The sequence below is a fragment of the Aricia agestis genome, chromosome 4, assembly GCF_905147365.1.
Source record: "Aricia agestis chromosome 4, ilAriAges1.1, whole genome shotgun sequence".
NCBI lineage: Eukaryota > Metazoa > Arthropoda > Insecta > Lepidoptera > Lycaenidae > Aricia > Aricia agestis.
Window position 1 is genome coordinate 3,754,756 of NC_056409.1, and position 274,729 is coordinate 4,029,484.

The following is a 274,729-nucleotide window of genomic DNA, read 5'->3' on the forward strand; positions in this document are numbered from 1 at the left end:
TCGCGTGATTTTTTAACTATATTTTAAGCGCAACAGTGTTTATGTCTGTTCTTTACGCTTAAACGAATGTGTTGATTTAGATTTAATTTGGTTTGAAGATAGTTTGTATTCCGGAAAACGACAAAGGGTAATTTTTATTCGAAAAAAAAACTACGTTTCTCGCGCGATAACAAATTTTGACGCAGCTAAGTTTCGAGGAACATCTCGTGGTAGATATTAGCCGTAGCCAGTAGCCATCTCTTATTCTTATACAAACTCTCATGGTATCAATTCACCTTTTTATTCATACGAGCGATCTACAGAGGTAGACAAATCAAAATAATTCACCGTAACTACGTCATAAAGAAGGCTGGAGTGGCGCTCGTGCAATGACGCGTCATCGCTCGGCGCTCAACAACTCTAATGCTTACATGAAAGCAATACTTTTTTATCTCCGCCCCCGGCCGGGGGACACATGGCCGGATAAACACAGCGAACATGGTGAGTACACGACAAATTAGGAGCCCCTCAATGGGCATTGTCCAAAAAAAAATCACATGTACTTTTTATATTTTTTTTCGTTAAAATAGGGTATTTTAAGAATATAAATTAAATAATTTTGAAATTCATTGGCTAGTTTTATCTCAATAAATTTTTAAAGTTTCGCTCTGACGTCATCATCGGCGGCTAATTGACCTCTGTATTGTTTTAAATTTCCTTTCATTCTTATTTATAATGGCTGGTTCGTCAAATGCAAGTTCTCATTATGTGAAAGCTGATACGAGAAGCTTACCAAAAGTTCGAAACATAATGTTAGTCGAATTTATTGCTAATTTAACGCCATTGAAGGTCAAACTAAGGTTAAACATATTTGTTCAAAAATATAAGTAACTAATGGGTATTTTTTTCTTTTATATACAGAAAAACGATCACTGACCTTATTCCTCGAAATGTTTTTGTAATGAGCAAAATTAAAAAAAAATGGACAATCCCCATTCGGAAGCTCCTGTCTGTATTGATATCACTGACCTCCATGATTATACAAGTACGCTAGACTTATGATACCCTTTGAAATGACTGCTGTTTTTTGTACCTGTTTGAAGCGGTACCAGCGCCCCCAATGCGGGGGAAGAGAATTAAATCTGACGTAACCACAACTAATAACAACAGTTGTCATCATTAGTATTAGTTTCAAGTACTCTCACTACTGCTATCAGCGCCAATACGGCGAGTTTCAAAAACGCCTTTTTTACATCAGATTTAGTTTTCTTCCCCCGCATTGGGGGCTGATTTCGCTTCAAATAGGCACAAAAAACAGGTGGGTATTTGGTGGGTATCATAAGTCCAGCGTACTTGTATAATGGAGGTCAGTGATTGATAATATGAAATGGCAAGAAATATTTCAAAGTAGGTAAGTACATAATATTATTAATATATTGTTATATAAGCAATCGTAAATACATGTTCCAATGAAAGAGAAATTAAAGTCTTACTTAAAAACGAAAAATCATTAAGTACAAAATAAAAAAAATCTCTAATTCATGAAAACAGTTAGAAAAGAAAAAAATGCTCAGGGTTTTGGATGATCAAATATAAATAATAACCTATCAATATACAACAAATCTACTGATAAGAGTTCTGTTTTAGAGTTCTGTAATCAACAAGTCCTCGTTGACTACGGAACCCTAACTAGCTGATTTTTTGTATATATTGATAGGTAATAATCAAATAATTTAACAGTAACATTGTCCTACAAATAGAACAATCCATATTTTAGGACTATCAAATCGAAATATTTAATCCTTTCTATCTCTGTTAACTACCACCTTCGAGAACTTTCGTAGAGGAAATTGTTGTTCGTCTTATCAAAATGAAGCTACTCACGAAAAATGAGCTTGATAGTGACAAAGACAAAAAAATGTTCTAGGGAACCTGTACTATAATAGTCTATACTATATACCATTTCTTTATCTGATCCATAAAGTTAATGTACCTAGCGGAATATCCTCTAGGTATATTAATTTTATGATCTGATCACAAAATACATACCTACATTTTCGAACGATTTTCGTTGTATTTATTTCATTGATATATTTTTTTTCGCTTTTCTTTAGTTTTGTTAGGCACACGCTACATCAGTGTGTCCGGCGAAAGCCGCGTGGAGTAGCTCATTATTGTTTAATGTCAACCAGAGGATCGGAGTTAGCAACCGTTGTTTTGTTCCCACCACTTGTAATGTGCCGCGCCTCAAATATTCATTTTAGGCGTTCGCAGTTATATTACCTCTGGACTTCTAAGTTCTATGAGAGTTGACCACAATAGTTTTAAGGTACAGTCAGAAAAACGTACGGCGTGGTCCCACACACTTGTGCCGCAATTCATAGGAACTAATGTGAAAGTTAAAAGAGTCAGATTATCTGTCCGTTATCTCTTTATGCTAAGCAATTATAAAATTTAACGCATGATATACTTTGAGTCGCAAGGAAAGATAATATCAGGGCGAGCGAAGCAAGCCCTAGTATATCCCACAACCTGAGCGCTTTTGTGGTACATTTTACGGAAAAACTATTACGCTCATTGATATTTTGTGCTAAAACATAGTAATTTTTATTTATATAATATTATGTAGATAATATGTTATCAATTTATCATCGGTCAGTCAAGGTTTGGTTGCTATGAAAAAAAAAACAGTCTTAAAGATTATTACCACGCAAAAAACGATGCGAGCCCTCACAAAGCTCGGCTTTTAGCTAGTCTATGGAAAAATGTAAGTACTTAGTAAATAGCACATAATACATATTAGTTGGTAGTAGAAAATTGCTTCCTAAGTCAATTCAGTATTGACTTAGCAAGTTCGATTTCAAGTACGCAATGGAGTTGCTCTACTGTGGACATGAATATTGTGGATGTACAAGAGCTTCGTGACGTCAATTATTATGATAGCCAAATGCTACAGTTACGTCACCATAGCGAACAATAAATCCTAAAACCTAAAATCTAATATTAATTAATAACACAAGTCAATATTAAAATAATTGAATGCCATCATTTTTTTTAAACAAAGAATAATATTTTTGATTCATTTAATTAAAATATATGATACGTTTCCTCCTGATTTCCGGGATCATATTTCACTCGGAATCTGAAATTGTAGCTACAGATAATATTTGTGGAATTGGTGTATACTTACGTTTCTTGTTATTTATGTTCTTTGTTTCTATATTATCTCTAAGCAAGGCTTTCAGATAATACTATCTATACAGTAAAATATATTAACATAACATTTTTTTATACATAGTTTTCTATATTGTGGATTGCTGTTAGTGAAGTTACTGAAGACTATGCACTAACCTGGTGCCCGCTTAGTCTACCAATTTTGTATATCAATAACCATTATTTAATGAGTAAGTATGACATTATGTAGCGAGAGACCAGCGTTTTTTCCGTTTGAATACAGCCGAAAGCTTTAATATTGACCAATCTCATGTCAAATTAAGTGAGCTAAATTGAAAATCTCATCGCGATGTCTATCCTCAACAGATTTTATATTAAAACGTTAAATTCTTTATTTGAGTTACGTTTACGTAGTTATTGTTGCAAAGTAGAGCTAACATTATATTTTAATCTGTGGTAAATTAATATAAAAAAAATTACAAGTTTGTTTCTATTACTTTTCTTGAGTACCTGTTCCCGCGTATTTTGTTCTGTCGCTTCAACAGATCCCATTGTTGGCACCTTACAATATATTTTGAAATAGATCACTTCCTCACAAACAAACCCCAATTATTCGATGATTGCGGTACAATTGCAAACCTTAATTTTAACAGTAACCATAGAATGGTGAGCGCATATCTCAATACAACATCAATTTCCAAATCAAGCCGACCTTTCAAAGTCAGGACTTTATCAAACACAAACGTACAAGTAACCAAAATAATAAAGAATCTAAGTTCACTGACTGAATCATCTCTCTGGCCGCTAAGTACCCAACAAAAATATAACATATTACACGAAACAATGACGGAAAGGCCAAATAACAGTAAAGAGACAAACGTAGTTTTCAAAGGTAAGATTACAGAAGAAACTAAACAGCTTTTAGAAAATAGACTTAAACTAATCAGAACAGTTAACAAAAATAAAACCATTAGAGACGAAATAGGGAAACTAAGTAAAGAAATTAAGAAACAAATAAGGAAAGATAGAGAAGACCTCAGACGCAATACTTTTGAAAAATATATAAAAAAGACAGGTAAAAAAGGCCCTCAACTTCCTAAGAGACAAAACCGACTGGATACCTAATATAAAATAAAGGGCATATAAGTTAAAGGGCACTTCTACATCGCTTAAGGAGTTTCTAACTAAGCCACGGCAAGCACTGTTTGGCAAGGCAAGGGTTCATTTCGGCTTGAGGACATGCTGGACACAGGAAGGTGTAGTGGTCATCAAGACTAATGATGGGAAGCGACATAAGGTGATGTGCATGGAGGAGTTGCAGCCTCTGATGTCGAAATACCCTAAAGTAACTCCTGGAACATCCTCTATTTCAAAAGAATAAGTAGCACTGCATGTCTCCCAGGTTATTTTGTTTACATATGTCTCTGACTTATTTGTCACAGTGTGTAATTGTTTGTATATTACGTAGTCGTACATTTTCACGATATTATGTTTTAAGTTTTATAATTTAATATGTTAAAGGGTATTTTCAACACTTGTTTGCCGATTTAACTAAGAAATTTACTTTGTTTTGGTAAAAATTGTACAAACTAGACAACTAAGACTGAGTTGCACCAACTAACTTTAACTTTAACCTTAACTATAACCGGAAAAATTGACAGATGTCGTATGAGAATATGGGGTGTTTGGACGCCATATTTTACTTTAACTTTACCCATGCCTCTGGTGCAACCCAGTCTTATTACTATAATGTCACTTGTCAAATGACAATTTATGTCAAATTGACATAAGTCAACTTCTTCTTCTGCTTTGATTGGATAACTCAACCATAATGTAACAAGTACTAATAATGTTATAATTAATTGTTTATTAGAAAATAATTTCATATCAATATGTTTAACTATTTTGTCTGTTGAGTTAATTGCTACCTGTGTAATTTTATTTCTTAGTCAGTTGGCGGGTGGTACAGATTCACAAAATTTGTATTTTTTTATTTTTTTATTTTAATTTTATTTTAATTTTCTTTATTTAATTATTATTTTTTACACTATAATATTCATATTAATAATATTATCTATTTTATTATATTTATTATTCTTATCTTAAGTGTACATGTCTGATACTGAATCTTATTTTACTGCCAATGAATCAAGTTTTACTTCCTCTGATGACGATAACTCTGTTATTACATTAGGTGATATTATAAGTCATAAGTTTAGCTACCAAAAGAACAGCGTTATTAACATTTGTCACATTAATGCGCAAAGTATTCCAAGTCATTTCAGTCACTTGACTGAAGCGTTCTCTGGTAAAAATGTACACGCTGTCCTGATTTCAGAGACCTGGTTTAAGCCGCATCTTCTCTCCACATCATATGCATTGCCTGGTTACGTTCTGATACGCAACGATAGGATTGATCGGCGAGGCGGTGGTGTTGCCATCTATCTCCGTAGTGATTTCCCCTTTAAAATAATTGCCTTCTTCCGTATGCTCTGCTGCTGCAGAATACCTTTTCCTTGAAATCGGCATCAAAGGCACTAAAATAGCTCTTGGTGTAGTCTATTGTCCTCCTTGTTCGAATTATTTCTTACAACTTGAGCCTGTATTGGAAGTTTTGGGTTCGGAATATGCACATCACATCGTCATGGGTGACTTTAACACCGATCTATTAGATCAATCCTCCTTACGTACATCTAAACTTACACAAATAGTCGAATCAGCTAATCTCCATTTTTTACCGCTCTCTCCCACACACCACAACATCAATGGTAGTGACACCTGGCTGGATTTAATTCTTACATCTAATTCCGCCCCGATCCAATCCCATGGCCAATTCCCCGCTCCTGGTTTTTCCCACCATGACCTTATTTATATTTCCTACACTTTAAAACCACCTAAATCTCGTCCTAAAATAATATCTAAACGTTGCTTTAAAAACATGGATTTGAGTAAGCTTAGACATGACGCAGCTAACATTAATTGGGAGCCACTACTTAACGCTTCAACCATCGACGACAAAGTTGACATTTTTAATAATATTTTAAATAGCCTTTTTGATATTCACGCACCGCTTAAAAAAGTCAAACTAAAACACAAACCAGCACATTGGCTTACTGCTGAAATTAGAACGGTAATGAGGTGCAGGGATCGTGCCTACGCGAAATTTAGATGTGATCGTTGTTAGGCTAATTGGAATAACTTTAAATTGGCTAGAAATCGTTGCAATCAGATGATACGCAATGCCAAACGCCGCCATATTCTCGAAAACGTTGCTTCTTCATCCCCATCTAATATTTGGAAATTTCTCGAAACAATCGGTGTGGGTAAGTCACAGGATCTTGAACTACCTAGCAACATCAGTCCCAATGAAATAAATCTCCATTTTTCCAATACTAATGTTCTGGATGATAATGCTAAATTTCGGTCATTAAGGTACTTAAACAGCTTACCTAGTCCTAATTTTGTGCCACTCCAGTTTTCTCCTGTTACTACGGACGAAATCAACAAGACAATTAATTCTCTAGTGTCTAAAGCTACGGGTTGTGACGACATTAGTCGACGCATGATTACCTCTATCCAAACCCAAATATTACCTACGATCACCCACATTATTAATTTTTCCCTTGAAACTTGTGAATTCCCTTCCTTGTGGCGCAAAGCTCACGTCCTCCCGCTTCCGAAGGTTCCCAATCCCACTCATCCTACACACTTTCGTCCCATATCCATCCTTCCCTATTTATCTAAAGTTCTCGAAGCCTGCGTTCACATACAGTTGTCCAGGTTTGTCTACCAAAACGATTTACTTTCACCACACCAATCCGGTTTCAGACCTGGACACAGCACAATCTCAGCACTGTTAAAGGTGACAGGCGATATAAGAGCGGGCTTTGAGAACTCTAAGATTACAGTCCTCGTGTTAATAGATTTCTCAAATGCGTTTAATAATATCGATCACGACATTCTATTGGCAGCCCTTTCATGCCTAAAGATTTCGTCTGTAGCACTAGCATGGATTTCTTCCTATCTACGGGGACGTCGGCAGTCTGTACGCACAGATAAGTCATTCTCCGATTGGCTAGATCTTGAAACGGGCGTCCCTCAAGGCGGTATTCTTTCTCCACTTCTCTTCTCGATTTTTATAAATCTCATCACCAAAATACTTTGCAGTGCGTATCATCTGTTTGCTGATGATTTGCAAATATACAGTCAAGCCGAAATCGAATACCTACCATCTGCTATCGATATAATAAATCAAGATCTCGATGCTATAAGACATTGGTGTAGTAACTTTGGCCTGACAGTTAACCCAGCAAAATGCCAAGCCATTTTAATAGGTAGTGCCAGGAATTTAAGCAAGATTGATCAAGGTGCTCTTCCACCAGTCATCTATAACGGCTCTGTCATTCCATATTGTTCGAACGTTAAGGACCTTGGATTACACATTGATTCGACTCTTACTTGGCAGCCACAAATCTCACACGTCTCTCACAAAGTCACTGGCATCCTGCGATCCCTGTATCGGTTAAAAAACTTCTGCTCGTTCAGTCACTTATCTTTCCCATCATCGATTACGGTGATGTGTGCTATTTCGACCTAAACGCTGACCAACTTAATAAACTTGATCGCCTACTCAACAACTGTTTAAGATTTATTTTTAATTTACGTAAATTCGATCATGTTTCCACCTTTCGATCTAAACTACACTGGCTACCAATACGACAGCGCCGTTCTACTAGGGCCTTGTGTATGCTGTACTCCCTGTTGCATCACCCCAATGCTCCTAAATATCAAACCCCCCTTTTCCAATACCGTTCCAGTACCCATGACAAATCCCTTCGATCCTCTAACAATGCACTCCTTTCTTGCCCTTCCCATAGATCAGACATCATCCACTCGTCTTTCAACGTACAGGCTATAATACTCTGGAATGCTCTTCCTCGAGAAATCAGGCTAACCAAAACCAGGGACACTTTTAAACGCAAGGTTCGTGAATTCTATTTGACGCAATTGGCACGAAAGTATTAAATATTTGTTTTAATTACACTTTTTATTTTATAATTTATTATTATATATATATATATATATATATATATATATATATATATATATATATATATATATATATATATATATATATATATATATATATATATATTAGACCGGTTCAAAAAAATCGACTATTTTTTTTTTCAAAACCCGCAGTGAAATATCTTCCTAGTAATGAAAAAAGAAGCCTGTGAAAACGGGAGCTCTTAATATCAATTTTGAAAGGTCGCTCATCGTGAATTTCTATTTTACGTTTAAATAACATGGGATTTTTTTTTTTTTAAATTTGGAATTTTACGACTCATTTTTGAATTAACATGTCGGGATGAGCGATACATATTTTTGAAGGAAATTGAACGCTCTAAATAAATTGTCTCTTATGTTTTTTCTGTATATATATTTATATATATATATATATATAAATATATAAATATATATATATATATATATATATATATATATATATATATATATATATATATATATATATATATATATATATATATATATATATATATATATATATATATATATATATATATATATATATATATATATATATATATATATATATATATATATATATATATATAAATATATACTAGTATTTTTAAATTATATAATATTATATAGCATGATGATGTTTTTATATAAATATATGTAGTAAGAAATTTGTATTCAATTAGGCATATTTTTATGGTATCATTAGAGTAGTTTCATATCACTAAGTGAAATGCTTACTTATGATCCTAAATTTAGATTGCATTTTGTTTATTTTCTGTACATCTTTTCGCATTTTTGGCACCTACGCAATTTTGTTTCTGAACACCTATAGGTTGACTGGTAGAGAATGCCATCTGGCATTAATACCGCCTATGTACTAACATTGTGCAAAAGTATAAATAAATAAAAGATAAACGAAGTAGAACAGTAACCAAAAGATCTGATATCTCAGCAATGGCTACCAATTTCTTTAGAAAATTATACTCCAGCAAGAACCGGATTGAAAGTACTATCCTAGACAACACCGAAAATGTACCACCTATACTAGAAGCTGAAATATGCAATGCTATTAAAACGCAAAAGAAAGACAAAGACTCAGGTCCCGATGAAATACCCAATGAATTAATACTAGGCTGCAGCGACCACATCGTGCCTCTACTAAAGTATATTTTCAACGACATACTAAATACAGAAATAATACCGACCCAATGGACAACATCAACGATCGTCCTGCTTCACAAGAAGGGTGATAAGGCTGAAATAAATAACTATAGACCTATCAGTCTAATGTCCAATGTCTACAAAATTTTTAGGTGGTAGTTTTTATAGTAATGTACATACATCATATATATTTTTTAGACTTATCATGCCCCTACTTTAGAAGTTAGAGGGGGGGGGGGGGGACACACATTTTACCACTTCGGAAGAGTGTCTCTCGGAAACTATTCAGGTTAGAAAAAAAATGATTTTCAAGAAACCTCAATATGATTTTTGAAGACCTATCCATAGATACCCCACACGCATAGGTTAGATGAAAAAAAATTTTTTCTATTTCAGTTGTATCTATGGGGATCTCTAGAATTTTTTATAATTTTTCCATTTTTGTATCAAAATCTTAAAGCGGTTCACAGACTACATTGGTAAGTAACCAAGTTTCAATAGTATAGCTCTTATAGTTTCGGAGAAAAGTGCCTGTGACATACGGACGGACCGACAGACAAACAGACATGATGAATCTATAAGGGTTCCGTTTTTTGCCATTTGGCTACGGAATCTTAAAAATACTAAGAACAGCTTGAATGAAGGGAGATTTACCAAATATCTCCCTGAAACGCAGGCTCGTCGACATGTGTATTCTGCCCGTCCTAACCTATGGTGCGCAAACTTGGTCATTGACCGATTCGCAAAAGTCCTAGCTCGGGGAATGCCAAAGAGCGATGGTGCGCAGTATGTTAGGAGTAAAACTTGTCGACAAAATAAGAAACACCACACTGCGCTCCCAGACAGGTATCAAGGATGTAGGAGCCAAGACGGCAAAACTAAAATGGGATTGGGCTGGCCAAGTTAGCCGCATGCACCCCGACCGCCGCGCTGGGCAAAGTTAACAACCGAATGGGTACTCGAAGACGGACGACGGACTCGTGGCCGGCCAAGGAAGAGATGGCGCGATGAGCTGAAAGCGTACCAGCCGGGCTGGCCAACGGTGGCGCTGGAGCGAGAAAAATGGAAGACCCTGGGGGAGGCTGTAGGAGTCCCTCTAGTGATTCATTAATCCCCGGCGTAAATAAGTCCCCGGGTTGCTACAGCAAAACAAATATTTCAGATTACACTTGGCCTTTTATTATCCCGAAACTAACACTCGTACATACTGACAAGGCCTCACGCAGTGGCTGCCCGTCGTCGTTTGTAGACGTGAAATTTTACTCCAGTCCGCTTCACTTTAACAATTCTAGTATTTGGAAGGTAATAGAAACTACTTATCATAATATGGTGAAATCATAATAAAGTTTTATTAAATTGATGCTATGGTTTAAAGTACGAATAATTATTCATTCCTTTTTAATTTAATTTGCTCTATACAAATACAAGGCGTATTAAAAAGCCCCTCTTTCTGGAAGTTGGTAATAAGATAAACAAAGGAAAAAACAAACACAATAAACAACGTTTTAAGGGTTCCGTAGTTAACATGGAACCCTTATAGTTTGGGTCTGTCCGTCCGTCTGTCCGTCTGTCTTTTAAAAAATATTTTTTATGCATTACAATACATACAATACATTCATAGAATATAATTTTCCAATTTAGGGATCCGTTTGTGACATATGAAGTTTTAAAGTGGAAAAAATCATTATTTTTATTTATTTTATCTATTTATTTAAATCAGGCTACGTAGGCCCATACAATATATACTAACATTCATAAAAATTATATAAACTTAACAACTACACATTATCACGAATTAACGGCGACGTGACGCGCGCTTCATTCCAGAGTCTCCCCCGGAACCTTCGGTAAACCACATCAGTCGGCCAGAATTCCTCTGTTTCAAAGGTCGGGAGAAGATGCGTCGGTACTCTCACCACAAAGGAACTGAAGTTGACCTTGTGGCGAGACTGCAGACGCTCGACCCTCAAGTGGAGGGATGTCTTCTTACTGATGTAGTCCACGACGTCTTCGACCTCCATGGACCAGTGCAGGCGGGATATGTACAGGGGCGTCGCGGGGACCTCGCTCCACAGACGCAGCTCAGGTACATATGGCGCGGTGCCGCGATGGTTGCGGGCGGCGGGCTTCTTCTTCCTTCTCTCCACCAATATACCGTAGTCTTGCGACTCTCCGAAGTCTTACGGCTCTCATTTTCCCCATTTTTATGCGCCCGCGGGGGAGGCGCGGGGCGACCAGCAACAGTCGCGTAGTTTTGCTGAGTCGCCTGTGGACTCGGCGTCGGCGCAACCGGGAGGGGAGCGCGGGCGGGGGCGGCAGTGGCGGCGTTCGTTGACCCGTCCGATAATCCTGACGGGCTAAACGTGATCGCTTGTGCGCCTCGGCGATGAGTGACGAATGCGGCGTCAGCTGGATTTATTATTAGAGTCCATGTGTCCCCTCCTTCTACCAGCTAAACGGTTGCTTCTGGAAATGTGTAAAAATTCACGGGAGTAGGAAATATGCTGGATTTAAAAGGAAAACTATCACGGCAAAGAAGACTTCATAAGTTTTGAGTAATAGTCGATCAACTAAGAAAAAATGTATTTGGCGAAGTTTATAGGAACTTTTCATTCAAATTCCTTTGAACGTAACTGAGACGATGTTGTTAGTGTTGTAAAACAAGTTATAAAATATGTACATTCATTGACCATACAAAAATTATTAAAAACTAGCGGTACTACGAAACCCTATATATTAAATTACGCGTGGCTTGGCCGCTTTTTAATTAATTCAGTTATACTGAATTAATTAAGAATACGGTGAGTGGTGACTGGTGACACGTCTAATGAATTAACATCGATATGGAGAGCCACCTGACGCCTTGATTGTTTTTAAAATGAAGCACTTCACAACACCCACTGTTGATCGTGAATGAATAAGTAAAGCTTCGTCCATCCAATAGGCGATAATAATGTTGCTCAACGTGTTGTTCTTCATTGTTGAAAGGTAACGCAGAACTTTGTTTAGCAATGTTGTCTGCCCATTCATGACAAGTCGTGGCCTAATACTATCTAATCACCGTGACGCGCGAAATATTAATTATTTTTTAACAAAAAATTGAACCCGACTCCCAAGGTAAAAACAGTATTCTTAAAATGATCAAAAAAGTATGAAACAATTGTTATTCTTTATTAGTGCTTTTTTCAAAATTCGACTAAACCTCAACTACTTCTGCACCTAAGTTCTATGTCAAGGATCTCAGTTCAGCACTGCGACTTTTGAAGGTTTCAAAAACTATTTTTCCCGGATATATATTAAGGGTGGTTTTTGGACGAACAGTATTAAAAACCCCTTCAAAAATTTATAAATATGATCCGATATTGCTCATAATATCGGATCATATTTGCGATTTGCTGAAGTGGCAATGGGCTGGACATGTTTCTAGGTACAACGATAACAGATGGACAATAGAAACCACGAAGTGGGAGAAACCTACTGGAAAAAGAAGAGTTGGCAGGCCAAAAGGAAGATGGGCAGATGACCTAGTAAAGACAGCAGGCAAAAACTGGCTTAAGATAGCTAAAGACAGGGAGAAATGGAAAAACATGGAGGAGGTCTTCACCCGTCAAGGGACCTATACTACACAAGAAGGCTCGGCAGGGCACAGTGGAGGTTCCGGGGACATGGGTGCTGATGGCCTAGGGAGTCGGGGTGACAGTTTACCTTAAAAATCTGCCGCTTTGCTCCCAGGGTCCGTCTGAGCTTGTGTTACCTGGAGTATCTACTGTGCCATGCAAAGCCACGTATAAAGTAAGAAACATAATATATGTAATTCTTAAACTTTAGTGTATTTTATAGGAAATAAAGGCTTTTTTTATCGGTTACTCGGCGAACGTTTGTTTCGGCTATCGCGCTTGTTCCTATAGCTAGAACGTGGCCAACGGGGTGAAACGCCTAAGCTCGTCGTTGACGTTCATCTCAATAAAGCCAGGAACGGAAGCATATTTCTTTTGCATGTCCAAAAAACGAATACAATAATAATTCCAATCGCTACATTTAAATCTCTGTAAATCAAAAATTCTTCTAAAATGTCCATCACTCGATTTTGGAAACAAAGGATCTTTTACGGTTGTGGACACATCAGACAAATTTAAATCTCACGCAGGTCGTTGCGCGGCGGCTGCAACTCGAGCGACGAGCATATTGTTCGAAACACTCGCGGGACACGGACGTAAAAAAATTTACGTCCGTGTCGCGGGATTATTTGTCGAACTACCGCCCGCGACATTTATCTCCGAATCACGCACTCGCGTGTCACTATTACTGCACAATATTAAGTTAGTCAAATAAGAAACTTGTTGCGATATTTGTTCAAATTATTCATTACTCACATGGCTGGAACGTATACTCACGGAGCGGACGTTTCCGCATGGGTCCGAATCGAGTATCGAAGACGACGATGACGATGTTGACGAACTGTCCGTAGATTCTCTCGAACGGGAAGACGTCTTATGTGGAGCTGAATCCCTTGACTCGCTCATGCTTAAGTGTTACAGTGGAAGGAGGATACACTTTTACAGCGAAGTATTACAAACTCGTGTTCGGCTAAAAAAACTTTAATCGCGAAAAACTGTTAACCACACTCTTACTTATTTAACTTTACTTTCTAAACGAAATAACACAAAATTTAAGCAATCATTAGCAAAATTTACGAAACATAAATTTTTTGCCGATATTTACGACATGAAAAACGACGCCATAATAAAAAAGTCAGACCGTCTCAAATCCGCGACACTAGCGCCATCTGGTGTACGTGAAAGGAGGTAAGTAATCGACAAAAAGACGGGTGCTTCACTCAAGATGGATTCCAGATATCTAAGACGGAACAAATAATAGTTTTCTTTGTCGACGGTCAGTATAAGGTTATTAAAAATGTGATTTGAAAGAGCAACGTTTATCACCTAGATCGAGCCGGCTGACATGCTAATATCAGACTCTTTATTCCACTGGAGATTAAGCCAGAAATGAATAATTACTAGTGGCAGGACATTTCGGTTGTCGATAAATTAAATAATGTTTACTATAAAAATCCGTAAAATCGTATGATTTGTAATAAATAATGACCTATCTAGGTCATGACTCATGTGTCAATATCATCTCCTACTTAAAACTAATAGTCGATTTATTTAAACGTTAGCTAAGTTTTGGGACTTACAACAACAACTTTGGGGTGGTACAATTTTATGTTAATTCTGATTTTATTTAGTGTCTCCCGGCTTTAATGACTTGAGTATCGTAATACTCGACTCAAGTCATAATATTTTGATTTTTGTAGCTATCAATGAGTTCTAAAGGATTTTTATTTTACACAAGTTTACCCGGCAAACGATGTTTTGCTATTTTCGTTTCTTTAGTCATGAAAAATAGATGTAAGCCAATTTTGTCATCGGCTACCGCTTCAGGGGATAAAAATAATATACTCAACGACACGAGAATTTTATATAGATATACAATATCTTATAATACTTATATAAAATTATCGTATCACAATGTTAGTTACTGTACACCTCCGAAACGGCTTTACTGATTTTTAACAAAATTTATATGCGTATTCAGTAGGTCTGAGAATCGGCTACTGGGTACTTTTCATATTGATACGTGCATTTGTTGAATAAATAATAGTAAATGATTACAACTCGAGACTGACGGCGACCATTGTTTGTGCGACGGGATAGCGATGGTCGTTTCCATGGTGCCATACTTATTTAGTCACTTCAATAAAATATTATGGGCGAAACACTTTAAATTGCAAAAAAACGTTTGCCGGGACAGCTAGTAATATATACATATAATATTAGGTAAAATAATATATTATCGACATTCAAAGTCGGTTCACCCCTAACCCACTAGTTTGATGCATATTGATGCAATACTTGGGAACTTTAATATCGTGATTAAAAAGCAAACGTGCTCTGACCATGCTAATTCTATCCGTGCCTCCATCACGTTATAAAATTAATTTGTTCAAAAGTTTCAAATTTACTTGCAAATTCGTTAAAAAATGTTACGGGATTTACAAGACTTGATGCAACAGCTTGCCAATAAGTAGCAGTCAATGTGTTAAATAAACGTAAAGTTTTTGTTATTTGTCGAGCCACTTTTCTCACGTATCATGAATTTTCATAGTCTCATCTAATATATCGGTTTCGGTGTATCCCGGTGGGAAAATTATGGCACCCTGAAACTTGCTTCAGCTGTCAAAAGGTCCTGAGTGAAACGGAACCTTTAGAATACGATTTGACTAAATACCCTGTATTTACTAAATATATATTTTGACTAAAATAAATATCCTGCATTTAGTCCAATCGCATTCGAAAGTTTTAATAAAAATGTATTTTACATTCTAATTATTATAAAATATGCGTAAGTGTGTACTGTCTGTAAGTATGTCTGTAACCTCTTCACGCCCAAACAGCTAAACCGATTTTGCTGAAAATTGGTATGGAGATACTTTGAGTTCCAGGAAAATGTACGGTTCCCGCGCGATAAACGTGTTTTAGCGCAATGGAGATGCGGGCATAATCTAGTAAATTGTATAAAACATAACGCATGTCGCAAAGCAAAAGGGTTTTTAGTATTCATCTGTTGAAATCGAATGAAATTTGAGTAAGTATCCTGACTCAAAACATTGATGATAATTAATAACCAATTGACTTCAATATGTCCGTGAAGCGTAACATATTGCACAAGTTGTGGCAACTCGTGCACGACAATATTAGTGTACAGTTCCGGGAATATCGTGGAAACTGCTAATTACCTCAATAAAGTGTACTCAGTACTCACATCAATATATAGAATATTGCTTATTGTATGAGTAATGTTGTGTGTATACTGTGAGGTTGCTAACTATGTCATAATATTTCTCTAATCGTGAAAACCTGTCATTGGCTTTCTATTTCTATAATGTCGATTCTATTGTATTGTAAGTTAAAGCTGTTGGTTTTCCATAATAAATAAATATAAATAAATAAATAAATAAATAAATAAAATAAATTGCTTAATCAAACTTAGCTTAAGGGTCAGTCAACCAGAGGCGGCGTAAGGCGTAGGCGATGTGGGCGACCGCCCACGGCCTCACGCCCCTTGCACCACGAGATTTTTAAGGATTTACGAGTTTTGATACTCAAATTTCATAGATAAAAAGTTTTAAACATAAAGTTTGAGTATCAAAATCTCAACAAATACTTGCGTCATCCATCAGGGGGCCTCGCAAGATATCTTGCCCACATCAAATTTGGGTCTTAGCCTGCCACTGCAGTCAACATTGAAACGTTGAGTGACGCGAAGCAGCATCTTTATAAGCGACACTACGCAGCAAGATGATTCCTACACAAAATGATGATGAAATGTTTCTTCTTGCATTGTAAATAAAGTTAAGTCTTTAATCTATATCTGTTCTGTTGAACAACACCGCGTTGTATCTTGTTTCGGTGAAGAACGATGCTTAGAGCGGAATTTATGTTATTGCTAAACATGCTAAATAGTACGCAGGTGTAGCAGACACGTACTTACGAGACATTTTCACATAAAAACATTCATTCGTCATTGTTATTTCCGCTACTAATTGTTTCGCTAGGTTGTATGCGAGGCAATTTTTATGGCAAAAAAAAAAAATATTTCTGGTGTACTATCAAAGAAATTAAGTCATGTCTAGTTGGCGGATGTATATAAGTTAATAATGATAATAATATAATAATAATATCTATGGACGCTTCACACCACGTCAGTCTGGCCCCGTGCTAAGTACCTGAAGGACTTGTGTTACAGGTACCAGACAACGGAAATATATTTAATACTTTTATACTATACACATAATTAAGATTTTTATTATATCATACACTGTATGTATAATACACATCCAGACCCTGGAACATTGGAAACTTTTTGTTCCGTCGGCGGGATTCGAACCCGCGACCTCCGGCTTGAGCTACCAACGTGCTCACCACTGAGCCACAGAGGTCGTCAAATGTCGTTGGTCAGGTGATGTCAATTCAATGATAGCCTTGATATAACCTGATCAAATTACATAGGTACGCAATCTGCCTATAAATCTAAAAAGCTTCTAGGATATTCTTATACATAATAATAATTGAAATAAATATAATTTATACGAGCGATTAAAAACGATCCTAGCCGAGATAAACAGTGGCTAGGATAAACCGCGTTAAGCCACCCCATAAACCCCATGGTCTCCTAGACTATGGTGTTTATACGAGGTGTTATGGCACCATTACACGCGCCAACCGCCCATCAACTTTTAAGTTATAGAAAATCCGCAATAAAACTGTTTATATGACTTTAACGCGTGTTACTTCATTTTTACTAGCTGTTTGACCGAGCTTTGCTCGGTATCCGATGTAAATGACATTTTCTAGAAATGATTCCTAGCTAGATCGATTTATCGCCCCCGAAACCTCCTATATACTAAATTTCATGAAAATCGTTGGAGCCGATTCCGAGATTCCAATTATATTATATATATATATATATATATATATATATATATATATATATATATATATATATATATATATATATATATATATATATATATTTCCACCCCGGAGTTGATATTGCGTCCTACATGGCGGTTTTTACCGATGATATTGCGTCCGACTGACTTGTTGCATCCTGTATACGGACGCAAGATTGACCATCTCTCAAATTCAGCCAGAAGTAGTGTTAAGGTTAGTACAATGGCTGGGTGAAATATTGGCATGGACGTTATTTTGTCACCGGAGTGCTTTTCGGCGTATTTCTTAGTTCCGCTATTTGGCGCGCGAATTTTGGAGGTCGCTACTGTGCGCCGTATATCGGTGGCGTATATTCGATACTTTTTTTACGTATAACACGCCGATAATGTGGATTCCTGTATATAATAAAGTTTTTATCAATTCTAATGTGTGATTTAATTACGTCCCACAAAACGACATCGTCCCAGAGGAGACGCGGGGGTGACAGAGGCGAGGGGGCGGAGTTCGCACGCGACATGCAAGGGCATGTTTTTGTTTATATTTTTTGCCGGCCAGCGCGCCCATATATATATATATATATATACAAGAATTGCTCGTTTAGAGATATAAGATTAGTAAGATTAGTAAGCCTATATAAGTGTTAACAATTTTATATCGAGAAAGTGTTGTTTTAAACGAGCGATAAACAATTTTAAAGTAAGGGTCAGATACACGAAGACGCGACGTGGCTCTAAATTTTTTAGGTACAGGTTATGTAAATAAGTAACATGAAACGAGTCGTTGGCACTCATCTCAGCTCATCGTGCAACTCGAAATTAGAACTTTTGTTTAAGAATACATTTTATCAGTATACAGTCTAATTTTGAGTCAAGATAAAACTATCCTATAAAATCCGTTGTGACTCAGTGTCAATTCATAGGCTGTATGTCTACCATGTATATCCTTAAATTTAAAAGTCTGACCATTGCGAGAATATAGGTAACTTTTGAAATTACAAAAGTATTATGAATTTATTGACGTATTTATTATTTATTTCAGGTAAATATTTACACCAAACTGTTGAATTTTTTATTGAATAATAATAATATATAGATAAAGCGTGTCACAGACAAAGCAGATAATGTATATTAACATCCCGGTATGTATAAGAAAGTTGAATGAAAGAAGATGCCGAAAATAGAAGATGAAAGTGCATAGTGTGGGCATAGCTTAAGCTTGTCACACACAGAGCAGGTAATGTAAAGATGTATATTATAGCACGATACATCTCGATACATCTCAATACATCTTTCTATAGAAATCGTCAGGAGACCACACACAGCAGCTATAATGTATATTTTTACATCTTCGTATCTTAAGATACCGAGCTATATGAAAATATATATTTACATTTTGATACATCTAAATACATCTCAATATATTTCTGTATATTACGATACATCTCTTCTCTTCATAGGGTGTTCAAAAATTTCTGTGATTATATTATTATTATATACTAGCGACCCGCCCCGGCGCGGCGTCGCACGGGTATAAAATATATAGCCACTGAAAAAATCATTAAAATCGATAGCATAATATGATCCTTCACGTGCTGGCGCATATTCACTGGTCGATAATCATGCATGCGGGGTGCGGGAGATCATGCCACGACCAATTATAATAGACATGCGCATTCCAACTTAAAATATGGTGTATAAATTCCCCCCCCCCAACCCCCTCTAAGGAGACAAAAGAGGGGGTAAGGTTTTGTATCAAACTTTTTTCTTTAATGGAGTTACTTCATGTTATTAACTGTGTTTTCCAACTTAACATCTGGTGTATATAATTCTCCCCCCCCCTCTTAGGGGATAAAAAAGGGGGTAAGATTTTGTATTAACTGATAACGTAGAAATACTTTAAATGGCACAGAATTTCATACAAATATTTTAGAAGAAGTTTTGTGCCTCGATTCGCCCTGTAGAACACAGATAACGAAATGCCTTTGACTTTACCTGATGCCTAACTGACGCCTGCAAAAGTAATTGTTAGCTGAATGATTTAATTAAAGCTCCGTACGGCGGTGTGGTGTGTGGAGGGTGTGGTGTCGACAGAAGCACTACGAGAAGCGTGTAACACTTTGAGGTCTCCCGTCTGGGCACGTTGCTACACTGCAGCTAGTTATATAACTCGTCTGGGATTTTCAAGCGAAGTACGAGTCAGTTGATAATAATTATTTTATTATACTAATATGAAAGTGTGGGATTATATGCGTGGTGGCCTTCCGAAGATCTTCCGACCGAGCAAGGTGTTATATGCTCGGTCAGGCCGAAGCCCACGTGATACATTTCAGCTGCCGTATTATATTATAATAATTATAATGACGCACTTAGAAATATTTGTTAATGATTATTGTGGGTACACCGCCACAATAGTAAATGTGAGAGTATGAATTTTAAACTTCTAAACTGATTTCATAATTATAAAATTTGACGTGCCTTTGAGACAATGAAAATTTTGTAGGATAATTTTCTCGTAATGTTTTTTATTATAACTTACAAGGTTTGTTTAAAGTATTAAAAAATATATATAATTGTCCATATGTTATAAAATGTTAACTAAGTGGTTCTTCGACTCACGTGTTCAATATTGTAATATTGATAAAATACGCATATATCTCACATCTATTTAATATTTTTAAGATTAGAATTTTTTTAACATTACACTATATTATAATGAATAATAACAAAATGTCAAATTCTATATTAAATCATAAGTTTGCAGACTTTACACTGAATAATTCACGTATCCGGTATCAATGATAAATTATCTTATTATCAAAAAATTATTACACCCTAAAATAAATATCGTAATCGTAATTAAATGTCTCTGAGTACAGCGGTAGGTGTCTAAATCTAAACCATAAAGTTAAACCTAGCGGAAGGTATATTAACTTTATGGTCTAAACATACCATGCCGAAGTTACGGTTTTGACATGACTCCGCCTGCAATGTATTTTAAATTACCGATGACACACCATGCCGAAATTACGTCGCGTTATATTGTATCATGTATGCGTAGCGCATTGCTGACGTAATCATGCCAAACTTCAGCATGGTGTATTAAGACCACTGACCTCTATAATACACTGACAGCTATTTATAATGCCGATTTGAAGCGCTGCGGTGAGCGTACTGTGAATTAATTTTAAACGTGGGAGAGCCATGCTTCGACACGAATGGGCCGGCTCGATCGGAGAAATACCACGTCCTCACAGAAAACCGGCGCTTGCGCTGTGTTTCGCCGAGTGAGTGAGTTTACCGGAGGCCCAATCCCCTACCCTATTCCCTTCCCTGTCCTCCCCTATTCCCTTCCCTTCCCTCCCCTATAACCCTATTCCCTCTTAAAAGGCCGGCAACGCACTTGCAGCTCTTCTGATGCTGCGAGTGTCCATGGGCGACGGATGTTGCTTTCCATCAGGTGACCCGTTTGCTCGTTTGCCCCCTTATTTCATAAAAAAAAAATAGAAAATGACAACCTCCATTTGCAAAATAGTAGTGCCAAGTACACTCACTACTGCTTTTACATAGCGATCAGCGCCAATATGGCGACTTTCAAATAGGAACATTTTATTGATAGCGATCGCCTGTCCAGTGTATTGTAGAGGTCAGTGATTAAGACACTAAAGTTTAATATACAACAATTATTATACTTGACTAAACAACGCTACGCCACGCTACGAGCTACGGCGTAGACACCGCTACGGCGTAGACACCGCTACGGCGTAGACACTGCTACGGCGTAGCTTGTTCCGCTTGATTGTATTTATTCAACAAATAAAAAATAACGTTTATTAATAATTAATGTTGAAATATTTTTATATTTCATTCAAATATAATGTTTGACCTGAACGATATATGCCGGATCGACAGTACATTTTCTTTTGCGACAGATCAAAACTTTTTTTTATTATTTTTTTAGTTTGCTTTTTGTACTTTTAACGTAATCTAATAAATATGATAAAATTACAAGTATACCTGAAAGTATGACAAATCACTCCGTATAGGTATACCAGGAAGTATTTCTAGGTATACCAGGAAGTACTTCGTATAGTTTTACCGGAGGCCCAATCCCCTACCCTATACCCTTCCCTACCTCCCCTACTCCCTTCCCTACCTTCCCCTTTTACTTGATTCCTATTAAAAGGCCGGCAACGCACTTGTAGCTCTTCTGGTGCTGCGAGTGTCCATGGGCGACGGAAGTTGCTTTCCATCAGGTGACCCGTTTGCTCGTTTGCCCCCTTATTTCATAAAAAAAAGGAAAAACTCGGCGCGGTTTCATTACAAGCTAGTTTGCGTTGCGGCATCGACAGATGCTAATGATTCATTGTGTTAACCGCACACACACACACACTCATATGTCACAACCACATACACACAAGTGAAAAAGCTTACAAAGGCCTTTACATGCTGAGACCAGTGTTAATAAACCGCTCTTACCGCTGAGATAATGCTTAAGATCGTTATTGGGATGCTGTTTTAATTATTATTACGTACTTTATTACTAGAGACTTTTGTGTACCTAGTGCAGGGCTGGGGAAACTTTTTCCTTCGCGTGCCAATATAATCCTAGCAAAATATATGGCGGGCCAATTTGTTCCATTTTTGACTATGTTAATTACTGAAATAAAAATATTGATATGTATTTTCTGAAACACTAATTTATTGTACAAATATTACAACAACGCTATCCAGTATAATTTTGGTAACTGAGACATATCCCCAACCCGGGGCACCCATGATGGGTTTCCCCTGCGCAAAAAAAAAAAAAGTATAATTTTGGTGGAACGGGATGCTCCCGGCATTTTTTTATGAAATAAGGGGGCAAACGAGCAAACATGTCACCTGATGGAAAGCAACTTCCGTCACCCATGGACACTCGCAGTATCAGATGAGCTACAGGTGCGTTACCGGCCTTTTAAGAGGGAATAGGGTAACAGGGGAGGGTAGGGATGAGAAGGTAAGGGAATAGGGGAGGGTAGGGAAGGGAATAGGGTAGAGGATTGGGCCTCCGGTAAACTCACTCACTCGGCGAAACACAGCGCAAGCGCTGTTTCACGCCGGTTTTCTGTGAGAACGTGGTATTTCTCCGGTCGAGCCGGCCCATTCGTGCCGAATCATGGCGCTCCCACGTCTACATGCGACTAATTATTTAGCACCATACAAATCCAACAGAGGCTGTCAAGTTTGATTGTCATTTGATCGAGTTTAAACTTGCGACCGGTGAAACTTTTACAGCCGTTCCCAATATTTTCTCTGGTTTTGCCCTAATAGGAATAGCTCACAAGTCACATTAGACATTATATTTTATCTCAATTTAATGTTAGCTGCGATCGCTTGCACGGTAGCTTGCGACCGGTGAAACTTTAAATTGTGTGTGATTTTATTTCGATAGTTGTAGAGCCACTACAGTATCAAATTTTTCGGCCTGACCGAGCATAACACCTCGCTCGGTCGGAAGATCTTCCTTTGGCCACCACACGCATATCCCACAGTTTCTGACTCCTATATTTTTTAAATAATGCTTGATAAACAAAGTGGGGGGCCACATTACCACCTTCTCCTATATTATTATGGTATTGAGTAGGAGTATGAGAGCGCCCTTAGATACGTACATGTTTACTCTGTTATCTAGTGAGATAAGGTGGAGTTGGAGAAATATGGTGTATGTTATTAGTTCGCGGGGACATTATCTATGAATATATTACAGTGGCCTCTCGTATATCGTAGTTTTTATGTGAGCAACTCAATTATGTCGATTATACAACCAATATTTTATCCCGCTCTTCACGGAACCCACGAATCAAAATCAAAATGTTTTTATTCCGAATGTACTTATTTTAATTTTTGTAAAAATACTTTCTACATTATGCTTACCACCTTTTTTGAATAATTAAAATAACAAGACTCGATTGGATTAATTTATGTACAATTAATGAAGAACCCTCCCAATCCTAATATAATATCTTGTACAATAAAATCTTAGAAAACGTTCAAAATTTTTCGATTAATAAATTTAAAAAAGTAGTCAAAAAACGTTTGTGTGCCAAAGCCTATTACAAGGTCAATGATTTCATAAACGATGGCACATCTTGGGAGTAGGATGGCTCCTTCCAAGGCTACTTCTACATTATTATATTATTATGACTTACAATTATGTATGGATGTTGAAATTGTATAATTTTTAGTTACAATTGTAAATTTTATTTTAAAAAGATTAATTTTTTTCTCACTTTTTTGGTAAAAAGTGGGACCCCGTGCGAGTTTTTTACGCCGGTTCTTCTCGCCGGGATAGTTCCCGAACCGGCGCGGTGGTAGGCACCATTAGCATCAACGTTCTGAAAGTATTTGTTACAAATCTATTCGGAAATAAAACAATTTTTATTTTATTTTTATTTTATTTTTATTAATCGCAAAAGTTACTTAAAAAGTTATTGTAATTAATTTTTTGTTTGCCCTTATTACTAATTGCCGCGAGGCAATTATTATATTTTTACATTTTTTACACTTTAAACAGTGAATTACAAAGGTTTAATGTCTTTTTTTTATACACGCAGAAAAAAAAATAATTTTTACAATATTATAGGGGAAATGAAGGAACCAAAATATTTTGGCATTCAAAGGCGTTCAAAGTATTGTTTATCAAAGGACTGATATTCTAGAAGTTATAAGCCGAGTATACAATTAATTGATTTATTTATTTATACTTTTTGCACAATGCTGGTACATATTATAGGCGGACTTAATGCCATATGGCATTCTCTACCAGTCAACCTTTAGGTGTTCAGAAACAAAATTGTGTAGGTGCCAATAGTGCGAGAGGATGAAAAGAAAATAAATAAAATGCAATCTAAATTTAACCAAGCTATTATTATTATTTAAAAAAATTAACATATTATGCTCCCAACTTTCGCGTAAGCCACACTATTGCTATATTTTGACTAAAGAAATTCCCGCGACTGAATCCCGTATCCCGTAGAATTATCATGCTCTTCTCGGTACAACAAAAAAAAAACAATTTTATTGATTACTTATGTACTTTATAATATACACAAACATGTTAGCGAAATTCACCTTATCCTAAATGTTTGACATCACTGAAATAAACAAAAATAGTGATTTCATTAATAATAATTAATAAAATCCAGCAGCTTCAGCAGTTGTTATAACGTATTTATCACAGAGTATTTATAAAACAAACAATATACTCCAAATAGAAAACTACAATAAGTTACACTTTATATAAGAATCACGTTTTTGTAAAGGGGTACTCGACAAGCTTGTCCAAAATCGCCGGCGAAACCGATTAAGTAAACATAATATTTTTCGTTAAGAGCTCAACAGCTCTCCCTTCCGTGTATTTTTATTTTTTAACTGACTTCCAAAAATATTAATTATATAATATAATAATAATCGTTGAACATACAAAAAAAAACATATAAACGGACGAACATATAACCTCCTCCAGGTTAAATGTTGTATGTTCAATCAACGATCACTTCGCCGTTTGTGGACCGATTTTCAAGATTTTTTTTACTCCAATTTATACGTATTGAAGGGAATGATTATTTGCATTCTAAATGGTCTTCACGTACAGATTTTTCATAAAAACTAGATGACGCCCGCAACTCCTTAGCAACAATCGTTTATCGCGCGGGAACCGGACATTTTTCCAGGATAAAAAGTATCCTATGTCCTTTCCTTGGACTCAAAGTATCTCCATACGATATTTCAGCAAAATCGGTTGAGCGGTTTGGGCTTGAAGATGTAACAGGGTAACAGATAGATATACTTTCGTGTTTATAATATTAGCGGCGATTATTTAGTGTGTTTTTCAACACAACAGCACAGATTATTACGAAATTTTGTGCAAAGATTAGAATAGATCTTGGGGCGATTTTACTGAACAAATATTCGTGTGTGAAGACAGTTGCAGGCGTCAGGCATGATTTACATTTTTGGGCAAACAAACATACAAACAGATTAATTTATATACACTATAAATATCTGTTAAGCCAAAGAACAATCTACACTTTGTTTGCTTGCGTCAACGAGGGTGACAAGCCGACGGCATTCCATTACATTACGTGGTATTAGTGCACGTGGACCGATACAATGTTGGCCGGTTTTTTTCCTATAATAAAATATCCGACACAATCAGATATTTCAGTATGTTACGGTGGCAAAGCCTTGCTTGCTAAAGATAGCTTACTAAAAATACCAAAGTATTTTTTTAGTATGCCATGATCGATAATAATTAATTTTATACCAGTCCTTGGCTGAACTATTCATTTGATCGCATCCGTGGTCTAGTGGTTTAGAGCGAGCGTGGCTCTTGACTCGGAGGTCGTGGGTTCATGGGCGTACACGTCATGGGGGGGGGGGGCTGCCCCCGCCCCCCCCCCTGGATCACGTTGACGTCCCTACTAAGTATATTATATAGTACTTTCATCTATAAAAATAACGAATTTTTGCCATTTGTTTGCAATACAACTAAAAATTATAATTTTTTTATTCTTTATAAGCACCTAGCTTATAAAAAAATCAGATTTGCCCCCCCCCCCTAGCTCAGAATCTGCGTAATTTGCCCCCCCCCCCTCCCCCCCCCCCCCCTGGCTCAGAACCTGGGTACGCCTATGCGTGGGTTCGATTCTCGCGGTGGAAACATGTTATTTCCAAGTTTGGTTAAGACAATTCAAGTTGATCACCTGATTGTCTGACAAGTAAGATAATCCATGCGTCGGATGGGCATGTAAAAAGTCGGACCTGCGCCTGATCTCTCGCCAGTCGTGTCGGTTTTCCGTCCCACTGCGTTTTGAGAGTAAAGGAAGAGAAAGTAACCTTTTGTACTGCGCACACACTTGGGCACTAAAAAATACTCTTGCGTAACTGGCACGGTTTTAAAGAAACCGGCCACCGTCACCGAAACCGGTTTGGGAGTTATTATTATTATTCATTTGCCGAACCTGAGGGGTCCAGTGAGTGAGTGCTTATAATACTCAGACCGGGATAAAGTTGTATCCATACTAATATTATAAACGCGAAAGTGTGTCTGTTACCTCTTTACGCCCAAACCACTGAACCAATTGTGCTGGAATTTGGTATAAAGATACTTTCGAGTCCTAGGGGAGGACATAGAATACTTTTAATCTGCAAGCGTCATCTAGTATCAAATATTTTTATGTAAAATATAATATTTTATTAACATGCCTTTAACCACCTTGCCATTCCATGCCAACTTAAGAAGATCTTCAAGTCAGGAGGGCTCGAAGGTGTTTTTAGGCTCATAGTCATCCACTGAGCTGTCGTAGTGCAAGTCCCGCCCGCCCAACGCCTCTGGGCGGCGCGTATATAAGCGGCGGCGGCGGCCGGCGCGCAGTACTCGTCCCAGTGTTCGTCGCGCGTCGGGAATGTCACGCGTCGCGCTACGTGTCACGTAAGTAACACGTAACTTACTCTCACTGCACACTCGTTATAAAATTTACTAAAACTTGCACCAATACACACTGCAAACTTGTTATGCGTTTGGGTTTAGGATGATTAAGTTATAAACCGTAAACAATTAAAAGTTATTAAGAGTACCTAAATCTTAAAATTACATCTTATTGTTATATAACTAAAAAAATACATACTCAATATCTAGAGAAAAATTCAAGTACGATAACTACACATTTTGGTTAAAAAATATAGTTACCTATCGTAACATAATAATATGCTGTTGATAATAAGTTTTTTTTCTTGTATGAAAATTTTAATCATATTAAACCTTAGAAAATATGCTAAACAATGGGCTGAGTTCCGAGTGTTAAATATTAAATAAGTACCCCAATTTTATCTGAAATTAAGAGTGAAACGATAATTAAGTTACGTATACTATCAACTAAGACTCTCAATTATACAATAATAGCGACCCGCCCCGGCGACGGGTATAAAATATATAGCTACTGAAAAAATATTAAAATCGATTCAGCACTTTAGATTTATATTCATTAAGTAATGGGCCATTCCGCTACAGACGGATCTTAACGAGAATTTTCATAATGTGGCATTAGTTACATTTTTCAATTGGAATATACGAAAGAAGATGTGTATTTACTAACAAAACAACTTTTATCGGTAAAAAATGGAATTCGAATAATTTAAAGTGTTTTTCAGCAATATCATATTATAAGGGATGCGATGTTTTTTCCCATATTTTAAATTAAAATTGCATATATTTCAAATTATTGTTTAGTTGTAGTACAGTAATACATCAATACGTCGAAATATTTTGTAAAAATTAAACTATTCAATCGTTTTTAGTGATTTAGACGATTAATTTTGTCAGGCCAATAAACAACTGAAAATTTAAAAAAAAAACAACAATTTGGTGCAGTTTTATTACAAACTTACTTACTAGTATAATTATATGTTTCATATCGAAAATTCACCTTCAAGAGATTTGAGAATTTTTATGTTGCACCCGCGATCGTAGCAATAGTTAATAATTTGGTTGTGATTACTTTTATCTAGTTATTATATTATATTTTGACGCGGGAGAGCCATGCTTCGGCACGAATGGGCCGGCTCGACCGGAGAGATACCACGTCCTCACAGAAAACCGGCGTGAAACAGCGCTTCCGCTGTGTTCGCCGAATAAGTGAGTTTACCGGAGGCCCAATCCCCTACCCTTTTCCTTTCCCTACCCTCCCCTATTTCCTTCCGTACCCTCCCCTATTCCCTTCCGTACCCACCCCTATTCCCGTCCGTACCCTCCCCTATTCCCTTCCCTACCCTCCCCTATTACCCCTTAGAAGGCCGGCAACGCACCTGTAGCTCTTCTGATGCTGCGAGTGTCCATGGGCGACGGAAGTTGCTTACCATCAGGTGACCCGTTTGCTCGTTTGCCCCCTTATTTCATAAAAAAAAAAAAGTTATAAAGTTTCTTTTGCATTGGTCGGCAAAGCTTCATCTCGCAATTTTTAAATCTGTAACATCTTCGAAATTATTAATTTAAATCATATGCTGTAAAGGGCCATATAGATCTACATTAAATCAACAACGTATTTAAGGTATTTAATTGAATAAGTATCAATGCTGTTTTTAATAAAATTGCTTCGAAAATTAGCCATTATTTGTCGTAAAAAGTAAATGACAAAAAATGTTATTGTGGGAGATCCATAAGAGATAGACATATACCATCGCGGAGTTTTCTGTAGATCTTTTCATTGTGTATAATACTTGGTACATTATTTTAATAAATCTCGTAGGATTCAGCCTGCGTTTGCAATGTAAGCGGAAAAAAAATGTAATTATTTACGATATCACATTAGAAACCCCAACAATAACAGTATTTCTCCACTATTTAAATAAATGTTATTATACTTATAAACACTCCTCTTGAATCACTCTATCTATTAAAGGAAACCGCATCAAAATCCGTTGCGAAGTTTTAAAGAATAAAGGACAAAGGGACATTAGGGAAAAAAGCGACTTTGTTTTATAATAATAATTATGTATATTGTATAGATGTAGTGAGAAGTATAAACCAAACGGATTAGCCTTAATAAATATCAATACAAACACGTTGTAACTGTAAGTGCCACTTAAGAGCAAAATAATCCGGCGAATGTATGTTATGGGCACGTATTGTGTATTCTTTTAATTTAAAAGTTACGAGTATCTTCTTATATTTATATTAAACATTAAAAATACTGAAAGTATACTAGATGGTACCTATACTTTTTAAGGAGCATTACAATATAACATTAAATATACTTAATGTTATATTGTTATGCTCCTTAAAAAGTGTAGGTACCATCTAGTATACTTTCAGTAAAAAATTCTTACCGTTTCGGAAAAAAAAATCCCGTGGCGGTAAAATAGTTGACATTACCCTTAAAGATTAGTGAGATTTCGTTATTGAGGTTAATTACTTTTTGATACTTTTCTAAGGAAGCAATATCCAATAATGAATTTTTTCAAAACATTTAAACTACCTATAGTGCAAGATAAATATTTTGCACCATAGCTATTGGTGGTTTATACTTTAAGTTTTAAGCTTTATATTTTATTTATTTACTTAGAGCAAAAATAGGCAAAAATTGTATAGCCCCACTAAAGTAAGTATGTAGTATATTAAGTGTTTTGTGAACATTTCAAGTGCCTACCAGTTGCCATTATTCATATCGAGCAAAAAATAGCAAAAAAAAAATACTTTTGTCGTATGAGAGCCCCACTAAAATATTATATTTTTTTAAGTGTTTGATGCTATAGTGGCAACAGATAAACATCTGTGAAAATTTCAGACGTCTCGCTATAGCGGTTCTTGAGATACAGCCTGGAGACACACACTAAATGGTACACACTCAAAATGGTTTAATTTTTAAATAACGCTCAAGTTATAGATTGCCCGATAGAAACGGATCTGGATAACTACAACAAACTTGTTTAAAACAACTGTTGGACAATATGACTTACGTATATTATAACTGTTTAGTAATCTGTGGTTAACAATTATTATTGTTAAGGTGGGATTTCACCAGGTACACTCAAAACATCGTTTTATAAAACGTAGTTCTCATTGAACCAATTCACGCGGTGACGTAAATCTCGTACTGTTTAAAATGGATTTCATAAACTTCTTTTGATCGCGATTATCAAATCTAAGTTTACATGACGTCACGCGATTATTTTACATGTTTTCATCATTTTAAAGCCTTTTCACGTTAATTTAACTACAAAATAGCAAGAAACAATACATAAACCAACCAAACACATGTGTCAAAACTGTCATCTTGACATTTCTTCTGTATGTTTTTCTTTCGGTCATGATAGTGCTTGAACGGTTTTTACGACGTTAGACTTCGGACTTTGGGCGTTCAGAAGATAAAACTTGGATTTGCTGTGAACGCGTTCAGTTTATGTTGGTGAAATGCAATTCAATTCGGGTCTATACATTTTGAACCGGTTTAGTGTGCATTGATCGCGTTCTATTTCTTTGGTGAAATCGCCCTATCTATCAGTTTAAACTATTTCGAAACTAATATATGTTTTCCGCACCTTTCTATTCATTTAAGGTTTCAACTATTCATTAGGTAGGGTACCTAACTATCCTATCTCCTCGGGCGGGAGGTTTAAGCGTGAAGGCGAAAAACACATTTCCCTGTTTATAAAATGAACAACGTTTATAATCACAGTTTAATCCTTACTTATTATTCAATTATTGAATAGAAATACCTCAACAATTATATTTCTTTCCGTTATGTGTCCATTCATCCGCGCTAGTTATGTAAATATGTAGGACTAAGGATATTTTAATGGATATTTTATGCTAAGGATATAGGTACCTACTAATCAAATGTGTCCCGCCCTGCGATCTTCAAAGGGCCAGCTGATTACAATTTGATATTGTTTCGGCCATCTTGAAATTAATTTAATCGGCATCTAACGAGGGTAGTTCCAATATTGTTATCTCCCGTCCACATGATCTTGTATTACATCATATCATCATCTCACGAAGATGTGATAAAAATAATAATTAAGGTATACCTAAGTATATAAAAATAGACTGTGTGAATCAAACGCACGCACACAATTACGTGATTTCAGATAACTTAAAATAGCAAATCACGCGTCGCACGCACACATAACGTCTTGTCTCTGTGTTGTGCAAGACTTTTATTTCAAGAACACGGCGTAGGCAGTGTTTTTTTTTTTTTATTATAAAATTGTGGCCGTCTATGGACTGTTCGTCCATATCCTTTTTTTGTTATTTTATTAATTAGATTTTTCGCACCAAGGATAATTGAAATAATATTATGAATTTTAATTAATTGTGGTCCATCACGCCATGGACATTTTTTTTTAATATAAGTAATATATATATACTTAGTAGAATAGACTATAATATATTATACATATAATAAATAAAAATATATTTATTGTTTTATAAATTACATAATAATAATATTAATGTTTTGAAAGTAGGCAGTGTTGTCCATGAAGGGATTGTTATTAGGGAAATTACTAGCATATATCAATAACAAATTGGTGATCACGTTATAATTAAATATTGAAACTTTTCATCATAACGTTGTACAATATACAAAAGAGCTAAGATATTATATTTTAAATGTAGAGTTTTTCAAACTGTGTTTTATCATAAGGTTTCTATAAAATGAGAACCTTTTTGAATTTGACCCTCAGCCCGGCTCATCATCAGTGATTTGAGAATGTGAGCACTTACAACTTATCTCATTTCGTCCGCTTTTTCCTAATAACCCGAGGCTGCCGCCCCAGATATATTATGTAATATGTTGATGAGGATGTTATAAACTCCTATTTGGTTGCTTATTAAATACATTAAAATTGTGTATGGTAGAATATACTTTTTTAAAGTCGATGACAATTTTAGACTAAACGTGTGATAACTTAAAGCATAGGCCAGACCTACGCGACCAAGCGACTGCGAAGCGGGAGCGTCAAGTTGTCAAATGTGTGTTTTGAATCAAATTGACACTTTTCTCATTCAAAACCATAAAGTTAATATACCTAGCGGAATAGAGCAACAATCTCGAGCTGTCAAACCAAACCGAAATTGGTTTCATCTATGTGTAAAAATATGTGTATGTATACACTTACACAAACATGATTGAACATGATTTCTATGAGATTAAATTGTCAACTTGCGGCACGTGCCGACTGGACGTCAAAAAAAGAGTGCTGCTGTCATGTATCACAAGTCTCTTTTTACTACGCAGTGTTACTGATAGTGACATCTCTCTTGCTCAGGCCTTTGTATCTCTATTCAGTTAGGTATATTAACTTTATGTTAAAAATACACATTTGACAACTTGATGCAATTTGACGCTCCCGCTTCGCAGTCGCCTGGTCGCGTAGCTTTCGCCTACGCTTTATACTTTACCCTCATGTGATAGTACATAAGTGCACGTTTTGAGCGCATTAAAAAGTTTTAGATGTGTTGATTTTTTTATTAACCTTAATAATTAATTTTCTCTTTTCAAACTTACGACAAGCCAAGTACCTTTGTTAAGATAATAACAATTATTTAATTAATAACTTATTCAGTTAAGTAAACATGGAGCCAAAACAATAGGAGAATAACATAATTGTTAACAATAAAGGACAAGTTTTCGTACATTTAGAAGCAAAAGGAGGCCATTTACCTGTTACAACGAATCAAACGACCAAAATAGGGTGGGATTGGGAACAAAACGGACAAGTTACAACTTAAACCAATCTCTAAAAGTTTGTACGGATTTACGCCTACGCTATTTAACACTTTGAGGTCGATTGAATATAACAATATTGTCAGCAATAATAATCACATATTGTATTTTATAAGGTCCAGAGTACAGCCGTTGATTATTATAATAGCTCCCACAGCGGTTTCGGTGACGGTGGCCGGTTTCATTAAAACCAGGCCAGCTACGCAGGAGTAATTTTATAGTGCCCAAGTGCGTGCGCAGTACACAAGAGCACTCTCTATTCCTTTAATCTCATAACCCAGTGGGACGAAAGTAAAGACCGACACGACCGGCGAGAGATCAGGCGCAGGACTGACTTTTTACATACCCATCCGACGCATGGATCATCTTACTTGTCAGACAATGATCAACCTGCATTGTCCTAACCAAACTTGGAAATAATATCATGTTTCCAATGCGGGAATCGAACCCACGACCTCCGAGTCAAGAGCCGCGCTCTATACCACTAGACCACAGAGGCGTTTTTAATTATATGATACACATTGTATGTCAAGCATATGTCAAGATAACTAGTGAGGACACCCAAAATGAAAGTTGGGGTTATTAAAAATATATATATCCACTGCCAAATATATAACCTCCTCCTTTTTGGAAGTCGGTTAAAAATTTGCGGTATGATATTGATGTAAGCGTCGATATTTTCTACGGTGAATTTTTTTTTGAAGAAAAATGCATTATTTCTATTATTAGTTGTTGCAGAAGGTACATCAAGTAGAGGCCGGTGACGAAATCCTTGTCTGTTGGTTCGTAAATTTATTTTTGAGAGTAATTCACTTGTACACACAGTTTGACAGTTTTGACAATTCATTTGCTGAATTGATTGAGAGGAATATTAAATATAAATGTGACCATTTTAGCCCCGCAGATCCTCAATCCTCCGAAAAAATCCTTTAGCATGCCTTGCGCTAGAGGATTTTTTTTAATTTTCATTCCGGAGAAACCACATTTTATTACACTTCACGATTCACTGGAGCTTGTTAAAATTACATATTATAACAAGTTACTCTATGATTCTCAAAAACTGTGGCCGTACCACGAAACCGTTTTGAGACTCAAACAATCGTACGAGAATGCCGCGTCCCACTCTAACGCAAACGTGAAATGACGTTGTAAGAGCAGGACGTGGCATTCTCATTCGATTGTTTGAGTCTCAAAACGGTTTCATAGTAGGCCTACAGGTCATGCCATCCTTCCTCATAAACCCCCTATTTTTATTTAAAAAATCTCGGGAATAAAAAACCTTCATACGGTATGTAGCGTATAAAAACTCGTCCGCGTCGCTATTCTTTGACGTAACTAATGAGATGCAAACAAAAATGAGCCTTACGGCGCTACACGCATCTGTTAATTTTATTAAAAGGGTTCAGACTATCGAATATTTATGAAATACGAGCGGGAATTTGTAATAAGTTCTTTATTCGCCTGCTTTTTATTATCCTAAATGCCCTCTGTATATGAAGCCCCTCTGTGTGTGAATCAAACGCACGCACACAATTACGTGATTTCAGATAACTTAAAATAGCAAATCACGCGTCGCACGCACACATAACGTCTTGTCTCTGTGTTGTGCAAGACTTTTATTTCAAGAACACGGCGTAGGCAGTGTTTTTTTTTTTTATTATAAAATTGTGGCCGTCTATGGACTGTTCGTCCATATCCTTTTTTTGTTATTTTATTAATTAGATTTTTCGCACCAAGGATAATTGAAATAATATTATGAATTTTAATTAATTGTGGTCCATCACGCCATGGACATTTTTTTTTAATATAAGTAATATATATATACTTAGTAGAATAGACTATAATATATTATACATATAATAAATAAAAATATATTTATTGTTTTATAAATTACATAATAATAATATTAATGTTTTGAAAGTAGGCAGTGTTGTCCATGAAGGGATTGTTATTAGGGAAATTACTACCATATATCAATAACAAATTGGTGATCACGTTATAATTAAATATTGAAACTTTTCATCATAACGTTGTACAATATACAAAAGAGCTAAGATATTATATTTTAAATGTAGAGTTTTTCAAACTGTGTTTTATCATAAGGTTTCTATAAAATGAGAACCTTTTTGAATTTGACCCTCAGCCCGGCTCATCATCAGTGATTTGAGAATGTGAGCACTTACAACTTATCTCATTTCGTCCGCTTTTTCCTAATAACCCGAGGCTGCCGCCCCAGATATATTATGTAATATGTTGATGAGGATGTTATAAACTCCTATTTGGTTGCTTATTAAATACATTAAAATTGTGTATGGTAGAATATACTTTTTTAAAGTCGATGACAATTTTAGACTAAACGTGTGATAACTTAAAGCATAGGCCAGACCTACGCGACCAAGCGACTGCGAAGCGGGAGCGTCAAGTTGTCAAATGTGTGTTTTGAATCAAATTGACACTTTTCTCATTCAAAACCATAAAGTTAATATACCTAGCGGAATAGAGCAACAATCTCGAGCTGTCAAACCAAACCGAAATTGGTTTCATCTATGTGTAAAAATATGTGTATGTATACACTTACACAAGCAAGATTGAACATGATTTCTATGAGATTAAATTGTCAACTTGCGGCACGTGCCGACTGGACGTCAAAAAAAGAGTGCCGCTGTCATGTATCACACGTCTCTTTTTACTACGCAGTGTTACTGATAGTGACATCTCTCTTGCTCAGGCCTTTGTATCTCTATTCAGTTAGGTATATTAACTTTATGTTCAAAATACACATTTGACAACTTGATGCAATTTGACGTTCCCGCTTCGCAGTCGCCTGGTTGCGTAGCTTTTGCCTACGCTTTATACTTTACCCTCATGTGATAGTACATAAGTGCACGTTTTGAGCGCATTAAAAAGTTTTAGATGTGTTGATTTTTTTATTAACCTTAATAATTAATTTTCCCTTTTTAAACTTACAACAAGCCAAGTACCTTTGTTAAGATAATAACAATTATTTAATTAATAACTTATTCAGCTAAGTAAACATGGAGCCAAAACAATAGGAGAATAACATAATTGTTAACAATAAAGGACAAGTTTTCGTACATTTAGAAGCAAAAGGAGGCCATTTACCTGTTACAACGAATCATACGACCAAAATAGGGTGGGATTGGGAACAAAACGGACAAGTTACAACTTAAACCAATCTCTAAAAGTTTGTACGGATTTACGCCTACGCTATTTAACACTTTGAGGTCGATTGAATATAACAATATTGTCAGCAATAATAATCACATATTGTATTTTATAAGGTCCAGAGTACAGCCGTTGATTATTATAATAGCTCCCACAGCGGTTTCGGTGACGGTGGCCGGTTCCATTGAAACCAGGCCAGCTACGCAGGAGTAATTTTATAGTGCCCAAGTGCGTGCGCAGTACACAAGAGCACTCTCTATTCCTTTAATCTCATAACCCAGTGGGACGAAAGTAAAGACCGACACGACCGGCGAGAGATCAGGCGCAGGACTGACTTTTTACATACCCATCCGACGCATGGATCATCTTACTTGTCAGACAATGATCAACCTGCATTGTCCTAACCAAACTTGGAAATAATATCATGTTTCCAATGCGGGAATCGAACCCACGACCTCCGAGTCAAGAGCCGCGCTCTATACCACTAGACCACAGAGGCGTTTTTAATTATATGATACACATTGTATGTCAAGATAACTAGTGAGGACACCCAAAATGAAAGTTGGGGTTATTAAAAAAATATATATCCACAGCCAAATATATAACCTCCTCCTTTTTGAAATTCGGTTAAAAATTTGCGGTATGATATTGATGTAAGCGTCGATATTTTCTACGGTAAATTTTTTAAATGTCAAATAATGATATGAATCATAATATGATTCATTTTTCTAAAATCGCAAAATGCAGCTCTGCTTGCAATTCATTTCTGTATTTTTGTACTGATTTGACATTTGTCAGTTTTTTTTTTTTTTTTTTTTATTTTATATTCAGAAGGCTTACAGACAAATAACTTAAATAGCTAGTACAATAATTTAAATAACCAAATAGCTAATGACAAGCCTCCACATGTATGTAAAAAGATAATCATTATACAAATCAGCAAAAATGTGTCAAACTATATTAATCTTAAATATACTTATATTAACTAATTTTGGTAAGATAAAGACAAATAACTTAAATACAAGAGAAAAAATAATAATACAATGAGAGTTATGAGCAAAACCAAGTAATAATACTAAGTACCTCAAACACAATAATTATTATACAATCCTAATCAAAGAATGAATTTGACAATAGTCGTTTTACAACGTTAGATTTAGTACATAATAGGTCAATGTCCATGTCCTGCGATAATTTATTAAAAGCATAAGTGCTTCGTAAAAAAAATGCATTATTTCTATTATTAGTTGTTGCAGAAGGTACATTAAGTAGAGGCCGGTGACGAAATCCTTGTCGGTTGGTTCGTAAATTTATTTTTGAGAGTAATTCACTTGTACACACAGTTTGACAGTTTTGATAATTCATTTGCTGAATTGATTGAGAGGAATTGCTAAATGTGACCATTTTAGCCCCGCAGATCCTCAATCCTCCGAAAAAATCCTTTAGCATGCCTTGCGCTAGAGGATTTTTTTTAATTTTCATTTCGGAGAAACCACATTTTATTACACTTCAAGATTCACTCAAGCTTGTTAAAGTTACATATTATAACAAGTTACTCTATGATTCCCAAACGAAACTGTGGCCGTACCACGAAACCGTTTTGAGACTGAAACAATCGTACGAGAATGCCGCGTCCCACTCTAACGCAAACGTGAAATGACGTTGTTAGAGCAGGACGTGGCATTCTCATTCGATTGTTTGAGTCTCAAAACGGTTTCGTAGTAGGCCTACAGGTCATGCCATCCTTCCCCATATACCCCCTATTTTTATTTAAAAAATCTCGGGAATAAAAAACCTTCATACGGTATGTAGCGTATAAAAACTCGTCCGCGTCGGTATTCTTTGACGTAACTAATGAGATGCAAACAAAAATGAGCCTTACGGCGCTACACGCATCTGTTAATTTTATTAAAAGGGTTCAGACTATCGAATATTTATGAAATACGAGCGGGAATTTGTAATAAGTTCTATATTCGCCTGCTTTTTATTATCCTAAATGCCCTCTGTATATGAAGCTATTTCAGGCGATTGCTAGGCTCTCAGATTGTTTTTTACCCCCGTTTGTTTTTATGTACAAACCGGGAAATGAGTAGATAGATTACCTGATGGAAGGTGACTGTGAAATATGAGTGGGGCAATTGAAACCAAAATTGTGCTGAAATTTTTTAAGGCACGATGTTTGGTCCGATAAACTTAGGTAGCAAATGGCATCCGTGGCAAAACTCCTCGGTTACAAAACACCGTTTGTTTTATACTCCTGTTTATGTTTTCTTTGAATTAGAGCCATGTACTTTAAATTCAAATTACTTGTAAACAGGTGAATTAACATTTTTCAATTTACACCACAAGGAGCGAACTCGAACAGGCGTTTACCATTACTGGTTGTGTCTTTAACGATCAGTTTACTACGCAATGAAACGTGAAAACTTAAAAAAAATATTGTAAAAATATAAAAGTCCGTGCCGTGTATTTTTTATGTACTGGAGGCAAAATGTTAAATAATATTGTACAACGTTTTTATAAAGTTGGTTACAAGATAGAACTATGTACGTGCTTAAAGCACACCAAAGTGTATCTTACAATAATTCCTACGATTTTTTTTCGTAGACTAACTTTACACTGAAAATAATACAATTTTCAGCGTGAAGTTAATCCGAAAGAAAAATAACATAATTTTAAGTTAATTTCGTTGAGTAAATTGCGGAGGCTTGACTAAGTACGATTATAAGAAAGTAACTCGTTCACCTCACCTTAGAATGTGAGAGGCAGACGACGGGACTAATTACTATAATAATTATTATTATAATAAATAATTTATTTTCATTGATTTTAATATCTCTATTCCTTTCTTAACTATAATCTTTTTACTACATTATTGTACGGTACCCCGGTCAGTCTCGCTGTTTTATATTATGTTGATAATAATTAAATGGCATCGTGACGACATTTTCCGGGAAATAACCAGTCCTTTCCGGGATTTAAATTATCTCCTTATTAGATTAAATCAAAATCAGTCCAACGGTTTAAGCTGAAAGAGATTACAGATGTACTCTTCCGCATCAATAACATTTATGGCCAATATTTTTCAGCATCCTTAAGACTTAGGCCGGTATAAATAGTCAGTCCATCTGGTGACCCGTTTGCTCGTTTGCCCCCTTATTTCATAAAAAAAAACATGCCGAACTTCGGCCTAGTGTTTAGACACCTACGCCAGTATAAATAGTCAGTACTCAAGATGCATCTCGGTCTCAAGACACGGTTCAGGCTCTGTGATTGGTTGGCTGTCAAAATTTGGAAGTTCGGCATGTTTTTTTTTATGAAATAAGGGGGCAAACGAGCAAACGGGTCACCAGATGGAAAGCTACTTCCGTCGCCCATGGACACTCGCAGCATCAGAAGAGCTGCAGGTGCGTTGCCGGCCTTTTAAGAGGGAATAGGGTAATAGGGGAGGGTAGGGATGGGAAGGAAAGGGAAGGGAATAGGGGAGGGTAGGGAAGGGAATAAGGTAGGGGATTGGGCCTCCGGTAAACTCACTCACTCGGCGAAACACAGCGCAAGCGCTGTTTCACGCCGGTTTTCTGTGAGAACGTGGTATTTCCGCGGTCGAGCCGGCCCTTTCGTGCCGATGCATGGCTGTAATGTATTTTAAATTACCGATGATACACCATGCCGAAATTACGTCGCGTTATATTGTATGCGTAGCGGATTGCTGACGTAATCATGCCCAAATTCGGCCGCGTAATTTCGGCATGGTGTGTTTACGCACCAAGAGTTAATTCAAGTATTGTGCCATTACCGTCCTTGTTTAACTGCAACATTCAATGGCATGTATTGATGTATCACATTAGTATGCCACGCGACTGCGTTCAGATGGCCTGCGCCTGAATATTCATACATATTATGGAATATGCAAATCGTACCTTGGCGATTTTAAATGTTATATGGGTGTAAATTACCAGATTTCTTTTAATACACGTGTTATGAATGCATGGCATATTACGCCATTAAAATGTATATTACGTATGCATATTTTATGCAGGGTATTGCGTGCTCATCGCATATTTTACATTTTAGCTCCCCGTGGGTAAGAGTTGTTTTCATTTGTTAATAAGATACTTAATTAAATAGTTTATTAAGCGGATTACTATCTTTATCAACTGACTTTACTATCTACTGCTACACAAGGACGATATTGCTTATATGCATCGGGTAGGTAGGTTTCAGTCACGTCCATCATCCGTCCCTCTAGCTGGGTTATATGAGTTAAGAAAGAGAGAGCTGTACTCTTTGATACTGCTAACTCACTTGGGCACTATAACATTTTAACTACTGCATGTAGCTGGTCATTCCAATGAAATCGTTATCGTCACCGAAACCGTTGTAGGCGGCACCATTAGTCTATTAGGTATTCCTGTGTAGTGTGTTCTCTATTTCTTTACAAAGGTTCATAATTTTAATTGCCGTTTGAATTTTTGTAAAGAAATAGATTGTTCATTAAATAATTTTAAGCGACAATTTTTTTGTTGTTTTTATTGTTTTTATTTTTATATGTATATTTTTTGTTTTTTATTTTCTGTTTTTGCTGTCATCTGTTGCTATGTAGTGTAATATATATAATATGTGCTTGTTGAATAAATGTCTATTATTATTATTATTATTATTAAATTGAGCCTATACCGACGTACCGTAATTGGTAAATAGATTGTATTTGATCGATGATCTAGCCTGTAATTTATTTACGAACGTAACCGTAGCATTTTATATACTTTTGATTTGTGAAGCTCTGTCTTAATCATATTATTGTGTGAGTTATTTTCCCCGTCTGGTATAGTTTAGGGCGGTGGTACTAAACCTTTTTATACACGGGCCACAATCACGTTTTGGTCTTGTCGCGGGCCGCAACCGATATTTTAAGAGTAAAAATAACTACGTTCTTTAAAATTAGCTATTTAGAAGTGGTAAAATTTTGTTCGACGATTTTGGTCTAATTTGCCGGTGGGCATGAATTTAAAAATGATTTAACGTTACGCGGGCCGCAGGTTAGGTGTAGCTGGTTTAGGGAATTTCGGCCTTTTTTTCCTCTGATAGCGATCTGACGCCAACTCCGGATGTGTTCGGCGCCAGTGGGTTGTCTAATGTCTATAACGCTTTAATTGTGTTTTTCTCTCAATCGAATAGTACTAAGGAAGCTTGGGACATTTAATTTTCAGAGCCTTTATAGATTTATTTTTCACAATAACTTAAACAGAAGTCTTTGCAATAACTATAATAATAATACTCCCCACACCGGTTTCGGTGACGGTGGCCAGTTTCATTGAAACCAGGCCAGGTACGCAGGAATAATTTTATAGTGCTCAAGTGTGTGCGCAGTACACAAGAGCACTCGCTATTCCTTTACTCTCATAACCTAGTGGGACGGAAGACCGACACGACTGGCGAGAGATCAGGCGCAGGACCGACTTTTTACATGCCCATCCGACGCATGGATCATCTTACTTGTCAGACAATCAGGTGATCAGCCTGCATCGTCCTTACCAAACTTTGGAAATAACATGTTTCCAACGCGGGAATCGAACCCACGAGTCCGAGTCGAGAGCTACGCTCTTAACCACTAGACCATGGAGGCGTTTCACAATAACTATATCGGTATTATAACGCATAGCTCCGACACCCAGTGGCTCAGAGAGTAACTCTGGACTGCGAAAATCCTGGGTTCAATTTGAAAAATAGTGTCTTGTTTCCAATTTTCGTTAAGACGATCCAGGCTTATCACCTTATTTTCTGACAAGAAAGATGATCTATGGCAATTGGCATCGGACAAGCATGTAAAAAGTCGAAATTACTCCTGCGTAGCTCCGTCATCGAAACCGGCCAGGGAAGCAATATTATTATACAAAATATCGAATGTCAAATGTACCGTACACTTATTTATACTATCGTCTATCTTACAGATCATGCATCGAAAAAGCGACAATAATTTCGCACCTATCCGAAATTCATGTTCATATCCCTTGTAGGATATGCTCGATTATAATCGACTATTATAGATAACTTGCTGTCCCGGCAGACGTTGTTTTGCCATCGATCTAGCTAGGAGTCATTTTATTAGTGTTTTATCGAATACCGAGCAAAGCTCGGTCAAACAGTTAGTTAGATATAATGGAACATAAAGCTAGTAAAGCAAAAAATCGCTTACGACTGACTCTGCAGGACCCAACAGAGATGTTATCAAAAATTACTTGAAAATTTTACATTAGGCTTTAAAATTTTAGAATCCGGGCGAATTAATATTCAAATTAATTCGTATTTAAATAAATATCACACCTCCTAAAATAGCACAGATATTTAATTTTCGTTGAGCTTTTGAAGTGTAAATATTAAGATTTCCCTAAAAATCTCTTAAAAGGAGCCGAATTAAAAATTAATTACGGAGCAAATGAGAGACGTGCTGGGTTTTTCAACATCAAAGGTTTATTTTTGCTGTTCTTACGCCAGTTATTCTGATTTGTTACCCCTGAAAAAATACTGAGGCTGTAATTTATAAACTGTATAACACGTGTTTGCCGCCTGTCTACAGTTCTCAAATAAATCATCCGATTTTGATTTAATTTTGAATTGCTAATTTACGAGTCACTACATAGGTGCTATATTTTTTTCTCTTATAACTTTGTGTTACAGAAACATCTCAGAAAACGTATCAAAAGTACAGTTCATACTACTTTACTTTCTTTCGTATGATCTATCCATATTTGTGCCCTTAGTTAAAATCAGTTATTACTTTCGGAGCTTATCCAATCTAGTCTAGATTTAATATAATAAGTATAGTGCCGCAGAAGGGCAATAATATTAATTAACTATTTCCAAGAATTTGATCTGAGCGAAAACACGATATCTTAAAAATTTCTCCATAGAAAAAAATCACAAAAATGCATCTAATTTTCACGAATTTTTTATTCAGTGCCATAACCATGCATTAAACTAAGTTAATATCATAACAATTGTATAAAATTCTGTCATTGAGACACTGACCTGGCGGAATTTTAAATTATTTATCGAGTTATTAAGAAAAAAATAACTAGGCGATGATTTCGTGTTGTCCTTTCGCCTGGCATAGGAAAGACGGACGTGAGTGTAAAGAGAGAAGGACTATGTTTGATTTTTTGGGTTAGTCGTCCTCTTGTCACTCGGTGTCTCTATGAATAAGCAAAGAGACACCGAGTGACTACATTGTTAGCAATAATCTAAATAATATATGATCCGTGGCATAATGTACTCAACGTATTAGTATAAAACGCTAATAGCTTACGCAATAGAACCGCAAATTACGAATACTAGAAGACTGGAGAATGGAGATTATTTTCAGTAAACTTTCTGGTATTGGTTATATTCTGTAATATACCTATCTAGTATTTAGGTCTACTTTTATAACAGCCTACTATTATGCTGTTGTGGAATTGTTTTCATAACAGCATTATAGTGGGGTGTTATAAAAGTTGACTGATGAGTCAATGTGGTCGGTGCGGTTCCCCTGGGAGTAGTTGTCGTGGAATTAGAATTAGTAGTTCGTGGCGCGGCGGCCGGCTCGGTGTCCATAACGGTATTAATTACTTTACCACTGCTCTTTCACTGTGAGTGAATTTTGTATAATAGAATTTGAGTCAAAACGAAAAAAATCAGGTGCGTAGATAGGGTCGTAGCTACCGCCGTATCTGCCGTATCAATTATACGGGGCCGTGCAAACATTAATAAAAAAAATCCAATATTATAATTTTTTAAAATTCGTAAATGACAAAGTTAAAGAAGCAATTCCTTTGTTACCTGCGTGAAGCGTGAGTTCGAAAATTGGCACCCTATGCGACTTTTCTGTATTGTAATAAGTTTTAACTTTCCGTATACATTTTTGTAGAGGTCCTTAGCCTCTATGTAATATCACTAATAGTTGGTGGTGTCATAATATGGACTAGAGATTCCATATGACACCACCGGTGGTGTCGTTTTGGTGGTGTCAAGTGGAATGATCGATTTTTGAAAGGTCTAAATTAGTTCATCATCATCATCATCACCATCAGCCTATTGCCTTCCACTGCTGAACGTAGGCCTCTCCCAATGAGCACCAACCATCCAAATTAGTTATTTGTAATTAATTAATTCGAAACCTCACCTCCGTCGCCTTCTGTCTAATGATTAAACTTTTCTGTCTATTCGGTTGATTTATGATTTCTATGATTTTTAATTGTCGAATACACTTAACCTGCATTGAGTCATTACTCAATGGGTTTGAACTATCTTGTTATTAATTTGTAATATTATGTAGTTGTTATCTCAATGGCTATCGTGTAGGCAGTGGTTTGTACTGTACGGACTACGGACAAACGACCTCGTCTGAAGGCCGCTCGTTAAGCGCACGGGGTAGACAACTTGCCACTTATACTAGACGTCTTGTTTACACAATTCTGTCTACGGGCTAGTATCCAATGTATTACCGAAAAAGTAAGCGCTTGACTCAAAAGCTTGCATTTGTGCCTCAAAATATTAAAAAAAAAAACACTAACGAATTGTTCTTTGCGATAAAGCACGTAGGTAGAACAGTCGTTCGGTTTGGTCTTAACCCGTTTGGTGCAAAACCTTGAAAATCAGCAAATAACTTTTATCAGTAGGTATGTCTAACTGCTAAAGACAAAGCACTAAAGTAGAGCACAAAGCTAGATTATAAATATAATAGTAATATAAACTATACTCTGACCACTTAAAGCGTGACTCTCTCGTAGCATACTCGTAGCGTACATTTAGTATTCAGAAGGTTTACTACGAAGGTTGCGCTGAAACTGGTCGCACTATAGCAACAGCGGCGCCCAGCTTAATAGCAAATATTATTATTACATACTATCCTAATGTCACTTAATCACGTTTCTCGTTCTAAAATACACATCATTTTAGTTAAAATTGTTTGAAACAAAGGTGTGTTAGGTATATTATGAGTTTTACAACATGTAGTTAATTGATCAAATCGGATCAGCCGTTCTCGAGTTTTAGTGACACTAACAAAATTTAAAATTCAATTTTATTTATAAGGGCTTGGTCCAATACCCTTTATAAACCTTGAGAAGTGTTTCAAATGCACATAAGTAATAGAAGTTTGTCGCAGTGTGTTTATTTTGACATACAGGAGGCCAGTATAAGATCAGGAAGCGACGTTGCATAGAGGAATCTGCCGCATAGTCAATAGAGATAGTATGGTAGCGTTGTCGATTTGGCTACCGTTGCACCATTCCACAGAATGGTCACCTCCTTTTATTCACACCCAATTAAGGCGAGTACTTACCTCAATTCCAAAACGATAATCTTGCACACAACCGAAGTCGTGTACGCATCGCAATAAGATTAATTTTAGCTTAGCATAAAATTGTAGTTTCGAGGGGCGAATCTTCTCTATGTCATTTTTCATGTGTTTATAAATGTCTTTGGAAATAAATATTAAGAAACAAAATTGTTTGGTTCAGACCTTTTTAATATAGATTCATTAACAATTTATTAAAATAAAATGTATGTTATCCTAGGTAATACTTATATTTCGATGATAACATTTTTTGTCAGAGGTGAGTTTGTAAATTAATTACAGCCAAAGTATTTTTAAAATGTTTATTATTTAAACCCTTTTAAATATTGTGCTTTATATCTCATGTTATTTTTATCGTATGGCTTTAGAATCCCATAAGAATAACTAAAATTGAGCAGCAAATTATAATTCATTTTAAGTTATATCAATAGTATAACATTAAAATCTACTTAGCCCACAAATAATCTGTTAGATCAATTATTTTTTATGTTACAGACGAATTGTTTTTTCATTTTTTTTTTATGTAATGTAAACTTGATTGCTTATCGTTAACGGCGCTCTAAGCTACGCTCAATAATTTCATTTTGTATTTTTACAAAAAATAACCGTATTAAATTAATTATGATAGACTTAAAAGTACTACTAAAACGTCCTGCAAAAAAGGAAGTACTGAGCACTTAAATGCTTATTAAAACCTATAAAACGCAAATAAATTACGGAATAGGCAGCAGCATCCTTCGTCTCCAAGCGAGTAGTTTTAAAATATTCAATGTAGATTGAATGCGAACTAATACGGTGGTAATATATTACTTTAAGAGCATGCATGTATGGGGACCTCAGACCTTTGTGTTTTTCATAAAATTCTTTGAGTATTAGTGACTTGTGAGTTGTGACACAGGTGTGTTTTAATATTCCATTCCGAATAAACAGACAGTAATCGGCTTATTTGCGTGGAAACTATGTTTGAATCGTGAAAAATTCATTTTGCTTTTCATATTAGATATAAAAGCCTTTTGCCCGAGCGAACAGCGAACTAATTATTCATTTGTTTACTAACATTATTTCATTGTTTTATCATTATGAATATGTTATTGGATTTATCCCTTGTCTATATTTTAAGCTTCAAAAATTATTATTGGACTGTAGTCCAATAGTTTTGCTCGGGCAAAATGGCCTTAAACGCAACTTTATCACCTGTAGCTGATCACGTTGCTTTGTTTTGTTACATCCTGTATACTTACTATTATGATACAGTAGTGAGTAGAGTAACTTAGCTGCGTCCTTGAAAAACTTGTTTTGTTACACCCAGTATATTGTATCACATTGAATACTGTGTACTGTAGCACTACAGAGGCTACACGTGTAGCTATTAGTTGGAGCAACAAGTGCAGCGGAAACGTCGGGGCGGAAATTCGCGCCGCTCGGATATAGCCCCGCCGACAACTTCGCGATGTACGTGATAGCGGGGTAACTGTCGATTATGTTAAATAATACAACAGTACTTCAATTTTAATATGGTTTCGATGCAGTCTTGAACTAGCACTATAAAATTTTATTCTCAAATGGTCATACCAAAGTCAATCGCATTCGAATTGATCAAAAAACAGTTTTTGGTATCAAGGTGATTCGTTTATCGGGTAATCATTCAATTACACTTATAATCAGGTAAATAATTTAATTTACACTTACTACAAGCAAGTGTATGTTGTATTTATTATAGCTACGAGTGTAACTCATGCCAGCTAGTTATTCTCGTTGGGTTAGATCCCTGATGTACGACAATTGGCGGGTCCACACTAAGCGAGCAGCCTCGTTCGAGGCCCGCCGCGCGCTGCAAACGGGCCAGGCATGCTCGCCGAGGGCGAGGCGGCGGATCTGTACACAGCGAGGCAGCCTCGCTCGAACAGCCCGACCCATTGCTCAGTTGAGCACAAATATACTATGCCGCGATGGCACCACACGTACGCACAGCCGCGGCAGCGTATGCTTTTATTTTGCTATGTGTAACTATAAAAAATAGGAGAATCTCGTCTGAATGATCCTAACAAAGATTCTATTTTTTTAGATCCTAAACAGGAATATTCATTTTGGGGCTAATTTCTGTCCAAGAATCTTCCCTCATCTCCCTGTTAGTGTAATTGGGATCCCTGGCACCTGGGATGGCATACATTTGCGGCGTATAAACTTATTAGTTGTCGACACTGATCGTTCATTTTTGAGCGCGGCACAAACAAAAACACCTAACGTCCACACTGCGCGAGGCAAATGACTGAGACACCTTTGAGCAATCATAAAACCGACACCGGTCGGCTAGGAAGCGCGCGCGCTCGCCCGAGCCTTAGCATGCGCCGGCCTTGGGCAAGAAACCAAGCAAGCGGTACGGTGCATTCCGCGCGCGCAGGTCTCGCCCGAGGCTGCTCGCTTAGTGTGGATCCCCCTAATAATTGTAAAAAAAATATATCTGCGTGTTTAAAAATAACTCAGTAAAATGGTTTTCATTCCAGGAAATGTTAGCATAATACGAAAGATAATGCGTTCATAGCATGCTAGACCTAGGTATAGGGCGCATTCATTATCTCTTGAACTATATTTTGCACGTACCTACTCAAGGAGACTCAGCACATGAACAGTAATATCGGTGTCAAATTTGGTCGTAGCTTTTATTCCCCGATATTCTTCAGGGAACTATATTTTACCTCGACCCCACTAGCCTGCCGCGAAGCCTACGCAAATAGGAAAATAAATATTTCTTTCTACATTATCCGCTTTGAAATCAAAAGATACGCGTTCAAAGAAACCCCGAACTGCTCTTGAAGGGTGTGTATAAAAACGAACAATATCATAATTATGTTTCGCAGAGTCAAGATAAAAAGATTAGGGGTTGCACGGTAAAAAGTTTAAAATAGTTCAATAAAAGAAAACTTGAAAGTCGAAAAAATAAATAAAGAGATGCTTTAAAATATAAGATGAAGTTTATAAAATATTAAGCATTAGATTAATATATGAAATACCGCGGAAATCGTATATTTTTGGCAACAAGTAGCGTATGTCTACTTTACAAAATTAGTGGCAAATTACATAAATTAAATCAGTCCCAAACTTAGCGAAGTTAGCGCATTCAAACAAACTTTTCAAGCTTTATAATATTAAGTATAGATTAAAGAGTAAACGAGAACAAATTATCGAAGTAATAAAGTTGTAAAGTTCATAACGATCGCGCACAGTTCACGAGCGAGGCGGACTTGATTTAGACACAAACTGCGATGCAAACTAATAATTAAGTTTATAACATCTAATCCGACGCGACGCGAGATCTTTGTCACAGACTTTTGAACAATTGAAACTATTATGGCTCTATAATATTACACGTGCTTACGAGTCAGCTAGCATCATTATATAGAGATTATTTGAAAAAAAAATGTAAAACTTTCTTCAAAGAATAACTGCACTTAAATGAATACTTACTTTTGAAGATACGCGGCAAATTTAAAAGTGTGGGAACCTTTTCAACCTAAAGTCTATACTTATTAATAAGTATAGACTTTAGGTTGAAAAGGTTCCCACACTTTTAAATTTGTAACAAATCAAAAAAAAATATTTTTTTAAGATAATATTTGATGGGACATAATAAAGGGTCTACTTATTCATAGTATGCCATTATCCTATAAATAATGTGAGCACCCATTTATATAATAGCAAACATAAAGTCTTAGATAATAATGAGTGTTAAACTTAAAATAAATGATTACAATATCATGTTATTTTCATGCTCTTTGTGAACCAATAGCGAGTGAAGCCATAATATCATCAGTCAAAACAGTACAATTTCGATTTTGATTCAGAATGAGACGCGCCCAACAATACACTGATAAATGATCTTGCCTGATGATATTGTGAAGTTCATTGATGAATAAATTTATTAAACGATATTATGTATTTGTACTAGACCGTAGACGACGTTTGCAACTCCGTTTGCGCCAAAACACGGTTATCGCGCTGAAACCGTAAATTTTTCCGGGACAAAAAGTATCCTGTGTCCTTTTCCGGGACTCAAAGTATCTCCATGACAAATTTCAGCAAAATCGGTTCAGCGGTTTGGGCGTGAATAGGTAACAGACAGACAGACACACTTTCGCATTTATAATATTAGTATGGAAGTATGGATGGATACAGAAAATGAAGCAACACAACGCGGTAAAACTTGTAAAAATTGTTGAGACTTCACTTATGGCCAGGTTACATTACACCAATCTAGCAATCCAATCAAACGCTGGATTGCTACTGGAATAATATAAACGGGCACTGGAATGCACTGGAATACTTTACTGAATTACTTACCTGCATTCCAGTGCGTTCCAGGGCCCCTTTTACGTTTGACCCCTAGATTAGTATGTAAGTCCGCTATTAAGTTCGAAAAGTATCATCTTATTTTCAATGAAACCGACTGACTTACAAAGAAAGAGATGCTATACATCTGATATCGTCGTATGTAAATTTCCTCTTAACTTGCAGATCGACCCATCTTAGCACAAAGGGCACGCTCAGCCCTTTGTTGCACTAAATCACATACTTTTTAATATTATCTATGCTTAAGTACGGTAAAAAAATTAAGTAATGTTTTGACTTTTGAAGTATATGATGTTTGAAGATTTTTCGTGTAATAATAATTATTACTATCATGATACTATTTTACTGATAAGCTCGTCGTAGTAACTTAGTTATTTGTTTTCCTTGTATTAAGGTTCTTGATAATTGGGTATAGCAAACTTTCTATTATTTATTTTATTCGTTCGAAGTATTTGATTAAATTTATCCTTATTTAGCTTTTAATCCCGTGGGATTGGGAAAGTTTAATTTATTACATTGTATCGTATTGTTAGAAATAATCAGGCTTTAGCGAAATTATATGTGGGCGTACGAGCGGTCGTGGAGTCGCGGTGTGGCACCAGTCACCACAGTTACTTCACAAAAGTTACAGTTACGTGATTATATGAGTATATTATGTCACTTTCATATCAGTCAATACACAAAATATCTACTTATATTATAAATATAAAACTCAAAAGTGACTCACGTGGTGATGTATCAACGCACAGCCCAAACCACTGGACGGATCGGGCTGAAATTTGGCACGCAGGTAGATGTTATGACGTAGGCATCCCCTTAGAAAGGATTTTGATCAATTATTCTACCCTCATGGGGATAAAATAGGAGATGAAAAAATACGGGCAAAAGCTAGTTTTTTACTATTAATCTTATATTTGAACATTTAAATTTAAATAAAATAAAACATACGTATGCAATTTGATCTGGCTTAGACTAGCAGTTCTCTCTATAAAATGTCCCACAGAGGAGCCTCTCGCCCGCGCCTGTCTGTCGCGCGTCGCCCATAAACCCGTGTTATGGCCACATTAATGATCATGATCATAATAATTAATTAACATCTCAACTATAGCGCTAATATAGTGTTTTATCATTGGAAAAGTTTGGCCACGATTTTTTGAAAATATTGTTAGGTTTCTGAATAAGTTTGATTTTATTACATAATCAATAATGCAATTATTTCAACACATCAATTATGAACGAAAAGAAAAACAGAGACTCTTTCGCATTTATAATATTATTTCATTTATTGGTGTAGATAAAAATAAACAAAACTTATGGTTTTCTACAAGTGTAAAAATCAAGTAGATTATTTTTAAAACTATTGTATAAAATAAACAAAATTTAATCCAATAAAGCTAAGGTAAGTACTCATATACGGTTTTGCTCGATCGAGCAATCACGTAGAGTAAAAACCACGGCTCGGGCTTTCGTCCACACATTCAGCCTTGCTCGATAGTTTTACTCCAGTTCGAAGGAAATTAGCTACGAATAATAAAAACTAAGGAAGAGACTGTGTCAAAAAATTTGTCAAGCCGGCTCGTTTCGAGCCTTCAAACTGGCTCGATGCGAGCTTTCGATCTGTGAGTTTTGCGGTCCACACGGCGGTTTTTGCTCGATTTCGAGTAAAACTATCGAGCAAAACCGTATGTGAGTACTTAGCATAACGAGGTTTTAATAATCTCACTTTACGGTGAACTAGTACAAATAAGGCCACGTTCACACGGCATTGTCCTGCACGGTTTTTTGTATTCGTTTGGCGATGGCTTGTAGGGGATTTGTTGGTACACGATTTGTTGGTACACGATTTGTTGCGGTACAACAAACGTGTGAATGATTCTACATACATTGTATGCACCACTATTCTGACGACCTCTGTGGCTCAGTGGTGATTGCGTTGGAAGCTCAAGCCGGGGGTCGCGGGTTCGAATCCCGCCGACGGAACAAAAAGTTTTATGTGCCCGGATCTGGATGTGTTTTATAATATAATTTAAGTTTAGTTTATAATATAATAAAAATCTTAAATATATGTATAGTATAAAAGTATTAAATTTATTTCCGTTGTCTGGTACCTGTAATACAAGTCCTTTAGGTACTTAGCACGGGGCCAGACTGACGTGGTGTGAAGCGTCCATAGATATTATTATATTATTATTATTTAAAGACGTATACTGCAAAAAACGTGCAGGATTGTGCCGTGTGAACCAAGCCTAACCGGTAGACGGTTTTACAAAACGGTTATATTAACAACATATTGCACAAAAAGAGCTTCGGTGCTGCAGTTGACACGTAACCACCGAAACTTGCTCACTTTACTAGCTGAGTTAAGCAGAGTATACATAATAATAAATACTGTGACGTAGGTTACACGTTCTGCGGTTTCTTATCAGTCAAAATACGATCTAAGATGGTAAGATTGACGTGAAACTGAACGTCTAACCGGTTGATTGACGGACTGATCATTTCATTATTATGTAATATACTTTTTAGCCATCAATCTGCCTACAATCTCATTGATGGACTAAACTGATGTCAGACTGTGCGTGTAAGCTACGTCTAACGGAGAGTAACTGAGTCAAAAATGGTACCATAAAATGCACACACATGGATTTACATTGCTCACACTTTCGTACCTTCATTGGTCGTGCAACTCGATTCGGTTTTACGATTGAGTTACGTATTTATATCAGTAACTTGATGAATATTTGAGCGGTCAAAATACGAGAGTTAGGGCCTATTTCACCACTTTCTGATAAGTGCCGGATAGGCTATCCACCACTGAACTTGACAGATAAAGTATATAGAGTCTGTCAAATAAGTTTTGGATAGCCTATCAAGCACATTATCAGGAAGTGGGGAAACAGGCCCTTACCGTTGTTAACTGTGTTCGATTTCGATGGTACAGACCATCTTAACTGTGTTTTTAAAATCTCGATTGTTTTTCAATATATAGACAAGTTTTACGTACGACCTATGTGTCTCTCGTAATAAATATAACCATTTTTCTTTTAAAATCTTATCCAAAGGATTCACGAGATGTCTCCAGAACTCTTGCGAAAAAAAATTATGATAAGATTTTAACAAATAATATTACTAATTATTTATTATTTGTGTTTTTATTATGTTTTCGTATAAACATTACTCATTACTACACATTAATAATACCATAGAACGTATATTTTGTATTACTACTTATTATTAATTATACATATTACATAGAACCCTTGTTACGCCCAAAATCCTCTGCAAAGGTCCACTATTATAACCTTTATGATAATCACCTCAATGTAAACAACACAACTTACAGTATTGTCCTCTAATTCTCTCCTCTCAGTACCCGTAGTGTATAGGTACTGTCGCGAAAACCAAAACTGCTACAATTTCGAACCTTACTACCATAGGCATAGATTCGAAGTATACTGCACCGAGCATGTCGCTCGTACCGCAGTACACAGCTTAGTTCCAACACAAACATTATCTCCGAGTCCAGCTGGAAACAGCTCGATACACCAGCTAAGTCGGAGAAATGTTACAAGTTCCCTCCACAATATTGATATTAAGTTTCAAGTAAAGTGATATTGCTAACATACGAAATTATATTATCGCTGATTTACGCGTAACTTTAATATTTTTTACAAATGATGATGCAACTAAGTGATAATACTTTAGGTTAATTCGCTGTGAAAGTAGCAGCGCTGAAAGAGTATTTTTTTACATTTGTATGGGAAAATCCACTACGCTGGGGCGCTTGCCCATACAAATCGCAAAAAATAGCTTATTGGCAGCCAGTGTTGGCTGTGTATAAACAAAATCGCTGCTACTTTGAGAGCCAACTCTATATAAGGGACACATACACACCCTAAAGTATTTTTTTTATGAAATAAGGGGGCAAACGAGCAAACGGGTCACCTGATGGAAAGCAACTTCCGTCGCCCATGGACACTCGCAGCATCAGAAGAGCTGCAGGTGCGTTGCCGGCCTTTTAAGAGGGAATAGGGTAATAGGGGAGGGTAGGGATGAGAAGGGAAGGGAAGGGAATAGGGGAGGGTAGGGAAGGGAATAGGGTATGGGATTGGGCCTCCGGTAAACTCACTCACTCGGCGAAACACAGCGCAAGCGCTGTTTCACGCCGGTTTTCTGTGAGAACGTGGTATTTCTCCGGTCGAGCCGGCCCATTCGTGCCGAAGCATGGCTCTCCCACGTATGAAACCATTTAGTTTTGTTATATAGAGACGGTTTTTTGTTTTGTATTTGAAATACAATAAATTATCAATACTAGAGATCGCCCAATGGTCGAAATTCGACCTTAGTTTCAACGACATTAGGACTTCCACCTATAATTTGTAAAAAATATTGACTTTATCATTTTTTTTTCAACTCTTGTCTCTGGGACTTAGCTGATCTCAGACTGGCCGTGTAAGCATTGTCTAATAGTATCTTAGATTCAATAAAAAAAAACTATAATCGAAGACTTCAACCATAAAGAAAAGAGTATAATTCGTATGTATAGGCTTGTCACTCAAAAATCTGTCATTTCTCATGTGTGTGTGTTGTAGTGTGTGTAATGTTTTATTTGTTAAAAAAATGTATGATAAAAGCATAATTTCAAAATAATATTAGTGCGATGCACTCCTTCACCATATAAACTATAACTGTGCAAAATTTCATGCACCTACGTTTCCCCATTTTTCGTAAAAAGGGTTACAAAGTTTTTAGTTCGCGTATTAATATTATGATGACCCATAAAATAATGCTATTTTCTACTAGGGTTGTTGAGGAAGTGATTATAGGAAGAGGAGGAGGAAGAGGAATTGTCACTCGCAAATTTAGAGGATGCGGATGAGGAAGAGGATGAGAAATAGGAAGATAGGAAATTATAAATACTAGCGGACCCAAACCAAAAGCCTTTTGCAGTCTGTACATAACTAGGTACATACATTACACAAAAAATAATTAAAAGGGTATTTTCCAGTGGACCAAACTATGAATCTATACCGTTCTCAAAACACAGAATAAAGAATCATCAAAATCGGTCCAGCAGTTAAGAGGAGCTCAGTAACATACACAACACACGCACACAAAAATAATCGGCTAAGTGCGAGTCGGACTCGCGCACGATGGGTTCCGTACCGATATAGAGAAAAAATAGGCCAAAAATTGTGTTTTTGTATGGGAGCCCCCCTTAATTTTTTATTTTATTTTATTATAAATCATTAAAGTACACATACAATTAAGGACTTTGTGAAAATTTCAAGTGAGTACCTATTGCCATTTTTGATTACGAGCAAAAAAGGCCAAAAAATCAAGTTTGTTGTATGGGAGCCCCCCTTAAGTATTAATTTAATTTTGTTTTTAGTATTTGTTGTTATAGCGGCAACAAAAATACACAATCTGTGAAAATTTCAGAAGGCTAGCTATAGCCGTTCTTGAGATAAAGCTTGGAGACAGACAGACGGACAGACATCGAAGTCTCAGTAATAGGGTCCCGTTTTTATTAAGATGAGTGAATGATTCAATTCTCGCGCTCTGGCGTGTGCGTTGCCATGATTGGATACGCGACGCGCATGCGCAGTGAAATTCCTCATAAATTCCTCTTAAATTTTGAGGAAGCGATAGCGGAAGAGGATTTTTTTATTTTTATTTATGAGGATGCGGTAACGGATGAGGAACCTAAAATATTGCGGAACTTCCTCATTATGAGGAAGCGGAAGAGGAATCCTCAGCAACCCTATTTTCTACCATAAAATTGCATTTTTCAATCCTTTTCTTTTCTTCGCTGTAGACGTCTACGCGGTGTAGCGGCGCTACGGCGTAGCTCATTACGTAGCACGTGCTACGACGAACAATATTATGCTTTGAGAAGATGCATTTTGAACAGTTTTTACATAATAATATTATTTTATTCATATTTAACTTAATTTTATTGAGATAGATAAGAATGAGATAAATAAAATAATGTTTTCATTCAATACTAGACGTTCCACGCAGCTTCGCCCGCATTTTTTATGAATTTCGCCGAAATCAGTATATTTTGCCGTAAACAAGTTGCCTATATCTTTCCCTGTAGTCTACTCTATGCATGTGCTAAATTACATTAAGAGGTACCAACTTGTGAAATTAGCACGTTGAAAGAAAACTTTCCAGTTTGATAACATAATATGTATTAACTCAAGCCCCATAAGCTCACCGGTGAGCGAGACACAATAGAATAACAATAGATTTCCAAGAATCCACGATCGAAGGATTAATTAATAATGTTAGCTTATAAATTCCGTTGTGTATGTGTTTAGAAAACAATGTTCTGAGCAATGACAAACTGTGTGTGTAATTAAATAGACAGGTTCGTGTTCGGTTGACGTAACAACAGTTAACTTGTAACTCGACACAAGTGCGGCCCTAAGTCAACTGAACGTAGATCCCCGCTAACTTGTGTACAAACATCAAAAAACTTGGATTCTTATTGAAACTCTTAGGAAAAATATAAACTCGCTTTTTACAAAAATCATGCTTGTAAGGATCTTATTATTGTAAGCATAGGCGTTATATAGTATGTCGGACATATTAGAAAATATACTTGATATTATTTACATAATAATTATCTAGGCTCATAATAAAATTAAATATATCAAGTTTTATTTTGTCTAAAATCCAATCTTAGATTTTGAGTCCAGAAGAATTGTTTAAAGTAAAATATAGTAGCTGTAAACTTTTTTTGCGAAATTGGTGCCTACACAGCTCAATAATTTATGTTGTAATATAATATATTTTCAGTAAACGCCATTAGAGATATTTTTATTAATCATTAAATTTCAACAAAAGGCTCTAAACTGTTAAAAATTGTGTAAATGTTTAAATTATATACTTTTAGGATGTCATGTCATTAGTTACGTCATGTCTATGGGTTGTAAAACTATCGAGCAATACTGAATGTGTGGACGAAAGCCCGAGCCGTGGGTTTTACTCTACGTGATTGCTCGATCGAGCAAAACCGTATGTGAGTACTTAGCATTAGAGTTATTGAGTAATAGTCGATCAACTAAAATATAAAATATCTATTCGGCGAAGTATAAAGGAACTTTTCGTTTAAATTCCTTTGAGCGGAACTGTGATGATGTTGTTAGTAGTGTAAAACACGTTATAAATCAACATTCATTGACCATACAAAAATTTTCAAAAACTAGCGACATTACGGAACCCTATATTGCGCATGGCTCGACACGCACCTCGACACGCACTTGGCCGGTTTTTTAAGGTAAACCGCTCTACGGATTACCGCAGGGACCGCCGACCGGGCCGGATTATTACTAAATTATAATTGATCAAAGGCGATTCATTTGGCTAATTACAAAGATTAGCTCCAATTGATTCGAGACATTTGTTTCCTGGAATCAATTTCATCGCTCATTTTCCTCGTACCTGGAACACCTTTGCTCAGAGTTAGTAGCTAACAAAAATATAAAAGAAAACAAAATATCTACGGGTATTAAAACACAAAGATTATACTTGTTTCAGATAAAAATTGAAAAAATATATGGGCACCATTTTTTTCACTGTCAAAACTTTTATAAACGCACGCTAATGCAACCTTTATTATACCTCATTATTACCCTGACATAATATGACCCGCGAAATGAAAATAAAAGTACTTTTTGGGTACCGCCGTACCCCAATTATATTAGAATACGCGAATACCGAACAAAACAAATATCAGAATTCAACAAATTGGCTGTTATTTTCGATACCAATCAAACGTGCTCTGAGCCGATCAAATAGAGGGCTAATAAAACAGGATAAAGTATGAAATAAAATTGACATTTCCGCAACTTAGTATAACGATGCGAGCAACAAGTTAGGACATATTGCACAAGTGAGTTTGAGGAGTCTTAGCACAGTTACACTCGACTCACGACTATAACAGCTACAATGCAATTCCGAGTCTTCGTATTAAAATATAAACTTAAAAGTCCCGGACTTTTAAGTTTATTTCAATTATTAAAATTCTCATACAAACGTAATACCAAGATCATTTTCCATACGAGAATATTTACCATATTTGAGTTATTATTCAGCTTAAAATAGTAATTACCTAGGTTCCTCTAGTCTAGTCTACTAATATGGTAAATATTCTCGTATGGGAAATGATCTTGGTATGACGTTTGTATGAAAATTTCGATGGCACCCGGACTCTTAAGACTTGTGAGTTTATAAATTATAATAAAAGATATTATTGCTCTATAAAGATATTCATTTATCAATTTTTATATCCTTATCATTTCAAATACATTTTTTCAAATTAGCAGTGTTAGGGTCAATTCAGACCGCAACGCGACGAGGCGAAGCGAGGCGCGGCGCGGCATAAATTTGTATGGATTTGACAGATTTCAATTGCGTGAGACGTCTTGCGAATCTGTCAAATCCATATAAATTTAGAAATGCATCTACGCGTCGCGTTGCGTTCTGAATCAACCTTTAGGGTCGCAAGACGTCTCAACTCTCACGCAATTGAAGTCTGTCGAATCCATACAAAATGTCGCGCCGCACCTCGCCTCGCCTCGTCGCGTTGCGGTCTGAATTTACCCTAAGGCCCAGTAGTCCCTAAAATTAGCAGGTCGATGTCTGTCAGTACGAATATCGACGTTAAGGACATTAAAATAACATTCATATCAGCGCGCCTTGTACAGTGGCTGTTACGCGCTCGCCGCATGCCTTGATAATAGAAAATAGGAGCAATAAATTATAAAGAAAAAACTTTTTGAAAAAAAGCTTTTATTTTAATGGTCTGAAAAGAAGAAAATAAATTTCTCCTTAAAAATTTTAACTATTAAGTTATAATTCTCAATATATTATACAATTTGCATGATAATAAAAGCTTGTCGCGCGATTTGTAAATAAACTAGTACTTACCAATTTATATATAATAACTATATAACTGAGTAAATTAATATTATATATTTTTTATTTTAATAAATTTATCTTGTACTTACTGATAAATTGTTAAGTCTCGCGACAAGCTTTATCATCACCCCCCGCCCCTCCGCACCGCGCCAGCCAGCATCGCCTCATCGGGTACATCGTCCACTAGCCGCTATGTACCGCGGCCTGGGTGACTCCGCATCGGCATCATCGGGCTTTCTCACTACACCGAAAGGTCAGCAAGCAGAGCACATCTCTCCTGGTCAGCACGTATCATTGGCCCCGCACGGCAGCTATCCGACTCACTGGATCCCGTGCAGCAGCTTACAGTTCCGACTCACTGCAACAGTTCCGACTCACTGGAACTCACTGGCACTGGCGACTCAAGCGACAAGACTTCAAGATTCGACCTCCGGTCTTCGGGGGGAGTGATGTGGCGGTACCCACAATTCGCCTAACATTCCTGCATCGCGCTATCACAGTTTTCTAAGCACGTCGGTATATATACGACAGCTTAGATGCTATGTATCACGTGGGCTTCGGCCTGACCGAGCATAACACCTCGCTCGATCGGAAGATCTTCTTTTGTGGCGGCCACGCATATCCCACAATAATTTATTTTTTTGTTTTTTAGTTATCTCTGGCTAGATTTCTGCATGACTAAAAAGTTAAATTTCATTTAACAAAAGTAACCGGATTCAACCGGGCATTTTATGAAACCCGGCTGTCCGTCACGTCATTTCACGTCACGTCGCGTAACGTCACGTGAAGTCACGACACGACACGTCACGTCACGTAAATTCACTACACGACGTCACGTCACGTCACGTCACGACACGACACATCACGTCAAGTCACGTCACGTTACGTCACGACAAGACACGACATGACACGCATGACGCGACTTGAATATTATTTTTCAATTTACTCTCAATGAGCCCTTTTATTTGATACCCATATTCCAAAAGTGCCTTAAAATAACTATTCCCCTATCTCGGCTAAGCTGCCATATTGGAATTTAGATACGTCGGTCACACTGAAAGTTTTGCGTAACTTAAAAAAACGACGTGTTATAACCAAAATATTATGTTAATTGCTTTTCAAAATACTCTCCTTTACATTCTAAATATTTTTTATGCGATCGAACCATTTTTTAAAACAGGAGGACCACAGATCTGAATGCATGTTTTCTACGTGCTGATTGAACGCTATCACTGCCTCTTCGGAGTTGGTAAAAGTGAAACCACTCATTAAATCTTCAATTTTGGGAAAAATACAGAAATCACAGGGTGCTAGGTCGGGGCTATGTGCAGGATGGGTGACGAGTTGTGATTTTTTGAAACTTAAAAATGACTTTGTTTTGTTGGCCGTGTGTGAAGAGGCGTTGTCGTGATGTAGGAGAAAGAGCGGCTTTTTGGTCGTCTTTCGCAAATCTTTTCTAATATCCTCGGTAAACAAATGGTAGTATACCACTCAGCATTAACACTCTTTTAATCTCCAAGTGGAATTGTACAGACGGGATCCATAGGTCAGAAAAAAAACGCGATCATTTTCTTACCAACGTTTCTCGCCTGCCTTACTTTTGTTGGCTTGTTCTCAAACACCCACTCACAAGATTTCTGTTCTTTTTCGGGTTCAAAACAACAAATCCACGTTTCGTCTCCTGTGACAATGTCATAAACAGCATTAGAATGTCCGTGGGCGTGCTTCAGTAGCATCTGTGAGCACCATTCCACGCGAGCCCGCTTCTGCTCCGCTGTCAGTTCATGAGGGATCCAACGACAACAAAGTCTCCGAACTGACAATTCTTCATGTATTTTTTTTTAATTTGGCTCATACCAGTCCCCAATAGTCAATAGTAGTTTTCTTCAATTAGCCGCTTAACAGTAGCCACATTAATTTCGTTGACGGCAGTTGAAGGCCGCCCTTCACGAAATTCGTCATGTAAAGAAACTCGACCTCTCTCAAATTCAGTATACCATCTCCTCACGGTGCTCAAACAAGGTACTTTCTTCCCAAAAGCATTTTGAAGACGAGCAGCACAGTCTTGCGGAGTGAGAGAACTTTTAAAATCTTAAAAAATCATCGCTCTAAAATCTTTTCGACCTAATTCCAATTTCGTTGCGTACGTAGAACTTTGATGCGTGATAAAAAACAATTGACAAATGATTTCCCGCCAATTTTTTTTTATGTTGCTAGGAAGGTTGCAAGGTTTAAAAAAATATAACATTCAAAACTCAAATAGTTCCGATTAGCTAGAAGTGCAAAACCTTTAGTGTGCCCCATGTATATAATGCCATTACATTCGTTTCCGAGTTAGTCTCTGTAAGTCCTTTCATTTAATACCCATATTGCGGAAGTGCATTAAAAATAACTATATTGGGTGAGCCGCCATATTGGATGTAGAATGACGTTACATTTGTTTTCGAGTTACTTTCAATGAGCCCTTTCGTTTGATACCCATATTGCAGAAGTGCATGAAAAATAACTATTCCCCTATCTTGGATGAGCCGCCATGTTGGATGTAGAATGAAATTACATTCGTTTTCGAGTTACTCTCAAAAAGCCCTTTCATTTAATACGGTATCCATATTGTAGGACTGCATATTTAGAGTAATGTCGCATACCATATCGTGCATGGTCATCCAAACTAAACGCGTATGCAAAATTTCAGCTCAATCGGTTAAATATATCTACCTTAAAATTGAGTTCCAAAATTCCACCGTAACATACATACTTACATACATACAGAGCAAGTTAAATAAAAGCCTTTAATAATAATAATAATAAAACCTTTTGTTTTTAGTATTACACAAATCAAATATATCAAATCGTTTACGTTAAGTTACAACACATAATATACTACATTTTTGTTGTTTTGTTATAACCATAAACCTATAATATATATTAAGTCTATGGTTATAACAGTCATCTTTGAGATTTTTTTCTATCGAGCAGAATTTTTCAAATTGTGTACTTATATACCTTTGCGTATAGGAAATTTTCTCAATTTTAAAACGGTATTTATTTTATACTTAAATAATGACATTTCCTTTGCTAAAAACGTGTTTTAAAAATTCCATTTTACGTAGTTGCAAAAACCACAGCGCCTTAAACAAATAGGATATAGCTCTATTATACTGAAATCGTAGTAAAGTACTAAATAAAAGTACTAAATAAAAAAAAGGTCTCTGGTAAATATTTGGTAGGTCTTTGCTATAAGGGCAAATACGTAGTATTTTATTAATATTGTTACGTTCCATATCAGAGAGGAAACGAATTATGTGTGTAAGTTAAACAACCCTATTTTATAAAACAGTATTAAAATGTTATCAATATCCCAAAATATTATCTTTGAACCCTTGCTGGTCGTGTGGGTGTTATTACAATTAATTGCAGTTAGTTTATCTATGATTTCCGTTTTGTTACCTTTGTGTTTTACACAAATTAATTATTGCTATCGCAATCACGCATCTGTAAATTGCGGTTAGTTCGAAAGAGGCAGGTATATTATTATGTATTTTAATGCTTCGTAAAATTGGACCGATGTGTATAATCTGCTTAAGTTTTCTTTATCAGGGCGAGCGAAGCGAGCCCTAGTACGAGTATATCTCACAACCTGAACATTTTGTGGTACACTTTACGGAAGAACTATCAGGCCTATTGATTTGCGCTTTAACATAGTAATTTTAATTTATATGTAGATGTGTTATCATCAACCAGTCAAGGTGTAACGACGCGATCCCTCACAAAGACTTTTAGCTAGTTATAAAACTATAAGGACCATTTTGAATCTCTCTCAAGTTTCTGTAGCTATTTAGAGGTCGAATATCAAAAATATTTTGCTTGATATTTAATTTTCGCATCATAATTCATTAAAGGACAAATAAATATACTTTTTAAGAATATATATCAGCCTTTTCAGTACCTCTGGGAGTAGTTGGGAGATGAAACGAATAGCGTTTTACAATAAACCATGAGTAAAATGATACAAACGTACTTTCCACTGGAGATTTGATCTGATATTGATAATAAATCATTTGCAAGAATAATAACTCTTTATTTATGAATTTTTAATACATTTTTATATAAATATTTGATACATTTATATAAATTTAAATAATAGTCTTTAGAAGTATTAATATTAAATATATTAATGGTAGGATTTATTGTTTCTAGCAGATTAAAGGTGCAAATATATGAAAAATATTTTATATTGTGTTTCTAAAATAAGTCTTGTTAGTTTAAATCGTCTATGTTTTCCGCCGGTATCTTTAATTTGTTTATTTTTATTAACATAAGGACTAAGAAATTTAACTCAATATATTCATAAGCTATCAATACTAGTAGATCATGATTCATGCCTGTAGAGTGTAGACCCTTTTTCCAAAATATTAATCTAATTGATATATTTAACAAGGTTTAATTTGTACGATACAAACAAAATGTTTGTACCGTACAAATTAAACGGTATGCCTCACCTCCCCAATGCTAATTTAAAAATAATATTATTGTATAAAACTATTACTTTAGAGGTCGACTGGCCTTTTCCGTTTATGATCACAGAACGTTCCTGATTAACAATTACACAAAATCAGAAACTTTGAATGTAAATCGACTCCTTGTTTTGGTTAATTGACGCTGAAATTATTTAGTTAAATATGTTCTTTCCTCATCGCTCCTCGTACTTTTGAAAGAAAGGGCATAATGTTTAACTTTAAGATTAACTTAAACTCAGACGGACGCAGATAGCCGTAATTAGTGTGGCTACTTAACAAAGCATGGTGTCGGTAAATCACAAATTCACAAACGCATATTGAAGTGATAGCATAGGAAATTCTAGTTTTTTTTTTCTGAGAAACTAGTTCAAAATAGTTTATTTGCGATGGATTAAAGATAGGTACTGGCGGAAAATATATACGTTGGTCTAATGCGCTGGCCCACTACGTTGGCCTTATGTGTACAGCCGGCCTTACTTGTCTCTTGTGGCCATCACCTACCCTCTCCTCACTCACGCGGTGGTTATGGAGTGGCGAGGTCGGTAATTAAGAAGTTGAGGACGTGCGGCATCGGGGGATGTCGCGGAGTTCCGTACATATTTTATCTCGAGATAAGTAAAGGTCGCACGCGCGATGAGTTACTTAAAGTCATCCGGGTATTATTTCATTAAGATAATTTCATGATATCTATATATATAAAACTCAAAGGTGACTGACTGACATGGTGATCTATCAACGCACAGCCCAAACCACTGGACGGATCGGGCTGAAATTTTGCATGCAGGTAGATGTTATGACGAAGGTATCCGTTAAGAAAGGATTTTGATAAATTCCAACCCCAAGGAGTTAAAATAGGGGATGAAAGTTTGTATGTAATAATACTTCTTAACGCGAGCGAAGCCGCGAGTAAAAGCTCGTGTAGTATAAAGCTCTGTCTATAGATAAACTATTTAAGCGTACTTTTTTAGGTTACCTTGTTTTTATAATATGAAATACCCAATTCTCCCTAATCCTATTCGTGTCGAAGCCTGGCTCTCTCAACGCAAGCTTTAAAGAATAGAAACACTTCGCGCGTTTCAAAACTTGTCTTTGAGTTTCAATAATTTGATTTATAAAACACGAAGTCTTTTCCTTTTAGACAAAGGCTACGCTAATATTATATTTAACATATTTAGGTATACTGCTATGTAACAAAAGAAAATGTTTTACGTAATAAATAAAAAGACTGCAAAAATAATATTATTTTTCCTTATTTTTAATACAGTATCAATTCTTAACGTTTATAACCTTATAATTCATTTATAAAACGATCCCACTCTACTTTTTGCGGTAACGATACCCATTCTTGTAGCAAAATAATTATGGCTAGTAAAATAACAATAATCTGAGAATACCACCTCGACATAAATGTGATCACAAGTCCTATGCGATCGCTACGTGCAACTGAACAATGAATATAACTTCCTCGTAAGAAATTCAAGGGATAACTAAATCCTAGAATTTATTCGTATTCTGCACTTCAGTTTTGTCGATTTGCGACATTTATTACTCTCTGGTGTTTACGAAACGCAACTTAGCAAAATCCCGTAAAAGCAGTGGGAGTTCTGACTGTAGACTTATTTTTACTAACATTGTAACATTGTCAAGCGCGAACTTTTGGTAATATAATGTTCATTTCAACGCGTTTTACGCGTTATCCTTATCGACGTTGCCCTAATTGTGTGATCGGGACGAACTAGTCTTCGTGTGAGTAGTTAAATAAAATACCTATCCCACCAAAAACATTTTTTGTAAAATGTTGCCGAGACGACCACATAAGGACCCTGTGAAGAAGATCTCATGTAGAGCCAAGCCTCTGAATCTACACTGACCCTAACCAGGTCCGGATCTACGTTTTAAAAAGGGGGGAGCAGAATCCCAATTTGCCGCCCTCCAAGCAAAAATAGGTAATAATTTTCATGGTCACATAGGTTTTAACCGCAGAACGAGTTCTACAGAACTTTGTTGAATTGAAGTGGCGGTGGTGAGAAGTCACGCCGAGGTCCTTGGCGACAAGGGGCGCCTCCAAGTCTTTTAACAACAGATAGAATTCTTTGAATCAACGTTGACGGGGTAGCGCGGTGCCACCGGTGGCGCACGCGGCGGTGAAGAAAGCGGCAAAAGATTGGCCCCAATCTTTGCCGCCCGGGGCAAGTGCACCCTCTCGCCCCCCCTGGATCCGGGCCTGACCCTAACTTAAACACATTCTACTTATCAGTAATATGTATGGTTTCGCCGTTTCGCTACCGTCGCGGAGGTGATCATGCGAATATATTTTAGTTTCTGACCTGAAGTTCTCTATTCGAGATCTATTATTGAGATCATATTTTGAGAATATGAACTATCTGGTACATCGAAAACCAATTTTATGAGGGTTCAAAAAAAGCGACGAAACACTTTGAGAAAAGGTAGGTAATGCCCTTGCGCTTCGCTTGGCTCGTCTCGGCGGGTACACTCCCGTGCACCCAAATACAAGTTTTCAATTATTTCTACAAAATGCTAACTGTACGAATGCCCTCACGTCTCGCGGTTGAAGTAACAAACTGTAATTATTCAGGTCAAGTGGACGCATTAACTAATGTACAGTTTTTAGTTGATTAAAACCGGACAGTCGAACTGCCTTCCCTGCGGCTATTCTGCTGCACTTGTATAATTATACACTCGTTTTAATTGTGGGTGAGTACCGTAAATGTAACCAGTATACAGGCCCGGGCTCATGACGTCCAGAATCAACGCCATACTTTCATTCGAAATCTGTAATATAGGTATGCCAGAGCATTGACGTCTTTGTTGGGATGCGACTATAATACGTTTTTTTTATGAAATAAGGGGGCAAACGAGCAAACAGGTCACCTGATAAAAAGCAACCTCCGTCGCCCATGGACACTCGCAGCAACAGAAGAGCTGCAGGTGCGTTGCCGGCCTTTTAAGAGGGAATAGGGTAATAGGGGAGGGTAGGGAAGGAAAAAGTGTAGGAATTGGGCCTCCGGTAAACTCACTTACTCGGCGAAACACAGCGCAAACGCTGTTTCACGCCGGTTTTCTGTGAGCCCGTGGTATTTCTCCGGTCAAGCCAGCCCATTCGTGCCGACGCATGGCACTCCCACGTTACACTTGTCTCATCACGCACATATTTTGGTGCTGGCTTCAAAAGTCACGAGCACTGGCCAGTATCCTGGGCTAAATTTCGGAACGCACGCTGTATGGGCAGGAAATGAGGTGTCCATAAATTAATTTCGAATGAGCTGAGCTATCCAGGTCCCACCTGGCCTGAAGGTCACCTTAATTAAAAAAGTTTGGCGTTCCAACTTTGAACTTCATCAATTTTAAAGTTACTAGGTAAATACGAGTTAGTATATGCCTACAACTTAAAGGGTATCAATTAATAAACTTAATTTGACACCTAATGATCAAATAACCCAGGTCCCACCACTGCAAACTTTTTATCAACAGATATACCTAAAAATACTATGCCTAACGCATGCGACCGAAGTTTGGCATGATTATCCGTCAATGCTATTTTAAGGCGACGACGCCTTGATAATTTGGCTGTAACGATATCGATATTTCCAGCAGTGACGAAAGCTAAGAAATTAAAGTTCGTAATCAGCTCGTTAGGGTTCAGTTAAAGGGTTCTGTAATCAACAAAACTTGGTTGACTACTGAACCCTAACACGGAACCCTAACAAGTGATTTTTTGTATATTGATAGGTTAATAATTATAGTTACATATTTTAAGAGTTACATTGTCCTACTAATAGAACAATCCATATTTTAGGGCCATCAAGTCAAAGTATGAAATCCTTTCTATTTCTGTTAGCTACCACTTTCGAGATTTTTCGCAAATAAAAATGTTGTTCCTCTTATCAAAATGAATAGCTTGATAGTAATTTAAAAAATGTTTTAGGGCTCCCGAACTATATGCCTTATCGTTTATAGCGTACAGCCTAACTTGGGTCGGGCGTAAATAATTCGGCAGCATATAATATTTTCATACTTAGTACAAAAATTATTATTAACCGTTGAACAGACGTTCCTACGTATATTTAATACCAACAGTAATTCGTTCAGTCAAACAGCCCTACCAAACTGTCTGCCCATAATTTTCCAGTGGGAAGCTCTAGACAGTCGGTTCAAATTGATTTAAGTTATGCGAAAGCTACCAGACGGCACAATAGCTTCTAAGCTCGACCAGAGCTTTCTGTCGGGAATCTATCTGTCACCGGTATCATTCCCCCCTCCCCCCATGTTCCCCACACCCCGCGCGTCACGTCCCTCTTATAAAGACCTATTAGCATATTAATAGCGCCGGCTAGATCCAATACTAACCCACTCTTTGACGTTTAATATTAAATCCGACGAGAATTACCATTTCCTTTTATGTACCCTCAATATTTGTACTCCTATGGTGTATACAGGGAAGTCATAAAATATCTTAAAACACGTCGTAAATGTTGTAGCCAATATAATATGTTCTAGCCAAAGACTAATAACGTTGTATGTATTTCGTAGGAAATTATTACGGATCGTATTTGTATTTTGGCACAAGTCACAACATTTTCAGCAATTCTGTCGGGCAAAAATAGGCTTTTACTATTACGTCCTCACGTTTTTCCTAGATTACAAAACATAAGACGCAGGGTCATAACATTCATCAACGTTACATTTTACAACTGCAGTAACAAAATATATTATAATTTTTTTCATATTCAATAATTTCTACTGGTAGCCGATGGTATACAACCAAAGTGGTAGAAGGCTTTTTCTTTATTTTTTTATGAAATAAGGGGCAAACGAGCAAACGGGTCACCTGATGGAAAACAACTTCCGTCGCCTATGGACACTCGCAGCATCAGAAGAGCTGCAGGTGCGTTACCGGCCTTTTAAGAGGGAATGGGGTAATTATAGGGGAGGGTAGGGATGGAAAGGGAAGAGATGGGAATAGGGGAGGGTAGGGAAGGGAATAGGGTAGGGGATTGGGCCTCCGGTAAACTCACTTACTCGGCGAAACACAGCACTAGCGCTGTTTCACGCCGGTTTTCTGTGAGAACGTATTATTTCTCCGGTCGAGCCAGCCCATTCGTGCCGAAGCATGGCTCTCCCACCTTAACCTCAGTCAGCCGACGCGATAGCTTGTATCTTTTAATTATCCTACTCATGGGCGTACCGAGGGGGGGGCAGGGGATGTTCTGTATGATGTTGACGTCCCTACTAAGTATATTATCTAGTACTTTCATCTATAAAAATAACGAATTTTTGCCATTTGTTTGCAATACATCTAAAAATTATTAATTTTTTATTCTTTATAAACACCTAGCTTATAAAAAATCTGATTTCCCCCCCCCCCCCCTGGCCCAGAACCTGGGTAATTTGCCCCCCCTGGCCCAGAACCTGGGTACGCCCATGATACTACACCTTAATGAATGAAATCCTCAATTTTCTTACGCCTGTTTGTAATTGAAAAGTTTATGCCACATAATATCTTCGCCTCGTGAGATTAAAAACGAAAACTTTGTGCCCACGTTTTATCAACTTTGCGGACTTTGAGACACTCAACCTCTACCTGAAAGATCGGATCCTTAGTCCCTTTGAGGTATGTCGGCAGTAATTATTGCTTTGTGTGTTATTTATATAACACACAGAGTGGGGTCGAACCCACGGCAAACAATTAATACGCACTAATCTGGCACTAATAGATCAAATTAATAAATAATTATCGGGAATTCGAAACTATCGCAATAAACAATATCTAAAGTCGGCCCAATACCAATATTATGTAAGGGTGTGTGGTTGTGAACTTTGTACAATACTTGATAATTGCTATCCGAGCAACACCGTCGCCATGGCTACCCCCGCCGTGGAGCCGTGACTTTTAACTCAGAACATGTTGTGTGGGGTGAAATTAAATGTTTTCAATTTATGTTTGACTATGCCGTAAGCAGGGCCGATGTACAAGTATAAGTAGTAAGTAGTAACGCCTTTATCATAGCGAGTGTCTATCCTTTTCTAAGTGTAAACTGTAAACTTAGAATAGATAGATACATAGATAAACACTTTATTGCTCACATAAAAATGGGTATACAGAGACTTAATTTTAACTTAATGAAATAAGAAACGTAACTTATACAAACTTAAAATGCATCTTTTTAGGGTTCCGTACCAACCTAAAAGGTAAAAACGGGACCCGTTTAGGGAACGGTAATTACTAAGATTTCGTTGTCTATCCGTCTATCTTTCTCTGTAACTCAAGAAGAGAGAGAGTTCAAATTTTCAGATATTATGTATATCTGTTGCCGCTATAACAACAAATACTAAAAACAAAATAAAAAAATATATATTTAAGGGGGGCTCCAATACAATAAACGTAATTTTTAAGCCTTTTTTGCTCTATATCAACAATGGCAACGGCCTACCCGTTGGTTACCAAAAAAGGCTATTTGAATTTTTCACAAAGTCCTTACTTATATATTATTATGTACCTTAATATTTAATAATAATATTAAAATAAAATAAAAAATAAGGGGCTCCGACACAAAAAATACAAGTTTTAGCCTAATTTTGCTCTATAATGGTACGGTACCCTTCGTGCGCGAGTTTGACTCGCACTTGACCGATTATTTAAAATCACATAAGTCTGTGGTGACTGGGATTTTGTTTTTTGGACTAAAGCTACGAGGCCAAGAGAGAGTTTAAAACATCTACAGAATTAGTCGAAGTGCACTTTAAATTATTCTCGATGTTTCGGCTTCACACATGGTTAAGGGCGGTTTCAGGTGGCCCTTGTCGAAGTTGTTCAAACTACCCGACAACAGTTCATCAATCATTATTTGTGTTCCCGTCTACGCAGAACCACAGAATAGATAATAGTACAAGTAGCAGAACACACACAATGTCCGCGATAAAATATGTGCTTAGAACCATGAACGATGTTGTCGAAAACATTGGAAATCTATAAGAAAAGCTAGGTGACTTTACGTCTGGATAACATTTAGTGAAAACTGGATAGGTTGATGACATCCCTTTAAAAAATCCAACTCATTCAAGGGTTCTAACAATTATAAAGAAATCTTGCAATATACTAGCACTTTTCGTACATGGCCAATATACGAAACGAATAACAATTAACGCGAAAATTCACGGAACATACCATTTGGAGTAATGGCCGGCTCGTGCATGGCCGGTACACGTGGAGGCGTTTTAGACTTGACTTATATGCGGCCGCCTGAATGCCCAGTTTAGCGGCCACACCTTGAGATCACGAGGAATTGTACTTCTATGTCAGAGGTTCCCAAACTTATTTTGTCTACTGCCCACTTTGGGAAAAAAATATTATGTTTTAGCGCCCCCATTGTTTCAATTTAAAATGCATCCAGATGAAACAAATCACTCCCCAAGCCTCTACACAACGTGGGGACGTTGTGTAGAGGCTAGAGTTTTTTCTGGGTCCCACACCGCCCGCTTTGGACCTTTAGTGCTCGCGTATCGCCCACTTTGGAAAAGGCCGCTCAATATAAATGACATACATTATTATTATGTCTACGTCTTTTATATAACATCCATATTATATTATAATACATCTTCCGTCTGCTTGTCCTCTGCCCGAAAATAAGGGGTCCAAGGAAGATCAGCCCCCGTAGACAAGTGGCAAAACGCTAACGCTTAGTCGCTAACGCTAACGCTAGCGCTACAAAATCTATGGATTTGACATTAGTATTCGCTAGCGAAGCGATGACTTATGTCGCTAGCGTTAGCGCTTTGCCACTTGTCTACAGGCCCAGGGACGACTGTTCGGTCGTCTTAACCTGGGTGGTCTCCGTTTCTGCACACTTGGTTGTTACACTGCCGTGTTATTGTGCTATCAATACACTAATTTTTTCTTCTTTTTTGTTTACCTTTGATAGTTTTTAATATTGTATGAATTAGCTGTATAGGTTGTGTGCTGAATAGGTAAAATAGCTACAAATAATAATAAAATAGGTTTATTATTTTAATTGTATTATTATGTCATATGTGTAACATTTAATGGTGGCAGAATAAACGTTTATTTATTTATTTATTTTATTTGCTTGTAGTCTCGAGTTGTATGGATGGGCCAAACAGCGCGTCCGCGTCTCCGCGTACAAATCGAGCCTAAGAATATTCTAATTCAGTGTTCAATATTATGTTTACCACAATTCCGCATGAAACGACACACAGGCCCGTGACAAATATCAGCTGATAATGAGGGGGAATGAGAAATTGTATCGAATATAAAATCGGCCGAAACGCGGGACAGGCACGAGGCGAGTGGGACGGGTGGGGCGTGCGGGACGAGTGGGACGAGTAGGACTTGTCCCATGAGTGATGTCCGCCAATGTGTCAGTCGGATGATAAGCTCCGCGCAATTAGGTATTCCGCTTAAGAGCTTAAATTAACGTCCCACAAAAGATTTTCGTTTCAAAGTTAATTTTCCTTTGCATGATGGCGAAATTAAAATGGGAATTAAAATATCTCGCTTATTCGTAAATATTCGAGTTTATACTAATATCAGTATAATATGTTCAATATAATATGTTCCGGGAAAGGACATAATGTTATAGTCTTTTTTGCGGCCAAATATGCTGTTACCACGCTATAAACATAATATCACAGCTCAACGAAGTTCTTGGCCACCTCTAGTTTTATATAAATAGAAACGAGTCAACCGAAATACATAATTTGAGTATTTAACGAGTATCGTGTCGATAATTGCTTCCCTCCAGCTGCGGGGGATAATAAGCAATTTTCAATTTTAAAGGACTCGAGAGCTGTACAAAAATGTCAGCGGTATATTTAAGGGGCCGATAGAAATGAGATCGAAGATAGAACATGACTCGGTTTAACTTATAAAAGCGAGACTTGATATTAGCCGTGTCCTGGTACCAGTGACGTATTCAGCTAGCGAGGGGCCCGTAGCACGTAATAACTCCCGTAGCAAATTGTAGCATGGAGCTCGTAGCACATTCTTGCGCAAGGCCTGTACATAATATTTTAACGCGGGCCGTAGCACTTTTTAGCATGGGGCCCGTAGGGTAATCGAGAGCGAGGCCCGTAGGCCGTAGCACATTCTGACCTTTCCTGACTTACATCCGCTTTCAAATTAGATGCTAACTTAATCCTGCTGCCCGAGACAAAGAATCTTTCGTTAAAAACGATGACGAAATTCGTTATCAAAATGTATGCGGTTTGACATAAGTCATCGCTAAATGACATTTCGCTTGCGAAGACTAATGTAAAATCCCATACATTTTGATAACGAATTTCGTCATCGTTTTTTAACGAAAGGGACTTTGGCTACGGCCTCTGTTCTGAATTATTTATATATGTTACGCTCAAAGACCGAAATCGCTCAATGAGCGAAAAAATGGCTCTCAACGCGTTGTGGTCACAGTGTAACAGCCACGACGCGAAATTCGCGTCGTGGCTCTAATGAAAACGGCCACGACGCGTTCTGGCAATCACAAAAAGACCATAACGCGAAATTCGCGTCGTGGCTGATATGCTATTCGTTTTTCTTGATTTTTTTTTTGATTGATTAATCGTCCATAGGTATGTAAGATTATATTTGAATTGGTAATTCAAATATAATCTTACATACCTATGGTACTGTACTGCGCATACTACAAAATATTTTTTCTTTTACTAAATCACTGCATCACGTGTTTATCATTATTATTTATAAAATATCCATAGTTCCATAATATCCGTGCTAATATTATTACTGTCTGTCTGTCTGGCGCAACGTGTTATTGTTTGTTGTTGTTTTTTTTTTTAATATAAGGTAATCTGATCTTATTAAATTATAAAAATGTAGCTTTATTTTTATAATTCAAATATAATACTACTAGTAGATGCCCGCAACTACGTTGCGCCAGACATACAGTAATAATATTAGTAGTCCGTATAGTATGGAATTATGGATATTTTATAAATAGTAATGGATATTATTATTATTATTAATAATGATAAACACGTTATGCAGTGATTCAGTAAAAGAACAAATATTTTGTAGTACGCGTTGTAATCTATATATATATATATATATATATATATATATATATATATATATATATATATATATATATATATATATATATATATATATATATATAACTCAAAGGTGACTGACTGACTGATTGACATAGTGATCTATCAACGCACAGCCCAAACCGCTGGACGGATCGGGCTGAAATTTGGCATGCAGGTAGATGTTATAACGTAGGCATCCGCTAAGAAAGGATTTTGATAAATTCCAACCCCAAGGGGTTCAAATAGGGGATGAAAGTTTGTATATAATAATACTTCTTAACGCGAGCGAAGCCGCGGGTAAAAGCTCGTTCAAATATAATCTTCCATACCTATGGACGATTAATCAATCAAGAACAAATCAAGAAAAACGAATAGCATATCAGCCGACAGCCACGACGCGAATTTCGCGTTATGGTCTTTTTGTGATTGCCAGAACGCGTCGTGGCCGTTTTCATTAGAGCCACGACGCGAATTTCGCGTCGTGGCTGTTTCACTGTGACCACAACGCGTTGTGAGCCATTTTTTCGCTCACTGAGCGATTTCGGTCTTTGAGCGTAACATATATACCAGAATTGTAACACAACTATTTTACTATGTATTAAAAAATATTTTATTACTCTGTCTTATGAAAGTCACGAACGGCGGTCACAAAGTAGCACGTGCTACAAGTTACATCAGGGTTAATCCGGCCCTGTTTACATACGCATTACCAGTGCAGTAAGGCAATATGAACACTTTGAAGGCACTAAAAAACTTGACAAACATAATTTTAAACTGCGAGTACGACATTGCAAGAAACCCGCGCGATAAAATTAAGTTAGCTCTTGAAAAGCTTTTCTGTTGCATAAAATGTAAGTTTGAAGCCGCAAGTATATTAAGGTCAGTTCACATAGAAATGCTACGCGGTACTGCACCGATAAAAAAATCATAACTTTGGGATATTTAACTGACTTTATGATTTTTTTATCGGTGCTACGCTGCAAATCGCGCTGAAGCTCGAAACTCGAGCTCTTGCAATAATTTTTTTTTATTGTACTGACAATCATTTTGAATCGCTTTCGTAAAAAAAATCTGTTTCAATGTGAAGTAACCCTTAGTTTCTTTACTTTTGTCATACATTTTGCACTCGCTTGTACAAGCCATTTGTAACAAAGAGTCTTTATCCTGGCTCACGTGTCCCCCGCCCCGCACTCGGCTCAAATATTAACCTCCACAACCACAGCAATTACTCAACCTTTGTTATTGTTTACTTTATGAATCGTAGAGTAATCTCCGACGCACCGCTGTTACAAACGAGAAAGTTTGTGAGGTGAATGAATGTATGTTTATTGTTTGGTAATTTTAATGAAAAAACTGCGAAACGGATTTAATGACATTTGGTGTGGTAGTAACTGAACCTTTACAATCCTACTAGTCCTACTAATATTATAAAGGCGAAAGTTTGTTTGGATGTATAGATGTATGGATGTGTGGATGTGTGGATGTATGGATGTTTGTTACTCTTTCACGCAAAAACTACTAAACGGATTTTAATGAAACTTTACAATAATATAGCTTATACATCAGAATAACACATAGGCTACAATTTTAACCGACTTTCAAAATGGGGGAGGTGTTATGTTCGTTTTCTTATGTTCAACGATTACTCCGCCGTTTGTTAACCGATTTTCAAAATTTTTCTTTTGGTATATAGGGTATCATCTCAATTTGGTATTATATTTACAAAAGTGGTGATCTGATAAAGGATCCATAAGTAATCGAGGGAACTCCTCAAAATTTATAGGGAAACATGTGGTGACTACGGTTTCGTGAGAAGTATTCTAAGCATATGCTACCAACAAGTAAGATTTTGCACCGAGGTATACCTGGTATACCGTGATTCGGAAGGTGCTGAGAGAACTCCTGATTCTTTATAGATACAAGTTTGGGAGTTTCGGCGTTGTTTTAAGAACGGAAAGCATATGCTACTATGCAAATTACATTCATCATCATCATCATCATCACTACCATATTATACCATGCATCGTCCCATGATTATGAGCCTGTTATTGGTACTTTTCACAGTCTTTTAGATCGAGACTCGAGTTTGTCAAGCGATAATTTAAAGAAATCTATACTTATAATATTATAAACCTGAAGAGTATGTTTGCTTGAACGCGCTTATCTCAGGAACTAAAGATCCGATTTAAAAACTTATTTCTAATTTCAGTGTTACATTGCTCATTTATCGAGTAAGGCTATAGGCTATATATATTATTATCACGCTACGACTAATACGACCGAAGAAACTCAGGAAAATGTGGGAAAAACGGGGGAAATATTAGAAAGGGTTTATCTCACGAACTACTGGAGCAATTTTTATGGCAATATTTGGCACATAATATATAGAGTAGACCACGTGAAGAGAGTATAGCTATTTTTCATGGGAAAATGTGCGGTTTCTGTAAAATTCCTAATTTACGCGGGCGAGGCCGCGCGGGACATCTAGTAACAGATATTTACGGGTTTTTGATAAAAAGATTAAAATCATTTTATTACGTCTTATCCCGAAAAAAATACTTCTCTAACTTGTATCCTGCGAGAGCGAATGAGCTTATTCAGCTGGTACTGGTGCAATTACGTGTTTTAAAGGCTACATTTCATTGCGTGTGCAGTAACCGTTTAGCTTAAGTATACTAACTTACGTTACATATCAAAGTGTCTATCGATGCCTAGTAAATCGATTTTTAAATTGATTACATGTCTCGGAAGTTAAATCGCCCACTCAATACACCATTAACGGTTTGACGACGTCGTGTGGCGGGCGAGGGCGGGCGGCGGCGCGGTGGTCACTTAACACCGACTTTACTGCTAATAGAGGTGTTAACCTGCTTTATAGCTGCTGGTTTCGTAACCACACCTGATAACCATTCACTAGGGCGGCTCTTGACTCGGAGGTCGTGGGTTCGATTCCCGCGTTGGAAACATGTTATTTCCAAGTTTGGTTAGGACAATGCAGGCTGATCACCTGATTGTCTGACAAGTAAGATGATCCATGCGTCGGATGGGCATGTAAAAAGTCGGTCCTGCGCCTGATCTCTCGCCAGTCGTGTCGGTCGTCCGTCCCACTGGGTTATGAGAGTAAAGGAATAGAGAGTGCTCTTGTGTACTGCGCACATACTTGGGCACTATAAAATTACTCCTGCGTAGCTGGCCTGGTTTCAATGAAACCGGCCACCGTCACCGAAACCGGTGTGGGAGCTATTATTATTCACTAGGGCCTAGGCCATTCTTATATTACACTTAAAGAAAAACGCTAAAATTCGGTATTCACAGAGTTAATGGCCATTACAATAATTTTCTCTGAGAAATTAATATTTTTAGTTCCAGACTAGTTTCAAAGTCATGAAAGAATTGTCATTAACGTGAGCCTCGATCCTTTAAATTTATCCTAAAACTACTCAAACTCAAGTAAAAATAATTTATCTTTATCTTACGTATAAAACCATTCTTATCAGAAGAACGCCTTTTATTACGTTCATTTTTATTTAATATTTTATTTTGATTAGCTACGCCGAAGCTCGTACTATTGAAAGTTATAGAGCGCGACAGCCGACAGATACAGCGGCAATATGATTAAAATGTAATATTTTAAAGTACCGTGTTCCACCAATAGAGCACCTTATCTTCTGCAGCGATAAACTATCAGGGTGTTTACTCAAATTACATTCGATAGTTTCGAGAAATGTCAAAATTGAATTTAACAATCGACTTTGCAAGGTACTTAGCGGCTCGTTTTGATTAAAAACTGGGCCATTTAGGGTGGGTTGCACCAGACGCGTGGCTAAAGTTATGGTTATAGTTAAGGCTGAATTTAGCTTTAACTTTAACCTTAACTTTGACCAGAGAAATTGACAGATGACAGCAGTCCAACAAGGTTGTAAATGAACGTGGGCGGGGGCGCTGCTGGTAAAGGAGAACTGTCAAAAATGGCGTTTTTGTATGATGACAGCGTTAGTTTCTTTTTTCGCCACGTGCATTTAAAACCTTGTCGAGCTCTATGGTTATTGTTGAATATGGCGTCTTGATGGCGTCCATTTTTAACTATAACCAAAGATTTGATATTTTGCATTGAAGTTAAAGTTATAGTTACAGTTATAGTTGGTGCAACCGAACCTTAATATCTAAAATCAAAGTAAAAACTTTCGAAAGCAATATTGTGATTAAGTACCCAAGTACCCGTGTCCCGTACATCCGTGATTGATAAATCTTGAATGAGATGACGTCATACCGATGAGACATCGCCACTTCAACTTCTGGTGAAGCGTTCAGAGCGTCTTACACTCCGAAGAGATGAACAAGTGTCAAGTACTGTTACAAAAAATCGGCCAAGTGCGAGTTGGACTCGCCCATGAAGGGTTCCGCAGCAGCAATAAGGTTTACTTTTATGAAATTATAAGGATTTCGATTTATTTTTATGTTTCAGTTGATTTAATGTAAGGTTTACCATTTAATATGACGTATAAAAAACTACTTGCTAGATCTCGTTAAAACCAATGTTCGTTGGAAGTTTTTATAGTAATGGACATCACATATTTCTTTTAGACTAATGCCTCTACTTTAGAAGTTAGAGGGGGGGGACACACATTTTACCACTTTGGAAAAGTCTCTCTCGCAAACCATTCAGGTTAGAAAAAAATGATATTAGTAACCTCAATAGGATTTTTGAAGACCAATCCATAGGTACCCCACACGCATAGGTTAGATATTTTTTTTCAGTTGTTCCTATGGGGACCCCTAAAATTTTTAATATTTTTTTCCATTCTTGTATCAAAATCTTTATGCGGTTCACTGCTTACCAAGATTACATCTGCTTACCAAGTTTCAATAGTATAGTTCTTATAGTTTCGGAGAAAAGTGGCTGTGACATACGGACAGACAGACAGACAGACAGACATACTGACAGACATGACGAATCTATAAGGTTTTTTGCCATTTGGCTACGGAACCCTAAAAATTAAGATTCTTCAATAGGAAGCTATCAAAGAAATTATTAACTTTTTATAAAATAATGTATGCTGTTATTCAACCTTTAATCGGGAATCTACATAGGTCACCCCGGGGGTAAATAAAACAACTTAGTTATACCTTTTTTTTTTTTTATGAAATAAGGGGGCAAACGAGCAAACGGGTCACCTGATGGAAAGGAACTTCCGTCGCCCATGGACACTCGCAGCATCAGAAGAGCTGCAAGTGCGTTGCCGGCCTTTTAAGAGGGAATAGGGTAATAGGGGAGGGTAGGGAAGGGAAGGGAATAGTTGAGGGTAGGGAAGGGAATAGGGTAGGGGTTAGGGGATTGGGCCTCCGGTAAACTCACTCACTCGGCGAAACACAGCGCAAGCGCTGTTTCACGCCGGTTTTCTGTGAGAACGTGGTATTTATCCGGTCGAGCCGGCCCATTCGTGCCGAAGCATGGCTCTCCCACGTATAAAAACCTACCTACGACTCGGACTCTACTTCACACGATAATAATATGAATCTTCCACTTTATATTCTTTGTTGAAAACTGTATTAAAAGCAGTTGTGGTAAGCAAACAAACATCAATATTTTTCTACTATTAAAAAAGAAAAAAGAGATAAACAAAGCTTTGCAAAGGAAATCTATGGAGGTACAATAAAACAATTTGTTAAAAGTATTTTAAAAGACGGGGAACGCGAAGACTTTTAAATAACTGTCTGCATGCGGAACATTTAGAGCCGTATTGTACAGTCGCGCGGGATTGTTCACACATTGTTTATTTTATCGTTTGTCACACAACTCCTCATACAAAGAGTATAAAGTTAAATTAATTTTAATCAGTACTTACGCGTTTATAAAGGATTGGCATTGCGATTTTTTGGAATCTTGCGTCATGCGTGAGTTACAGGGAGATAAAGGGGATGAAATAAGATCCTTGGCCCAGTGCACGTCTAGTGATACTAATGGCCAAAGCCTAGTAATATAAATGCTTGTTTTGAGACACCTCATAAAAAGAACTTGTTATATTACCGATAATATTATAATCCCATGAATTATAAAATTATGTAATATAACTACAAGAGTGTTAAAATACACCGTGTTCTGAACAACAAACCACAACCAAAAGCTTAAGATGATTTTGATAAAGCTTATAGATACATTGTACAATGTACTTAGGTATAACTTTTGAGAAACTTACGGCGTCAATCATAGTTAACTTGCTTTGAGACTAGATAATCTAGGACTATAAGATTTCAAGGCTGTTTGTAAATTGTAAAAAACATAATATTATTGTATTTTATTATCGCGGTTTGTCATTAAATTATCAGGGGCCTTACTCCCGAAACTGATATCGATTTCGATTTTCGATTTCAACGGTTTTCGACACTTTAGACATCTGAAATAGCGCTATTTTAGATGTGTAGAAGCGCTTACATGGGCAACACGAATGGAGCGATCTGGAGTAATTTAGTGGAGCAACATGGGGCAATTTTAATAAATTGCGGCGATGCGAATTGACGAATATCCGTTGGGCTCGTGTATGACAGTATTGCCTAGTAACTAGTGGCTGCTTGTTGCTGCTTGTTGCCGAAAATTGCTTGCTGTAGTCGTGACGTCAAAGTTGACGAGAGTGGAGCAATTTTAGTTGCCTGTATAAGCGTCCCTTAAAGCATGTCCAAAGTGTCAAAAACCGTTTTATATTTACAGAGCGATGATTCAAAGTGTATGTTTTGCTTGTAGTGACTTCATACTCATGGTATACATCGTACACATGATTTCCAGTAGATTTTTTTTTCAACATTAGTAACTTGCAACTCTTTCGTGCATTTCGCGGGTTAAAAAACTGTAATTTGGGGGTTGTGGGGGCCTGGCGCGGCGCGGGGCGGCGCGGGGCGGTGCCGGTATTACAGTTCACAATATTTCGTTATTAGGCGCGCGCGCCCCGGGTGTGCTAATCAGGCCCAGCCAATAGCTGGCTTTATTAAACATTATTTATTACGCTTATTAAACATGATGTATTCTGGAAATGAAACATGACTTTATATAAGGTTAAAGTTGACGACCCTGGCTATTGTGCATTTGTTGGAATTAGCGCATTATATGCCGTCAATTTACCTAATAGCGCGTCACCTACGATAGTTCAAGGTTCGATCGAAACCGAGGCCTTTGTTGGTATGACTGTTTCGTCCTCGAACCTTAACAATGTCAGATGATGATAAATTGGATGAAAGTACAAACAAACCCTTGATTACTGCATTAGTCGTGCAACTAGGCACTAGCCACACGGTTATAACTTATAACTCACAGACTATGTCGTTGTGTGTTATCGCATCCACTGAGATAACTGATTAAGTTTATCGCCAGCCTTTCGCCGTCTCCTCAAAGTAAAAATAACTAGGTAAAAAAGGTTCTTATCTATAATTCATTGCAACCAGCTTAACAATAATTGAGGGTTTCTCTATTTGTCTTGTTCCAGAATGTTCGACGCTACCCTCATCATGTTCTGCATCATCAGCGGCGCGTTCTGCGCGCAGGAGCAGCTGCAGGGCGAACACGAGGAGCTGCGACCCGAGGAGTCACATGCGGGCCCCCTGGAGAAGCGCTCCCCGCACTACGACTTCGGCCTCGGCAAACGCGCCTACAGCTACGTGTCGGAGTATAAACGATTGCCGGTCTACAACTTCGGGTTAGGAAAAAGGTAGGCTATATATTTGCTTATAAATTTCCTAATAAAAGACTCAGAGACGAATCAGGTGTAACACGGGAACTTTTTGTGTGCGTGGACCGTGGTACGCTGGTAAAAAATGTAGTTAAAGTTCGGGTACGCTATGTGATAATATGTCTAATGTTGCATAATTTTTCTCATGCGAGAGAAAAATTATGCAATATTATAACCACGAGTAATGCATTAGAATTTAGAATGCATAAAAATGCATTAATATGCATGTCGCGTAAACTATTATGCGTACACTGTACAGCCGTGTACAGGGTATGTTAAAACAATGCTGCAAAAGATATCTTTCAAACTAAATATGTAGTTTGAATTACAAATTGAAGCCCTATAGGGTTAGATATAATAGCCATAGCCAAATTTTAATGACTACTTAATATCTATATAATTATATAATTTATGTTACGCTCAAAGATCGAAAACGCTTATTGAGCGGAAAAATAGCGCGTTGTGGTTACGGTGAAACATCCACAACGCGAAATTCGTGTTAGGCTCTGAAAAAAACGCGCGCGACGCGCTGTGGCAATCACAGAAAGACCAAATAGCGAAATGCGTGTCGTGGCTCACATGCTATTCGTCTATTCTTTTCTCATCGCGTTGTGGCAATGAAGAAAAGCCATGATGCGTATGGAATATTTATAGCAACGTTAGCTAGGTCAGCTAGTGAAGTTAAAATGTGTTGCAGATCGCGGCCGTACTCGTTCGGTCTGGGGAAGAGGTCAGCTGACGACGACGTGACGGATGAGGTGGCCATCGACGTCGACGCCGCGCTCAACGACGACATCGACACCTACGACGATACGCCAGGTCAGTTTCGATTGATCGAAAGTGATGAAGTCCGGTCACTAGACAGATAGAGTCGATACTCGCGTACGTAAATGTATCTCTTTTGTATGCACGTGTAATGTGTGGAGGATGCCAATTAAAACACACATGAGAAAATAAGCAGCTAAAGATCGAATAATTTCTCTCTATCTTCACCCGAAATACCGCGCATATGCATTATGACAATAATCAAGATAATATACTAGCTGAGCCCGACAGAGGTTGTTAATTCTTAGGTAACTAAAATCTGTAATAACTAATAAAAAAAATCATTATCATAATCTAATAATTATTTATTTGCAGAAAGAAATTTACAATAGGTGTTATAATAATGATAAACGTGGTTCAGTATTTCTGCCTAGGCATGCAAAAACCAATTTAAATTAAATTAGGTAATATTATATTTTATAACCTTGTTATTTTGTACATTTTTAATCACATTTTCTTCAACGATTATAATATTGAAGGTTTACAAAAACATAATATTTTGTGATGTAAACCACGTGTAAAGTGTACTTAAACGTATATATAATATTATGTAACCACGCCGCGACCTCCGAAGGAGAATTCCGACTAAACCACGTAGTTTATAATGCTAATTAATAAGTATACAAAATGGAAATTTATCACAATATATTAATAGAGCTTACACCAGAACTATGAAATATGAAACTACGACATCATTAGCGAGTGTCACCGCTATTTTCGAATAACATTTAGCACTGGAACAGGTGGTAATAACGAAAATTGTAATGAATACTAGAGCGCTCGCTCGTTCCACATTTGAGACAATAATTATTACTCTTAGCACCTACTTAGCAGTATTTCAAACGTAGATTGCATTAGTTTCGCGCGTCCATTTTAGACACGTTTCATATTTTCTACAATATTATATTACGTTATTCTTTTGTTGGCGACTCAAAATACTTGATGCAAACTCGATATGAACCGAGTGGACCGAAGAATGATAACATTAGAAAATAATATTTATCCACCCTGAAAGGTTTCACTTTTTAACCCCCGACAAAAAAGAGGGGTGTTATAAGTTTGACGTGTATGTCTGTCGGTCTGTCTGTCTGTCTATCTGTGGCATCGTAGCATCGAAACGGGTCCAGGACCGATTTTGATCTAGTTTTTTTTTTTGTTTGAAAGCTGACTTAATTGAGAGTGTTCTTAGCTATAGTTCATCATCATCAGCCGGCTCCGTGCTGAAAAATCGCGGTTCATCTGGTTCGTGAAGGGCCGATTAGCAACTGGCAGTCGTTTGGTGGGCTTTGTAGATTTTAGTAACTGCGAAGACATAGTAAAAGACTATTAGTCATAACTTTCTGATTTAAGTATAATGTTTTTCTCAGAATTTTCTTTAGTTTTGTAAAATTTTTTCTCGCAGATATTCATTCAATTTTATCGTATAGGTTTATTAGGTTTATTCTTTGAAATTGTAACAAAAAACTATATTGACGGCGGAAAGAATGATAATATAAAAGGAAGTAAAGTAGACGAACTGTGCCAAAGCGTCTTGAGCATAAATCTAACAGCGTAAAAGCTTACAATATTACAAAATAATGATAGAAATCGTTCCGTCGTTAGGAGATCTATCGTACGTATTTTAAAAACTTCTTATGCGTGATCTACATAAGTGGCTCAAATTATTAAGGGTTTATTTAGATGCGGATTTATTATGAGCGGATCACAAGTATTCCAGATATAAGATAAAGTAAAGAATTTTATATGTACAAAAATTGTGCAGATAATATCTGCATATTATGCATTTTGTAACAAACAAACTTTGGATATTGTAAAAACTACATACTTATTAAGTACAACAAACACTATTTGTTGTTTGTTACTTAAATGAAGTAAAAGCTTTATATCTAGAATCTAGACGTTCAAAACTACATAAACACTCGTATGAAACATCTGTTAAAAAAAAATATCATTCATACTAGATGATGCCCGCAACTCTGTTGCGCCAAAACATTTTTTCGGAACAAAAGGTATCCTATGTCCTTTCCCGGGACTGCCAAATTTCAGCAAAATCGGTTCAGCGGTTACGGCGTGAAGAGGTAACAGATAGACAGACAGACACACTTTCGCATTTATAATATTAGTATGGATTATTCACGTTACTTCCTTTCAACAGGATTCGAAGTGAAGCGCGCTCGGCCGTACAGCTTCGGCCTGGGGAAGCGGTTCGATAACGACGAGCAGGAGAAGCGCGCCCGCATGTACGACTTCGGCCTCGGCAAGCGGCCCTACCTCTACAACTTCGGCCTGGGCAAGCGCGCACGACAGTATGACTTCGGCCTTGGGAAACGGTAAGTTAAGGCGAGGCCTTGATAATTTGGCTGTAGTGATATCGATTTTTCTCAGCAATTACTAAAGCTAAGAAATTAAAGTTCATTGTCAGTATTCATCATGTCTTTGTCTTTGAATTACCCATAGCATAACATGATTGGTCAACTTTTATAACACAGTATAATCAATCAAAAAGACCTCTGTAAAAAAGGGACTCTAATTTTGCCAAGAGAGGAGAGTGATTTAAGCTTTCAAAATTTGTACAAAGATTTGTTCAAGCATACAATTTAATTTGCCCATAGCTTATTTGAAATATATTTATGGTTTTTAAATTACGCGACAAAAACCATTTTGTCCCTTACGCTCTTTCCATTTCTTGTTTTCTATGAGAGGCCGGCCCGGCCTCTCATGGAAAACAAGCAATCTAAAACATATCCAACACGTTTTTTATTTTAACGCGGCGTCATCTTAATGCTTGAGCATTTTCCTGTTCAGCAAACTTCCTTAGTTTGCCAAAATTATCGTGTGAAAATAAAATTGATAAAGGGAGTAGAGAGGTAGAATTTCGTATATTTCCCTTCAAATGAGGACTCGCACGTCACCTATCGGGCAATAGCCCTCTATTGCTCGATAGGTGACGTGCGAGTCCTTAATAATAGTTCTATTAAAATCAAACTCAAGCTATAATTTGAAATAATAAAAGTTTAGACACTTGCTCTACATATACTGACTCTATACTTTTAGCCAACAAACTGACTATTAAAGTACAAAGGGCACATTGGTCTAGAATTGCTTAGATCAGTGTCAATTGCGCGTAAGGTTTTCATGACGCATAATGTAGACAGCTGTCAGGGCCGGTTTTAGCGCTACCAGCGCCCTGGGCGAGATTTTTCTGCGCCCAGGGTGTTGATAGTGCTGAAAAAATTTGGCGCCCCTTTTGTTTGCCTTTAGCGCCCCTGTTTGTCCGGCGCCATGAGCGGTTGCCCCCCCAATGCCGCTACTGACAGCTGCACAATTACGACGCTTCAATGACATCGCCCAACGTGCAAAGTATAACATGCGGCGGCGTTTCCAGGTACAGCAAGTTCAACTTCGGCCTGGGCAAGCGGCAGCGCGACCTGCACCGGTTCAGCTTCGGCCTCGGCAAGCGGTCACCCGCCGACGACGACGACCTCGACGTTTAAACGCACACGACACGATCACTCGCGGGGAATATGTTTTTTTTTCGACGAGGATTTTTTTAACGTAGCCCTAAAGCCGAAGGATAAGAAATAGAAACGACAAAATAACATTTTGAGAAACAATTTCAAGTTAATTAAACTGTAGCGGTATTTTTCATTTCGATGTTATTTCTTATTTAAACTCGTTCCTCGTGAGTTTTCACTTTAGATATCAATTAATTGTAAGCTAGCGAACGTAATTCCTTGAATATGTGATAACATTTCGTTCATTGATTTGATATTTCGTTGTGTTTAGATCAAAATGGCGGAAGACACAATTTTATAGTTACGACTAAGTATTAGCCATAACAGAGGAACTCATACGAGCAAAACAAAAGAAAAAGCCTTTTAATTAAAATAGATATTTTGTTAGTTAACGCAAACTGTAATAAAGTAACTTTTTTCAACGGTTAAATCTTGTAATTAATGCCCTCTTGCCTAAAATAAAATAGTATTTTCATTCATTGTTGTAATAAATTTAAAAAGTGTAAATTATTGTTGAAATATTTAAATTTATGTATATTTAATTAAGTAAGATAGAGTACGTTTATCAATCGTCTATTCATAGAACTACGAAGCTGTATTTCTGATCATTTTACGAAACATCGATTCAGCTTTTCGAGCTTTGCAACACGTAGCTTCTAGCTGAAAGAAAAGTTCTATCATCTATATGCAGGTAGTAACAAAACTAAGTGATAATACTTTAGTTGTGTTCCTAGTAGAGAGTTCACTATGAAAGTAGCAGCACTGAAAGACCATTTTTTTCACTTTTGTATGGGCAAGCGCCCGAGCGTCACGAGTATTTTCATACAAAAGTGAAAAAAATATTGGCCTTCCAGCGCTGCTACTTTCACAGTAAACTCTCTGCGAGCAACACGTACACACCCTAAAGTATTATCACTCAGTTTTGTTACACCCTGTATACTTGCTTGAAAGTTCATATTTATTTATCGAGTTTCTATAACAACATATTTACTTACATCGTTTTACACTATTCTATTCATTTATACCAAAAGTACCCACCTACTGCGGGGCTAAAATGGTCGCTTTGAAGAATCATGATATGAATCATAACATGATCATTTTTCTAAAATCGCAAAATGCAACTCTGCTTTCAATTCATTTATGGTTTTTTTGTACTGATTTGACATTTGTCAGTTTGACAGTTTTGACAATTCATTTGCTGAATTGATTGAGAGAAATTGCTAAATGTGACCTTTTTAGCCCCGCCGTTCTCCATTTGTTTATAACAAAAGCTGTCAAGTGCCAAAGCCCCCACCGATGTTTCGTAGTTATGTGAATAACGCACAGTACTTTCTTCGAAGACTTGATAAGGTTTTGAATGTAACCGTTAAGTATACAGATTAAATTATACAAATCATAGAAGATTGCAACATTCTTTGTTTTTATTTCCCCTTTTACGATTATCATAATAATTCTACGATAGAGTTGCAATACCTACTTATTTAAACACAGACTATTTACCATTATCTAGTCTCGAAACATAGGGTGACTGGTAACTTTTTTTGTAGGTACGTGTACGGTGTAAGGTACTACGTGTTTCTTACTTTAATAAAACATCGAAGCCGGAATTATATTTTAAATAGAATTTAGTGGAGAAATAATACAAGCACTTTAACACAAATTAATAATAAACGAAACTCAAATTAAACAATGAATACGTCATGACACTTCCTATGAAAATATTTTTATGCTTGAAATACTTATATCACAGGGGCATAATATTTATAATCTGGGCACCGTGAAATATGTTTGGGAATCCCTGCAATAGACTCCTCCGTGTACAAATGTGGCACAACATAACGACGTTATTATGGCATCAAAGAGTACATTATTTTTCAGCCATCGCAGCGCTTCACGCGTGTGACAGCTCGTCCTATCCGCTCTACTCGTCCCACTTGTCCTACTCGTCCCACTTATCCCACTCGTCCCACTCGGCACATTATCACAAATCTGCGTGACGCGTGCTAAGTGAACTAAGTGAATTTGTATGTTACCAAATTCACTGTCTACTCGAGGAAATGTTTGAACTTCAAATGACAACAACTTGCCGGAAATGTTTTTAAAATAATGTTAGCCCACTATCAGAATATACGTATATCAGAATCATCAATCCTACTAATAATCTAAACGAGTAGGTTTCTATATCCTAGGAATTAAAATTTAGAACAAATAATAATTAGATTTAGAGTAGGTAAGTATAAAATTAAAGCATTTCAAAATCACCTAAAATTAAGAACAATTTTAAAATTATTTACTACCTATATGTGAAAATAATTTTAAATACAAAAATCAGATATGTCTACTTTCGAACATATAATAGGGATACTATTTAAATTCAATAGATGTGAAAATTTCCGCTTACACGAAAAGTTTTACACGACTGCAGTCCAAAAGGCGAAGTGCGAGTGGACTCGCCCACGAAGGGTTCCGTACCATTATAGAGAAAAATAAGGCCAAAAATTGTGGTTTTGTATGGGAGCCCCCCTTAATTTTTATTTTATTTTAATATTATTATTAAATATTAAAGAACACATATAACTAAAGACTTTGAGAAAAAATCAAGTACCTACCTGTTGCCATTATTGATATAGTGCAAAAAAGGCCAAAAAAAACACGTTTGTTGTATGGGAGCATCCATGGGCGTACCCAGGTTCTGGGCCAGGGGAGGGGCAAATCAGATTTTTCAAAAGCTAGGCGTTTATAAAGAATAAAAAATTAATAATTTTTTGTTGTAAAAATATTGTGTTGCAAACAAATGGCAAAAATTCCTTTTCTTAATGATAAAAGTACTAGATAATATACTTAGTAGGGACGTCAACATGATCCAGGGGAGGGCAGCTGCCCCCCCCCCCCCCCCCCTCCCCGTCGGTACGCCCATGGGAGCATCCCTTAAATATTAATTTTATTTTTAGTATTTACTGTTGTAGCGGTAACAGATATACACAATCTGTGAAAATTTCAAATGTCCAGCTATAGCGGTTCTTGAGTTACAGCCTGGAGACAGACGGACAGACATCGAAGTCTCAGTAATAGGGTCCCGTTTTTACCCTTTGGCTACGGAACCCTAATTATGACAGATAATAACGTAAATTACATTACTTACAGACATTAAACAAGAAAATTGTCACAAGGTAGAGGAAGAGCCATTTGCACATTTGGCTTATTCCACTCCTGGTGAGATGAGGGTACCTAATGATGTTAATAATGCTTTAAGAGGCAACATGTGTGGCTTTTATGGGGAGGGAAACTGGAATCTTCCTACTCCTCCTATTTTCTTCTGATTAATTTCGTTGCGGGTCCCTAGACAGTTTAGCATGTCCCTCGGGCTCCCTGAGATCATATCAAAGGGTTTTCGTGGTTGAATACCGCTGTCGATCCTGGCGACACAGGAGATACAGTGGTGGGAATGTGTGGTGTGGTAAAAACATGTGTGGCAATATTTAAGACGAATAATTATTAAAAGAGGTTTTCAGTGTCGAGATTTTAATAGGTACCAACTATATTTCCCCGGGACACCATGACGGCGCAACAATTTCCCGCTACCAACAAAATGTGCGGCTGCCCCATTTCAAAACCTAATAAGGGCCAACAACGAAATTTTACAGGAGAGAGCATAAACATAATATAGTTCAGTACTGGATAGTGCACTTACTCGGTCTTGACTCCTGATGCTTAAATAAATCTACTTCTAAGTGAGTTATGCTGTGTTTTTTGTATTCGGTAGGGATAAGGGACCTAGTAGGTTAGGAAGTTTAAATTTAATAAAACGATTTTTGTAAAAAGTGTCCCTTACTGTTGTTAATTTGAAATGGGGCAACCATGTACTTATTAAAAATTGAAATGTAGAGCGCAAGCAAGCAGAGACCGTAGTCCGTGAGTAACTCTCTATTAGACCTGTATGCGCTTTAGTGGTAGCGGCGGATGATCATCCGATTACGCCGTCATGGTGTCCCGGTTAATTATAACCCTAGAAGTTTACGCATCAAAACATAATTTCTTGACTACATTTTACACAGGTGGACAAAAAATATTATTTAAATCTAACGTTACATTCCTCAAAGCTAACAACACAGCTTTGCCGTTTGCAAAGCTGTGTTGTTCGCTTTTGTTACAGAAAAAATAAGAGTATACAAAATACGTTTTGTTATTCGAGCTCTCTCGTATCAGTCGTTTACGTGTTATCGGTCACCTGCAGGTCGTGTCATAATAATATGTCATAACACTCACCTTCATAATATACCTTCGTCTTACCGTCCTACGGTCCTATCGTCGTACGAAAACTTTGATTTGACCAATTTACTGCGCGAATGTCACTCAGGATCTTATCGCTTATCCGAAAATAATAAAGCTACAGTAAATAATATTGAACAACATTATGATCCTCTCTTTAGATTGCCAGAATTGGGAAGACAGAGACATTGCAGCGTGGTTTCATAAAATAACTATTAAGAGCTCACCTGACTCTAAAAATCAAACATCGTCCTTCTCTCTTCACACTCACGCCCGTCTTTCATATGCCAGGTGAAAAAGGACGGCGCGGAATCATCGCCGAGTTAGTTTTACTTGAATAAAAGACGAACTATAATGATTATGAAAAAAGTGTTTTAAGCAAATTTAGGTTTTATCAATACCTTTTTAGATATTAAAAAATATTAAAGAAAAGACAGCAAACTTCGAAGATCCAAGCAAAAATGTGTCTAAAACAAGGTTTTTTGTAAAAAAGAAACTATCGAGCATTTTTAGAGTAATCGTGTTTTCGTCTTGAGCATTTAATCTTTATGAACTGAAGTTACTTGTGTCAAAAAATCTGTTTTCTAGACCTTACAGATTTTAAGATCTAGGTTAAAGTATGTAGTCAAGTTAGGGTCATATGGGCTCTTAAAAGGCCGGCAGGCGACAACGCACCTACAACTCTTAAGATTATATGTGTCCATGGGCGACGGTAGTTGCTTTCATTAGGTGACCCGTTTGCTCGTTTGCCTACTTATTTAAAAAAAATAGTAGCAAAACAATAGAGAATCACGTCGTACGCCTGTTTAATAAAGATTTTTTATGAAAAATACTGCCATAAAACTGCAGTCGACTCACGACAGTCAGTTAATAATACTTCAGTTGAAACTAGAAGAATGCGAACGATGTAACTATTTTTTTTTTATTGAATATTTTTTACTAATAAAATATAAGAGGCAAGCTAAAGTTTTGATTTCGTACGAAAACAAAGTACCTAGGTATTAGTTCATCATCAACAAAAACAAACATCAGTGAAAATAATTTCGATAGTTTCTTTTTTACAAAAAACCTTGTTTTAGACACATTTTTGCTTGGATCTTCGAAGTTTGCTGTCTTTTCTTTAATATTTTTAATATCTAAAAAGGCATTGATAAAATCTAAAGCTCAAAATACTTTTTTCATAATCATTATAGTTCGTCTTTTATTCATGTAACACTAACTTGGCGATGATTCCGCGTCGTCCTTTTTCAGTTGGCTTAAGAAAGACGGGCGTAGGTGTGAAGAGAGAAGGACGATGTTTAATTTTTTGAATCAGTAGCCCTCATAAAAGATAATTTTAAATTTTTCCAAGAAGAAGTTTGCATCAAATATATTTTATTAATTCTCGTACAAATTAGCTTTACAATGGACTTTGGCATAACTGCGCTCTTTTGTTTAGATTGTGATATTTAATTAGCCGTCCGCTGCATGGACACTTTACAAAATAGAACGCTTTATGCAATATGCATTGAAGTATACGACATAACTGCATAACATTTTCTACGAAAAGTTCATTTCATATAAATTTTAACAAGAAAAATATTATTTCAGTTTACCAATACGCGTGGTATAATCACAGTAAACGCGCGGTTTTCGGAGTATCTACTTCCAATAAGAAAATATTAGAGGATACCTACCTCCTTAAAATATTATTACTATCGGAAGCGGTACCGCACTCGCCCATTCCATTGCCCCCGATTCCTCGGAGCTCACGCACGGAAGCTATTTTAAGAATCTCAAAACACAATACCTCTGAGATCGCAATACTTTCAGAAATAAGCGTTTCGCCCGAACGACATGCCGCCGGCATACTTTCCTAACTCACCCCAATATCAAACTCAAATATTATAACTTCCACGTTTTTGGTCTCCGCCGCGCCGGGGATAAAATAAAATTAAAAACTCGCCGTAAATAGTTTACTGCTCACTTCTTCGTAATTCGTTTAACGTGAAAAAATATGAGAAACTTTGCCCGACCCGCCACCCCGGCCCCCGATCCGCCGCCCGCCGTAATGTAATGTATACTAACTAGTTTAGTTAAGTTAACCCTGAGCTCAAACGCTGGGGTGTTACTACCGCAAGATAATACGGACCTTCATGTAGGCAGAGCCTTTAATATTTTTAGCTTGTTAATAGAATCAGGTGTTACTTTGTGGAAATCCATAGCTTAAAATTTTGTGTGTTATTATTTTTAGCAATATTCCGCGAAATAAACATTTACATGTAAATAAATGAGTGAGAGATTCCCACACTGCCTATGCGTACACTCGCATGCAAGAACGTGCAAGCACCACCAAAATACGAGCAATAATGTTAGCAAATTCATGCAAGGCCTCTCACCACCATGCAAGTTGAAATACTCGACGCGCGTTTCGCCCCAACACCGGAGCATCCTCAGGATGTGTAGCTCTACCATGAGCATAAAGCTATAGTATTTATCGATACTCGATACCGACTACGTAAATATTTAGTATGGCGATTTTAGTTCCGCAAGTAACCGCTAGAGGCGCTGTAAAATTTGCCATACTAAATATTTACGTAGTCGGTACCGAGTATCGATAAATACTATAGCTTTAAACTCATGGTAGAGCTACTGGACTCTAAGAACAACGTCCGTCAAGTGCCACCACCGGCCAAAACACCGCATATCTTTTAGCCTACGAATAATAAAAACTAAGGAAAAGTAGTACTCCGCCAAAAACATGCTCCACAATACTTGTCAAAAAAGTGTACCAGGTACACATTTCAATACATTTTCTATATTTAGGTAACCTTGAGCGGTACTAAGCTGACGTTACATGACAGATCAAAAGGAACCAAATTTAAAACGGTAATAGTATGGGAGTTACGATTCCTTAGTTTTTATTATTCGTAGCTTTTAGCATAATATTTTTAGCTCAGTTTTTTATACCATATCAATATTATGTGCCGTTGAGAAATTGATTCCAAGGGACTGACTAAAATACGGTGACCTTTTTGGTCCAATTGTGTCAAATCTATATTGTAGCTACTTCGTCATCTGCCTATGAATCAATGCCTCTGTAATTACCTATGTAGCATTACACTCAATCTTATATCTTTAAACGAGCAATTCTTGTATATATATTTATAATTGGAATCTCGGAATCGGCTCCAACGATTTTCATGAAATCTTTAATATATAAAACTCAATGGTGACTGACTGACATAGTGATCTATCAACGCACAGCCCAAACCACTGGACGGATCGGGCTGAAATTTGGCATGCAGGTAGCTGTTATGACGTAGGCATCCGCTAAGAAAGGATTTTGATCAATTCTACCCCAAAGGGTTAAAATATTGGATGAAAGTTTGTATATAATAATACTTCTTAACGCGAGCGAAGCCGCGGGCAGAAGCTCGTTTAGTATGTAAGGGATTTCGGGGGCGATAAATCGATCTAGCTAGGAATTATTTTTAGAAAATGACATTTTATTCGTGTATTATCGAATACCGAGCAAGGCTCGGTCAAATAGCTAGCAAATAAAATTAAATTATCGCTTGTAATAAATTTTCGCTTGTAAGTACTAAGTAGTAACAATACTTAAACTAGCATGCGTACCTACATCAATCAAAAGCTTTGTCCACACTGCGCCTTTTTTGTTCATCAAGCGCAGTTAACATCGCACGTGAGGCATGCCCGCGACGCTATGACACTATTCTTTCCAACGCGGGTGGATTTTGACGCATTCAATTATTGAATATGCCAAACGAAAGTTGAATAAAAAGATGATATGACAAAAATTGAAGATGAAATTGCATAGTGTGGACATAGCAACGTGACGACAACCCATCCGTATGAAGAAATTACACCTTGTGCGACTCACCTAGGGTGTGATTAGGTATCTAATCTATAAATTACAAGCAAATTTTATTAACAAAACATTTATTTCCATCCTAGATAACGCACACTGCTTTATTACATACTGAAACATGTAAAATATACATTGCATTTAAAAATACTAATAATCTAGCGCACAGAAGAGCGCAACGCCGCGCTTGACCCAGTGCGGCGGCGGCTTGCGCGTGGCGAGCTCCACCGCCAGCACGTAGTTGGTGGAGTGGCCGGTGGTGGCGAGCACGCCCGCGCGCGCCAGCGTGCGGTACACCGGGCACACGTACGCGCCCGCCGCCGCGCGGTGATCCTGCTCCGGCCGCATGTGGATTATCGCCATCTCTGTCACACACGAAGAGGTTAAGGAGTGTGTACTTAGGGCCGGGACACAAAAACACGATACGTGTCGTACCACGACGCGGCGTCGTTTCACGATGCGATGTCGTGTCGTGGGAATCCACGACGAGCATCGTAAAAAACTACGACGCGACGTGTTCGATGATCGTGAAACGTGGTACAACACGACGTCGTATCGTGTTTATGTGTCCCGGCCACTTGTACCTTTAATAGGAAGTTGGAACGGAGCGACACGCGACAACTGCTCAACAACACGTCGTCACTCGTCGCGACACACTGGTTTCTGTGTGTTTCTATGAAACACCCTCCGCAGCTAGCCACACGAAGCTAGCGACACTTATTCATAGAAATACATAGAAACCAGTAGTCTCACGACGACACGTCAACTGCTGCCGCTTCATGTAGCCGGCTTCCAACTTGTACCTTTAAGAGCGTACATCTACTACTACAATGCAACGCGTGTGTTTTATGAGTGCGTGTGTACACTGTACACGGTGCGTACAATACGACGACGTACTCGTTCGAGCGCACATTTCAGTACATTCAAACGTGTATACAAGTGCGTGTGTATAGATGATAAAAGATTTTTTTTTTCTAGACTATCCGTACGCAGAGGCGGCGAAAGGCGTGGGCGGTGTGGGCGACCGCCCACGGCCTCGTAGTCTAAGAGGCCTCGCGCCTGTTGGACCAGGAGCTTTTTCTTAAGGCTTTACGAGTTGTAATACTCAAATATTCATAAATTTTTTTTTTTTTAAATAAAACTTTGAGTAGGTATCAAAAAATTATTTCTTTCAACAAATCCGTCCTTTTTTTTAATGAAATAAGGGGGCAAACGAGCAAACGGGTCACCTGATGGAAAGCAACTTTCGTCGCCCATAGACACTCGCAGGATCAGAAGAGCTGCAGGTGCGTTGCCGGCCTTTTAAGAGGGAATAGGGTAATAGGGGAGGATAGGGATGGGAGGGAAAGGGAATAGAGGAGGGTGGGGGATTGGGCCTCCGGTAAACTTACACACTCGGCGAAACACAGCGCAAGCGCTGTTTCACGCTGGTTTTCTGTGAGAACGTGGTATTTCTCCGGTCGAGCCGGCCCATTCGTGCCGAAGCATGGCTCTCCCACGTATAAAGCGTAGCTCCTCTAGCGTCATTCATCAGGGGGCCTCGCAAGATATATCTTGTCCACATAAAATTTAGGTCTTGCCCCGCCATTGTCCGTACGCATTAATAGACGCAATGTATTTATGTGTAGGTACATTTAAACAGGTGTAAGCAAAATCATACATTACCTGTATGCAGCTCCTTGGGTCGGCTCTCTTCGAGCACCATGTCGATGACGTTCCACCGCGCGCCCTCCAGGTACAGTCCGCTCACGCACACGCTGTCCTCCGGCCTCCGAGCCGGCGGCGACGCAAGTGGCTGTACAAACAAACACATGTTATGAATTTCTTATGTCGAATTACCTAATTACAGAATAGGGACCGTACAGGAGCTATAGATATGATAGACGGCAGGATATAGAAGTAAAAGAACCAGTCAAGTGCGTGTCGGGCCATGCGCGATATAGGGTCTCGTAGTACCGCTAATTTTTGATAATTTTTGTATAGTTAATGAATCTATCAGAGAAGTTGATTCCTAGGCATATGGCGGACCTAAGTAATTTGGTTGCGTTAAGTCAAGCCCATTCGACCGATCACAGCTAACGTTGAATTTGATAATTCAATGTTAGCCGTAATCGGTCGAATGGGTTTGGTCGAAAAATTGAGATTGGCGATTATACGCTTAGCACTATGTTGCGTAAGTTTCCTAGACAGTTCTGTCAAACTACCTTGAAGATATTTTGTGACTCTATAAAATAATAATAAAATAATATAAATGTGAAATAAAGGCGAAAATAGTTTACAATCTTTTAGCAGTATCTTTAAAAGGACAAAATGACCTTCGTTAAAAGAAATTAGCACAGGATTTAAGTACCTCGAAGGCGTAGCTGATGGTGTCTATAGCGAGCACGTGTTTGCGCGCGTAGTTCTGCAGCGCGGCGGTAAGGAACGCCTGCGGGAAGAACAGCCCCGACATCCAGAACACGGGGGGCGGACCCGACGCCGACCACGACCGCAGGAACTGCACGCGACGACGCAGGTCTTTTACCCACGCACCTGAAGGGGATAGAAACATATTTTGTGATATTAACTCTTCTCTTCAGTTTTAGAGCCGGGACACATAAACACGATACGACGTCGTGTCGTACCACGTTTCTACGACGCGACGTCGTGCCGTATATTGTGGCACGTCACGATGTCGCGTCGTAGTTTTTTACGATGCGTGTCGTGGATTCCCACGACACGACGTCGCATCGTGAATTGACGTCGCGTCGTGATACGACACGAAGTCGTATCATGTTTTTGTGTCCCAGCCCTTACCCGGGTAAATTAATTTTTGTTTTGTGGGGTACATTTTTTGGGATAAAAGCCCATGTGTTAGATTTTGTCATAATCCGCTCTACAGCTTTTCCGTAAAGAAGCAAAATCAGCAGCTTCTATCATCTCTGTCTTTAAGTAAAGCTCGTAACAAGTAGTTCTCACGACGTGTCGCGCGAGGCTCAATGCCACGCCCTCCAGCGCCTCCGACATCACCACCAGACCCGTCAGCGCACGCTGCAGCTCCCTACAACACGTACCAGCTGCGGTACTCACCAAGCGGCTTGAGCGAGGGGTAGGCGCGGGCGGCCCACATGTCGGGCACAGCGTGTCGCGCGAGGCTCAAGGCCACGCCCTCCAGCGCCTCCGACATCACCACCAGACCCGTCAGCGCACGCTGCAGCTCCCTGCACCACAACGGCTTAGTTACACAAAACTAAAGGGAACCTATTGTAGCTAACTAAGCTATTAGAAACGTAGCTGTAACGAAGACGCGACGCGTTTGCTGAAACTATTGAGATAATATATTTTAATCAAGACATACTATATTGACGAGAGATAGGGGCGTTTTGGATATTATTTACCAACCTACAATGCCAGTAGAGGGAACAATAAATAAATGGTTATGTGAGGTAAGTGTAACCTGAGTGATGTGTCGATGACATCGAGCAGGCGGTTGTAGCGGCTTGCCTCCTGCGCCAGCACCGTGTTCAGCGACTCCTTGTACGACACCGGATACCTGCCAACAGTCATACAAGACAAGATCACTCATGTTCTGTTTCTCCATGATGTGCTATAACACCTCTACTACACACACCGACGCTGCGAACTGCGAAACAGCGGCCAACCGATTCACTGTCTCATCCGCCACACGACAATGGCTTATTGCATCTCGCTCTGTTTCTGTTTCGCAGATTTTTCGCGTTCGGTTTGCCGCTGTTTCGCAGTTCACAGCGTCGGTGTACTAGAGGCGTAACAGTCCTCTTTTGTCCGCTGATCATTTATTAAAAACGAGGCGGTGCTAACACTTTTGCGATGTGTTGGAGGTCAAGCGGCTGCGGCAGCTGGTGCAGTATGTCGGCGGCGGCGGCGCGCGTCGTCTCTTCCGCCGACTGACCGCCAGAACTTGCCTCGCGCGGCTGCGTGCTGCGGAGCGTCGCTGTAACATTGGGTAAGGTTATATGACTGCGAATACTATTCATATAGACTGAAATAAACGGTAAATAAATAAAGTAATTAGTGCTTCTTGGGTTTTCTGTTAGGCCGTAGTGTTCAGGTACAGGTTGGGCTGAAACATGACTCTTTCGCATTTATGCCTTTCTTCCTTACTTGGCAGCTTTAAATTAAAGTTACCGATGCAGGCGGCAGTCTCGGCCATGGCGTAGCTGATGTCGGCGTTGGCGTGCAGGCCGAACATGGCGGGCTCGTCGTTCAGCGGCAGACCGCGGATGTACGACAGGTACTGCTCCAACGTCGTGGAGGCTGGTTGCTGCAGTACAAATAATATGGTCAGACCGTGTTGCTAATACTTGTGGCCTGTGGGCACCAATGGGTAGTGACAGTGTAATTTTTTTTGTAAAAACTTCTAACATCGAGCATTTCAACGAATCAACTGCAACTCACCTAGCACTAAGGCATTTATCGCTAGTTCGTTCTCCAGAAATGAGTTACCTATGTTGACTAAAGAACTAAAGTGAGTACGGCCTCCGTATCACGTATCTTGCGAGAGCATTGTGATAGCAATTATTGCGCGATAATTGCTCCAAAATCGCAATTCCGTATCACGTATCAGCCAAAACAATACGATTGCAATCGATCACTATACATGACACCATTGTTTGTGACATTCATGACACCCAGCAATCGATCGCGCGATTATTGCTAGTGGATTGTTGATCGCTATTTTTACGTGATAAAGTATCGGTAATGTTATTGTAATTTTACAACAAAGTGTTCTGTAAACATTATAGTTTTAGGAATAGTCGTGGTAAGCCCCCTGCAAGCGTCATAAACTGTCGACGGCTGCCGTCGACTGCCGCCAACACGTGCTGTCGACTGCCTTCGAGTGCCGCCGACTGCCGGCGACGCGTGCCAACGACACGTGCCGTTCATCTGCAAGAAGCCTTACCTGTCTGTAGGCGGCGGCGTCGTGGAAGCGGTGCGTGTCGGCGAGCGCGGCGGCGCAGTAGTGGTCCGCCAGCAGCACCAGCAGGCAGCGCCGGTCCCAATCGTCCGTCACGCGCCCGCCGTAGTTGATGTGGCCCGCCGTGTATGTCAGCATCTACACACGACGAAAAATACTTTACCTCTCAATGTGGATGTAAGTATAGGAATTATTCAAAGACTGATTTACCGTGACCGTTTATTGTTGATGAGTTACAATATTGTGAGCTTAAAGCGAAGTGAATCAGTAATTACAAAAAGATGACTATTTATATAAAGTTAGATGTTTATAAATTCTTGTACAAATTGGGAATGGTGCCGAGTGCAAGATGGCCTAGAATCCTAGATTATGCAACCATGAGTGACAAAAAAACTAGAGAGGTGTCAAGGAACACCCGGATGGAACGAAGTTATAAAAAAATGCCATCTAGTTGACGCCCAGGAATACTAACGTCACTTTTGTGGAATTGTAATATCCGGTAGATGTCGCTGTTTATTCTTAAAAAATGCCACCTAGGCAGAAACTTATAAAAATGTGTCGTTACAACTTTTTCCGTCTAGCCCCCTTTCGCAACGCGCGATAAGGAACTTCGTTCCAATAAACTGTTAACTATATAACTTAATATAAAATATACAACATGTCGGCACAATACTTTGTAGTTTACACCGAAACAGTGGCAGTCACCAGATATTGACTGGAAAATGGGTTTTTAATTGGTGTTTCTCAATTTATAGAGTTTCTTGACTTGACTTAGCGCTATTGTATCATGTTACTTGTCAGACAGTATTAAATACATCAGGTCGTACCTTGAGCGGCACCTCATCGTGCTCAGCTAGGAACATGTGCAGCTGCGAGAGACAGATGCGCAGGTCGCCGTCCGTGAACTCGTACGGGATGTTGAACCCCAGCGGACCGAACTTGCGCCGCTCCACCACCGTGCCGTGGAACAGGCACAGCGAGAACAGCAGCCACTAGTTACGAGATATTGGACTAAAAAGCTTTTAATATGACTGAAATTTCTAGGGTAACTAAACGAATGGACAATAAATTAACCATAAAGTTAATATACCTAGCGGAATAGAGCAACAATCTCGAGCTGTCAAACGAAACCAAAATTGGTTTTCATCTGTGTGAAAAATATGTGTACGTATACACTTACACAAGCATGATTGAATATGAATTCTATGAGATTAAATTGTTACTGATAGTGACATCTCTCTTGCTCAGGTCTTGGTTTCTCTATTCCGCTAGGTATATTAACTTTATGAAATTAACACACCTGGGACTGTGGTAAAATATAGTCAAGCTAAGGTTCGGAAACTCGAGTTGTCGAAAAAGCGACCACAGATGTAATTATTATCTCCTCATCTTAAGTTACCGTCCCAAACGTACACAGAAGAAAATTAATCAACCTTGAATGCTGGCACTTTCGTGTCATCCGAGTGGAAGTAGTCGGCGAAGTCGGGTACGTGGTTGGTGTACGCCTTCAGCAGATTCGCCTTCACGCCGCGCGGACCCTCCACCGTCATCTTGTAGCCTGGGGCCGTAACACCAAACCGTTTTGAGGCTCAAACATTCATACGAGAATGCCGCGTCCTGCTCTAACAACATCATTTCTCTTTTGTTAGAACAGGACGCGGCATTCTCTTTAGATTGTTTGAGTCTCAAAACGGTTTCGTAGTAGACCTACAGCTGTTCACGTGATGATAATGATGTATTGCAATGAAATGTCACTGTCTCTGCTATACAGTATTTTCAGCTATCCCAAATTGTAACCCCCCTTAATAATAATAACTTAATTGACTATTCTGACGTTTTTATTGGTGAAAAGTAAATAAATATAAAAGTAAAGAGTAAAATATATAATAAAGATAAGAAATATTCAAAATAAATTCGGCTCAAAATATTTTGCCATTTAGAGTGTAATTATGACAAAAGATTTTCGCAATCTTGACGTTTTGGAAATCATTTTATGATGCCTCAGCTTTCAGTTTTTTTTTTTTAAATATATTTTTGTAGGTTTGTTATTGATCCAGTATTTCAGCGTGTCATAGGTACTAGGTAGGGAGCGTAATAAAACGGAATAGAATGTCTCTTTCCTTTTTTTTTTTAAGTCATTAACTTCTGGCATTTGGTATAGAACCATAGTTAGTGAACCTCCCAAAAAACCCTGGTTTTCTAATGTCAAGCTTAATAAGAGAGATCTCTCAGTTTGTTTTAGAATTCGATCCAATCACATTCCTCTCAATAATTTTCTTATCTTGATTGGCAAAAATTCCAGCCCAAATTGTGTAGTATGTGATCGTTATGAGGATTTATATCATGTTTTTTTGGAGTGTGATAGGAACGAATCCCCCAGAAACGAATTTATTGTGGACACCAAATGTAGCAAATTAGATTTTTATTTTTTTTATACATCGCCACCTTGGGGAAGAAAGGTCGTAAAAACCAAAACCCGACTTTACAGGAGAAGCAAAAAACAAAAAATTTTAAAAATAAATCGGCTGTAAAATTTTTGTTTTCTAATATTATTTAGCCCAATTAAGTGACATACGTTATTTTTTTATGGCCCTTCGAATGGTAAACCTTATTTTAATGTCCATTGCTTACTTTAGAAGTAAGCGTGGAGTTACGACCCAATTTTTTCGTAAAAATGGTTTATACGCCCCATGATTTTTTAAGATATTTCATACATATGAGTCGTAACTAAATGAACGTTTCTGTTGTTGGGCGTAAACACCACGACTATAAAATAGATTGAGTCGTACAATCAGTAAATAGGAACGTCCAGAGTCGTAACTGCTATAACTTTACCTACTTCACTATAAACTTGGGTAACAAAAACCATCTTGCGTAGGTGAAATAAATTTAATTACATAAAATTTATCCAGTTTTATTTATAAAGTGATAGTCATTAAGTGTTTATTGATAAGTAACTATAGAATTTCCAAATTACACTGTAGAAAAATTTAAAAAGGTAACAAAATAAACATATTTTAATCAAGATTCTTTGATAAAAAAAGTGAACATAATGTTAAAACTAACTTAAAAAAAAACTTTTGAAGGTTACAGGCTGACAGCTTATATATGTCGCAGTCGACTGGTTAAAAAAGACATTCAATCGTTTGATTGAAGCTAGCCCTTTGACTGAACAACGCCATTCAATCACACGGCTATACATTGTTTAGCCGACTTGTTGACTGCAACGTTCAATTCGATGACGCTTAACCAACAGGTTAAACACAGCCATCTTCTCGGTTAAAATTTGGGTGGGTGCCTATCATTCTTGGACGGTATCTTGCTTCTTTTGCCAGTACTTGTGGCTTATCGAATCTTATGTAGTGGCGAGGTTGATCCAGTGTGTGTTCACAAATTGCGGACTTGGTGTTCCTACGGTATTTGACATCTGCAATGTATTCCATGATACGGATTTTGACGGCTCTTTTGCCCTATATATATTTGCCCTATATAAGAGAGGCCACAATCACAGTCGAGTTTGTAGTTTCCTGCATCTTGAAGGGGTAAGATGCATTTCACTGATGGTAAACATTGGCAGATCTTTTTGGGCGGCTCAAAGTATGTTTTTAGCTTTCCTTAGAATATAGCTAACTTCACCAGTGACTCCCTTTATAAATATATAATACGTGTCCAGGCTGCACTGGTCCACGACGGTCGAGCAGGTCGTGGACTACATCAGGAGCAAGACCCACTTCGTCTTGAGGGTCGAGCGCTTGGAGTCCCGCCACAAAGTGAATTTTAGCTCCTTTGTGGTGAGAGTCCCGACGCACCATCTACCGACCTTCGAGAAGGAGGAGTTCTGGCCGATTGGAGTCATCTACAGGAGGTTCCGAGGACGACTTCCGAACACGTCGCGCCCCACGTCGCAGACAATACGTGTTTAGTGTTAGTGTTAGTTGGTAACGGTGCAGGTAATCTCTCCACTGTTGCCGGTTCACTCGGTTGCTGCTCTGTCTGCGTGGTATCCGAAGCTTATTGTCGCGTAGAACTTGTGTAACCTGATGAAGCTCAGTATCCCCATACTGTTCATCGCAGATTTCTCGTGCTGAAATAAAGATTTGCCAACAGTACATAACTGTGCTGGGTGATGATGGGAATCATTTATATATCTATTTGTGTGTGTAGGTTTTGCGATACACCGTATGACCAAATGTGCCATCAGGATTTCTTAGTCTAAGAAGGCTAAAGAATTATCTTTCTCCAACTCCATTGTAAACTGTATTTTGGAGTTGAGGCTGTTCAGGTGCTCAAGGAATATGGATACTTTGTCCGAGGGTAATATTCTGAAAGTATCATCTACATACCGCTTGTAGAAGTGAGGACTCAAGGGCTAACTTCTCAAAGTCTTTATAAAAGTCATAATTCCACAACATATAGCCAGGTGTAAGGCAGTGTTCTAACAGGTCCGCATATTCAACAGGTAAGTTGTTCTCTGGGCCTTCTTGTAACCATTCCGATACAATGCTATATTAGTAGGCAAGTGAACAGGGATTGTATATCAAAACTGACCAGTTGTTCATTATCTCCGAGGCGTATATGTTTAATCTCATCAACAAAGTGATAGGAATCCTTTACATGGGCCTTGGTCTGTCCGCGTAGAGGTGAGAGTACGGTAGCCATCAGCTGAGCCAGTTTGTAGGTTAGTGAGTCAATAATTTGGCTTACACTTGGTCGAAGAGGAGCATTGGCTTTGTGTATCTTTGGCAAATCGCAAACCATACAACTTTGGACGTTTAGGGCATGAAGGCAACAAGAATTTGGAATCCAGATTCAGTGAGTCGGAGTACTTTTTGATGAGACTTTGAGTTGTCTTCAAAACTTTGTTGGTGAAGTCCGTTTAGACTTTTTCGTAAGTGTTTTCGTCCGATAAAAGACGTTTGTGTTTTGTCACTGTAATCTGTTGTATCCATAATCACCGTGGTATTACCTTTGTCTGCGCGGAGAATAGTATTATCCGATCTGGAGCGTAAATTTTGCTATGCACTCATTTCTTCCCGGGAAACATTTGGTATGGTCGCCGAACTACGTCGTCGTATGGCCTTCGAATTCTCCTTGTTTATATTAATATTATTTAATAAACATTCCTCGACGCGTTGGGATTAACAAAAGTGCCCCGCGACAAAATCCGTAAGTGTTTAAACCTTACCTATAGTATCAACGCGAGTATCACTCATGAGTCATGACTCATGAGTCATGACTCACGAGTCATGAGTGATACTCGCGTAAACTTAAGAAATCATAACATAATATTTTAATATTATGATTCATTATTCATTATAATAATGGAGAAATTATTATGTAGTAAAACTTTAGTATTAAAGTCGAAATAAGGAAGTTAAAACCTAAAGAAATTATAAACTACATCGTAAAAACCACTAATAGGTTAAAAGTAGAAAAATAATTTAAGCAAATTGGGGCGTAAAAGCCATGTAGTATCCCGGCTTAAGTTCGTTACGACCATTTCGATACGAACACTAAGTTTGTCATTTCAATTGGATAGTTAATTATATTATTATAATATTATATTACAAATGATTCTTCATGAAACAAAATAGAAAAAATAAGAAAAGAAGTAGGTAAATAAAAATACCTATTATAATATAATAGAGTACATAATCTGTGATAATATTATCTTTACAAAGAAGCTTACCTTTCAGTGTTTGATTTCCCAAATTCAACAAAGATTCGACCACTCTTCTTCTTTTAAATAAAAAAAATTAGCAGGTTATCCATCGCAATAACATCGCTTATCATGCAATAACAGAATATAAATTGCCTTTTTATTATTGTGCACTATTGTACAATTTATTATTAAACAATCACACCACAACCTAAGGAATGTCGCTATCTGTTTATTATGTTTACACTTTACATCCAGACCATGCCGGCCGACACCTTGAAAACGATCTACGATTTTTTTTTAATATAAAAAAATTAAAGGTGATAAAAGACAGTTCCACCTCGCAAGTGCATTTTAAATGGGTGTATATACTTTAGCACTAGTACATCTTCTTTTAACTATGGGCGTATAAACCAAATTCTACTAACCATATGGCTGTAAATCAAAAGTGTACCAAACTTTGGTTTTTACGACCAATCACCATTTTTTACTTTGTTAATACACCTCGCTTGCCCCAAACTTACTATCTTTTACGACCCTTATTCATAGGAATAATATATTTTTTGGTTCTTACACCGTAAATTTCCACAAAAAGCCTGTTTAGACGCTGAAATCACGTGGGTCGTAAAATCCTCTGTTTTGCGAATTGACAAAAGTTATATACACCAATCGATAGAGCGGAAAATTTTAAGTAAGACTGCATTCATAACTCATTTTCGCCAAAATGGCTTTTACGACCTTTCTTCCCCAAGGTGGCGACATAATACAGTAAGTTCGGACTGAACATAGTGGTAGGTTAATAAGTTTTGTTATACATTCCCTATATTTAAGAGAATTAGATAATAATGTTATGTATGTCGCCTATTAATTTGTTAAATTTTTTGTTAAGGCCGGCTTAATCTTAATGATGTATGGCCTTTATAAAATAAAGATTTAAAAAAAACATAGGGAAATGCTTTACGCATCCCCGGCAAATTGGGGATATCGGCAGGGGTATGTGGGATTCCTGTCTACCCACTAAAACACCATGGTGCTCCACTCATCGCTTAAGGCAGAGTTGCGGGTTTATCTTATAAAGTAAGTAATAGCATTTTCTCACTGTTTTCATTTCTAACGAGAGATCAAAGCAAAAAAAACCATTTTGGACGCTTATTAGAAAAGTTGGTTAACCTGCAAGGTAATATTCAGGGTGTTTAGCGTTCAATATTTTAGTACTGATACCTACAAAACTATTGGGTACTAATTTTTATGTGTTTTGTGTTGTTGCATCAGTATTTACTATTTATTCTATATTTTAATGAAATTTAACTACAACAATTGATTTTAAACTTTTAGTTTTAGACCACTAACACAGTGGCTGCCGCTTTAAGCTGCTTATTTCGTTATTGTTTCTGGCTTTTGTGTCCGTACAATGGGGAATTTGATTGCGAGCGCCGAATGCATCTGTGACTCGGTATTGTGCCACCGATATTGTTTCAAACGTGCCCACTGCCCAGTGCCCACACTCACTACAATGACACAATATTAATATACAGAGTAGAGTAGTATATCCGCCCCTTTTAAATCAAAGTAGCTCAACACAGAGGGTAGTTTTACGCGGTGTTGACGTGTAGTCCATTATTGTACTCTCTACCTTCCTACCCGCCATCTAGTTATTTGAAAGTCTTATTAGCGCGGCGCTGTATCGTCTTATTGTTGCGGCACGGATTTTCAAACTAAAATGGTTAACTGTACATATACTTCCAATGTGATAGTTCGTCATTTTGTTCATAAAGTGGTTAGGTACCCAAACCTACGCCCAGTACACAGGTTTATGTTTGAGTTGGGAATTTCAAAGACGACGGAGTCGGTTATTCAATTTGAATTCTGCCATAATGTCAAAACAAATTTGATATAACAATTTGCATGCGACCCTAGAGGCTGTTTGCACATCGACGCCAAGAACCACAAATGTCGGCTGGTAGACCTCACACGTCAAACGTCAAAGCAGAATTTGCATCTCGCTTTAACACTTTTCGTCGCTCTTATGTCAAAATTAACGTCTCATAATAATTAAGTAATTGAACTTTTATCAACGAATCAATATTTCTTTGCAATTATTTCACGTGTGACCGCCTTACTGTACGAATCATGCTCCGACCAAGCAAAGCAAAATATACCATGCTCATTTAGGCCGAAGCTTCACTGCCTTATTTGTCAGATTATGTATCCATACTAATATTATAAATGCGAATGTGTGTCTGTCCCTCTGTCTGTCTGTTACCTCTTCACGCCCAAACCGCTGATCTGATTTTGCAAAAAATTGGCTTAGGAATACCGAGTCCCGGGAAAGGACATAGGATACTTTTTGCGAATTTCGGCGCAAGTTGCAGGCGTCATCTAGTGTAATATAGTTTCTTGCTCAGAACACTTCAAAGCGATATTCAAGGTTGTGACGCTAACACCACTATGTGTGTCAGTATCGTGTGGAGTGTGGGGTTACCGTTCTGCAGCAGGGGGACGGGGAAGTGCGGTGAGGGGGCGGAGGTGAGCCACAGGCGGAAGTCGCGGTGTACGGTGCCCGCGCCGATCGCCTCCACGCTGGCCTCGAGTACCGGCATCCACGACGGCGCCAGGTGGCAGTTCTGGTAACAACATGGGTTCAAAGTCAAGTCGGGAGCGGCGCGGCGGTGGCGCAGCGCGTTACAGTGTATAGATTTATATGGACAGGCCCCGTAAACCGAACGGCGAGCGCTATACTAGACGGCTTATCCATAGCCATCCACACAAATAAGCAAATTGGCACGCACCGCGTCGCGCGGCTCCCGCCCCACTGCCCACTGGTTTCGAGACTGAAGCCTAAGAGAAACATTTGACGGGTTAACCACTTCGATGTTGAAAAAAAAAGACCGGTTGCACTCCGGGAGTGCCGGCAGAAGTGAAAACTTGATTATTAACGTTGTGCATTATTTTTTTAACCCATTTTTTATGAAAATCGATTTTTAAAAAATCGATTTTTTAATTAAACGAAACCCTTACAATCAATTAAATTAAAAGCCATTTTTTATGAAAATCGATTTAAAATAAAAACATTTTTATTAATTAATCGAAACCCTTCCAATTTTTTTCACCCATTTTTTATGAAAATCGATTTTTAAAAAATCGATTTTTTTAATTAATCGAAACCCTTACAATCGATTAAAAAATATCGACAATCGAAAAAAAACAATCGATTATTCGATTAATCGATTTCGATGTTACAACACCGACAATCTGAGAATCTGACGCGAGTTTCACAGTTTTTACCCATCCCACAAAAGTGCTCAACGCCGCTAAAGAAGTTTTCACTTCAAAAATCATAACTCAAGACATAATATTATCTGCCTACATTTAAATATTTTGTGTCACAGAACTACCGATTAAATAAGTTTGCCGTCCGAACATTTACAAAATAATGATGACGAGGGAAGGCCACCAGGTTAATTACGAAGTAGCCAGGATTAGGTTGTCTAGATGAGCATGTAACATATTTCACGAACCTGGAAGAACACCCAGTTGCCGACGTCCACACCGACACGCAGCAGCGCCTCGGCGATGGGTCCCTGCCCCTGACCGAGCGAGATGCTCTCCAGACGCTTGCCCATCTTCTTCTTCTCCGCAAACTTCATCAGATCTATGACAGAATGTATCCATAGTTTAGTATTCGTTTAAATCATAACGCGGCGTGAATGAGTACGTTAAGAGAAGTTCCATCTCTGAGTTTTCAGGTTGCGTAAATAAATTTGAACAATCTGTAAAAGGTGCAGGAATGAGCTATGAGGCTACTACTTGAGATAAGATGAGCTATATTTAGTCAAAAGTGTGCTGCGGCACGTATAATTAAATGTATGCTACGAGCAAGTTTATGCTTCGAGTTTTAACTATTGGTGTACGAGGTACACCTTGAGAATTGCTGCTAGATGCTAGATGAACGCGATGTGAAATTGATAAATTGATGACTATGTGAATTGTTAATTTGGACTTTGTACGGTTGCACCGTACAATTAGGCTAGAGTGATTTTAACTATAATATTATATTGTCATACCGGCAGCGGGATCAGTGCCGGGCGACAGCACGAAGATGACGGGCGAGAGGGGGTCGGAGTCGCCGAACACCGCGCCCAGCTCCGCCGGCTGCGGCTCCACGAACCGGCCGCCCAGGTTCGCCGATACAAAGTCCTGGTGTGAATCAGTTTAATTGATAAGGCTCATAAAGGAATAATATACTGCCAAATACAGAAAGAGCCTATAATTTCAAAAAGTATGAACACAGCAGCTACTCAATAAACGTATTTTCCAACCTGGAGACCCGGTATGAGCTTGTCGGGCCGCAAGCATTTGAGAATCAACAGCTTTTGGAACGAGTCATATTTTGAATCAAGAGGTTTCGGATATGGTAATCTGTAAGAAGATTATACACATTTTCTTCTCTTTCTAACAATGAATAAGAATAAATTCTTTCTACATTTACTAAGAACTGCATGAAATAGACTTTAGATAAGTTTTCTACAAAATTAGTGTTCGATGAAGCGTAAAGATTGAAAATCGCAAACATACAATAAATACGTAGCGTCAGTGTTGTTGATGTTCAAAATTAAATTAAAGCCGAACGATTAACTAAACAAGGGTCAACTTAAAGTATGTGCATCACCTATGCGGGTTCCATGCGTCGTGGAATGTGCGGAAGAACTTGAGATTCTGCGGCAAGTCCTCGGTAACGAAGTGTCGCATGGTGTCCAACGCTGACAGCTGCTGCACCTCCTGCCACGTGCGGACAGAGATCCACCGCGGCTCCGGGTTCTCCGACTCCTGAGCATTTTAAACAGGGGCAACAATATAATAATTAAATGTTGAAAAACAATAGATTTGTAGCGGATTGAGTTAGTAGCGGACGGACCAACAGTGCACAATCCGGAAGTGCGCTATGAAACTTTCAGAAAAACTCATTTGTTCCCTTATAATATGAACAAACCTTGTAACTTATCTACTCCATCACCTGACTAATATGTCTAGCTACACATATAATGCAGTTCTTTTGTTCCAAATCATTTTTCGACCCTCAAATCCATCATTTATGCAAAAAAACGGCAATATTTTACTGTTTGCTATCGTGTTCATCCACTCACGTCTCCACATTAAAACAGTTCAGCTAAAATTATAGACATCTCGGAACGGTTAACACCTAGAAAAACTTTTACACCAGTATATATTTTTTACAAGCTCGGCGACACTCTCAAGCGACATACAAAAAAGTTTTTTTTATTTTTTAATTTAAGTAATTATGTAACTGACCTCCTCCACATGACCCCCATTCAGCAGGAAGTAGAACTCCGGCTGCCTGATGGCGGCGCGGTCGAGCAGCACGCGCGCGCACAGCAGGAACGCGAACAGCAGCTTGTGTCGCTCGAACAGGCTGCGGCACACGTTGGCGTACAGCAGGTACGTGAAGTGCTCCATTATGCCGTCCACGCGGTCCAGGATGTCGTCTGCAGAGTGTAACAAGCTTTAGAGATCATGACATAGGTCCGTTTAGTGCAGTCCGTTTAGTTCCCAAACTTATTTTGCCTACTGCCCACTTTGAGAACAAATTATGTTTTAAGGAGTGAGCACACTGAGACGGGCCGTGCCGGGGCTCATCGCAAAAATCCACCTCCATACAATTTGTATGGAAGCGGATGCGCTTATCGCACACTGTGTCGGGGCGCAGCGGATTTCCGCTTCCATACAAATTGTATGGAGGCGGATTTTTGCGATGAGCCCTGGCACGCTGAGCCCCGGCACGGCCCGTCTCAGTGTGCTCACTCCTTTAGCGCCCCCTTGTTTTAATTTAAAATGAGTTCAGAGAAATAAATCACCCCCAAGCGTCAACACAACGCCACTACTTTTTTCTGGGTCCCACACCGCCCCCCTTTAGACCTTCAGCGCCCACAAGGGGGCGTTATCACCCACTTTGGGAAAGGCTGGGTTAATGCATTAGCCAATTTTTTACCTTCATTCAATATCATTCCACAAAAAGAGTTTAAATTGATTTCTTAGAAAGTATAATATGTAAAAAATCTGTTCCTACCTAGTTTATTCACGACGGAAACGTTTCAATTCACCAACGCTAATAAGTATAAGCGCTCTGCGTAGTAATATAGACTATATTACTACTATGAACTGTCTAAGGCAACAGTGGTTTAGATAACTTGTCATCTTCTCTACATAATACAACCCGCACACAAATAAGCTAAACAATCACCATTAGGCTCGGTCTCCTCCATGCTCCGTCGGAAGAGTTTGACGAACCACTCGAGCGAGTACTGGTACATGGGGTCGACGCCGGCCATGGCGGACAGACAGAAGAACAGGATCTGTCCGCGGTTGGCGACCGGCACGTAGCCCGCGCGCGCACCCTCCATCTCCGCTGACGTGCGCTCCATGTCCACCACTTTCACCTACATCGGGACGAGTTTGAAATGTGAGCATCCCTAACATATGAAATGACTTTAAAATATATTTTAATTATTTTTTTTTAGATTCAAGCAATAAGAAAATATAGATACTATATCTCCAAAAGTAGTTACTACTTAATAACACTTGCATTTGTATTTGAACGATATCGTTCGGTGCTGTATGATTTTGGTTATTTTAGGTAAAGGTAACCATCGAAATAATATCCGAATGTAGTTGGTCCAAGAAGTATTGACCAGTTCATTGCTCTGCGCGAAATAACACACGGACTTGCCAGTTTGGACAACCATACAAATAAAAAAATTGAGAGGTGTCAAGGGACACCCGGATGGAATGAAGTTATAAAAAAAAACACTAAACAACAAAAAAAGAGAGACAGAGAGAGGAACACGCGCTACCGCACGACTATAGCACTACTATAGCATTTTTGCTCTAGTTGTAATATAGCGACACTTTTGTGTCATGTCGTTACAACTTTTTACGTCTAACCTCCTTTTGTAACGCGCGATAAGGAACGTCGTTCCAAAAAAATATTTCCTTGACTATGACATTTCGTAATTTGGCATTACTAGCTCCACGTCAATCATGACGTCACTCATACCAAAATCTCGTCGCTTTTGAGCTTGATGGCCTCGAGCGTGGTGATGAGCGGCAGGTCGTCGACGGGCGAGCCGACGCTGTCGGACAGGCCCGCCAGCACCTGCGCCTGCATGTCGGCCAGCTGAGCCGCGAGCTGCGCGCGCGACGCTATCAGCTGCCCCCGCGCCTCCTCCAGGTCGGGACGCTCGGATGCGACTACCGTTGATAGCAGCTGCTCCGTTAGACCACTGCAAAGAATAGGCGCTCAGATTTCATAGGCAATACGTATCACGCCTTCTGTTTCAGACATAATAATAATCGATGTTAAGCATCAACGCAGATAAACGCAAGCCGCCTTTTTTGCAGTTAATCTCGTCAAAAATTGGGTAGGTAGGTAATTATTGAGATACAACATAAAATATTTAATGACATTTTTTTGCTGGCATCGTTTCAGGAACACATTATAACTTGTTATGTAAAGTTATTTAAACGTGGGAGAGCCATGCTTCAGCACGAATGGGCCGGGTCGACCGGAGAAATACCACGTTCTCACAGAAAACCGGCGTGAAACAGCGCTTGCGCTGTGTTTCGCTGTGTGAGTGACTTTACCGGAGGCCCAATTCCCTTTCCTATCCTCCCCTATTCCTTTCCCTTCCCATCCCTACCCTCCCCTATTACCCTATTCCCTCTTAAAAGGCCGGCAACGCACCTGCAGCTCTTCTGATGCTGCGAGTGTCCATGGGCGACGGAAGTTGCTTTCCATCAGGTGACGCGTTTGCTCGTTTGCCCCCTTCTTTAAAAAAAAAAAAAGTCTCATAGACAAGTAGTAGGGTACTTACCTGGGCACCAGCGCGAAGTTAACAATCTGCACCTTAACGTAGGTATCCGGCGTGTACCGCGGGTTGGGCAGCTTGGTGGTGATGTACAGGAAGAACCCCTCCGAGTACGGCACCAGCGAGTCGCCCAGTTTCAGCACAGTTTGACCAGATTGACGGAAGAATTGACGCTATAAACATTTACATGGGTGATTTAAACGTAATGTTCTCGTACATTTTTAACTGACGCATAATACAACTCTGCAATCAAAACAAAACAAAAATGTTGGCTGGCTACAGAGTGTTAAGATCTTCTTATATTTGCATTTTTCTGGCACGTTTTGGCTAGTGAACCATTTATTGGATGTGACCTTAAATGATATAATTTGTTTCGTCTTCGTCTTGAAATCGGTACTACATCAAAGCTGTGTTGGGGTCGACCGAACAGCGCACAGTCGCGCTATCGAAGTTTATGAGATCAGCAAGACATATATACGTCTGAAATGACAGCAGCGGGCCTCGGCCTGAACAAGCGAGCATAGAACCTCGATCCATAGGATATCTTCCTTTGATACTCCCAAGTACTATCAGAGAAGTTGATTCCTAGGCAGATGGCGGACCTACGTAAATTGGTCGCATTTTGTCCAACCCAGCTAACAGATCACGAATTACTTTGAATTGGCATAATTCGACCAAATGTCGTGGGCCAACTACCAATGAATCAATTTCATCGGTACATTCCTAGAGTTATCGGTACAAAGGCTACCTTGAGTACGGGATCGAGCGCGGGATCGAGGTCCTCGCCAACGTTCTCCAGCAGCAGCGGCTTGCCGAACCGCAGCGCCGATTCCACGTTCCGCACCAGGTCGCGGTCGCTCAGCTTGCACACGATCAGACCCGAAAGCTTCTCCTGTAACATCAACAAGATTTAGATTGCTAGATCTTGATATCGTCAATGGTACGTTGGCCATGCATCATCAACTTTAGCTTTGCCAAAATTCGCATCTTTCGGAGACACAATTTTCGTAAATGGATTCCAAACTTTTTAGCGTTTTAATTATGTAAAGTGATTGCAAAAGATGCGTGGCGCTAACCATATTCCGTATCCACTTGTTGGCCTGCGTCTGCGGGTCGACGACGAGCGGCCAGCGGCGCGAGCTCGTCAGCAGCAGCGCCGACTCCACCGACATCGCGTCGCGCGGCAGACCGTGCATCTGCCACTTCCTACACAACGACACATTATATAACATGCTTTCCGTTACAATAATTCCAAAACTACAGTTTGTTTCTAATGCAATAAAAATGTGTACTTAATATTATGTAAAGCAAAGAACTCTGTGCTGACCTGATAGTAACCGGATCACCAAGAATCGACTCCGTGGTTCCACCCTCCGTGTGTGGTACTCCGGCCTCCTACATGTTAAATACCATATACTTAACAATAATATTATTGATTAAATACCTGTGGTAACTTAATAAAATATAATAAGATAAAATAAGCTTTATAAAATAACATCATCAATTACCTTCATTTTTTGCGTCCACTTACTCATCAGGTCTCGTCGAAACTCGTCCGTGAATGGAGTCACATAGCCCACGGCACCTACAAACAAATCGGACAATAAATCTTTATCGACATTAAAAGTGATCTCATTTATAGACTCGACAACAGAAATGTCTAGTGCAGCCTTTCCCAAAGTGGACGATAACGCCCCCCTGTGGGCGCTGAAGGTCTAAAGGGGGTGTGGGACCCAGAAAAAATGGGGGCGTTGTGGCTTGGAGGGTTATTTATTTCATCTATCTGCGTTTGAAATTGAGACAATGGGGGCGCTATACTATAATTTGTTCTCAAAGTGGACAGTAGACTTCTTTTCAGTATTTTTTTCATTATTACAATTATATGTTTTTGGGATGATACGGTATATATTTTATTATTATATATTTTATCCATTTCTCATTTCGCATTACAAGCTTTTTTAATTATCATCATTGTCAATCAAGTAACTAAATACTATTCTTGTGTTGTGATTATCACAGTTGCGCTGCTCATTCTTTTTAATTTTTTATTTAAATATTGTTTGTCAATTATTGTCTTATAATATTATGTTATGAGCTTGCTATAGTTTTAATTTGCTTTATTTGCTGGTAATGTTATGCTATTATCTTTTTTAGTGTGCTTATGTGCTTTAATCAGCTTTATTTTCTGATTTATTGTGTTTTTGATTTTGTATTTTTTTTTTGTTGTATTATTATTAGTTAGTAATTAGTCGTACAGGTTTAATGGTTGAATCTGATAGTAATGATGAATTTTTCACGTGTTCATCCTCAGATGAGAGTTCCAGTGATGACAGTCATATGTTAATAATTACACTTTAAGTACTGCTCTCTGCATGAGAGTTTAGACTCATCTCTGAAATCTTTTAACGTAGTCCACATAAACGCGCAAAGTATTCCTGCACACTATCCTGAGCTGCTCAACTCTTTTAAATCAACTTGTGTTCATGCTATTTTAGTTTCCGAGTCATGGTTAAAACCTTGCTTACCATCAGCTAGCTATTCTCTACCTGGCTTCACACTAATCAGGAATGATCGCACATGCAGGGGTGGTGGTGGGGTTGCCATTTACCTTAAATCACACGTTCCCTTTCGCTTAATTAGTACATCACCACAACCACCTCCTTTGGATACGGCTGAGCACCTTCTTATTGATATCGAACTGCATCATGTCAAATTACTCCTTGGTGTTTTTTTACAGTCCCTCGTCACAGGTAAATTATTTCGCTTCTTTTGAGTCCCTAATGGAGTCCTATTCAACTTTATATGATCATACGATTATAATGGGTGACTTCAACACTTGCCTTTTAAAAAACGATAATAGAGCTAAGAAGTTACAGTCAAGTGTTGAATCGTGTAATCTCCATCTGCTATCCCTTAACCCAACTCACAATGTCCCATTATATACTCCCTTTCTACTGGACCTAATCATGGTATCATCCTTAAATCACGTAACTAATCACGGTCAACTTGATTCCCACTCCTTTTCCTATCATGATCTCCTTTACCTTTCCTATAAAATAAAGCCCCCAAAATTTAAGCCTAAAGTTATGATGCGGCGTAACTTTAAGAGGATGGATGTAGAGACTCTGAAGCGTGATGCCAGAAATCTCGATTGGACAGAGCTCATACAGGTGCCTACAGTTGATGCAAAAGTAGACATACTTACGCAACAGCTCAATAAATTGTACGATGTGCATGCACCTATAAAGCAAAAACACCTGCCAACCCCCTGGCTTACAGAAGAGATTAAGGCGATGATCAAAAAGAAGAATGCTGCCAAGCAAAAACTCAAATGTAATCCTTCTGAAGTAAAATATGTAGAAAAATATAAAACCTTGCGGAATGTATGCAACAGGCTTTGTAGAGACGCACCGAGGGGACATATTCACACCTCCATAGAGAACGGCGACACCAGTAAAGTATGGAAGTTCCTCAAAACAGTTGGAGTTGGGAGATCTCACCAACAGTCTACTGTCAAAACCGGCGATATCGATGGTCTGAACCAGCATTTTAACTCAAATTCTATTAATTTTGATAAAAATATTAAGGCTAAGACTTTATCTGCTCTCAGATCGTTACCAACCCCTAATGTCGAACCGTTCTCAATTAATAGATTTGAAGACCTAGAGGTTAAGAGAGTAATTCTGTCCATAGCTTCGAATGCCGTCGGTGATGATTTAATTAGTCGTAATATGATTCTCCCTATATTAGACGAAATATTACCTGTTATAACACACATATTTAATACTTCCATTCTGGTAAATTTCCAGAAAAATGGAAGGATGCTCTAATTATCCCAATTCCCAAAAAAAGCAAGCCTGTCAATTTTTCAGATTATCGTCCTATATCAATTTTACCGTTTTTGTCTAAAGCTCTTGAAAAGTTAGTACATCGTCAGCTTAATAACTATCTAATTAAAAACAATCTTCTTGTTCTTCTGCAGTCTGGATTTCGGAGGAGTCATAGTACTGTTACGGCTCTTACTAAAATTACCGACGACATTCGATTAGCGATGGACAACAAAAAAGTTACATTTTTTATTCTCTTAGACTTCACTAACGCATTCAATTCTGTGGATTTTGACATCATGCTAGGTATTCTGCAGTCACTAAATGTTTCAAAAGATGCTACAGACTGGTTTCGGAGCTATCTATATGGTCGTCGACAAAAAGTCAAAATCGATGAACTTTCCTCAAACTGGTGCCGCACTTTAACTGGAGTCCCACAAGGCGGTGTACTTTCCCCGTTACTGTTTTCAATTTACATTAATTCTATATGTAGCAACTTATCGTCTCTTTACCACATATATGCCGATGACCTTCAAATATATTCGCATGCTACTTTAAACAACCTAGCCACAGCTATTTCGAAATTGAATAAGGATTTATCGAACATATTTGATTGGTCAATAAACCATGGCTTGCAACTCAATCCGTCTAAAACACAAGCCATTATTATTGGTAGTCAAGGAATCCTAAAAAGAATATTTTTTTCGGAACTGCCTCCTATCACGTTAAACAATGTCATAATTAACTTCACTGATACAGTTAAAAATTTAGGGGTTATTTTTGACTCAACACTATCTTGGTCGAGCCAAATAAATTATGTCTGTAGAAGAGTTTTTGCTGCATTCGCTTCATTAAAACGCCTCAAAAACTTTTTGCCCATTCCGACTAAAGTAATGCTTGCTCAGACCTTACTCCTTTCCATTATTGACTATGCTGACGTCAGCTATATCAATTTAACAGAAGAACAATTAAATAAACTCGAACGCATCCAAAACCTTTGCATTCGATTTATTTTTGGGCTGCGTAAGTTTGACCATGTCTCGGAATATAGATCAACTCTAAAGTGGCTACCTATACGTCTACGCAGGAATACTTATGTGCTACACCTCTTATATAATATACTTTTTGACCCCATGGCTCCCTCTTATCTAAAACAAATGTTCACTTTCTCTGACAGTGACAGTGCGCGTCTTGCTTTGAAATTAAATGTCCCTGTTCAGAAAACAAAATTTTTTGGCAACTCCTTTACGGCCCACGCAGTAAGGTTGTGGAACTCTTTACCTAATCCTGTAAGACTGTCAGAAAATCTAAATTCATTTAAACGTCAACTTAAAAATCATTATCTTACTAAATCATTAAACGTTAATGATATGGATGGAGCATTGTTCAGCCATATCAATAATTAAACCATTAATAGTAGTAGTTAATAGCATCTCACTATATTATTATGTACTTTTGCTTTCTAATTGTTTTGTGTATGTGTTATTAGCTTTAGTTACTTATGCACATTATGCATCCACTCGTTTCTAATTTATCATAATATCAATGTACTAGTCTTAAGATGGTTGCCTGGAAGAAATCGCTATTTAGCGATAAGGCCGCCAGAATTGTATTGTCTTTCTCCGCTTTTACTGTTTTCTTATGTATTTTGTGGAATGCAATAAAGTATATTATTATTATTATTATTAGACAAAATAAGTTTGGGAACCCGTGGTCTAGTGTCCTGTGTCTACCATTTCAGCTATTAAATCCACTGCACTAACGAAACAAAGCTGTTTACTGATGCGTAGATCCCATAGGCTACTTACAAGCAGTCAGTAAAATATCTCCAATGAGGTTTAAGTTGGCGACGTTCAGTTCCTTGATGGTGCGCACCCAGCGCACACGCTCGTTCGACAACCCGTTCAGTAACCTTGCCAAAGTTGTCAAAGAATTAAATATAATTGAACAAAATATTTCATCTGGGCTTTTTAACATACGACACGCTGTCGCCAAAATATTCCATAGATAGCTAGACCGAATTTTAAATACTAGGATGTTCCAAAAAAATCTGCTAAATGATTACTTAAAAAACTTAGCTTAAGAATCTTACGTCACTTTCTCTAAGCGGCAAGCGCCAGTCCACACGGCGCGTTGCGTCGACGCAGCGCTGCCGTTGCGTTGTTTAACAGACAAATAACCAAGGTGTTCTCACGGAGCGCTGCGTCGTGACAGCAGCGCGCAATGCATACATGACGGACAGCAGCCCCCGAGACGAAGCGGGAGGGGGTGTTGACGTTAACACTGCTTCGTAATAACGCTGCGATGACGCAGCGCCCGTGTGGACAGGCTCTAAGGCCGTAGTGTAAGACATGCCGAGTCTACTTATCGTTTTACCACCATCCTTGCTCATGAAGCAATCACCTGTTGGCGCGGTCCATGCGGGCCAGGCACTGGTCGATGTCCTCCTCCATCCTGGCCTTTTCCTCTTGTTTCTCCAGCAGGTACGCATTCAGTTTCGCGATGCCCTCCAGCAGCTGCTGCATCTTGGCCTTCGCGTTCGCCAGTATCTCTGCAAAGTTTAAGTTACTGATCGGTAAATTGAAAATGGGTGACAACCCATTTTTGAAGGAACAATAAAGTTTTTTGAATAACGTTTATGCAGCTAGAATTACAACTTTCTTATAAAACTAAAAACTCAGCTAAGTATAAGAGTCATAGAAATTAAAGATATTTTTTGTTTGGGCTTTTCACCCATATCCAATATATAATACTTTTTTTCGCCCATACCCCAAAATAAAGGCAGTTAGTATGCGTTAGCGTTAACACATTTTTAGTGCTAGTTCCTCTCGTTACCTTCGACGGCAGCCAGCTCGGTCCGTGCCCGCTGCAGCGCGGCCTTCTTGGGCGCGACGTTTTTGTTGACGTGGTAGAACTTATACATGGCGTGCACCCACATGCACAGGGACATGCACGCTTTTGACACCTGGTTTATTAGGAAATTTAAAAAAATCGATATAGGTCATAGCTTAAAGAGTAGAGTTAGTTTATTCCCTAAGAACTGTGATAAGCCATTGGCTTATCACAGTTCTTAGGGAATTACCCCGCAAAATGTCTTGGCGACGCACGTGAGAAAGTAACAATAATTAAATTAAGAACATCATTCAAAACTTATCCTCCAAACTCGACATATTTTGTAAGATAACGATGCCGGCAAAATACGTGATCAGCGGCGTTATCAGCACATTGTCCAATCCAAATTATGCTGTTTTAAATATAGGTCTTACCTTAGCAATTTTCTTCGGCTCGTACTTGGGGTCATTCACGAACCGCTTGAGTTTCTTGATCATGTCCTCCGTGATGGCCTCCTTGTCGTAATTCATGAGGGAGTCGAGGAAGGCGCCGGGGTCGGCCAGCATCAGCGAGCCCGGCTTCCAGTAGTTGAGGACCTTCTCGCCGAATTTGGTGCCAGGCTCCTGTAAGGTCATAAGGTAACTTCAAGGTCACAGGAGTAAGGTTATAAGGTAACTTCAAGGTCACAGGAGTAAGGTCATAAGGTAACTTCAAGGTCCTGTAAGGTCATAAGGTAACTTCAAGGTCCTGTAAGGTCATAAGGTAACTTCAAGGTACTGTAAGGTCATAAGGTAACTTTAAGGTCCTGTAAGGTCATCAGGTAACTCCAAGGTCCTGTAAGGTCATTAAGTAACTTCAAGGTCAATTCTTTCCAAAACCGAGCCAACGGAATCTTTTTGTTACTAAGGACCATGCCAGGTTGGCAAATATGATTTCTCCGACATATCTTCTACGTTTCTGAGTTTCTTACGCAGCCGTCTATTTTGTCCAGGTAAGATGCCAGTGGAATCATCGTTTTTACGATAAATCTTATTCTAATTCGACCAACGTCAGTGAGATTCTCGGTGTCTCTCTAGCTCTCTCGCAAAACTTGTCTCATGCTAACCCTGTTTCAGGCTTTGAGCTAGGTCAAATACATTACACGAAAGTTAGGGGTAGAAAAGAAAAGGGGGAGTTATATTCACTTCTCGAGCCACGTTATCGAAAACTATTTGGACTATTTGTAGTTTTGTGTAGACAATTAAAGTGTAATCTAAACCTTGACAGGCTTGATGTCGAAGACGACACACAGCGACTCGACGACGAGGAGGACGCCAGCGGGCGGCTTCTTCATCGCCTTCACCTCCGTTATGTCGTTGCGGTTCAGCTCCTTCAGCGCCTTCTCCGCCGCGATCAGCGCCGGCATCGCCTCCTCTGTGCGACAATATAATAACTCCCACACGGTTTCGGTGACGATGGCCGGCTTCATTAAAACCAGGCCAGTTACGCAGGAGTAATTTTATAGCCATATGCCCAAGTATGTGCACAGTACACAAGAGCTTTCTCTATTCCTTTTACTCTCATAACCCAGTGGAACGGAAGACCGACACGACTCTTGAGAGATCAGGCACAGGACCAACTTTTTACATGCATGCCCATCCGACGCATGGATCATCTTACTTGTCAGACAATAGGGTGATCAGCCTGCATTGTCCTAACCAAACTTGGAAATAACATGTTTCCAACGCGGGAATCGAACCCACGATCTCCGAGTCAAGAGCCACGCTCTAAACCACTGGACCACGGAGGCGTTAATATTGACATAGTTATGGCAGGGGCTTTTCCTCGATAGAAGGATTTACTTCTAGGAAAAGCTACAAAATACGTAGAAAATTGTATTGCTGCAATTTTATTGTTACCGACTGTTGCATAGAAAGAGTACTTAGCCACTAAGCTGAGATGAAGAGTTAAGTACGCATTTATCAGTAAATATTCTTAGAATTTAACTTCTAAACGAAACGGGAGTCTATATAGTATAGTTGTTATGGATCTCTGACAACGCAAGCTAAACTGCTAATAAATGCTAGTTAGGTTTGTCTTTACCGAGATCTCTCTCCGCGTCTTCAGCCATGGCCTGCGTGTCTTTGGATATCTTCTCGGCGAGCGCTTGCTCCTTCTCGACTCTTTCTCTCGCTTCTTCGGCTATTGCCTGGTAACAAATTAACGCATTACTAAAGAGTAAAGATTTTGATGATCAGTCAGTCATCGATGGTTAAACTAAATAAAATGTCTGAAAGTTGGGTTATACGCAGTAGCGGCGTTAGGCGATCACCCAGGGCGCCGGACAAAAAGGGGCGCCAGAGGCAGAAAATACCTTTTTTTAGCTGTAGCGAGATTTCATCGGCGCCCAGGGTGCTGGTAGTGCTAAAATTGCTGGTTATACGTCAATGACATAATATACCATTTATTGATAAACATCTTACCGTGTCTACGGCAATCTGTTCGATGACTTTCCTGGTCTCGTCGGCCGCCTTCTCCATGAGCGGCTTGAGCTCCGCCAGCTCGATCTGAAGCTGCTTTACCTCCACCTCCGTCTGGTTCAGCTTATTCAAACCTGTTTATATTCATTTATTACTAGATGACGCCCGCAACTCCGTTGCGCCATAATTCGTTTATCACGCACGAACCTTACATTTTTTACCGACATGATGACCCAATTATTGATGCTTTTCGTGATATTTTGCATCGAAGCAGATGTTTTCGATGATTATTTCGCTGTTTGTGGACTGATTTTCAAAATTATTGTGTTGTTGTATAGGGTATAATCTTGATTTTGTATAATAATTACGAAAGTGGTGAGCTGATGATGGGGTCTATGAGCAATTGAGGGAAATCCTTGAAATTTATCAAAAGACTCATAGTGGTTAAAATGTTGTTTCTAATAACTTAAACATATGTTACGAATAAGAGAAATTTCATACGAAGGTGTCTCTTGGTCCAAAGGCACTGAACAGAACTCCTGAACCTTTAAAGGTAAAAGTTTTTAAATTGCAGCATCGCTTAGATAACTGCAAGCATTTACCACAATTTCGCTTACAGTAACATAATGTGAATAGTTAACATTCGTAGCGGTTATTTACGCATAAAGCCTTATCCTGTAGATAACTAAAAAGAGTCAAATTATTATTTTTAACAAAAAATTAAAACCGACTTCCAAGGTAAAAACAATAATAATATGAACTAAAAAGTATTAAATAACTCTTACTCTATAATAGAGCGTTTTTCAGAATTCGTCTAAATCTCAACTATTTCTGTACATACTACAGTCTGCATTACTTTGAAGTCGGTACCAGTCCCAAAAGCTTCAGATATTCTGACATTGACTGAACTCACGATAAAATTAGCTGGTACCGACTTCAAAGTAATGCAGACTGTAGTATGTACAGAAATAGTTGAGATTTATACGAATTCTGAAAAACGCTCTATTATAGAGTAAGAGTTATTTAATAATTTTTAGTTCATATTATTATTGTTTTTACCTTGGAAGTCGGTTTTAATTCAGAATACAAATGTATCCCCTGTCCTTTCCCGGGACTCAAAGTATCCCCATACTAGCAATTTCAGCATAATCAGTTCAGCGGCTTAGTCATGAAGAGGAAACAGACAGACGGACACACTCTTTCACATTTATAACATTAGTATGGGTTTACTACCGCTAAAACATAGAAGTAACATACTTCTTGAAGCAATTGAATTTTCTCTGTGTAGAAATCAAATATGAAATACTTCTTTATCTTTTAGCTTTCAATCGACTGTAGCATCTTGTTTACCCGTTTTAAGCGCGTTGGACTCCTTCAATATCGCGTTCTGTTTCCTGCGGAACATGTCCTGGTAAGCCCGCAACATCTCCATGTATGAGGTGGGCGTGACGTAGTTGAGCCGGTTCAGCTGCGCCAGGAACTGCTCGCTCGCCGACACCACGCACTCGTGCGCGTAGCAACACACAGACTGGACCAGATGGTATAATATTATTTCTTATGGAATTGAATAAGTCTCATAGCCGCACTTAGAGACATTTTACTAAATTACGACGAACGTAAAGAGACATTTAAGCTCATCGCTCATCATGGGCGTACCCAGGTTCTGGGCCAGGGGGGGCAAATTACCCAGATTCTGGGCCAGGGGGGGGCAAACTACCCAGGTTCTGGGCCAGGGTGGGGCAAATCAGATTTTTTATAAGCTAGGTGTTTATAAATAATACAAAATTAATAATTTTTAGTTGTAAAAATATTGTATTGCAAACAAATGGCAAAAATTAATATATAATAAAAAAAATATATATATAATAAAAAACCTAACAACGAAAACATCGCATTCCAAAACATAACAAAACTTGCAACGTGAATTCATTGAAAATTCTCGCACATAACGTGTTCCACAGAGTAACCATTTCACACAACTGCTTTTAAAACTCAAAACAAATCCAACAAACTGAAAACTTCAGGAAAAGTCGTTTAAAAACAATGTTAAACTGTGGAGAATAAAGGTGTTCGCACATTTATTTCTTGCTATACAAAACATAATATTATGATCATTTGTCTACTACTAGATGACGCCTACACCGACGACTCCGTTGCGTGAAAATTTGTTTATCGCACGGGAACCGTACATTTTTCCGGGATAAAAGTATATTATGTCCTTTCCTGGTACTCACAGTATCTCCATCTAAATTTCAGCAAAATCGGTTCAGCGCTTTGGGCGTGAAGAGGTAACAGATAGACAGGCAGACAAGCATTCGCATTTATAATACTAGTATGGGGATAGCAAGCTAACTTATTTCTCGTATTTTTTCAACGCAAATTTATTCTCACCACCATAGCCCCGATGACGTCATACGTGGTCTGGAGCTCCATCATGTTGTCGAGGAAATGGTAGGCGACGGACTCGAGCGCCGAGCGCGGCCACTCGCTGAACCAGTCGATCGTGCAGCAGTTTACCAGGGAGGGGAACTGCCGCAGACGCGACCGAAACACCTGCATATCATGATGATGAATATGAGCCATTTTTGACACAAATGCCAAATCTTACATATTAAGTTTGTGTTAAAACTTTTATTTTTACCAGAATCCAAACACATAAACTACTAGCTCTACCAGACTAAGTTATATGACATATTGCTACGCCATGTTGTGATAATATATTATGTGGTGCGCTCTATTTATCATTTAGTTTTGTGACACGCAGTATACAGAAACGCCAGTAAAATACCAATCACCTCCCCCACGGGGCTCATCACAATAACCACGTGCAGGTTACTGCGCACGCGCTTCTGGTACGCGGCGAACAGGTTGGTCTTGGTGGCGGCGAGGCTCTGCTCGGTGACGACGTGCCGCACCGCCGAATAGATGCGGTCCAGGTCCTCCACCTCGTACACGTTGGGCACGTCGCCCGAGCTCAGCACGTTGTTCAGGTCCTCCAGGAATGATTCCATTTTAATCTGTACAGGCACAGGAGGTTTTTAAAGAGGGTGGTTACATAATTGAGTTAAAAGTCCCTTGATAAACAAGGACAGACTACAGAGACTGCGAATAAGAAATTTTCGTTGTAAATATTTTTATTAGCAAGTAAGATAATACTAACATACTTTCGTAAAAAATCTAGTAGGCTATGATAATTTGGCCAGTAAAGAACTCTTGATATCTAAACGTATTCTGTTACATTTTGCTTTGCCAAGAATTTGTGCGAGAGTTGAAAAGGTGTGCTAACTTGAACTTCCATCGGAAACTTTTTACTTCAACAGCTTCAAAAACAAACCATCCTCACCTGAGCATCAGAGAACAGGAACACGATGCCCTTGTTATCAGCACCGGCTGTGAGCATGGTCTGTCGCAGGTCGTCCCGCCACTCACTCATACCGTATCCCTTACTGATCTCGATCTGGACACACTGCAGCTCACCCATGAAAGCCGCCAGACGCGATAGCGATTGTCGTCCTGAGAATGTGAGGGGGTGGATTCTTAAATGTGTGAACTGAAAGTAGGAGTAATGATTGGTATCTAATACATAATAATTAATGTTAAAGAAAATCGCCTTGAAACAAGTATAAACGTTAATTTAAAAATAAAAGAAACTTGACTGCATTTTGATATGCAATTTATTCTTACAGTAAGCACGACACCTCTCAAGCCGTTGTAGCTGTAGAGCATGCCAAACAATTATACATACTTACAGCCTTTAAATAAATACAACACTCCTTCTAACTCCTTCAAACGTATCACTCAGGCGCACATTCAGTTAAAACAAATATGTGAAACAAGTTTACATACTTACAAATTGCTAAATTTTCTCTTATTTCAATATAGTTGTTTGCCCATTTATCCTCTTATCCACAACAAAAAACCAGTATTCCCTAACCTGATCCGCCCATGCCCAGCAGCAGCGCGTTGGCCATCGGCTGTCGCATGATGCGCGCGATCCGGCACAGGTGTGCCGCCGCGTCGCGGAACAGCACCAGCGGCAGCGGCGCCGTCGTCGACAGGTTGTACTCGTTCAGGTAGCCCGTCAGCACGTCGTCCAACTGGAAAATAATCATTAGTTTGGGTAGAGCTAGTCGGTAATTGTGGGGGTTTTGCTAATGATACCAAATGTGTTCCCGAGTATATGATTTTTATTTATTGTCCCACATAAGATTGATATTATAAAGGTGCTGGGGAGCACGCGCGGTGCTTACTGATTATGAACGCGTACTGACTGTAAAATGCATTGTTAAGTGAAAAATGCTACGGTGTGATTTATGACACCGTACATACTCCCGAGCCGAAAAGATACAAAAATTAGGATGACTTTGAAGAAAAATGACATCTCGTAAATATAGGGGAAGTTGCTATGTCCCTCGTATTTACACTACACACTTCACTCGGCTGACGGTCAGCCGTACTCTGCTTTCGCGCACTAAACACTACACTAGGTTCTGCTTGCGGGGAGACACTGCTGAATCTTTTTCTATACTTCTTCCACAGTATGAATGCCGCTGCTACGACCACGACAGCGAGAAGGCTGTAAGAGATGCTGTATTGATGAACGTCGTGACCTGATATCTGATTGTCTGATGTCTTTAAATCTTTAGTGGCAACTTTCAACTCTTCAACTTGCTTGCCTAAATCACTGATAGAGTTGTTTATCTCAATTTCGCTGTTATCAACGATGTCCGAATATTGCAAATGTGATTGGTTGATCATATGATTAATATTATGAAATTTGGGAGCAATAACGCCCAAATTCGAATAGATCTCATTCCTGGAATTGGTCTGAGAGTACATAGTGAAGTCTCGGCCCTTTATAATGCAGTTAGGCTCGATGCTCAATATTCCAGCCCCATTCAGCTGGTCTGTGCTAACACGATCTGAACATATGATCCTGATCTGATATGTAATGCAGCAAAAATAAAAATATTGGGATTCATCTTTCAAGTGAATCCACTGATTTCTGCATACTGATTTGCTGACGAGACATTGCTTCGTTCTTACGTCGATCTTACAGAATCTCTCATCTGGTGGGAGATAATGTATGGGCTTGCTGAGATGGCATAAATAAGTTTCCTCATTATTGAAGCATAATTGAAGCTCAAATGTGGAAAGGGTAAAATAGGAATCCTTTCCTAAATTGATTGCTACGTAATCATCTACTGGGAGGACAGTGATCGCATTTCCTGCTATCTGTTTAGGAATCGAAATAATTTTGTACACGTTGTATGCTTCTCTATTAGTTAATGGAAACGATATTTCGAATATAAAATAATCCTTTAACATTCTTGCTTTAATTCTAAGTAAACTGTAAACGTTCCGTAAGTCTGATTGTATGTTGTCAATGGGTAACGTGATATCCTTCGTCAACTGACTCCCTATGAATTGTAATTCGCTTTTAATTTGTTCCGGAGTTAATAAATGCATATTAAACTTGCCATGTGATATATCTGTGATAGTATCTAAAATTGTGTCTTGAATTCTTTTCAGGTTTTGAAATAGGTTCATCGCAGTGAATGACGACAGTAAAAAATGTTGAACGTCCGAAATCTGAATATGTTCCGACTTGAGAGAATTAGTAAAATTATACAAATCTTCAAGATGGTTATTTATTGACTTATGCTGAAGCTGAATCGATTGTTCTGTGCGTTTCAGTAAATTATATTGTGCCTCGACGACTGATGTTTGATTCTGTATCAAGTTGCTAAGGTGATGCTCATTCTGTCTGATAAGCTCAATGTCGTTCCTATACTGTTCCGCGAATCTCTCGTCTAATACTCCGAACAGATAGTTGGCGGCGTAACCGACACCATTGATAAGCGCCCGGCGCTTCCTCGCACGCGCCTTAAAACGCTGATTTAATAACAAACGATTGTAGTGATCCAGTTCCTCGAACTCGTGCTGTAATTGGAGCGTAATTGTTGAACAATAGTCATAGTCGGGAATATAACTACATATTATACCAGTATAATTAATGAACTTTTCTGCTGCGGTGAATCCTTCCCAGTATGGAGACATATTGTAGTATGCTATGAGAGTCCACTTATCCCGAATGACCTTTGCACTTCCGGTATAATCAAAATATAGAGACATGTTGCTAGGTAAATTTGTAGCTGCATAAGAAGTCGTCGCAATTGACATAAATAAAATAAATGCTATCGCCATGGACATGAAACTACTCTGCTCGACAGGTTTTCTTTGCTTTTGCTCTTCCTTTTGTTCCTCAGGTTCTTCTTCACGGTCGCTGCTTGCTGCGTTCGAGAGAGGTAACAATGATAATTTAACTACTGGCCTTTTTATAATTCCGTTTTTTGTTTTCAGAGTGACGGCACGAACCAATCCGTCTTCTCCGGGATGCTGCTCCAATACCCTCCCCATGAGCCATTTGCCAGGGGGCATATTCTCGTCCTGAATAGTGACTAAATCGCCGACTTGTAGATTATTTCGTGCTCTTAACCATTTCGATCTTACTGAGAGCTGAGTCATATATTCGATCCTCCATCTCTTCCACAAATCGAAATATATTTTTGATATTAAATGCCATCTTGCCCTAGCATCCTGCTCCGTTTCTATGATAGTTAAATCTGCTCTGCCGACTAGAAAATGTGCTGGTGTCAAATAGTCTAAGTCCTCTGGGTCCTCTGTGAGTGCACAGAGGGGCCTAGAGTTTAAAATTGCTTCTATCTTAGCCAATAGGGTAGCATATTCTTCATATGTAAGTTTTTGCTCACCTACAACCCTTTTTAAATGATGCTTTAAACTTCTTATGTTTCTTTCCCATAAACCTGATGCATGGCACCACTTCGCTACGTTGAAATGCCAAGTGATATTCATGCTTGCTATCTCACTAAAAGTATTATCATCAAAAATGCTCTGAAATTGCTCCTGCATTAATCTGTTTGCTCCTACAAAATTGGTGCCATTGTCACTGAAGATGTGACGAGGCGTACCGCGACGAGCTGCCATTCTATTGAGAGCCGCCAAAAATGCTGAACTCGTAAGATCTGACACTACTTCTATGTGTACTGCTTTTGTGACCATGCAAATGAATAATGATATGTATCCTTTCATGGTCTTGATACCCCGTCCTTTGTTTGCCTTTACATCGATGTATCCTGTGAAATCTACTCCGGTGTTATAGAATGCTGGCTTCGGGTTGACACGTGCCGTGGGAAGATCGCCCATGAGCTGCTGGCCTAAAATAGGGGCGTGTTTCCTACAGGTCACGCACTTCCTGATGAGCTTTTTGGTGGCTCTTATACCACCAATGATCCAATGCTTCTGCCTAAGATTGGCCAATGTAATGCGTGGACCGCCATGGAATGTTAGTTCGTGTGCTTGCTGTATAAGTAAAATTGTGAGTCGACTTTCGTATGGTAGGATGATTGGATATTTTATTTCGGTGCTTACGCTCGCGTTCTTGAGACGGCCACCAACTCGTAAAATGTTGTCGTTGTCTAAAATCGGGTTCAAATTTAAAATTTTGCTTTTTGATGGTAATGGTCTTTTATTTAATAATAGTTTAATTTCTTCACTAAAGTGCTCCAGCTGTACATTCCTTACAATAAGCATTTTTGCGTATTGTAATTCTCGTAACGTGAGAAATCCTTCGCGGCGTTGTTTGTGCTTTGTTATTCGCAATATCCATGCAAGTATACGAGTAACTCGAGTTATGTTGCTATGCTTATTTAATAATTGTTCGATTATGTTTAATGCTTGAGGATCCGTATGAATTATAGTATTAGATTGTTTGTATTGATTTTTTAGCTCTAGTGTAGTCTCGTATAATGTTTGCTCTTTAACTGTAAATGATGGTAACCATGATGGGCCGTTCCACCAGAGCTTATCTTCTTTAAGCTGAGTCACATTTAAACCGCGACTCGCTGGATCGGACGGGTTTTCGTCTGTTTTAACGTAGTGCCAACATGATTTTGGCATTACTTGCGTTATTGCTCTGACTCGATTGGATATAAATGTTTTCCATCGTAATGGGTCTCCTTGTATCCATCCTAAGACTGCTGTAGAGTCTGTCCAGCCATACACTTCTGCTTTATATTGATGTAAACATTTTTGAACCTTGCTCATCAATTTTGATAATAGTTCAGCCCCCATTAATTCCAATCTAGGGATGGTCTGAACTTTGCTTGATGGTGCAAGCCGTGCTTTGGCCGCTACTAATGATACCGATGATTCACCATTTTTTATGATCTTACAGTAAATTACCGCCGAAAATGCTTTGGTAGAGGCGTCGGAAAATCCATGAAACTCGATCTTGTCGTTTTCAGAAGCCCCGATCCACCGTTGTATTTTAAATGTGTCTATATTTTGCAACTCTTGGCGTAAATCTAACCATTTTGTTTTAATATCCTGCGGAAGATTATCATCCCATTCTATTTTCGATAACCAGACATTTTGAAATAATAATTTTAGTGTGGTACTCAATGGCGTTAGCCAACCCAAGGGGTCGTATAACCTTGATATTTCGGACAATAAAGATCGCTTAGTTGGTTCTGCTTCAGATAATTCTATTTTGCATTGAAATGTAAACACGTCACCTTGGGGATCCCAGCTTAGACCCAAAGTTTTCGTCGACTCCATATGCTTAAATTCGTACGTCTGCTTGTCACACTGCTCTGTGCCTCTATCATGAGCTCTTAAATCCATTCACTTTACGTCCTTATACAGTAAGTATAAGGACGTAAAGTGAATGGATTTAAGAGCTCATGATAGAGGCACTGTATCTAAATCTGATAGAAGTTGCTTTTCATTTGACCTCCATTTTCGTAAATTGAAACCTCCTGATTTTAGAAGCTCAATTAAATCTGCCTGTAATTGCTTGCTCTGCTGTAAAGTATGATGACCTCCACAAAAGTCGTCTACGAAGAAGCTTTCTTCTACTTCTTTCGCTGCTTCTGGATACTTCTTCTTCTCTTCTGCTGCTAACTGCTTTAAACAATTTATTGCTAAGAAACTTGCTGCTTTTTCTCCGTAAGTTACTGTTTTTAATTGATATGCTTGCACAGGTTGGTCTTTAGACTCCCTCCAAAATATCCTCTGATATGCTTGATCTTCGGGAAACACCCAAATTTGCCTGTACATCTTTTCGATGTCTGCTGTATAAGCAAATTTAAACTGACGCCATTTCAAAATTATCTGCTGTAGATCCTGCTGAAGATTGGGCCCCTTGTACATTATATCATTTAAGCTATATCCACTCGAAGACTTTGCTGATGCGTTGAATACTACGCGTAGCTTCGTTGTGGTGGAGCTGTCTCGGATAACACCATGATGAGGTAAGTAGAACTCCATTTTTCTTTCAGATGCTGATCGTTCCATATGACTTAGATCCATGTACTCCTGCATGAACCTTTTATAGTCGTTTGCTAATGCTATATTTCGATCCAATCTCCTTTCTAAACTCTGATACTGTGCTAATGCTGTAGTTTTTGATGACCCTAATTTATGCTTTAATTCTTCTATAATAGGTAAACGAACCTCAAATCTTCCATCCTCCAACCTTTTAGTTGTTTTAGAAAAATATTGAAGACAAAATTCATCTTCTGAATCTAGGGAAATGTCTTCGCATTCCCAGAATCTTTGTAAGTCGTCATAATTGTTATGTACCATGACGTTACATTGATATGATTTGACGGAGCCGCAGAGGATCCAGCCAAGGTAAGTCTGCTGTGCTATGGGTTCTTCGCTAGTCGGACCTCTCAAAATACCATTCAATAAAATTTTGGAGTAGACATCTGCTCCTAAAAGTAAGTCTACCGGACGTTTTATGTAATACTCTGGATCTGCTAAATTAATGTTTTCGATGTATGACCATGAAGGCTTAGGTAAATTAACATTTGGAAGATTTTTGATAAGATTGCTCATGATGATAACGTCTATGCTAAATGTAAAATTATTATGCAATGATTTGCATTGTATAGTAAGCATTCCTTTGCTGCTGCTTTCATGCTCACCGACGCCGAAGATAGTGCCCTTGCACCTACGTCGTTTTAATCCTAAAATCTGCGCTGCTCTCTCTGTAATTACTGAAATTTGAGAACCAGAATCTATGAGGGCTCTAAGATGATGCTGATCTCCATTTGCTGCTTTCACACCAACCATTGCCGTTGCTAGTAAGACCTCACAAGTGTTTGGTTGAGACACGTGGTGGGCCGTCGCCACATGGTTCGAAGAAGTGCTGGGTTTGGGTTTTGTGCATGCATCGTGCAATAAACTATTATGAAATCCTGCGCATAAGCGACACCTTTTACTGGAAAAACATTCTTTAGTATCGTGTTCGTTTAAACAATTCACACAATATCGCAACCGTGTTACGGTTTTTAATTTCTGATCGCATGGCATTTCTTGAAATCTTGAACAATTGAATAAACCATGTTCGCCTTTGCAAAGTCCGCAAATTACCTTGGTTGCATGCAATGCCTTAAAGTTTGACTTATGATTAAAATAAAAATTATTATTGCTAGATTTAAAGTTGCTCGGAGGAAGTCTTCGTTTATGCGAAAAATTTTGTTGCTGATTCGATGATGCTGGTTGCTTAAATGCGCCCTGCTCTTGTTTTCTGCGCGATGATTCGAGAACAGTGAATTTCGCTTCCAAAAAATTCACGAATTCCTCTAGAATTGGCAATTCTCGAGGATTCTTAACTGATTCCAAATATTCTGTATACGACTCACTGTCCAATTTTTGCCCTAACAGGTGGACCAATAAGGGGTCCCATGAGCTAATATCGACTCCCAGGTTCTTTAGTGCATTTAAACATTCTTTAGTTGTGTCGTGTAATTTTTTAAGTTGCGCTGCTGATTGATATTGAATGGTTGGCAGCCCTAGCAATATGTTGACGTGCGAAGTAAATATGAGCCTTTTATTGTTGTACCTATGGTTAAGAATTTCCCAAGAAATATTATAATTAGCCGATGTAATTTGTAAATGTTGTATGAGCCTTTCAGCTTCGCCTGTCAATTTACTCCTTAAAAACTGCATTTTTTGTGCCTGAGACAGTGAGGAATTGTTATGAATGGCCTCATTGAATAAATCTTTGAATGACATCCATTGGTGATAATTACCGCCAAATGTAGGGATATCTAATTTAGGGGTTGATTTCTCCCTATGGGACGTTGACCACATCTTTTTGTTAATGCTCTCCTTGATGAAATTAAATTTCTTCTCGTGCGCTGTAAATTGCTTTTCATACTCTAAGTTAGACCCGTTTAATTCATTATCGAGCTCCCAATGCTGAGCGTCGATTGCTGCCCATCTCATCTGTAACTGCTGCAACGTGTCTTCAAACTGCCACTTTTCTGTTAATGCTTCCAGGTCAATGTTGCTTACTGTTCGTGAAAATGCTTTAAAGTTCGTCATCTGCTTACGTAACATTTCTGCTGTTTTGCTGTCGACACCTTGAGAAATTGTTCTCGACACCCGTTCTGCTGATGCTGCTGTTGACGGACCAGGGATAGGTAATGGGCTTGCTCCACGACTTGGGACCTCAAGTACCTTACCCTCTGGTTGTGCTACTGCTGGTGAAGTCATTTGCGAGAGATACTGCTGTAAAGTTGACTTCGTGATCTCGTAGTTTCTGGTAGCCCGTTCATTGAGACTTTTCATAGGCTCAGAATTTTCGTCTACGTATCCTGCTAATTGCTGTCGATTCTGCTTAAATTCTTCCCAATATTCGTCAAGGGTTTGTAACTTCCGCTTAACGTAATCTACTGTCCTACGATCTCGTCCCGTCTTTTTGAAAGACGCAAGCAACTGCTCTATAGCACCTACTAACTGCTCTTGATTTTCGTAAATATCCTCCATTTTAGTAACTTATTGCTCAAAGTGAAAAAATGGAAAGATCTTACTTGATTGCTCGGGAACCTTCTGCTGCTGCTGCTGCTCACGCCCTGAAGAGCGTGATGATCTGCTGATGAGATGCTGAAGCGATGCTAATGCTGATGCTGCTGTCTGCTGCTTGCAGACAGGAACCACACTGCTATGCTGAATACTGCTGCTGCTGATGCTCGTCTCCCACTTCCACAACTGCACTGATTCGCGGGAAACTGTTCTGCTGTATCACTAGTCCACCGTTCTGCTACACTGCTATGCTACTCCACTGTACTGCTGTTCTGTTACACTGCTATTCTGCTACACTATTCTGCTATTTCACTTTACCACTACTATGCTACACTGCTTTTTACCACTACACCACTACTGTACTGTCTGCTGATTGAACTGATTTTCTGTTAGTCACTGATAGTCCTCACTCGCGAATGATCCTGCTTTGGCCAAATCGCGGAAGGTCACAAAGCTCGAAGGACCATATTATGTGGGGGTTTTGCTAATGATACCAAATGTGTTCCCGAGTATATGATTTTTATTTATTCTCCCACATAAGATTGATATTATAAAGGTGCTGGGGAGCACGCGCGGTGCTTACTGATTATGAACGCGTACTGACTGTAAAATGCATTGTTAAGTGAAAAATGCTACGGTGTGATTTATGACACCGTACAGTAATTTCTTTTACAAATAAGCAGTACCTTTGTGCCGTCTATATTTGTAACTGTATATTGAAAATGTTTCCTATGCGTATCTGCATCAGTCGTCGTAATTAATTGTCAATCTTCTGGTAATCAGAGGTAGCAAAATAGGTCATTAATATATCATTTCCATACTAATATAAATAGTTACACAATGATTAAGCTACCATAAACAATGTTTTGTCCTTGACTATGAAGCATGTATAGCTTATTAATTACTATACTGTTTAAATCTTTTCTGAACCCTTGATATTTAATGAGGCAAAAGGTGCAGAGCCTAAAACATCAACTGTAGTCTGCAGCTGGCAAATGAAAACTTACCTCTTTCTCATCCGTGATTTCAACGTACTTCCTGTCATCAGACCCGATGTCCATGAAATCGCCGAACAGCATCAAAGCGTTTCCGACCACGTCTTTACTTCTCTTCCCAAATTCTTTACGGAGGTTCTTCTCCATTAGGCTGTTTAACCAAAAGAATACACAATGTTAGCGCAATAGATTTGGTTTCCTATACACTTCTAAAGAAACATGATTATCACCAAGAGGTCTTAGCAATGCGATTATCCCTTAGCAATAGTACTGTAGTTAGCAGTTTTACCCACCAAGGCCCATAAGCTCACCGGTGAGCGAGACACAATAGAATAACAAAAGATTTCCAAGAATCCACGATCGAAGGATTATTAGCAATATTATAACGCTTACTCGGCAAACCACTTTCTATCTTGATCGTTGACGAGCCGGTCTTGGTACACGCGTTGGTGCTCGTGGTACCACAAGCGTAATACTTCGTTCTCGTCCTGATCAACATATTCTAATAAATGATTTGATTTATCAATATGGTATATTGATAATATGACAAAACACCTATACACGTTACGTTTTTCTCATGCTACGCTACATCATGCTACATTAGTCTCTACTTATGATGATGCTGATTACAGCATCATCGTAAGTAGAACAGACATGAATCATTAGATCCATGTCTGATTTTAGCCACCGCGTCAATCTGTGCGTCGAAATTATATGATTTTAAGTCTTATAAAAGCTGACGTCATAAAGAGTTTTTTTGGCTATAATAATATCATCAGGTTTACTGGCTTAAAATGTGTTACCTTGATGAGTTTCGGGTCCATCATGAGCATGCCCTGGAAGACTTTACTCAGGTCTCGCAGGTTGAAGGTGTAGTGCGACTTGGTGGGCGTGGGCAGCAACTCCTCCACTAGCGCATGGAAGATGCCGATGGAAGCCTTCAGGAGTGGTTCCTCGCGGACCTTGACATCGGTGATGTTGCGCGTCCACGATTTGAGGATCACGCTGAATATTGCGTACTGAAAATACACGCCAAACAAACAATAGAATAGCTTGCCGTGACCTCGCTCAGCGCAGCGATTCTATTGGATCTTAAAAACACATCTCTGGTGGAAACGCAGCCTTAATAGAATAAAAGTTAGCTCTGCGTTGGCTGTAGATTATTACAAAAGGTCTTTAGCAAATCAAATCAAATTTTATTTAAAATAGGTATCTTCGTACACTTTTTAAGCGTCGAGTCTACAATGATGCCTCCAAAACTTGCCACATCGGCCTTAATTTTGAATCATGCTCAAAGGTAATAATTTTGCTGGTGGTTCCATCCGTGTACCTTGCTCTTATACTCCATCTCTGTGAAGGAGATGTAGTGGAAGTGCCTCATGAGTCGCATGGTGACGGGGTTGCGGCCGCCGCCGGCCGGGCCCATCGCCGCCACGACGCTCATGTCCACCAGCGTCTTGAACTCACCGATGTTCACGCGGTCGTACCATCCTACAGGATCATGGGTAATGGTCATCAAGGTTGATTAGCGAAGCTGCTGAGGACTTGAACGTAAGTAAATGTTTCTTGCAGCGATTGCGGCATATGAGAAGAATCCTAAAAGGGAAATCTGTCGGAGATTTCGTTTTTAGGATTCCAGCGAGGCGGAATGCTATGTCAGGCCGAAGCCAACTGCCTTAGTTGGCAGCCAGAGGTGTGTAATTATAAAATTATGAACTCTGGAAACTTCCATATTGCAATTGAGGAATTTGGCTCTCTTTATTGTCAGGGTAAGAGCAGGCTAAATCTAAAACTATGTATTGAGGGCCTGACTAAAAGTAAATGGATGCCTCAATGAAAATGAACTGATGGCTGATTGAAGACGAAGGGATGGGAAGTTGTAGAGGTCGTAACCTGAGAAGTCCATGAACTGTCGCAGCAGCTCGATGGGTGGCTGCGCGCCGTACTGGTCTAGTGCCGGCATGTTGAGGTCATCCACAAACAGCACCAGCCGCTTGGTGGGCGGAGGGCCCCACACGCCGCGCCGCCGCCGCTCCAACTTGCCCTCGATCACGTCCTGGTAAGTGGAAATACATAAGATTTTATCACGCTCGTGTAATTGGCTTTTTAACGTTTCAAAACGAAGATATCAATAAAAAATTGCCAAAGGTGGAACGTCAAGGTATGGAATGGATAGGAATAAATGTAGCACTTTACTATAAAATATCATAAAAAATTGTACCATGGAAGACCACTTCATCATTCAGTCAGATTTTCACCCTTATGCCTCGTTCTATTTTACTATTTATCTCTTACTACCTGCGCTACATTCAAAACGCTGTTCTTTATCCGGTCGTATAAGTTTTTGGTATTCTCCCAATTTTACTTACATTACAGCTTCCTATAAAGGGCTCCCACACAAAACTGCGAATTCGCATTGCATCGCAAATATCTGCGACAAAATTCATACTAAAAATGACATTACGATCCGAATGCGCAGGAATTCGCAGTAATGTGTGGGAGCCCTAAGTATTAGCTATGACCCTTTCAAACTTAATGTTACCTGGGTCTGGTTGGCGGAAGTCCTGGCGGAGAAGACGAGGTACTCGGCGACGTACTTCCTGTGCAGACCGCGCGCGAGCTTGGCGGTCACGGTGACGGTCTTGCCCGTGCCTGTCGGCCCCACGCACACCACGTGGTTGTGGTTCGCAATCTTGCAGCCCAGCAGCGCGGCGCTGCGCACGCTGTCCATCGTCGGCACCTCTATGTCTGTACCGGATAGTTTTCAAGAGGTTAATTTGATGCAACTCGTTTATTTGATGCAACACAAAAGCCAAACCTATCAAATTTCTTAAGCAAACAAGTGACACAGTACGCAAGACAGGAATAAAAAATAAGTGTTATGAAATTGTTTAAGGCTGTATTAATATGATTCGGATAATAGGACTAGGCCTTTAAGTCTCATATGGAGCCTTCCTCCATATTACGTCACAGCAGACGGGGGAAGGAGTTCAGAAAGAGTCGTAACAGATAAGACATGTTAAATGAATATGAAGGAATATCTGTAACATAATATAGACGACTCCTACAATTCCCTCCCAAAAGACTCCCCCATTAACGGCTGTTACCATACCAGCGTACTGGCAGTCGTTGTCGACCTCGTACTCGTCGAGTTTGGCCATCCAGTTGTACCAGTGCGGCGCGCCTGGCTCGCCGTCATCCGTCGCGTCCGTGAACCCGCCGTCGTGGAGACTACGGAATAAGGGCTCGTTCAAGTGTCACAGATTAGGGCACTTCCATACGATTTTTTTTACTCTCGTTTGTATCGATACAAACGCAAGTTGAGCGCCCAGCAAACGGAAGGAAGCCGACACGTTTTAAACTTTATATCTGCTAAAACGCGATGAAGACGAGCGCATCAGAAACGCGCGTCATCAATGCGCAAAAAATACGTCGTGTGGAAAGGCCCTTAAATTAAGCTCAACATATAAGTAGGTATTAATAATTATGAAAGCAATCAAAATTCCTGCTTCAATCAATTTCTTTTAGCTTGTGACACTGATTAGCTTGATCAGCAATTTCGGTATAATGAGCTTAGCAAGTGGCGAAGTACCTACGAGCTTATCAACTATTTTTTGTCATAATAACATGACGAATAGGAATGTGTTGGTAGGGATGATCATTGTAGAGTCCTGGGGACACTGACTCACTAATACCATCCATAGATATTATATTATATATTAATACACCCAGTATCACTGCGGAGCTTTAACTTTATTAACATCATACAAGAATACCTTACTATTTATATGGAACCAAGAGATATACAAGTAATAAGGCGAATAGGTAAACGAGGAGATAGTCCCCGCCCAATTAAGGTAACATTTTCAACGCTTGCACAAAAAAGAAACATCCTAAAGAAGAAAGGAAACTTTAAAAACACTAAATACTATTGTAAAGAGGACCTTTCACACCAAGTGTTAGAAAAAAGAAAGGAACTACAAGAACAAGCAAAGATTGAACGCGAAAACGGAAATAAAGTAAAAATAGTATATGATAAATTGGTATTACTAAAAACAAACAAGAAAAGATCGCTCCCATCCTCGCCTTCAGACAATACACATTCGCAAGGTAGTAGTAAACTTCCTCACTCAAGCCATAATACAGTGAATAGAAAACCAAAGCAGCGCATGAAGATGAATAAAATGAATAGCATAAATGATTTTGTTATTAAGAAGCACACACTATCTCTACAAGATAAGATGCCGTCAATTATTGATTCTGCGTAGGTAAGCTGCTTAAGCCAGATGACAACAACAGAATAACAACTAGCTCCGGCCACTCGCAATCTCCCAGTACGGCTTGTCACCGCGGGAGATTAAGACAATCACCCCCCACCAGCTTCTTCCACTAGAAGAAAAGAAGTTATCTACATATTACATATATATACGTGCCAGAGGATATAAGAGAGAAGCATGTTATATTATATAAAACTAAGAAATGGAGTAACAAGGCAATAAGAGAAAAAACAAAAAGATATTATAATAACAGAAAGAATAAGGCTCTTCAATGGAACTGGGCCTGGAGAAATAGAGAAGGACAGAAAACATGATGGAGAGATATATTTACACAAAAAGTTGGAGAGAACGTCTAGACGAGAGTAGCTAGAGATAGACAGAGGTGGAAGATATTGGGGGAGGCCTACGCCAAAGAGGCGACTATTACCTAAATAAAATTGATTATTTATTAGTAGATTAAAACAAAATATAGAAAATTGAATGCTTGATTGATATTGTATATGAAAATTGAATGATATATTATTAAATAACAGGCTATATTAATTAATAATATGTATATTATTTGCATGCAGAATAATAAACATAATATTTGTGTTGTTTTGCTGTGTGTTGCATTGATTACTGATTATAATTAATAAAATAATGTAATATGAGATGGAATGTACAGTAATATAAATATAATTACAATAACTGTAATCATTTTATTAAATAACAGCAGAAATTGAATTACTTAATGTAATAAAAATCAAATAATATATAATATATTCACTTATGTTAAGAAATGATGCTTTGATTTAATTTATAATGAATTTTTTTTGATGAAATCAATTAAGTTATTATTATAATGTAATATTGAAACGAATAATGTTGATGAATTGTAAAATGTAATAAACAAATGATAAGGGTACTTAATTATTTAGAGAAATATGATGTTTTAATTAAATTTAAATGAAAATATGTGTAATGTAATCAAATAATTATGGTAATGTAATATAAACAGATTAAGTATCAGTATATATTATATACATATTGTAAACCGAATATTATTATTGATAACAATTTTATGCATGTAATCTTATAAATAAGTATGGGTAATAGAATAAAGGCTATTTTTATTTTATTTTATCACTGCGGAGCGCACGTCCCTCCTCGCACACTGCCACTACACAACTGTCCGACTGACAGCTTGACAGATGACTTATATAGACTGCTATCCCCACTACTGGTGTTTATGAGACAATGTTAAGTATCTACTATGCAGATACACTACAATTATGATCATAAAGCATAAGTAAACTCACTTGTAATCATACACGCTGCCGTCCCTCGGGAAACGCAGCTCGGTGCCCGCCTCCTTCATCAGACGGCGCAGGAAGTCCGAGAATATCGCGCGACTGTCGCGGTCGCAGGTCGCGCTCACCGACCACACGATAGACCACACCACCCAGCATGGCGCCAGCTTCGCTGTGATAGCACAAAGTATAGTTTCCAAACGACTACCTAGATGACCCTAGATCTGATTCTCGATTATATTGCTTATCAAAAGCGGGCTGTCATTATGTGTATCTTTGATGTTTTAGCGAAGGATAAAGCTCCGATTGGCTGATCTGTTATAGTCGCGTAACCATTGCTGCGACAGTTTTTCTGCACAAGAGTGATTTGTTACTTATTGTGTCAACGCAAGCAAAGCAGAAAATATAGCATACAATGCGTTATCCCATAATGTTAAGACAATGCAAAGATTATGTATTAGTGAAAAGTGTAGATCATAAGAATGTTTATTATAACAGTAACACCAAAATGTACCACCACTTTTGAAGCAAATAAATATGAATTAATCAGCTGCCGACACAATCAGAATCGAATCAGCTCGATCTCAACAGCTTTTGCTACTTCCGACATATATTATATACTAGCGCAAAATCGTGCTGCGGCTCAATTTGAAACTAATTCGATGTCAACGGCTTTTCCCACTCCTAACAGCTTTACTAGCGCATGATAGTGCTGCGGCTCAATTTGGAACTAATCAGACTTTTTTTTATGAATTAAGGGGGAAACGAGCAAACGGGTCACCTGATGGAAAGCAACTTCCGTCGCCCATGGACACTCGCAGCATTAGAAGAGCTGCAGGTGCGTTGCCGGCCTTTTAAGAGGGAATAGGGTAATAGGGGAGGGTAAAGATGGGAAGGGAAGGGAAGGGAAAAGAAAGGGAAAGGGGAGAGTAGGGGATTGGGCCTCCGGTAAACTCACTCACTCGGCGAAACACAGCGCAAGCGCTGTTTCACGCCGGTTTTCTGTGAGAACGTGGTATTTCTCCGGTCGAGCCGGCCCATTCGTGCCGAAGCATGGCTCTCCCACGTAAATCAAAATCGTATCAATTTCGGGGGTAAGCCTGTTGATGTGTTTTCATCTTTAAACACTCACGCATGAGCGCCAGAAACTGGGGCGCGGGCGGCGGGCGGTCGTCCTTGCCGGTGAGCGGGCGCAGGCGGTAGTCCAGCAGCTCCAGGAACTTGAGCACGAGCGCACAGTCCGCCGACGCCGCCACCTCCGTCAGCGAGGACCGCACCAGCCGCAGCGCCGGGTACAGGTAAGTATCGATTAGCGATGATAGCGGCGCGCGGATGCTCTCCGCGATCTGGGGAGATATTCAATTCATTTTATCATCGGATGACTCGATGGTCGCTGTTGTCATTTCGGTTCAAAATCATCACTAAGTGACTGTATCACTAGACAGAAATATATTAGTCTGATTTTTTAATTATTTGACTATTTTTCAACGAACTATGAATTAGAAGCGTATCGTATATTTTGGTTTCACGCTTCTAATTATTTGGGTTAAAGAAATTAGGATTTTGTAACACTTTACGTACTACTTTACGGCCGGATTTCAGTAGCACCTGTTTAAGCTGAATCATCACTCACCGCTGGCAGTTGTGTGAACCAGGCGGTGACGAGCGGCGGCAGGCCGACCACCGCGGCGTCCAGGTACACCATCCCGCACCGCGAGACCGTCGCCGGCGACGCCGCGCAAAGGTCCGCCACCTACACGAGCAATAGATGGTTTGAATTTGAAAAATATTTGCATTGATAAGTGCTAGTCCGATCTAGCGTCGCGATTGTATTAATTGTTAATCAGCAAACAGCTGATAACATTATGCTCTGGTCGCCCGAGTATTATATTTAAAAAGTAGTAAAAACATACGTGTGGCACTCGGGGACTGCCGCGATAAAGCTATTGCATAGCATTTTCCAACTTATGCAATTATAATTCGCATACATCTATTCGCACGCACACAAACACCATGCCGAAGTCTGGCAACGCCGCACCGGTCGGGGTAGGGGTTGTTAGGTTATTTTTCGTTACGGAATTTCTCGATTCGCCGCGCTCAAAGCCCGCAATAAAAGCTATGCAATACCTTAAAAATATTAAGATAAGAGAGTACCTGTGTCAAAAGACCCTCACCTCGAATATCATCCGTTGCCTGTCCGTCAGCTTCATGATCTCACCGCTGGAGAGACACAGCTTCTTGTTGTCGTCCAACACCTGCAACATAACTTACCACTTTCCAAACCACCATATTCTTAGCTATCCGTTTACATTTACACCAATAGAATAGGCTACTCGAATGCATAGCCCTATATATGTCGTAAAATGATTTGATAAATCGAATTATCGCGAAAATTCTAGGGACTTCGCGAAAACATGGATAATTAGACAATGGTGATTACATTTTTCAACCTTACTGATAAAAGGTAGTGTTTTCGCGGAAACGCGAGTCGCCTTAGTAAGATTGCGAAACGAATCGTTAGTTATTATCGAAAAAAATCATTGATTGGTCGGTTTAGGCGCCCCACAACAACATCTTCTCTGATTGTTTGAAGACTTGACGTTTTAAATGTCAATTCATTGTCACGCGTTGTTTTGTTTGTAGACCTGGATCCCAGAAGGATAAGACATAACTTACTCTCTGATGGATGAAACCATAGGTTATTAGTAGTGCCTCGTGTACTTAGAATACCTGCGAATTTGTGTAGCTCTAAGTGTGACACCTGGTCAGGTACCAGGAACCAAAGTGGACTAAAAATGAGTCTTACTTTACTTATTTTCAAATGGCTAATATTTATATATAATTTGTAGATTATTGTTCTGAACTAGTATCATGTAGTGTAAGACACTTTTCAATGACCAAAACTATTGTCAGACGTTTTAAAAATAAGTTTGTTGCTATTTTTTTTCAAAGGCATTATTTTTATTTTATAAATTAATATAACACCTTAGAAAACAATACGATATTGCAAGAATTTATTTTCTACTAGCTGTTGCCCGCGACTTTGTCCGTGTCAGCATACTGCATAGTATAATAACAAAGATGGACAATTTTCCCCTGTTTCCTTACCCAAAGGGTAAAAACCGGATCCGATAACAAAAATATTTCAGCCTGTCTGTCTGTCCATATCCAGACTGTACCTCCCCTTTCTAACATGTAGTGAATATTATTAAAGTATGGATACAATTGAGTATTTTTTGGTCATATACCTAGTACCTAGTAGCTTAGTAAGTACAAAATATTAAATACACTAAACTGTGCAGTGTACACACTGTCTAACATAAGTCGCGGACACGACTTTGAGCGTTCGGACTTCCGAACAGAATCTGACTGGATGTTTTTGCATCCGTGAACGTCCGGCTGACGGATGCGGCTTAACAATGTTGTTAATGATTGGTTGTATTATATAAAATGTATTTATAGTTTTTAAATTACGCGACAAAAACCATTTTGTCACTTACGCCCTTTCCATTTTTTTGCTGTTCCATTGCTTGTTTACTATGAGAGACCGGCCCAGCCGCAATACAAAACAAGCAATGTAAAACGTATCCAACACGGTTTTTTACTTTAACGCGGTGTTACCTTAGCTCAGAGTTTTTCAAACTTTCGGATCCACGAACCCCTGTTGCAATTTCCAGGTAACAACGAACCCCTTACTAACTAATGAGAACACATAAAGTGCCAAAAGAGTGCCGCGCGTGCCTGCTAGTTATCAAGCCAACATTACGTGAATCTTGTCGCGAACCCCCTGCCGTCGAATGGCAAACCCCTAGGGGTTCGCGAACCCCACTTTGAGAAATCTTGCCTTAGCTGATGACGACAAGGATGATGACTGAAACAGGCAGTGTCGTGATTGGGTCGTGATTGGATGAACGATGAAAATTAAAATGATTTTGTTGATGATTACGATGAATAAATAACAGACAAATACTTGCAGTTAATTATTATAATCATAGTAAAATATATTCTTTTATCTGATATCTTTTCTACAAAAAATAAAATAAAATGCCTTATAAAACGAAATAGCTCCAAATAGCTTAACTTTTATATAAATTTACTTCAATATTTATTAATTACGAGATAACACCCGCAACTTCATTTCGCAAAATTTCGGGATAAAAGTATCATATTACCTAAAAAGCTACGAATAATAAAAACTAAGGAATCGTAACTCCCATACTATTACCGTTTTAAATTTGGTTCCTTTTGATCTGTCATGTAACGTCAGCCTAGTACCGCTCAAGGTCACCTAAATATTGCAAATGTATTGAAATGTGTACCTAAGGTACACTTTTTTGACAAGTATTGTGGAGCATGTTTTTTGACGGAGTTACTTTTCCTTAGTTTTTATTATTCGTAGCTAAAAAGTAAAGTATTTCCGTACCAAATTTCAGCAAAATTGGTTAAGCGGTTTGTGCGTGAAGAGGTTACAAACAGACAGACAGACATTTTTACACATTATGAGTGAGCGAGTGAGAGTGAGTATAGCTCCATGTAGAGCATCACAAATTCGAAGGTATTCTAAGTACATAAGGAACTACTGAGAACCTAAGGTTTCATCCATATTGTGATAGTAAGTTGTCTTATCGCTCTGGGATCTGGGTCTAACAGGTAGGCACTTGACTAGGTATATGACCAAAAAATACTCAATTGTATCCATACTTTAATAATATTCACTACACGTTAGAAAGGGGAGTTACAGTCTGGATATGGACAGACAGACAGACAGACGGACAGGCTGAAATATCTTTGTTATCGGGTCCCGTTTTTACCCATTGGGTGAGGAAACAGGGGAAAATTGTCCATCTTTGTTATTATACTATGCAGTATGCTGACACGGACAAAGTCGCGGGCAACAGCTAGTAGAAAATAAATTCTTGCAATATCGTATTGTTTTCTAAGGTGTTATATTAATTTATAAAATAAAAATAATGCCTTTGAAAAAAAAATAGCAACAAAGTTATTTTTAAAACGTCTGGCAATAGTTTTGGTCATTGAAAAGTGTCTTACACTACATGATACTAGTTCAGAACAATAATCTACAAATTACATATAAATATTAGCCATTTGAAAAAAAGTAAAGTAAGACTCATTTTTAGTCCACTTTGGTTCCTGGTACCTGACCAGGTGTCACACTTAGAGCTACACAAATTCGCAGGTATTCTAAGTACACGAGGCACTACTAATAACCTATGGTTTCATCCATCAGAGAGTAAGTTGTCTTATCCTTCTGGGATCCAGGTCTATTGTGGTTGTTTTTGTAAGCGAGCTAGCAGTTTTTGATATTTAATGTGTTTAAAATTGCAGTTGGACTTGAAAAATAGTGCGAAAAGTTTAATCTAAAAGGGTATCTGTAAATACAAAATGTCTGATACAAGTGAAATTAGTGCTGAAAGTTCAGAAAGAAATTAAATCTGAGGTTATGGTTAAGATGAGAAAAAGGTTAAATAAAAAGTAAAGTTCCTATGAAGAAGCATTGTCATCAGATACCCTTTATAATTCTATGGTGTAATACCAGGAAGATACATAGGATAAGATAGTAACCAATCAGAATAAGAGTTCGCCAGTAAGCAAAAATCAAGCCAATCAGCATTAAGAATGTGCAATGTTACTAAGGCAACTCGCGTTTTCCCAAAACGCCTAACTTTTTTTAGAATAATTGAAAAATATAAACAGCATTATCTAATTATCCGTGTTTTCGCGAAATCCCTAGAATTTTCGCGATAATTTGATTTATCAAATAATCCTACGACATATACGCAAATATAAATCACCGTGTTCATGTTCTCAATCCAGACAGCGTCGACCGGACCGTCGAAGATATACCAGCGTTTGTCGTCGTCCTCCGCCGCGACGCCAGCACGCACCAGCGACGACAGGATACCGTCCGTCCTGTGAATTCCGCTTACTTAGTGATGTCAGAATATGGTATGCCGTAAAAAATCTTCCCTTATAATACAAGAATCAGGGTGTTTACATAGCTCGATTCCCAGCTTAGATAATTTAGACAGTAAAATTAGAGATGAATTTTATGGAATTCGACATAAGGCATCACTATAAGCGAGGCGTTATGTCAAATACCATACATTTTGATTTTTAACTTCGCTGTTCAAAACTATGGAAACGAACTGTCACCAGCAGTATTTCCGGACCAATACAAAGTGCAAACCTTCAAAAAGAGTACGTATTCCCTCTTAAAAGCAACCTGCACTCTTCTAATGTTGCGACTTGCGAGTGTCCATGGGCGACGGTAGTTGCTTTCCATCAGTGACGCGTTTGCTCGTTTGCCCCCTTATTTTATTTAAAAAAATGAAACGCAATTTCCTGAAGGCTCTTCTTTCACATACTATCTATATCTCACCACTCGTGCGTCTGAAGGTCGAACTCGCCGTACAGCTGGCCCATGGTGATGGCCTTGGGGTTGACGACGTGATTACGCACCGCGGCGTGCACGCCATCGGCGTCCGCCGCGCCGCGCAGTGACGTCAGAGCGTCACGGAGCACCTCGTAACACTGCAAGGGTCAGTTTGTATTGTAAAGTGACGAGGCGACGATTATTGCATTATTACTTAAAAACTAGACTTTATTTTGTACATACGAAGATACATATCGAATTGACAGACCTATCGACCGTCCGCCCGGTGTTATAGTCTACTCCAATTTAAAAGACTGGTTTAAAAATGGGTCGCTTGTTGTGTTTAATGTAAATCGGAATTCGGAGGCTACCTTTAGGGGCGAGAAGTTAATGAATATTTTGCTTTATTTTCAAAATATGATAATGCATCTGACCGTGGTCTTGCCGGCGCCGGCGGGGCCGACGATCATGAGCCCGTGTCGCACCACTGTGGTCTCGTACAGTTGGATCGTCTTCGAAATAAACGCTAAAACATCAAATGTCTATTCAAAAAGAATTACTAAACATACTTATTTGACACTTACACCTAGTACCAAAAAGTATAGATTCCAAAAAAATATTTTGAAAAGGCGGCCTCAGCTGTCTTCTTCCACGTCTGGCCTTTATGCCAACGACATATGCGACCCTTCTACAGGATCTCTAGAGGGAACGGAGCCATGTGGCCTCACATCTCATAAATTCTGAATTGCATTGTGTTTACAAATCCAAGTTACCCGGCAAGTGTTCGTATCCGCGCCGGCTGAGCTGATCTCTGAGGGCGTGCTCCATGGCGCCGTACTCCGCCACCGGGATCGGCACGCGCGGGAACAGGTCCGAGATTATACCTGCACGTAGCGATATTGAAACAAACCCACCTTTGGTGACAAAACACAACAAAGTATAGTATTGTGCATATCAATATCAACTGTTTTGGTTTTTTAAGAAACAAATTAGCGAGTATAAATTTATTTTTAAGCCGTGGCCAGTCCTATATTATGGAACAGACAATCTGAATACTAAACATAAAACATACAAAATTATAATCCTTTTTGTTGTCGGTTTGTCATTACGAAGACAGCGCCTAAGAACACTATTTTGTGACGGTGGTTAAGGAAATGCCACCATGTTTACAAATGTTTATAATTGGCTATCCTGTCACTAATAAAATAAATAAGGTAAAAAAAGAAAGATAATAATATGCCTTCAGACTAAGGGCCTGTTTCACCACTTTCTTATAAAGTGGCGAATATGCTATTCACAACTTTTTTGACAGATTTTCCATACTTGATCTCTCAAGTTAATTGATGGATAGCCTATTCGTCACTTATCAGGAAGTGGTGAAACAGGCTCTAAGCGATAAGTCACCATTGAACAGAACGAGATCATCAGCCAGGAACTTGGGCACGTTGACGTCCCTCAGCGCACGCAGCACGATCTGCCGCTCGTCGGCGTCGGGCGCGCGCCGCATGAGGTTGCCCGCCACTAGGATCACCGTCTTCACCGCGCGCATGCCGAAGTCGTAGTGGTCCTGAACATAGGCGTTATTTTCAACGGAATCACAGAGAAGGTTACATTTTTGACTGTGTATGCGTAAAGTCCGGTAGCAGAGCATTAAATATATAATATATATTGCTCTCGCGATTTACACACACATATTTTACTTTTGTGTGTGAGCGAGTACTCAATTAGTAGCGCACGGATTTCTATGTGTTCTGCGACCGGAGCTTTTCAGTGGTAATTCCAAATAAATTATTTACAAATAATATTAACATAAGAATATCTATCTTCAACAAGTTTGTAGAGTCCTCTAGTTTTTCTAGGCTGGCATAATCTGCCGTGGCGTTGGACGTGGCATTGGTTTATATAGAAACCACCCACTGCTTGTAATGTTACCTGCGTGGAGAGCTGTTCAGAGCTGAGCTTGAATGTGGTGGTGATCTTGCCGGCGAGCCCGCGCGCCTCGTAGAAGCCGTACGAGAAGAGCGAGATCTCGGCGATGAGCGCGTAGTCCGGCACCATCATCGCGATCGGCCGGAACAGCGCCTTCAGGTTGTCCGGCAGCTCCGTGCGACCTGCGCCCGAGAATGTGGACAGCCTCTAAATCGAACGGTCCACTCACCGTTTGACTTAGAGCCTATCCACACGGCGCGTTGCGTCAGCGTTGCGACGACGCAGTGCTGCCGTTTGACGCATAGCCGGCCACGCGAGGGCTCCGCCATCGCAGCGTTATTACGAAGCAGCCTAAACGTCAACACCCCCTCCCGCTTAGTCTTGCTGGCTGCTGTCCGTCATGTGTGCGTTGCGACAACGCAGCGCGCCGTGTGTACACCGCCGTGTTATTTGTATGTAAAACAACGCAACGGCAGCGCTGCGTCGACGCAACGCTAACGCAACGCGCCTCTCCACAGGCTGGCTCTTAGGGTAAATTCAGACCGCAACGCGATGCGTAGTTGCACTTCTAAATTTGTATTGAATTGACAGACTTGCATGACGTCTGTCAAATCCACTTCATATAAATTACTACAGGCTAGATTCTAGAAATGTAGATATGACTTAGCACCTTCTTCCATAAGGTTTCTTTATAATGAGGTGCCTAGTTATTATATTCCGGATGATGTAGTTATTAAAAACAAATGAAAACGATATTTTATTCTGTTTCAAAAGCATACCTCGATAGTAAACAATCCCCGCGTTCCACTTGACATTAAAAACGATCAAAACTCGATCGTTTTGAGCGTTTTGATCGTTTTTAACGGCAAATGGGACGCGGGGAATATTATTTTTTTTTTCATTGGTAAACTAAACATTTAAAAGAATAGCGGCCGAGGACATGTACTGGAGTGGACGAAGTAAATCTTACATAATAATCAAATTTCACCTACTAGTACAAAAATTCACCTGTTTGAAAAATAGCTCGCGTTTAAAATATTTTCATCAAAGGTTTTGCGGGCGTCCAATTATAAAAATATGTCAGAAACGTAAAGATTTATCCAACAATTTTTTCTCTGTCGCTTCGCTGGCTTTTAGGAATTTAGATAATTTAAGTAACTTTTTAAATGTTTTGTTTATTGCTAGTCCACAAAAATGTTTGAATGCGAAAACCCCTAAACTGATTATTTGGATAAACAGTAGGTATGCACTATTTCAGATACATTGAGTAATGGGAAAAACCAATGTTGGATAATTTTTATCACGTATAAACTAAAAATATAACAAATCTCTATCCAAACTAAGTTGCTGGCAACATCTTGTTTTATAATATATAAATACACTTTGTATGTGTTTGTTTATAATTATTCAGAGTTCCTTAGATTTCGAGAGCTAGATGATAAACAAGAGGCTCACTGTAGACAAACATGAGCATAATGCTAGGAACGTTCTAGAGATCAGCCGAGCCCGTCAGATAACTCAGGTCACGGGTCAGTTGTTACGCTTATTTTCATTTTACTGGGGTTTACCCAACTAATATTTGTGTTATCATTAATAATATTTTTTTTGTTATTATTTAGAGATATAAAAGCACGAAATAATACGATAATCAGAACTATTAAATTTTTGTCGCTAAAAAACGATTTCTTCCAGGAAACAGTAAGGTAGCAGTAAAAATTCAAACTAAACATTAAACAACATAAGCAGTTTTGGTAAAATAATACTTTTGTGGGTTGTAAAAGTTTTGTGATTGCTGTACTTACTTATTTTGTCATTGCATTTTTAGGAAGTAAAAATATACTGCAATGGTTTTGTGGCGGTACCCACAATTCGCCTAACATTTCTGCATCGCGCTATCTAAGTTTTCTGAGCGCTGCGGTATATATACGACAGCTGAAATGTATCACGTGGGCTCCGGCCTGACCGAGCATAACACCTCGCTCGGTCGGAAGATCTTCCTTTGTGGCAGCCACGCATATCCCACATTGGTGACCCTCGACAGAACACGCCTCCTTCATCATCATCACTCTCCGCCCCTCCGCACCGCGCCAGCCAGCATCGCCTCATCGGGTACATCGTCCACTAGCCGCAATGTACCGCGGCCTGGGCGACTCCGCATCGGCATCATCGGGCTTTCTCACTAGACCAACCGGTCCTCTAAACTGGTGACCCCGACGTGATTTGAACACGCAACCTCTGCAAGAAGAAACTCTGCCCGAAGAACAGCAAGTACCTTCAAGAGGAAACTCTGCTCGGGAAAACTCTGCACGACGACACTGCACCTCGAATCGCTGCACCTGCACCCTGCATCACAATGGAAAACAGAGGCGAATCCCTGCCCGAAACCTCGGCACTCACCAGCAACCCGGCGACGTCACCGTCATCGCAGGAAATCGCCGGCATCGCACTTTCGATGCGAATTCCGCCATTCTGGAGAGACAAACCTAGGCTCTGGTTCGTCACCTTCGAAGCAGCCACCAGCAGTCTTCAGAAGAACCAAAGCCAGCTCTCCCAGATGGTCATCGCTCGTCTGGAAAAAGAAGACATCGAACAAATCGCCGACCTACTGTACAACCCGCCAGAGACAAACGAATACCAAGCCCTCAAAGACCGGCTCATCTCCGCATACGAAGAATCCGACAGTCGGCAATTCCAAACGCTGCTGTCGGACATGGAATTGGGAGACCAAAAACCGTCACAACTACTACGACGAATGCGAAACCTGGCTCGCAACAAGGTCCCCGATTCCACCCTACAACTCATGTGGGCCAACCTCCTCCCGACAAATATTCGCTCCGTCCTGGCCGTCAGTGAAACTTTCCAGTCGAAGACCACACTCGACGAACAAGCTGCGCTAGCCGACAAGATCATCGAGCAGTCACATGTAAATAATGTAAATAGCATCTCATCAACTCATCGTGTAAATAGCTCCGCATCAACTTCATCAAACGTCGAGTGCCTCCTAATCGAAGAAATCCGCAAGCTGTCACTAGAAGTCGCCGAGTTAAAAAAGTACAACAACAATAATTATAGAAGAGAAAATTACTATCAACGCTCAAGGTCAAGACATCGATCAACATCAAGATTCCGGCAACGATCGACATCGCGTCCTCGGTCTACATCACCATCGCCATTCTGTTACTACCACAACAGATTCGGCAAGGAAGCAAGAAAATGTACACAACCGTGTACATTCAACAACAAGTCGGAAAACTAGACAGAACGTTGGCAGCGGCGGAATCCGGCGTTCACAACAAACAATACCGCCTATTCGTCACGGACAAGACTACGAATCTCACTTTTTTGGTAGACACGGGTGCAAATATATCCGTTATACCGAAAAAGAAAGGCATCCATCTCCAGCCGCTACCTTTTCAACTGTACGCCGCCAACAATACCGTCATCCCGACATACGGCGAGAAGACATTAGAACTTAACACCGGACCGGTCAGCAAGCAGAGCACATCTCTCCTGTACAGCACGAAACATCGGCCCCGCACGGCAGCTATCCGACTCACTGGATCCCGTGCAGCAGCTTACAGTTCCGACTCACTGGGACTCACTGCAACAGTTCCGACTCACTGGAACTCTCTGGCATTGGCGACTCAAGCGACAAGACTTCAAGATTCGACCTCCGGTCTTCGGGGGGGAGTGATGTGGCGGTACCCACAATTCGCCTAACATTTCTGCATCGCGCTATCGAAGTTTTCTGAGCGCTGCGGTATATATACGACAGCTGAAATGTATCACGTGGGCTCCGGCCTGACCGAGCATAACACCTCGCTCGGTCGGAAGATCTTCCTTTGTGGCAGCCACGCATATCCCACATTGGTGACCCTCGACAGAACACGCCTCCTTCATCATCATCACTCTCCGCCCCTCCGCACCGCGCCAGCCAGCATCGCCTCATCGGGTACATCGTCCACTAGCCGCAATGTACCGCGGCCTGGGCGACTCCGCATCGGCATCATCGGGCTTTCTCACTAGACCAACCGGTCCTCTAAAGTTTCATAATCAATTAACCAATCAACAACGCTAGCTATTATAAGATAAACTACTTGCAAAAACTTCACAATCTAGGCATTAGCTATTTTTGAGTAGACCTCTTTGTGCGTACGCATGTACGTGTGCGTGTGCGTGTGCGTGTGCATACGAGTGTGCGTGTACGCAAGGGCGTCGCCAGCCAATGGCACAGGGGGGGGCAAGTTGACTCATTCTCTATGAATGAGAAAAGAATGTATGAATTGTTGGTAAATTCGACAGCACATAAAGCTTTTCACTTCTACTACGAGCCTTACATCTATTACTTACCAGATTTTAATATTATAGTGGTCGTTGTTTGCATTATATTTGGCAACTTTTTAGAATCTCTAGGGGGGGGGCAGCTGCCCTTCCCTGCCCCCCCTTGGCGACGCCCTTGCGTGTACGGGTGCGTACGTGTGTACGTGTATTCGTGTATGTACGTGTGCATGCGCGTGCGCAAGCGCAACTGACCGGCGTATCCGGGGTTCATGGTGATGAAGACGGCGCAAGAGGGTTTCAGCGGCAGCTCCACGCCCTCGAACATGAACTTCTCCAGCCCCGCCATCTGAGCTTTCTGGATCGTCACCACCTTCACGAAAATACCATTAGAACACCATTCAACGGAAGAAGTTTTCCTTGTTTTAATAAAATCGACCATCGCCACCGAATTTGGCAGGTTTCTTACACTTTGAACAGTTTTATTATTTCCGGGGACGAATTTTGCAGACTTTATCACCCTACGTCACCGTACGAGTTTCGTAGATCATAGATCGGTCATTAACAGATGAGTTTATTTTGTACGCAAAGACATTATTATCGACGTTAAATCGGCCCAATTTATGTAATGACTTCAAACGATTTCTACACCGACAGATAAATGTAATATTAATACTGTGAAATTCAAAATGAGGACTTTTGATACAGGGTATAATACACCCTGTATCAAAAGTCCTCATAATAAGAACTGTAATAAATATTCTTATTACAGTTCTTATTATGCTTATGATGATCGCGTAGAGTCACTGCCCAAAATTGGATTGCGACGTGAGGAGGATAAGGCTTCCAGACGAACGGCACTCGCCGACGACACGCGTCGACGCGCGACGGCTGTCGCTGGATTTATTTTCATTGATTTTTTTGACAAGCGTGCCGTCGACAAGTGCCGTTCGTCTGTAAGCGCTCTAACGCTTATATTTTGTACTTGTGACCTTATGGTTAGGTCCACAGAGAGTTGATGACAGTATGTTATGGAGACATCATCAGACAAACAGCGGGTACCTGCTGCGCCACCACGGAGAGAACTTCGATGTCGATCCGGTTGAACTCATCGAAGCACGCCCAGGCTCCTGAACTATAAACACACATTCATATTCTGTAGGGTTTCGTGCTAAAGGCAGATCTGAACTATAGTCAGGAAACACATAATATTATGAAGTAGGTACTAGATGACGCCCGCAACTCCGTTGCGCCAAAATTCGTTAATCGCGCAGGAACCGTACATTTTGCGGGATAAAAAGTATACTAAAAGCTATTTCTACACACCAGAAAAGCTATTTCTAGACATTAACCAGAGACTATACATACATACCTACATGTGTTTATTTTCTTTATGCATTAACGTCAGAAAATAATTACAGGGAATAAGATAGTTAAGACGAAAGTTTGTTGCTAACAAAATACAAGATGTTAGTGTAAACACCGTTATCCTTGAAACCATAAAATGAGCCCGTCAAAATGAACAACTTTTTCTACGAGAACAATGCTCAATAGTCAACACAAAAAAAACCGTCTTCATACCCATACAAATTGCCAATCCGGGCATCCGTATGGGTATGAAGACGGCATTTTTGTTTTGAGTTCCCAGCATTGCTCTCATAGACAAAGTTGTTCATTTTGACGGGCTCATTTGATGGTTTCAAGGATAACGGTGTTTACACTAACACACTGTATAAGTATGTGACGTGTAGTAATAATTTTAATAATAAAGCAATGACTAATAATAGATTCATAAACACACACAATGGGTGCTTCATGCAGATTGCAGTACCACTTCTTGCAGGAAGAAAACTGGGCCTGTTTCACCACTTCCTGATAAGTGCCGGATAGTCTATCCATAATTTAACTTGACAGATAAAGTATGGAAAATCTGTCAAATAAGTTGTGGATAGCCTATCCGGCACATTCTCAGGAAGTGGTGAAACAGGCCCTAAGTATTTCATTTTTGCCTCGTTATCTCGAACTCTACTATGGCTATTTAACAAAGAAAATGATTTCAAAATTGACGGTAACTTTCTTGTCACGTTTGAAAACTAAGTCGTTTGAAACTAAAGTTATTGTCTACTACTAACTACTGCGTAATTTAAATAATATAACAAGTGTAGTCTGTAGACATTTTGTAGGTATTGTTATTTATAAACAAGAAACATTAATTGTCTTAGGTATTGCGGTTCGTGCCTACCGCAATTCCAATGTAAGATAACACTCTTCTCACAAAACTGAACGATCGCCTTGTTTACATCAATACAAACATAATAGCTGACATTTCTACAACTCAGGCATAGTACGATTAATCGACCACCTAGGTCCTAGGTAATTGGAGTTTTATAGTGATCTTTGTTTTTTTTATTCATAAAACCTTTTTTTGATTACCAATATTTTTATCTTTCGTATGAAGCTAATTTTTTTTTTCTAAATAATTCATTTTTGGAAAAATCATTAATCAAATTCCTAAGTGGTACTTAATTATAATTAAACCCCATGCCCGTCTGGCGGTAGTATGTTAAGAACACTGATTCCGTTTTACAAGAGATGATATTTTGATATTACAAATCATTGGCAGTTATCAGTAAAGAGATCAAAGATCAAAGTATGCAGTTTCCTAATAAAAAAAAAGGTGAAACAAATTACAAAACGCCAGAGAGCTCCTTAACAGGCATAGGATAGGGCATAATACGACCACTTAGGTTTTGTCTTGAATTTAATATTTTTTAAGAAACAGTTCTTAGGTATTCATTCTACCTACAGGTTAAAATTAAGATCACACCATATTTAAAAATATTTTCATGCCTGTGCACATGGGGCCTGATTAAGGGTTAATAGTTTCAAATATTGAAATAGATACGAAAGAAACAAATTAGTTTTAATTTTTACTCGATTTTATTGACAGTCAAAAAAATAATTACAATAGTTAATAAATACATAGATTATTCAATATATAACCACTAATGTCTTATGTCGTAGTAGTAAATTTTTGGTGTCCATTTTTAATCACAACGATCTAAATCACGCGGAGCGCCTAGTGTTTCGGCGCTTGCTTGTAGTGGACGGGCACGAACTCGACGTCGCCCTTGAGATCGACGGCGTAGGTGGTGGCCTCGACGCCGGCGCCGGGGATCTCGTTGGTCTCCACCTGCTTATCCGCCTGGTCGCCACGGCTCAGCCCCACGTCCGCGTCCTCCGTCGCGTCGTCGCCGCCGCCCATCTCCTCACGGCTGTGCGCGGGCGCCGGCGTCGTGGCGGGGGCGGCGCGGTCCTTCAGCGGGAACTCGACGGCGAGCAGGCCATCGGCAAAAGTCCAGCTGCCGGTGGGGTCGACGCCGGCGGGCAGCGTGACGGTGTGCATGTAGTACCGCTGGCGCGCGCCCTCCTCGTGGACCGCCTGCACCATGAGCACGCCCTCGTTCGCCTTCACCTTGATGTCCTTCTCTTCGAAGCCGGCGAGCGGGATCTTCACCTTGTACTTGTCGCCGTCGACGCCGGCCTCGGGTGAGTCGACGGGGAAACGTCGGCCGAGCTCGGCGATGGCGGCGTCCAGGTCGACCATCTCCTGGTGCAGACGGTTCCAGAAGCCGGCTGCGTCGAACAGCTCGTCGGTGAAGAGGTCGTCGAGGTCGGTGAGCGCGGCCTGGCGGCCGTAGGGTAGGCGGTCGCGGCGCGGCGCGGCGCCCGCCGCCGCCACCAGCGCGAGCAGCAAGAAAAAGAACATGATATGCGTGTGTGTGTGCGTGTGCGTGCGCGTTGAGTACTGGCGGCGCCGCGCGCCCGGCCGGCTTTATAGGGCCGCCCGGGGGCAGAGGTTATCCTTATCTCTGTTCCTAGCTGTCGTGGGAATTTCGCGCTGCTCTTGTGCTCGATAATTCACTTCTACTCCGACGTAGTAAGGTTCAATTTTCATTGTTAGCGTCCTCGATAGAACAAAGAAGACGTGTCGAGGATCAGTCCAACAGCTGGGTACGCAAGTATGACTTATTCTGTGAGTGAGTGAATCTATAAATTACTTTGTATAGTCTGGCATAAAAGTGAAGAAATTAAAAAGTGGCAGCATCGTAGTGCCATCCCTTTTTCTTAGATTGATTTGTATGGGACACCCGATATCACTTTTTAATTTGTTATAGTAGCTTAGTTCTAGTAGTTCTAGTAGGGTCTAGGGTCATCACCCTTTGGGTACGTAACCCTAAAAAGTACCTACACTTATTTTGATATGAGATATACGACTTTCCGCGTAAACGAAGAAGTTACGAGCAAACATTTATTTAGTTATTGAATATTATGTTAAAAAGAAAAAACTACAGAATATATTTTTTTTGTTTTTGTTTCCAATAACTTATATTAAAACCAACATAAATCATAATTATTATATATCATCAACAGGATATATCAAGAACAGCATACTGTTCTTCACGATCCAAATATTAACTTCTTGAAGTAAAAAAATATTTAAAACAAATAAAGAGGATTGTTATTATAATATTACGTTCTAATTAAACAATATCAAAACAGCAATTTCTTGGAATGAGTCAGTTCAGCGAATCGCCTATTAGCAGACGATTCTTACCTACACCTACATTATAATAGAACAATAATATTGTGAACTTTAACTGTTATCTATTAGTCACTCTGTTTACTTGAGAAATCGTCAGTTAAATTGTTATAGACACGTCATTAGTTCAATGTGTCAAATAAATTTTAAAGTGATATTATAATATACTACTTGTTATAAGATAACATAGTATCACTACATACATTATGTAGTATAGCTCTTAGGTTTATAAAGTTTATAGTAATTTTTAGTTATAGTTATTTTTAAGTAGCTGTGAGTTTTCCAAATAAAATAAACAAAGGAACGCAAAAATTAAAAATATACTGTCTCTGAGCTCTGTGAAGGCTTCTTGACTGTTGTAACTTGTAATATTGTTTACATTTGGACGATTATGAAATTGTATCTTTTTTCCTCAATAAAAACCCACACTTTTCGGGGAAAAAACTATCTCATGTCCTATTCTTTATCACATGAATTGTGATCCAAAACAATTCCGCGTCTTAAGCATAAAAGGTAACAGACATACAGACAGACACATTTTCGCATGAATAATATTATTATGTATGTGTATACTGACGCGGCGAGCCCCTTGAAGAACTTGCCCATGCCGAGAAAGTCCAGCTGGTCGGAGCAGTTGAACACCACGCACTGCACCGCCAGCGCCTTCGCCAGGTCCTGACAATCAAAAGTCAAAATTGTTTTATTTCTGAATAAATTTAAAATAAGTAAATATTTTCAGAATGTCCTACATGATGCCTACCACTGGTTCGGGAACTAACCCTTAAAAGTTTTGTAATAACATCGTTATTACAAAACTTTTACCTACTTGTTAATATTGTCAATTTTTTAACATGCAGTGTTCACATCGAGAGGGCCAAACACTAACGTTATGTATTAAATTCATTCCCTTTTTATGTTATTTGTAAAGTGTCTGGCAGGTTTTGTGAAAAAAAAAACTTATCTTGGGTGGTTCTGTCTCGCTACGACACTGAGATTTTAGACTTATAGGAGAGCGGTCTCACCTTGGTGGTCTCCGTCTTGCCTGTGCCGGCGGGGCCGGCGGGCGCGCCGCCGAACTTGAGGTGCATCGCGCACATCAGCGTCAGGTAGCAACGGTCCGTCAGCGGCGTTATCACCAGACGGCCGCTGGCAAACACATAACACATATAAACTCAATTATAGTTACATTATTCCACACAAAACAATATTAATCCAATAATGAACAACAGAGACGCAACACAGAACACAAGAGAAACACAACCTTTCGCGTACTCCTGCACACTTAACTTGGTCACTTTAGAAACGGATTCTTTTACGGTAGAAAATATAATATAATGCATTAATGCAATCTTCCCACAGAGGCTGAGGCAAGAAGAAAGGGTCGCACACGACAAACAGGCAGCGAAGTCTTAAGTAAAAGAGTCCCGTTTTTACCATTAACATTCTTGTTGGACTAACGATAACAGCACCAACTTGTATTGACCTGATTTAAATCAGACCATCTTTCTGTCTGTTAAGTTAAACATTTAGCTTTTTTTTTGGTTGTGATAGCTATCAACACTTGGGTACATACCTGTTCCCGAGGTACTCGTTCTGGTACGTGAAGGCGGCGTTGAGCGCGCGCACCTGGCAGTAGTCGGCGCTGAACTGGCGGTAGTAGCGCGACGTGTCCAGCCGCGCCTCGTCCTGGTACACCTCGCCCACCTCGTCCGGACCCAGCGGCACCAGCTCCCGGGACATCTGGTAGTACCTGGATACATGTATGTGATGATCAGTCAAACCTTTTCTCGGTTTTACGAAAGAGCACGACCCAATTAATTGTTAATGGAAATCAGCAGGGTAGTTTTTCAAGTCCAAGTGATGACGCACCTGAGCTGGCAGGCCCACTGGAAGTCGGTGAGCGCGCGCACGCGGTCGTCGAGCAGGCGGCGCGTGACGTCACGCGCGTGCACCTCCACCACGATGAGCGCGCACACCACCTCGCGCTGCGCCAGCGTCAGCGAGCCCCGCACGAGCGCGCGCAGTTCGTCCAGCTGATGAAAATGATGACGTTATCTTTGAGATATTATGTCAAGCCAACGCTTAGCAAATAGCTTTGCAAACTTCTAATATTGTGGTGTGCGGAATCAACGAGAGGACAGATTCTTTTCACCTCGAAGGACGGATTTTATAATCGTCACGACTGGCAACAGTACGAAACCGTTTTGAGACTCAAACAATCGGACGAGAATGCCGCGTCCTGCTCTAACAATGTCATTTCACGTTTGTTAGAGTAGGACGCGGCATTCTCGTCCGATTCGGCGCGGGATCGAGTTCACCGTAATTTTGTTTAACAATGGAATAAACATTTTCGATTAAATTTTCACGCTACTTATTAGGTCTAGAAGATGTAAGAGTGTCGTACCAGGTCGAGACGCGAGTCGTAGAAGCGGTCGAGAGCGGTGGTGCGGATGGCGTCCTCGGCGCCGGCGGTCCAGGCGACCTGCGAGCCGGCCAGCACCACCTGCCCCGGCCACCGCAGCACCCATTCCCCGCGCTCCAGGCGCCACACCTCCTCCAGACCAGCCACCAGCTTCAGACGGACTGCGAGGACAAGCCATATTATTAACAAAAGAGTACGAACACAAATATTGTTTGTCACATGTACCAGGTCTACCCCCTAGTGCTAACAAAACTGAAATCCCTCAATGTGCAGTCACTGTATTTGACGCATCATGTCGATGCCCAAAAAAACAGTACATTTCTCGTAAATAAACAGATTGAAGTCGTTTAAAAAAAACATTGCAGCTCTAGATACAGGTGTAACTCATTTAATAACGGAGGCATTACTGGTATTCCTCATAGTATCCTCGAGCAGCAGCAGCCACTGCTCGACGTTGGCGGTGGGGTAGAACTTGTACTTGAGCTCCACCACCTCCCCCTCGCTCGAGTGCATCTCCGTTATCCGCAGGTCGCCCTCGAACGTCACCTAAAAGTTGACACATTTAGCAAACGGTTACGTATATCCTATCGCTACTTGCCTCTTTCGCTCCAAACTGCTGCTATTGTATTCCTATTGCGTACGAAAACGCGATAGCAACATATAAGACGTTGCGCATGTTTTCGTGCGTATACCTTAAATTTTTCTGCTAAAAAAATGATTTTACGCTCCCGCGATTGAAAGCATCACAATATCAAACAATCATTCGGTTCAATGTGTAATGAGATGACATACAATCAAATGGAAATATTTCGCATTTACAACATTAGCATAGTTCGCACCTTGGCGATGTTCTCAAAGCACTTCTTGAGATGGGGCTGGACGGCCTTGGGGTTGCGGGACTGTGACAGTATCTCGAGGAGCTCGTCGTCGCTGAGGAAGAAGAAGCGCGGGAAGCGCAGCCGCTTGAGCTCCATGTAGTCGGCCAGCCCGCGCGACACCACCGCCAGCAGGTGCCGAGCCTCGCACAGGCTCTCCAGCAGACGGCTGTCCGGGCACACACCCATTATCTGGAACGTTCGATAAACAATCAATTAATCATATCGAATACCAGCTTATGACTGCGTTTCCACCAGATATGTGTTGCGAGGAATGTGTTTTTAAGATCCAATAGAATCGCTGCGCTGAGCGTGGTCATGGCAAGCTCACGTCAATGAAGCGATTCTATTTTCTAGGAACATAAGCTAGTTTAGAAAAATAAATTCTTAGTAAATATGCTAGGTTATAAACACTTTATGGTGCATATTATCATGAATTGAATTTAAATACGGTAGCTGGATGGACTTTAAGTCACATACCTTGGGCACCGCAGCGGCTGTGGACATGATGCGGCGCCAGATCCTCTCCATGGTGCCGTACTTCTTGGTCTCGGCCGGCAGCTGTCGCGAGATGTCCTCTGAAGTGAAAATGGGCTCCAGATACATCCACTCCCTATAATAAAATGCATTCAAATACTGGAAAACATGTGCTACCGATCTATAATTTTATTGTATCTAACGGTTTTAAATTTTGATATCTATAGTTACGTCATAGTAGACTACCACTGTATTTCATCTTAACAATAATTATTCAAATAGTTTTTGCAAATTCAAAATCAATTTATCAATTTATATAAAGTGGTTTTTACAATACTTCATGACATGAAAATATATTTTTATCAAAGATAAAAAATAAGCTATTATCCTGCCATCTACTGTCTTCAAAAATAACTGATAGATTTTTTAATATTTCATAATATAGCCAATATCCCTAAACTATGTTGATGTGCATTTATAAAAAGAGTTGATTACTTCTGGCACTCGATCCACTCATCCAGCACTCTCTGCGTGAGTCGCAGGCGGTCCCCCCACTCCTGTATGCGCAGCTCGAAGGCGGCCTTGTGCGGGGAGAAGCCCAGCTGCTGCGTCGCCAGCAGGTGCTCGTCCAGCTGCTGCAGCGTCTCGTCCGGGACTTTCATTATGAACGTTCCTATATAGACATAAGCTGGTTTCAGACTACGCTATAATATAATACCATATAGTATATATACAAGAATATCGCGCACCATACATTGTCATGGACACGTTCACACTGTACTATACATAATATATTATAACAATGTATGGTGCGAGATATGAGCTATATACCATATGCTATTATATTATAGCGTAGTCTGAAACCAGCTATAATCAGTAATTTCATTGTGGTGATAGCAGAAATTAAGGTAAAGTTTATGTAGACACTACCGCGGACTGCCATGTTATAATCAGGGAGTCAAGGTAAGGGAGATCGCAGACGACAGACTTTTTGTGCGATCGAGTCTGCGGCGCCTATACAGTCGGCATGGCCGTGCCATAAAGTAGGAGAAGAAAAGCAAAGATCCAATTCCTGGAAGAAACCGCTATTGGCAGTACGACCAACCATTTATTCAGTTTCTATATCTGTTTCTATTGTAGTTGAGTGTTAAGTTTATATAAATAAATAAATAATATATCTATTCGATTTTATTTACTAGATAACGAAATGTGACAAAATATTGTATTAGATACTTTCTTTTGTATTAGATTCTGTATATGTTGTGTGTTGAAAAAAATAAACGTATTCTATTATATTCTATACTGTCGCTATACAACATGGCCTCTCAAAAAAGTCAATCGTTTGCCTTTATAATTCTGATATTCGATCAAATTAGGCTAAATCTATTAATTAAACCTGTGTTCTTATACGGCGTGATCTCCAGCACCTTGTTGGCCCACTCGGCGGCCATCTTGTCGAGCGCCTGCTCTATGACGTATTCCTTGCCCGCCAGCTCGCCCACCTCGGCGATGAGCGCGCCGTGCGCCGCTATACCCTGCTTCAGGCACTTAGAGAACGTCTGCTTCTCGTTCATCGTTAGTGTTATACCTGATATAATGTTTACATTTGGTATATTCAATAACTATACACTTACAACTCCGAGAAATATTGGGGGGTGTGTACTCAAAGCTTGCGAACAAAGTAAAGTTTATTCTACTTTGTACTTATAAGTGAAATACTATTCTATGTAAAAATCGTCTATTAAAATATGTTTACAGTGATTATGAAAACTAAAAACATTACCAGCTTTGTCCATAAACTCTTTCCAGTGTCGCTCTTTCATACCCGGATTCTTCACCGCCTGTATGATCGCTATGAGTGGCCGAAATTCATCAATCTCATCCTAAAATGTAATTTATAATTATTATAACATCTGACTGAATTATAACCATGAGTCTTATACATCGATCATTCACCCTTACAAGTTACTTGCCTACCAAAGGTAATTTCAAAGAACAGCAGGCAAAAAATCATCAAATATGTCGCTACATAATCCGTATGCGAATTGATTAACTATCCAGAATTTTTCCGACTGGAAAAAACAGTGCCGAAACAAGAAGTTTACCCTAAGTCAAATAGGTGATTGTCGACTTGGTTTGATTCAGTTTCTTACTCGTATAGTGATCCCGACTTGCTGTATCTTGGGCATGTCGGCGAAGGTGCGGATGCACTTGACGATGGTCTTGTAGTAGTCGTTGACGAGCGGCTCTATGGCGTCCGCGTCCACGTACACAAGCGGGTTGTCCAGCCACACCTCTCGGGCCTTCAGGTAGTCTGAATGAAATGGGTGGGAGGTGAGGAAGCGTCATTATCAATAGCAGGGCCGGATTTATATTTTTTTATAATTATATGCCATTTTAATTTCGCCGCCCCTCCTTAGGACGCCATAGACCGCTGCCGCCCATAAGCCTCGACCTATATACTACCTACACATAAATCTAGGGCTGGTCAATAGGGTTTGATATTTGACATTTGTAGATGGTCAAACGGTGTGGCGTAGTTTGTAAGAACTAAAACTGCTAAGGGAGTTACTTAAATAAAAAATTGAAAAAATCATGACGTGCGCGTGGTCATTAATAACGATTCCATTATGTACAATTTGTACATTCTTGTAGGGAGAGTAAAACACAGAATACTGTTATATCACTCAACACCACCACTCGGGCTCGTAGCTGATAGAAGAAGTGATCGTCAGACCGAAGTCGAGCGACCACCACTACCATCCCTCCCTACTACCTACCCAAGTAGGCGGGGCATATCTTTATTAATCAAAACACTACCCATTACTTTAATTTGTTTAAGTTACTTTAGCTGTTTGAAAGTTAAATATACGAAATATAAACAAAGATAACCTAAAGGCTTCGAGTTACATTGGGATTCCCCATAGTCTACTAAATACCAAGATATTATAACGGCAGGGTTTTATATATTGCAAGTTGCAACACGAGAAAATTGTAAAACTATGGCTTATTCCATTGATGTCGCAAGATAAGACCACCCCGCGGATTGTCCCGATAACAATATCAGTGCCGTGGCTCAAAAGAGCAAAACCAGCCAAACAGCTTCTATCGCGCCTTTAACAAAACCCTTTATGCCCTTCTATAGAAACCTACCGGAAGCAGTGACCCAGAGGTTCCTGTAGGGCTCGAACTCCTTGACGAGGCGGTTGAGGTCAGCGAAGGGCACGACGGGCTGGCCAAACAACTTCTGGCGGGCGTTGAGCACGCGCCCCCACTCCTGCGACTCCTTCATGCCCTTCCACGCCTTTTTTATGTCGTTCGCTATCTCGTGGACCTTAAACATTTACTTATAATAATATAATAACTCCCACACTGGTTTATTGAAACCAGCCTCATTAGCATGGCCACAGTAGAAATGCGAATGTATAGAAAGACTGTGGAGATAAACTGAAGGTACCGTTCCGATCTTTACCGCGGCTAACCGACAAAAATTCAAATAAATTGCCACATTATGACATGATGCCACTATAGGCTATGTCATAAAGTAGGATTTTATTTGAATTTTTAGACTATGGTGTATGTCATAAAATGGTATTTCATTTGATTTTTTGTCGGTCGCGGTTAGCCGCGGTAAGGATCGAAACGGTACCATCAGTTTATCTCCACAGTGTTTCTATACTTTCGCATTTCTACTGTGGCCATACTAAAGGGGCCAGTTACGCAGGAGTAATTTTATAGTGTCCAAGTGTGTGCGCAGTACACAAGAGCACTTTCTATTCCTGTTACTTTCATAACCCAGTGGGACGGACGACCTACACGACTGGCGAGAGATCAGGCGCAGAACCGCCTTTTTACATGCCCATCCGACGCATGAGTCATCTTACTTGTCAGAAAATCAGGTGATCAGCCTGCATTATCCTAACCAAACATGGAAATAACATGTTTCCAACGCGGGAATCGAACCCACAACCTCCGAGTCAAGAGCCACTCTCTAAAGCACTGGACCACGTAGGCGTTTTACTTTATTTAGGTATTTCGGGTTTCCACGCAAACATACACAAAAGTCTAAAAGCTTTGTGTCGGACCAGTTGGAGTAATCACAGTAATCCTGAGTCGCACTATTGAAATCTTGTGAGTTCAAGCTTTACTAAAAGACGGTGGAATTCGAACTGACCAAACATACCGCCTCGCTTGTTTGGTGATATTTGGAGCTTGAGTGAAAACTCGTGTCCCATAGTTTTATTCTCAAGGTTAATAGGAAAATTACGTAAAGTAATAGAAATATGTTTCAAGATTCGGTGGTGCTGCTGCCTCACCCTGGCGAAGTCGTCCTGCAGAGTGAGCGCCATGCACTGTGAGGTGTACATGTCGATCCTGTCCGCCAGCGCCTGCTCGTCCTGCTCGTGCAGTCTCCAGAACTTCTGCTGCTCCTCCGCCAGGAACTCCAAAGTCGCTGTCACCTGAAGGGATAAACGGTAAAGACAGCTGTAAGCCCGCTTGGCGAAACTGGGGAGGGCAATCGATCTACCGATAACGTAGTACGATTTCGGCGAGCGATTTTAAAATAGTTTATTCAAACACTTGGGGTCTCCCTGTCGAAAAAACAAGCACCAGTAAATATTGATTTTTTTAAGATTCAATTACCTGTGTTGTGATAGTCAACGGCAGTCCGATCGCTTCCCAAAGCGTTTTAAAGTCTTCATTCTCGAGCGGCATAAAGAAAGCATCTAGAACTTCATAATCCTAAACAAAACCACAGAATATACAGTTATATTAATAAAAATCTACGCAATCGGCTCTACTTAGATTTCCAGATTGACTGTCCTACATAAAAATGCACACCTTAACAAATTCATAGAATTCTTACAGTGTGAACTTTACGCATGATATCGTCCTGGGTTTTCAGCGCGTACGGTATGGTCTCCATCCACTCTCGCATCTCGAAGATGTGCTCTACGGAGTTGGGTTTCTCGGCCAGCTTGCGCAGAACCCCGCGGTGGGCTGCCACCACCTCGTCCACCACCAGCCGCACCTCCTCCATCCACATCTTCATCAGCTCCGACATCGTGTCTGACAGCTTCTTCACCAGCATCGTCTAAATACCATCGAATACATTGATTCATAGGCAGATGAGTCACGAGAGTCGTAGGTTACACGTTCAATCTGGCATCAGTCCATCAATCTGAGATTGATGCCAGATTGATGGCTAAAAAGTACATAATAAAAAAATGATCAGTTCATCAATCCGGTTAGACGTTCAGTTTCGTGTCAATCTTTACCAGATTGATGGACTGAACTGGTGCAAGATTGAGCGTGTGACCTACGACAAAGACCTACGACATTTGGTTGGTTTATGTCAATTCGATGTCAATTTCAAATTGTAATCTGTTTGACATACCACGACCAATTTACGTAGGCCTGCCTATGAATCAACTTCTCTGATAATACAAATTACGAAATTGCTTATCATGATATAAAAGACGGATAGCTGTTTGATATCATGTTACTTTTCTTTTAAATACTACTTAACGACTTTAATGGAACATACGTTCAACAACAGATATGGCAATCTTTGGTTCTAGAGGATAAGTAAGAGTTCCTGTAGTCAACTACGTAATCATAACGTTAACACGAGACAGAACGAACCAGTAAGCCGACTTAGAAGTGTTCTCGAAATTTAGACGTTTGACATATCGGCCGGCGCGCGCCCATAAAGTTAATATACCTAGCGGAATAGAGAAACAAAGGCCTGAGCAAGAGAGATGTCACTATCAGTTACACTGCGTGGTAAAAAGAGACGTGTGATACATGACAGCAGCACTCTTTTTTTGACGTCCAGTCGGCACGTGCTGCACGCTGACAATTCATGTTCAATCATGCTTGTGTAAGTGTATACGTACACATATTTTTCACACAGATGAAAACCAATTTTGGTTACGTTTGACAGCTCGAGATTGTTGCTCTATTCCGTTAGGTATATTAACTTTATGCGCGCGCCTCAATGCTGCTTTGCTCAGCCGTTCGTAGCATGCTTACAGCGGTACTCGCGCCGATTTGTCAGTTGTTTTAAGACGGCCTACTGGTTCGTTATGTCTATTGTGACGTTATCGAATATCAAATGTTAAAAGTATGATAGCTGTCAACACTTTTTAACAACACTCACACTTTGTCGAGGGAATTCTAAGTTATTTTTTAAACCTTGAGTGTCTCAACGTTGACGGTGAAGGGTCCGATGTTGATGAAGTGCGGCAGGCGGTGTATTATGGCCTGCCGCGCGTCGCTGTGCCGCTGCAGCTCCGAGCGGATCTCAGACGCCGAGTGCTTCTCCTGTCTGTACTTCCTACATACAAAACGAGCTATATATTAAAAACGGTAACAGTACACAAAAAACAGGACTACAGAAGAATATCGATGTCCCCATGATCTCACTTTTAAAATCTAATGATGTCCTGTGAGAGAAGACATGATATTTAAACACACTATCCTGGGCTACTGCTAATCATGGTTTAAAACTTGCATCAGTACGCATTTAAGTTAACCTCTGATATATTATATTATTTCTTTCGCTCTATCTATAATGCTAAGTACTCACATACGGTTTTACTCGATAGGTTTACTCCAAACCGAGCAAAACCACCGTGTGGACCGCAAAACTCACAGCTCGAAGGCTCACATCGAGCCGGCTCGATGTTTCTATCGAACTTACTCGACACGAGCCGTCGAGCTTTACTCAAGCGTATGTACGTGACTTTGAATGGCGTGAGTCGACCTTCTCCTTAGTTTTTTTTTATTTTATTGAGATAACAACAACCTTATACTTAGTTTAAAATATATAAATAACAATGTATACATAACTAATAGGTCAATAAAAGTTAACTACATGATTGATAATGATTAACCTTACCAACGTACAAAATACCGAATACCATCAAATAAACCATAAAGGTCATTAACACACAAGCTATTAACTTTTAAGATTACATTAAAAAAGAATATACAATATTTGTGTTTTTAAGTTCATTACTAACAAAACAATCTAATTTATTATATTTAAAGGACGGTAGAAACAAATATCTGAAACTTTATTACAATTTCTTGGAATGTTGCGTTGTGGTATGAAATTGGTACAATGCAACATTAAAATAACATTTTCAGTTCAGCACTTTCCAAATAGCACACTTTTTATTTTATTTATAAAAGACTTTTTGTCACCGAAAAAAAATGTCAACATCAGAATTTTTTTTATTATAGCTGAAGAGACATCTTTTGGCTCGAACGGTTGACGGTTCGGTGAATACTGAACGGCGAGCTTACTCGATAGAGTAATGCTGAATGTGTGGACGAAAGCCCAAGCAGCGGGTTTTGCTCGACGTGATTGCTCGATCGAATAAAACCGTATGTGAGTACTTAGCATAAGAGAATGCGTGATATTTTAACACAGAAATCAGTGTTAAAATATCATTTCTCGAGCAAACCGACCAAAAATATGAAAAAGCCACCAACTCAACATATTCCTTAATATCCAGCAGGTATATGTGTGTGTAGCAGTCGAACTGTCGCATGTACGCGAGCAGCGGTATTGTCGCCTGACGGAACGCCCTCAGCAGCCGCTCCCGGTACTCCACCACTATCGGTTCCATCAGACCTGGCAATACATCAAAATAAATATCATTCCTTCTCTTTCATTAGTTTGAAGATCGAAAGAGACCGGAACATGATATTCAATCGACAATTAACTTTGAGAGATGTTGGTTTGTACTTATGTCGAGCATAGAAGGACCATAGAAAAGCCATAGACAAATAATATCAACAGCCTACAGGTATATTTTTGTGTGCTAAGCATTTAACTTTGGCCATGAATTATTATAGCTGTGATATGACAATAAAACAAAACACCAAATGTTTCGTTACGTCACTTACCAATAGACGTGAGACAGAGCTCGGTGTCGAACACCAGCTTGGTCATGATCTTGGGGTGGACTTGCGGGATGAAGTGGGACCGGTACACCATCTCCCAGAACAGCCGCTGGGTAACAATCTGATAACACCAAACGTTCATTGTTGATTTTCACAAAAGTAAAAATATATTTTGTTTTCGCCTGATGCGTTAGACAAGTCGTTCAATAGACAAAGCCAAAACAACTATGAAACTATAACTTCTGCATGCAGAGTTTTTTAATAATACGGACGGCTTGTCATAACCTCAAATTGCTCCGGCGGCGTGGTATAATAAGGTCCGTCGGGCGCCATCATGATGTGGAAGTAGAAGAGCGTGGCGGGCGCGCGGAAGGGGGAGGAGACGAGGTCGCCGCCCCACTCGTACGCCGCGCCGCACCCGTACGTGCACGCGCACGCCGCCTCGCACACGCCCACCAGGAACTGCATTGATTGTTCCACGCAGCGACGCAGCGCGTACTAGAATAGGACATTTACAGGCAGGAAATAACTAAATTTTCTAAATGAAAATTGAAGAACATCAAATATTTATTTTTCTTCTTATCTTGGTAAAAGGACATTATATTATTATTTTGATAGAGCAATTTAAATAATGATATTCGTAGCAGAGGAGTGAGCATTTTTTGTGTCTCCTTTCTGATATTATCTTTCTCTGGTTAATTTAATCAAACTGTTTAAAGTACCTGCATGCGGAACCGGACGAGCTGCATGAACCTGCACAGCTTGCTGATGCAATAGAACTCCCATTTCTTCTCGTAAATATTGAACCAACTGAAATAAAAAAAAAAATAAGGTGCTAGTATATTGGCATAGGTGCTTAGAAAAATGCAATAAATCTCAATACGAACCCTTTGCCAACGTCTCTGAACGACATTTTGATCGCGTGCGCAGTCGAGTTCAGCCACGTGATGTTTAAGTATTTCAGCGTCTGAAATAAGACAAAATATATTGTAGCGATTGATTACTGAATACTTTTAGTAAAATTGATTTTGTTAATGTATAGCTGTCATTGACCTTTATAGACATTTTTTAAGATTTTTTTACAAAGTCTTTCTGCCCTACCTACTTTTTACAGGCAATAAGTGCACGCAATGTTTCTGTAATTTTACAGCAAAATAAAATTAGTTATATAAATAATACAAATGACCGACCGTAGTGGTGGCCTGCTGCTGGATGGTGTCGAACTCCTGCAGGCTGACGTTCCGCCCGTAGTTGGACGTGAAGAACAACATCGATTCCACCTGCACGGTACAAACAAGGTGACGGGTCTGGCCCTTAAAAATGGGTGTTAACTGAGCGTATAGTAGACATCTCATACTATGTGCAAAGAAGAGATTCAAAATTTTAAAGTTGCGTTTGTATTCTCATCTTAAGCTGGCGTTTGTATTCATGATGGTGTATCTAACCCATCAATCCCCAAGCGGCACCCGGCTGTCGCCGAACAATTGCAAATCTATTGTGTCTGCGATTCCCACGATCGATGTATTATTTGAGCATGTAGTGGACTCGACCGTTAAGATGGCTTTTTTAAGGATATGTTCGTCACCTTAAGACACTCCTCGATGACGAGGTGTATGGCTGCGACGGACTCGGGCAGCACGTACAGCGAGTACCACTGGTTGTGCTTCAGCCGGCCCGCGAAGTCCTCCATGCTGCACGGGTAGCGACCTACGGGATATACTGCTGTCAATATCTGTGTGCTACGAGAGAGATAGTGGGTTTTATTCCTGCCAACGTAAACAAGATGGCTACAGTTATATTGTGACATCAGCGCGCCACTATTAGCAAATAAACCGCAGTGTAGTATGCATTTTTATTAATTTTATCGGGAGTAAAGAAATATTGAGTTCTTTCATTGTCATTTTCACGACAATCTTAGGAAAACCTTAATCCCTGTAAAACATGGAACAACAACAGTTTCAACATTGACCATTATCAGGCCTGTCTCACTTCCATACATACGGCGCGAAATCGCCGAGATATTTACCTACTATTCTGCAAAACAATCTAATTTCAACCTTTTGCATTGCGTTTAGCGTTCATAGTACAATAACTGGCTGCCGTCTCGCTTCAATCTGCCAGGGCTGTCAAGCGAGCGGCGGCGCGGCGGCCGGGCGGCGAGCGCGCGAGTCGCTCAGCCACAGAATACAAAAGTGCCAGCCTATTGAGACTAGTCCGGTGACCGGACGCTTGCGTTTATCATACCTAAACTCGGGAGTGAAACGTCTGTACTGTAAGGTACTAATTATATATTCTGAGCCATTATACAGCAAGGGTTGTTTAAATACACAAACCAAAAGCGGGCACCGGAGGTTCGTACTCCTTAGTCGGGGGTCTGATGAAGTCGTACACGTCGCGGTCGCGGACCATCGTGTGTATCATCCCCATCTTACCCTCCGTCTTGAGGTACACGATCTCCACCTAAAGAATATAGATTAAATTATATAGAAGCAGATTTATAAAAGCATATGGCCCTATTGTAAAACAAAATGTCAATTTTGTAATCCGGAAGGCGGTAGGTTGTACCAAAACTTGTCTCACAACTTGGCAGATGCAACTTTTGAACAAATGTCGGGTAATAATGATAATGCCGTCGCGGTCTTGCAAGGCATATATCATCATTTGCTCGAGTTGATGTCTGCTATCGATTGCAGCTTTTGAAGTTGATGGCAGAGACGGCAAAATATGATGATGACGCAAAGGACGGATGGATGGGTTCAAATATTACATGACCGGAACTTTAAGATCTGAAATTCGAAATTTCTTTAGCATATATTATATAGATTTCTGTTATAATTGAACCCTAACAGTAACCTCATTTTGCAGGGTCCGCAGGTGCTCCTCATCCGCCTGGCGCGCCTGGCGGTGCACCAGCGTCAGCTGCAGGATGCGCGGCATGTGCGCCAGCGGCATGCGCGGCAGGCCGGCCAGCAGCAGGCAGTCCAGGTACAGGTAAAACCTGCAAATTGACAATCACTGTGACAAAAAAAATCTCAAGAGTCCAATACAGTACTTGCAAAGTTGGCCAAGAAACTGCAGGCTCAGTAGTTCAAAGAAAAGAGCTAAAACCATGACACGATACAAAGCAAAGTCAGGGAAGCCTTGTAACTTTGGTCTAGGTACTTGTGTGGCTTGTGTATACCAATGTGGAGATAAGTTCTTGCGTTTTTTACTCACCTGAAATATAGATGCTTGGTACTTGGTGATGCGATATGTGGAATAAATGATAGGTATTTCACATGTGGCGTCGTAGTCACGCGACACAACAATCTCCTATCTGCGAAAGAAATCTGCATCTACAACATTCACGTCCCACGACCTACCGCAAGTTATTTTCGACTTCGTCTCGCAGCTGGACGGCGAACTGCACGCGGCGCGCGAACGTCTCCGGGTCCTCCGCCTTGAACATCAGCCGAATCCGGGGTATACTGTGAAGAGCATTGCACATTGTTAACCCATCAATCCCCAGGCGGCACCTGTCGCATAACAATTGAAAATCTATTGTGTCTTCGATTCCCATGATCGAGGTAACCTGTACATAATGTCCCTGCTATTTATAAAAGTGAGACCGCGCTAGAGGAACAAATCACGGCCAAATATATATTTTTAAAATTTAATGACACAGACGCGAAAATGTCAGGTCTAACTTGATACCTAACTAGCTATCACTTGTCCTTGATTCTCGGTTGGTATTGCCTATTGGTTAGTGGGCAGGTGGTGTAAATATAAGAAGCGAGGTTCTTGAGGATAGTAGGTATATGGAACTCACTCGAAGCGTCGCTTGGAGCCGTCCAGCGTCATGACGTGCCAGCGGTCCGTCTGTTGCGAGTAGCTGAACACCGCCACGTTCGTCCACTGAATTCAGAACATTTTTATACTTTAAAATAAATATACCTACAGACGAAGATATAACCTCCTCCTTTTTGGAAGTCAGTTAAAAATCTTAATATTTTGTTGCAATTTGCAAAGATTACCTAAGACAAACGAGTACCTAACGATCAACGATACGGAACCATGTTTATTATATAGTTTAAGGCTATGCATTGATTGCTGTTGATTGAAAGTTATCCCTATAACCTTGGTATAAAGGCAGTAGGCACAATCAGAGCCCAGAGGTAAAACACCACCTTCATAGCCTTCTACTCACCTCGTACAAGTTGTTCAGTATCTGTATGACGTCGCCGGCGGGCACGGCCTTCTCCTTGAGCCGGGGCAGGAAGGCGACGCCGGGGCACGGGTACTGCTCCCCCTCGATCACGCCCAGGCCCAGCCATTCCTCTGGTATCCTTCGGTAAATGGAGAGTATTCGTCAAGTGTCACAATGTACCATCGAGGAAATTGATTCCTATGCAGTTGACAGACCAACGTCATTTTGGTCGGATCATGTCAATTTTGGCTGGGTTTCACGTAATGCGACTAAACTACGTAGGTGCCCCATCTGCCTAGGAATCAACTTCTCTGATAGTACCATGTCATAGTAATGCCGCGTTTGTGCGCTTGTCAAACCCTAACAAGCCGAAGCAAGTAAAATTTGAGGTTATGCCTAATTCCTCGGCTTGCAAGCGCTTGTAGCAGATCCGATAAGAATCGGAAGTGAACTCTGGCTGTGTTTTGTACCTTGTAGTTGTGTTTCATAAGGATTTTATAACAAAAGGAATTTGCCGCAAGCGTCTTTTGCTGCAGAAGCAGCTTAATAAATGATTTGTGGACAGTTCGAGGACAGACATACGCAGCTTACACTATACCGCTTATTTTCTTGTTTTTCTGATAAAAATAACTTTAACCAAATGTCATAGCCGATACAAGCTTTTTATACCCTTAGAATTTAGAATTGAGATGATTAAAAAGTAGCCAGCATTATGCACCTGCAGTCGAAGTCAGTATTATCGAAGATATGGAGGTGGAGACGAGGGTAGGGGCTGCGGAGGGCGTAGAGCTGGTCATCCGCGGCGCGGTACTCTGCCGGCGGCAGCAGCTGGTACGGCTGGATGCCCAGCTGACGGAGTATCTTCTGCGTCGTACCAGTGATATTATGTTACTGAGTATTTATGTAGTAACCTGTTACCGTAGCTTACACACATAAGAGCCAGTCCACACGGCGCGTTGCGTCAACGTTGCGCCGACGCAGCGCTGCCGTTGCGTTGTTTTACATACAAATAACCATAGGAGCTCAGACGGCGCCCTGCGTAGTCGCAACACACACATGATTGACAGCAGCCCCCGAGACGAAGCGGGAGGGTGTGTTGACGTTAAGATTGCTTCGTAATAATGCTGCGATGGCCCGCGTGGCCGGCTATGCGTCAAGCGGCAGCACTGCGACGACGCGACGCTGACGCAACGTGCCGTGTGGATTGAGGACTGGCTCTAAGCCGATACATAACCACGTTCATGGTCTCAAAAAGAAAGGCTTACGCTAGCTATCAACTGCATCATCAGTCAATAGTCAGCGTTATTTAGATATAGCTTTCAATTCTGTTATACGATGATTACCGAAGTACATCAAGAACGTGGCTTTGCTGTAGCTTATAGAATATTGAATACTCACTTATTTAATTGATACTTAAATTTAAATCGTATTTTACTATCGAGTACGTTTTTACCAATTATGACATTGTATGGTAATTGGTATGTAGGTATAGCTAAGTAAATAACCTTAAAATTAGCGGCGAGGAACTTCCTCCTGAGACGCTCGATGTTGACGAGGCGCGGCACCTCCTTCGGCAGCACCACCTTCACCAGCTGCAGCTTCGGCACGAACGTCTCGAACGGGAATTGCTGCCAGGGAATAATGTCACTGTAGCACGCTCTTACGCCTCTAGTCCACCGACGCTTTCGCATGCGACAGCGAAAACTGACAGTAAACTGTCAGTAGTCTGGCAAAATTTCGCATACGCTTTGTCTCGCTCTAAGTTCTAACATTAGCTTCAATTAATTAGTTGCGTCCTTGTCGGTATTGGTTCGCAAGAAACTGCGAAATCGACGTTAAACCTCACGTGTTTCGCTAGCGTTCCAACTAGCGTTAGAGCGAGACAAAGCGTTTGCGAAATTTTGCCATACCTACTACTGACAGTTTACTGTCAGTTTTCGCTGTCGCAAGCGAAAGCGTCGGTGGACTAGAGGCGTTAAGGGCCTTATCAAACTAGCGGTTGGCAAGCGGCTTCGGGACGGGACGGGCACGCAGAAAATACGTCGCGGACGTACAACGAACCCGCCGCGCACACTCGCGGACGACGACGTCGTTCGCGAGATGCGACGTATTCGCTACGCGCCCGCTCCGCTCCGAAACCGTTCGCCAACCGCTAGTATGATAACGGTCCAAATTCTTTGTAGTACGATTTCGTACCAACTACGACCGTTCGAAGACTGTGATTTGCCTCTGGTACTTGTAACTTCTGCGGTGTTGCGAGTGCCTATGGGCGGTCGCAATCGCTTACCATCAGGCGATTTATAAAACCATTACCGACTTTTAAATGTTTTGAAATACTGATTTTCTTAGTTTAAGTAAGTAATATTATATTCTAGTTCTATTCTAGTTGTTAATAAATTAGACTTATATAGGTACATAAAGAGAGGAACAGAGGACTTGAGCTCATAACTATTCTCACTTTACCATGAACAGAATCGTGCGTCAACCATTCCATAGCAAGATTGCGGTAAAACTGGTCCAAAATTTTCAAATCCCTTTCCATATACAATAGTACATATACTTAGTAGCTGTGTGCTACATAACAGACTAGTCGAGTACAACTCACAACACTGTCGTCCTCGCGGTAGGTGGTCCAGCGTCCCGGCGGCAGCAGCAGCTTGGGCCGCTGCGGCCGCGGCAACGACACCAGCGTCGGAGCCAGCGCCTCCGTCTTCGCCTGAACCACGAGGTTACAACGTACATTGAACCAATATTTCCCTTTCACGAGCACGAATTAAGGCCTGTCCACATCTCCACGTCACGACGTCGTCAGCGTGGAACGGTGAGAGTGCGGCACGTTGACGTGACGTGTAGATTTTCGTCAAGGTAACGTAAAAACGCACGTCATTTTTTCATCTCTTTCTTCGTTTTTAACAATAGCAAAAAGCAGAATACGTATTGTGCGGTCCACATCCTAGATGTAGTGAAGTATTTACAAGGCATGGCGACGTACAATGTTGCTGCTATATCGCGATGTGTATTTTAGGTTCCTATTTAAAATAAAGTACTCTGTGATTATAGGTACGTTACGTTAACGTTTTGCACGCCACGTCATTCGTCAACTTACCGTGCCACGTTACCGCACCGTTCCACGTCGAGCACATCGTGACGTGGAGATGTGGACAGGCCCTAACCTATATTACTACAGGCATGTCGAGAGCTTTTAGCAGAACCATCGATCTCGACGTTGAGTGCCATAGCAATGAATTCGTAATAGGCAAAAATTAAGGGAATGTAAAATGTCTCTTTGGGCCGAGGGTTTTGGACAGACATCGCACAGAACGCACTATTTCAGTTTTCAAACAGACATATCGCAATCAGACTGTCACTTTTTATTGATAGCTATTGAACATTATTGGTTGATTGTGTACACATACGCCTAGCTCCCTGCCATTTTTGCCTAGCGATCTAGAATGTGTGTGGTCTATAGTTACTCTACATCAGTCTTTCCCAAAGTGGGCGATAACGCCCCACAGTGTGATAAAAACCTCGATTTTGTTTCACAACGTTTTTCTTTCAAAATACTATAGTTGATAGCTATATTAACATTAGAGTAAAACTCCGAGATCGATATTCTTTGTAGTTATTTTTTTAAAGAGTGTCAAAGTTGGCGTTTTTCTGGGTAAAAAATTTGCATAAAAATTAATTAAAAAAAAACTAATCAAGTAACATTAATTTTGTTTATACCAATTAAACAAGCACTTAATACTTGACTTTTTCTCCGAATTTGGTTAACCTACTGTGATCAAGTGGGCAGATATTTATTTATTTAGTAATTTTAGTTTTTTATTTTTTATTTCGCGATTAGATCGAATTAGAAAAAGTTTTAAGCATGAAATGATAGTTTGAGTAATCCTTTATCAATGTTATCAAAAATCACACTCTAATAACCTCTGTGTCAGAAGTAATATCCAATTCAATTTTTTTTTATATAAAAATTCGGATTTTTTATACCTAGGGTTGTCACTAAAGTTGACATTTTATTTTCCCCGACTACATCAGAAGGTGATTACTGATTAGATACTGTTTGAGCATATAAAATCATTAATTTACGTCATATTTTTTCACTTTTTAGATTTTTTATTATTAGACCTACCTAAACGTGATCCTGATATTTTTTGTATAGGATATCGATTGCGAATTTGCGTATCAACCGGATAAATCAAACAAGAGACCTTTAGTGACAACCTTAGGTACAAAAAATCCGAATTTTTATAAAAAAAAATTGAATTGGATATTACTTCTGACACAGAGGTTATTAGAGTGTGATTTTTGATAACATTGATAAAGGATTACTCACACTATCATTTCATGCTTAAAACTTTTTCTAATTCGATCTAATCGCGAAATAAAAAATAAAAAACTAAAATTACTAAATAAATAAATATCTGCCCACTTGATCACAGTAGGTTAACCAAATTCGGAGAAAAAGTAAAGTATTAAGTGCTTGTTCAATTGGTATATACAAAATTAATGTTACTTGATTAGTTTTTTTTTAATTAATTTTTATGCAAATTTTTGACCCGGAAAAACGCCAACTTTGACACTCTTTAAAAAAATAACTACAAAGAATATCGATCTCGGAATTTTACTCTAATGTTTATATAGCTATCAACTATAGTATTTTGAAAGAAAAACGCGGTGAAACAAAATCGAGGTTTTTATCACACTGTGCGCCCCCTTGTGGGCGCAGAAGGTGGGGCCCTTGAAAAAAAAATGGGTGCGTTGTATAGAGGCTTGGGGGGTGATTTATTTCATCTGGATGCATTTTATTCAACAATGGGGGCGCTGCAACATAATTTGTTCTCAAAGTAGGCATTAGACAAAATGAGATTGGGAGCCCCTGCTCTACATACTCCGCTGTCCATAACATTTCAGTGTACCTGCATCAGCAGCTTGGTCCGCTTGTGCGAGCAGACCTCGGCGTGCTTGTGGTCGGACGTGTGTTGCGCGACCAGCTCGGAGTAGTACCCGCGCGCCGGCCGCGCCTCCCGCGCACCGAACACCGCGTCGTGTTGGCGAATTTTCTTCTTCTTTGTGTACATTATTCTTATTTTCTTAGCTTTTATTATTGCACTTTTACTGCGTAAATAAAACGAGTGGTGACAATTTGACAGACATGACAATGATGTTTAGATGTCTTGTTTTATTTTTTCGTAGTCACCAATTCATCATAAAGTTAATATACCTAGCGGAATATTCCGCTAGGTATATTAACATTGCATTGCATTGCAAATTGCAATTCATAGATGGTGCAATAATAATGCAAAGAGTATTTTATGAAGTAAAGAACTTGCTACTATTGGCTGTTTCAAAATAATTTCTTATCAATCACTCTTCACTTCACATTATCATATTATTATTATTACACAATGGTTAGTAGTTACTATCAGACGACACTTTAGGTAATCAATAAAACAAGGCGGGAACAAAAATATTCAATTAAATTTATTTAACATTGTACACTTACAAAATATCTACACGATACAACTCATACGGCACGCTAATGTAAAAATACTGTACAGTCGCATTCCACTTACACTACTATGTACATTGTACTGTGTACTATCGAGGAAATCGATTCCTAGGCAGTTGACAGACCAACGTCATTTTTTTATTTTTTATGAAATAAGGGGGCAAACGAGCAAACGGGTCACCTGATGGAAAGCAACTTCCGTCACCCATGGACACTCGCAGCTTCAGAAGAGCTGCAGGTGCGTTGCCGGCCTTTTAAGAGGGAATAGGGTAATAGGGGAGGGTAGGGATGGGAAGGGAAGGGAATAGGGGAGGGTAGGGAAGGGAATAGGGTAGGGGATTGGGCCTCCGGTAAACTCACTCACTCGGCGAAACACAGCGCAAGCGCTGTTTCACGCCGGTTTTCCGTGAGAACGTGGTATTTCTCCGGTCGAGCCGGCCCATTCGTGCCGAAGCATGGCTCTCCCACGTATCAAGATCGGATCATGTCAATTGAATTTTAATTGTGGTCATAAAGTTAACCTAGCGGAATAGAGAAACAAAGGCCTGAGCAAGAGAGATGTCTCAATCAGTAACACTGCTTGGTAAAAAGTGACAGCAGCACTCTTTTTTTGACGTCCAGTCGGCACGTGCCGCACGTTGACAATTTAATCTCATAGAATTCATGTTCAATCATGCTTGTGTAAGTGTATACATACACATATTTTTCACACAGATGAAAACCAATTTCGGTTTCGTTTGACAGCTCGAGATTGTTACTCTATTCCGCTAGGTATATTAACTTTATGATTGTGGTCTGTCGGCTGGGTTTGACGTAACGCCACCAGACTACGTTACTACGTAGGTCACCCATCTGGCTAGGAATCAACTTCTCTGATACATCTCACAGACGTCGAGGAAGTATTGCTTAGTTCAATTAAATTACTTATATAAAGTCAAATAATTCTAGTAACGAAAGCGAGATTTAAGTTTATTATTAAATTGAATGAAGACTTTATAGCGTGAATACTTGCTACGTAATTTAAGATTTGGCGGTACCCACAATTCGCCTAACAATCCTGCATCGCGCTATCGAAGTTTCGGAGAGCGGCAAGATACGACGTCTGAAATGACGTCAGTGGGCTTCAGCCTGACCGAGCATGCTATCTCGCTCGGTCGGAAGATCTTCCTTTTCGGCCGTAACTAACATCGCTAAAAAGACTAAACTTGTGACTTGAAATATTCGTCGAATTTCTGATAGTCTGATCGCCAGATAAACAGAAATTCGGCCTATATAATATCTATCCTGTTTATCCTCATCACACACGAAAATATTAATATCTAGCTCACATAAGGTGTGCGTGGATTGTAGAAACAAGATACCAATATTTTCGTGTGCATGAAAAGAGAGAAGCAAGTTATAGAAAAATTCAATCAAGTCAGAAAAAATACGGAATACAAGGCACATATCGTGTCTCCAGCGATGAATATCAAAATGCAAGTCACTGATTGCATACAGCCATTTGTACTTTAGTCTATTATTCACAGTACATGTGTTAAGAATACAGTAACGATAAATGACAATGCATACATTATTCCATAAAAACATAATACAATAGTAAACACAATAATGGTGTAAATAATATGCATAATCCAGATTTGTGGCAAGGTAAAAAAATAAGGTTTAAAGAGTTAAAAAAATTATGCTCATATTTTAAATTTCATACAAATTACAAGTCAAGTGACTAGGTAAATAAGGAATGCTTGGTTTAGCGCTAAACCAAAGTTGACTTTAAATCCACATAACTTCTATTTAAAAAACCTACACCAAGTGTAAACTGCAGTGAAAGACACTAACATAGATACACTCTATTATTTCACAGAAATGTAAACAACAGCAAACAAAACTTGCAATACAATTTATTTTATATTATATACAAATTAAATAAATTAAATACAATACAATTTATATTTCTTTGCCAAAAGATACATAATATCCATGTTAGTGCTATTTGCCGAAATGTAGTCACCCGGACATCAGAGAACAACGGAGAAAGAACTTACACTAGTATATTTGGTGAAGTCATACAGTGAGGATCACTCGAGACCAAACAGCCAGTTGATGCCCTGAGCGAAGAAGAGGATGAGCGGCTGCCAGGCCACCAGCCAGCGGATCCAGTCCAGCAGCTGCCCATATAGGATGTGGGGCCCGTCCCAACTGATACCCAGCTCAGGAATTATATTGTGCAGAATAATGTGACATGTCATAATATAACTAGATCAATAATAATAACTATTATAGTAAGACCAATTTATCGTAATTCCCAACTAAACAGTTTTTTTTTAATGAAATAAGGGGGCAAACGAGCAAACGGGTCACCTGATGGAAAGCAACTTCCGTCGCCCATGGACACTCGCAGCATCAGAAGAGCTGCAGGTGCGTTGCCGGCATTTTAAAAGGGAATAGGGTAATAGGTGAGGGTAGGGAAGGGAATAGGGGAGGGTAGGGAAGGGAATAGGGGAGGGTAGGGAAGGAATAGGAGAGGGTAGGGAAGGGAAAAGGGTAGGGGATTGGGCCTCCGGTAAACTCACTCACTCGGCGAAACACAGCACAAGCGCTGTTTCACGCCGGTTTTCTGTGAGCCCGTGGTATTTCTCCAGTCGAGCCGGCCCATTCGTGCAGATTTTATATAATGTCAAAAGCAGACGAAACGGGCGTATCGAGATTATAAAAACTTAGTCAAGGTTTTGACATTATGCACAATTTCTTTACACGACCTTATTACATAATCTCTACACTTTAGTCTACACATATAGCTAAACCATTTCAATTACGATAACTAGCACAGCACCTATGTCCCATTGATTTTTCTTTCTGTTTATTAAAATGTATATAAAATGTATGTTGAAGAGACCCAAAAGTCTCATCCACTAGAGAAAATATAAAGGATACGGGTTGGTGAACATGCGTTTGAGGTCCACCTTCTCTTTGCAGTAGGGGCAGGTCTGCTTCTTGCCCACGATGCACCAGCCCCTGATGCAGAACTCGTGGAACACGTGGCCGCACGTCAGTTTATACGTATTTTCTGGAAAGTGATAGCTCTGTCGTTATTTTTTAAGCAAGATTTTAGCACCACATAACAAGGAGTCTATTTCTCCACAGAATTTTACCATGCAGAAGAGTGATGATTTGCGTAACAATTAACAATATTATGAGCGCGAAATTTGATGATAATTTCGCTTTATACAGAGTGCAATTAAACCTACCTGCCAAATTTTTTTTGGGGCTTAGCTTAGGTATCACTAGGTGACTCCATTAAACCATATAAAATAGGGTGTTATTTTTTTTACAATAACATATTTTATCCCAAAAAAAATCGGTGCACAATGGTCACTTCATAAGTTCAAAATAATTACGATTAACGATAGTCCGTCGCGCCATAGTGTCGCGTGGCGCGCCGCACCAATCAAGTCGAAACTCGGAAGACCGGTTATGCGTAAGGGTAAAGCGGGGGTGACGCGCGGGGTGGGAGGCGGGAGGCGGGAGGCGGGCCGGTCGCCGGCCGCCGGGGGCCGTTTATTACCACGTGCATAGTTGTATAGTTAACACGTAATTATTTTGTTTGTCACGGCCCCTGGGCCCCCGCGCTTTAATTAGTGTCTGTGATAATGTATCCTAACCACGATCGAGTGTTATCAAAATATGTGGAGGTGCTACATTTTGAGTGGCGAAAGTTTACGCGGAACCCAGAGACTGTACGAGCAAAAAAGCCTTCCTCGTCTTCGTAACAGCTGATTGATGATTCTCGAATGCAGCAGCTGTACCCTGAATCTGAATCTGAATCTGACGAGATTAAAAGTTGTGCTTAACAAACTTTTAAAGTCTTAAAGACAATGTGCAAAACGCGCTAGACTCTGCTTAGAGCAAAACGGATTGCAGTTTGAACTATGTTAAGTGTAGACAAGATGGAAGTAAATAAGATTTAGAGGTGGATGGTTTTAATTTTTAATTACGGTAGTTGTACTATGTACATAATTTGATTGAATTTTTTAAATACGCCTAAAGCAAAGGATGTAGTTTAGATTTATTATAAATTTCTAAAGTGCTTATTATTCGTAATTAAAAAGTTGTAATTTTCCATTCTTTTGATGTGTATCAATTAATTTTATTCTAAACATACCTGTCTACGTCCTTTACATTTTGACGGTCCTAAGCCCGTCAAAGTACGAAGGGAAAATTTGCAACTTATAATAACAAGAATGTCAATGGAAGGGCGGGGCGGGGCCGGGCCGCGCATGTGTCCATATTTTGTGGTGTTTGGTAGGATAACATTCGGAGGCTATTTCTCAAAATTTTAGTACTGAGTGATTATAAAAGAAGAAATACGTGTATTTTTATTTTTAACAAGGATGCCAAATTGCCAAATTTGGCAGGACGGTTAAATTGCACCCTGTATAAAGGCACAGAGACAATTTATAAGGATGATAGTGCTGTCTTTATAATATACAAACCTTTATTCCTGGTTTCCTTGGTCGGCATCATGCGCAAACGGCTGAACCAAGTGTTGTACAAAGTAAAAAACGGAACATTCTTATTTTCAAAACGAAAAATGCATGATTCCGGCGCGAATCTATTATGGGCGTACATTGTCGCTGGGAACAGCTATAATTGCTTGGTAATTAATATTTATTACAAAAGTTTTTACCTATAACGCCCTCCTGGTCGATGGGAACAAGCAGGCGATTACCGCAGACCGCGCACACGTCGCTCTCCAGCTGCCGCGTCGGCATGCCCTCCTGCGTATAGTACTGTAACACAAAAGTGTTGGAGTGAGACAGCTATACTATAGTTATATCCCTGTACTTATAAAAATATTCAAAAGCTGCAAAACATTGTATGTATAGCTTATATTTTTTTCTGTGTCAGTAACATTTTGTCAGTTGAAAGACATAAGTACAAAACATTGTATACTTTACATGATTCGTCCATGTCTGTACATTGAAAAAAGTGCAAGGACAAAAGGACAAAACGTTGTATAGAGAATCCATTTAGGTATTAAAATATTTTTATTAGTAACGGGAAATTGTTTCTGATTGTTATCTGCATCAACAAATTATTGTATTGGTGATTGTTATCTTAATACATTTACTTAGGATTGGTGATAAAATTTTGTAGTTAAAGAAATTTTTATATTTTTTTATTTCTTATTTTGTACTCATTAGAACTTTTAGGTATTTCAATGTATTCTTACCCCTATGGAAGAGGCCATCTTATCAGAACAATACTCTGCCACATCTCGGCCCAGTACTCCAAAGTACAGGCCATAGAACAGCGACAGCAGGCCAACATCCATCCACAGCTGCGGCTTGTGATTGAACAGTGTGTTGATGCCGATGAAGGTCAGCATCATAACAATGTACCCAAACACACCAATCACACAGCTCGCCTTGTATATGAGGTAGAACCATTTGTATACTAATCTGAAAATATTTGTGCCTATTTCAATAATGAACAAGGGTCATTTTTGTATGGAAGCCGTAATCACGCTGTAGCACATCCACACATATTATATCAAATGAAAGGGCTTGAAAAGCTGAACATTTTATTGTACAAGTAATGTAAAATGTTATACATTGTACATTTTATTGTACAAGTAAGATTCTGAAAATTGTTTTTTTTTTTTCATTTTATCTTCTCTCCATTATATACTTAATAGTTTTCAGTACAATTAATATAAAATATGTAACGGATAGGAGTCATAACAAAATTTTATGTGCACTGTTTTAATAGCTAAATTGTAACAACCATAATATTAAGTTACTGAGTCTTGGCTTCTTTAAGACAACTAACCTAGGTGTGGTCACCGACATGGGTTTCTGCGTACACTTCCTAATGACTAGACCGGTGAGGAGGGTGAAGATGGTCCACACGGTGATAAACCGCCACCAGTGGTTCTTCAAACTCATGGCCACTGGTATGGACCACATAGCTATCATTGTAAATAGCTGAAAAGTTCATAGTCTTCATTAGAATTTGATAACATAATGTGTTTTTCTACAGAGATATAGAATAGATAGATAGAATAGATACTTACTATTTTGTTTTTTTGTAAATCAGACTAGATGTGACACATCATAATATTCTATGATATTACTTATAATATAAAGTAATAAAAAGTCACATGATACTATAACATGTACATGAACATTTTATTGAATATGGTATTACAGTTCTACTCACAGCATAGGAACGGTAATGACGCTTTTTCCACTCTACGACTATAATTTGAGCTATCATCAGAGTGCCAATGAGGATCAGCACCATGGTGGTGTGCATGGACTCGTGCCCACGGTGGAGCTCATGCATCTTCTGATGATCATACCTAAATAAAAGAAATTACTAGCTTAAAAACTACTGAAATTATATTAATACAATCTTTACATATTATTACAAAACACATTTAAGTAAGCACTATAGTCTATAATAATTAAGAATAAAAAGATGAGAAGATACTTGCCTGAGTTTTTCCTCAGGTGACATCTCCTCATAGGTCTGAAATAAATTAATATGTAGAGTTATGCACCTATTTTAATTTGATCTCTCTGATCTTCAACAGCTTGAGTGGACCAAGACTGTCCTCGAAAGTCGAAAATGTTCTGTCTTCTGAATACATGAATACCAATAACTATTGATTTTAATACACATGTAAAGCCATAGTATGCTTCTTAAATTATAATATTATAACGTAATTTTCATAAATATCATAATATCATTAAAAATTCCTCACGCCTACCTTGTTTCCTTCAACCGGCCGGTGGAGATCCATTTTGCTTTATTTGGAACAAGCAGTACAATCGTTGATTGAAATGTATTTATACTAAAATTTAAACATACTATTCTATAATATAAAATTAATAAAATTAGAATTTCAATTAATTTATTTAGCGATACGCTGTTGGCATTTTTTGACCGAAAATCTGAAATGACATTGACAGTGACACATTGTCAAATGACATTCTGGATAGTTGACACTTTAATTTTTTTACCTGGCATTTAGATGCTAAAGTCAATAGGTATACAGCCACAAATCACAATAGCTATGTCCACACTAAGCAATTTCATCTTCAATTTTCGTCATCATATCTTTTTATTCAACTTTCGTTTGGCATATTCAATAATTGAATGCGTCAAAATCCACCCGCGTTGGAAAGGAAAGTGTCATAGCGTCGCAGGCATGCACACGTGACACGTACGATGTTGACTCACTTGACTGCGCTATAACGCATGCCCTTCATGAACAAAAAAGGCACAGTGTGGACAAAGCTAATCCATGTTCCTTCCTTAGAGTTCAGCTCACAGAAAACTGATACTCCTACCATTCAGCTTCAGCCTTCAGACTAAAGATTACAATTTACAGAGACCTCGTTATATTATATTATATAATAATTACTATATATTATGTTATGTCAATGGTTTCCCCTTCATGGTAAACCGCAAAAGCTGGCTCATGGCTGGCTGTAACGCCCAATAGCTATGTCCACACTTTCATCTTCAATTTTCATCCTCAACTTTCATATTGATGCATTCAATAATTGAATGCGTCAAGGAACGCAACGCCAATATTGTAATTTTTGAAGTTTTGGATACGGTCAGAGGGCATGCGTCGCGGGCATGCCTCACGTTCGCTGTTGAAGTTGCGCTATAAGTTATAACGCATGCCCTTGACGAACAGAAAAAGGCACGGTGTGGACAAAGCTGATTAAAAATAAACGCTATGTTTCTGACGTTTTTGAATTTTGACAGCTGACAAATAGTTCGAAAATAAACGAAACTTGAGCTCCGCAAATCTGAATTTGCATTAATTTGCAGTTTGTTTTAGTTTTCATTATCATCAACGTTCAACAGGCCTGTTTCAATGTATCTATGATTAGGTGGTTAACGGGTCCCGGAAATACATTTAGAGAAATTTCCCAATGCCTAACAAAGGTATGTTTAACTTATATGAACACGTAACACAAATGCTATGGTCGTGGATCTTTTTTCCTTTAAATGCTTGGTAAAACACAAATCGAAATGCTTGATATGATAATACATGTATGAGTAATGTATCATCAATTATTATCAATAAACTTACAGAGACGTACTTTTATATAACTTATATTTTTTGGTTTTAGATGTTCGAGTTAACCCACCTGAAGCAAAATTGCCTCCCACTGTACAAAGCGTTCAAAACCCTAAAGTTACTGCTGCAACCAAGCCTGGATTAAGTAAAGTAAGTCACATTAATTATGTACCCATAGTAATAAAATTATGTCCTTTGCCTATAGGTACTTAGAAATGCCAACCAGTACAAATCTGAATCATGTCAAGTGGTAGATAGTCCAATGAACTGACTAAAATCAGTTTGAATTTATAATTCAGTATCCCAATCCAGTTTTGTGTACTAAGAAAATTGTATTTTCCTGTAGGAATTGTAAAAACATTCTGTCTCATAGTAGCAGTATCTTTAGGACATAGTCAACATCTTTCTTGTACACCTTTTATCATAAGACTGAGTATACACATTTGTCTTATGATCAACGCCGTAGCTACTAAAGGGCTAGGCGGGGCAGTGCCCCGGGGCCCTAAAGCTCAGGCTCAAATCCTCACCAGAAATCTCGATTGAACTGAACTTTTGGAAATTTCTCCCATTTTCAAAATCAATATGACAGGTTACAACCTCACTTTAATCATGATAACTCAGTTGAGAGAAATTGGACAGCCAATTGATATGGAAGTAAAAGAATACTCCAGTTTTTCATGATTTTTGGCAAAACGGGAAGTTTTTTCTAACTTGACTGGTCTGTGTTTCTGGGCTTTTATGCAGCCATCTTGGCTAAGCACTTTTAAAGTATTTGTATATTTCATATTTTTATTAAATAAAACCTAATCAGTTTACAATATAGCAGTGGGGCCCCAATTTTTAAGTTGCCCCAGGGCCATTGGTTACCTAGCTACACCAATGCTTATGATGCATTTATTATTGTCTTTTTTGGAGCTAGGTTTTTATATGGAAGTATCTAAGATCCTGGCTCAAAAAGTAATATCACTCTTATAGTGACTGAGGTTTACAAACATGTAGTTTGAAATATATAACAATTATTGGAGTAAACAATTAAACACATTGTCATGTTTTACTATATTTATTATACACATAATGTACCTTATCAATAAAGGGCTTGTTAAAAATATTTCCAACATCTTTGGCAAAAGTAAAGTCTAAGTGATTGAACTTTGGCCATTTGCAGGCTGGCTTCATCTCTTCCAGTACACCAATTTCACGCAGCTCTCGGGCTAATTTTTTAACACCCTGAAAATAAAAAACACAGCTGCTTATTAAATTACCAATAATAAATTCCCAATTTATGATTACTTATTTACTTTAAGAAAATAGAAAATCTTCTGGTGAAAAACCGGTGGTAGGCATCATGTAGACTTTCAGAGAACATTTGCAAAAATTTATTCTGAATAAAAAAAATTGAGTTTGAGTTTCATAAGACTTATCAATTAAATGGCAAGTTTAATTTAATCTACAATATAATAAATAAGTAGTAAAATCATTTAATAATAGCTATTACAGCTTAAATAAAGTTGGCATATAAAATGTTATGCATATAATAATTTATTAATTACCGATTTATGAGTCAGCATGTCATTTTCTCCATACAAAATGGATACTGGAATGTCTATTTTGGAAAAGTTGTATGGTTTGACTGCACCCCATAAACCATCTTCCCATGATGTAAACACACCTATAAAGAAACCAAAATATTATGTAAAACATATTTCTATTGTGAAAGAAAATATTATAATAATTAATATATAATTGTGAACTTTAGCAATGTTTGATGAGCTAACCTGTAATTGCAATCTTCCCGAAATGCTCAAATTGCCTCCAAGACGCAGGCTGTGCTCTCGCTATAATGACTGGTGTCATCTCCTGAAATAAGTTATTGTTATATTACATATAATATTATGTTATACCAAGATAAGACAGAAAAAAAATGTTACAGACTCTAATAATAAGTACTTAATAATATTTCTTAGATATAGGCCACTTTCAACTTTATAGAGGGTTTGGGAAAATTATAAGTCTTCCATTTTAATTTATGCCGTATGCCGATGCTTTTACATTTTGTACATGTTCGATTTTCGATCAGGTGGCCATATCTACACAGTGAGTCAGTAGACAATGATCAGAATCTCCGCATCTCTGAGCCTCACTAACATTTCCTACCTTCGAAAACTGAAAAAAATGTTTGATTTACAAATTTCTATGGTCAGTCGCAATCATCGGGGCGACACGCTATTGGTAGACAAGTTATCAGGTCTAATTGGTAGATCGATCGATAGATACTAACATTTTACACCGTACACGTAACATAATAAGTGAATGGTCACACAAGCATACCGGATCATACTGTTCGTAGTCGGCGCCGACGACGGCGTAAATGAGCTGCATGCAGATGTCGTTTTGAGCCTCCCGCGCGCTGCACAAGTTGGTGGCCATGTCCAGTAGGTCGCGCTTGACGCTGAACGAGATCATGCCCTGGTTCCGCGCTGTACCCTGTAACAATAGGAGTGTAGTCAAATATAAGTCAAAAGGTAGCATTACAAGCCCGAAGAAGCGACATTGGGCAATGGGCGAGATAACTTTCGCGTATCTTGCACCAATGCTGCAATCATATGGCAGATCAATCCGATGCGCACAGGTTGAGCTCGAATTTTTTCGTCGCGTCGTTAAGCGAAATATGTCGAACTCTCCCGACTTTCAATCACGTTCCGAAGCAATACTTACAGGGAAGTCCACAGTTTTCAGCAGAACGCTCGCTAGACCTTTGATGCTGTCCAAGTAGACGGCGGGGGCTAAAGCGAAGAAGGCAATGAGCTTCTCATTGTACTCCGGCCGCTGAGACATCATTGTAAAGAAAGTGGTGGTGCCCATGGAGTAGCCGATGTACAGGATCTCCGGCAGCCCCGTCACCTCCAACACCTTGTCGATGGTGGCCGGAAGGTCGTACTTCCCGTGCTCGTGGAAACTGCAACCAAAGATTTTTAGGCTTAGATGAGCTAACCCGTGGAACAACAAAACCCACTAAATCGTTAAGACAAAAGATTGCAAGAACCTGTTATAGGAATATTAAATACTTATAATAATATGAGACTTATTGTCGTAAGTAAGGTGACCGTATGGCGTCCCAAACCCTCACTTGCAGGTATAATGACGTAGGTTTTCGTTTCTCACCTGAACTCCCAGAATCTACAATCGTTTTTCGTGTAGTTCTCGTGCGAGGAATACACCGTACCTCTGAAGTTCGCCAGCCATACATCGTAGCCCGCGTCTGCCAGGAGATAAGCTAGAAAATAATGCACATTTTTTTAGCTCTACTGTATTAGCCAAGTCTAAAATATCTCATTTTGATGCACAATAATTTTCGAGCATTTAGCTCGTAATCACCAAATAGTTTCAAGCCTTACCCAAACTCCTTTCTGGTCCCATAATAACGAAGTCCCCGCTGCTGCCCAGAAGTCCGTGGCCGATTAGTATAGCCTTCTTCATCTTGGGGGAGTCCAGGCTGCTCTTCCTAGCGGCTCTCTTGCCAGCCGGTATCCGGTGAGCCTGCAGGATGTAGCCATCGTCTGTGGTGACCCGATGTCTTTCTACCGGGTATCCCGCCGCTGCCACCAATTCCGGCTACGGATAATTTTGAAGTTAGAAAATCTTATTTTTTAAAGATGGCCTAAACTAGAAATGAATGATGTGATAAGGATAAACCATGCTTAATCATCAGCAAGTCACAGAAGAGAGAAAAAAATTATGCCATAAATATTTCGCATTTATTTATTTCTATAACGCAATTAAAAGTTTAGATTATAATTAATCATGTCTTTATCCTTGAATTACCATAATATAGCATAACACGATTGGTTATTTTTTATAACACAGAATAATTAATCAAAAAGACCTCTATAAAAACAGGGATGCTAATTTTGCCAACTGAGTGATTTAAGCTTCCAAAATTTGTACATAGATTAGTTCAAGCATACACTATAATTTGCCCATAGCTTATATGAAATATGTTTATGGTTTTAAATTACGCAACAAAAACCATTTTGTCGCTTACGCCCTTTCCATTTCTTGCTGTTCCATTTCTTGTTTTCTATTACTTTAACGCGGCGTCACCTTAATAACATGAGCTTATTTTGCCATCATTTGCACGTGTAATGTTTGTAACAGTTATATTTGACATTGTTCCATATGAACCTCGCCAAAATTGATTGATCCAAAATGTGTTACATACAATATGTACCTTGGATTCATGCTTTTTCTCTAATTTTTTATTCTTTAATAAACATGATCTGCGTAAAAGGCTAATATTTTTCTAATGTGACAGTAAGTAAATAAAGTATCATAATATACCCTTATCTTGCAGATGGGCAATATATTGTTATAGCATATTTATTTATTTATTATGCCTCGCTTGTTATCAGATGGGCTAATAGCGACGATCGGCATACTAATGGTCACAGTTAGGTTTTTGTACTCGCCTTATGTTAATTCGCTTTGTTTAAATGTTTGCAACAACAACGATGTCGTGCTCCGTGAAGGATGATAGAGTTTTTATCATAACTTTATCTGTTCATATTTATAGCATTTTTTACAATCCGTATTGAAATTGTCCTTGGCTCGGCCGACGGCGCGCATCTCTAGCAAGAGGGTGCTATTCTAGTCTCCATGACCCATGAGATTATAAGTCTAGACAGTAGACTCTAGAAGATTCAATGGCAATCGTAATCGTCGCCTAAATAATAGTTTAGGCCTAACATCGTCTGGGCGCTTATCAAAAAGTTTCTTGCGATGGTAGAGACTGGAGACGATAAGGGTGAAGCCAAACGAGCGTAATTTGTGAGTTGTGTTGTGAGTCATAGAATTTCGGTTGCGTAAATATTTTTTCATACAATATTGTCTCACAAAATTACGCTCGTGTGAATCAAACAGGACTTTTGTATGAAACTTCAGGCCTACTACGAAACCGTTTTGAGACTCAAACAATCGGACGAGAATGCCGGGTCCTGCTCTAACGACTTTTTTTGCCAGCCGAAATTCTGCGACTCAATACCCTCAAATTACGCTCGTTTGGCTTCACCCTAAGGGTACCAGACTATCCCTACCCTGAGGGTAAATTATCCATACTTCCATACTAATATTATAAATGCGACTGTGTGTCTGTCTGTATGTTACATCTTCACGCCTAAACTGCTGAACAGAGTTTGCTGGATATGGCGATACTTTGAGTATCGGAAAAGACATAGTATACTTTTTATCCCGGTAAAATGTACGGTTCCCGCGCGATAAACGAATTTTGGCGCAAAGAATTGCGGGCGTCATTTAGGCCGGTATTAATAGTCAGTACTCAAGATGCATCTCGGTCTCAAGACGCGGTTCGACTCTATGATTGGTCCAAATTTTCATACAGTAATAATATACACTTTTCATGCACTTTTTCCACTTTTATTAATAACAATTATGTTTTACACGACCGGTTTCGATAAAATCATCATCACCTGATGATGATTTTATCGAAACCGGTCGTGTAAAACATAATTGTTATTAATAAAAGTGGAAAAAGTGCATGAAAAGTGTATATTATTACTGTGAAACATGAATTTCCACCAAGAAGTTACGGTACATTCAATATCATATACAAATTTTGATAGCCAACCAATCACAGAGCATGAACCGTGTCTTGAGACCGAGATGCATCTTGAGTACTGACTATTTATACCGGCCTTAGTTACTAATAGCAGTTACATAATATCGGGACTAGAGGATAGACTTAGGTAGGTAAGTGCTCGTTTGCACATGTTTAACATTTTCCGTCATCGTTATAGGCTTTGGTTAATTTGATCCAGATGCCAGGATAAATGGCAGAAAGCATTTATTAACTTGATGCCATGTGTCCATATGGTAGACGTTCAGATTGGTAATTGCATTCCTGTCAGTGTTTTGGTATTTCCTAGTCGATCGGCATCATCGGCATGAACAATGAAAATTATTATGTATTTATTACGGCAGCGCAGATGACAATGCTCTTGTCGCTTTGCACATTAAAAGGCTATAATTTCTGATATAAAATATTGTTGTACTAACGTGTAATAATCGGCCAAGTGCGAGTCGGACTCGCGCACGAAGGGTTCCGTACCGTTTTAGAGAAATTGGCCAAAAATTGTGTTTTTGTATGGGAGCCCCCATAAAATTTTTATTCAATTTTATTATTTATTATTAAAGTAAATTGATAGTTGAAGATTCTGTGAAAATTTCAACTGCTTATCTATTATCATTATTGATATCAAGCAAAAAAACTAAAAAGCCAAAAAAATCACGTTTGTTGTATGGGAGCCCCACTTTCAATATTAATTTTATTTTGTTTTCAGTATTTGTTGTTATAACGGCAACAGGTATACATAATCTGTAAAAGTGCCTGGAGACAGTCAGACGGACAGACAATGAAGTCTTAGCAAGTAATAGGGTCCCGTTTTTACCCTTTGGGTACGGAACCCTAAAAATAAAAACTTCCATTAAAATAATTGTGATTTTCGATGTACGATGCCCTACCACGACTTGGGTAGAGAATGTATATGGAGAAAATGAAGAATGGGCAATCTCATTGCCTTGCTTTCAGTGTGTACTGTGCAGACACCTATATTTTGGGACTTAACTTTTGTTACAGCATTATGTGTGAAATATTAGGGTTCCGTACCAAAAGGGAGAAAACGGGATCCTATTACTAAGACTTCGATGTCTGTCTATCTCCAGGCTGTATCTCAAGAACCGCTATAGCTAGATTTTTGATTTTTTACAGTTTGTATATATCTGTTGCCGCTATAACAACAAATACGCAAAATAATTTAAATACTTAACGGATGTTTCCATACAATAAACGTGATTTTTTTCTATTTTTTGCTTTATATCAATAATGGCAACAGGTATAGTATGTCAAGAAAGTGAAGAAATTAAAAATAGGCAACATCGTAGTGTCATCCCTTGTTTCATGATTGATTTGAAAGGGATAACACTACGATATTCCACTTTTTTTTTCTTCACTTTCTTGACAGGCTATACGTACTTGAAATGTTCATAAAATACTCAGTTTTATTTGTACTTAAATAATTGTAAAATTAAAATTAATTTAATAATTAAGGGGGGCTCCCATACGAAAACACAATTTTTTGGCTATTTTTGTTCTATAAAGGTACGGAACCCTTCGTGCACGAGTTCAACTCGCACTTGGCCATCTTTAACCACGTGCCTTCAGCCTGCAAAAATAAGTATGTGCACTTCTATCAGACGTCACAGACCAAGTTTTCAACTAATGCATGGGAATTATAGAGGCGATGTCTCATTATGTGGTCATAATGAGCATCTCCTATAAATCCTTATTCATTGCAGCTACTGCAGCTCGCAGGGCTGTCACGTGTACGTTATTATTATTAACGTCCGTTTATTTGTCCCACTGCTGGGCAAAGGCCTTCCCAGCCTCCTTCCGCGTGTCTCTATTCTTCGCTGTATTCTGCAGCGTCTACGTTATTATCTTATAAATTTTATTACTTATTATATTTATTCTTACATCTATTACATAACTGCTATGTAGGTATCACAAAGATTGAATCCAACATGCTTAGATTAAGATAGATACAGCTAACTGTCCCATATATTATGACTGGACAATTATTTCTGTTCAACATTTTAAAGAATATCTTCAAAAATATTATGTAATATGTATGTACTTAAGTGGGTGTAATACGAATTGATTTATTTTCTTTCATGCTGTTTGTTTAGCACGCGTTTAAAAAATCCAAATATGGAGAATAAATTATTATATGCAATTATTTTAAATATTTCCGTGTTCATGTGCGAAGCGATTATTTTTTGTTTAATTGCATAATAATATTATTTGATTTAAAGAGTAAAATATAATTATTAATATAATTTATCTTGTGTAACGAGTTTTAAAAATAAGTTTATTTACTTATGTTTTGAAGGAGTAATTTTCATGCATTAAGTACACAAAATAAACAGTATAAAGGTGTTTGTTAATTCTACTATACTTACGCGAATTGTTATTTTTTAATCAGATTTTTTTAGAGAGATTAATTTCGGTGGGCAATATCCTCTCTTATACTCTACACTCTACAGTCTACACTTCGATTGTAGATGATAGGTATCATTGGAGTAGATGGTTGTAAATATTATGTAGTTGTCCCTTTAGGAGTCCGAGTTTATAATTATGTTCGTCTGTTTATTTAATTTCAAACAACTTGGGTTGACGGATGACAGAAGTTAGTGAAGGTATTTAACCTTTATGAATTATAATAATTGTCTTATACCTTCAAGGTATAAAAAATAGAAATACTACTGAGTGCCAACCCTAGTAAAATCTAATAGCAATATAAGTTGATGGTAAAATAAGTCGTAAGCCATGATAGCTAATGCAGGAGCTATTAACAACCGGTATTTCGGTGTCTACCTAACTACCTACACCTACCTGTTACTACCTATAGTAGCTCTGACTTAACTTATGAGTTACAGGAAAATGTCAAAATGTAATGATTATTAATGTAGTATTATAGGGCGCAAAAAAGACTGTTTACGGCACTGGTTGTTTCCCTGGATTAGTTGAAATCACAATTGCAGCAATAGTGATTTCAAATTGTTACACAAAGAGATATATTTTAACAATTCTAAGGAGATAAGTTCGCCAGTCTGCTGGCAAAATATGTGTAAAGTGTTATTACATTCCACGCATGACGCAGCTCCGCCTGCGTAAATGAGGAGTCCCGCGAGAACCGTACATTTACCCATAAAAAAAGAAACCGATGTCCTTCCCCGTGATACACTACATCCGGCGCCAATATGAAAATCGGGCCAGTAGTTCGTGAGATTAGCGTTTTCAGATAATCTACAGCTTTATAATATAAAAAATAAAAGTATAAGATAAGATTATAACTAGTTGACTTACTGTGCTTAGGAGAGCTTCCTTCGGTAATACTTGTGCGATGCTGCACACCAAACACAGACACAACAATATTGCTATACTCAACGCTATCATCGCTAACAAAAGTTCATTACTAAATTCAAGCTTTGAGAAACACTAGAGGCATAGAGATTTTTAAAACAGCTCCATCTTTGGATGAATTCCTTATCTCTGCCAAAAAATATGCTCTTATTGATTTTTATGTTTTTTATTAATACTTTTATATATCAAAATATCCTTGTTTGATATGTTAAACTGTTGATCGCATTGTTTACGGTTGGCAAATGTCGCTCACGCAACACCTGTTGTGTTTATATCCGCGTTTATACCGCGCGCCGCCGCCGCGTGGACGCACGTACGCTGACGTAGAGTGCGTGCTGCGAGCGCCCGTCGGCGTCGTCTCGACGTCTCGCTGAATCCGTCATGCGTTATTCATAAGTTCCAAGAAATTCGCTTAAAGACAACAGTTAGTTTGACTTTTTATGTAACTAATAGTTTTTGGTTATTTTCCTTTTCTCGTAGGTGGCAGCGAAAGAGCCAACGATGTCGCCGGTGGGGGCGGGCGGGGCGGGCGGTGGGGGTGGTGCGAATGGGGCGGCAGAGGAGGAGCGCACGGAGCTGCTGGGCTCGCTCACGACGCAGCAGCAGCAGCGCACCAGCGCGCGCGTCATCAAAAAACTCATGCTCGAGCCTGCGGCGGACAAGCGGGGTATGTTCAAATGTAAAGTCCCATTTATAAGTATAAAATAAGTCACCTTTCTGTATTTTTAAACAGATTCAAAATTTTTGTATTTGTTTGTTTTAATCTAGTATTGCTTTTAGACGCGGTGGGCGACAAAATTGAATGCGAGACGCCGACGAAAATCGACGATCCCTTGAAATTTCCGACCGTGAAGCAGAGGATGCCCAAGGCGCTCTGGTCCGCCGAGGAGAAGAGCTACTTCTTCGAGGCTCTCAACGAGTACGGGAAAGACTTTGACGCGATAACCGCCTCGATTTGCGCAAAAATGAAAAAGAAAGGGATGCCAGATAGCAATTTGAAAACGAAGACCCAGGTCAGCCATTTTTACTACAGGACGTGGCACAAGCTGTCCAAGCACGTGCGGTTCGACGAAAGTAAGTTAATAATATAGATAGCCTTGCCTCGTTTGCTTCTCACCACTTTTTTATTATTTTCTATTAGTATATTGCAAACATACATAGCTCAGATTGTCTGTAAAAAAGTTATAAAGTCGAAAGTCGAGAAAGTAAAGTAAGCATTATTTCAGACGTGAAGAAGGTGGCGCAGGAGCTGTACGCGCTGATTAACTACGGCGAGCTGCGGCGCAAGCTGGCGTCCGTGAACGAGAAGACGTGCGCGCGGCTCGGCGAGATGGTGCGCTGCGGCAGCATGGCGGTGCGCGCGCGCGGCCGCACGCTGCGGGTGCGCACGCCAATGTGCCGCGCGCTGCGCCGCCTCAACCAGATAGCTGGTGACTATATTATTCGGTGTTTTATGATATTCCAGGCTTTGATTGCCTGGATTTGCCTGATCAAAAAAAGCCTGATTTCACTTGCGGTTTATGGACGGAACGGTTGCTATAAGATCGAAAGCGGTTTGAACCAGGTGAATGTGGCGAATTTCCAGCGCTCACTAAATGTATGAGTCTTAGCTTCTGGCACAAGCACACGGCACTTGTCCGAACCTGTGCGAGGCCAAGACTCAATTTGGGTCGCTGGGCCGCAGTAAGTAAGTAAGCATTAAATGTATGTATGGGCGCCGCGCAATCGCCCGCTTGTCAGTGTGAGGCTCTTAGGAAGCTTCCTTTTTTGTGTATTTTCCTTTAACAATAATATTATGACACAATATATTTCTAAGTTTCCGAAAAGCCAGCGAATGAACAAAGAATGTTTACCATAACAATTAACAACCTTAATTAACAGATTTAAAACGACGCAGTATAAGTTAATAAAAATGCTATGCGTATAATATAGCTCTACCGAGGCATTCCCCGAGTGCCACACATATGTTTCTATCAGATAGTTTTCTATATTAATAAAGCCTTTATAACTCCACTCGTAGTAATGAAATAAAAAGCTTTTTAATACCGCAAGGCTATATTCGCGGTCAAATATTTGTGTCCGTGTGCTGCCACTGCGTTGCGGCGTCGTATCGTAAAAACAACATCGCACAGAAATTCGATGCGTTGTTGCAACGCAAAAATTTCATCGGAAATGTCGCTGACTCATCGATAATTTCCACGATGCGTTCTGCGACGTCGTAGATTTTTACGATGCGACGCCGCAACGTAGTGTTGTGGCCTGGCCCTAAGTGCGATTGACAATCGGTCACCTGACTTAAAGCTCAATTAACCTTCCGATAGACTGGCAGCAACCTCCACTGCTGTCTTTTAACGTCTACGTGTCTAAACACACTAGGCCGAAAAAAACGCGGCTGAAGTTCGGCATGATTACGCTTGGTATGCGCTACGCATACAATATAACGCGACGTAATTTCACCATGGTGTGTCATCAGTAATTTGAAATACATTGCACGCGTAACCATGCCGAACTTCGGCTGCGTTTTTTCGGCCTAGTGTGTTTAACCACTATGGAGTATGGGTCATCCGCATCGCACCATAGCGCCCGAGGGTGTCATATAAATATTTACTATGGAATATTTTAAAACCTTTATGCATGGCAATTGGCACAGACTAAATTTTTAAGATATTTCAGGTTTTTTTTTTTGCATATTAAGTATGATATTACAATACCTGCCCTACTAGACAAGTGGCAAGCGATTATCGTTAACGCTAACAAAATGTATCCGATTTGATATAAGTCATCGTTTCGCTAGCGAATACTAATGTCAAATCCCATACATTTTGTTGGCGTTTACGATAATCGCTTGCCACTTGTCTACAGGGCCTGGACGGCCCCTAAGTTTAATTAAAAAAACCTGAAAAGATTATTAGATTTTAAAAAAGAGCTTTAGACCCAGTTTCATCAAGCAATGTTAAATAAATAATGGCTTGTTAAATCAGTTAACGGCCTGTTAGAGCTATCGAGCGTTCCACCATACGCTAATGTCATGTCAAATCGCCTAACACGGTGTTAAATTTAATTCCTGCTATGGAGGTCCGTTTAATATTTAACATGCTGTTATATGAGTCAAAATAACAACTTTCAAAGACAATAATATGTAATAACAATAAAAGAATCTGTTTTGACTTTTGAGTCTTTCCGCCATGCTTCCGCGCTACGTCCTTATTATTAATTATTTTCATAGTTATGAATAATTATTTATTTTCACTTTGCCAAAAATTCAGCCTTCGGATTTTCCTTGACATTGCAAATATATTAACTTGTATCAAAATTACCAAACCGAAATATGTAAATAAAAGTTTGTATTATTATTCATGTTTTCAGCTTTGACAGATAATAATTATTAACCTGGTAAATTAAGAAGTACTATTATAGCGTAACAAATGTATGCGATCAGTGATATTTTAATTTGGTCGCATTATCTACAACTATACTACTATGGAAGATAGTGACACATTGCAGCAAACATGTAGTATTAATCTTGTACATTGCAATTTCGTCGCCTTATAACAAGAATGAACGAATTGATAGTTGTTCATTCGTTGTTCACTTAACAGTCTGTTTAATTTTCTAAGCTCCGTTAAGTTATGCCTCGTTAGGATTTAACAAACATAGGTTGGTGAAATTGGGTCTTAGGTTCAAAAAGTTCTGTAGGTGATAAAAATTTTATAGGTTAGCGTGTAAAGTAATTTAGTCTTTAATATAGTTTGTGCGTTCTAAGATGATATGGGTGACAGTTTTCATGTTCCTTGCTACGGGTTTTTATTACAAGAAAACAAAAAAAATCAAAATGTAATAAATTATATTTCATCTACAAAAACAAATGTTTCCTATAATTGTAAATGAATAAAAATGAAAAGATGCTAAATGCTAACTTATTAATAAAAATTATAAATATTAACTGTGAAATAGGAGTATAAAATTATTGTTACGAAAACATTTGAAAAATGTCATATGCATGAAAGGAACTTATGTATAGAGATTGACTCTGTTGAATCGAAATCAAATCGATAAAAAAGGGCGGCCATCTTAAATCGCCGGCACCACTGAAATGTCAGTACGAAATCGATAATTTCGATTGCAATTCCTTTACGAAGTGATTCGATATTTTTAAACTATCGATTAATTTTTGTTAGGTAACTTCCCTACTATTGTCAATTATAATGTGTCACGCATATCATCTTAAAACGCACAAACTATAGTAACTTTTTTCCTTGCACAAGAAAAAGTGATACCTTATAAGGTAATAGAGAATACGGCAGTGTCTAACAAGGTTCCGTACATCAAATCAATTGTAAAATCCTATTTTTAAACGACTTTATTAAGCATGAGGTTTTCTTACGTCATGCTGTTTAATATTTCTTCTCTTTGTTAGCACGACATCGAGATCGTCTATGGAAAAAATTGTAAAAATAGAATATAAGGGCTATTTCTTGTTGACTCAGTACCCTAATAGAAAAAAGATGCTTTGTCCAATCAATTAAAGTGAACAATGGGAATGCTAATGATCGATTATTATAATCGCTTTAATTGCGGTAAATATAACTATGTGGGCACACTCGCCGGCGGCCGGCGGGTAGCCGCTGTAATGGCTGCTATTATGGTATTAGGAACATTGCCTTTGTGCCAATTAATAATATAATCATTATAATAGGTACAAAAGCAATGTACCATATCCCTAAATACGATTTTATATAATTATTACAAGAAAAATGGATTCACTAGCAGATTGCGGAAGTTAGTCGGGTTATGTTAGTAATAATAGCTCCCCACACCGGTTTCGGTGACGGTGGCCGGTTTCATTGAAACCAGGCCAGCTACGCAGGAGTAATTTTATAATGCCCAAGTGTGTGCGCAGTACACAAGAGCACTCTCTATTCCTTTACTCTCATAACCCAGTAGGACGGACGACCGACACGACTGGCGAGAGATCAGGCGCAGGACCGACTTTTTACATGCCCATCCGAGGCATGGATCATCTTACTTGTCAGACAATCAGGTGATCAGCCTGCACTGTCCTAACCAAACTTAGAAATAACATGATTCCAACGCGGGAATCGAACCCACGACCTCCGAGTCAAGAGCCGCGCTCTATACCACTAGACCACGAAGGCGTTGTTATGTTATTAAAGTCATAACGTGATCAAAATATGGAAGGGGTAAGGCCCCATCATCGAACCGTCGATTTCCATACAAAAGGGGCGATAGTGATATTTTTGCGTGTGAATGATCGAGACAAGTAGTGATGGGTTGTCGAATGTCTACGTGTTTTGTGATCGAGCTCTAGTAGACGAAGTTTATACTTAGTACCCTGCTTATGTGAAATTTACTAGAACACGAGTGCACACTGCTTAGTGCATTGATGTCACGGATGTACAAACTACAACTGTAATTTAATATAATTACTGGATAATATATCTATAATCTGCACTGAAGTTTATAAATTGTATGAGTATATTACAATGTAGCTGTGACGTAGATTCTGCATGTGTTTCTCCTTCACGAGCAAACGGCTAAGCCAATTTTGATAAGATTTGGTATGTAAGAAACTAACACCCTGTATTTATAGTAGATTGTTTTTTATTACGAAAAATTGAGTGTTCCAGTAGGATACTTTATTTACATAGGAAGTGCAATAAAATATTATAATGCTACCACTCTATGCGTCGTATATTATTATCATGCTTATAAAATTCCAGAGATTATCTTGTTATTAGTAGCAGCTAAAATCTACTATTAAAATAACACGGTTTCGGGCCGATTGCTTATAGTGACATACTTTACAACATTATTAGAATAATGTTCTAATGGATTAATAATTTGGATGATTTTGCGCAGTGTTAGATTTAAGTTTCGGGCACAGATTAATACATAGAGATTACGACATTTTAGGCTAATTAATAGGTCAAATAATTGATTACATTATGATGCAATCGTGATTAAAAATTTAAAGTAGGCAAGCTTATTGATGCCCCTAGTATTGTTAAAATGACTGGAACAAATATTTTTATAGTTTTCATTCAGCTCAATTTTTTCAACAGTGACACTGTATTTATTCTTTTTTAGGGTGATTCGCCAATATACTTAGCATATCACATTATTGCGCCAAGAATGAGTTTTCTATCTTTACACATTGTTATGGAATATCTATTTATATTTTTATTATTTATATATTTTCTATCTTTACAGATTATTATGGAGCTCTTACTAACAGTCCACCATTACCATCGTATCGAAAAATCATCGTACCCAATCGAAATGCGTTACAATGCGTCTATTATGTTATATTTCACTTATTGTAGTTCAACATCATTATTTTTTTTAGTAAAAAAAGTTACACATTGTTTGCACAGAGCGCGAATGCGGTACACGCGTGTGCGGCCGCGCCCTGGTGGTGCTGCGTGCACGGGACGCTGCGGCGTGGGCACGCGTGCAGGCCGCCGCCCACAACCCGCGCGCCGCCACGCTCCTCCCCCTGCGGACAGAGCTCGCCGCGCTGCTGCGCGCCCTGCAGAAACGGTGGAGAAATGTATCCTTTACTAGCTGTTGCCCGCGACTTCGTCCGCGTGGACTTTAGTTTTTTTTAGAATCATAAAAAGTTTATTGTGCGGGAACCGTATATTTTCCGGGATAAAAAGAATCCCTTGTCTTTTCCCAAGAGTCGAGTCGAGACTGAAAGTATTGCCATACCAAGTTTCATCAGAATAGATTGAATAGTTTAGGCGATAATCACAAAAGTTTATTGTGCGGGAACCGTACATTTTCCGGGACAAAATTAGTATTCCTTGTCTTTTTTCAGGACTCAAAGTATCTTTATACCAAATTTCAGCAAAATGGGTCCAGCCGTTTACGCGTAATGTCGTGACCACGCGAAATATAACGTTCCGCGCAGCTTCGCTCGCGTAAATTAGATATTTCACAGACAAATTAGTCCACAAAAAATAGCCTATGATCCTTGACGTGGTCCACTTCTTATCTGCCTAATAATAGAAAAATTGCTCCAGTAGTTTGTGAGATAAGCCCTTTCAAATAATTTCCCCGTTTTTTTCCAGTCTTAGCGTGATAAAATATAACCTATAGCCTTCCTCGATAAATGGACTATCTAATGCTGAAAGAATTTTTCAAATCAGACCAGTAGTTCCTGAGATTAGCGCGTTCAAATAAGCCCTTTCAAATATTTTCCCCCATTTTTTACACATTTTTCTCTATTTTTTCGCTCACATTAGTTTTAGCGTGATAAAATATAGCCTACAGCCTTTCTCAATAAATTGGCTATCTAACACTGAAAGAATTTTTCAAATCGGACCAGTATTTGATCTCACTACTTTTTGACACGACGAACTATAATATTATGTTCTCATCTTGACAACATTTTTACATGAAAATGTTTTGGTGGGATTTCATTTCTTTTTGTAAGCTGGTTTACGTGGTTTTTTCTTTTAGTTCATTTTTTAGGTTTCCGTACCCATAGGATAGAAACGGGACCAATAGGGTCCCGTTTCTTCTGAGACTTCGATGTCTGTCCGTCTGTCTTTCTCCAGGCTGTAACTTAAGAATGGTAATAGCTAGAGAGTTGAAATTTTTACAGATTATATATATCTGTTGCCGCTGTAACAACAAATACTAAAAACAAAATGAAATTTATATTTAAGGGGGGCTCCCATACAACAAACGTGATTTTTTTGACCTTTTTTGCTCTATATCAATAATGGCAACAGGTAGGTACTTGAATTTTTCTCAAAAACCTTAGTTATATGTCTACTTTAATATTTAATATTAAAATAAAATAAAAAAATCCCATACAAAAAACACAAATTTTTGCCTAATTTTGCTCTATAATGGTACGGATATATGTTAAGTTGGGTTTGATATTTTTTATGTTGTTTCAGTACTAATATTATGTTACATACCAAATTTCAGCCTTCTAAGACTTCAGAAAGTACCCTAACAGTTTTGATGATCGGTGAGTCAGTGACCAAATTGTGGATTTTTGGACACCTATAAAATCTAAAGTATAATAGCTACGATATTCAACATTTGCGCATTTAATAACTATACCCATGTCATTATATCTTAAAAATTTCAACTATCTGGCATTATTCAAACCAAAGTTACGAGGGTTCAAAAATACGACGAAACGTTTCGAGAAAAGGTAGGTAGTGAGTGCCCTTGCGCGCTTCGCTTGGCTCATCTTGGCGGGGGCACTCCCGTGCCCCCAGATAAAATCGTAGGAAAGTTAATTCTGTATATTGAATATTTTTGTACAATAAATAATACTTGGGATGTGATCTACTATGCTAACGCGGACGAAGTCGCGGGCAACATCTAGTTTCAAATAATTTCTCCCGTTTTTTCCACACTTTCCTCTATTTCTTCGCTCCTATTAGTCTTAGCGCGATAAAATATAGCCTATAGCCTTCCTCGATAAATAGTCTATCTAACACTCAAAGAATTTTTCAAATCGGATTAGTAGTTCCTGAGATTAGCGCGTTCAAATAAGTCGTTTCAAATAATTTCCCCCCGTTTTTTCCATACTTTCCTCTATTTCTTCGCTCCTATTAGTATTAGCGTGATAAAATATAGCCTATAGCCTTCCTCGATAAATGGGCTATCTAACACTAAAATAATTTTTCAAATCGGACCAGTAGTTTCTGAGATTAGCGCGTTCAAACAAACAAACAAAAAAACTCTTCCCAATTATAATATTGGTATACATTGTTTACATTATTGGATACATATAATTGAAAATAAAAATAATACATTTTTGTAAAATGCTAAAAAATATATTTATTGAGCATTTCCCAAACAGTGCAACGTTATTTGTAACCCATAGCTAGATCGGTTGCATGTAGATTGTAGAGTATTGTACTAACATTGATTCTTTTATTCGCAGAAAAATATTGCTACCTCGCTCAATTTGTATGTAAAAGAAGTAGCAAGAGTGGAGTGAAAAAGTTGTAGCGAGTGGTCACCGGACAATTAATGTCTAAACGCTCTGTGACCATATTTTAGGGGCTGGTGAAGCAAGAGCTCTTGACTAATCTTTTAAACCCTGTTTAAAGACTTTGTATATAACTTGAAAAGGACCCTAACTCCAGAAACAGTGTACTCGCAAAGCCGTCGCAGCAGAGAACGGTATACCGGGTGATGACCCCCCCCGGCCGGACTACTACCGGCCCGCGGCGCCGCGCACCGACGACCTCGCTCAACATCTGCACCTGCCCACCGACAGTCTCATCTTACGAGGTAAAAATCTTTACAGTCTAGCAAAAAAATAATTTTGGATAAATTTGATTTTAATACTTTCAAAACGTCCTACATGTTGACCTACCATCGGGTTGGGAATTAACTCAGGGAGAAGAACCGGCGTAAGAAAATAGCTCTTATTTTTATTGTGCCATCGCTACTTAGAAGGCATGTAAAAAATCCTCTATTAAGAAGGCGACTAAAGCAAAATTGACGATTTTATAATTCATTTTTATACTTGAAAGTAAGCCCTGAATTGTTTCATTTTTAGGGTTCCGTACCCAAAGGGTAAAAACGGGACGGGAATTACTAAGACTTTGATGTCTGTCCGTCATTTTGAAAAACCATGTCGGTCGGTTTTTTATGACGGTATAGATAGGTAGGGGTTCTGATCATGGTGTTATTAATTTATCGCGCGGGAACCGTACTTTTTTGCGGCATAATTATTATTCTCTCTCCTTTCCCGGGTCTCAAAGAATCTCCATACCAAATTTCAGTAAAATTAGTTCAAACAGGTTACAGAAATAGGTTATAGAAATAGACACTTTTACATTTATTATATTAGTGTGTATTTGTAGAGGAGGCTTTGCCCCGGTCGGCGGTGCTGCACGTGGGCCCCCGCGCCGGCGCCGCCATCCACCTGCCCGCGCTCAGCCCGGGCGAGACGCTCTCCAGCCAGAAGATCTGCTTCTCCTCCTACCTCGAGCGCATGGGCCGCCGCGACAAGCACGCCGCTGATGGTACAGAATACAGATATCCTGTTTTTGTAGCAAACTCGTAGTAAATACTATCAGAGGAGTTGATTCATAGGCGGATGGTGGACCTACGTATTTTGATCGCGTTTTGTCAAACCCAGCCGACAGATGACGACTTACATTAAGTTGACATAATCCGACCGAATGATGTAGGTCCGTCAACTGTCTATAAATCAATTCTTCGATTGTACTTAGAAAAAACGCTGGCGTAAAGCCGAAAAGTTTTGTGTAAGTGTAGATATTTTACAGTAAAGCTACGAAACGCCAAACGACCGAGGAAGGACAGCGTCACAGATAAAGATGAAACAAAAAAACTGAAGCTCGAAGACGCGGACTCGACCAAGATGATGCACATCGACGAGACCGCTATCGACGGCATCGAGATGATGGCGTACTTCAAGAATAGCCACGACGACGACGAGAAACCCAGCACAGAGGAGGACCTCAAGGCCGAGGAGACCGCCGAGGAGGAGGTCGGCGACGCGCCCGACAGAGACAAGGACATGTCCGAGAGGGAGAAGGACAGCTTTTCCGAGATGGAGGACGACGACAAGTTCCCCAAGAGCGACACCGACAACGAGAGCGACAGCAAAACTGATAAGAACGGGAAGGGCATTAAGTTTAAAAATCTAAAGGTTCGTCCTTGTCAAATGATTTCATGTTTTAACACTTGAAGATTCAAATAAAATTGTGTATTATATTACCTATTATGTTCACAGGTGAAATTTCGTCTGCGTCCGCTGAAAACGGGCAGAAGTATATACACGATGGTGCTCGACAAGGATGCTGTCAACGGGAAGGTGGATGACATCAAGCATGATGAATTAAAGAGAGACGAAGTGAAGGCGGAGGAGCTAAAAGGAGACGACGCGAGAGGGGAGGAGCTTAAGGGGGACGAAGCTAGGGGTGAGGAGCTCAAAGGGGAAGAAACAAAGGGAGAGGAACTCAAGGAGGAAGAATCTAAAGAGGTGCTGAAGGGAGATGAAGCAAAGGAGGAGGAGGCTCGGGGGGAGGTGGACGTGGAGACCGCCATGCGGCAGGTGCGGCGCGGCTGGAGCGTGTACGACGCCGGGGACCTCACCATAGGAGACCTTTACCTTATGGTATGATGATTTGTTACTACTATAAAAGGAAAATATATTTCAAATGTTTCAAGGGCCGTGTTCGTCGGCGTATTTTTGGACAAACCTTTTATTGCGCATGTCCAAAAGATGTCATGGCAACGCCATAACAAGTTGCTGGTCAAGTCGTAAACAACGTCTTAATTGTTTATACATGATTAAAATAATAAAAGCTAAACATAAATACATAAGCCTAAATTGTCTAACAGCCGCACAAATAATTTATTTAACACTATGATAGTGTTTGATTATTTTATTTTGGAAAATATGGATATGGATCACTTCGAAAAATTTAAAAATTTAATTGTTTTTTTTAATGAAATAAGAGGGCAAACGAGCAAACGGGTCACCTGATGGAAAGCAACTTCCGTCACCCATGGACACTCGTAGCATCAGAAGAGATGCAGGTGCGTTGCCGGCCTTTTAAGTGGGAATAGGGTAACAGGGGAGGGTAGGGATGGGAAGGGAAGGGAATAGGGGAAGGTAGGGAAGGGAATAGGGTAGGGGATTGGGCCTCCGGTAAACTCACTCACTCGGTGAAACACAGCGCAAGCGCTGTTTTACGCAGGTTTTCTGTGAGAGCGTGGTATTTCTCCGGTCGAGCCGGCCCATTCGTGCCGAAGCATGGCTCTCCCACTAGGTTTGTTCATTGCAACGCCACCAACAAATTGCAATTGGGTTAAATATCAAGTCGTAAACAGTTGTCGTTGCCATGGCATGACATGATTTGGACATGCGCAATAACTAGGTTTTGCAGCGAATGCGCTAAAAATTACGCCGACGAACACGGCCAAGCTTTCCTTTAATTCATGCTATGAGATATCTAATATCTCATGACGTTGCTGTGACATATAAATAAATTTTATGTGGTGTGTAAAAATTATACTTTGTAATATGGAATTAGTTTGTTTTTTATCAGTTTGGCGCTCGGTCTAAGATAGAACTGGACTACTGGTGGGCGGAGCCGACCCCGCCCTTGCCGCAACCGCCGGCCAAGCAGAAACAGCCCGACATAGACAAAGTAGACAAACTCATAGATAAAAGGGAGAAGGGCAACAAAACGCCCGAGAAGGGCGACAGCTCCGTAGAAGACGAACGCGAGAAACGAGAGAGCGACACCGACATATTGTTCTCGCCGAAGAACACCTTCAGTCAGGACAGCAACGACGGCATGTCCGGGGACGAGCGGAAGATCGAGCAGATGGCGTCGCCCGACCACAAGTCGGGGAGTGTGAAGCTCGCGAACAAGCTGATCAACCGGCCCGGCCCGGCCCCCCCGCCCAACCAGGCCGCGCCGCCGCAACCCAACGGCTTCTCCCTGCTCAATGATAGGTTCGTATTGACAGCGTTTCTTTCACATAATCAGAATACAAGACTTGTATTCTGATTATGTGAAAGAAACGCTTATTACTTAGTAATAAACTGTTAAACTAGTTCTACATCAACTCATACTGATATTTGATTGTTTACTTTTCTGTTTTACAGACTGAAGCGGCTGCTAGCTCTGGCGGGCAACCCGCACATAGCTCAGCCCACATCCGCCGCCTGTGCCTGCGGCCATGTTTGTCCGCGACGACAGGTACACGTAGCAGATGCGTACGCAACGTCTCTGTTCATTTGTACACATGCGTCCATTTAAAATATGCGAACTTTAAAATGTTTGTAAATTTCAGCAACCTCAAAAACAGCAGCCGATAATAACGCCTATACAGAACTGTAAAACGAAGATAAAACCGGAGAACAACTCGGCCATCTTCAGACATCCCACGCCGATCGCGCCCAAAGTGCAGTCGGAGGTGAGACAGCTTAATTATGCATGTTTTAAATATTATATTAACTTTTAGTAATATATTGTACAAGTTTTTAATTCAATTTCTGAAAATATAAAAAAGCAATATCTATTCATAATTTACATTGTACCCATTCCCTAACCTAACCAAAGATCTTAATAATGCAAGTATTGAATTATTTTCAGTCATAAAATTTACATTACAGTTTGACTTTCTTTACAAATATTTTTTTTGTATCAATAGCCCGAAGGTTTTTTTTAATTGACGGTTTTTATATTGATTTGTGTACAGACTAGCGAGCCCGCTCTGAGCCTGTCGGATCTGCCGCGGCGGCGTCGCGGTCGTGCGGGCGGCGCGCGCAACCGCCGCGTCGTCGTACAGCGCCTGCTGCCGCTGCTGCCCAAACTGCCGCCGCCCAGCAGTCAGTACACTGTTATGATTTAAATAGTATGTGTAGTGTAGGTACTGCAGCGAGATGATATGCTTTTATATATATATATGCTTCTGTCTATAAAATCGTTAGGATAACACATCATAGCTACATTTATGTTTATGTTGATTCTTGAAAATTATTATTTAGTTTAGCTTGAGAAACAGTGTGTTGTGTGTGTATAGCAGATAAATTAAATGTATCCTGATTAGTTTTATGTAGCATTATATATCATTATATAATATAATCATTATATAATATATAATGCTACATAAAACTAATCAGGGGCTCGTGGTGATCATAAGCAGATTTCCTACACTTTTTTTTATTTCCTTCAGATTTAATACCAGTGAAGATAGTGCCGAACTCCCCGCCATCGCTGCCGCGCCTTCTGCCCAAACCGCCGCCCACGCCCACTTCAGAGTTAGTTGTTTTACTTGAGTACTATTCTGCTGTTTTTGCTGTTTTTATCTGATGTGCTTAGAATGTTTATGACAAGGGCAGTAATTGTAAAAAAAACAATGCTCTCGCCGTATACATTGTTTTATCTATATGGGGGAAAGTAAATGAAAATTTTGAAAAGCAGTAAATGAGCTAATTCAGACGAGGTATGGCTTATAATAAAAGACAAAACTTATTAACTGATAGATCCACGCACAAGCCAAAACCCTTAGAGCTTAAACTTCAAGCTTTGCCAAAACTACAGCTTCAAATAAAAAATTGATATTAGATTGATAGAATATTGAATACTTCATACTACCCATATAAAACGAAAAAAGGCAGCGTGTAAAAGCGTGTAGCTAATGTTGAGTATACTTTGCATATGTGTGTAACAATACTTGTATGTGTGTACAGTATGTCGTTCTACTACGTGTTGAGCGAGTCGAACGGTCAGTTCTACTTTCACGACGGCGACCGCCGCATCCCCATCAGCCCGCTCGACCACGGCGACCACGATCTCGCTGACAGCGACAACGATAAAGGTATCTATATCTATTTTGGCATTCGAGGCAAAGGCCCGATCTTCTTGTCTCGAATACCATTTCGGGCACTTCGAGTCTCGAGCGTGAATATTTTCAAGCTATGATAATAATGATTTGATTACTGCGTCGTCAAAACTGAAATGAATTTGGTAGCGGACATTCAAAACTTTAATATCACAGGCAACACCATTTCGTTTCAGATGTAAGCATTAGCCAAAAATCACTGTACCCTGTGTCACGTTTGTGTACTACAAATTTAACTTAAACACGACCGGTTTCGATAAAAATCATCATCAGGTGAATTATCGAAACCGGTCGTGTTTAAGTTAAATTTGTAGTAATTAATGAATATAGTGGAAAAAGGGCAAGTAATATTGTGTTTTATTTGTGTTTAAAATGAATTTCCACTAAGAACCGACAGTACAATCAATTATATATATCACGTTTGTGTGTTACAGAAGAATGCCGCTCGGACGAGGAGGAGGACACGAAGGACGACATCGAGCTCAAGGTGGAGGTGACGGAGACGGGCGTGGCCGAGCCCCCGGACCCCGCCCCTGCCACAGACCCCGCCCTCGGGGCAGAGTCCGCAGAGTCCGCGCCCGCGCCGCACCAGCCCGACATAGCCAGTGAGTTGAGACTGATATTCTAAGTCCTTTCCCTCACCCTGTAAGGGTCAATTTATATATAGTACAGTTAATGAAGGCAAAAATCAGGCACAGCCTCCGATTTCGTTGAACCTCCATCGATTAGGATGAAATTTTGGAATTGAGTATGTTTGACATTCTACTTCAAAAGTGACATACGCTCGTATTGCACTTTTTGCATTTTAGGGGTGAAATTCATCCCTATTTCAAAAAGGAGGAAAAATGCAGATCTAACCATTCTGGCTTTAGTAATGGGCATTGTCCAAAAAAAATCACATGTACTTTTTATATTTTTTTCGTTAAAATAGGGTATTTAAATTTTTAAAGTTTCGCTCTGACGTCATCATCGGCGGCTAATTGACCTCTGTAGTGTTTTAAATTTCCTTTCAATCTTATTTATAATGGTTGATTCGTCAAATGCAAGTTCTCATTATGTGAAAGCTGATACGAGAAGCTTACCAAAAGTTCGAAACATAATGTTGGTCGAATTTATTGCTAATTTAACGCCATTGAAGGTCAAACTAAGGTTAAACATATAAGTAACTAATGGGTATTTTTTCTTTTATATACAGAAAAACGATCACTGACCTTATTCCTCGAAATGTTTTTGTAATGAGCAAAATTTAAAAAAATGGACAATCCCCATTCTGTTTAATTACTATTTAGATAAAATAAACGCTTTTTCAATATTTTATGCCTGATTTATGATTCTAATAAATTTACCTTTTTACAACCACCCCTTAAATGAGAAACTATGAAAAAATCATTTTTTGTATTTCTGAGTTTGTTTGTTTCATATTTATGATATAATTTTTGGTTGACGATGAAATTTCAACACTTACAAACTACTCTCTTGATGCAAAATCACTGCAAAACTATTGGTTAAAAAACTTAAGCCTATTAAATTATTGTACACGAGAGAAGTAAAATCTTAAATGCGAAATTTTTTATCCTTAAAAACTACGGCTTGACTTAATAATAGTTCTAACTTTTTATCAACTGGTTAAACCTGATAAAAAACGTTTGGAAGGAACGTTAATTTATCTTATAACTAGCTGTTGCCCGCGACTTCGTCCGCGTGGACTTCAGTTTAAAGCGCGCGATGTCAACAAAATTGGTGTCAAAAGCTTTTATAAAAAAAACCCCGGTACCCCTTAAATCAATACAGCTGTGCAGTGTGCAAACAATAAGTACTTCATTTTTGTATGTTAAACTTTATATATTATGCCAAATTTTAAAGCTTATTTAGCCCCCCAATTACACAACTTTACCCATAAACTATTTATCATTGATAGGTTTAGCCCCAATTTCACCAACGTCTGTTAGTGTTAACAGCTTGTTAAAATATCCTGTCTTCTCTTTCATTCATATGAAAAACAAAACAGCTAACGTGATACTAATTCGAGCATTAACTTTAACAGTCGTTGGTGAAATTTGGTCTTAAGGTTACGTCACTGCACAGATAAAGTACTGAGTTATTTAATACCGTAGAATAGATATAACAATCGAAAAAAATCGAGATTTAAATGTAAGATGATACCACCTCTTATAGAAAGACTTTTGAGCAAGCGTCAGCGCGATGTAGAAGACGCACGGCGCCATCTATTATGAATTTTTTGAACAAATTTACGACCCTTACTTCCCTTTTTTCCAGTAAAAAAGTAGCCTATGTCCTTTCTCAGGCTTTAGACTATCAGTATACAAAATTTCATTACAATCTGTTCGGTAGTTTTGGCGTTTGGCGTGAAAGCGAGACTGACAGACAGACAGACAGACAGAGATACTTTCGCATTCATAATATTAGTACAGATTATGTGCATACTGCACAGCTGTTTTTGGGTATTTTGATTAATTAAGGGCCGCGCTACACCGGAATGGCAGCGGCGAGGCGAGCACTTTCAGCGCTGCCATTCCGGTGTAGCGCGGCCCTAAGAGGGGTACCACTTACCAGGGTTTTAAAAAGTTTTTAAATTTGACACAAATTTTGTTGACACCGCGCGCTATAAACTAAAGTCCACGCGGACGAAGTCGCGGGCAACAGCTAGTTATGAATAAAAACAATAATATATAATAAAGTAGGTATGATTAGTTCTGTTATAATAATGAAGTAAAAATTAAAGCGCCATCTGTTTTCATATATTAGAATTAAAATGTTGATTGCATTGATATATTTTCTGGATGGAATATAGGCCAACACAACACACTCGAACTCCTTAGAAATGCAGTAGGAGTTCTATAAGATAAGATAGATTGATTATTATTATAGCAAGTGATAATATTATTAAACATAATATTCTAACGTATTAAAAACTATAAACAAAAACATAATACCTAACTAATAAGTATGATTAGTTCTATGTTCCAACGAAGTAAAAAAAGCGCCATCTGTTGAATCGTATTAGAACTAAAATGTTCATTGCATCGCGTCGATATATTTCTGGATTTTTTATAATATTATACATAAAATATATTTAAGATTTTTGAAATTTTATTTTAATACACATCCAAGACCCAGGAACATTGAAAACTTTTTGTTCCGCCTGCGGGACTCGAACCCAGGACCCCCGGGATGAGCGCTGGCCACGCGCAATGCGAAGTAATTTTCATCGATATTTTCATGGAAATAAGATATTTTCCCACATCAAAATGTAGCCTATGTCCTTTCTCAGACTCTAGAATAACTGTGTACAAAATTTCATTGCAATCGGTTCAGTAGTTTTGGCGTGAAAGCGAGACAGACAGACAGACAGACAGACAGACAGAGATACTTTCGCATTTATCATATTAAAATAATATAATAACTAATAAGTATGATTAGTTCTATGTTCCAACGAAGTAAAAAAAAAGCGCCATCTGTTGAATCGTATTAGAACTAAAATGTTCATTGCATCGCGTCGATATATTTCTGGATTTTTTATAATATTATACATAAAATATATTTAAGATTTTTGAAATTTTATTTTAATACACATCCAAGACCCAGGAACATTGAAAACTTTTTGTTCCGCCTGCGGGACTCGAACCCAGGACCCCCGGGATGAGCGCTGGTCACGCGCAATGCGAAGTAATTTTCATCGATATTTTCATGGAAATAAGATATTTTCCCACATCAAAATGTAGCCTATGTCCTTTCTCAGACTCTAGAATAACTGTGTACAAAATTTCATTGCAATCGGTTCAGTAGTTTTGGCGTGAAAGCGAGACAGACAGACAGACAGACAGACAGACAGAGATACTTTCGCATTTATCATATTAAAATAATATAATAACTAATAAGTATGATTAGTTCTATGTTCCAACGAAGTAAAAAAAAAGCGCCATCTGTTGAATCGTATTAGAACTAAAATGTTCATTGCATCGCGTCGATATATTTCTGGATTTTTTATAATATTATACATAAAATATATTTAAGATTTTTGAAATTTTATTTTAATACACATCCAAGACCCAGGAACATTGAAAACTTTTTGTTCCGCCTGCGGGACTCGAACCCAGGACCCCCGGGATGAGCGCTGGTCACGCGCAATGCGAAGTAATTTTCATCGATATTTTCATGGAAATAAGATATTTTCCCACATCAAAATGTAGCCTATGTCCTTTCTCAGACTCTAGAATAACTGTGTACAAAATTTCATTGCAATCGGTTCAGTAGTTTTGGCGTGAAAGCGAGACAGACAGACAGACAGACAGACAGAGATACTTTCGCATTTATCATATTAAAATAATATAATAACTAATAAGTATGATTAGTTCTATGTTCCAACGAAGTAAAAAAAAAGCGCCATCTGTTGAATCGTATTAGAACTAAAATGTTCATTGCATCGCGTCGATATATTTCTGGATTTTTTATAATATTATACATAAAATATATTTAAGATTTTTGAAATTTTATTTTAATACACATCCAAGACCCAGGAACATTGAAAACTTTTTGTTCGGCCTGCGGGACTCGAACCCAGGACCCCCGGGATGAGCGCTGGCCACGCGCAATGCGAAGTAATTTTCATCGATATTTTCATGGAAATAAGATATTTTCCCACATCAAAATGTAGCCTATGTCCTTTCTCAGACTCTAGAATAACTGTGTACAAAATTTCATTGCAATCGGTTCAGTAGTTTTGGCGTGAAAGCGAGACAGACAGACAGACAGACAGACAGACAGAGATACTTTCGCATTTATAATATTAGTATAGATTAGTATAGATTAAATAGTATTTTAAAAAGATAAAACCGACTTCAAAATTGTACGAAGTTGAGAATTAAAATTGCTTTATCTCAAAAACTACTAAACCGATTTTGGTTAGTAGTGTTCCCTAAGTTGAATAATACCCAGTACAACAAAAAAATAATTACTTAAATCGGACTTGTAGTTCCGGAGATATGCGAACACAAACATAAAAACATACATACATTTGAAATTTTGCACATTTGTTCAGACACTGAAATAGACTAACATACAAAAACTGGGCAGTTCTGGAAATATTACATACATACGCGTCGAATTGATAACCTCATTTTTTAAAGTCGGTTAAAAAATGAACACATTTTTATTCTAGTTCATCACAGCTCTAAGCTGAGCCGTTACCCAAAGGGTAAGAACGGGACCCTATTACTAAGACATCGATGTCTGTCCGTTTGTCCATCTGTCTGTGTGTCTCCAGGCTTGGGCATTTTAATTGTTATAATTTAGAAAATATACTAAAATATTCAATAGACCACGTCATCCTCGAAAGCCCCAGTTTACCAGTAAATGTTTACCATTCCTTTCACTTTTTCCGTCATGAAAAGACACATACATGTACCCATACATGGCGTGTATTTAGTTTAGTACCTATTGACACGTTTTCCTACAATTTATGAATACCTCTGCTTCAATTTTTTTTTTTCAAAAAATAATTTATTTGTTTTATTACCATAGCTCTTTTAATTTTTTAGTTATCAGGTTCATTTAAAAAACATTTTAAAGGTAATTTCAAGAGCTTTGAGATCATGCTAAGAAACCCTTTTTGAAGCCCTTAATTTAAAAAAAAAAAAGGATCATTAAGTGCTGGTTACGTGGTTATCGCAGTAAAAGTTAGGCTTTATGCGTCTCTATCTTGGCTATTTTTCATCCTACAAAAATAAAAAGGAAACCAAAAGCTTTTTTAGAAAACGAACTCAAATTTTTGTTCTTTATGTTTTTTACGAATATCCAATATTTTAAAAGTTATATCCAAAAGAAAATGTATATAATAGATATAATATTTAATAGATAATGTATATTAATGTACATTACATCCCGGGATGTATATCTTTACATTATATTAATGTATCACACACACAACAGGTAATGTAATGTATCTTTCCCTACGTTTCAATGGTAGCCGCCCCGCTGGACGCACATTTCAGCTGCTAAAGTGTTATACAGGCTGTTCTTATTTTTAATGTTGTAATACTATGGCCTTTCGAGTTACTTGCTATTAGATTCACTAGATAATTCATCAGAAGATGATTTGGATTGTAATTTTGATGCGCGCATTGTTACATATTGTGCCAAAAACAGAACGATGTGGATTGAACATATTTGAACAGACTGCCTTCAGTACCTGCTGTGAAGTGCTGTGCTAAGGTGGCAAGTGGCAACACTGTGTGTATCTGTCTATCATACACATATAATTTAATCACAGAAATTTTTGAACACCTATGAAGAGAAGAGATGTATCGTAATATACAGAAATATATTGAGATGTATTTAGATGTATCAAAATATAAATGTATATTTCATATACTTGAAGCTCGGTATCTTAAGATACGAAGATGTAAAAATATACATTAATAGCTGCTGTGTGTGGTCTCCTGATGATTTCTATAGAAAGATGTATTGAGATGTATCGTGCTATAATATACATCTTTACATTACCTGCACTGTGTGTGACAAGCTTTAGTAATTATATTCAGATTTTAGATTGCTCTTCATTTATTTTTATTTATGTTTTTTACTTCCTCTCGCACTATTGTCATCTACACAATTTTGTTTCTGAACACCTTTGACTCGTAGAGCCATTTGGAATTAAGTCCGCCTATGTACCAACATTGTGCAAAAAGTATAAATAAATAAATAATTATTTTACCGAGTGCTAAAATATTTTTTACTATGTTACTGTTGTTCCATGTGCAGATTTCCTGCCGGCGGAGTCGATGTCGCTGTCGCCGTCGCGGCTGCTGCGCGACGCGGAGGGCTGGCTGGAGGGCTCCGTGCAGGACTTCTCGCTCAGCAGCTTCCTCTCACATCTCGAGGGCCGCCCGCACACTGATATACAGGTACGTACACGAGCGCACATACACATTCAAGTACGTTAGTGAGTGTGTACGTACGCGTTGCAAGTGTACAATTTATCTATTTGTTATAGCAGATACATACGGTCGATTAGTGCACAGTGGCTTAGCCATCCGTGTCTATTAATATCTTACTTGAATTTTAATGCAAAAAATAACGTTAACGATTTTTTGAAACGAAGTTCCTTATCGCGCGTTGCGAAAGGGGGCTAGGCAGACAAAGTTTATACGTGGGAGAGCCATGCTTCGGCACGAATGGGCCGGCTCGACCGGAGAAATACCACGTTCTCACAGAAAACCGGCGTGAAACAGCGCTTGCGCTGTGTTTCGCCGAGTGAGTGAGTTTACCGGAGGCCCAATCCCCTACCCTATTCCCTTCCCTACCCTCCCCTATTCCCTTCCCTTCCCATCCCTACTCTCCCCTATTACCCTATTCCCTCTTAAAAGGACGGCAACGCACCTGCAGCTCTTCTGATGCTGCGAGTGTCCATGGGCGACGGAAGTTGTTTTCCATCAGGTGACCCGTTTGCTCGTTTGCCCCCTTATGTCAAAAAAAATGTAACGATATGACACGAAAGTGTCGGTATATTACAACTAGAGCAAAAATGCTATAGTTGTAAGCCGTGCGGCAGCGCGTGTTTCTCTCTGTCTCTACTGGAACTTCGTTCCATCCGGGTGTCCCTTGACATCTCTCAAGTTTTTTATTACTTTAGTATATTTTTTTACCTTGATTTGCCGTTTGGAGTTTAATTAATCTATATGTATATAATTTGTACTCTGCATCACAGGGGGAGTCGCAGCTGCAGCCGCTGATGGGTGAGACGAGCATGGACTACGTGGCCAAGTTTGCCGACCTCGCCGCCACCGCCGACAAGCCGCTCGCCGATGACCTGCCCTAAAACATCGACATAAACTATAATGATTACTTATATAAGTATTCAATACAATATGTAATATTTTATCTTAAATTTAATAAAAATACTATAAGTAATTTTGTCTTTATTTACAACTTTTATGAATTTTTTTAATGTACCATCGAGAAAATTGATTCCTAGGCAGTTAGTTGACAGTCCAACGTCATTTGGTCGATCATGTCAATTTAATGACATTTATGATCTATCGGCTGGGTTTGACGTAACGCGACCTAGCAACGTAGGTCTCCCATCTACCTAGGAATCAACTTCTCTGATAGTACTTTCTTACATTTAAAACAATAATTCACTTTTTTTTGGATTCAAAGCTGTTGGGACTTGGGTACAATCTGAACTGACGTTTATAAACCGGGCGTTTTCCCACGTACCACGACATGACACCACAAAATGCGGTGACGACTCCGGGAGCCATACATTTCTATGTAAGTACTGCGTGCGTATGTTTCTATCAAAGAATTCTATTTAAATTATTTCTATCCGTGTAGGTACTACGTGGTACTACTGTCTAGGGTTGCTGAGGATTCCTCTTCCGCTTCCTCATAATGAGGAAGTTCCGCAATATTTTGGGTTCCTCAACCGCTACCGCATCCTCATAAATAAAAATAAAAAAATCCTCTTCCGCTATCGCTTCCTCAAAATTTAAGAGGAATTTATGAGGAATTTCACTGCACATGCGCGTCGCGTATCCAATCATGGCACGCCATTCTCGCGCTCTGGCGTGTATCATTCACTCATCTTTTTTGGCGTTTCGTGCCCAAAGGGTAAAAACGGGACTCTATTACCACAGAATAGATAATAGTACAAGTACTATTAGTACAAGTACTATTAAGTATTACTGAGACTTTGATACCTGTCCGTCTGGCTGTCTGTCTCCAGGCTGTATCTCAAGAACTGCTATAGCTAGCCTTCTGAAATTTTCACAGATTGTGTATTATTGTTGCCGCTATAACAACAAACACTAAAACAAAATTAAATTAATATTTAAGGGGGTTCCCATACAACAAACTTGATTTTTTGGCCTTTTTGCTCGTAATCAATAATCGCAAGAGGTACGCACTTGAAATTTTGACAAAGTCCTTAATTGTATGTGTACTTTAATGATTAATAATAATATTAAAATAAAATAAATCCCATACAAGAACACAATTTTTGGCCTATTTTTTTGTACGGTTTCGGTACGGAATCCTTCGTGCGCGAGTCCGACTCGCACTTGGCCGATTATTTTTGTGTGCGTGTGTTGTGTATGTTACTGAGCTCCTCCTTAACTGCTGGACCGATTATGATGATTCTTTATTGTGTGTGTTTTGAGAATGGTTTAGATTCATTGTTTGGTCCACTGGAAAATGCCGTTTTAATTATTTTTTGTGTAATGTATGTACCTAGTTATATACAGACTGGACAAAGGCTTTTGGTTTGGGTCCGCTAGTATTTATAATTTCCTATCATCCCATTCCTCATCCGCTTCCTCATCCGCATCCTCTTCCTCAAAAAATATCCTCTTCCTCATCCGCATCCTCTAAATTTGCGCGTGACAATTCCTCTTCCTCCTCCTCTTCCTCATAATCACTTCCTCAACAACCCTACTACTGTCTATACCTACACGCAATGATGTCGCACAGCACGACACATAATTTTCAGACGACAATTCGCTATGTGGTCAGGTACTGGTATGTTTTTTTACGGTGACGATTTATTCAAGATTTAGTGAATGCTTAGAACCTGTATGAACTTGCACACTATGGACCGAACTGCAGTGGCGGCCCTAGGGGGTGGCGAACAGGGCAATCGTCCGTGGCTTCGCAAGGTATTTTTTCGTAAGAAAAAGGACCTCGCAAAGACCCGCCGCCCAGGGCCTCACAAAGACCTTCCGCTCGGGGTCTTGCAGTAAGGCCGCCCCTGATTGTCTGTGAAACTACTAAGTCGCGTCGTGTCATGTTATCGTGTCGCATTAGTGAGGTCTCGCCTTTACATTGAGAAAAATTTGGGAAAAATATTGCTTCATAGACAAGCAAACAATGCCCACATACACACACAAACAGGTACAGCGTTATCAAGTGCGACGTTGTCACTCCCCTGTACCGGTCTGACGCCGTGCATCGTCTATCGTCGTCGTTTCAGTTCGGCAGACTTTGGCATGGTGTTTGTGTGCGTGCGACTAGACTTATGACCCCGCCGGCCGCCCGCGTTAATTAACCCACACGTACCACAACAACACCACGTGGTCTTTTATTATTATTTCGTATTCTTTTTTATTATTATTACTTATTATTATTTCGTATTGTAAATGAACTGGACTATTCGTGATTCAAACGTACCACATTTTGCAGTCGTTGTCGACCACTTGTGTGATACCGTCTACCGACCACATCGCAACCACAACGTTGCGTCGATGCAATGACAGTGCGTGCACACCGCCCGCGCTCTTCCCCCTCTCCGTTTCATTGACTATCGTACGTCACCATCACATCGCAACCACTGGCGTCAACGCAACCACGTCGGCATTTTTTCGGTACACAACGCAACTTCAAAAAGCTGCAGCGACACCATTCACACGTAACCACTGCTCGACAACATTTTGTCGTTGCGATGTGGTGTGGTTGTGGACTTGTGAGTTGTGGTACGTGTGGTTGGTTGGCCCTAAACAGCTTACGTGTAAAGCCTTATTGCACTTTACGAATTAATAAAAAAGTCAATAAACGAGGTGTCAACTGTCAGCCGACAACGCCTGTCAAAATACTGTCAAAGCTCTTACATGGTGTGACCATACTTAGCACAAATGCAATATTTGAGTAAAATTTATGACCTAATTTCTGCGTTATTTAAACAGCTAAAGGGAAGCCCAAAACTGTTGATATTTTTTTGGGAGATCGCAGATGGCAGACGGCACACTTTTTGTGTGATCGAGTCTGCGGCGTACCTACATACAATCTGCATGATGGCGCGGCCATGCAGACTATATATGCGCCGTCTGCAATCTTCATTTATTATTTTGGTTTTGTAAGATTATCAAACGGTATTTATTATATTATTTTAATTTGTAATATTTTGTGGCGAACATTATTTTTAAATGGGCCATACTGAACAGCTGTCAGTAGCATAGATAATACAGATATATAGTCAGTAGTGTCAGTGTCCAATCAGTGTCAAACGCAAATAATCAGTTTCCAGCTGCACTAAATTTCTAAATAACTTCTAATTTAAATAAAGCCGACGTAATTAATAAAATACTATGCCGATTACAAGTTTTGGTGAAAAGTAGAAAAAATTTGAATATGCAATATTTATAACTGTAACAGTTTTTGTTATTCCGAATTATTGCACCTTGTTTTCATCTACCTAATATCTTGAATTTCACAAAATGTTCTTCGAGTTATTCATGTGAGTATATCCCAATGTTTGCCGCTTTTAAAAGATGTAAACACGTACTCGTTTAATGCAACACATAATTCAGATAACACCATAATTTCATATTATTGTTAAATGTTAAGTTGTTATTCTAGTAAGATTTAGTTAACATGTATTGTATAAAACATCACGTGCCTGTAGAGAGGTAAAGTAATCGGAAACCGTATTATATTATTTATATTAACATTAAAAAAATGAATAAACTCTAATATCTTGTAATGTAATACCCAATGCACAGTTTAATTTTAAATTTACTCTGATGTATAGCTGTGTTTAGCTAAATATATATGTGTTAGTAACCCATTAAATTCTCAAATAAAATGAAATAGAATATATTGTATTTCAAAATTCCTTGTTTCAGCTTATTTGTGGTCCTTCCACTATTTTTCTTGGCATTTGTTACATTTGCTACCTTCGTCCTGATACCTTGTGCATTTATCTTTGCGTCATGGTACATGAGGATCAAGGAGAGGAAGCTGGAGAGGCGCAAGAGGGATGGAGCAAATGTTGCCTTCTTCCACCCCTACTGCAATGGCGGGGGTGGCGGAGAGAGAGTCCTCTGGGTTGCTATCAAGGCATTGCTCACTAGGTGAACAATTTTATTTTCTCCTGATACAGTATTAATATCACATTTATAATTTTTAAGCGGAAATATTAATTTACATTTAGTAATATTTTTTTGGTGATAAAATATTATTTTTTAATTGTTTTATAAAATTATAGAATTAAAAAAAACGCTACACATAGTGAGAATATCTAAGGTGAAGTGTTACCTATGTTACTGTAGCAAAATATATTATTCATTTCAGTTTTCACACCCTAGTCCATTGATAATTATTATAATAATGATGGGGGTATTTCTTATCACAGGTATCCTGATATTCACATTTACGTTTACACAGTTGAGACTGCCGAGGCCAAGACTATAATAGATAAGGTGCAGAATCAGTTCAATGTTAAGCTGGATGTAGACAAGATCAATTTTATAAGACTGAGTATGAAGAATGCTATCGACCCCGCATCATACCCGTACTTAACACTGCTGATGCAGAGCTTGGGCTCCATTGGTTTAGGCATGGAGGCATTTATGAAGTTCAATCCTGGTAAGATTTTTTCACAAACATTTCATTAGTATGTTTTTCACTGTACAGTGATATAACAAGTATTGTAGTATCTCAATCAAACACAGAGTCACTCTGCCCGGGCGCGCACTAGCGGCCAAGCCGCGGTGGCCATCGAGATATAATATATCTCGCTGGCCGCCGCGGCCTGGCCGCTAGTGCGCGCCCGGGCTTAGGGCTTACATTAACAGGCAAGGTAAACTATAATAGTAGTAAGCAGCTATGGGTAAAGGATTTCCTAGATGTTGCTGAAAATAATTTCCCTACTGAAAACACACTTCTACACAAATAAATAATCCTTGATGTGCCATGTGAATTTTCTTCTTTGCTAGCTACATTCTTACAGATGTTTCTTACATTATTTTTTTTGTAAGAAACTACTATAATAATTATAATATAGTGGAATAAGCGCAAGAAAAGTGTATAATTATTGAATTGAACATGAATTACCACCAAGAACTTACCTACAGTACATTCAATATCATACTCTTACAGATATCTACATAGACACAACGGGGTTCGCGTTCACGTACCCCATATTCCGGTACCTGGCGGCGTGTCCGGTAGGCACGTACACGCACTACCCCACCATCACGTCGGCCATGATGCGGCGCGTGAAGCACCGCGTCGCCGCCCACAATAACAGCAGCCTCATCGCGCGCAACCCTCTGCTCACCTGGTGCAAGATACTCTACTACAAGATGTTTGGGATGGTGAGATGGCTCGGTTACAATGGGTTTAAGCTGGCGTAGTGGATCAAAGTCCGGTCGGGAACACCTAAAATATTTTTTTCTTTCGAATAACATTCCGAATAACGGAGAGCAGCCAATGAGTTTGCCCAGATGGTACATTCTACATTGACCCAATGCTCCTAGTCTGTTGAAACTCCATAGCAAAATAAGCAGAAAAAGATGACATGACATCTATACTATAATATTATATGGCGGAAGAGTTAGTTAGTTTGTTTGTTTGAACGCGCTAATCTCAGGAACTACTGGTCCGATTTGGAAAATACTTTCAGTGTTGGATAGCCCATTTATCGAGGAAGCCTATAGGCTATATTTTATCACGCTAATACTAATAGGAGCGAAGAAATAGAGGGAAGTGTGGGAAAAATGGGAGAAATTATTTGAAATGGCTTATTTGAACACGCTAATCTCAGGAACTACTGGTCCGATTTGAAATATTCTTTCAGCGTTAGATTGTCCATTTATCGAGAGAGGCTATAAGCTATATTTTATCACGCTAAGACTAATGGGAGCGAAGAAATAGAGGAAAATGTGAAAAAATGGGGGAAATTATTTGAGAGGGGTTTTTTGAACGTGCTATTCTCAGGAAAAAAACGGGGAAAATTATTTGAAAAGGTTACCTCACGAACTACTGGAGCAATTTTTCTGTTATTTGGCACAGATAAGAAGTAGTCCACGTGAAGGATCATAGGCTATTTTTTGTGGACTAATTTGTCTGTGAAATATCTATTTGACGCGGGCGAAGCTGCGCGGAACGTTATATTTCGCGTGGTCACGACATCACGCGTAAACGTCTGGACCCATTTTGCTGAAATTTGGTATAAAGATACTTTGAGTCCCGAAAAAAGACATAGGATACATTTTGTTCCGGAAAAATGTACGGCTACTGCACAACATACTTTTATGATTTGCGCGTAAACTATTCAATCTATTTTGTTAGAATTTGGTATGGAGATACTTTGAGTCTCGAGAAAGGACAAGGATTACTAATTTTGTCCCGGAAAATGTATGGTTCTCGCACAATAAACTTTTATGATTTGCGCGTAAACAACTATAAACTAAATTCGACGCGGACGAAGTCGCGGGCAACAGCTAGCTAGGTTAATAATTTGAAAAACGATTTATGGTCACAGCACACAATATAATATCAACTCGGAAAGGGATCGTCACCGTATCGCCTTCGGCTCGCCGTCAACCAGGCGTCAACCTAACGTATGCACTTTTTTTTTTTTAATATGTGATAAGGGGGCAGACGGGTCACCTGATGGAAAGCAACTTCCGTTGCCCATGGACACTCGCAGCATCAGAAGAGCTACAGGTGCGTTGCCGGCCTTTTAAGAGGGAATAGGGTAGTAGGGGAGGGTAGGGGTGGGAAGGGAATAGGGGAGGGTAGGAAAGGGAATAGGGTAGGGGATTGGGCCTCCGGTAAACTCACTCACTCGCAAGCGCTGTTTCACGCCGGTTTTCTGTGAGAACGTGGTATTTCTCCGGTCGAGCCGGCCCATTCGTGCCTAAGCATGGCTCTCCCACGTATAAACGTATTATGTATAACGTATTACCAAAGCGTATCAGTAGCGCCTGTACGTCAACTCGGCTATAACGGCTAGGCGACGCCTCGCTTACGGCTCGCCGATCGCTGTCCCCTTCCGTTGCAGTAGGGAGTTTCATACAAACAATATTGATCGGCTCGAGGCGATACGGTGGCGGTCCCTTTCCGTGTTGATATGTGTGCTGTGACCTTTATAATCAGGAAGTTATATTTTCTACCATATCACCATTGTCACTATGATAATAAAGTGAAATGTTGCAGATGTACCGGTGGGTGGGTCGGTGCGCGGACGTGGTGCTGGTGAACGGCACGTGGACGGAGGAGCACATCAACGAGCTGTGGGGCCGCCCGCTCTCCACGCACCGCGTCTACCCGCCGTGCGAGGTATGTGCAGATGTAGGGGGGGTGGGTCGGTGCGCGGACGTGGTGCTGGCACGTGGACGGAGGAGCACATCAACGAGCTGTGGGGCCGCCCGCTCTCACCCGCCGTGCGAGGTATGTGCAGATGTACCGGTGGGTGGGTCGGTGCGCAAATGTGGTGCTGGTGAACGGCACGTGGACGGAGGAGCACATCAACGAGCTGTGGGGCCGCCCGCTCTCCACGCATAGCGTCTACCCGCCGTGCGAGGTATGTGCAGATGTACCGGTAGGTGGGTCGGTGCGCGGACGTGGTGCTGGTGAACGGCACGTGGACTGAGGAGCACATCAACGAGCTGTGGGGCCGCCCGCTCTCCACGCACCGCGTCTACCCGCCGTGCGAGGTATGTGCAGATGTAGAGGGGGTAGGTCGGTGCGCGGACGTGGTGCTGGTGAACGGCACGTGGACGGAGGAGCACATCAACGAGCTGTGGGGCCGCCCGCTCTCCACGCACCGCGTCTACCCGCCGTGCGAGGTATGTGCAGATGTAGGGGGGGTGGGTCGGTGCGCGGACGTGGTGCTGGCACGTGGACGGAGGAGCACATCAACGAGCTGTGGGGCCGCCCGCTCTCACCCGCCGTGCGAGGTATGTGCAGATGTACCGGTGGGTGGGTCGGTGCGCAAATGTGGTGCTGGTGAACGGCACGTGGACGGAGGACACATCAACGAGCTGTGGGGCCGCCCGCTCTCCACGCATAGCGTCTACCCGCCGTGCGAGGTATGTGCAGATGTACCGGTAGGTGGGTCGGTGCGCGGACGTGGTGCTTGTGAACGGCACGTGGACGGAGGAGCACATCAACGAGCTGTGGGGCCGCCCGCTCTCCACGCACCGCGTCTACCCGCCGTGCGAGGTATGTGCAGATGTAGAGGGGGTAGGTCGGTGCGCGGACGTGGTGCTGGTGAACGGCACGTGGACGGAGGAGCACATCAACGAGCTGTGGGGCCGCCCGCTCTCCACGCACCGCGTCTACCCGCCGTGCGAGGTATGTGCAGATGTACCGGTAGGTGGGTCGGTGCGCGGACGTGGTGCTGGTGAACGGCACGTGGACGGAGGAGCACATCAACGAGCTGTGGGGCCGCCCGCTCTCCACGCACCGCGTCTACCCGCCGTGCGAGGTATGTGTAGATGTAGGGGGGGTGGGTCGGTGCGCGGACGTGGTGCTGGCACGTGGACGGAGGAGCACATCAACGGGCTGTGGGGCCGCTCGCTCTCACCCGCCGTGCGAGGTATGTGCAGATGTACCGGTGGGTGGGTCGGTGCGCAAATGTGGTGCTGGTGAACGGCACGTAGACGGAGGAGCACATCAACGAGCTGTGGGGCCGCCCGCTCTCCACGCATAGCGTCTACCCGCCGTGCGAGGTATGTGCAGATGTACCGGTAGGTGGGTCGGTGCGCGGACGTGGTGCTGGTGAACGGCACGTGGACGGAGGAGCACATCAACGAGCTGTGGGGCCGCCCGCTCTCCACGCACCGCGTCTACCCGCCGTGCGAGGTATGTGCAGATGTAGAGGGGGTAGGTCGGTGCGCGGACGTGGTGCTGGTGAACGGCACGTGGACGGAGGAGCACATCAACGAGCTGTGGGGCCGCCCGCTCTCCACGCACCGCGTCTACCCGCCGTGCGAGGTATGTGCAGATGTAGGGGGGGTGGGTCGGTGCGCGGACGTGGTGCTGGCACGTGGACGGAGGAGCACATCAACGAGCTGTGGGGCCGCCCGCTCTCACCCGCCGTGCGAGGTATGTGCAGATGTACCGGTGGGTGGGTCGGTGCGCAAATGTGGTGCTGGTGAACGGCACGTGGACGGAGGAGCACATCAACGAGCTGTGGGGCCGCCCGCTCTCCACGCACCGCGTCTACCCGCCGTGCGAGGTATGTGCAGATGTAGGGGGGGTGGGTCGGTGCGCGGACGTGGTGCTGGCACGTGGACGGAGGAGCACATCAACGAGCTGTGGGGCCGCCCGCTCTCACCCGCCGTGCGAGGTATGTGCAGATGTACCGGTGGGTGGGTCGGTGCGCAAATGTGGTGCTGGTGAACGGCACGTGGACGGAGGAGCACATCAACGAGCTGTGGGGCCGCCCGCTCTCCACGCATAGCGTCTACCCGCCGTGCGAGGTATGTGCAGATGTACCGGTAGGTGGGTCGGTGCGCGGATGTGGTGCTGATGAACGGCACGATGGACGGAGGAGCACATCAACGAGCTGTGGGGCCGCACGCTCTCCACGCACGGCGTCTACCCGCCGTGCGAGGTATGAAATACACCTAGTTAGAAAGTTTCCACCAGTTTCGTTAACAGATGCCGATTGCCGGGTCGTTCAAATGTTAGCTACGCAGGCGTTATTTATGCTATGCGCAATACACTAAATGACTTCTAGAATACACAATTTTTCAACGAAAAGAAGAAATCCTGTTAAATGTCAACAGTGTTATTAGTTATTACACTTGTCTAAAATAATTATGTTATACACTAGTATCTGGGGGCACGGGAGTGCCCCCGCCAAGATGAGCCAAGCGAAGCGCGCAAGGGCACTACCTACCTTTTCTCGAAACGTTTCGTTGTATTTTTGAACCCTCGTAACTTTGGTTTGAATAATGCTAGATAGTTGAAATTTTTAAGATATAATGACATGGGTATAATTATTAAATGCGCAAAGTTTGAATATCGTAGCTATTATACTTTAGATTTTATAGGTGTCCAAAAACCCACAATTTGGTCACTGACTCACCGATCATCAAAAGTGTTAGGGTACTTCCTGAAGTCTTAGAAAGCTGAAATTTGGTGTGTAACATAGTACATACTGAAACAACAAAAAAAATTATCAAACCCAACTTAACCTATATCCGTACCATTATATGTAGAGCAAAATTAGGCAAAAATTTGTGTTTTTTGTATGGGCTCCCTTAATTTTTTATTTTATTTTAATATTATTATTAAATATTACATTAGACATATAACTAAGGACTTTGAGAAAAAATCAAGCACCTAACTGTTGCCATTATTGATATAGAGCAAAAAAGGCCAAAAAAATCACGTTTGTTTTTTCAGTATTTTTTTTTTCAGTATTTTTTGTTACAGCGGCAACAGATATTATGTATATCTGTTGCCGCTGTATCTGTTAAAATTTCAACTCTCTAGCTATTACCGTTCTTGAGTTACAGCCTGGAGACAGACAGACAGACAGACGGACAGACGGAAAGACAATGAAGTCTTAGTAATAGGGTCCCGTTTTTACCCTATGGGTACGGAAACCTAAAAAATGAACTAAAAGAAAAAACAACGTAAACCAGCTTACAAAAAGAAATGAAATCCCACCAAAAATATTTTCATGTAAAAATGTTGCCAAGATGAGAACAATATAATATAATAATATAATATCTATGAACGCTTCACACCACGTCAGTCTGGCCCCGTGCTAAGTACCTAAAGGACTTGTGTTACAGGTACCAGACAACGGAAATATATTTAATACTTTTATACTATACATATATTTAAGATTTTTATTATATGATACACATATTTAATACACATCCAGACCCGGAAACATTAAACTTTTTGTTCCGTCGGCGGGATTCGAACCCGTGACCCCCGGCTTGAGCTACCAACGCGCTCACCACTGAGCCACAGAGGTCGTCAACATATTAATGTGTCAGCCGCACGAAAATAATCTAAAAACTCTACACATTAGTCAAAATCGGTGGCTTGGCCATTTTGTTATTCGTCAGGGCTTTGAACTTAATATACCGTAACTATGAATGATAAATGGCCAGGCCACCGATTTTGACTAATGTGTAGAGTTTTTAGGTTCTCCTCGTGCGGCTGACATGTTATATTATTATCAAATATTTTGCCGCGCTTTAGTGTAAAATTAAGGTTTTTAGATTTAGGGCTGAGTTTGTAAGGTTAGAAACTTGGCTCTACATGAGATCTCACTACTTTTTGACACGACGAACTATAATATTAATATGTTCTCATCTTGGCAACATTTTTACATGAAAATGTTTTTGGTGGGCTAAATCGTTACAGGTAACAGGTACGAAAATATTATGTTTGCATAATTTTTATAAATCAATATAAGCAAGACTTTAAGACAGTGAATCTTTGTTTCTACTTGAAAAGAAAGTTAAACAATAAGTAATAACTATCAGAGAAATCTGTTCCCTAGGTGTCTGAGCTGAAGAAGCTACGGTCTCTGGTGCGGGACTCGGACCCCATCCGCATCCTGTCGGTGGCGCAGTTCCGACCGGAGAAGGATCACCCGCTGATGCTGCAGGCGCTGTACGAGCTGCGCAACCTGCTCATGAACAACGACCAGCTCTGGGGGAAGGTATACACTTTCTTTACGCAACGAATTTACAAGAGAAGATTGTCTTACTAATTACGTGTGGCACTCGGGGACTGCCGCGGTAAAGCCATTGCATAGCATTTTTATCAACTTATGCAATTACAATTCGCATACGTTCACTCGCACGCACACAAAGCAATACGACGGTCGCAGTGGGGTGTGTGAGGGTTTTTTCGTTACGGAGTTTTTGATTCGGTCGCCGCGCTCAAAGCAAAGTACTTATAACCTAATTGAGAATGTGATTAATGACTGTTAAAATTTCTAGTTACCTCACAATCGGACAGACGATAAAATAAGTTATAAACTACAACTGGCCGCGATAAAAAGTTTATAACATTAGTGCAAATGACAACTGAAAAGTGTTTGTACCGCTGGAATCAAAATATAGTTTTCTTCCTACAACAAAATTGTGGGCGTGAAAGCGTAACACATTTAGCCCCAATTTCACCAACGACTGTTGAAGTTGACGCCGGAATTAGTATCACGTTACCCCTTTCGATTTTCATATGAATGAAAGAGAAGACATTACATTTTAACAAGCTGTTAACACTAACAGACGTTGGTGAAATTGGGGCTTAAAATATTATTACTTTGATATACTATATTTTATACGTGGGAGAGCAATGCTTCGGCACGAATGGGCCGGCTCGACCGGATAAATACCACGTTCTCACAGAAAGCCAGCCAAAACCTACCCTCCCCTATTACCCTATTCCCTCTTAAAAGGCCGGCAACGCACATGCAGCTCTTCTGATGCTGCGAGTGTCCATGGGCGACGGAAGTTGCTTTCCATCAGGTGACCCGTTTGCTCGTTTGCCCCCTTATTTCATAAAAAAAAAAAATTGAGCTGAGAGCTCTATTGTGCTACTTACCGTACGTTTTCCTACTACCTAGTGTCTAAACACACTAGGCCGAAAATACGCGGTCGAAGTTCGGCATGATTACGATTTACGCCTGCAATATATTTTGAATTATCGATGACACACCATGCCGAAATTACGTTGCGTTATATTGTATGCGTAGCGCATTGCTGACGTAATCATGCCGAACTTCGGCCGCGTATCTAAGGGGGATATTAGATTATTATCATTTATATTGGATCCTAGATCATTGAGTCATTTATATTGGATAATGTAACATAGATAAATGATTAATTTCCTCCTTGATCATGGTTTTTTGACATTTGCTGAGAGTTTTGATCCAATACGGTCATAGAAATAGGTGTTACCAGTTATTTAATTTAAAAAAGAGTTTTTAATTTCTTGTTCGTTAATGTTTCAAATAATGTAATGTAATTATTTTTCTAATTATATTCTTGGATAATCTTGCTGAAATAACAAAAAACAAGCCATATTAAAAACTAGCTGTTGCCCGCGACTTCGTCCGCGTGGACTTCAGTTTATAGTACTTTATAGCGCGCGATGTCAACAAAATTGGTGTCAAAAGCTTTTATAAAAAAACCCTGGTACCCCTTAAATCAATACAGCTGTGCAGTGTGCACACAATAAGTATTTCATTTTTTTATATTAAACTTTATATTTTATGCCAAATTTTAAAGCTTATTTAGCCCTCCGATTACACAACTTTACCCATAAACTATTTATCATTGATAGGTTTAAGGTTACGTCACTGTACAGATAAAGTACTGAGTTATTTAATACCGTAGAATAGATATAACAATCGAAAAAAATCGAAACTTAAATGTAAGATGATACCACGTCTTATAGGAAGACTTTTGAGCAAGCGTCAGCGCGATGTAGAAGACGCACGGCGCCATCTATTATGAATTGTTGGAACTAACTTAATTTGAACAAATTTACGCAATTTCACCCCCTTACAACCCTTTTTTCCAGTAAAAAAAGTAGCCTATGTCCTTTCTCAGGCTTTAGACTATCTACCATCGGTTCGGTAGTTTTGGCGTTTGGCGTGAAAGCGAGACTGACAGACAGACAGACAGACAGAGATACTTTTGGCGTTTGGCGTGAAAGCGAGACTGACAGACAGACAGACAGACAAAGATACTTTCGCATTTATAATATTAGTATAGATTATGTGATTATGTACCACTTACCAGGGTTTTAAAAAGTTTTTAAATTTGACACAAATTCTGTTGACACCGCGCGCTATAAACTAAAGACCACGCGGACGAAGTCGCGGGCAACAGCTAGTTAGTTAATATTAACGTGTATAACAATCAAAATGGTACCACCTCTTATAGAAATACGCATGAGCAAGCAATAGCGCGATCTAGGGGACTCATGGCGCCATCTGTTTTGAGTTTTTTGGAACTAAGTTAATTTAACCAAATTTACGCATTTTCACCCCCTTACAACCCTTTTTCCAGTTAAAACGTAGCCTATGTCCTTTCTCAAGCTTTAGTCTATCTGTGTACAAAATTTCATTACAATCGGTTCAGTAGTTTTGGCGCTGTTGTTTTTGAATTTGATGTCTAAGTTGGTAGGTGAGTTATTAGTTAATAACGTGTATAACAATCGAAAGAATCGAAAAATCTAGCTCAATATGGTACCACCTCTTATAGAAATACGTATGAGCAAGCAATAGCGCGATCTAAGGGACTCTTGGCGCCATCTGTTTTAAGTTTTTGGAACTAAGTTAATTTGACCAAATTTACGCATTTTCACCCCCTTACAACCCCTTTTTCCAGTTAAAAAGTAGCCTATGTCCTTTCTCAGGCTTTAGACTATCTGTGTACAAAATTTCATTACTATCGGTTCAGTAGTTTTGGCGTGAAAGCGAGACAGACAGACAGACAGACAGAGATACTTTCGCATTTATAATATTAGTATGGATTAAACATCATATTCTAACGTATTAAAAACTATAAACAAAAACATACTAACTAATAAGTATGATTAGTTCTATGTTACAATAAAGTAAAAAATAAAACGCCATCTGTTGAATCGTATTAGAACTAAAATGTTCATTCCATCGATATATTTCTGGATTTTTTATAATATTATATATAAAATATGTTTAAGATTTTTGAAATTTTATTTTAATACACATCCAAGACCCAGGAAAATTGAAAACTTTTTGTTCCGCCTGCGGGACTCGAACCCAGGACCCCCGGGATGAGCGCTGGCCACGCGCAATGCGAATTCATTTTCATCGAAATTTTCATGGAAATAAGATATTTTCCCACATCAAAATGTAGCCTATGTCCTTTCTCAGACTCTAGAATAACTGTATACAAAGTTTCATTGCAATCGGTTCAGTAGTTTTGGCGTGAAAGCAAGACAGACAGACAGACAGACAGACAGAGATACTTTCGCATTTATAATATTAGTATGGATGACGATGTCTTTTGACAAATCGAATTCTCTGAGATCTAGTAACCCTGACGTCAATACCTGTCAGCGATAGCGCTCTACATTGGCTATTGAAACCACATATGACGTAAAATAGTATCAATGAAATATGATAATGTAATATGCAGATATGATCAAATTAACATTTTAAACTTTCGCGTTGCATTATAATTAAACTTTTTAATCGGGACTTAACGCGACTTATTTAAGTAGTAATGCTACTACGAGTACATACTTTTTCTCGACGTTTCGGCCGTGTTGCAACGGCCGTGGTCACGAGGGGACTGCAGGAGCGCGACGTCTTCGTTTGCACCGGGCGGTCGGTTCTACGACTACCCTCGAGTTGTCCAATATTTGTGTTCCAATACACTGAAAGTGAGTCTGTCAGTGTGTCAGAAAACCAACACACACTGACAGATATCTACACGCATCTTCTCATCATCATCCTCGGCATCTTCATTCTGCTATATCATCATTAACAAACAGAGCTCATAACCTTTGTGACCCTGAACATTTGCCCAAGGAGCTAACACATGTTCAGGAGGTACTTAGACGTAACGGGTATGAGGTGTCGAGGGGATTGAGAAGACAGAAGGAGAAAACGAGGTATCCAGAGGTGAACCGTAAGGCAGCATTTTTACCATACGTCAAAGGCGTAACGGACAAAATTGGAACAGAGCTGAGGAAATACTCCATTAAGACTGTGTATACTCCGTTACGTAAAATATCACAAGTACTTCGGTCACCAAAGGATTCCTTACCTTTCCAAACTCCTGGGGTTTATAAAATAGATTGTAGCTGTGGTAGTTCGTACATTGGCTAAAGAAAACGGACTATTGGCGAAAGAGTGAAAGAGCACATCCGCGGTAGCAGAACATCTGCTTGATATGGGGACTAATCACTGGAGCTACACGACCCTAAAATCCTCTCTACGGATCGTAATTACCACACGAGAGTAATACGTGAAGCAATTGAAATTAAAAAGTACAAAAATTTCAATCGTGAGGACGGATTTAAATTGTCGCCCGCCTGGAATCCAGTGATCAATAAGTGCAAACCGCGTGTGTCACCTCTGTCTATAAGTGTAAACCCGGATACAGTTAGTGTTGTGTGTCGCAGTGAACCTACTGACTTTCAGTGTATTGGAACACAAATATTGGACAACTCGAGGGTAGTCGTAGAACCGACCGCCCGGTGCAAACGAAGACGTCGCGCTCCTGCAGTCCCCTCGTGACCACGGCTGTTGCAACACGGCCGAAACGTCGAGAAAAAGTATGTACTCGTAGTAGCATTACTACTTAAATAAGTCGCGTTAAGTCCCGATTAAAAAGTTTAATGATCAAATTATCATATATATTGGATCCTATATATGATCATATAAATGATCCAATATAAATGATAATGTAATACCCCCCTTAGGTATGGTGTGTTTAGACACTTAGGGTCAATTCAGACCGCAACGCGACGCGACGCGTAGATGCATTTCTAAATTTGTACTGAATTGACAGATTTGCATGACGTCTCGCGCAATTGAATTCTGTCAAATCTATACAAATTTTACACGGCATAAATAAGGGTCAATTCAGACATTGACATTGGACCCTTAGCAATTATGACACGTAAGACGTGATGTAGTATAAAGTCCTACTTAGCCTCTTAGAGTACGGTAACACGATCTGTCTGGCATCAGTTCAGTCCATCAGTCAGAGACTGACGTCAGAATAATTCAACCAGAAGGTATGTACTCATACATAAAATAATCAGTCCGTCCGCGTCAGTCAAACTGCTACACGATCATTATCCCGTCATTCTGGATCAGACTGATGGACTGACTTGATTGTAGACTGACCATGTAATCCATGTCTTATGCTAAGTACTCACATACGGTTTTGCTCGATAGTTTTACTCCAAATCGAGTAAAAATTACCACGTGGACCGCAAAACTCCCAGCTCGATTAAGGCTCGCATCGAGCCGGCTCGATGGGATTAAATAAATCTAATTTCCTTCGACCTTACTCGATGCGAGCCGTCGAGCTTTTCCCAAGCCATACTCAAGCCCAAGCGTGTGAGTTTTACGGTCCACATGATAATTTTTACTCGATTTGGAGACAATTTGGAAACAATCGAGTAACGCTGAATGTGTGGACGAAAGCCCGAGCCGTGATTTTTACTCTACGTGATTGCTCGATCGAGTGAAACCGTATATGAGTACTTAGCATTAGACTGTCCGTATAATCAGATCAAGCTGGTGCTGGTGGGTTCGGCGCGGTCGGCTAGCGAGCAGGAGCGCGTGCGCAACCTGCGCGACCTCGCCGCGCACCTCAGCGTGGACGGGCACGTGCAGTTCGTGCTCAACGCGCCCTACGCCCAGCTGCTGCAGCTCTACCAGACCAGCACCATGGCGATACACACCATGTGGAACGAGCACTTCGGCATCAGTGAGTACTGCTACCAATATACCAGTATGTTATATCTCATCTGAAAGCTAAGCCATCGAGCCACGTGTGTGTGTCGGTTAAGGTGGGATTTCACCAAACACACATAAAACTTAGTTTTATAAAACTTAGTTCCCATTGAACGCGTTCATGCTGCGACGTAAATCTCGTTTTGTATCAATTGGATTTCACAAACTTCTTTTGATCGCGATTATTAAATCTAAGTTTACGTGACGTCACGCGATTATTTTACATGTTTTCATCATTTCAAAACCTTTTCAAGTTAATTTAACTACAAAATAGCAAGAAACAATAAACTAACAAACGCATGTGTCAAAACTGTCATCTTGACATTTCTTTTATCTATGTTTTTCGTACCGCCATGACAGGGCTTGAACGGGTTTTATGACGTTAAACTTCGGACTTTGGGCGTTCAGAAGATAAAACTCGGATTTGCTGTGAACGCGTTCAGTTTATGCTGGTGAAATGCATTTCGATGTTATAATCGCGTTTATACGTTTTGAACCGGTTCAGAGTGCTTTGAACGCGTTCCATTTCTTTGATGAAATCGCCCCTAAGAGATATTGCTCAATATAACATTATGAATCTGTGGCGGTACCCGCAATTCGCTGATACTGTACTCGGCGAAACATGGCGGTAGCGGTCATTGACTCCCTGTCAAAAACTTGTAATTTTCTATATAAACCGCGATTGACAATGAAGTGTCAGATGTTGTTCGCGCTCGCGTTAAGAAATATTATTTTTAATTTGGTATCGAGTCTCAGCCCGTTCTGCTACGAATAATAACAACTATTTATTATTCGTAGCCGATCTGTTTAAAATTGACAAAGTTTCATACAAACTGTCATCCCCTATTTTATCCCCTTGGGGGTAGAATTGATCAAAATCCTTTCTTAGCGGATGCTTACGTCATAATATCTACCTGCATGCCAAATTTCAGCCCGATCAGTCCAGTGGTTTTGAGTTGTATATATTTAGACTATGTAGTGATGATATCAACGTTCGCCCGCAGGTGTGGTGGAGTGCATGGCGGCGGGCCTGATCACGATCGCGCACCGGTCCGGCGGGCCGCTGGCGGACATCATCGAGACGGCGGAGGGGTCCCGTACCGGCTTCCTCGCTGCCGAGCCCGCCGAGTACGCGCGCGCCATACTGGAGGTCATCGCGTTGCCGCAGCACGAGAGGAACAGGATCATCGAGGCTGCCAGGTTAGAGCCAGTCCACACGGTGCGTTGCGTCGACGCAGCGCTGCCGTTGCGTTGTTTTACATACAAATAAACAACATGTTCATACGACGCGCATGACGGACAGCAGCCCCCGAGACGAAGCGGGAGGGGGTGTTGACGTTAAGACTGCATCGTAATAAAGCTGCGATGGCGCAGCGCTGGTGTGGCCGGCTATGCATCAAACGACAGCGCTGCGTCGACGCAGCGCTGACGCAACGCGTCGTGTGGACTGGCCTAGCGCCATGCATGGTTTTTTTAGCGGTTGCGCGGCGGATTATAGGCATTTGACCGCGGCGGATTCGCGTTGCGCCCACTAACCGCCCGCGCCAGTATGATAAGCGGCTTATCATAAGCCCTTACCAGCCGTCTTATAGTGATCATTGTGATCAATGACTAAAACGTAGTGATTATATTCTCTTTGATCAATGACATGACGTCTTGACATAAAATAATTTGCTTTTGACGAAAATGATATAATATCATTGTCTACTAAAATATCTCAGTGAGTTGTTACTTATTACTAAATAGTGTTACCAATAATGTAATAAATGCGTTTATAATATCTTTACAGGGCTTCAGTCGACCGTTTCTCTGAGTCGGAGTTCGAGAAAGCGTTCATAAGAACGTCGGGGCCGCTGTTCACATTACAGTAGTTAATGTTGCAATGTTATTCCACTAAGTATAAGATTATAGATAAAACAAGTTTACCAAATTTGCATTTTTATTATAAAACAAAATAAAATATAATATATAAAATATACACTTGAAACATGAAGCTATTTAGATACAATTATAACGGAATATTAAAAGATGTGGATTTGTGGATTCAAAGCTTACCAAAAAGTATTATTAAATTCTGGAATCATTAATTTGAAATATTTGTAAATTTTTATTTAAAATACACACAATATTATTATGAGAGTCATGTTTATATTTACGAGATTGTCTGATTACAAACGTTATAATTGTATCCTAATACATGGAATGTAAGATCATCTATGTGGAGCTACACCCCACTCTGTCTCTCGGAATTAACCTCAGTTCTGATCCATGTTTTAGGAAAACATTTCCTGAAAAAAGATAAATCAAAGTTAGAACTGTTTTATGACACAGAAATACTAGCCCTGGATTTATAAATAGGCCGTGTACCCTGCGGGCCTAAGGGAGGCGGCAGATTTCGTACAAAGGGCGGCGTAATTAAAGTGGCCTACACAGTACACGGGGCGTTGTAAAGAGGCTTGGGGTGTATCTTGTAATTTTATGTTATCTTTATGCATTTTAAATTAAAACAAGGTGGGGCGCTAAAACATATTTTCTTCTCAAGTGGGCAGTGGACAAAATAAGTTTGGGAATACCTGCATTAGACGTATAGACAGATTGTGCCTGTTACATAAAAATTCTATGAAAGTCATACCAAACCTGTCGAATCATAAATTAGTGGCGGCCTTACCCATTGCGAGGCCCCGGGCGGAAGGTCTGTGCGAGGCCCTGTCTTAACTGTAAAAATAACTGGCGGGCCCCTGTAAAAGCGAGGTCCCGGGCGATTTCCGTGTTCGTCATAATAGTGACTCACCGGCAGTCTGCTGCGTGTTGATGCCGATGCCGTCGTCGGTGATGATGGCGCTGGTGGCGGGCTCCACGCGGAACTCCTCCGCCGCGAACTTCAGCACGGCCGCGGTGATGGTGGCCCAAACACATGAGTTATGTCAGTGACTCACCGGCAGTCTGCTGCGGGTTGATGCCGATGCCGTCGTCGGTGATGATGGCGCTGGTGGCGGGCTCCACGCGGAACTCCTCCGCCGCGAACTTCAGCACCGCCGTGAACGGCGTCGCCTCTGGTACGCTCAGACTGGAATGTTATATTAACATACAGGGACTTCTAGGGACCTAGTATGCACTTAGATAATAACCCTAATTGAAAAGATGACATTGCCCCATAAAGTTAATATACCTAGCGGAATAGAGCAACAATCTCGAGCTGTCAAACGAAACCGAAATTAGTTTCATCTGTGTGTAAAAATATGTGTATGTAATATGTATACACTTACACAAGCATGATTGAACAAGATTTCTATGAGATTAAATTGTCAACGTGCGGCACGTGCCGACTGGACGTCAAAAAAAGAGTGCTGCTGTCATGTATCACACATCTCTTTTTACCACGCAGTGTTACTGATAGTGACATCTCTCTTACTCAGGCCTTTGTTTCTCTATTCCGCTAGGTATATTAACTTTATGCATTGCCCTGTAAATGTATAGTACCATCGAGGAAATTGATTCCTAGGCAGTTGACAGACCAACGTCATTTGGTTAGATCATGTCAATTCAATGTTAATAATTGTGATCTGTCGGCTAGCTTTGATGTAATGCGACCAAACTACGTAGGTCCCCCATCTGCATAGGAATTAACTTCTCTGATAGTAAATCAGTAAATGTAGTAGATACGCATATATTTTATGATTTAAAAAAGGTGCATACAGCTATATAATACAAACCATATGATGCTCTGAATTTTGTGAAAGACTACTATTAATACCTTGATTGTGGGAAAACCAGACACAATAGCTATTCAATTGTTATTGCGGTCCACCTAGGCCGCTTGGGAATTGAAGCATAATTTTTACTGCTACTCAGTATCAATGATTGTTACAGGTAAAATCAAAACACATTAATTTAAATCAAAATATAATATTAAATTAAATTTAAAAAATCTTCAAAAAGACTATCATGATTTAAGAGCATTATTCCAGAATTTCAAATCAGAATTATTTTTCACAATAATTTCCAGAAATTCTAATTTCAAATCATCATTTTTGAATAGCTTTTGTAGTACTGACAGCAATTCATAATATGTAAGACTTATGTAAAAATAATCTGATGACATATTTTCATTGATTAATCTACCGCAGTCCAATAGTGCCCTCGAGGTGGCTCTGAATAGATCAGTGTATAGCAATAACAGATTTCTTAAGTCCTCCTCGGGCAAGGATAACAAAATACTCCAGAATTTTTTATTCTCCACACTTCTACGTGACATGATTTTTAAAATCATGTTCACAATATTTTTTCTGGCATTCAAATATTTAAAATCATTATTCAATAAACATGTAACTAACATTTCTATCATGTCCTTCTCATAGCTTTTCAAGATATCTTCAATGACTTTTTCTGGATTGTCGCAGCTACTTAATTCAGACAGAAAAATCAGGCTTTTGAACTTAGCAATTTTTTCTTTTGAAAATTCTACTGACAAATTTTTCGTCAGCACCTCCTGAGAAGCTGTCTCTAACATGATATCTGACAGACATTCTTCCAGCTTGGCTTCAGAAAAAATATTTAAGAACAATGAAAAACTAACATCGAATTGATTAATGCCAACATTTGATTGCAATATTTTCTTTAATATGTATTTGGGAGGATCAGTAAAGTAACTCTTAAATAGTGCACTTGATAAGTCATTCTTGTTGCTGAGGCTGCTAAGGAATTCATCAAGAAGTGAATTGTTTTGTAATTTATTGAGACATTTCTCTATGTGTTGAGATATAAGAAAAGCATTTCTGATTTCTTCCTGGCTAGTGTTAAGGTTCAGCCATGACTCTGTCTGGCACAAGTTGATAAAATCTTGAAAAAAGTCTAGAAACTGTCGAACCACAGCGGCTTCCATATGAAATGATATAACTTCAAAGTAGGAACTCCACAAGTTTTCAGCATCTATTAAACAAAAAACTAATGTTATCATAGGTACTTTTATCAAGAACATTGTGGCTTCATGTTATGTTTACAATGAAGTTATAACACTTTTTATTACATCTTTACAATTTGGTCACACCAATGGCAATGTAATAATATGATAATTATTATAGTTAATTTATTTTATCAGAGAAGGTACAAGTGATGCCAGGCGGGCCTGGGACCTCAGTCTTAATTAATAAACTAGGTATTATAATTAGGTAGGTACTAAAATTAACTCACACTTTGAAAGGAAGTTTTGGGTCTGAAGTAAGAGTGATTTTAAAGGTAACTTTAGACCTGAAACAACAACAAATTATTTTTATATGAAGTTCAAACAATCACAACATAAATTAAATAATTGTTTAACTTACATGATATGTCTTTTAAACTAAATTATTAGATGTAAAATTAACTAGTTCGTCCCAGACACAGATTACTAGTATTTATTGGTCCCAGATGGGCACACTTTATGACGTGACCAACGTCAACTGTCAAATGCAAAAGTGACGTTACAATATTGGCTGCGTTCCAGATGACGTTAATTTTGACCAAAACGCTCAAAATGTCCCCTTCTGCCGTTCCCTTTGGCTACCGGGGTCGTTTTGATCGCGGCTATGACGTCACTCATGACGTCATCATTTTCGCTCAAAACGACCCTTGACAAAGATGGGTCAAAGTGGGCGTTCTAGTTTTATATTTTTTAATTTTAACGTAACTATATCGCGAAAGCCATGTTCGGAAAGTTTTCAGGAGAGAGTAGAGACAAAAAAACTTTATATTATTTCATTGCAAATATGTAATATTTAAATTACTTAAATAAATTAAATAACATTTAATGAAATATTTTGATTGGAAAATAAAATGTTTTAAATGAAAGGTCAAATGATTTCTTATAAAATATAATAATTAATACTACTTACTCGTACTTGACTAAGCATTTATGCGGTATTGTTACATAACGTTTATATGTATATTGTGACAATATTCAATATTCAAAGTATGTAGTTTTGTTATTAAAATATGACTCAATGTGAAAACTCAAATATAATAAAAGTTTAACTATATTAAAATATGATTACTTAAGTAAAAAAATGTAATACTAAAAACGAAACAAATATAATATTATGTATTTTATTTAGCTATAAACAATAAAATTACTTTTATTTACGACTTGAAGAAAAGGATAATATCCAAGTTCGGTTTAATTTACCTATGTATAAAAAAAATTATTATAGTTCTTTTTTTAAACTTTTCTCAAAACGCTCAAAACGATCCATAATCCGTTCCACTTGGGTTTGTATCACTGACGCTCACATGATAGTGGAACGGGAAAAACTACGGTCTTGAGCGTGAGTGTTACTAACGTCATCTGGAACGCGGGGATTGTCATTGACAGCATTTTCTTTTTTTAGGGTTCCGTAGACAAATAGCAAAAAACGGAACCCTTAGAGATTCGTCATGTCTGTCTGTCTGTCCGTCCGTTAGTCACAGCCACTTTTCTCCGAAACAATAAGAGCTAATTTTTTCGAATAATTCGAATTGTGCATTACTATAAAAACTACCAACGAAAATTGGTTTGAAGTTTGAACTAGATTTAGCAAGTAGTTTTTTTTTATCTATACTAATATTATAAATGCGAAAGTATCTCTGTCTGTCTGTTTCGCTTTTAATTTGTAATGAAATCTATACTATCTTGCTTCTATACTAATATTATAAATACAAAAGTATCTCTGTCTGTCTGTCTGTCTGTCTGTCTCACTTTCACGCCAAAACTACCGAACCGATTGTAATGAAATTTTGTATACAGATAGTCTAAAGCCTGAGAAAGGACATAGGCTACTTTAATACTGGAAAAAAGGGTTGTAAGGGGGTGAAAAGGCGTAAATTTGTTCAAATTAAGTTAGTTCCAAAAATTCATAATAGATGGCGTCGTGCGTCTTCTACATCGCTGTGACGCTTGCCCAGACTTCTTTCTATAAGAGGTGGTATCATCTTACATTCAAATTTCGATTTTTTTTCGACTGTTATTACTTTTTTACCTAGGGAGATTATTCACTTCGGATCTAAATAATTTAGAGGAAATTAGATGTAGAATAGGACAGGCAAAAACTGCTTTCTTTAAAATGAGTAAAGTACTGTGTGATCCAAAACTAGCATTCTCAACAAGATATCGTGTTCTTAAATGTTATGTCTGGTCCATCCTTTTGTACGCCTGTAAAGGGTGGGTTTTAAACAAAGATAGAATAGTTGTCGACGGATACACGGCGTTTGAAATGTGGATACTACGTAAAATGTTAAAAATCTCTTGGTCACAATTTGTATCGAATAAAGAAGTTTTAAAAAGAGCGTATTGTGAACGCCAACTAATGAACATCTGCATCCAAAGAAAGGTCACTTTTTTCGGTCACCTACAAAGAGGATCCCAATATGAATTTATACGGTTGATCATAGAGGGTAGATTTCCGGGGAAGAGACCACCTGGGAGACCAAGAAGAAAATGGATAGATGACATAAAGGAATGGACCAGATGTACCTACCCACAATTAAAGAAATAAGCCCAAGACCGGAAGAAATTCAATCAGCTGACCGCCGAACTTCGTTATGAAGAGGGCACTAAATGATGATGATTACTTTTTTACGTTATTAAATAACTCACTACTTTATCTATGCAGTGACGTAACCTTAAAAGTGGAACCTATCAATGATATAAATAGTTTATGGTTAAAATTTGGCATAAATTATAAAGTTAATTTAAAAAAATGAAATGTTATGTACACACTGCACAGCTGTTTTGATTTAACCTGGGGTTTTTTTTTATAAAAGCTTTTGACACCAACTTTGTTGACATCGCGCGCTATAAACTGAAGTCCACGCGGACGAAGTCGCGGGCAACCTCTGCGGGCAATAGCTAGTACGTCATAAATTTAAAATTGATATGGTAAACCTTAAACCAACAAAAAAAAATTTCATCTAACCTATTGTATGCGTGTGGGGTATAGCCAGAGACATGATACTTACAAGTATCATGTCTCTGGTAGTACCTACCTCAATGACGAACACCTTAACAGTCAAAACAAACCACTCAAAAGTCAAAAGTCAAAACCATAGTAAAAGGAGGGGAAGTAAGTTATCTTCATACAAAGGCACCGCGCGCGGCTTGTATGTGTGCGCCATAATATCAATGCGTCGCCACACGGCACATAACAAAATCTCGGACGGTATTTCGGCATTACCAGTCGGGGCTAACACTTTACGCTCGCTGCAGGCTCGCGCAGCGCCGCGCCGCGGCTAAACGAATCAAAAATGTCCGATCATAATCGCAGGAGTAATAGATATTATTGCTGTGTAATTTGGTGTTTTAATAGTACCGCAACAATTCCAGAATTGTCTTTGTTTATATTACCTGTTGAACAGGAAAGGTCAGTACCTACTACTCACTTATTCTAGCACAATATAATTTTTACTTGATGATCAGATACCTACTTACTAGTTTTCTATCACACAAAGGAAGTAGGTAGGTCTACTTTCCCACTAGAACGTAGTATAAATAAGATAATGTTTTATGCACTTTTGATCCGTCAACAAACTTTGACGTGGGAGAGCCATGCTTCGGCACGAATGGGCCGGCTCGACCGGAGAAATACCACGTCCTCACAGAAAACCGGCGTGAAACAGCGCTTGCGCTGTGTTTCGCCGAGTGAGTGAGTTTACCGAAGGCCCAATCCCCTACCCTTTTCTCTTCCCTACCCTACCCTATTTCCTTCCTCACCCTCCCCTGTAATTCCCTTCCCTACCCTCCCCTGTTACCCCTTAAAAGGCCGGCAACGCACCTGCAGCTCTTCTGATGCTGCGAGTGTCCATGGGCGACGGAAGTTGCTTTCCATCAGGTGACCCGTTTGCTCGTTTTGTAGCGTAGCTACTTATAAATTATTAATATCTCCTTCTCCTTTTCCAATTTGTCAGCTGTTCTTGTAATCAAGAAGCTAAATCAATACTTAGTGCGCCATCTCTTGATATAGTGTGGAACTAAATCGACACTTGTTTACTTAAATACCTTTTTTTTTAAATAACTTTATTTTTAAATAACTTTATTTCAATTAATTCTACTTACCTATTTAAATGTACAAAGTAGCTTTATGTAGTTTTCTTTTAATTTAGTTTGAGAAATATTAATTTGAAGTACCTTTTTACTTAACGAGCCCTCCGGATATATTCCTTAGCCCTGTCAACGTGACAGGAAAAAAAAAAAGTCCGACGGCAGTATAAAAAGCCGCGGATATCCTCGCTCGTCCTTTTTTTTTTTACTCCATCAAAATGTAGGAGTCTTTGATCCCCATTATAGGGGTGCTCGGTCCCGGACAACTCAACTCTGCCCTGCTCGGTCCCGGACAACTCAACTTTGCCCTGCTCGGTCCCGGACAACTCAACTCTGCCCTGCTCGGTCCCGGACAACTCTACTCCCGGACAACTCTACTCTGCCCTGCTCTGTCCCGGACAACTTTGCCCTGCTCTGTCCCGGACAACGGACCACTACTATCTTGCAGCAGAGTTTGGTCGCCTGGAGCCGACCACGTGCTGCTCATGCCGTCTGATTGACGCACCTACCGCACATTGAACTAGCTGCCACCGACGGGGTCCCAAACACCTCGGCACCAACAGCTGGCCGTCGACCCTACGCCTGTCCGGTAGATCACGGAGACTTGAGGAGCTGGAGTCCCCCACGTCGCTGTCTGATCCCAAGATAAGTGTAGTGTGTATATATATATATATATATATATATATATATATATATATATATATATATATATATATATATATATATATCTCATACAATAAACGTGATTTTTTCCCTTGTTTGCTCTATATCAATAATGACAATAGGTAGGTACTTGATTTTTTCTCAAATTCCTTAATTATATGTGTAATTTAATATGTAATAAAAATATTAAAATAAAATAAAAAAATTAAGGGGGGCTCCCATTCAAAAAACACGATTTTTGGCCTAATTTTGTTCTTTAATGGTAGGGAAACCTACGTGCGCGAGTCCGACTTGCACTTGGCCAACTATTTATCGGATATAACATCGGATTATACATATTATGCACGATCAAAGTGCCGAAATATGCATGCAAATGTGCACGAAAATGGCCGAAATATGCACAATCAAGAGTCACGTCTTATTATTAAAAGTCGGGAGACCGCGACGTTGCCGCTGTTCATGCGGTTGCGAACGAAGCGCGGACAGCCGCTCCCACACCACCCAGCCGCGCGCCGCCGCGCCGCCGCGCCGCCGCCAGTTGACAGCCCTGACAGAAGGTAATTATGTCTCGGATTGGGCCGGAGTTAACCTACTTCCCCTCCTTTTACTATGTCAAAACACAGTCAAAACTCAAAACAGAAATGTCAAATGAAGAAATCAATACAAACATGAAACATTTAAATTTTTCCAAATAAATTGTTATTTTGCTATTTAAAACCATAAAAATGTTATCAAATAGAAATTTGCTTGAAATTGTGACTATAGCGTCATCTTGTATCTCAGTTGTAGGAATATTTCTAAACTATGTTACCGATATATCACCTATAACCGGTTTCTGGTTCGTGAGTTACATAGTTATCGTAATTGTGTTGTCCATTTCATTGAGCTTCAATTGCATTCAGTGGATGCTTCAGTTGAACAAACCGCTGAAGTACGACATCGAAGGTACCGTTGCGACATACCCGTTTCTGTCGTTTCTTAAGAATGTGTTGCCTCAAGTACCCGAGGCCTCGAGTGTGGTCGAGTGTAAGGAGTACGATACCAACGAGCTGAGCGTGATATCCACCGTGCTGGAGAAGAAGCTGGTGTCGTCGTGGTACGTGCCTTACATCTCCCAGGAGATTGGATTTCCGTTTGCCTGCAAGCAGATGCTAGATCAGATGATAAGCAAAGCTTTCAAGGTACTTTATATATTAATTTTTACAACAGTCTTACAGTATTAAAATAAATTTTTACATTTTTTTTATTATTATGCTTTGTAGAATTTATTTTTGGCATTCTTTCATCTAGCATCTCATTAATTGTTTTTTCTTTCATTACAGATATGTGACAAAATAGACTCTCAGGAGATATTTGTAGACATATGTGCAGTACTAACAAGTCACTTGAAGGAATATAGGAAAGCACTGAAGAGACATGAGAAGTTTCCGAACAATTCCATAGAGACATTGTACAAGAAATCACATCCAGTGTCCATAACTTATGAGAAGACAAAGAAGCAAACCTCTGCGGACCACTGCATCAACATCCTACGTATTGTCATGAAGGAGCTCGTGCCGTGGGAACTTTGGGACACTCCACACTCCGAGCTGCTCGTACGTATTCTTGCAAAGAAGCTTGACAATTTCATTGAAACAGAACTGTCTGACCCGGCCTGGCTGAATGATAAGTTGCTCATGTTGCTTACTAATGTAGAAAAACAAAGTGATGATAAAACACAGGATGTTAAAGAGGACAAACCTGTAGAACAGCCACAAGAGTTAACAAAAGAACCACCAGAGGGGCTAAAGGACCTAGCCTCAAATTTGACACCCCCACCACCAGATGTCACACCACCACCTCCTGTTAAAAGTTCCACACCAGAAGAAGTCAAAACAGAAGTCAAAACAGAAGTCAAAATTGTAAAAGATAATGTTCCAGTACAAACTGTGGATGATAAGCCAGTTGCTATTATGAGGCAAAAACGAGGGAGACAAGGAAGAAATGAAGTCAAAATATATGATAGAATCATTGAAGGTACTTTGCTATACTCATAATAAATTAGATTAATTGTATACTCGAGAAAATTGATTCCTAGGCAGTTGACAGACTTATGTCATTTGGTTGGCTCTGTGAAGACCTCTGTGGCTCAATGGTTGAGTGAGTGGCAGCTCAAGCCAGGGGTTGCGGGTTTGAATCCCGCCGATGGAACAAATAGTTTTTAATGTTCCCAGGTCTGGATGTGTATAATATATAATAAAAATATTAATTACATATATGTATAGTAATACGTGATGTGTATTAAATATGTGTATCATATAATAAAAATCTTAAATATATGTATAGTATAAAAGTATTAAATATATTTCCGATGTCTGGTACCTGTAACACATTACACAAGTCCTTCAGGTACTTAGCACGGGCCACAAAGGCGTCGCCAGGGGGGGCAAGGAGGGGCAGCTGCCCCCGCCCCCCCCCCTAGAGATTCTAAAAAAGTTGCCAAATATAATGCAAACAACGTCCAAACAAACTTTCGCCTTTATAACATTAGTAGGAAGTAGGATGAGAAAAGTATGAATTGTAGTAGGTCAACTTGCGCCATCGGTTGGCGACGCCCTTGCCGGGCCAGACTAATATATTAGGTTATTTTAGTCCTTCTACCTTCTAGTCTATCTGTGCCTTTCACATTCTCCCACATGCACAATTAAAAAAAAGGATTTGCTAGACTTTCTATAAGCAAAAACTTAAAAAAATTTCAGGGAGTGTCAAGACTTGGGAGACAGACATGGACCTTCAGTGTATCAGCGTGGGTCAGGACCTACTGGCCGGCCTGGACGACATCCCACTGAGCCGTCTGTGGGGACACGAGGACACCGACCACAGCCCTAACGTCAGAAATGTGTCCCCACAACCTCTATGGTTTGGTAAGACATTTATATTTGTGAATATGATGCTTATGTGTAAACAGTTTATTATAATTATTTGGATCTGTCCCTTTTGTAGGGAACACTGTGTTCACCTATGAGGCTGACATTGACACTGTGTGTTAAAAGCCTCTGTAAAATAAAAAAGATTAAAAAAAAAAAAAAAAACATTAAAATATTTCATTAGATGGATAAATTAAAATGTTAAAGTAATTTTAGTTGCAATTTGACCTTTCACATAAAAATACTATTTATATACATTACTAAGAAATTTTATAGCAGTTTAGGTGATAGGTACTAGAACTTGTGTCTTTTGTTTTAGGTGAGGAGGATACCATAGATCTCGTGGATTTAGAACCACAGAAAGAAATGAAGAAGGAATCGAGTCCGAAACCCGGAGATGCGCTCCTCAAAGACATACAGTCAACTGTGCACCAGGCTAAGACCAAGATCGGAGACCTACAGGTCCCAAAACACGTAGATGTGCCCTGCAACCATTCTGGTGTATGTCTCTTGCACGATCTATCCGCTTTAGCTTTACTTTTTAATTTATTTTTTTAAGCAAATGCCACAACAAGGGACTGCTACCTAATGATCTATTGCTTCTCAGCTCAGCGCAACAGCAAGTGAGTGTGTGAGCAACTCTTGACTTTGATGTAATTGGTTGATACATGGATGTTATTAAGCTCAATTTTTCGAATGTAGATTTTATGTTACAAACTTTGTTCTATACAGTATTAATGTCGCAGCCAACTGGTTTAAATAGCCGTTCAATCAAACAGCTAGCCCTTTAACTGAACAACGCCATTCAACCACACGTCTAGCTTTTTAATTGAATATTTAAGTCGCACAAAACGTTCAACACTACAGTTGATTCAAAAGCCGCCGTTTGATTGAATTAGTTCAGCGCTCACCATCGCGGCGCTAGGTGCCTTTGGTTTACAATATGGCGTCAACTGACCGGTGTCTTGTGATTGTATTAAGGTAATTTTCGTAAATATACGTTACAAGTATTATTAAAGAGACAGAAATTATGTGAGCACATACAAGTAAATCAAAATTTAAACTAATATTTACAAGGAAATTTATTGCAATTGTGTTATTATTTAAATTAATTTATTATTAATTAATTAAATTAATCTGCTTGTTATCTTTACGCTTGTGTAATAATAACACTAAGCTAATGGTCACCATAGCTAATTTACTTTTTAACCAGTTAGCCAAGCGTCATCTAGCTCTAGTGTAAACAAGTCGGCGAAACGACGTATAGTCGTGTGACTGAACGGCGTTGTTCAGTCAAAGGGCTAGCGTTTGATTCAACGGCTATTTAAACCAGTTGGCTGCGACATTAAAATAATAAAAAATAAGTTAGTATTTACTGCTTCATAACATTCATGTTATGTCATAATTATAGACCGACAATTCCGGCGCTTATATACCTAAACTTCATATGACGAAAGAAAAATATGGATATGCCTTTCGGTACACATAGTTAATATGTATGCTACTATACGTTTTCGTTTTGAAATTTCTACTACTACCTAAAATCATTAGCATTTTCACAAAGTTTAATGTTCGTTTTTTTTTTTTTTTTTTACAAAAAAAATTATGGAAATAGTATAAATACATTATACTAACGTAATTTATTGATTAGCTAAAATAGTAGTAATATTTCTATACTAGTAATAACTAGTATATAAATATAAAAAATCGGCCAAGTGCGAGTCGGACTCGCGCACAATGGGTTCCAGACAGTTATAAAGCAAAAATACCCCAAAAATTGTTTTTTGTATGTTGTATTTAGTTAGAGCAAAAATGGCAAAAAAAATCACGTTTGTTGTATGGGAGCCCCCCATAAATACTTAATTTATTTGATTTTTAGTATTTGTTTTTGTTATTAAAGTATAAGTACAACTAAGTGTTTTGTGAACATTTCAAGTGTTTTGGCCGTTATTGATATCGAGCAAAAATGGCAAAAAAATCACGTTTGTTGTATGGGAACCCCCCAATACTTAATTTATTTGGTTTTTAGTATTTGTTGTTACAGCAACAATATACACAATCTGTGAAAATTTCAGAAGTCTATATATAGTGGTTCTTGAGATACAGCCTGGAGACAGCCAGACGGACAGACATCTTAGAAAATTGTTGGTTAAAAGGCGTATTCACATAATTCTTTCGTCGACTTTTTGTTAAGTTTCGGCATACAAGCGCCGGAATTTTCGATCTCTAGTCATAATCTATGTGATGTTTGTTATTGGTTGGTTGGGTGTATGTATTGGTTGACATATTATCCAGGTATGGGTAGGATTTCTAGACATTTTCCTCCTTCAATGGTCCCCTTTGTAACTAATTGAAGACGTCCACAAGCAAATAGTGTCACTATGTGTTAATGTTACGCATGTTGCATGATGACGCTTACACAATGTCTAAATATTTCCTGTAATACAATTATTAATAACAAGGCCTAAAGTAGGGTATGGTTGTAACTATATTTTTATAATATAATAATATAATATCTATGCGTGTGCGTATACTATACTATATATTTAAGATATTTATTATATTATTATGATACACATGTTTAATACACATCCATGACCCAGCAACAGTGAAAACTTTTTGTTCCGTCGGCGGGATTCGAACCCGCGACCCCCGGCTTGAGCTAACAACAGCCCACCAACTGAGCCACAGACCTCTTTGACCTCGTCAAAGACCTATGTGGCTCAGTTGGTTAGAGAAAATGTAAAGTTCTTGCAGACCAGACTTTCTATCGACCGATACTAAGACGGTCAATATAAAGTCTGCAGTCTGCAAGAACTCAAATAAGTTCTGATTTATAATGTTATGTATTTAATGTACTCACATATTTATAATATTAGTATGGATTATGTATGTGTAAAATATTATTGTGATAGTATGTGTTGTGTAGGATGAGGCGGCGGGCATGATGGAAGGCCTACTGGACAAGGGCATCGCGGGGCTCAAGAAGGGACTGAGGTTCACAGGCCTGAGCGACGACCCGCAGGTATACAGGAAAGTCGATTAATAACCGTTCCTGGCAGTCGGTTAAAAATTACGAACCTCTTAACCAAAAAAAAAAAATACAATTTTTTTTTTTAAATATGTATAATCTTTACATAAATTAACTAAATATGTTATGGTTTGTAATAAACACAATTAATACTTGCTATAGAACGGTCACAGAGCATGTAATTCATACATTGATCCGTCGACTATCTGTAGGAGAAGTCTGGCAACGCTCGCGAGCGGCGGGCGGAGACGGTGTCGCCGGAGCTGTCGCGCGCGCGCCGCCCCGAGGTCGACGGTGCCATCAACATACCCGCTCGAGGTACTGCACTATAACACATAAACAAGAACTGCTCCGAAGTTGCGCATGATCACGCCTGCAATGTACATATTTTAAATTACTGATGAGTGATGACACACCATGCCGAAATTACATGATACCGAACTTCGGCCGCGTATTTTCGGCCTAGTGTGGTTAGACACTTAAATAACAGATTAAATGTCATCAATCACACACTATCAGTGTTTTAATAGTAATAGTTTAGGTAACAGAGTATTATAATGTTATTCAGAGGAAAACGGCAACGGCATCCACCTCCTAGTGAAGCAGCACCGCGTGACGTCACAGGACACGATGGGGGCGGCGCCGGGGGCGGTGGGGGCGTTGCCAGGGGTAGTGGGGGCGGGCGAGCCGAGCGAGTCCCCGGAACCCGAGTACGAGGAGGCCGCGGACCTGTCCACCAGCATCGCCAAGCTGCGCTCGCTGCTGCAGGAGGCGCAGGCGCCGCCTAGGTCAGAATTGTATTTTTTAAAATATAATATAGTTTATTGACATAGACAAACGCATAGGCGGATCGCTTATGGTGTATGTGCGTTGCTGGCCTGCCATTATAGATAAAAACAATAGTCCAATCCTTTTAATTCAAACGAAAAAATGACATTATTATTACATCTCATGAAATACAATTTAGTCATTAATTAACTTCAAGAGGCTATTTACTTTGTGTTTCAGGGAGGAGGTGTGGTGGGAGGGGGCGGTGGAGACGCGCGGTCGCACGCTGCACCACGCCTCCTCGCGCCCGCTCGACCCCGCCGCGCTCGCTGGTGCGTATCACCTTTTATTGCTTTGTCGACGAGAGCATAGTTATATAGCTATCTTGTTCTATTGCACCGCATCTAGCTTTTGCGTGTTTGAAATGTATGATTAAAATCATAATATTAGATTTCTTTCAATAAATACATTAAAAAATATTTTTTTGGCTATCGCAGACGAGTACGACATGAATTCAGAGCGCAGCACGTCCCCCGGACAGACCAGCAACAACATGCAGCGGCTCGACAGGTACTATTTTGCAATATATGCACTTACTTACCAATAATCGATAATGTTTTTAGAAATGTTAAATGCATTTACAGCAGGCAGAAATTCGGTAATTTTCTCTTTGCTCACCCCCTCGAAATTATTCCTATTTATCCGTGAGTCGGTGGAAAACGAATTATTAACTTAATTTCAAACTACAATATATGTGGTAAATACAAAAAATCATGTCTAATAGGTTGTTTCAACGCACGGTGACGGGCGTGTTCAACTCGCTGAAGACGGCGGTGGGCGCGGAGGAGGGCGAGGGGGAGGGCGGGGCGTCGCCGGCGCCGCGCCGCGACTGGACGTATGTGTGCAGCGCCGCCGACCTCGGTGTGAGTATAGTGTGGTGCTCGCTGAAGACGGCGGTGGGCGCGGAGGAGGGCGAGAGGGAGGGCGGGGCGTCGCTGGCGCCGCGCCACGACTGGACGTACGTGTGCAGCGCCGCCGACCTCGGTGTGAGTATAGTGTGGTGCTCGCTGAAGACGGCGGTGGGCGCGGAGGAGGGCGAGGGGGAGGGCGGGGCGTCGCCGGCGCCGCGCCACGACTGGACATACGTGTGCAGCGCCGCCGACCTCGGTGTGAGTATAGTGTGGTGCTCGTTGAAGACGGCGGTGGGCGCGGAGGAGGGCGAGGGGGAGGGCGGGGCGTCGCCGGCGCCTAGACGTACTTGTGCAGCGCCGCCGATCTCGGTGTTAGTCAAAAACTAAGTGATAATATTTAAGGGTGTGTATATTGTGTTCTTTGTAGAGTTCCCTGTGAAAATAGCAGCGCTGTAAAAACATTTTTTTCCACTTTTGTATGGGCAAGCGTCGCGCGTTTCCCCATACAAAAGTGGACAAAATTTTGGTCTTACAGCGCTGCTATTTTAAAGTATTATCACTTAGTTTTGTTACACCCTGTAGAGTGCTGTTTAAGTCATATCATTGAGGCTCAATAGCCAAGTGGTAAATAGCTTATTTCGTATTTTTTCGATTTCCGCGCCAAGTACAAAAAAAATTAAGCTTAGACCACGCAGGTTATTTTTTATAAGGTTAAAGCGCTGGTTGACGAGAAATACTAGACTTGATTATAATGTGTGAGCTTGTAAAAAGTCGGCATAATCACTAAATAGTATAAAACAAAGTCGCTTTCTCTCTCTCTATGTCCCTTTGTTTCCTTTAATATTTAAAACTGATACTGAACCGATATGCTCGCTAAGATTCACGAAAATTGGCCGAGCCGTTTCAGAGGAGTTCAATTACGCACACCGTAACACGAGAATTTTATATATTAGATATTAATCGCTGTCGTGACAGGTGGGCGCGGCAGTCAGTCGTCTGGTGAGCGCGCGCGCGGCGTTGTCACACGTGGACGCGGCGCTCGACTCGCTGCACATGACGCCCCCCGCGCCACCCCCACCGCCCCCGGCACACCCCGAGGACCTCGGTCAGTTTGGTTTTTTTTTTCACTTTTTAATCTAATATTTTTTTGCATACAGGGTTTGCATACATTGTAACAGCACAATTGACAAAAAGAAACGACTCAAAGGTAGACGTAGTGATTTCTTAAAATAGTGTATTGGAGAAAGTTATTAATGTATACGTAATATACATACAAGTGTTGTATGCATTTTTTACTCGTAGTCAGTGACCCTTTTTTATTGTTGGGGAAATGCATTCCCGGCGGTCTGGGGATCGCTACCGGGGCGGTGAAGGCCGCGCCCGGGCATACGCACTAAAACCCCAACGAGTGTTCCTACTTTTCGCTTTAGGCAGAGCCACGGGATACGCGGGATACACAACCGCGATCCTGCCAGCGAATGCCCCTAAAGGTATAGTGCACCTACAATAAGGGTGGGATGCACCAGAGGCGTGGTTAAATAAAGTTATGGTAAAAGTTATGGTTATAGTTAAGGCTAACTTTAACCTTACCTACCTTTATCGTTAAATTTTCGGTATGATTTTACTAGTTGTAATGTTTACAATAGGGATGATGATTAACTATTTTTCCTAATAAAATAAAGACACAACGTTAGAAAATATGTATTCCCAAAATTTTTGCTTCATAACTTATGTATCTTTTTTGTTATAACTTATGAGCCTTCAAAGTTGGATAGTAAAGTCGATTTTTTTTAAATAAAATTTCTCAATTTTACGATAATTTATGCAATTTATAATTTTTTTTCTTATGAAACCACTTTCATAAACGCAATATTTAACATAGCTATCGAACAAAATCTTTCTGCGATGCGTACAATCTAGCTAGGCGTGACGTCATAGTTAGCTATCATTTTGTTTGGAGCGTTTTGGGAAAATCTATTTTATGTGAGCTTTGAATTGTGATATTTCGGAGAGTTTTTAAGCTATCAGAGTCCTTTTTTCATCAATGTTTCTATTTTTGAATGGTCCTTTACTTACCAACCAGAAAAATTTATCGTCATGCCTATTAGTAATTACTAATTATTAGTAAATATAAAAGATCAGCTTTTATCTGTATTTTTTTTAAGAAATAAGGGGGCAAACGAGCAAACGGGTCACCTGATGAAAAGCAACTTCCGTCGCCCATGGACACTCGCAGCATCAGAAGAGCTGCAAGTGCGTTGCCGGCCTTTTAAGAGAGAATAGGGTAATATTGGAGGGTAGGGGAGGGAAGGGAATACGGGAGAGTAGGGAAGGGAATAGGGTAGGGGATTGGGCCTCCGGTAAACTCACTCACTCGGCGAAACACAGCGCAAGCGCTGTTTCTCGCCGGTTTATGTGAGAACGTGGTATTTCTCCGGTCGAGCCGGCCCGACCCGTGCCGAAACATAGCTCTCCCACGTAAATGTATGAGTATGTATTCCAGAGGAGTGGTGTGCGACTGCCGGCGCGCGGTGGGCGGCGCTGGGCGAGTTGCTGGTGGCGGGCGGGATGCTGCACTCACACCTCGCCTTCCGCGCCGCTACGCTGCTGGTCGGAGGTACCATCACTTTTCAAACATCGATCAACACATCAATTAACTTAAATAAAGTGCGACAAGGCTTTAAATGAACGTGGACTGCCGGCTGCTGGTAAAGGAGAACTGTCAAAAATGACGTTTTTGTATGATGGCAGCATTAGTTCCTTTTTTTTTGGCCACGTTCATTTAAAGCCTTGACGAGCTGTAGCTACAATAGCATTGAAGATTTTTTCTTGCTGGTAATTAAAAGACCCTCGAAAATAAAAAACATCGGTGAAATGCCTCTGTTAACCTAAAAACTCTCCAAGGTATCCCAAATCACATAAAATAGGCCTTCCCAAAACGCTCTATACATACTGCTACCTACCTACAGTTTGTAGTTTGTAGGCGTCTAGGGAAGACTTATTTCGAAAGCTATGTTAAATATTGCGCTTATGAAAGTGGTTTCATAACAAAACGTTGTACAAACTTATTTTTACCGTATTTTTTCTAATTTATTCAGAAATTCTGACGACGTCATCCCTATTATTCGCTAAGCGTATTAAACTATATTATGCGCAGACGCAGTCGAAACCCTGGTGCGGGGCTGGCTGCGCGCAGCGGCGTCGTGGCTGCGCGCGCAGGTGTTCCTCTACTTCCAGCAGCATAACGACGCCCCTCCCCCCAACCGCCCCCTCCCGCCCGCAGACATCGACGCCTCGGCGCGCCTGCTCGCACAGCGCATACCTATACCCGGTACGAATTGCGTACATAATATTCTGATTTTCTTGGTTATGAATTGACAAACATTTATTTTCCCTATTGATAAGAAAGGAAGAGGGTAAATGTCTAGAAATGTCAGTAAAGTGTTTTGGACCCTGTCGCAAAACAAACACAACTGTACTGCTGACGAGGCAAGTGAAGGAACATGCAATGAACAGGTCGTTCCTATTAATTTTCAGAAGTTAAGATTGTCTGTTCGTGTCGCATATTATAGCAATTCGTTCATTACAAGGACCTATTGCTACTCTTCTGTTTACATGTATATATTTCAATCTTAAATTTACTAAGCGAGTGAAATATTAGTGACGATAGGTTATTAAATTGATACTTGCTACCAGATCTTAGCAAATTGTATTGTATGGTTTCAGAGTGCGTGTGCGACGTGGAGGCGGGGGTGCGGCTGGCCTTGCAGTCGGTATCGCAGGCGGCGGTGACGCGCGACGTCCTGTACCGCCTGCTGGACGTGCTCGCCGCCCACTACCGCCGTTCCGCCGGCCGACACGCCTCCCTCGACTCTTCATAATGCTGTCCCGCTCATTCCGCCACCACGCCTAGTGCTGTCCTGCTCGTTCAGCCGATGCTCTCTTTTAAGATCAAACGTCAGCACTTGTTACTTCATTGGCACTTCTGCCGTCTCGCTCATCCTACGTCTATGTTTTCTGTGACTGTAGATTCAAATATTATTCAGCGATTTTGTGACGAAATATCAACCGGCGACATCAATAAGTCGACGTTTTACTTTTGTATATGTCTAAACAAAAAATGGCCTGCCATATTGGTAATAATATAAATTGTTTAGATAATAAACATTCCAACTAGGAATATTTTTTTGCAAAACAGCTGATGTTAAGAAAAAAATATAGTGATCAAAGGTCACATCCAAGAAATCAACCAGTGTTATTGACACATTAAATAATTATTTATAAGATATAAAGATCTGATTAAGATTATGTAGTAATAAGTTAATGTTTTTTATGATTACTTTGTAAGTTATATTTTTGTTATGTGTTTTACGAGATTATTTACTGTTATTGTCTGTCGACTGATCTCTGTATGCAGCTTTAAATGTATAATACCAAAAATATATTTTATTCAAAACAAGAAAAAACTTTTTACTTATTCACCATTAGATTTGACAAAATCTTAATCGACGGAGAGCTGGTGACCAAATCGGTCATGTGGCTTCAGCTGCATAAGCCGCTTTGCAGACGAATGGGCGGGGCAGGCCGGTCAGTTTCGCCGCGAATTTACATACGAAATTTAACCGTTTCAACAATAATTGTTTTCGGTACCTTCCCACCGATTTTTTTGTCTGGCAATTTTTTTTGGAGATTACATAGTGTACGGGCAAGCGTACACAAAATTGTATCATCAGTATTTGACACGATTCTCGTAATATAGGGTCTAATTCAGGAGATTACAATGTGAAATGTATTATCCTGATTTGTCAAAATAACGCTCGTTAAGCCGGGCTCAGTCGAGGACGTGGGCCTCGTTTAAGTAAAGGTGTCACCCGCATGGATTTTATTGCGATTATTTTATTGTTACGACATGTAGGCATGTGTAGACCAGTTCCAGTTTAGAGCTCGGCTTTTGTCTGAGGTAAGGTTCGATTTATATGCGTCCGTGAGTACAAGCGGTTTGGCCTCTACGCTCCAAAATCCTAAGCAATTTAATTGCTTGGTATCTAGGAGCGTAGCCGCCAAACCGCCAATTGTATAATATGTAACGATTTATTTAAACAGCGGCGCAACCGCTATATTAATATATTTTATTATTTCGACGATCTCTGTGGCTCAGTTGGTGGGCTATCGGTAACTCAAGCCGGGGGTCGCGGGTTCGAATCCCGCCGACGGAACAAAAATTTTTCAAAGTTCCTGGGTCAGGATGTGTATTAAATATGTGTATAATATAATAAAAATCTTAAATATATGTATAGTATAAAAGTATTAAATATATTTCCGTTGTCTGGTACCCGTAACACAAGTCCTTCAGGTACTTAGCACGGGGCCAGACTGACGTGGTGTGAAGTGTCCATATATATTAATATTATTTACCTACAAATTACAATCTTGCGATGTAGCGGTCAAACCGCTCGTTCACGCAACCTTAGATTTCTAGTCTAGACAGAATAACAAAACCCTATTGTTTACACGTTGTGCGTTGGGATCTATGATATTCTATTATGGAAATATGATCCATGCATCGAAAAGGGTGCATGCCATTCCGACGACGCTTGGATCATCTTACAATTAAAGTCCTTCATCTGACCTGTTGTCATTCGTGTCATCCGTTGTTGTGAGAGTTAATGCAGAGAGAGTGCTTTTGACGTGTATTGTGTTCCCGGCCAATTGAGACGGTAGCGATTATTGACCCCTTGTCAAAAAATATGTCATATTGCAGCATTTTGTATATGACATATGTCGCAGGCGGATTTTATATTTAGCCGTAACACATTACGGCTAGCCGTTTTAAAAAAAACAGCGCCGTTTTGTAATGCGGCGTGTCGACGTTTAGCCGAATTGTAATTGCGATACGTTTTTCAATAAAGCGGCCCACGTTTAGTCGCATCGTACTCCTACCAACGTTATAGGGTGCTGGGTGACCACTGACCATGATTGCAAAATAAAACAATGTTGAAAATGAAAATCAATTTTACTTATTAGAAAAATCTAATAGATATTTCTTGATTGTTTTCACGATATTCCTTACCAATCAAATATAATTATGATAGTTACTTACTAGCTAAATAAAATATTGGCATTAGACATATTTTTGTATATTTAGCCGTAATGTAATACGGCTAAATATACAATCTGACTGCGACATATATACCGCGAATCGTGATTGACAATGAAGTCACAATAGACATAACTATGAAGTCTAGGAATGCATTTCTCATCGGCAGGTAGGCTTAATTGCACCTTGTATAATATATACAGGTTGTAACAAAAATAAGTGATAATACTTTAGGGTGTGAACATGTTCCTTGAAGAGAGTTCACTGTGAAAGTAGCAGCGCTGAAAGACCAAATTTTTTTTCAGTTTTGTATGGGCAAGGGCCCGAGCGTCACGAGTTTCCCCATACAAAAGTGAAAAAAAAATTTGGTCTTTCAGCGCTGCTACTTTCACAGTGAACTCTCTATAAGGAACACGTACACACCCTAAAGTATTATCACTTATTTTTTTTACACACTGTTCATATATACAAGAATTGCTCGTTTAAAGATATAAGATTACTGCAAGCAAGCTCGTTGATTTTAACCGACTTCTTTATTAATAAGTAGCACAAAAGTGATAAGAGTTCGAAGCTTTGAAGAATAAATGGTACTGAGATAAATTCTTGACCTCTATAATCCTTACGAACTAATATCTTCCACAATAGACTCCTTTCAAGGAGATGTCTCAAGTCTGTAATAACTCAAAACGCGAGAGCCCCCCAAGTTTAATTATCTTAAGGTCGTCTTGCCATCAATAACGACATACATTGATTTTATCGTCCCTGAGTGGCGGCTTATTACGGATGACTGGTGGACTCTTTCAAACTTTTGAACTAATACATAATTAAAAGGTAATAATATAATCTGAATTACCTACAAGTTGAGTACACTCAAATGTTACTCGAAGTTGGTATTGACAATGTTTTTTTTCTCTGAGAGTGTGAAACCCGATTATTCGAGAGATATAACATGATGTTTAATCCACGCTTATCTGGAGCCCATGCGGTTACGGTCTACGTGCCAGCTACGTTGGTGCTACGTCGGGTCTAGGTTGGGTCTACGCGCTGGCTACGTCGGTGCTACTTTGGGTCTACGTCCGGCTACGTCGGTGCTACGTTGGGTCTACGCGCCGGCTACGTCGGTGCTACGTTGGGTCTACGCGCCGGCTACGTCGGTGCTACGTTGGGTCTACGCGCCGGCTACGTTGGGTCTACGCGCCGGCTACGTCGGTGCTACGTTGGGTCGTTGTTGGAAAGTGCATAGTGTAGACAAATGACACAGCTAATTAGATTGAAGGCGCGCGATGTTCAATATCAACCCTAGACGGTCAATAGAATATTATTGTCCGTCTAGGGTTGATATTGAGGGATAGGGTATTGCGTTGTGACCATAAAGTTAATATACCTAGCGGAATCGAGAAACAAAGGCATGAACATGAGAGATGTCACTATCAGTGACACTGCGTGGTAAAAAGAGATGTGTGATACATGACAGCAGCACTCTTTTTTTGACGTCCAGTAGGCACGTGCCACACGTTGACAATTTAATCTTATAGAAATTATGTTCAATCATGCTTGTGTAAGTGTATACGTACACATATTTTTACACACAGATGAAACCAATTTCGGTTTCATTTGACAGCTCGAGATTGTTGCTCTATTCCGCTAGGTATATTAACTTTATGGTTGTGACTTACGTTTTTTATTACATATCACAAAAAAGGTAAAAATGCAACACATGCCGCGAAAAAAATTTGTGATGTTTATGGACTGTGAGAGTAGCGCAAATTTGGTTTATGCGTTTTCAACCCGGAAATTCTGATATCAAAGATGCACGTCGCTCAAGTTACGGTCAAAACTGATGCTATTTTTGAAAAAGTGGAGCAACATCGGCATATTAGTAGTTGCCACTGACCTCCATTATCAGTAGTAGTTACGTTGTAGCTGAAGAAATGGGGATTGATAAAACGGTTTTGGCGCATTTGAAAAAAGCTGGGTATACAAAAAACTCGATATTTGGGTGCCTTATGAGCTCACTGAAATAAACTTAATAAACCGTGTACTCATATGTGATTCTTTATTACGACGTAATGAAACCGAACCATCTTTGAAGAAGCTGATAACTGGTGATGAAAAGTGGATCACGTACGACAAGAACGTGCGAAAAAGATCGTGGTCAAAGGCCGGCCCGGCTTCACAGACTGTGGCGAAAACCGGGTTAACTCGCAACAAGGTGATGCTGTGTGTGTGGTGGGATTGGAAGGGCATTAGTCATTATGAGCTGTTATCGCCAGGCAGGACCATCGATTTTGAACTGCACTGCCAACAATTACTGATGAGATTAAAACAAGAAGTTGAGAGAAAGCGGCCGAAATTAATCAACATAAGGGGTGTGGTTTTTCACCATGATAACACTAGACCTCACATATCTTTAGCCACTCAGCAAAAATTACGGGAGTTTGGCTGGGAGGTGCATCTGTCGTATAGTCCTGACCTTGCACTTTCAGATTTCTACCTGTTTCGGTCGCTGCAGAATTCCTTAGGCAGTGTCAGGTTGACATCGCAAGAGGACTGCCAAAACCACTTGTCGCGGTTTTTTCATCAGAAGCCCAACAATTTTTATAGCATCATGTCCCTACCAACAAGATGGCAAAAAGTTATCGAACAAAATGGCACCTATATGTATATACTTAAGCCAATTGTAAATAAACTTTTCAAAAAAACCTTTTGAATTTTTATGAATGCGAAGAAACTTTTTCCCCAACCTAATATAATCAATGTAGATACGAGAATTTAGTCGTTTTTCTCTCGTTTAGTAATAAAGCTTAGCGGAGCATAAAATACTCGACTTCTAATAAAAGGTAAGAGCAGTCCACGCGGCGCGTTGCGTTAGCGTTGCGTCGACACAGCGCTGCCGTTTGACGCATAGCCGGCCATACGGGCGCTGCGTCATCGCAGCGTTATTACGAAGCAGTCTTTACGTTAACACCCCACTCCCCCTTCGTCTCGGGGGCTGCTGTCCGTCATGTGTGCGTTGCGATGACGCAGCGCGCCGTGTGAACACCTTGGTTATTTGTATGTAAAACAACGCAACGGCAGCGCTGCGTCGACGCAACGCTGACGCAACGTGCCGTGTGGACTGGCTCTCAGATGTTAATACAGTAATTAAACAATTTTATCACTCCTTGTCAAGGACACGAGGCGAGTCAGAACGATTACTCACACATTTTCCTCAAAGTTTTATCATTGCTTTGAGTTTTTCTAACCGACTTACAATGTAGGAGTAGGTTCTTTATTAGTTTCTACATGTTATTTGTTAATCAATTCTAACATTATATCGTTTCCCGCGATAGACTTTAGTGATTTGTGTTTATCTCGCTGAACCGATTTTACTGAAATTTTGTATGTAGATATTTTGAAAGACGGGAAAGTACAAAGAATAGTGTCGTGGAAAAATGTACGGTTCTTGCGTGAATAACGCAATATTCACGCAACGGAATTGCAGGCGGCACTATATAATAATATGAATGTTATTATGTAAATTCATTACAATATACTATAACTTTTGTAGCGAGACTAATCAAAAATCTAACCTAAAATATCTGTAAGAACCGCTTTCAAATACCTAGTTCAAAAAAATAAAATAGATTGTGTTTACTTGTGAATACTGCGTAAATGTGATTTTGTATAAAACAATTTCAATTTCAATTGAGTTTACGCCCCGGCACGTGAAACATAATTTGTTTGTTTCTATTCATATTAAGTATACGTCATACTCATACATATATTACGCCGTTCCACACGAAGACAACCCAAACTTGACATACTTCCGCTTCATATTACGTTTGCACTGAGCGCTAATTTTCTTAAATGGAACTCTGAAATTTCGTTGTGGTTAAGCATCTTATGAGGCTGTAATTATCCATATTCATGGGCGTACCCAGGTTCTGGGCCAGGGGGGGGCAAATTACCCAGGTTCTGGGCCAGGGGGGGGCAAATTACGCAGATTCTGGGCCAGGGGGGGGGCAAATCAGATTTTTTATAAGTTTGGTTGGTGTTTATAAAGAATAAAAAATTAATAATTTTTAATTGTATTGCAAACAAATGGCAAAAATTCGTTATTTTTATAGATGAAAGTACTAGATAATATACTTAGTAGGGACGTCAACATGATCCAGGGGGGGGGCAGCTGCCCCCCCCTGCCCCCCCCCTCGGTACGCCCATGTCCATATTCCATACTAATATTATAAATGCGAAAGTGTGTCTGTCTGTTACCTCTTTACGCCCAAACCGCTGAACCGATTTTGCTGAAATTTGGCATGGAGATACTTTGAGTCCCGGGAAAGGACATAGGACACTTTTTATTACGGAAAAACGTACAATTTCCGCGCGTAAACGAATTTTGGCGCAACGGAGTTGCGGGCGTCATCTAATAACTTTATATTTATAGTGTCTCTTCTCATAATATAGGATATAATATAACCAGTACCTGGATGACCGAGCTTTGCTCGGTAGGTATAGCAAACACTCATTGACTTCGTGTTACTTATTAACGCCATCTGCTGGTCGTTAAAACAATTAGTTGCTTAGAAAATAGTATTATTATTCGCCAATAGATGTCAGGAAGAGTCATATTTTTCGGTTTATCGATTATCGATAAAACACGAATAAAAAGATTTTTTCTGAAAATGATTCCTAGCTAGATCGATTTATCGCCCCCAAAACTCCCAATATACTAAATTTCATGAAAATCGTTGGAGCCGATTCCGAGATTCCAATATATATATATATATATATATATATATATATTTGGAATCTCGGATATATATATAAACAGCTAGTATATCTTTATCTAATGACGAGTAAACCTACCGTGTTTATTTGTTAATTATTAAATTGTTTCTATTAAGTATGAAATCAAATATTATGTATGCCTGTAATGGGTAAGTTGCGTAACAATTACTATATGTATTAGGTGTATATTAAGAATCCTTTGGCGCTAAAAGTAAAATGCTAACTAAGCATTTACGTGTAAATTACAATGTAAACAAGTGAAGTGCTGTAAATGGTGTGATAAAAACTTTACACAAATTCATGCAGTTAACTTTAAGAGGTGCGCTCAGCCTGTAAGTTCAAAAATTGCATGTTTTCAGTATAATTGTGCCAATCCAATTGTATGTGTACTTATTATTATGATTAATAAAGAATTTTGAAAAACAAACAGTATATCTTTAAACGAGCAATTCTTGTATATATATATATATATATATATATTTTTTTTTTTTTTTTTTTTTTTTTTCATGAAATTTAGTATATAGGGGGTTCCGGGGGCGATAAATCGATCTAGCTAGGAATCATTTTTATAAAATGTCATTTTCGTGTTTTATCGAATACCGAGCAAAGCTCGGTCAAACAGCTAGTATATATATATATACAAGAATTGCTCGTTTAAGGATATAAGATAATAAGATAAGAAAATTAATTCATTGGCAGATGGCAGCGAACCAATGTCATTTGGCCAGGTTATATCACGTCAATGTTAACTGTAATCTGTTTAAATAATGTATACGTGGGAGAGCCATGCTTCGGCACGAATGGGCCGGCTCGACCGGAGAAATATCACGTTCTCACAGAAAACCGGCGTGAAACAGCGCTTGCGCTGTGTTTCGCCGAGTGAGTGAGTTTACCGGAGGCCCAATCCCCCAGGCTACCCTATTCCCTTCCCTACCCTCCCCTATTCCCTTCCCTTCCCATCCCTACCCTCCTCTATTACCCAATTCCCTCTTAAAAGGCCGGCAACGCACCTGCAGCTCTCCTGATGCTGCGAGAGTCCATGGGTGACGGTAGTTGCTTTCCATCAGGTGATCCGTTGCTCGTTTGCCCCCTTATTTCATTAAAAAAAAACTGTCAGCTGAGCTTGAGATAAAGGCACCAAATTACTTCGGTTCGCCATCTCCTTATGAATCATTTTCAGTGATAGTACACGTTATTACCGTTTAAACTACGAATAATAAAAATTATTAAACAACGTTAAATCAATACGACAACATAATGAGTTTAGTATGGAATGTACGTCGTGTCCTTCAGTAAGTATTTATAATTATTAAAATCCAAGCTTATTTAAATGTTACAACATACGATAATCTGGCACCTGTGACTTGTGAGTGCTCCTCGACATGGCTGACGGTAATCCTAACGTGCCACGACGTGACATTTAAACACGTTTTAATTTAAATGCCTCTTACAGATGCGTGCTTAGCTGAGTGGTAAAATAATATTCTACCACACAGCTAAGTTAAACGCTAGATATGTCTTGAGAGTTTGAAACTGAAAATCAATTAAGTATATTATCAAACGGTTTGGGATTAGTTCATCAGGTGAAGAGGGAAAAAACGCATTTAAAGTACTAGCTTTTGCCCGCGGCTTCCCCCGTGTGGAATTCTGAGAACGACACAATTTAATGAATAAAAACATACTTTTTTAGTTTTTATATATAAAATATACTATGTCACTCAGGAACACACCAGCTTTCTATTGTTCATATGATTTTCTCCTCATTGTCAAAGAAACTTAATCAGCTATGTCCGCACTGTGCACTTTCATTTTCAATTTTCGTCATCAACTTTCATATTGACGCATTCAATAATTGCATACGTCAAGGAACGCAACGCCAATATTGTCATTTTTGAAGTTTTGGATACGGTCAGAGAGCATGCGTCGCGTGCATGCCTCACGTTCGTTGTTGACTGCGCTATAACGCATGCCCTTGACGGACAGAAAAAGGCACAGTGTGGACAAAGCTGACGTTGATAATAAACAACAGAACCTGAATTACTGCCGACTGCTAGACTTATATCTAAAGTATATTCGTTCACCCGGGCGTGCTCTTGTCTAAGCATAATAAAATAAACTTCTTGTGACATTTTGTTGTTTTACAGCTTTCGGATAGTATCGGATAGAGGTGGCGCCTAATTCGTGGATTATATCCATAATAATAATAAAGCCTTGTATTCAGATCAACTTATTCTAATTACATATTTAGAAATCAACTTAAACATGGATTAAACTAAAAAGTGTACCTTATTCTAATAGCTGCACTTTCTTCATGGTTTGCAGATGTTTGCCAATCGGCAAAGGCCTCCTCCAACCGTTTCCATTCTTTCCTATTATCTGCCGACTGCCACTCTGTTCCACATTACTCTTGCCACTTGTCTTAGATCGTCGACCCAACTTTTTTGAGATCTTCCTCTTTTCCTCTTACCTTCCCTGGGATACCATCTTGTAACTTTCTTGCTCCGTTTATCGTAACCTCTGCTATATCGTAAGTCGTAATCTCTATTATATCCATAACGTCCCTAATTTTGAACAAGAGCCATTCTATACTGTTGTACTACATAATATTATATAAATACTTTTTATCCGAAATACATTACTTTTACGGAATGTATTTCGGATAAAAATTCACATTAAATTTATGTTGTGAGTTCCCTTGAGAGGACATTAGGTTTTGTCAATACTCAATAGCAAAATTCCAACATCGTTATGTCTGGAATAGTTGATACTAAAAAAATAAAACGTCGGGCTAAAAGGATACTAAAAATAAGCTTGAAGATAGAAAACATTATATTTATTACGATAAATATTTCTCGTAGGAATGTTCTGATTATTTAGTAATTTTTGTCAGTATCATTGTTAATATCAACTAGGTGGACACGTATATTCCGCGGAAACCATTCATTTTTCCGGGATAACAAGTATCCCATGTCATTTCCCGGGACACAAAGTGTCTCCATACCGAATTTCAGCAAAATCGGTTCAGCGGTTTGGGCGTAAAGAGGTAACAGACAGACAGACACACTTTCGCATTTATAATACTAGTAAAGTTTGGGCTATGGATACAATATTAAAAACATGTTGTCAGCAAATCTCATGCAATATAATATAATATAATACCTCAATGTAAAGACAAATAATATAATATTCCACTGAGTAGTATCTAACACATGTATTACTTAATATTATTATTCCTTTGAGGGAAATCTCGAAAAAAAGGTAAGATATAATATTATTAATAAATATGTTCTCATAACTATTGCGTGCCTGTATACAGTTGGCCGCAATGAAAAATTACTTTGTCCTTCCTCAAATTTAGATGTGAGTAAGCTGAACATCAAAACCGATGGCAGACCTTCATAGTAATAGTACCTGGGAGGTCGAGCTTTTCTCTGAATTCACGAATAGGAAAACATTGTTTTATGAGGTTCCTTTTCTAAATGGATTTCTTCCCAGGGATTTCATGGAAATTGCTGCGCACCTGCAGCTCTTCTGATGCTGCGAGTGTCCATGGGCGACATAAGTTGCTTCCCATCAGGTGACCCGTTTGCTCGTTTGCCCCCTTATTTGATTAAAAAAAAAAACCAGGAAATATTAGCCCGCAAGCATATTAATTGGATATTCATATAACCGTTTATAAGAAATTAAGAACGTACCAGAGAATATTACATATCAGCATTCACTTATACAATTATTGACGGAAATTGTTTGTGCGTTTCTTATTGATGGTCCTGTATCCAACACGTATTCGACCCTTCAAACAACAACAATGATACGTTGTGCCCTTTGTTATGGCTTCCATTATGTCTGATGTATGGACGTAACTCTCAGGAAATGCACAAATAAATGAAGCGGAATGGATGAGTAAAAATAAATGTGTATTTTAATATATTATACTCCACTCGGGCTAGCTTGTCGCTAGCGGTCGTTGACTCCCTGTCAAAAACTCTTCCCAATTATAATATCTATACTAATATTATAATTGGGAAGAGTTTGTTTGTTTGAACGCGCTAATCTCAGGAACTACTGGTCCGATTTGAAAAATTATTTCAGTGTTAGATAGCACATTTATCGAGGAAGGCTATAGGCTATATTTTATCGCACTAAGACTAATAAGAGCGAAGAAATAGGGGTAAGTGTGGAAAAAACGGGATAAATTATTTGAAATGGCTTATTTGAACGCGCTAATCTCAGGAACTACTGATCCGATTTGAAAAATTATTTCGGTGTTATATTGCCTACTTATTGAGAAAGGCTATAGGCTATATTTTATCACGCTAAGACTAAAAGGAGTGAAGAAATAGAGGAAAGTGTGGAAAAAAACGAGGGAAATTATTTAAAAGGGCTTATCTCACGAACTACTGGAGCAATTTTTCTGTTATTTGGCACACATAAGAAGTAGACCACGTGAAGGATCATAGGCTATTTTTTGTGGACTAATTTGTCTGTAAAATATCTAATTTACGCGGGCGAAGCCGCGCGGAACGTTATATTTGGTCACGCGTGGTCACGACATCACCCGTAAACGGCTGGACCAATTTTGCTGAAATTTGGTATAAAGATACTTTGAGTCCCGAAAAAGAACATAGGATACATTTTGTCCCGGAAAAATGTACGGTTACTGAACAATATATGATTTGCGCGTAAACTATTCAATCTATTTTGATTGAATTTGGTATGGAGATACTTTGAGTCTCGGGAAAGGACAAGGAATACTAATTTTGTCCCGAAAAATGTACGGTTCCCACACAATAAACTTTTATGATTCTCGCCTAAACTATTTAATCTATTTTGATGAAATTTGGCATGGAGATTGGAGATACTAATTTGAATCTGGGACAAGGAATGTTTTTTGTCCCGGAAAAATGTGCGGTTCCCACTTTCTGATTTGCGCGTAAACGATTCAATCGATGTACGGGAACAACTATAAACTAAAGTCCACGCGGACGAAGTCGCGGGCAACAGCTAGTACTATATAATATACTATAATATTATAAACGCAAAAGTATCTCTGTCTGTCTGTCTGTCTATCTGTCTGTTATCCCTTCACACACAAACCCCTGAACTGATTTTCCTGAAATTCGTTATAGATATATACTTACTTTGAGTCCCGGGAAAGAACATAGGATACTTTTATCACAGAAAAATGTACGGTTACCGTGTTGTAATAAATGGAGTTGAGGGGCGTCATCTGGTATTAGGGTAATTATATAAGGAAAACCTAAAGATTTCTCGTGTCACGAAAACCTACGGTAATTGTCTACTAGGGAAACTTTTTATACCTAACTTATATTATTGTATAGAGATAATAATAATAATAATAATAATAATAAACATTTATTCAACATGTAAACACATTACACCACATTACAAAACAGAACATAGTAAACAAAAAACAGAGAAAAAAAAAACAATCAGACGGACATTATAATACACATTTTTAATATTTATCTGGGTACAAAATACAATGTAGTGTAATGCGAATGCTGCCGAAAAGGACCCCACTCAGGTGATGATCGCGGTATAGTACCTTACCTACACCGCGATCCCTGGTGTTCTGTGGAGCCTTGTTGTCGTTCGCTCGACAGATGCACACTGGCGTGCAAACTAATTAAGTATAATAAAATAGTATATATAACAATCTTTATAAGTAAATGCATAATAATTAGATAAAATAGATATGCTCAAATAATTTGTATACTTACATAAACTGTACCTACTTAAATAAAATGATAATATATATAATATTGGCAAAACACGTTAAAACAATGATTTAGAAGTATTAAATTTAATATTATCATTAAAAAGTTTCAAGTAACTATTTTCCTCTCACCCCAGCCAAAGAATACAATATTATGCACTACGTGAACCCCAGCTACAGATACTTGGATTCATTGCTGAAAATATGTACTTATGTATCTTTCGTTGCATAGTTCAGATCAACATTTTATTTTATTTAGACCATGTGCATATTTAATGTCCATACTTGCTAGTTCCTAGACGTTTAACCGATTTTCATGGGTACGGAGAACTTTTAGTCCTAGGAAAGGAATCTCTACCGCACGATAACTAATTTCTGCGTGAATTCACGGGAACAATTAATCTCAGTTCGTTCGAGTTAACATGGATTGAATATAATTATACGCATAATATTATAATACAGCATACCTATAACTCGTAACTGTTAATGGCTCCTTATTAGTGCTCGAGACTGAAAATCCAAGATTTATTGTCATAGTTGACTGACGATTTTTAGGGTTCCGTACCCAAAGGGTAAAAAACGGGACCGCATTTCTAAGACTCGTTGTCTGTCCGTCTGTCTGTCTCCAGGCTGTAACTGAAGAACGGTAATAGCTAGAGAGTTGAAATTTTCACAGATTATCTAAGTATATCTGTTGCCGCTATAACAACAAATAAGTACTAAAAACAAAATAAAATTGAAACGTGATTTTTTGGCCTTTTTCCTCTAAGTATATCAATAATGGCAACAGGTAGGTACTTGAATTTTTCACAAAGACCTTAGTTATATATGTACTTTAATATTTAATAATAATATTAAAATAAAATAAAAAAAATTAAAGGGGCTTATACAAAAAACATTTTTAGCCTAATTTTGTTCTATAATGGTACGGGCCCCTTCGTGCACGAGTCCGACTCGTACTTGGCCGATTTTTATTTAAAAGCCAATCCAATTATTGGACTGTGTAATTCAGGGGTTCCCAAGCTTATTTTGCCCACTTTGAGAACAATTAATTATGTTTTAGCGCCCCCATTGTTTCAATGTAAAATGTATCCAGATGAAATAAATCACCCCTCAAGCCCCTACACAACGCCCACATTTTCTTCTGAGTCCCAAACCGGGCGGTTTAGACCTTCAGCGCCCACAAGGGGGCGTTATCGCCTACTTTGAGAAAGGCTGGTGAAATTTAATAACAAACTTTAATTAAATAGTTATGAAAATAAGATTATTCCCTTATAATACTCTAGTTCACCATACTCTAGTTAGCCATAAAATGGCACTTGTGAACCACAGTTATATTAGTACTTAATATTCGTAGTTCTCGTTGGATTCTTTGTCAGATTCCGTAAGTCTGATTTACCATTTTCTCGTCATTATTAGACTGTCAGTAACTACAAGAAGCCATCGGAATGGCGCTTCTTTGTCGGAGGCGGAAACCGGAAGTGGAGTTCCGTACAAATGTCTATTGTGACTTGTAGTGTGACCAACTCTCAATCAGACCCCATATTTAGAAAGGAATCATGGCTAGTCGATTTTCCTGCTTTCGGATGTACTCGTGTGGAAAGAATTAGGAAAAAAATACGATTTTCCCTCACAACATTAAACTTTATTCATGTACAAGTGGAAAAAATATGTTTACATCAGTTTTCGAACGCTATTTACAAGAAACGTTATTATACGGTTGAGTTTTATGTATATTTACAAGTTGAACGAGTAATGAATCTCCTTTATTTAAGTACATAAAAATATAAAAAAAAAATGTAAAAAAATAAAAACCTTATTTACATAAAATTACATATTTTGAAGCAAAAACATCATGAATTTCGTCGAATAATTATTATGCGCTAACCTTGATACTATGTACCTAACATTCTTCATTAACAGAATACATAAGATATTCGTACGCTATAGTCAATAATTTAATTTAAATCATTTTTTTAAAAAACGAAATTAGCTAAGTAAATTATTACTAACACAAAAAAGAAACTTACAACAAAATATTATAATTTACGAGAACTGAAGGAACTTGTGATGAAAAAAAAATGTTCTTGTGGGTTTCTATGTTATTCAAATCAATAAAGGGCATTGAGTAACTTTGTATGGACCTGTGGCGTCATTTTTTTTTTCAGCGGCCAGGGATTAAACCAATACTATTTTGTAGCACTACATTAGAGAAACATATATTAGTAATAAAAATTGTTCTAAGTAATATCGGAGCTGAGCTACGATTATTTTAGTATATTTATTTTTGCGCCTTATGTTCACAAAATCAATAGTAAGTAAAATTACTTTATGGAGCTATCCTTAACAAACATGTATAGAAAGGGTATATTAATCTATTGGATATATATTTCTCACTAGCAATTGCCCACGACTTCGTCCGCGTCAAATATTTGAATAATTTTTCATTCATATTTTCACACTGGGTTTAACTCTCGTCCGACTAAAATTAAGCCAGACTTGAGACTATATTTCACTAGACAGTGGTTTTCAAAGGGCCGGATGCAATTTTAGGCGATTATAATTATTGTTTTTGTGTATCACTTAATGGTATTATTATTAATAATGTAGGTAAAATGACTCTAGGGTATTGTTCCCATTATATAATGTCGATTATTTCCACTATTTAGCGAATTTTGGCCATAGTTCAGTATGGGTTATGACGCCGGACGCCTTTCGGCCGAATTTTTAGTCTAGCTTTTAATATTCTACTTTCCGGCTCATACACGTGGAGCTGTAGGAATGTTTTATAGAATATTAACTATTTACTTACACAAAAAATATAAAAAAATCAAAACGGAAAATAAATTCGAGAAAAAATGGATTTGCATTTCTTTGCAAAAGAAAAATAAATAGTTAAAAAACTCATTAAATGACGGCGCGTAGTTGTATGTTGGTTAAGTCATTCTTTTAAAATGTACGAATAACTAAAAATAAAAATGATGAAATTAATTGTACTTGTATCTTTATCTACAGGTTGTAACAAAACTAAGTGATAATACTTTAGTTAGAGTATACATTATGTGTCCCTTTCATAAAGTTTGTAATGAAGTTCACTGCGAAAGAAGCAGCGCTGAAAGATATATTTTTTTTTGTGATTTGCATGGGCAAGCGCCCAGCTGGCCTAAAGAGTTTCCCCATACAAAAGTGAAAAAAAATATGTTCTTTTTCAGTGCTACAACTTTTACACTAAACTCTATACACGAGACTCATACACAGTACGCACCCTAAAGTATTATCTCTTAGTTTTGTTATACCCTAACTATACTAATATTATGAAGACTAATACTATACTAATATTATGAAGCTGAAGTGTTTGTGCGTTTGAAAGTGCTAATCTCAGGAACTGCTTGTTCGATTTCAAAAAATATTTTTGTGTTGGATAGCCCATATATCGAGGAAGGCTTTAAGCTAATAAATAATGTCGTTTTTTTATTTTCCTGAGTATTCATGTTATGATTGAATTTACTTTTAGTTGGAAATACGAACATAAAATGCCTAATATCTCGGCTCCGATATAGTTTAGCTATATGTCCCCCATAATAAAGTTTTCTCCCCTTGGTATGTTCTTTCATAATATGCCGGTTTGGTGAGTGGCCACGAGATTTGAAAATCCAATATTACCCATACCCCTTTATGCATGTGTTCAAAACGAGAGCAATCTATTAGGTATATATTTACGAACAGTTTTTACAATTTCTTTACAATAATAAGTAAATACTTTTTTTATTCTCATTTTATTAATTTATTAATAATAAATACGAGTAATAATATTTACTTATAGAGTAAGAGCCTGCGACCGCCAGACTGACTTTCCTCAGTTTAGGCACAGTATAGCAATATTTGTCATATCGCTTTACTGTGGTTTAGGAAAGCTGAAAGTTTACCTGTTTGTGACCTTTACAGAGGTAAGAAATACCAGCAACTATGGAGTTTCGGCGCCCGCAAAACCGCGACAGAAACTCCATAGTTGCTGGTCGTTCTTACCCTACTTCTTATCTCTGTAAATATCACAAACAGGTAAACTTGGTCCAACAGGCTCTTGGTCCATTAAGAAGAAATTAATGTAGGTATTTTGGAATGATAAGATAGAAGTTTTATAAAAACAACAAAACATTTTGTAGTAAGACCAATTCATTATAGTTTCGTATAGAAATAGTGTGAGCTAACCTCCTTTTGCTAACCTCTAATATTATTATCATAATATTAACTATGATTTTATAAAGTCCTAAAAACATCTTTTAGACCACCTAATAGAATTTCTTAAAAAGTTTTGAAAATCACATTTATATCTTAAGCGAGCTATTTACATAACCACCGAGCATTTAGCCAAATTGACATCGCATATTATTTAGTTTTAAAACAAAATTTTATTTTAATTTTAATACAAATAAAAGGGAATTATAGCTTCATCGTTGCTATGTTACTCATGAATAGGCTACTTGACCAAAATTTTTTTTTCATGCTAATCGCTTAATAATCATTCATTTTACAAAATAAACTAATACTTTAATATTATACATAGTAGAAACCCATAAAAATGTTGATTGAAAAATATGCCTTATAAATGGCGCCGAAAACACTGTCCGCCATAGTGTGACGTCATACGTTTTGTATTTTAGACTCTTTTTATTGAACATTTTTTTGTATGATAAATGTACGCGTCTAAAAGTAACCAAAAATTATAAAAGAATTAAATAAGAAATTAGAAATCATTTGTAATGTTGAAAACTTTTAGAGAAAAGTTTTGGCCATTTTATTTCCCGTCTACAATAAATGGAGATAATATATAAAACTGATGTTTTATTTTAATTATTCAAGAAAATATATTTTACAAATCTTTCTAGGCTTATTCTTATTATTTATGTACAAATAAACTTACATAACGAGCGCGATAAATAAAAGATATTAAATGATGAGTAAGATGACGTCACATCCAAATCGGAAGTACCGCAAAAGCGTTTTCGTCAGTACAAATCCTATTTTCATAAAATCATATTTTCAAATCGACTTTATTTATCAATCATAAGCTTTTATTTGATGATAAGGGTGAAATACGGTTTCCTAGGCCAAGTTCTACTAGAAATATGTATTTGTTCAATGAAATTGAATATAGGTCAAGTAGTCTATTATAAAGAGTGAAATTTCTTACACTTATCGATGCTCAAGTTAAATCCTAGGTAAGTTCCGAAATAAAAACCACACACTTAAACTGGTACTCACGACGTCTAGAATCGACGCCAGATTGGCGATTCGATAAGGATTATACGCCAGTGCAAATTGACTCATATTAAGTATATAGCTTTGTTGGGACTTGGGACGTTATTATACTGTATGTACATACTGCCGCACTTTGACGATTAAACTTCAATTTAATGAAGAGTTTGACAGATAATGTATGAGGCTTATATGTCAACATTTTAAATTAATTACATATTTTAAGGCTCTACGAATATTAATAAATTTCGTCATTCAAGTTCTAATACCACGTAAGTCACTTTTAGTTTTTACCTATTTGGACGTTTTAATGCAATTCGCTAGAAAATCGGAAGACGCATCTTTTTTGCCAATTAGGAACACATATGGGCCAGTAAAAACTCGTAAAATAGTTAATAGTAAATCCGC

At 39.2% G+C, this 274,729-nt stretch overlaps 9 protein-coding genes and 1 long non-coding RNA gene across 14 annotated transcripts; 5 read left to right on the forward strand and 5 right to left on the reverse strand.

The window, feature by feature from the left end:
• The first annotated feature begins 27,308 nt into the window (after window positions 1-27,308).
• On the forward strand, window positions 27,309-86,109 carry LOC121726497 (helicostatins). Its single transcript, XM_042113881.1, has 5 exons — window positions 27,309-27,350; window positions 81,024-81,245; window positions 81,964-82,085; window positions 84,247-84,421; window positions 85,477-86,109. The coding sequence occupies exons 1-5, from the start codon at window positions 27,325-27,327 to the stop codon at window positions 85,583-85,585; spliced, it is 654 nt and encodes a 217-aa protein (XP_041969815.1). The 5' UTR covers window positions 27,309-27,324; the 3' UTR covers window positions 85,586-86,109.
• A 7,698-nt stretch (window positions 86,110-93,807) lies between these two features.
• On the reverse strand, window positions 93,808-177,988 carry LOC121726493 (dynein axonemal heavy chain 1-like). Its single transcript, XM_042113878.1, has 87 exons — window positions 177,805-177,988; window positions 175,488-175,598; window positions 174,388-174,510; window positions 173,601-173,746; window positions 172,883-173,021; window positions 172,505-172,590; window positions 172,059-172,163; window positions 171,550-171,694; window positions 171,030-171,156; window positions 170,282-170,403; window positions 169,887-169,976; window positions 169,584-169,663; window positions 169,419-169,506; window positions 168,982-169,194; window positions 168,700-168,817; window positions 168,283-168,424; window positions 166,978-167,119; window positions 165,647-165,874; window positions 165,424-165,522; window positions 165,096-165,239; window positions 163,933-164,113; window positions 162,933-163,093; window positions 162,563-162,662; window positions 162,176-162,367; window positions 161,275-161,452; window positions 160,783-160,915; window positions 160,267-160,494; window positions 159,835-159,973; window positions 159,410-159,588; window positions 158,875-159,038; window positions 158,579-158,755; window positions 158,028-158,151; window positions 157,583-157,680; window positions 153,465-153,537; window positions 152,658-152,775; window positions 148,128-148,306; window positions 147,600-147,762; window positions 146,969-147,079; window positions 146,630-146,721; window positions 146,202-146,353; window positions 145,615-145,732; window positions 141,976-142,056; window positions 141,435-141,554; window positions 140,934-141,147; window positions 139,811-139,973; window positions 137,345-137,463; window positions 136,775-136,980; window positions 136,126-136,288; window positions 135,563-135,723; window positions 135,036-135,251; window positions 134,626-134,720; window positions 134,245-134,383; window positions 125,274-125,436; window positions 124,683-124,852; window positions 124,135-124,356; window positions 123,731-123,892; window positions 122,690-122,867; window positions 121,343-121,473; window positions 120,963-121,068; window positions 120,139-120,293; window positions 119,315-119,503; window positions 118,884-119,013; window positions 118,452-118,599; window positions 117,857-117,960; window positions 113,730-113,806; window positions 113,549-113,616; window positions 113,298-113,427; window positions 112,970-113,113; window positions 112,228-112,394; window positions 111,411-111,636; window positions 110,598-110,793; window positions 109,649-109,842; window positions 109,008-109,165; window positions 108,658-108,757; window positions 108,403-108,535; window positions 107,857-107,990; window positions 106,821-106,962; window positions 100,113-100,237; window positions 99,507-99,671; window positions 98,665-98,817; window positions 97,890-98,025; window positions 97,563-97,695; window positions 97,180-97,275; window positions 96,813-96,943; window positions 96,094-96,275; window positions 95,409-95,538; window positions 93,808-94,108 (listed from the first exon to the last, which is right to left on the reverse strand). The coding sequence occupies exons 1-87, from the start codon at window positions 177,964-177,966 to the stop codon at window positions 93,894-93,896; spliced, it is 12,540 nt and encodes a 4,179-aa protein (XP_041969812.1). The 5' UTR covers window positions 177,967-177,988; the 3' UTR covers window positions 93,808-93,893.
• LOC121726498 lies at window positions 117,891-134,083 on the forward strand. Its single transcript, XR_006035544.1, has 3 exons — window positions 117,891-117,969; window positions 129,127-129,133; window positions 134,071-134,083. It is a non-coding gene; the product is annotated as an uncharacterized LOC121726498 (long non-coding RNA).
• On the reverse strand, window positions 155,330-156,223 carry LOC121726496. The gene has a single exon (XM_042113880.1). It carries the CDS (start codon window positions 156,169-156,171, stop codon window positions 155,482-155,484), a length of 690 nt encoding a protein of 229 aa, XP_041969814.1. The 5' UTR covers window positions 156,172-156,223; the 3' UTR covers window positions 155,330-155,481.
• Window positions 177,989-179,525: 1,537 nt separating the features above from the next.
• Window positions 179,526-185,304, reverse strand: LOC121726495 (RING finger protein 121). Its single transcript, XM_042113879.1, has 8 exons — window positions 185,170-185,304; window positions 184,894-184,928; window positions 184,617-184,758; window positions 184,227-184,381; window positions 183,628-183,856; window positions 183,082-183,184; window positions 181,329-181,461; window positions 179,526-180,593 (listed from the first exon to the last, which is right to left on the reverse strand). The coding sequence occupies exons 1-8, from the start codon at window positions 185,200-185,202 to the stop codon at window positions 180,473-180,475; spliced, it is 951 nt and encodes a 316-aa protein (XP_041969813.1). The 5' UTR covers window positions 185,203-185,304; the 3' UTR covers window positions 179,526-180,472.
• A 906-nt stretch (window positions 185,305-186,210) lies between these two features.
• Window positions 186,211-217,813, forward strand: LOC121725926 (protein cramped). Its single transcript, XM_042113112.1, has 19 exons — window positions 186,211-186,362; window positions 186,551-186,648; window positions 195,974-196,160; window positions 196,274-196,567; window positions 196,720-196,923; window positions 201,889-202,064; window positions 204,640-204,781; window positions 205,360-205,521; window positions 205,786-206,171; window positions 206,256-206,639; window positions 207,577-207,989; window positions 208,143-208,236; window positions 208,331-208,453; window positions 208,739-208,868; window positions 209,216-209,300; window positions 209,733-209,860; window positions 210,319-210,489; window positions 216,665-216,807; window positions 217,611-217,813. Exons 1-19 carry the CDS (start codon window positions 186,350-186,352, stop codon window positions 217,719-217,721), a joined length of 3,444 nt encoding a protein of 1,147 aa, XP_041969046.1. The 5' UTR covers window positions 186,211-186,349; the 3' UTR covers window positions 217,722-217,813.
• Window positions 187,543-195,722, reverse strand: LOC121725928 (lipase 1-like). The gene is made up of 8 exons (XM_042113115.1): window positions 195,437-195,722; window positions 189,894-190,110; window positions 189,661-189,772; window positions 189,214-189,454; window positions 188,827-188,982; window positions 188,274-188,355; window positions 188,049-188,167; window positions 187,543-187,725 (listed from the first exon to the last, which is right to left on the reverse strand). Exons 1-8 carry the CDS (start codon window positions 195,524-195,526, stop codon window positions 187,543-187,545), a joined length of 1,200 nt encoding a protein of 399 aa, XP_041969049.1. The 5' UTR covers window positions 195,527-195,722.
• Window positions 217,814-220,886: 3,073 nt separating the features above from the next.
• Window positions 220,887-237,060, forward strand: LOC121725927 (GDP-Man:Man(3)GlcNAc(2)-PP-Dol alpha-1,2-mannosyltransferase). 2 transcript variants are annotated; one of them, XM_042113114.1, is made up of 9 exons: window positions 220,887-221,132; window positions 221,521-221,748; window positions 222,030-222,262; window positions 222,776-222,993; window positions 224,840-224,962; window positions 229,158-229,319; window positions 234,906-235,104; window positions 236,135-236,330; window positions 236,920-237,060. In XM_042113114.1, exons 1-9 carry the CDS (start codon window positions 221,113-221,115, stop codon window positions 236,999-237,001), a joined length of 1,461 nt encoding a protein of 486 aa, XP_041969048.1. In that variant the 5' UTR covers window positions 220,887-221,112; the 3' UTR covers window positions 237,002-237,060. The 2 variants fall into 2 exon arrangements, with proteins under 2 accessions (XP_041969048.1, XP_041969047.1); XM_042113113.1 differs by lacking the exon at window positions 220,887-221,132 and adding an exon at window positions 221,266-221,304.
• Window positions 237,061-237,140: 80 nt separating this feature from the next.
• On the reverse strand, window positions 237,141-240,507 carry LOC121726463 (ubiquitin-fold modifier 1). Of its 3 annotated transcripts, none has more exons than XM_042113849.1 (5): window positions 240,452-240,507; window positions 240,321-240,377; window positions 238,155-238,197; window positions 237,922-238,009; window positions 237,141-237,418 (listed from the first exon to the last, which is right to left on the reverse strand). In XM_042113849.1, coding segments are annotated over exons 1-5 (264 nt in total). In that variant the 5' UTR covers window positions 240,454-240,507; the 3' UTR covers window positions 237,141-237,344. The 3 variants fall into 3 exon arrangements, with proteins under 3 accessions (XP_041969783.1, XP_041969782.1, XP_041969781.1); XM_042113848.1 differs by having other exon boundaries at window positions 237,922-237,997; window positions 238,143-238,197; XM_042113847.1 differs by lacking the exon at window positions 237,922-238,009 and having other exon boundaries at window positions 237,143-237,418; window positions 238,067-238,197.
• A 5,026-nt stretch (window positions 240,508-245,533) lies between these two features.
• LOC121726350 lies at window positions 245,534-256,867 on the forward strand. Of its 2 annotated transcripts, none has more exons than XM_042113674.1 (14): window positions 245,534-246,020; window positions 246,162-246,855; window positions 247,578-247,742; window positions 248,065-248,207; window positions 250,675-250,770; window positions 250,989-251,094; window positions 251,345-251,564; window positions 251,785-251,876; window positions 252,042-252,114; window positions 252,329-252,467; window positions 253,431-253,560; window positions 254,959-255,072; window positions 255,613-255,786; window positions 256,182-256,867. In XM_042113674.1, the coding sequence occupies exons 1-14, from the start codon at window positions 245,565-245,567 to the stop codon at window positions 256,334-256,336; spliced, it is 2,757 nt and encodes a 918-aa protein (XP_041969608.1). In that variant the 5' UTR covers window positions 245,534-245,564; the 3' UTR covers window positions 256,337-256,867. The 2 variants fall into 2 exon arrangements, with proteins under 2 accessions (XP_041969608.1, XP_041969607.1); XM_042113673.1 differs by having other exon boundaries at window positions 248,065-248,246; window positions 256,182-256,865.
• Window positions 256,868-274,729: the final 17,862 nt, after the last annotated feature.

Coding starts and splice junctions, on each gene's coding strand:
- LOC121726497 (XM_042113881.1), top strand. CDS start 27,325: ATGTCACGCGTCGCGCTACGTGTCAC. Junction 82,086..84,246: donor CACCTACGACGATACGCCAG/GTCAGTTTCGAT, acceptor TCCTTTCAACAG/GATTCGAAGTGAAGCGCGCT. Junction 84,422..85,476: donor GACTTCGGCCTTGGGAAACG/GTAAGTTAAGGC, acceptor CGGCGTTTCCAG/GTACAGCAAGTTCAACTTCG.
- LOC121726496 (XM_042113880.1), bottom strand. CDS start 156,171: ATGTTCTTTTTCTTGCTGCTCGCGCTGGTGGCGGCGGCGGGCGCCGCG.
- LOC121726493 (XM_042113878.1), bottom strand. CDS start 177,966: ATGTACACAAAGAAGAAGAAAATTCGCCAACACGACGCGGTGTTCGGT. Junction 172,591..172,882: donor TACTGAACAACTTGTACGAG/GTGAGTAGAAGG, acceptor TTCTGAATTCAG/TGGACGAACGTGGCGGTGTT. Junction 148,307..152,657: donor CATGAACCCCGGATACGCCG/GTCAGTTGCGCT, acceptor TCTCGGGCGCAG/GTCGCACGGAGCTGCCGGAC.
- LOC121726495 (XM_042113879.1), bottom strand. CDS start 185,202: ATGGATCTCCACCGGCCGGTTGAAGGAAACAAG. Junction 184,929..185,169: donor GGCCGGTTGAAGGAAACAAG/GTAGGCGTGAGG, acceptor AATTTATTTCAG/ACCTATGAGGAGATGTCACC. Junction 184,382..184,616: donor GTCATTACCGTTCCTATGCT/GTGAGTAGAACT, acceptor TGAACTTTTCAG/CTATTTACAATGATAGCTAT.
- LOC121725926 (XM_042113112.1), top strand. Junction 186,649..195,973: donor CCAAGCCTGGATTAAGTAAA/GTAAGTCACATT, acceptor CTTTTCTCGTAG/GTGGCAGCGAAAGAGCCAAC. Junction 208,869..209,215: donor CAAACTGCCGCCGCCCAGCA/GTCAGTACACTG, acceptor TATTTCCTTCAG/ATTTAATACCAGTGAAGATA.
- LOC121725928 (XM_042113115.1), bottom strand. CDS start 195,526: ATGATAGCGTTGAGTATAGCAATATTGTTGTGTCTGTGTTTGGTGTGC. Junction 188,356..188,826: donor ACTACGAACAGTATGATCCG/GTATGCTTGTGT, acceptor AACTTATTTCAG/GAGATGACACCAGTCATTAT. Junction 187,726..188,048: donor ACATGCTGACTCATAAATCG/GTAATTAATAAA, acceptor TTTTATTTTCAG/GGTGTTAAAAAATTAGCCCG.
- LOC121725927 (XM_042113113.1), top strand. CDS start 221,270: ATGTATTGTATAAAACATCACGTGCCTGTAGAGAG. Junction 229,320..234,905: donor ACGACCAGCTCTGGGGGAAG/GTATACACTTTC, acceptor CCGTATAATCAG/ATCAAGCTGGTGCTGGTGGG. Junction 235,105..236,134: donor GAACGAGCACTTCGGCATCA/GTGAGTACTGCT, acceptor GTTCGCCCGCAG/GTGTGGTGGAGTGCATGGCG.
- LOC121726463 (XM_042113849.1), bottom strand. Junction 238,010..238,154: donor CGTTCACGGCGGTGCTGAAG/TTCGCGGCGGAG, acceptor GCCGTGCTGAAG/TTCGCGGCGGAGGAGTTCCG. Junction 237,419..237,921: donor CAACACGCAGCAGACTGCCG/GTGAGTCACTAT, acceptor ATCTTTTTTCAG/GAAATGTTTTCCTAAAACAT.
- LOC121726350 (XM_042113673.1), top strand. CDS start 245,565: ATGTTATCAAATAGAAATTTGCTTGAAATTGTGACTATAGCGTCATCT. Junction 250,771..250,988: donor GCCTGAGCGACGACCCGCAG/GTATACAGGAAA, acceptor GACTATCTGTAG/GAGAAGTCTGGCAACGCTCG. Junction 252,115..252,328: donor AACATGCAGCGGCTCGACAG/GTACTATTTTGC, acceptor CATGTCTAATAG/GTTGTTTCAACGCACGGTGA.